General features: G+C 43.1%; 2 protein-coding genes and 1 long non-coding RNA gene across 10 annotated transcripts; 1 reads left to right on the top strand and 2 right to left on the bottom strand.

Moving 5' to 3' along the window:
• Positions 1–19,966: 19,966 nt before the first annotated feature.
• On the bottom strand, positions 19,967–32,533 carry LOC135556147 (LIM/homeobox protein Lhx9). 4 transcript variants are annotated; one of them, XM_064989099.1, is made up of 6 exons: positions 32,430–32,533; positions 28,857–29,173; positions 27,677–27,879; positions 26,738–27,096; positions 23,957–24,156; positions 21,150–23,377 (listed from the first exon to the last, which is right to left on the bottom strand). In XM_064989099.1, the coding sequence occupies exons 2-6, from the start codon at positions 29,037–29,039 to the stop codon at positions 23,126–23,128; spliced, it is 1,197 nt and encodes a 398-aa protein (XP_064845171.1). In that variant the 5' UTR covers positions 29,040–29,173; positions 32,430–32,533; the 3' UTR covers positions 21,150–23,125. The 4 variants fall into 4 exon arrangements, with proteins under 4 accessions (XP_064845174.1, XP_064845171.1, XP_064845172.1 ...); XM_064989100.1 differs by having other exon boundaries at positions 28,857–29,092; XM_064989102.1 differs by lacking the exons at positions 21,150–23,377; positions 32,430–32,533 and adding an exon at positions 19,967–20,749 and having other exon boundaries at positions 28,857–29,439.
• A 45,546-nt stretch (positions 32,534–78,079) lies between these two features.
• LOC135555080 (uncharacterized) lies at positions 78,080–80,629 on the bottom strand. Its single transcript, XR_010457813.1, has 3 exons — positions 80,553–80,629; positions 79,731–79,869; positions 78,080–78,558 (listed from the first exon to the last, which is right to left on the bottom strand). It is a non-coding gene; the product is annotated as an uncharacterized LOC135555080 (long non-coding RNA).
• Positions 80,630–100,956: 20,327 nt separating this feature from the next.
• On the top strand, positions 100,957–284,836 carry LOC135556146 (DENN domain-containing protein 1B-like). Of its 5 annotated transcripts, XM_064989093.1 has the most exons (23): positions 100,957–101,389; positions 102,039–102,103; positions 160,935–160,978; positions 188,844–188,893; positions 189,985–190,104; positions 203,581–203,650; positions 207,839–207,919; positions 215,823–215,882; positions 217,250–217,303; positions 217,588–217,698; positions 223,419–223,519; positions 231,660–231,705; positions 233,040–233,141; positions 244,029–244,154; positions 248,359–248,460; positions 255,806–255,896; positions 256,160–256,200; positions 264,937–264,972; positions 265,418–265,462; positions 266,003–266,089; positions 278,840–278,913; positions 279,480–279,702; positions 279,853–284,836. In XM_064989093.1, exons 1-23 carry the CDS (start codon positions 101,373–101,375, stop codon positions 280,753–280,755), a joined length of 2,649 nt encoding a protein of 882 aa, XP_064845165.1. In that variant the 5' UTR covers positions 100,957–101,372; the 3' UTR covers positions 280,756–284,836. The 5 variants fall into 5 exon arrangements, with proteins under 5 accessions (XP_064845165.1, XP_064845166.1, XP_064845170.1 ...); XM_064989094.1 differs by lacking the exon at positions 215,823–215,882; XM_064989098.1 differs by lacking the exons at positions 279,480–279,702; positions 279,853–284,836 and adding an exon at positions 279,009–279,471.
• Positions 284,837–288,358: the final 3,522 nt, after the last annotated feature.

Here is a 288,358-nt window from a genome sequence, read left to right as displayed (position 1 = left end):
AAAAAATGTCAGGGGGACCTTTATTTTGAAAAGTAACCGTATAATCATGTGACCTTAATGTCACCAGTTTCACAATGCTGCCCTTCGGACATCGTTGAAGAAACAGCTCTTCCTATAACTGTCACGTTCTGACCTTAGTTCCTTTGTGATGTCTTTGTTTTAGTATGGTCAGGGCGTGAGTTGGGTGGGCAGTCTATGTTCTTTTTTCTATGATTTGGTATTTCTGTGTTTGGCATGGTATGGTTCTCAATCAGAGGCAGCTGTCAATCGTTGTCCCTGATTGAGAACCATACTTAGGCAGCCTGTTTTCACCCTTGAGTTGTGGGTGATTATACTTTCTGTTTAGTGTGTTTTGCATCTGACAGAACTGTTTCGGTTGTGCTTTTGTTTCTTTGTTTGATGTTGTTCAGTTTAAATAAATAACATGAACAAGTACAACGCTGCGCTTTGGTCCTCACCTTCTTCCACCGACGACCGTTACAGAATCACCCACCGCCAAAGGACCAAGCAGCGTGGTATCGGGCAGCAGCAGAAATCTCGGGACTCCTGGACATGGGAGGAGATTCTGGACGGCAAGGGACCCTGGGCACAGGCTGGGGAACATCGCCGCCCCAAGACAGAGCTGGAGGCAGCGAAAGCTGAGCGGCGGTGGTATGAGGAGGCAGCACGGCAGCGCGGCTGGGACGAGAGGCAGACCCAAAACCTTATTGGGGGGCGGCACACGGGGAGTGTGGCTAAGTCGGAGACCTGAGCCAACTCCCCGTGCTTACCATGGAGAGAGGTGGACCGGGCAGGCACCTCGATATGCTGTGAGGCGCACGGTGTACCCGGTGTGCAGGCATAGCCTGGTGCATTACATTGCAGCGCCTCGTATCGGCCGGGCTAGAGTGGGCATCGAGCCAGGTGCTATGAAGCCGGCTCAGCGCATCTGGTCTCCAGTGCGTCTCCTCGGGCTGGGGTACATGGCACCAGCCCTACGCATGGTGTCCCCGGTTTTCCAGCACAGCCCAGTGCAGTCTATTCCACCTCACCGCATTGGCCTGGCTACGGGGAGTATCCAGCCAGGTAGGGTTGTGCAGGCTTGGTTCTCGAGACCTCCAGTGCGCCTCCATGGTCCGGTCTATCCGGTGCCTCCTCCATGCAGCAGGCCTCCGGTGGCAGCCTCTCGCACCGTCTCCTCCCTACAGGTGCTCCCGCCGGTCCAGCGCTGCCGGAGTCTCCCGCCTGTCCAGCGCTGCCGGAGTCTCCCGCCTGTCCAGCGCTGCCGGAGTCTCCCGCCTGTCCAGCGCTGCCGGAGTCTCCCGCCTGTCCAGCGCTGCCGGAGTCTCCCGTCAGTCAGGAGCTGCCGGAGCCGTCCGTTACTCCGGCGCTGCCGGAATCGCCCATCACTCCGGCGCTGCCGGAATCTCCCGCCTATCCGGCGGTGCCGGAATCTCCCGTCCATTCGGGACCCGTTGCTAGGGTCCCCAGTCCGAGGCCGCTCAAAAGGCGCCACGGATATGGGTTAAGAGGCGGAGAAATACTATGGCGGAGTGGGGTCCACTTCCCGCGCCAGAGCCGTTCCTTTGTTATGTCTTTGTTTTAGGTTGGTCAGAGCATGAGTTGGGGTGGGTTGTCTATGTTCGTTTTTCTATGTTGTGTTTTGCGTTTGGCCTGGTATGGTTCTCAATCAGAGGCAGGTGTCGTTAGTTGTCTCTGATTGAGAATTATACTTAGGTAGCCTTTTCCCACCTGTGTTTCGTGGGTGATTGTTTCCTGTTTTGTGTATTCACCGTAGAGGACTGTTTCGTTCTCGTTATTTTGTTTTTGTGATCATGATAATAAATTACAATATGGACACAGACATATGCACAAACACACATATAGGTCTACAGGTGTTCTCTCTCTCTCTCTCTCTCTCTCTCTCTCTCTCTCTCTCTCTCTTTGTCACAAAACCACACAATAGGCCTACATAATAATTGGAAACAATTATGACCTTAAACTACACGGAGTGTACAAACCATTAGGAATACCTTCCTAAAATTGAGTTGCACACCCTTTTGCTCAATTCGTCTACAAGGTGTCGAAAGTGTTCCAAAGGATTGCTGGCCCATGTTAACTCCAATTATTCCCACAGTTGGGTTAAGTTAGCTGGGTGTCCTTCGGGTGGTGGACCATTCTATATACACATGGGAAACTTGATGTGCGTGAAAAACCCAGCAGCGTTGCAGTTTTTGACACACTCAAACAGGTGCGCCTGGCACGTACTACCATACCCCGTTCAAAGGCACAAAAATATTTTGTCTTGCCCATTCACCCTCAGAATGGCACACATACACAATCCATGTCTCAATTGTCTCATGGCTTAAAAATCATTCTTTAACCTGCCTCCTCTATTTCATCTTCACTGACATCAATAACAGATCATAGTTTTCAAGTGTCAAACACATTCCACGGAGGGCCGACTGTCTGCGGGGTTTCGCTCCTCCCTTGGACCTGATTGATGAATTAAGGTCACGGAAGGAACTCCATGGAATGAGTTTGACACCCCTGGTCTATGACATGGAAAGTGCAGGTGTTCCTAATGTTTTGTACACTCAGTGTATATTTTTGACAATGAATAATACAGCCTGACAATTCACACAAGCCTAATACAACACATACACATGTATTTTCCTCCTCATTGTTAATAATCAACAAGTTATAAGGAAGAGTATTTTTTTTCTCCTTACTTCAATAGCCTTTTTGTTAACCTCCTCACAAATATGGAAAAGGCCTGAAGTGTAGTTTTTTTCTCTCTTCTTGAACAACAGTTGAAGATTAAAAGAAATGTCTCAGGGAAATCTGTCAATTCTGTTGGTGAATAATGCTGTGTGGAATTTAATGGCATGGAGTTATATTGGGTTTCCTCTACACCCACATTTTCTTTCAATAAGATCAATGGCGCTCAGTGACAGATAGGGACGCTCTTTTGTAACTTCAAATTTCAGGTTTCTGAGGGAATAATTAGATGGCTGGATGAAACGTAATGCATCAGGCAGCGAGGGGAGCTGCAACAAGAGATCCTCATGGTTCAATATGCACTCCGCAGACACGAGCCTAGCTGTTTCTGTGGTGGAAATCTGTTTAATAATGGTGTTGGATTTCCATTGTTCTAAAAGTGGCACACACCATTGATCTGCATTAAACCAATGGCAAACGTATTTTCTCTCACTGATATTGTTTATTTAGCTGAAATCTTTCATTTGGTTTGAGGATTTTTTTGTGTGTATAGATTGTGTTCTCTTTCACTTTCTTCCCCATCTGCAAACTTCTAGGTGTCTGTCTTCTCCAGGGTACAATCAGCTGAGAAGGATTGGGGGGGGGGGTAATATACTGTAGCTGGATGCGTGGCTGAGGAATCGGAGGTACCTTTCGGAGGTAGACTGACTGACAAGCATTAAAAAAAGAGGTTGAGCTCTTTCTTAATTGTTGAAAACAAAATGGCTCAGATTAAAAGGTGACATGGCCAAATGTCTTCAGTGCTCTTAATTTCAACAATATTGTATACAGTGCCTTCAGAAAGTATTCACAAATTTTGACTTTTTCCCAAAAAATTGTGTTACAAACTGGGATTAAAATTGATTAGTCATTTATTTTGTTGAAGATCTACAGAAAAAAATCTAACATTTGTAAAACATTAATGAAAATTAAAACAGAAATATATCTGTCACACTCTGAACTGTTTCACCTGTCTTTTTGCTTGTCTCCACCCCCCTCCAGGTGTCGCCCATCTTCCCCATTATCCCCTGTGTTCTCTGTTTGCCTGTTACCAGTTCGTCTTGTCTCGTCAAGCCTACCAGCATTTTTCCCGTACTCCTGTTTTTTTTCTCCTCTAGTCCCTGTTTTCCCGGTTTTGACCATTCTGCTGCCCCGAGCCTGCCTGCCGTTCTGTACCTTTCGGACTCTGCTCTGGATTACTGACCTCTGCCTGCCCTTGACCTGCCGTTTTCCTTCCCCCTGTTTTTGTATTAAACTGTTGTTACTTATTTTCTAACTGTCTGGGTCTGGGTCTTCTCCTGAGCCGTGACAATTTGTTGATTACATAAGTATTCAACCTTTGGCAGCCACTACAGCTGTGAGTCTTTCTGGGTAAGTCTGTAAAAGCTTTGCACAACTGGATTGTACAATATTTACACATAATCCTTTTAAAAAATTGTCAAGCTCTGTCAAGCTGGTTGTTGATCATTGGTAGACAACCACTTTCAAACTGTATCTATGCCACTCAGGAACATTCAATGTCTTGGTAAGCAACTCCAGTGCCTTCAGAAAGTATTCATACCCCTTGACTTATTACACAATTTGTAGTGTTCAAAATGGATTAAATAGATTTTCTTCTCGTCCATCTACACACAATACCCCAAAATGACAAAGTGGAAACGTGTTTTTAGAAATTGTTGCAAATTTATTGAAAATTAAATACCAAAATACAATATATAGACAAAAGTATGTGGAAACCCCTTCAAATTAGTGGATTTGGCTATTTTAGCCACACCCGTTTGGCAGTAGAATGGCCTTACTGAATAGTTCAGTGACTTTTAACATGGCACCGTCATAGGATGCCATTTTTATCATAAACAACTCCCTAGTCCTTACTGATGACAAGCATACCCATAACATAATGCAACCACTACCGTGCTTGAAAATATGAAACGTGGTACTCAGTGATGTCTTGTGTTGGATTTGCCCCAAATATTACGCTTTGTATTCAGGACATGAAGTTAATTTCCTTGCCTTATTTTTTGCAGTTTTACCTGCCTTTTTGCAAATAGGATGCATGTTTTGGAATATTTTATTCTGTACAGGCTTCCTTCTTTTCACTTTTTCAGTTAGGTTAGTATTGTGGAGTAACTACAATCTTGTTGACACGTCCTCAGTTTTCTTCTATCACAGCCATTAATCTATGTAACTGTTTTAAAGTCACCATTGGCCTCGGTAAAAACCCTGAGCGGTTTCCTTCGTCTCCGCAACTGAGTTAAGAAGGATGCCTGTATCTTTGTAGTGACTAGGCATATTGATACACCATCCAAAGAGGAATGAATAACTTTACCATGCTCAGAGGGATATTCAATGTTAAAACTTTTTTTTACCCATCTACCAGTAAATTACCTATTTTGCGAGGCATTGGAAAACCTCCCTGGTATTTGTGGTTGAATCTGTGTTTGAAATTCACTGCTGGACTGAGGGAACTTACAGATAATTATTTTTGTGGACTAGACAGGAGGTAGTCATAACAAAAATCTTGTTAAACACTATTATTGTACACAGAGTGAGTCAATGCAATTTATGTGATTTACAATTTAAGCAAATCCTTACTCCTGAACTTATTTAGGCTTGCCATAACTCCTTGAAACACTTCAGCAAGCAGGCCTTTCTAATCGACCTGGCCGGGGTATCCTGGAAGGACATTGACCTCATCCCGTCAGTGGATGACTGTTTTTTTTAATGCCTTCCTCACCATCTTAAAAAAGCATGCCACTTTCAAGAAATTTAGAACCAGGAACAGATATAGCCCCTGGTTCTCTCCAGACCTGACTGCCCTTAACCGACACAAAAACATCCTATGGTGTTCTGCATTAGCATCGAACAGCCCCCGTGATATGCAACTTTTCAGGGAAGCTAGAAACCAATACACACAAGCAGTTAGAAAAGCCAAGGCTAGCTTTTTCAAGCAGAAATTTGCTTCCTGCAACACAAACTCAAAAAAGTTCTGGGACACTGTAAAGTCCATGGAGAATAAGAACACCTCCTCCCAGCTGCCCACTGCACTGAGGACAGGAAACAATGTCACCACCAATAAATCCACTATAATTGAGAATTTCAATAAGCATTTTTCTACGGCTAGCCATGCTTTCCAACTGGCCACCCAGACCCCGGTCAACAGCACTGCACCCCCCACAGCAACTCGCCCAAGCCTTCCCCATTTCTCCTTCTCCCAAATCCAGTCAGCTGATGTTTTGAAAGAGCTGAAAAATCTGGACCCTTACAAATCAGCCGGGCTAGACAAACTGGACCCTTTCTTTCTAAAATTATCTGCCGAAATTCTTAACCGCCATCGATAAGAAACAATACTGTGCAGCCGTATTCATTAACCTGGCCAAGGCTTTCGACTCTGTCAATCACCACATCCTCATCGGCAGACTCGATAGCCTTGGTTTCTCAAATGATTGCCTCACCTGGTTCACCAACTATTTCTCGGATAGAGTTCAGTGTGTCAAATCGGGGGGCCTGTTGTCCGGGCCTCTGGCAGTTTCTATGGGGGTGCCACAGGGTTCAATTCTTGGACCGACTCTCTTCTCTGTATACATCAATGATGTCGCTCTTGCTGCTGGTGAGTCTCTGATCCACCTCTACGCAGACGACACCATTCTGTATACATCTGGCCCTTCTTTGGACTCTGTGTTAACAACCCTCCAGACGAGCTTCAATGCCATACAACTCTCCTTCCGTGACCTCCAATTGCTCTTAAATACAAGTAAAACTAAATGCATGCTCTTCAACCGATCGCTGCCTGCACCTGCCCAGCCGTCCAACATCACTACTCTGGACGGTTCTGACTTAGAATATGGGGACAACTACAAATACCTAGGTGTCTGGTTAGACTGTAAACTCTCCTTCCAGACTCACATCAAACATCTCCAATCCAAAGTTAAATCTAGAATTGGCTTCCTATTTTGCAACAAAGCCTCCTTCACTCATGCTGCCAAACATACCCTTGTAAAACTGAAAATCCTACCGATCCTAGACTTCAGCGACGTCATTTACAAAATAGCCTCCAATAACCTACTCAACAAACTGGATGCAGTCTATCATAGTGCCATCGTTTTGTCACTAAAGCCCCATATACTACCCACGACTGCGACCTGTACGCTTTCTTTGGCTGGCCCTCGCTTCATACTCGTCGCCAAACCCACTGGCTCCAGTTCATCTACAAGACCCTGCTAGGTAAAGTCGACCCCCCTTTTCTCACCTCGCTGGTCACCATAGCAGCATCCACCTGTAGCACGCGCTCCAGCAGGTATACAGTGGGGAGAACAAGTATTTGATACACTGCCGATTTTGCACGTTTTCCTACTTACAAAGCATGTAGAGGTCTGTAATTTTTATCATATGTACACTTCAACTGTGAGAGACGGAATCTAAAACACAAATCCAGAAAATCACATTGTATGATTTTTAAGTAACTCATTTGCATTTTATTGCATGACATAATTATTTGATACATTATAAAAGCAGAACTTAATATTTGGTACAGAAACCTTTGTTTGCAATTACAGAGATCATATGTTTCCTGTAGTTCTTGACCAGGTTTGCACACACTGCAGCAGGGATTTCAGCCCACTCCTCCATACAGACCATCTCCAGATCCTTCAGGTTTCAGGGCTGTCGCTGGGCAATACGGACTTTCAGCTCCCTCCAAAGATTTTCTATTGGGTTCAGGTCTGGAGACTGGCTAGGCCACTCCAGGAGCTTGAGATGCTTCTAACGGAGCCACTCCTTAGTTGCCCTGGCTGTGTGTTTCGGGTCGTTGTCATGCTGGAAGACCCAGCCACAACCCATCTTCAATGTTCTTACTGAGGGAAGGAGGTTATTGGCCAAGATCTCGCGATACATGGCCCCATCCATCCTCCCCTCAATGCGGTGCAGCCGTCCTGTCCCCTTTGCAGAAAAGCATCCTCAAAGAATGATGTTTCCACCTCCATGCTTCACGGTTGGGATGGTGTTCTTGGGGTTGTACTCATCCTTCTTCTTCCTCCAAACACGGCGAGTGGAGTTTAGACCAAAAAGCTCTATTTTTGTCTCATCAGACCACATGACCTTCTCCCATTCCTCCTCTGGATCATCCAGATGGTCATTGGCAAACTTCAGATGGGCCTGGACATGCGCTGGCTTGAGCAGGGGGACCTTGCGTGCGCTGCAGGATTTTTATCCATGGTGGCGTAGTGTGTTACTAATGGTTTTCTTTGAGACTGTGGTCCCAGCTCTCTTCAGGTCATTGACCAGGTCCTGCCGTGTAGTTCTGGGCTGATCCCTCACCTTCCTCATGATCATTGATGCCCCACGAGATGAGATCTTGCATGGAGCCCCAGACCGAAGGTGATTGACCGTCATCTTGAACTTCTTCCATTTTCTAATAATTGCGCCAACAGTTGTTGCCTTCTCACCAAGCTGCTTGCCTATTGTCCTGTAGCCCATCTCAGCCTTGTGCAGGTCTACAATTTTATCCCTGATGTCCTTACACAGCTCTCTGGTCTTGGCCATTGTGGAGAGGTTGGAGTCTGTTTGATTGAGTGTGTGGACAGGTGTCTTTTATACAGGTAACGAGTTCAAACAGGTGCATTTAATACAGGTAATGAGTGGAGAACAGGAGGGCTTCTTAAGGAAAAACTAACAGGTCTGTGAGAGCCGGAATTCTTACTGGTTGGTAGATGATCAAATACTTACGCCATGCAATAAAATGCTAATTATTTACTTAAAAATCATACAATGTGATTTTCTGGATTTTTGTTTTAGATTCCGTCTCTCACAGTTGAAGTGTACCTATGATAAAAATGACAGACCTCTACATGCTTTGTAAGTAGGAAACACTGCCGATTTTTCAGGTTATCAAATACTTGTTCTCCCCACTGTATCTCTCTGGTCACCCCCAAAACCAATTCTTACTTTGGCCGCCTCTCCTTCCAGTTCTCTGCTGCCAATGACTGGAACGAACTGCAAAAATCTCTGAAACTGGAAACACTTATCGCCCTCACTTATCCCCCTCACTAGCTTTAAGCACCAGCTGTCAGAGCAGCTCACAGATTACTACACCTGTACATAGCCCATCTATAATTTAGCCCAAACAACTGCCTCTCCCCCTACTGTATTTATTTATTTTGCTCCTTTGCACCCCCATTATTTCTATCTCTACATTGCACATTCTTCCACTGCAAATCTACCATTCCAGTGTTTTACTTGCAAAATTGTATTTACTTCGCCACCATGGCCTTTTATTGCCTTTACCTTCCTTATCTCACCTCATTTGCTCACATTGTATATAGACTTATTTTTCTACTGTATTATTGACTGTATCTTTGTTTTACTCTGTGTTGTTGTACCTGTCGAACTGTTTTGCTTTATCTTGGCCACGTCGCAATTCTAAATAAGAACTTGTTTTCAACTTGCCTACCTGGTTAAATAAAGGTGAAATTAATTAATTAAAATTAAAATAACAAAGGCATTGAATACTGATTGACTTGAATACTGAAGACATTTCGGCTTTACATGTAAAAAAAAATGTACAAAGTAACTAGCTATCAGAAGTGTTCCAGAAAGAATGGCTGCCGTTTTACGGGATCCTAACCAGTTGTACTATTTTGTGTGTTTTTTCGCATTGTTTGTAACATATTTTGTACATAATGTTTCTGCCACCATCTCTTATGACCGAAAAGAGCTTCTGGATATCAGAACAGTGATTACTCACCTCGAACAGGGCAACAACAAAAAACTTTAAGGAGTCAGATGTGAAGGATTTACTCCAGATACCCAACCCGGCCCAAATCCTCGTCATTCGCATAAAGAGAAGACGCCGATACAGGGGACACATTGGTCGGGTGCCTTGTGAGAATTCGTCGGCGGGTGGGTAACCGGCTTCTACCGTCCATCCTATTGGCCAATGTGCAATCATTGGAGAATACACTGGATGAGCTCCGTTCAAGACTATCCTACCAATGGGACATTAACTGTAATATCTTATGTTTCACCGAGTCGTGGCTGAACGATGACATGGATAACATACAGTTGGCTGGTTTTTCCGTGCATCAGCAAGACAGAACAGCTGCCTCCGGTAAGATGAGGGGTTGCAGTCTGTGTCTATTTGTCAATAACATGGGGGTGCGCAAAATCAAATATAACACAAGTCTATAGGTTTTTCTCGCCTGATGTAAAGTATCTCATGATGAGTTGTAGACCACACTATTTACAGAAAGAGTTTTAATCTATATTTTCCACAGCTGTCTATTTACCGCCACAAATCGATGCTGGCACTAAGACCACGTTCATCGGGCTGTATAAAGCCATAAGCAACAAGAAAATGTTCATCCAGAGGCAGCGTTCCTAGTGGCCAGTGACTTTCATGCATCCGTTTTACCTCATTTCTACCAGCATGTCACATGTGCAACCAGAGGAGAGAAAAAACTCTAGACCTCCTTTACTCCACACACAGAGACGCATACAAAGCTTTTCCTCGCCCTAGATTTGGCAAATCTGACCATAATTCTATCCTCCTGATTCATGCTTACAAGCAAAATCTAAAGCAGGAAGTACCAGTGACTCACTCAATACGGAAGTGGTCTGACGAAGCAGATGCTAAGCTAAAGTACTGTTTTGCTGGCACAGACTGGAATATATTCCAGAACTCATCCGATGACATTGAGGAGTACACCACATCTGTCACTGGCTTCATCAATAAGTGCATCAACATCCGCACTGAACTAAAGGGTAGAGCTGCCACATTCAAGGAGCGGGGCTCTAACCCGGAAGCTTATAAGAAATCCCGCTACGCCCTCAGATCAATCATCAAACAGGCAAAGCATCAAATTAGGACAAAGATTCATTCCTACTACACTGGCTCCAACACTTGTCGGATATGGCAGGGCTTGCAAACTATTACGGACTACAAAGGGAAACCCAGCCGCGAGCTGCCCAGTGACACAAGCCTATCAGATGAGCTAAATTATTTCTATGCACGCTTGAAGGCAAGCAATACTGAAGCATGCATGAGAGCACAAGCTGTTCTGGATGACTGTGTGATTACGCTCGCCGTAGCCAATGTAAGACCTTTAAACAGGTCAACATTCACAAGGCCGCAGGGCCACACGGATTACCAGAACGTGTACTCGAAGCATGTGCTGACCAACTGGCAAGTGTCTTCACTGACATTTTCAACCTGTCCCTGGCTGAGTCTATAATACCTACATGTTTCAAGCAGACCACCATAGTCCCTGTGCCCAAGAACACCAAGAACCTGCCTAAATGACTATCGACCCGTAGCACTCACGTCTGTAGCCATGAAGTGCTTTGAAAGGCTGATCATGGCTCACATCAACACCATCATCCCAGAAACCCTAGACGGACTCCAATTTGCATACTACCCCAACAGGTCCACAGATTATGCAATCTCTATTGCACTCAACACTGCCTTTTCCCACCTGGACAAAAGGAAGACCTACGTGAGAATGCTGTTCATTGACTACAACTCAGTGTTCAATACTATTTTGCCCTCAAAGCTCATCACTAAGCTAAGGACCCTGGGACGAAACATCTTCCTCTGCAACTGGTTCCTGGACTTCCTGGGGGCCACCCCCAGTTGGTAAGGGTAGGCAACAACATGGGGGCCCCTCGGTGAATGCCCAGTCCTCTCCTGTACTCCCTGTTCACCCATGACTGTGTGGCCAAGCACGACTCCAACACCATCATTAAGTTTGCAGACGCCACTACAGTGGTAGGCCTGATCACCGACAACAATGAGACAGTCTATAGAGAGGAGGTCAAAGACCTAAAAGTGTGGTGCTAGGACAACAACCTCTCCCTCAAAGTGATCAAGACAAAGGAGATGATCATGGATTACAGGAAAAGGAGGGCCGAGCACTCCCCCATTCTCATCGACAGGGCTGTAGTGGAGCAGGTTGAGAGTGTCCAAATCACCAACAAACTATCATGGTTCAAACACACCAAGAAAGTAGTGAAGAAGGCATGACAACGTCTATTCCACCTCACGAGACTGAAAAGATTTGGCATGGGTCCTTAGATCTTCAAAGTTCTAGAGCTGCACCATCGAGAGCGTCCTGACAGGTTGCATCACTGCCTGGTATGGTAACTGCTCGGCCTCCGCAAGGTGTTGTACGGCCCAGGACATCACTGGGGCCAAGCTTCCTGCCATCCAGTAACTCTATACCAGGCATTGTCAGATGAAGGCCTTAAAAATTGCCAAAAACTCCAGCCACCCTCGTCATAGACTGTTCTCTCTGCTACCGCACAGCAAGCAGTACTGGAGCGCCAAGTCTAGGTCCAAAAGGCTTCTTAACATTTTCTACCCCCAAGTCATAAGACTGTTCAACAGCTAATAAAATGGCTACCTGGACTATTTGCAATGACCCCCCCCCCCCTTTTTTATGCTGCTTCTACTTGCTGTTAATTATCTATTTATGCATAGTCCCTTTACCCCTACCTACATTTACTTATTACCATCCAATAATTTGTACCCCTGCACATTGACTCGGTACTGGTACCCCCTATATGTAGCCTCATTATTGTTATTTTATTGTTGCTCTTTTATTTTTTACTTTAGTTTATTCAGTACATTTTTCTTAATTCTTATTTTTCTTAACTACATTGTTGGTTAAGGGCTTGTAAAGTAAGCATTTCAGCGCATGTTACAAATAAAAGTCGATTTGATTTGAAATGGTCAAATTCATTATAAAAACTACAGATTATTTACATTGTCACCAATGCACAATGACATCTGAACACATACAGAAATATGGTCAAATATATTTCATAAAAATACAATTTATTTCATAAAATTGTTTTCTGCAAATCTAAAGTTTTATAAGTATGATAAGTATAATATCACATCTTTAAAGATTAAACAGGTTATCACTGTATTTCGACATGCGTTTGAAATTATTACATTTTTTGTACACTATACATCATCTGTCATTTTTATGTATGTATTACATATGTCACCTTGGTAGAGCCACAGGCATCATATATTTACTGTAAAAGTTCTCTGTCGTCTTTTTTTCTAACTGCCTGTGTCTGGGGTTGACTATGACTGCAGTGTGAAACACACAGAGGCTGTAGTCAAAGCCGATGTGATAGAGATCATACTTCATACAGTCAGCAGATGGAGAGATCAGAGGAGAGAAAATGAGAGGAGGGGAGCATGTGGGCTCCAGAGTGGCGCAGCGGTCTAAGGCACTGCATCTCAGTGCTTGAGGCGTCACTACAGACATCCTGGTTCAAATCCAGGCTGTATCACAACCGGCCGTGATTGGGAGTCCCATAGAGCAGAGCACAATTGGCACAGCATTGTCTGGGTTTGGCCGGTGTAGGCCGTAATTGTAAATAAGAATTGGTTCTTAACTGACTTGCCTAGTTAAATAAATAAAACATGTGTCCAGGAGTTTTAAAGGTTAGAGTGAGGCAGAGTAAAGCTGACCTGTTACAGCAGCCAATTAGGTCATTTGTTTCCATATGCCATCTCCCAGCCACAGGAAAGTATGTATGTGATGTTACTTATTGATAGCCAGATAAACTTGCAGGCAATGTGTGTGAGGTTTGCACAAGTATAATTGCAACCCATAGTCAGTATCCCTGATCATTCAAGGTTGTTTAGATGTAAGACTTCACAGACCAACATAAATGTAGATACGGAGTAATAACGCTGTTAGAAACAGAGAGAGATACAGTTTTAGCTGTAGGGAGAGCTTTGTATAATTGAGACACAGGAGAGATGCCTTATAATGATGTGAAGAATGAGTCATGTACATGAACCTATCCTTTGTGTGTGCAGACACGTGCACAGATACAGCCATCCTATGAAGAAGTGTCCTTTTGATTGGTGGTGGGTTTTTATTTCAAACAAATAACTTTTAAACATTTTTAGTCTCTTTTCCAATTTGTAAGTCGCTCTGGATAAGAGCGTCTGCTAAATGACTTAAATGTAAATGTAAATGTTTTCTCTATTGCAACATTAAATGCAACGAATTGCCCATCAAAGTACAACATTACTCATGAAATTTGAAAAAAAAGCCGATAAGTGCACAAGCTACTTACCAGCGCTGGACAGTGAGTTTGAAATTAATACTGTCAGTAGTAGGTTACTTTGGAGTTGCTTATATGTGTCTTACTGTCAGGGACAGGGAACGGAGAAACTGCAGGTCAACTGTTTGTCAGTAGCAGAACAAATTTGGATCAATTAAAGACTAGTTAGCTTATTTTGACAGCATTGTCTAGCTAACGAGCTGATTCATCTATTCTAGCCTACATTCCAGCCAGGTCACACCAAATCCCACTGCAGTATTAGACGTTTATCCAGATCCCTAGGACATCGAGAGATGCCATCCAGTAGAGGCAACGCAAGTGCCTATTAACATCTAGTAGGCTTGTGGCTTGCTAGGGTGACCATTCCCATTAAACCATGAGCTTTGGCTCCGAGGATCGCAGGATCAATCCCAGTGCTTGGCACTTGTTTTGAGTTTTTATTATTTCTGTTTAAGCCCTATCCCAAACCTTAACCATTACCTTAACCAGTGGGAATGAATAACCAATTGTTAAGTTTAACCCTTACCTTCTTTCACTTCACCCATAGAATACTGAAGTGTAACTGTGATGATCAACTGATATAGCCCACATATTAGTGGTTCAAGCAAAGATACCTTTAACCAACTCCCTTTCATATGTGGTTCTAGCTTGCTTAGACTGCAAGGTGTGATGAGTGAGCGTGTTGTTGTAGAAAATAAAGTCTTATGTTAAAAAATGTTTTGGCTACAGGAGCAGTAGAAATCTATGATTGGAATGAAGGATTTCTTTGGGGGGGTTGCCTACCCCGGATCTCTCCACCTCTTCACAGGGCAGACCTGTTCCCCCTCTTCACAGGACAGACCTGTTCCCCCTCTCCCCCAAAACACCCTCTTCCCCTCTGTCACTGCTGTGTCTTAACAGCCTGCAGGCCGTCGCTCTAACCACTAGGCTACCTGCCACCCCGAGCAGTGTCTTGTCGAGATCGTCGCCTCTCTGACACCCGTTTGTGTGTGTCTATGGAGGTGAAATGCACGCCTTTATTGGCGTTGGGGCGTAACTGGTACATATACATACACACACACCCATTGAACTGACACTCTATCAGAGAAACATGTACGCCACACGAGAGACCCACAGATCTGTGAAAATACCAATACCATACTTTGTTTTGGCCCGTGTGTGTGTGTGTGTGTGTGTGTGTGTGTGTGTGTGTGTGTGTGTGTGTGTGTGTGTGTCAAGGTTATTATAGTAAATGAAAACTGAAACAAACTAATCATGAAAAAACGATTTAGTAAACTGAAATAAAATTAACAAACCGGTTTGAAAAACTAAAACTATACTGAAACTATTATCTCTGACTCCAAAACTAACTAACATTATAAAGTCTTCAAGCATTTGGGGGGTTTTCAAGCTACTGAATCTGGCGGGTAAATGCGGCCAGGAGATTGTAATGTTTGAAATAGGCCTGGCTTGTGCATCGCAATTACTAGCTCAGGGAAAAAAATTGACGAGGTAGCTAACTTGATTCTTATTACATGTACCACTAAAGTTAAAAAGCATTGGATTGGTGTAAACATGGTCGAGAGAGTTTCCTTCCACCATATTCTTCGCACCACTCTCTGCGCGATTCCTTTTAAATCCAATCACATTGGGCCAATTGCAACCGTCGATGGCCACCAGATTATCGGCATCTGATCTCTCGTTTAACCATCAATACATGCTAAAATCACCCACACAGCTGATCTCAATTAGAACTATTATTGGCCACCGATTTACCTCTCCCAAAACCGGATGTCGATTTTTCAAGACTATTTCGCCCTCTGGTGAGGATTATCATTGGAACAATTTAATCTTACTATTTTATCAGAATATGGATGATGTATGTAATTCACAATTACTCTGTACAACTGAAATAGAGTATTTAATTTCCTTGTTTACCACGGCAAATTTACTTTGGCAATGTAGCCTACCCTAGACATTTTATGATTGAACGGAAAAGTAATGTTGGTGTATTCCTACAAAATTCTGGTTTCCAAATTATTTAATCCAGTAATGATTTTACTTGTCTAAATATAATGTGTCCATTTTTATCGATAGGGGAAGGTTAAATATTCATGAACTGTAGACCACACATTTGAAATTAAACTAATCATGATTGTTGTATTTTATGAAATAATCTTGTATTCCTATTTGGAAGTCGTTATCTTAAATCAAAGAAACAGATGCAAAGTGCTTAATTTTATGTTTATTGAACTAGTCTTTCACACGTTACTGCAATCCATAACTTTCATATACAATGTAATTCATTTTAAATTGGTCTTCAAGTTGGTCTTTTTTTCACAGAAGAGTAGCCTCGATGTAGGCATAAGTAAATGCAATTAAAAGTGTTAACCAAATCATCGAAATTGACATCGTATTTCCGATTTTGTTGTCCCACTTCATTTGGGCGGGAGTAGTGAACGCAGACAATTACCATTTCCACCGTCTATTGTCGAGCCAGCTTGACACTGTAACAACGTCAGATCAGATGGTCTGCAAATTTATTCTGGTGTTCTTTTGTTGTAACCACGGTTATTTTAGCCTATAACTCTGTGTGTAATCTCCTGGCATTATCGTTTAAGGAAACCAGCATTAACACAGAGGTACGTGCGAAGTTCAGCTTGTTCGTTGCAATGCAGCCCTTGAGATTTACTTTAAAATGTAAACCTTACCTAACCTACAACTTGACCCATAAACTGATGCATAACTGCCCCCGATACAACACAACTTAATTTAGCAGACGTAAAAGACACGGCTGAAACGAAATGCCCCACATTCTGGTCATGATGAGAGAAAAACAAGTGTTGGGTTGGTACTCTTCTGCACCGTTCAACCATTTAATGGAGTGTCGCCTTGTTAAAATTCCGGATCGACGCAACTTCAGAGAGCAAGCTAGCACGTGCCTCAGATAGCTGCTCTCCGGATATTAGCTAGCGTTATTTAACGATAACAGAATCTCCGACAAAATTGGTATGTGGTGTCAGACTTTGTGGCAAGAACTTAATCTCGAAGAAGGACAGGCACTCTTATATTATTTTAATTTAACATTTGTGTAACTAGGCAAGTCAGTTAAGAAAAAATCTTATTTACAATAAACCCTAACCCCGACGACACTGGGCCAATAGTGCGCTGCCCTATGGGACTCCCTGTCATGGCCGTTTGTGATACAGCCTGGAACAACTATCTATAGACATCCATATATGTTTCATTTCAGCGTGACTCTAAACAGCGAGACTCACGTCCAAAAGCAGAAGTTGTGACGCACAAGCTCACTTCCCTTTCCCCTCTTAACGGGATGTTTCCCCCGGCTGAGGAATTGCGGTCCAAACACTTAAAAGACACACCCTATCCCCTCAGCCCTCAAATTAAGTGGACACTTTTGATGACGTATCATTACGTCTCACGAGTATACACTTGCAGGGCCAGGGAGGAAGGAATGATTTTTAAATGGACCACCGTTGGCCGGAAGTTGGTCACTCGTTCATCCCGCAATGATTGTGTTTTCAGCCACCGGTAGCTTGTGGGTGCTTTATATGCACGACAGTCAATTATATATATTATATTTATAATTCTTAATATCTATTGTATGATAGCTAGCAAATGAATTAGCTAACTAACGTTAGCCTGCCCATCTTGATCTTCTGAAGAAGGGAAATGTTTTATTTCTACAATTTCCAAAATGTAACCAAACAAAAAAATATTTACTTTTTACATAGTAGCAAAATGTCTAATTTATTTGCATTCGTTTTAACTTACATTTGTATGTTGACTTCTCCATTGATGTTGTTTTTACGTATTTGCGGACTTTTCTTAGCGGATGTCCAATCGTCGCAAATTGAATTATGGAGAGTTTCAGGCCCCGGGGTGAACATGATTGTACACTCGCAAAGCCAACTAAAAATGAGGGCTGAGGGTCTTACATTGCAAACTTCCCTTGCTCGGCTTTTCATTTGGACCACCCTCCAAGATGGGGACGGGGATTCCCCCAAGGGCATAAGGCGAGGGTACGTGGACAAGGGTGTGTCTTTTAAGTGTTTGGACCACAGTCAGGGTGCAACACAAATGGCTGCAATTGTTTGTTAGCATTTTGGTATATTTTACTAGATTTAGAACATAAAACAAGATTTATAAAGGAAATATCATCCCTTATGTCTACCACAGCAAATAATTCAATAGTTTAAGCATATATTGTAGGACCATGAACACTTTTTTTCTCGAATATTTACAAATAAATCGATCTTACTGGGGTTAGCAATCAATGACACAGACATTGTTAGAATTAACACTGCATATGAGGATGTAGTGAGATCCCCGATGACTTGGATGATACTTTTCTCGTCAATCATCTTGAAAAAAACATATACTTAAAAGCTGGAGATCAACCAATCATCCATCTTTAACACAATGGAAAGGTTAAATGCTTTATCTAAATATTGAAAGTGCATGGGCGACGGAGAGAAACAAAATGGTGCAGTTTGAGGCCATGTGGCGGAGAGTGATGTGTATGCTGGAGAGGGGAGAAGCAATTGGGTCTGGGCAGGTGGGATGTTTGTGTGCGTCTGTGTTTATGTTTTGTATTGTTTCAAAAATTCTTATAAATTAAATCTTGAATAAGCTGAATTCCAACTGGTAATTGGGACAGACATGAATGCCATTCTGGAAATGCAGGGCAAAACTAATAAGACCAACTACAATCCACAGGCAACCAAGTCTCTCCAACATATACTATCTGATTACAACCTAATTGACACCTGGCAAGCTCATAACACTAAAGCAAAATAGTTCCCTTTCTATTCAATCAGGCTACTCTTCTATTTTCTCTAATCAGGAAACCAGAAATTCAACATCACTACATGACCAAAAGTATGTGGACAGGACACCTGTTCGTCGAACATCTCATTCCAAAATAATGGGCATTAATATGGAGTTGGTCCCCCCCTTTGCTGCTATAACAGCCTCCACTCTTCTGGGAAGGCTTTCCACTAGATGTTGGAACATTCATCTGAAGGGATTTAGGGATTTTATCCCTTGCAAAATGCTTAATAATCCGAAAATAGAAATAAAATGACAAAGCATATGAGACAACTGTAAAATGAATGTAATTGTACAATGGAATCTACTAGTATTTAAGACCCTGCAGTCTGCGCAATGCTCCATTATAATCTGAGGCATTCTACAAACCACATACAGCTGAACTTCTTTTACTTGCCACACACACAAACACACTTGCACACTAATTGTTACAATAAGAAGCATTCCAGTCACCAACCTCCATCCCTTCACATTCTTGTCAGTCAGCAGGATGCTGTGATGATGTCCAGAATCTCCTGAATCCAAGATGGCCGACACTGTTTGTTTGTGTCATGTTGCAATCCCACTTCCTGCTGCCCGCTAGTGTAAACCGTCCACCACCCGGACATGGAAAAACAGCACGGCCGGCACCCCAGTGAGTGAGGTTTAGGCTTGGACTTGTCTGTAGCGTTTGCTGTTTCCTACGTTGTTGGAATTCAACAGCGAGCTGTTTTACTAGGCCCCATGTGGCACCACTGTTCCCCTTCCTCCCTCCAATCCCAGCCCTCTGCTCCCCTCTCTCACTCTTTCCTAACATGGATATGTAGCATTCATCATAGAGCAGTAAGTACACCACACTGAAAGAACCAGGGTAAGGCGGTGGGATCAGGTTGCTGCTAAAGTCCTCGCAATGTGATTCGTGAGATGCGGGTAGTCAAATATAATTGTTGTTTATCTCTAGAATTAAATGTCGTGCCCACATTTTTCAGGATTCTGAATGGACTCCATCCAGAACATAGAAAATGTAATTGAACAGAAAACAGATCGTAAATAGTTTGAATTCTACATCTAATTAATGTAATCTACAGTGTTATCAGTAATCACACACTTAGGAATTACATGGGCTGGTTGTGTAATTGAAAGTAACGCTGCATAGTAACCAAGAACCTAAGAATAACCACAATATTGAAATCAGATAATAATTGTATTGTTCATATTGTCCTTGGTTAGCTGAATGTCATGTACATGCATAAATAGGTTTCAAGCATTACAATCCATGTCCTCACAATGACATTTCATTTTCCACCATAAAATATGTGGGCATGATCAGGGACAGGATTTTCACATGGTTTATTTCACAGCTGACAATGAGTGATACAAATACAACGCATCAAACAAAATAATAAAATACATCTCAAGGATAATGTTATCAAGATGAGGTGCATGCAAAATGGGAATCTTTTTCAACTTTTTTTGTTACTTCCTCTTTTCCTTAGTGAAGGCAGATCGCAAAGCGCCAATTCTGCAGTCCTCTTCATCAGCCCGTTTGATGGCCGTCATGCTCGCCAGTTTCAAGGAGGCCATGTGTTTACAAAATTACATTTGTGACAAAATAACTTTTTTCATAGAGTAAGCCGATTCTGTAGAGGGTGGGGTTAGGAGTGTGTGGGGTAAGGGAGGGGAGTAGGTGTGTGTCTGTGTGTGTTCGTGTCCTGTAGTGTTGTTTAAGGTCTGCTGTCTTTTAATCCCATTGTATCTCCTGTGCTGCCAGGCTGCTCTGCTATATACAACTATGTTACTATACAACTTTATTTCACTGTGTGTGATTGGCATTCCAATACAAAGAGCAGTCAAGTCTTTTTTTCATAAGGATATCAGTAATCACACACTATTATGCTCTGTAGTTGGATTCAAACGTTCAAGAAAAACGTTTAAAATATTTATTTTGTTGTTTTGGACTAAAACATGTTTTTGTTAATTTTTTTTCTCTCTATTCTATGGTCTTATCCTAATATTGTCTTTGTCTTCAATGGTGAGGAATTCCCCTTCTCTTAATACTTTAGGGAATTTTCAAACGCCGGGAAGTTTGGCTGTAATGCCCCAAGATTTGTTCTCCCTGAAAGAAATCATAGAGTAACAATATATTAACTACAGAGCAACCTGGCTTTATGGGTCTGCATTTACTCTTCACTTTAGCTCTACATAGATATATCAATCAATGTGTGCTTTGCAGCGTTCCTTTTTCAATTTTAAAAAGTTATAGCCACATTCATGCATTAAAAAGCAATTTTCAGAATTTTTTGACGACTTGGTTTAGGTGCAAATCCATGGGGCATTACTTTAAAACTGTAAACACCATAAAATAGTAAATTAAAATAAGAGTAAAAATGTGGAACGCTTGTTTTGAATTGGTCAATCAATCATTGAATGCTTTTTCATTTGATGTGAGTAAAAAATAAAACAGTATCTAAGGAACAACACAAAAATGGCAAGTGTAATGAAAAATAAAAAACTCATTTAAAGCAAAGTATTTTTATTCACACAAATTTAATAAGATATATAACAACCGTTTGGTCCATAAATATTTAAGGGGAAATAGTTTCTATACACCATCTTTATCAAGAAACAGGGAAACATGGACAATCTTGATAGAACACTTACTGTACTGAACTATTAACACGAAAATCAATTTATAAGATTCTTGGATTAACCAACTATATCTGAAAGAGTGCACAAACGCTTTCTATGACATCGCTGCCCCCTTTTAACAGGATACACCATAAAAAGATCTTCAGAAATAAGATGTAAAACAAGTACAAAACTAGTGAGGCGTCACAAGTATGTGAATCAGTTAACAAACAACACATATAATCCTGAAGTTCACAAACTTTCTTCCAAGTTATATCATAAGGCACATAGTAGAACTGAGTTAGGCATCTACTTCATCAAGTAGATTGAGAATAACGCTTTGTTCTACAATAGAACAAATAGTGACAATTACAATAAAATGTTTTTAACCCAGCAGCAAGAACTCCTTCTCTTTCTTTCTCTTAATCCGCACTATGTAGTCCTGCTTTGCTATCAACCACAACCCCAACGCCAACGACCTTAAACAGCTGGCCCAGAAGACAACAAAATACTCATTTAAAATGTTAGAACCCTGCAGAAGGACTGCTTCTCTTTCTTTCTCTTAATTCATTGAGAGGGAAACATGTTTTTGGTCTGTTCAGTGGCAAGTGATCGTAAAGAAAGTATAAATATGGCCTAACGTGAACATGGAGGATGATTTATTTGTCCCACTGGCTGCATGTCTTCTATCTCTAGTTTTCTGAGGTCATTGTAAAGTTTCTGTCAGCTCTACGCCTCTAATCTGCCACATTGTCATCCCTCACTTTTTAACCTCCTCCCTTTTCCCTTTTTTATCAACCCTTCTTTACCCTGAGCAAAATGATGGGCAGTATTTTACTTAACAGTAATTCTACGGGCACGTTGAATCCGGATAAACTATTTTTTTAAATCCATTTGTGTGTTGGTATGTAAAATTAGGCCAGCAGATTAGAAAAAGTGCACTGTCATGGAAACAATCCTTTCAAACAGTGCCGATTCAACTGTGTCCCAATCCAGAATTTCACTCACTGATTTCTATTGTGGAATTCTTTCTAATATCAATGTTACTGCATTACATCTTTGACAGTTACCACTGTACATATCTATAGATTTGTTCCGTTGTTATAGATTTTTGTCACAGTTGAGGTGTGTCAAGACAAAATGCATGTTGAGGTCACAGCAGCCACCTGGCATTTGAGTTGTAATTGTCCGGGTTCTTGTAATGTATACAGTGCAATTTAGAGATTAGAATTACTAATCCATAAAATAATCCAATGTTTTGTTAGGTCCAGGATAACTCTGAATTATATTACATTTTACAACTTATTCTGCGAATGTATTTTGATTTTGAAAAAACAAAATATCTAAATATGTCTTAAATAGGATAGTGCTAACATACTCATTTCTAGAGCAAAATATTAATGATTTTAAATTAATTGATCAGTAAATAATACATTAATTATCAGGGATGGATAAATTTAGACTTAATCAAATGACCAAATGAAATAAAATAAAGTAAAAATAATATACTTTTCCCATTTTAAATAGTTCCATTTGGGCACAGTCCAAGATTGTTGAACCCTGTTCATAATTGTTCAATGCCGTCCAGATTCAAAATGTCCTCTACACAAAACCAATCACTAAATATGTTGACTACAAACAGCTGCCAAGCGGTTGCAAATGCTACACATCAACATAATTTCCTCCTGTTTAAATGTTGCTGTAGTTGTTCTTGTTGATCTTGTTGCTTTTTTGTTGGGTACAGTACAGTACTTCCTGTATCCACAGAACTGTCTCTGTTTTCTTTAAAGGTGTTTAAAAAAATGTAAATGCAAATTATGGAAAAAAACATAAATGAGTTAAGAGCTTAGAGTTGTAGAGCTTGCTAGAAAAGGTTTGTCAAGGTAGTCTGTGAGGGGCTCCCCGAATCATGGCTGTCCAAACTAGATGTGACGGAGGTCACTACAGTGATAGAGGGATTGGTCAGGTCTGTTAGTGTGGCCGCACTGGAGGGGGGCGTCAGAGCGCCGCTGTCGGACGAGGGCGGCGGGAGTGACGTGCCGTCGGCCTTGTCATTACCATTCTCCTGTCGCAAAACGTTCCTTCTGAATTTGGCTCTTGCGTTTTGGAACCATACCTGCAAATCCAATCCAATGGCTTTTACTTTATGTCTAATTTATTAACTTATTTTCTTTGTCTCCTTTCTTTCTAATAAAATGCAATGGTTATGACATCACAGTGTTGTCCACTACCTGACTCTCCCCGTAGAGTAGAAAGAGTAAAGAACAATACCTACAAACTGTTTTTGACGCCATTATTTTGGGCTCAGGGAGTAGAAACCAAATGAGAAATGACCAGCTGAAAGAGTATTTTTATTTTGTAAAAGATCCTTACAGACTTGTGCACTCTCTCTTAAATTACTCTTCCCACCACTGACCCAGGGAGATTGGGAGTGATACGTGGATGAATTATATGTCTAGAAACCCTAAACACTACAAATACCATACATCTCCTTCATACAGTACATCAAGGAAGCTGGTGCCTAACAACATCGGTAGAAAACCAATGAAAATAATTGTATAAAAAAAACATGATTTCAATGGACTTGAATGGAACTGATGGTCAAATGTGAGAACAGACAATGGACTGGGGGATATAGAGGGATGATGTCATACTAGGTCATAGGTCAGAAATGAGGGCGATGGCTACTGCTTACCTGTAGAACTCTTTTGGTGAGGCCTGTCTTCTGGGCAAGCTGTTTGAGGTCCTTGGCGTCGGGGTTGTGGTTGATAGCAAAGTAGGACTTCATGGTGCGGAGCTGGTGGTGCTTGAAGGAGGTGCGCATGCGCTTGGTCTTCTGGGAGGGAGGGTAGGCCTGGTCACGGTCCAGGTGGTCTCCATCGTTCTCATTACAACCTGACCAAGAGGAGGAGACGGAGGGGGTGCAAAGTTAGAACAGATATACTGTCGTAAAGTGTGCACTGCAGTATAATTCTTCAAACAAAAAGTGGGGTGTTGTTGGTCCTCGTACATATAATCCTGAGTTGTCAACATAGACAGCACTCCCAAAATCAAGGTTGTTAGTTATAGAAAGACAGCACATCCGATCAGGGTTAGGATAAGGTTATGATGATTCCATTGAAGAGGAATTAAAGGCGTAAAATGGCCATCATTTTCAGTAAAGATTGAATTAAATCATTAATTGAATCAAACATAAGTTATTCAAAATGTAACGGACACAAGCCCCTTCGAAAGTATGTAAAGCAGATCCATATCTACAGTAGGAGTTGATCAGTCCTCAATTTGGTCAAGCTAGCATTTCTACTCCTCTGTGCTATAAGAAAGCAATAATGTATTGTCATTGAAATGTAATCTCTACTTCCAATATGCACCATACTAATATTCTGTCCTGTCTATTGAAAGTTATTTAAAATAATTGATTGTCATGTCATGATCAAAAGACAATTATTTTCAACACATCCAGCAGACATGCATATTCCCATAACAGACTTTACTCATTCTACTATAGGCCTATTAGCTAAAGTGGTCATCTCTAAATATCTGACTAATAATAGAGAGCAAAGGCTATAGTAGGCTGTTAATATATTCAAGACACCTATCTTGATATGTCCCCCCCTGCAAATGCAAAACACAGTTCAAATGACAGACTTTAATACTGGTTTCACAGACCTAATCTCAACGTTTAGTTGATACAGAACTAAACATGAACACAGAAAAACCTAGGATTAAATATCTCTGGGCTACAGAATCTATGTATTTTTCAAATGGATCTTGGCCATAGTCCAAGACTACTACTCATATTTCATCAGAAATGTGTAACTTAAAACACTTATTTTCAGATGTCAAATATGCTTCTTAATTCATGTTAGACAAGCATCTTAAAAGCACTGCAATAAAATCACAGCTACATCTTTAAATCTTGGGTATCCCATTTTCCTCAGCTATGATTGCTTGCTGAGTGCCTTTATTTCTACAACTACCCACCAGGGGTCGCTAACAAAACATGCTGAGTCGGTATTCCAACTGCAAGGTCGACATGGGACTGACCGCATGGAATAATTATCTAAAGACGTAGGCTATAGGCATATAGAGTCGATGGAACCTAAACATTAAACCGGATATAGACAATATCAACATTTTTGCTCGAAACTGACTGTGAAAGACAGGCAATTTCTGATTATACCTAATGGAATTTTTTGGAGGGCTATGGACCAAAGCAGGATTTAATTCAGAGCTAAATTCAATTTTTGCAACCAAAAGTGTTTTAAATATGGAAAGAGCACAACATCTACAGCTGAACATAAATACAAAACAGAAAACAAATTAAGGGGGCATATGGGCATGTTTCTGAAATGAAATAGTCTTGAGAAATGAACCATTACCACCACCCTTGTCGTTATTAAAGCAAAATACTGTAGTCCAATAAACATAACATATTAGGCTTGGGATAGACCATATTAGAGGACATAACAAAATTATCGCATGAAAACAATTCAATTTTTTTTTAAATAACGTTAGATACTGGAGAGGATGTAATGTTGTTGCTTGTTTGTTTAGTTTTTTTGTATCCCGCTCCATCTCACTCACTCTGTTTCTGAGAACTGTGCAGACCTTCCGAGTATGATTCAGTGGTTGGAAGCCAGGGATTCCTACTACATCACCTTCAATTAAGGCAGAACAATTATTTAACACGCAGATTACCCTTATTCCTCTCCATGCATGGAGAACAGAACAAATTTGGCACACAGTGACAAACTTTCTCAACCGGACACTAATTGTAAAAAGCGACTACAAAAGAAACGCCGCGGGGTTGGTTAGATTATAACATTCACGTTTTCAATGCCAGTTTTTAATTGTAAAATTACCTGTAATGTATAACGAGGAGGCAATTTCCCCCAAGAAAGGCGACATTTTAAATAGTTGAGCCCAAATTACTTTTACCCCCTGCACGTGCTTAGGTCACTGGTTCAAGTTCATGTGTGTACCTATTTTACAAATTCGATTACCTAATGAGAGCCATAATTAGGCTATAAAAGTAAAACTAATGGTTAACTGGGGGTACATTTTTGATCATTCTGACAGCATGCAATTTAGCCTAAAGAGGAGAAATGCAAATACGCTACTTCATGAACAGAGCACACATTCAAAGTAGGCATCTTCCAAGGTGTGGAATGGCTAATTGTTCTCTTTCGTGTCCCCCTTTTTTTGGTTAAAAATGCTTTTGGTGTAGGACTACAGAGATGAGGCCTATGCCCTTAAACACGGATCAAGCCAAATAATTTATGAAATCTCCATATTCGACATTATCTTTTCTACTCAGTTCACCAGCGCTCGTCATGGGTTTGTTAGTTAGCATGTAGCCTAACAGGTTATAGGCCTCAATCAAAACATCCCCACCGTAACGTTATTTTCAAACAGCGCAATAGCCTTCTGTGCGTACAACTTCTCGACCAGCAACTCCTCTCCGTCAACTCACCTGAGTTGTAGCTGGCGATGTCTATGCCCATGGCGGGGCTCTTCCTCTTGCGAGGCCTTCCCTTCTGAGCTGTCCCAGTGCCATTGAAGTAAGGCAGCGCCAGACCTCCGCCTTTAGCCGCCAGCTCGGAGTAGTTGAGGCCGGGGTGTGGGTACTCTCCCTGGGCTATGGTCTCGAAGTGGACCCGGCAGTACACCAGGCTGTCCTTCATGCCGAAGTGGTCGCCGGTGGTCAGGGTCTTGTTGCATGTGGTGCACGTGAAGCAGCTCAGATGGTACACCGAGTCCCGTGCACGCATTACCATCTCCGATGCCGATATCCCGAGGTGGCAGCGCGCACACCTCTGCACTGAGAACCTTCTGAAACAAGGACACAATTCTTTAAAAACACGCCCAGACATAACACGTCTAAAACACTCAAAACAGGATTGAAAAAATGGAACACAAACACACACCGCGAGTGGCTACATAAAATACAACTCATTGTTCTTACTGTGTTTTTATTCAGCAGTTTGCATGTAATGTCATAACCTCCATCCGCAGGCCTATAATAACATATCGCATTTGCAGCATTGCCAAGAGACGACAGATTGCCTCTGATATTTAGGCTGGTTGGCTATTAACAGCTATTTATATTTCGATGTAGTAGATTCATTATACGGGGCCTTCCCTGTATGACTCAGCTATAGCTGATCGAACCAATACGCCTTATGTGCGTACATTTATCCTATAGCCTATTTCAAATGTTCTGTGGCCTGTGTTTGTGTATATAGATCTATCGTTTCAGACATTAACAATAGTTTGTATGACAGGCCTAATGCCAAACACACAAGAGAGTGAGGGAGGGAGAGAGAGCATGTGTTCAATCGTCGAATATTAAAATCAATCATTTCACTCGGCCTATAGAAAAACAACCAATCATAACTGTATGCTTTCTTACCTGTAGTAATCCTCCTTGCAGTAGATGCTGCCATCCTTGGCAAAACACGTGAGTTCTGACTCCAAATGTTGTTTACATTCACAGCATTTGAGGCACCGCAGGTGCCACTGTTTATCCACAGCGAGTAGGTAATATCTATCCGAGATTTTGCCTCCACAGCCAGCACACAACGCGGGCTTCTCCGGTCCCATCGAAGGCATGGTCTGGAAGAGGAGGGGAATATTAATACATGTGGAAATGCATGGCTCACATCCTGCGCATGTGGTGAGGACTATACTTCCCATGTGGGGTTTGGCTTGTGTGTGATAAAACTGTGACATATCTGAAAAATTACATATTAGCCTAATATGAGCAATGCACCATTTTCTTAAAAATAAATCAATAGTACAACGATCGTTAAACTTTCTTAAGTAGCCTATATATGACAGTTCGGTTTTAAAGCCAATCCCAAGAAATTCCTGCGGAGCTGAAAATGTGTCAACATGCAGGGCCGGTTGTGTTTAGGGAGTAACTGCATTCAATTTATCTAACAAATGGAGCCTGTATACATACATGTATTACAATGACAAAGAATAATTAATTGCGCTTCATTGCACATTTAAAATAAGCTGTATCGACAGCCTGGTGCGCTATGTCCTCCTACTTTCACACGTCTATAACTTAGCATTACTGCCAAAAGAACAACAATTAATAATAATAATAATAACAATAAATTATTATGTAGAGATGATAATAATTTCCAAACTATTATCTATGTAATACCTGTTTAATTAGGCCTATATATTATATAAATAAACAATAACAGCAATTTGTTATTTGCTCAAAATATAAATTGTGTAACAATTTGGCAAAATGTGAGTAATAATTGTCACTTTTACTTTATGCACTGTCACTTAGTTTAGTTGATAACTGAATGTATTTGTATTACATACGAACATTTCCACACACATACATGTTCTTTAAAAAATGTTTTTTTTGTCCATATAGGAACCTGTAAACGCAATATTAAACCCAACATTTTCTTTCGAGTGATTATTTCTTGCAGCTATCTTAGCCCAACTACAGCTTCATAAAGCATTTCCTTGCATTTAAACAGTTATGCCCATTTGGATGTAAATGGTAATCTTCATGGATGTCAGAACAAGAAAAGAAAACATTGCATTTAGTTAATTTTTCTTACCGATTCCCTTCCGTTGAGCTGCACGCCCTTGGTAAGGCGCGAGTCGGTTTTGGATCTCCTCTCCATCTCCTCCATGATGCCTTGGATGTGGTCACCGGAGATCCCGTGGAACAGCATGGCTCCCGCTCCTGAACGACGCAATGTGCAACTGCTTGCTTCTGCCTTGCAGCCCACAACTTCCATATACAGCTCTGCGTCCCGTTGGCTCAGAGCATCCGACTGGCTCTGCTGTTAGACTGTTAAACAGGCACACACACAAACACACACACACAAACAAACAAACAAACAAGAGACACACTCAGCTCAGCTCACCTCCCCTGCAAGTGGTGGATAGATGAGGGACGGGGAGAAATCAAGGCAGGAAGAAATTATTTCCTCTCCCCTGAATGTTTTGTAAAAAAAAAATAAGTATAGTCCAGCTGATCCGGCGGTGGCCAGTTTATGCACAGATGATAATGGTGGTGATGGACGGTTAAAATTGCAGAAGTTTAGATTAGGTGTTTTTCTCTCGACAGTCCCGCGCCGATCTCACGTTATAGGGTTCCGTGTGCTTGAAGGTCAGATTGGGACTGCCTGAGTTGGAGAGCCGTGTCCTATTTGTGAAGAGAGCAAAAGCCTGCCCAGTTTTGATAATTTGGTAGGAGGAGTCGTTCCCTCTCTCTATGCCACTGATTTCTATTCACCAACAAAGAGCTGTCACTCTCCCCTCTAACCCGCGGTGCATGTTGGCTGCGAGAGCGTGGAGAGAGACACTTTGGTTATTGACATTTTCATTACTTTTCTTTTCTATAGGTTTTAGTTATCGGAAGACATTAGTGGAGTCTAAATCGCAGTGACACGATACGGTTTAGTGCAATTTGCATAATCTCTTGGTGTGATTGAATTAGAAGGATAAACCGTGGATATTGAATTGTAATTTGAACGAATTTTAATCTATATAAACTGTAATATGGAGTTTCAGTAGCCTCACTTGCTGAATTTGATTCGATAACTTTATGTGAAACGTCCATTGGTAAAGCACGTCTTAAGTGAAACAGTCGTGTGAGGGTGATACCTTTCCTTGTCATGTATTTTTTGCCGCCGTGCATTTTTAAATGTGATACTCATTTACCTGTGAGCGTGTTGTGTATGCCTAATAACTAAGTAAGGCTATAACATGTTTATATTTTTAAAAAGGAAGTTGAACATTTTAGATTGAATTTTGAAAATATTAGTTGTATTGGTAAAAAGGTTCAATTTACCCTGATTCTGATTAATTAATACTATAGAATACATGTTATGTGTGTGTGTCATAGCCAACATATGTCCAATTTAGCCTACAAAACACAAGTAGGCCTGCGAAATCATTTTAGACCTATATACGATAAATATGCCTCAAAGAGTGCATGGCAAATAAATAGGCCCATTCTAAAACGGACAAATGCCAGGCCCTTTTCTCTTTTTCTGATAACCAACAAAAGACGTTAGGCCTATCCCAATTAAGAAGACATTAGCTTATATGAATTGTCGAGTTATATAGCTGCATGTGTTGAAGTGACAGTGGTAGGCTGCATTCTGTGTAAGTAACGTAGGCCCTAATTACTGCTTTTAAAGCCAGATCAATGCTCTCTTAATTAAACAGTAACCTAAAATCAACGTAAACTAATTATCCGCCACTGACTCATTAGCATGTCCCTCGTCTCTCCAATTAAACATTCTGTACTCAAACTATCACTTTACACTGACAGACAGACTTCTCTCTCCAATGTGTGACAACACACACCCATGATATTTGCTAAATCGGTTAGTTTCTTTGTAAATTTAAATTGTGCACCTTAATCCAAGATATTGAATTCCATAAAATATTTTTATTGTTTGTATAGCATGTGGTTGAAGAAGTAATTTCTATTATCTATAACGAATGTGTGTATCGTTTTGTGCCTAAGTTCCCGGCCGAGACCTGACAGACAATAAAACACGTCTGGGAGATTTTAAGGTTTTGTGTCAGAGGACAAAAGATAACTCTCCTTACAGTCTGGACCATTAGACTTCCCAAAGCTCCATGAAGTTGCAGGTGCGCTTCCTCACGCCAACGCCAATCATTTTAAGACCTGTTACATGTCCATTTTGTCGCGGGGATCAGAAGTCGTGTGTTTAATTGGGCCCCCCTAGATAACACGGCGCGTAAATGTCTAAACTTTAAAGGAGGTGGATGTGCTATATAGCAACAGCGGAGTTAATTCGCGCTCTGTCAGTTTCATTCCACTGAAGTAAAAAAAAGGCACTCAGGATTAATTTCACTTGGACAAAGAAAACCTAAAAACGGGAAACGTGCAGTTCAGTGTGACATTTACTTGAAGTGTTTATTATGCGGTCCCAAGAGAGCATAGAACACGCAGAAGTGTGAGGGTGATACCTTTCCTTGTCATTCATTTAAAAACGCTTATACAAAATGTAGGCTATAGCTGTTGTTACTTATTTATTTGAGAAAATAAAATTAGCCATGTTATTATTATTATTTCATTGTGCCTCTTCAGAAGGAATAGGAAATGTTACATAGCCCCTAGATGCATGTGTCTCCCTGGCCTCCAGCAATGACATTTCATCCAAGTGAAAAAGGATTAAAATGCGTCAGTGCATCCACGAGCTCTCCCAGTGTTCATCTCTGAAATGGAAAACAACCCATTTCGTTTTTTAAACTTAGATCGATATTTAACGTTATCCCCTCTTAGTTTATAGCTAAGCCTATTTCACAAGTCTATAGGCCTATAGCAGGTTCTTCTTTAGACTATATAAATGCGTAATTGTCCCCTATATGATGTTTAAAAGAAATGCCCACTGCTGATGCAATTTAGAGCCTAATGCCAATAACGATGACTCCGACACATATAATTATCCATTTACGAAAATAATGTATTGGTCTTTAAACGAGTTGGCTTTTATATTTTTCGTTGAATTCATCTCTGCATTGTCTTAACCATGCCGGGGTTTTGTCTCGTGAAGAATAATATACATCAAATTAAATATATGAGCCAACAAAAGTATTTACATTCCTGTCATAATTCCTCCTTATTTTACTATTATTTGGTGGCTCCAGAAGACTATTTATCATGACATTTGAGAATTGGCAACACATTTAGGCTACTATGAATTCCTTTTTAGTCCGTTTTCCCTCTCGTGCCTTTTCACTATTTTGCTGCGGCTTTGCTGAGAATCATGCAGTTCACTGTACTGTGCAGCTTCTTCTCAATTTCAACCTTGATTTCTTTCAAACAAAATGTTTACCACGAACATACCGTATTCGGAACAATGACAGATAAGACAGCTATATTTTAACTATTCCACGGGCGGCTCAATGCTGACTTTTGTTTCCTTGTGAATGAAAGAAATATCGCCAATCCGTCAACATAGGCTTTCTCAAAGCTCAGTTATATGGCTCACTATATCCGTCATTATTAATGCAACGTCTTATAGCTTACACACACGCACAACTTTAGTACACGCACCTCGGAAAATAGCAACCATGTGAATATAATGTTTAGCACATCGAATAATTGTGTGAAAATGTGTAATTCAGGTGAAAGTTGAGGTTACCTTCAGGCTGATAATGCGCTGTCCTGGTATAGAAACCAACCTTGTGTTGAGAAGGTTGCGGGCCTGTAGAAGAGAGGAAAGGAGAGGAGGAGGAGAGGATAGCAGAGATTCTGCCGGTAGATGGGGGTTGTTCCTTGTTTCTCGTAGTCCTAGTGAGTGTCAATTAAAACAAACCTACCGCTTGGCGAGAAGATATTTATATATATATATATTCCTCTCCCTCCACCAAACCCTCTCAAACAAACGGTTAATGAGAGCTCACGAGCCAACGTTGAGACGCACGCACGAGCACGAACACACACACGCACACACACACACATCCCGGGTTTGTCCAAAATATCAGTATGTCATTGCCCATATGAATAAAATCAGGTCAAGTGTTTGTTACACCCTGATAGCAGGGATCCATGTTAATAAATCCTTGAGCTCTGCAGTCAAACTGTCTTAACAATATCCGTCGAAGATGAAAACAGCAAGGTGCAATCCTAATAACCTTACAGTGCATATAAATAATGTTATTCAATTGAGATTATTATGAAATTTAACATGCATCTATGTTGTGTCACATGTCATAAACCTAATATGTTATATAGGTATATTTCCCAAATCAGGGGAAATATTGAAAACTGTTGAAACCAAATATTGTGATTTTAAAGACAGAAAAAAATAATTACATTCAATTTCTCCTCTGAAATGGTCTAGGCTTATGGCATTCACATGTAGTGTTTTCTAATCACATGGAAAAAATATCCTCTGTTTTTGAATGGTTCCATTCCACTTTGAGTCAATCCCTGTCTCTCCTCCAGTCAATAGGCCTACCGGTAGGCCTTACAATGAAAAATGGAAGATGGTCAATATCATTCTACTACACTAGCTAGGTTTCCATCCAATTGACAGATTTTCTTGAATATTTTTAAAAATCCTCATAAAACATTATGCGCATTTTCCCACCAGAGAGGATTAGGGCTGTAGGTGATGATTCATTGCACATACAAATACATTTTGCAGTTATATTCTCATGTACTGAATATAAAATACAAGTTAAATGGTTTTTTTCAACTCTACTGATGTTTTTCTCACAAAAATGTTGCGCTATATTGAAAGTGTGCGCACTCTAGTATTGGCACGTGGACTCAAAAGCCAACCGCTCGCAGATACAGTGCAGGTATAGCCTACATGATGATATTATTATGGACAAAAGAGCAATACTTTTTCTTTTTTTGTCAAACTGCAGCCAAGCATTGCTGTCACCTGAACAAGACCTTTGATATTTATTGGAAAGGTTTCCGTCGTTTTTATGCGAGGAAAGTAGGACTACATCGGATAAAGATTTTCACGACAGGCCTGATAAAAAGTATGTCCGTAAACTTTCCAAATGTTGACAAAACAAATATTCTAGACAAGGTGGGATCTTTTTTGTGGTAAAATGTATTAAAAATCGATATTTGTCTGCCGTTTGACAAATAAAACAAATCTCTTTATTTTGTCCATAATAATCTCATTGTGTAGTAGGCTGTATCTGCAAGTGAGATTTGTTGGCTAGAGCGCACACAAATTTGTTTGTGACAAAACCATTGGTAGAGTTGAAAAACTTTTATTTTTATTCAGTATATTGGAATTTAACAGCAAAAGTTATTTTTTATGTGCCCTACTTCATCACGCACAGCCTTAAATGTGCAATAAATCAATTGAATGAAAACACATCTCTGGTGGGAAAATGTGCATATTGTTTTCATGTGGATTTTAGAATATTCACATCGAAATCAGTGGCCAATTGGATGGAAGCATAGCCAGTAACTTTCCATGCACATTTTTTTTTATGTGAGTAAAGTTGTACCCTATATAAAAAAGCATTACAGTTTTGATGGAAACAGGGATTTTCGGGATTAGCCAACAGATCATTTGTTCCTTTGACTTGATGGTGGGATCTTTTTGTGTTGGTGAAATTAATTATGCGAGACATGGTGGTGGAAACGCCTTTATCCGCAAATATGAATGGAATAACCATCATATAGAAGTACACTTGGAGACACGGGATGATATGATGTATGGTCTTCTATCCTCCCATTACAACTTGGGAAACCATGCAGTTTGTAGGCTACACATGAAGTTATGATGAAATTCACAGGGTGGTGAAGGTGCACGGTGATAAACTTGATGCTCCTTTCTCGAAAAAATGTTTTCAGTATTATCCATAATAGTCTTACTAGCCACCCCGCACTGTATCTTACTAGCCACCCCGCACTGTATCTGCTAGCTGTTGGTTAGAGCGCACATGTCAAGACCAGAGTAGGCACATTTGCAAAAATAAATAAAACATATCACCTTTATTTAACCACGTTGGCCAGTTGAGAACAAATTCTCATTTACAACTGCGTCCTGGCCAAGAAAAAGCAAAGCAGTGCGACAAAAACAACAACACAGAGTTGCACATGGGATAAACAAACGTACAGTCAATAACACAATAGAAACATCTATGTACAGTGTGTGCAAATGTAGTAAGGTTAGGGAGGTAAGGCAATACATTGGCCATAGTGGCAAAATAATTATAATTTAGCATTAACACTGGAGTGATAGATGTGCAGATGATACTGTGCAAGTAGAGATACTTGTGTGCCAAAGAGCAAAAAATATATATAAACAATATGGGGATGAGGTAGTTGGGTGTGCTATTTACAGATGGGCTGTGTACAGGTACAGTGCTCTGACAGTGGATGCTTAAAGTTGGTGAGGGTGATATAAGTTTCCAGCTTGAGTGATTTTTGCAATTTGTTCCAGTAATTGGCAGCAGAGAACTGGAAGGAAAGGCGGCCAAAGCAGGTGTTGGCTTTGGGGATGACCAGTGAAATATACCTGCTGGAGTGCATGCTATGGATGAGTGTTACAATGTTGACCAGTGAGCTGAGATAAGGCAGGCTTTACCTAGCAAAGATTTATAGATGCCCTGGAGCCAGTGGGTTTGGCGATGAATACGTAGTGAAGGACGGCCAACAAGAGCATACAGGTCGCAGTGCTGGGTAGTAAACTCAGCAACAACAAAAAAAATCCCTTTTTCAGGACCATGTCTTTCAAAGATAATTTGTAAAAATCCAAATAACGTCACAGATCTTCATCGATCTTCACTGTTTCCCATGTTTGCTCAATGAACCGTAAACAGTTAATGAACATGCACCTGTGGAACGGCCGTTAAGACACTAACAGCTTACAGACAGTAGGCAATTGTCACGCCCTGGCCATAGTTTACTTTGTATGTTTCTATGTTTTTGATTGGTCAGGGTGTGATCTGAGTGGGCATTCTATGTTGGATGTCTTGTTTGTCTATTTCTGTGTTTGGCCTGATATGGTTCTCAATCAGGGGCAGGTGTTAGTCATTGTCTCTGATTGGGAACCATATTTAGGGAGCCTGGGTTTCACTGTGTGTTTGTGGGTGATTGTTCCTGTTTCTGTGTTTTGCACCAGATAGGGCTGTTTTTGGTTTTCGTACGTTTGTTATTTTATCGTGTATAGTTTCCGTTAATTTATTGTGTATAGTTTCCGTATTAAATAAAATGAATCACAACTACGCTGCATTTTGGTCCGCTCCTCCTTCCCACAATGAAAGCCGTGACAGCAATTAAGATCACAGTTATGAAAACTTAGGACACTAAAGAGGCCTTTCTACTGACTCTGAAAAACACCAAAAGAAAGATGCCCAGGGTCCCTGCTCATCTGCATGAACGTGCCTTAGGCATGCTGTAAGGAGGCATGAGGACTGCAGATGTGGCCAGGGCAATAAATTGCAATGTCCGTACTATGAGATGCCTAAGACAGCGCTACAGGGAGACAGGACGGACAGCTGATCATCCTCGCAGTGGCAGACAATGTGTAACAACACCTGCACAGGATTGGTACATCCGAACATCACACCTGCGGGACAGGTACAGGATGGCAACAACAACTGCCCGAGTTACACCAGGAAAGCACAATTCCTCCATCAGTGCTCAGACTGTCCGCAATAGGCTGAAAGATGCTGGACTAAGGGCCTGTAGGTCTGTTGTAAGGCAGGTCCTCACCAGACATCACTGGCAAATACATCACCTTTGTGCACAAACCCATCGTCACTGGACAAGACAGGACTGGCAAAAAGTGCTCTTCACTGACGAGTGACGGTTTTGTCTCACCAGGGGTGATGGTCGGATTTGCATTTGTTGTCATTGCAGGCAATCTTAACACTGTGCGTTACAGGGAAGACATCCTCCTCCCTCATGTGGTACCCTTCCTGCAGGCTCATACTGACATGACCCTCCAGCATGACAATGCCAGCAGCCATACTGCTCGTTCTGTGTGTGATTTCCTGCAAGACAGGAATGTCAGTGTTCTGCCATGGCCAGCGAAGAGCCCTGATCTCAATCCCATTGAGCACGTCTGGGACTTGCTGGATCAGAGGGTGAGGGCTAGGGTCATTCCCCCCCAGAAATGTCCAGGAACTTGGAGGTGCCTTGGTGGAAGGGTGGGGTCACATCTCACAGCAAGAACTGGCAAATCTGGTGCAGTCCATGAAGACGAGATGCACTGCAGTAGTTAATGCAGCTGGTTGCCACACCAGATACTGACTATTACTTTTGATTTTGACCCCCCTTTGTTCAGGGACACATTCAATTTCTGTTAGTCACATGTCTGTGGAACTTGTTCAGTTTAAGTCTCAGTTGTTGAATGTTGTTATGTTCATGCAAATATTTACACATGTTAAGTTTGCTGACAATAAATGCAGTTGACAGTGAGATGACATTTCTTGTTTTGCTCAGTTTATATGGGGATTTGGTGACAAAACGGATGCACTGTGATAGACTACATCCAATTTGCTGAGTAGAGTGCTGGAGGCTAATTTGTAAATGACATTGCTGAAGTCAAGGATCAGTAGGATAGTATATTCTACGAGGGTATGTTTGGCAGCATGCGTGAAGGAGGCTTTTTTGCGAAATTCGAAGCCGATTCCAGATTTAACTTTGGATTGGAGATGCTTAATTTGAGTCTGGAAGGAGAGTTTGCAGTCTAACCAGACACCAAGGTATTTGTAGTTGTCCACATATTCTAAGTTAGAACCGTCCAGAGTAGTGATGCTAGTTGGGAGGGAGGGTGCGGGCAGCAATCGGTTGAAGAGTATGCATTTAGTGTTACTATAGCATTTAAAAGCAGTTGGAGGCCACGGAAGAAGTGTTGCATGACATTGAAGCTTGTCTGGAGGTTTGTTAACAAAGTGTTCAAAGAAGGGCCAGATGTATACAGAATGGTGTTGTCTGCGAAGAGGTGGATCAAAGAATCACCAGCAGCAAGAGCGACATCTTTGATATATACAGAGAAAATAGTGGGCCCGAGAATTGAACCATATGGCACCCCCATAGAGACTGCCAGAGGTCCGGACAACAGGCGAGGCAGTCGAGGCAGTCATTCGAGAAACCAAGTCTATTGAGTCTGCCAATAAGAATGTGGTGATTGACAGAGTGGAAAAAGCCTTGGCCAGGTCAATGAAGATGGCTGCACAGTACTGTATTTTATTGATGGCGGTTATGATATCGTTTAGGACCTTGAACGTGGCTGAGGTGCATGACCAGTTTGGAAACCAGATTGCATAGTGGAGAAGGTACGGTGGGATTCTAAATGGTTGGTGATCTGTTTGTTAACTTGGCTTTAGAATATTTTAGAAAGGCAGGGCAGGATGGATATAGGTCTATAACAGTTTGGGTCTAGAATGTCACTCCCTTTGAAGAGGGGGATGACCGCAGCTCCTTCCAATCTTTTGGGGTGTCAGACGATACAAAAGAGAGGTTGAACAGGCTAGGAATAGGGGTTGCAACAATTTCGGCAGATCATTTCAGAAAGAGAGGCTCCAGATTATCTTGCCCATCTGATTTGTAGGGATCCAGATTTTGCAGTTTGCAGCTCTTTCAGAACATCAGCTATCTGGATTTGGGTGAAGGAGAAACTGTGTGTGTGTTTGGGGGGGGGGCTTTGGCAAGTAGCTGCGGGCGGTGCAGAGCTGTTGGCCGGGGTATGGGTAGCCAGGTGGAAAGTATGGCCAGCCCTAGAAAAATGCTTATTAAAATTCTCGATTATCGTAAATTTATCAGTGGTGACAGTGTTTCCTAGCCTCAGTGCAGTGGGCAGCTGGAAGAAGGTGCTCTTATTCTCCATGGACTTTAGTGTCCCAAACATTTTGGAATTAGTGCTACAGGATGCAAATTTCTGTTTGAAAAAGCTAACCTTACCTTTCCTAACTGACTGTGTGTATTGGTTCCTAACTTCCCTGAAAAGTTGCATATGTCGGGAGCTATTCGATGCTAATGCAGTATGCCACAGGATGCTTTTGTGCTGGTCAAGGGCAGTCAAGTCTGAAGTGAACCAAGGGCTATATCTGTTTTTAGTTCTACATTTTTTGAATGGGGCATGCTTATTTAAGATGGTGAGGAAAGCACTTTTAAAGAACAACCAGGCATCCTCTACTGATGGGATGAGGTCAATATGCTTTCAGGATACCCAGGTCACGTCGGTTAGAAAGTGCTGCTCGCTGAAGTGTTTTAAGGAGCGTTTGACAGTGATGAAGTGTTGTCGTTTGACCGCGGACCCATTACGGACGCAGGAAATGAGGCAGTGATCGCTGAAATCCTGGTTGAAGACAGCAGAGGTGTATTTACAGGGCAAGTTGGTCAGGATGATATCTATGAGGGTGCCCATGTTTACAGATTTAGGGTTATACCTGATAGGTCCCTTCATAATTTGTGTGAGATTGAGGGCATCGAGCTTAGATTGTAGGACGACAGGGGTGCTAAACATAACCCAGTTTATGTCCCCTAAGAGTACGAACTCTGAAGATAGATGGGGGGGCTATCAATTCACATATGGTGTCCAGGGTACAGCTGGGGGCTGAAGGGGGTCTATAAACAAGCGACAACAGTGAGAGACTTATTTCTGGAAAGGTGGATTTTTAAAAGTAGAAGTTCAAACTGTTTGGGCACAGACCTGGATAGTATGACAGAACTCTGCAGGCTATCTCTGCAATAGATTGCAACTCTGTCCCCTTTGGCAGTTCTATCTTAACGGAAAATGTTGTAGTTGGGGATGGACATTTCAGAATTTTTGGTGGCCTTCCTAAGCTAGGATTCAGACACAGCTGGGACATCAGGGTTGGCGGAGTGCTAAAGCATTGAATAAAACAAACTTAGGGAGGAGGCTTCTGATGTGTTAACATGCATGAAACCAAGGCTTTTACAGTTACAGAAGTCAACAAATGAGAGCGCCTGGGGAATAGGTGTAATGTTGGGGGCTACAGGGCTTGGGTTAACCTCTACATCACCAGAGGAACAGAGGAGGAGTAGGATAAGGGTACGGCTAAAGTCTACAAGAACTGGTCGTCTAGTGCGTGGGAACAGAGAATAAAAGGAGCAGATTTCTGGGCATGGTAGAATAGATTCAGGGCATAATGTACAGCCAAGTGTTAGGTAGGATGTGAGTACAATGGTTGTAAACCTAGGCATTGAGTGATGATGCAAGAGCTTGCATTTCTGGAGACAGCAGTTAAGCCAGGTGAGGTCTCCGCACATGTGTGGGGTGGGACAAAAGAGCTATCTAAGGCATGTTGAGTGGGACTGGGGGCTCTACAGTTGAATAAAACAATAATAACTAACGGAAACAGCAGTCGACAAGGCATATTGACATTAGAGAGAGGCATGTGTAGCCGAGTGATCATAGGGTCCAATGAGCAGCAATAGGTGAGTCAGGGACCCGTTCGGTAGTCGCTACTATGCTAGGCAACGGGAGATACGGCGTTCAGAATGCTACCGGGCTGGGGCTAGCAGATGGGTCTTCAGCGACATCGCAACAGAAAAGCCTGTTGAAACCACATTGGACGGTTACGTCGGCAAACCAGTCGTGATGGATCTGCGGGCACTGTGTCGGCAATAAATGGTCTAGGCCAATTAGCAAAGGTATTGTAGCAGGTATACCTCTTCGGCTAGCCAGGAGATGGGCCTAGCTCGAGGCTAGCTCAAGGCTAAATGGTCTTGCTTCGGGACAGATGCATTAGCCAGCAATAGCTACTCGGTTGCAGCTAGTTAGCTGCGATGATTCGGTGTAATGGTCCAGAGCTTGCGGCAAAAATCGGTGAAATGGTAGAGAAAAGCAGTCCGACATGCTCTAGGTTGATATTGCGCTGTGCAAACTGGCAGGTATTGACCGAGCTAAAGCTGGCTGGTGTCCGAGCTAATGGTGAAGACCGCTAGCCGTGGCTAACAATGACTACTAGCTAGCAGCTAGTTAGCTGGCCAGCTTCTGATGGAGGTTCCAGTTATGAAGTATAAAAATAGCAGATCCGTACCAAATTGGGTGAGGCGGGTTTGCAGGAAAGTATATTTAGATCATAGGTGGAAAGTGAGATTTAAATATATATACAGAAAAACAAAGAAAACAACTATTTACACAGGACAAGATGGGACAAACACGTCTGACTGCTACGCCATCTTGGATTTAACGCAACAGTTTTTATGACAAAACTACACTACATGACCAAAAGTATGTGGACACCTGCTCGTCGAACATCTCATCTCTGAAGCACAGAATCGTCTAGAATGTCATTGTATGCTGTAGCTTTAAGATTTCCCTCCACAGGAACTAAGGGGCCTAGCCCAAATCATGAAAAACAGCCCCAAACCATTATTCCTCCTCTAACACATCTTTCACCAGTTGGCACTATGCATTGGAGCAGGTAGCGTTCTTCTGGCATCCGCCAAACAGCGCAGCCAGCGCTTTCTCCCTCTCCTGCGCTGTCGGAGTCTCCCGCCTGTTCAGCGTTTCTAGAGCCTTCCTCCTCTACAGCGCTGCCGGAGCCTCCTGCCTGTATGGAGCAGGTAGAGCTGCCAGTCTGCATGGAGCAGGTAGAGCTGCCAGTCTGCATGGAGCAGCTAGAGCTGCCAGTTTGCATGGAGCAGCTAGAGCTGCCAGTCTGCATGGAGCAGCCAGAGTTGCCAGTCTGCATGGAGCAGCTAGAGCTGCCAGTCTGCATGGGGCAGCCAGAGCTGTCAGTCTGCTTGGAAAGGTGGAGCAGCCAGAGTTGCCAGTCTGCATGGAGTTGCCAGTCTGCATGGAGTTTCCAGTCTGCATGGAGTTGCCAGTCTGCAAGGAGCTGCCAGTCTGCAAGGAGCTGCCAGTCTGCAAGGAGCTGCCAGTCTGTAAGGAGCTGCCAGTCGGCAAGGAGCTGCCAAAGCTGTTAGTCTGCATGGAACAGTCAGAGCTGTCAGTCTGCAAGAAGCCGTCAGAGCTGTCAGTCAGCATGGAGCAGCCAGAGCCGCCAGTCAGCATGGAGCAGCCAGAGCCGCCAGTCAGCATGGAGCAGCCAGAGCCGTCAGTCTGCCAGACTCTTCCAGATCTGTCAGTCAGACAGACTCTACCTGATCTGCCAGTCAGCCAGACTCTTCCAGATCTGCCAGTCAGCCAGACTCTTCCAGATCTGCAAGTCAGCCAGACTCTTCCAGATCTGCCAGTCAGCCAGACTCTTCCAGATCTGCCAGTCAGCCAGACTCTTCCAGATCTGCCAGTCAGATAGACTCTTCCAGATCTGCCAGTCAGCCAGACTCTTCCAGATCTGCCAGTCAGCCAGACACTTCCAGATCTGCCAGTCAGCCAGACTCTTCCAGATCTGCCAGTCAGCCAGACTCTTCCAGAAATGCCAGTCAGCCAGACTCTTCCAGATCTGCCAGTCAGCCAGACTCTTCCAGATCTGCCAGTCAACCAGACTCTTCCAGATCTGCCATTCAGCCAGACTCTTCCAGATCTGCCAGTCAACCAGACTCTTCCAGATCCGCCAGTCAGCCAGGATCCGCCAGTCAGCCAGACTCTTCCAGAGTCAGCAAGGATCTGCCAGATCTGCTTCAGCCAGGATCCGCCAGTCAGCCAGGATCTGCCGGAACCACCAGCAAGCCAGGATCTGGTAGATCCATCAAATGTCATGCCTGAGCATCCACCATCACATCCTGGAGGAACCACCAGCAAGCTTCAGGATCTCTCCACATCCTGAGCTTCCTCTCACTCCTGAGCTTCCTCTCAGCTTCTCCTGAGCTTCCTCTCACTCCCGAGCTTTCTCACTCCCGGTCTTTCTCTCACTCCCACAAGAGCTTTCTCTCAGTCCCGAGCTTTCTCTCAGTCCCGAGCTTTCTCTCTCAGTCCCGAGCTGCCCCTCAGTCCCGAGCTGCCCCTCAGTCCCGAGCTGCCCCTCAGTCCCGAGCTGCCCCTCAGTCACGAGCTGCTCCTCAGTTCAGTGGGGTTCTGGGTGAGGACTATTAGGCCATGGTCGGCGGCGAATGGATCATCCCAGGACGCGAAGGGGAGGAACTATGACATTTATGAAGTGGGGTCCGAATCTTGTCCAGAGCCGGAACCGCCACCATGGACAGACGCCCACCTGGACCCTCCCTATGGTTTTGAGGTGCGTCCGGGAGTCCGCACCTTAGGGGGGAGGTTCTGTCACGCCTTGGTCATTGTATTTTGTGTTTTCGTTATATATTTGGTTAGGCCAGGGTGTGACATGGGTTTATGTATTGTATTTTCGTATTGGGGTTTGTAGTATTTGGGATTGCGGCTGAGTAGGGGTGTTGTGTGGGCTTGGCTGCCTGAGGCGGTTCTCAATCAGAGTCAGGTGATTCTCGTTGTCTCTGATTGGTGTTCACCAGACGGGCTGTCTCTGTGTTAGTGTTCACCAGACGGGCTGTATAGGTTTTTCACGTTCCGTTTGTTGTTTTTGTTATTTCATGTATCGTCATTTGTCTATTAAAAACATGAGTAACCAACACGCTGCATTTCGGTCCAACTCTCTTTCGACAAACGAAGAACGCTGTTACAATGAGAAATATACATTTGGGTGAATTGGTCAGCTATGCTATTCTAACCCTAGCCTTGCCTCAAACTGCCGCTCTTATGGGTCAGAACATAATGATGTAATTATGTGGGAATGATCTCTGGAGATTCTCTGCGTAGGCCTTCAGCTGTTCGATGACGCACTACTCCAATGCACCTCTCTGACCGTCTTCCCGGTGTCAGTGTCCTTTTTGGCTTAGGAGTCTGTTCCCTCACCCCTTTAGTTATGGAAGTGGTCTTCTGAGACCAGACAGCTCCGTAGCTCAGAGCTCACAGCATAGGAATGAAACCCTTTAGATACCACGATTCGATGGGAGATGGAGGCTAGGTGGTTCGACTTGAATTCACCCGCTTAGACACAGCTACTCATCCATAGCTTGGGTAGAAAAGGATTTCTTTGTCCTCAAACTTGCGTTGCGTTCTGGGTTTGTTGACTTTTTAAGACCCTGCTGCAGCTGGGGTCACGTAGTCTTGTTGTAAATTATATACACACAGGTTTTATACCCTTGGGTCAGAAGTGGGCATAGCCGCCTTTAGGGAAATTCTCTGGGCGTACCAAGTTAATGAGGCAAGGGCTAGATTTTTCTCAAATCCCATTTTAGACAACTAACAACATTTCATCTTCCCCAAAACATTCCCTTTGATTTGGACATTTTCCACACAACGTACAATGTATAAACATCAAACATATACTAGGAAAACTCTTCATGTTATAATGTTTTTGTAATAACGTAATCTATTAACCTTTCATAACAAAACAAAAATTACGTACATTTTCATTTTCCATCTATCGTCATGACCACCATGGTGGCTGACGGAAACCATTGTTCCGAAGTCCCTTTATTTCATGTTTAACGTTCTGAGGCTGGTTCTCCATAGTGACAGGACAAAGGAATTAGCCTGTGGCCTGAGATTTACCAGGGGCGTGAGGGCCATAAAATCCCCCACGTCTTCAGACCCCTAGATCTCTCCTCCTCTGTTGGGGTTGAGAGATAATCTGTAGGGTTGCGTTCTCCTGTAACCTGACCTGATCAAGACAGGCATGACACTACAGTATATGTATACTGAACAAAATATAAATACAACATGCAAAGTGTTTCTCCCATGTTTCATGAGCTGAAATAAGATCCCAGAAATATTCCATATGTACAAAAAACGTATTTCTCTCAAATTGTGTGTGCAAATTTGTTTACATCCCTGTTAGTGAGAATTTCTCCTTTGCCAAGAAAATCCATCCACCTGACAGGTATGGCATATCAAGAAGCTGATTAAACAGCAAGATCATTACACAGGTGCACCTTGTCCTGGGGGCAATAAAAGGACCCTCTAAAATGTGCAATTTTGTCACAGAACACAATGCCACAGATGTCTCAAGTTTTGAGGGAGCCTTCAATTGGCATGCTGACTGCAGGAATGTCCACCAGAGATGTTGCCAGACAATTGAATGTACATTTTTCTACCATAAGACGCCACCGTCGTTTTAGAGAATTTTACAGTACGTACAATAGGCCTCACAAACGCAGACCTCATTTAACAACTCCAGCCCATTACCTCCTCATCTGTCTTCTTTGCCTGCGGGATCGTTTTAGACCAGTCACCCGAAAAGCTGATGAAACTGTAATAAAGCCCTTTTGTGTGGAAAACCTCATTCTGATTAGATGGGCCTGGCTCCCCAGTGGGTGGGCTTACAGTGCCTTGCGAAAGTATTCGGCCCCCTTGAACTTTGCGACCTTTTGCCACATTTCAGGCTTCAAACAAAGATAAAAAACTGTATTTGTTTTGTGAAGAATCAACAACAAGTGGGGCACAATCATGAAGTGGAACGACATTTATTGGATATTTCAAACTTTTTTAACAAATCAAAAACTGAAAAATTGGGCGTGCAAAATTATTCAGCCCCTTTACTTTCAGTGCAGCAAACTCTCTCCAGACGTTCAGTGAGGATCTCTGAATGATCCAATGTTGACCTAAATGACTAATGACGATAAATACAATCCACCTGTGTGTAATCAAGTCTCCGCATAAATCCACCTGCACTGTGATAGTCTCAGAGGTCCGTTAAAAGCGCAGAGAGCATCATGAAGAACAAGGAACACACCAGGCAGGTCCGAGATACTGTTGTGAAGAAGTTTAAAGCCGGATTTGGATACAAAAAGATTTCCCAAGCTTTAAACATCCCAAGGAGCACTGTGCAAGCGATAATATTGAAATGGAAGGAGTATCAGACCACTGCAAATCTACCAAGACCTGGCCGTCCCTCTAAACTTTCAGCTCATACAAGGAGAAGACTGATCATAGATGCAGCCAAGAGGCCCATGATCACTCTGGATGAACTGCAGAGATCTACAGCTGAGGTGGGAGACTCTGTCCAACAATCAGTCGTATATTGCACAAATCTGGCCTTTATGGAAGAGTGGCAAGAAGAAAGCCATTTCTTAAAGATATCCATAAAAAGTGTTGTTTAAAGTTTGCCACAAGCCACTTGCGAGACACACCAAACATGTGGAAGAAGGTGCTCTTGTCAGATGAAACCAAAATTGAACTTTTTGGCAACAATGCAAAATGTTATGTTTGGCGTAAAAGCAACACAGCTCATCACCCTGAACACAACATCCCCACTGTCAAACATGGTGGTGGCAGCATCATGGTTTGGGCCTGCTTTTCTTCAGCGGGGACAGGGAAGATGGTTAAAATTGATGGGAAGATGGATGGAGCCAAATACAGGACCATTCTGGAAGAAAACCTGATGGATTCTGCAAAAGATATATATATGTATGCATATGAGATGAATAATGTAGGGTAAGTAACATTATATAAGGTAGCATTGTTTAAAGTGGCTAGTGATATATTTACATCATTTCACATCAATTCCCATTATTAAAGTGGCTGGAGTTGAGTCAGTGTCAGTGTGTTGGCAGCAGCCACTCAATGTTAGTGGTGGCTGTTTAACAGTCTGATGGCCTTGAGATAGAAGCTGTTTTTCAGTCTCTCGGTCCCAGCTTTGATGCACCTGTACTGACCTCGCCTTCTGGATGATAGCGGGGTGAACAGGCAGTGGCTCGGGTGGTTGATGTCCTTGATGATCTTTATGGCCTTCCTGTAACATCGGGTGGTGTAGGTGTCCTGGAGGGCAGGTAGTTTGCCCCCGGTGATGCGTTGTGCAGACCTCACTACCCTCTGGAGAGCCTTACTTTTGAGGGCGGAGCAGTTGCCGTACCAGGAAGTGATACAGCCCGCCAGGATGCTCTCGATTGTGCATCTGTAGAAGTTTGTGAGTGCTTTTGGTGACAAGCCGAATTTCTTCAGCCTCCTGAGGTTGAAGAGGCGCTGCTGCGCCTTCTTCACGATGCTGTCTGTGTGAGTGGACCAATTCAGTTTGTCTGTGATGTGTATGCCGAGGAACTTAAAACTTGCTACCCTCTCCACTGCTGTTCCATCGATGTGGATAGGGGGGTGTTCCCTCTGCTGTTTCCTGAAGTCCACAATCATCTCCTTAGTTTTGTTGACGTTGAGTGTGAGGTTATTTTCCTGACACCACACTCCGAGGGCCCTCACCTCCTCCCTGTAGGCCGTCTCGTCGTTGTTGGTAATCAAGCCTACCACTGTTGTGTCGTCCGCAAACTTGATGATTGAGTTGGAGGCGTGCGTGGCCACGCAGTCGTGGGTGAACAGGGAGTACAGGAGAGGGCTCAGAACTCACCTTTGTGGGGCCCCAGTGTTGAGGATCAGTGGGGAGGAGATGTTGTTACCTACTCTCACCACCTGGGGGCGGCCCGTCAGGAAGTCCAGTACCCAGTTGCACAGGGCGGGGTCGAGACCCAGGGTCTCGAGCTTGATGACGAGCTTGGAGGGTACTATGGTGTTGAATGCCGAGCTGTAGTCGATGAACAGCATTCTCACATAGGTATTCCTCTTGTCCAGATGGGTTAGGGCAGTGTGCAGTGTGGTTGAGATTGCATCGTCTGTGGACCTATTTGGGCAGTAAGCAAATTGGAGTGGGTCTAGGGTGTCAGGTAGGGTGGAGGTGATATGGTCCTTGACTAGTCTCTCAAAGCACTTCATGATGACGGAAGTGAGTGCTACGGGGCGGTAGTCGTTTAGCTCAGTTACCTTAGCCTTCTTGGGAACAGGAACAATGGTGGCCCTCTTGAAGCATGTGGGAACAGCAGACTGGTATAGGGATTGATTGAATATGTCCGTAAACACACCAGCCAGCTGGTTTGCGCATGCTCTGAGGGCGCGGCTGGGGATGCCGTCTGGGCCTGCAGCCTTGCGAGGGTTAACACGTTTAAATGTTTTACTCACCTCAGCTGCAGTGAAGGAGAGACCTCATGTTTCCTTTGCAGGCCGTGTCAGTGGCACTGTATTGTCCTCAAAGCGGGCAAAAAAGTTATTTAGTCTGCCTGGGAGCAAGACATCCTGGTCCGTGACTGGGCTGGATTTCTTCCTGTAGTCCGTGATTGACTGCAGACCCTGCCACATGCCTCTTGTGTCTGAGCCGTTGAATTGAGATTCTACTTTGTCTCTGTACTGACGCTTAGCTTGTTTGATAGCCTTGCGGAGTGAATAGCTGCACTGTTTGTATTCGGTCATGTTACCAGACACCTTGCCCTGATTAAAAGCAGTGGTTCGCGCTTTCAGTTTCACGCGAATGCTGCCATCAATCCACGGTTTCTGGTTGGTATGGGAACGACATATTCAACGCACGTTCTAATGAACTCGCACACCGAATCAGCGTATTCGTCAATGTTGTTATCTGACGCAATACGAAACATGTTCCAGTCCACGTGATGGAAGCAGTCTTGGAGTGTGGAGTCAGCTTGGTCGGACCAGCGTTGGACAGACCTCAGCGTGGGAGCTTCTTGTTTAAGTTTTTGTCTGTAGGCATGGATCAGCAAAATGGAGTCGTGGTCAGCTTTTCCGAAAGGGGGGCGGGGCAGGGCCTTATATACGTCGCGGAAGTTAGAGTAACAGTGATCAAAGGTTTTTCCACCCCTGGTTGCGCAATCGATATGCTGATAAAATTTAGGGAGTCTTGTTTTCAGATTAGCAACAATGAATGCAGCCTCCGGATAAATGGTTTCCAGTTTGCAAAGAGTTAAATAAAGTTCGTTCAGAGCCATCGATGTGTCTGCTTGGGGGGGATATATACGGCTGTGATTATAATCAAAGAGAATTCTCTTGGTAGATAACGCGGTCTACATTTGATTGTGAGGAATTCTAAATCAGGTGAATAGAAGGATTTGAGTTCCTGTATGTTTCTTTCATCGCACCATGTCTCGTTAGCCATAAGGCATACGCCCCCACCCCTCTTCTTACCAGAAAGGTGTTTGTTTCTGTCGGCGCGATGCGTGGAGAAACCTGTTGGCTGCACCGCTTCGGATAGCGTCTCTCCAGTGAGCCATGTTTCCGTGAAGCACAGAACGTTACAGTCTCTGATGTCCCTCTGGAATGCTACCCTTGCTCGGATTTCATCAACCTTGTTGTCAAGAGACTGGACATTGGCAAGAAGAATGCTAGGGATTGGTGCACGGTGTGCCCGTCTCCGGAGTCTGACCAGAAGACCGCCTTGTTTCCGTCGTTTTTTTGGGTCGCTGCATGCGATCCATTCCGTTGTCCTGTTTGTAAGGCAGAACACAGGATCTGCGTCGCGAAAAACATATTCTTGGTCGTACTGATGGTGAGTTGACGCTGATCTTATATTCAGTAGTTCTTCTCGACTGTATGTAATGAAACTTAAGATGACCTGGGGTACTAATGTAAGAAATAACACATAAAAAAACAAAAAACTGCATAGTTTCCTAGGAACGCGAAGCGAGGCGCCATCTCTGTCGGCGCCGGAAGTCTGAAGTCGGAAGTCTGTGTCCCACTTGTTGTTGATTCTTCACAAAAAAATACAGTTTTATATCTTAATGTTTGAAGCCTGAAATGTGGCAAAAGGTCGCAAAGTTCAAGGGGGCCGAATACTTTCGCAAGGCACTGTATGCCTTCCCAGGTCCACCCATGGCTGCGCCCCTGCCCAGACATGTGAAATCCATAGATTAGGGTCTAATGAATTTATTTCAACTGACTAATGTCCTTATATGAACTGTTACTCAGTAAAGTCGTTGAAATTGTTGCAGGTTGCGTTTATAATTTTGTTCAATATATGTACAGTATTTACCTCAATTACCTCGTACCACTGCACATCGACTTGGTACTGGTACCCCATATATATTGCCAAGTTATCGTTACTCGTGTATTTATTCATTGTGTTCTTATTTTGTCACATTCTGACCTTAGTTCCTTTGTTTTGTCTTTGTTTTAGTATGGTCAGGTATGGTCAGAGTTGGGGTGGGTTGTTTATGTTTTTTTTTCTATGTTGTATTTTGCGTTTGGCCTGGTATGGTTCTCAATCAGAGGCAGGTGTCGTTAGTTGTCTCTGATTGAGAATCATACTTAGGTAGCCTTTTTCCACCGGGGTTTCGTGGGTGTTTGTTTTCAGTCTTTGTGTTCCACATGGAACTGTTTCGGTTTTCGTTTCTGTCTTTCACTTTGTTATTTTGTATTTGTATAGTGTTCAGTTTGTATTATTAAAATGGACACATACCACGCTGCAAATTGGTCCGACCTCTCTTACTCCTCATGAGAGGAAGACGAATCCCATTACATATTTTCATATAATTTCTATAGGGAGGTGGTCAGTGACCTGGCAGTGTGTTGCCAGGACAACAACCTCTTCCTCAACATCAGCTAGACAAAGGAGCTGATCGTGGACGACAGGAAATGGAGGGCATTGTTGGGAGGGACCTGTAAGTAAGCATTTCACTGTTAGTCTACACCTGTTGTTTACGAAGCATGTGACAAAGACATTTGATTGGATTTTTTTATTTGATGTGCCCTTGTCACTGCAGCTTGGCAGAATGACCAGTTAGCTGTTAGCTGTGCAACCTGGTCAGGCCCCAGAAATACACTGGATACTACACAACCTGGTCAGGGCACAGAACTACACTGGCTACTTTGTCTCCTCACCATGTTAGGACACACTCATATCCTGGATCACCTCAAATAGTTTGATTACATTTTACACACTTCGTTTTAGTTGGAAAAAGAAGGGAAATGTTAGAGCTGTGCGTATACAGTGCATTGGGAAAGTATTCAGACCCCTTGACTTTTTCCACATTTTGTTACCTTACAGCCTTATTCTAAAATTTGACATTTTTATTTTTTCCCTCATCAATCTATACACAATGCCCCATAATGACAAAGCAATTGTATAAAAAATTCTAACATTCAGAGACTTGTCCCGAAGCCACTCCTGCATTGTCTTGGGTGTGTGCTTAGGGTTGTTGTCATGTTGGAAGGTGAATCTTCGCCCCAGTCTGAGAACCTGCTCCAGAGAGCTCAGGACTTCATCAAGGATCTCTCTGAACTTTGCTCAGTTCATCTTTCCCTCGATCCTGACTTGTCTCTCAGTCACCGCCGCTGAAAAACATCCCCACAGCATGATGCTGCGACCACCATGCTTCACCGTAGTGATGGTGCTAGGTTTCCTCCAGACGTGACGCTTTGCATTGAGGCCGAAGAGTTTCTCATTGTCTGAGAGTCCTTTAGGTGCCTTTTGGCAAACTCCAAGCGGGCTGTCATGTGCCTTTTACTGAGGAGTGGCTTCCATCTGGCCACTCTACCATAAAGCCCTGATTGGTGGAGTGCTGCAGAGATGGTTGTCCTTCTGGAAAGTTTTCCCATTTCCACAGAGTAACTCTGGGGCTCTGTCCGATTGACCATTGGAGTTTTGGTCAACTACCTGACCAAGGCCCTTCTCCCCCGATTGCTCAGTTTGGCTGGCCAGCCAGCTCTAGGAAGAGTATTAGTGGTTCCAAATAATGGAGGCAACTGTGATCTTGGGAACCTTCAATGCAGAAATGTTTTGGCACCCTTCCCCAGATCTGTGCCTTCACACAATCCTGTCTCTGAGCTCTACAGACAATTCCTTCGACCTCATGGTTTGGTTTTTGCTTTGACATGCACTTCCAACTGTTGGACTTCCTATATACAGGTGTGTGCCTTTCCAAATCCAATCAATGGAATTGACCACAGGTGGACTGCAATCAAGTTGTAGAAACATCTCAAGGATGATCAATGGAAACAGGATGCACCTGAGCTCAATTTAGAGTCTCATAGCAAAGGGTCTGAATACTTATGTAAATAAAATATTTCAGTTTTTTATTTTTAATAAATTTGATACATTTCCAAAAACCTGTTTTCGCTTCGTCATAATGGGGTATTTATTTATTTTTTAATCCATTTTAGAATGAGGCTGTAACGTAAAACAAAATGTTGAAAAGGTCAAGGGGTCAGACTACTTTCCAAATGCACTGTATGCTACTAGATTGGCTGACTGTTGTATCACAGGTTGCATTCCTGTAACTTGTTACACTATGTGCTTGTGTTGTGAAAAACACAGATACAAAATCCTTTAAGGAACCCTGGATCCCAAAAATATACATTTGGATGTCTGAGCCCACTTCTTTTTTCCCTTAGAGCCGATTACAATAGCAACAACGTCAAAATACCTGTAACTGTATGTATTTTTGTCAGGCAGAACCATACAGCATTGAATGAGAGCAAATTTGACTTGGAAAAGTGGTCTATTAATCAGCGACCAAAAATTGAAAGCTTACTGTAAATTCAAAATTCATAGTTGATATTTCCGCATATTATAAACCTGTAAACACAGGGATACAATTCCACGATGCATTAAGATATCCTACAGCTGTTTGTTTGTGTATGTAGGGTAGACAACTGACTACTTAAAGTATATTCCACATTTTTGGAATATCGGAGCTTGCAATATTGGGTTACATGAGTTTGTGCCCCCCCCCCCCCAAAAAAAATATAAATTTAACAGTTTTTTTTTTTAGAGATAATGTCCATTTTTTTAATACATGAGGATATCTTACATTGGGATAATATTGAATCTTTAGGCTTACTGATGTACGGAGCTGCCACAGTATTTGCAGTGCACAGCATAATGTATGTCATCATATGATTTAAAAGAAGGGTGGGATTTAAGCCTACTTGAGCATGATAAATAACAAGTCATGGTCTCCAAAATGTTGGCATTTATAACTTGTCATACAACAGAGTTAGATTTTTTTTGTTGAATAAAGGGATGCATAATATTCCTATTGAAAGTAGTGAGCACTGATACCAATAGGTGCCAATTATAGAATGACTTGAAAAAAGATGATCATAGTGTATTGTCAGATTGCGCAACTCTTTTACTTGTTTGACATTAAAATGGAGCTCATCTGTAATGCAACAACATCAACATGCTACAACATGAAAACATGTCACACACACAGCGTGGATGTCTGCAGCTGTGGGCCATATAATATTACCATACATCTAGAGTTCATCTGGAAGAATAATTTATTGGTCACCTCATGTGACATCTCACGGAAAAACTCCCAAAGCAGCGTGGGAGAGGAAAGCATCAGAAGAGGATACTGTAAAGAAAGGTAAACAATGACAGGGGAAGCGGGAAGGAGAGGCAAAGAGGAGGTGTGGAGGGCAGGAGAGAGGGAGGTGTGGAGGGCAGGAGAGAGGGAGGTGTGGAGGGCAGGAGAGAGGGAGGTGTGGAGGGCAGGAGAGGGAGGTGTGGAGGGCAGGAGAGAGGGAGGTGTGGAGGGCAGGAGAGAGGGAGGTGTGGAGGGCAGGAGACAGGGAGGTGTGGAGGGCAGGAGAGAGAGAGGGGTGGTGAAAGGGAGACTGAACACTCCTAGACAAAAAAAGGTTATATCTAGAACCAAAAAGGGTTCTTCGGCTGTAGGATAACCTTTTAAAGGATAACCCTTTAAATAGGATATAGGATAACCCTTTAAAGAACTCCTTTTGTTTTCAGGTAGAACCGTTTTGGTTTCTGTCACGGCTTTCGTTGTGGGAAGGAGGAGCGGACCAAAATGCAGCGTGGTTGTTATTCATTTGATTTAATAAAGAAACTATACACGATAAACTAACAAAATAACAAATGTGCGAAAATCGAAAACAGCCCTATCTGGTGCAAAACACAGAGACAGGAACAATCACCCACCAACACACAGTGAAACCTAGGCTACCTAAATATGGTTCCCAATCAGAGACAATGACTAACACCTGCCTCTGATTGAGAACCATATCAGGCCAGACATAGAAATAGACAAACAAGACATCCAACATAGAATGCCCACTCAGATCACACCCTGACCAACCAAACATAGAAACATACAAAGTAAACTATGGTCAGGGTGTGACAGTACCCCCCTCCCAAGGTGCGGACTCCGGCCGCAAAACCTGAACCAATCGGGGAGGGTCTGGGTGGGCATCTGTCCGCGGTGGCGGCTCTGGTGCTGGACGTGGCCCCCACTTCACCGTAGTCTTCCCCCACCTTGTCAGCTTCCGTGACCTCCTAGCCACGGCAACCCTACTTAATAACACGGGACAGAGGGGCAGCTCGGGACAGAGGGGCAGCTCGGGACAGAGGGGCAGCTCGGGACAGAGGGGCTCTTCAGACTCCGGCAGCAGCGCCGGACATGCGGGAGACTCCGGCAGCAGCGCCGGACAGGCGGGAGACTCCGGCAGCAGCGCCGGACAGGCGGGAGACTCCGGCAGCAGCGCCGGACAGGCGGGAGACTCCGGCAGCACAGGAGAGGAGGAAGGCTCTGGCAGATCCTGGCTGACTGGCGGATCTGGAAGAGTCTGGCTGACTGGCGGATCTGGAACAGTCTGGCTGACTGGTGGATCTGGAAGAGTCTGGCTGACTGGTGGATCTGGAAGAGTCTGGCAGACTGGCGGATCTGAAAGGGTCCGGCTGACTGACGGTTCCAGCAGATCCTGGTTGATTAGCAGATCTGGAAGAGTCCGGTTGACTGGCGGATCTGGAAGAGTCTGGCTGACTGGCAGATCTGGAAGAGTCTGGCTGACTGGCAGATCTGGAAGAGTCTGGCTGACTGGCGGATCTGGAAGAGTCTGGCTGACTGGCGGATCTGGAAGAGTCTGGCTGACTGGCAGATCTGGAAGAGTCTGGCTGACTGGCGGATCTGGAAGAGTCTGGCTGACTGGCAGCTCCTTGCAGACTGGCAGCTCCTTGCAGACTGGCAGCTCTGGCTGTTCCATGAAGACTGACAGCTCTGGATGCTCCATGTAGCTTGACAGCTCTGGATGCTCCATGCAGCTTGACAGCTCTGACTGCTCCATGCAGACTGGCAGCTCTGGCTGTGCTAAACAAGCAGGAGACTCCAGCAACGCTGTAGAGGCGGAAGGCTCTGGCAGCGCTAAACAGGCGGGAGACTCCAGCAGCGCAGGAGAGGAGGAAGGCTCTGGCTGCGCTGAACAGGCGGGAGATTCCAGCAGCGCTGTAGTGTAGGAAGGCTCCGGCAGCGCTTGCGAGGCGAGATGCTCCGGCAGCGCAGGAGAGGAGAAAGGCTCCGGTAGCACTGGAGAGGCGAGGCGCACTGTAGGCCTGATGCGTGGTGCTGGCACTGGTGGTACTGGGCCGAGGACACGCACAGGAAGCCTGGTGCGGAGAGCTGCCACCGGAGGACTGATGTGTGGAGGTGGCACTGGATAGACCGGACCGTGCAGGCGCACTGGAGTTCTTGAGCACCGAGCCTGCCCAACCTTACTTGGCTCCATGCCCACTCTAGCCCGGCCAATACGAGGAGCTGGTATGTACCGCACCGGGCTATGCACCCGCTATGGAGACACCATGCGCTCCACAGCATAACACGGTGCCAGCCTGGTCTCTTTAGCCCCCCGGTAAGCACAGGAAGTTTGCGCAGGTCTCCTACCTGGCGTAGCCCTACTCCCTGTGAGCCTCCCCCAAGACATTTTTGGGCTGACTCTCGGGCTTCCTTCCTTGCCGCCGTGCTTGCTTCGCCATCTCCATTCTCCTATTCTCCTATAACCCTCTTCGCACTGCTCCAGTGAATCCCAGGCGGGCTCTGGCACTCTTCCTGGGTCGACCGCCCACCTGTCTATTTCCTCCCAAGTAGTGTAGTCCCGATATTGTTGCTCCTGCTGCCGCTGTTGCTTCTCCTCATACCAGCGCCTCTCAGCTCTCTCCGCCTCCAGTTCTTCTTTGGGGCGGCGATATTCTCCAGGCTGATCCCAGGGTCCTTCTCCAAACAATTCGTCCTCCCATGTCCATTCCTCTTTATGTTGCTCCTGCTGTTGATTTTGCCTGTTACCACGCCGCTTGGTCCTGTTGTGGTGGGTGATTCTGTCACGGCTTTTGTTGTGGGAAGGAGGAGCGGACCAAAATGCAGCGTGGTTGTTTTTCATTTTATTTAATAAAGAAACTATACACGATAAACTAACAAAATAACAAATGTGAGAAAACCGAAAACAGCCCTATCTGGTGCAAAACACAGAGACAGGAACAATCACCCACAAACACACAGTGGAACCTAGGCTACCTAAATATGGTTCCCAATCAGAGACAATGACTAACACCTGCCTCTGATTGAGAACCATATCAGGCCAGACATAGAAATAGACAAACAAGACATCCAACATAGAATGCCCACTCAGATCACACCCTGACCAACCAAACATAGAAACATACAAAGTAAACTATGGTCAGGGTGTGACAGTTTCAGGTAGAACCCATTTGGGATCAATTTAAAACCCTTTCCACAGAGGGTTCTACATGGAACCTAAAATAGTTCCACCTGGAACCAAAAATGGTTCTCCTATGGGGACAGCCGCAGAACCCCTTTGGAACCCTTTTGTCTAAGAGTGAACTGTTAGTCGGGCATCACGTGAGGCTGGGGGTGGCCACTTGGGTAAGCCATCGTGGAATTATTTACAAACACAGAGTGGGCATGATGGGCATACCTCATTACGTTTTAGGCCTGTAGAAAACAAAAAAGTGGAAATGGGTGACTTTGTGTTTCTGCTTTGGTTTTATTGGGTCTGGCAATTAGCTTACTGTAGAATCATTTGGAAGGTTCTCTCCCCCTCTATTTGTATCTCTCTCCCTTTCCTTCTCTCTCCTTTCCATTTCTTTCTCTGTCTCCAACAGCTTTCTCCTTCCACCCCCTCTCCCTTCCCCCTCTCCATGCTCTGCCGGAGCCCATATCACAGCCCCCTGTACAGTTCCTTGCCAGATGGAGAATAGAAGAGCTAGCTCATAACTAGCCAGCCTGAGCCTATGAACACCAACTGCTGCCTCCTCTTTATCTCTACATCAAATCTAGTACCCACCCCCACCACAGACTGAGATGCACATAAAAAGTACAGTCCCAAACTCTGCAGTATCTCAAGGCCACAGCTCCTCCCTCTCCCACTCTCTCCCTTTCTTCCCTCCTGAGTGCCGCAGCGGTCTAAGGCACTGCACCTCAGTGCTAGAGGCGTCGCTACAGACACCCTGGTTCAAATCCAGGCTGTATCACAACCGGCCGTGTTTGGGAGTCCCATAGGGCGGCGCACAATTGGCCCTGCGCCTCCCGGGTTTGGCCAGTGTAGGCCGTCATTGTAAATGAGATAAATGAAATAAATAAATAAAGGTTAAATAAAAATAAAAATTCCTCCCCCCCTGTACCCGGTCTCGTCTGGCGGTGGCAGGGTTCTGACCAGGCACAGCCGGCTTGACCACCAGTTGAGATGTTGCTGAAACGCCTATTGCTGCTCGGTGTTATTCGCAGGCCTGTTTGTCCAAGGGAATCTGGTTTGCAGACTGTCACTCAGAGGTGTATGGTGTTTTTGTCAGGCTGTAATTCTACCACAGGGAGCTGCTTGTCCATCTGATCAGTGGTGAAGCTCCAGCCCCGGGGCCAGATGACATTGTCTCTGTTGCACGACCAGACGTTGATGTTTGCAGGGGCTGCTCAGCTGCTGCTTGGATCAAGACACACACACACACACACACACACACACACACACACACACACACACACACACACACACACACACACACACACACACACACACACACACACACACACAGTGCAAAGAAACCACCCTCAAACTGTGATTTCTCTTTGTCACACACAAACAAACACACACACACTGCTCGGACAGATGCTGAGACTGATGTTCCTTTCACACAGCGGCTGAAACTCCCGTTTTGCCCGCCAACCCGTGTCAAACCCTGGCTGGACAGCAGTGATGGGGGCTGAGAGTGACTGTGGCTGGGCCTTTTGCCGCGGGGCTGTGTGTATTTGTGTGTTTGAGAAATAGATGGAGAGAGCTTGGCCTGTCAGCTGGAGAGGATAGAAGCCTCTCTGGCCAGTCAGGGCTTCAAACTGGACATCTCCCTGCCTGCGATCCTGTTTCAGGCATACGGCAGGACCGCAGCAGGATCTAGCTGCTCCTGAACAACATATGCTTCAGCTTGAAGGTCAGTCAGAGTGGCTCAGTCCAAATAGCCTGAAATAAATGCACTACTAGCCACTGCCCAGGCAGACTGCCACTCAAGACACAGCCTGGAATCGATGGGCTACGGTTCTGCCAAGACAATAACAGACACAGTGAAATGGGACTGCATTCCATTTTCCTTTGTCTGAGATGTATTTTATTTTATTAGGATCTCTTTTAGTCCTCATTTTGACTAATCTTCCAAGAGTCCTTGGAACAAAGAAAATGTTCAGACACATTGTACAGTTTGATTAAAATCATTGATATACAGTATTTCATGGAACTAAATGCAGGTCCTTAGTCAATATGGATCATGCTTGACACAACTGTTGATACTACTTAAATATAACAATAATTTCTATCAACACAATATGTAATCACACTAATTTCTATATGTTTAATAATATGTAATAATACAATAGTTATTGCACAGGACAATGTAACATATTCATTATAGGTTAAATACTTAAACTCAAACATTCCCTGAGATATTCTAAAGAATCCAGAATTCACAAATATAGCCCTATATGTCATGAGCAAATTCAGCACCAGGTCCTGACAACGGGACAAGCCAGGAAAGAGTGGGGGACATTTCCAGTTTCCTGTTTCTTGCTACTGTGAGTTTCCCAGATATCTGTCTAGCTTGTGCTGCGGAGGGACTGACTGAGTGCTCTGCTGCTGTGTTTGCATTTGCAGTCACCAACTGCTGCAGCACAGAAGAAGAACAAACTCTCCAACTGTGCCATCAGTGGAGTGAGGCGACTGAGAGAGATGAGGCAGACATGAAAGTTGGCCTATTTCATAGTCAGGCTGCTGGAGCGCGCAGGCCCTGAATGGCAATGCATCTAGTGTAATGTGACAGACTAGTCCCTAGGCAAAACTCCCAGACCCGTGGCAGGCAGGCGGGCCCAGGTACTTGATGACTGTGACACCTTCCTTCGCCATTCCGTGTAAAACTGTTGTTGCCACTACGCTCCGCTGCCACTACGCTCCGCTGCCTCGCTTCATAACCGTTGCCCAATAAATTTGCCTCTCATCCGGGCTGACGACGCGTTGCGGCGAACCTGTCCCGCTCAGCACTGTTGGGATCATGAATCTCCTTGTAGCCGCTCGCCGGGGTTTGCTCCTGATCACTAAGCACTTTGCCTTTGGGACCCACCTGTCCGGAAAAATTGTGGCCGCGCCAGTAGGCGGCTTCAACAGGATTCCGTGGCAGACACACTCACTCATCCCGACGCTGTTTGCCCCATCAAGCGGAGATGGGGAAGTGTGTGTGGCAGGTTCGGAGCCAGTGCCCAGGGGTATAGCGCTACCTCCTACCACACACATACACACAAGTCACACAGGTTTAAACATCTCTGGTTTATTTAAACACACGTGCACAGGTACTTCAATGTAAGGTTGTCCTCAGCTCACTCTGGCTTTAGGGCTACTCAGTGCGGTGTCTTCTACAATGCCTAAAGTCTGGTTTTAGAAGAGACCTTCATTGCAATTTTGTGTATCTGTCCATGTCTGTGTATTTGTGTGTGTCCATGTCTGTGGGTACGTGCGTTTGTGCCTGTGTGTGTGTGCATGTGCCTCTGTGCCTGTGTGTGTGCGTGTGTCGGGGTGGTCTGCCTCCCAGTGTTGCAGGGCTGATGAGAGGCCCAGGGTTCATTAGGGCTGTGTATCGGGGGAGCAGCCGCAGGGAGACATGGAGAAGCCTTGCGATGCCAGAAGGCTCCTTGGTAAATACAGCAGGGAGCGAGCCTGTTGATGTCCACCGCTTGTTTGTTAACAGGCTGGCTCCATCAACTTATGTACAACCAGCTAGCCAGGCTGAGAGATGAACCTTGACCTGCACACTATTTTTAACTGCACATCCTTTCAGTAGGAGGCAGACAGTTCAGTGGAGTGTTTTGTGTTTTAAATGGTTCTCAAATTCACGTGTGTACATTTGGAAGATAAATACCTAGGGAAAATGAAGAGATATGAGTTTCCTCTGGCTGTGTCTCCAATAGTTTTACCCTGAAGGCAGAGATCCTATAATGCATTTTGAGTGTGCTGGATCTCACATACTCCCTCAGAAAATCTATACAGTAACAAAATAAATTGGAGTAACAATATTATCATTATTACCTCAGACATTCATTGAAATAAAAGGAATACATTTGAAATCATTGTCAAGGGGGGAAAAATGTACTTATTTGCAGTACATTCCATCACTGAGGGAAAAAAATAACAACATGGTCAAATGTTAAAACTAAAACAAATGTAGGCTGCAGTGAGCAACCCCTTCTCCAGCCCCCCACTGTTGTGAGACTAAAAATCCCACCCAGAATACTAGTGATTCATAGGATGAGGGTATTGCACACACACCACTCTGAATTTCATCATTTAGCATGGTGCTGAGAAAGAACACACACCCTCAAAGCAGTCCAAAATAACATTGTACACAGACTATATCATGCCTTCCACACTAAACTAGTGTGCTTGGTGCATCCAGGGCCGGCCCTGGCCTTTTGGTGGGCCTAGGCAAGATTTGGTTGGGCCCCCACGAAGTGGTCGCGGGCAAAACATTTTGGTGGCCCTACTCTTGACGGTAGAAAGAAAAAAAAATTAAGAGTTCAAGTACATTTCCTACAATTCTACACATTTTGCCATTGGGCGTAGAGAAAATTTAGCCATTTTTGGAACTAATTTCATGCAATTCTATTAATTTTGCCATGGGGCGGCTACGTTGTTTTTTCTTCAGTTTTACAGCAAATTTCCTGCAAATTCTACACATTTTGCCATGGGGCGGAGAGACATTTTTCAGTTGTAACTATAATTTCCTGAAAATCAGCACATTTTGCCATGTTAATATGATCTGAGTGATAGTGACAATGGGGGCTCCCTGGAGGTTTGAGCCCCTGGTCCATGCCCTTCATGCCCTGCTGGTAGTTCAGCCATGATTACTACAAGTTTAGATAGCTGGCTACACTAACTTACAAATCTAAAAAATGTAAATGCTGACATTGGATAATTGAATGACTGTCAGTTACTGACATTATAAGAGGAAAACTGGTGATGCACAACCACATTTCTAAATTGCACATTGTGTATTCTACTATTCTAACGCCCAATTGTAAGTTGAGATGATGACTGAGTTTTTCTTTATTTTTGGTTTGGGGCCTCCAAGCAGGCCCTGGGTGCATCATACAGTTGAAGTCAGAAGTTTACTTACACCTTAGCCAAATACATTTAAACTTAATTTTTCACAATTCCTAACATTTAATCTGAGTAAAAATTCCCTGTTTTAGGTCAGTTAGGATCACCACTTTATTTTAAGAATGTGAAATGTCAGAATAATAGTGGAGAGAATGATTTATTTCAGCTTTCATTTCTTTCATCACATTCCCAGTGTTTCAGAAGTTTACATACACTCCATTAGTATTTGGTAGCATTGCCTTTAAATTATTTATCTTGGATCAAACATTTCAGGTAGCCTTCCACAAGCTTCCCACAATAAGTTGGGTGAATTTTGGCCCATTCCTCCTGACAGAGCTGGTGTAACTGAGTCAGGTTTGTATGCCTCCTTGCTTGCACACGTTTTTTCAGTTCTGCCCACAAATTTTCAATAGGATTGAGGTCAGGGCTTTGTGATGGCCACTCCAATACCTTGACTTTGTTGTCCTTAAGCCATTTTGCCACAACTTTGGAAGTATGCTTGGGGTCATTGTCCATTTGGAAGACCCATTTGCAACCAAGCTTTAACTTCTTGACTGATGTCTTGACATGTTGCTTCAATATATCCACATAATTGTCTTCCTCATGATGCCATCTATTTTGTGAAGTGTACCAGTCCATGCTGCAGCAAAGCACCCCCACAACATGATGCTGCCATCCCCGTGCTTCACGGTTGGGGTGGTGTTCTTCGGTTTGCAAGCCTCCCCATTTGTCCTCAACACATAACGATGGTCATTATGGCCAAGCAGTTCTATTTTTGTTTCATCAGACCAGAGGACATTTCTCCAAAAAGTACGATCTTTGTCCCCATGTGCATTTGCAAACTGTAGTCTGGCTTTTTTATGGTGGTTTTGGAGTGGCTTCTTCCTTGCTGAGCGGCCTTTCAGGTTATGTCAATATAGGACTCGTTTTTACTGTGGATATTGATACTTTGTACCTGTTTCCCCCAGCATCTTCACCAGGTCCTTTGCTGTTGTTCTGGGATTGATTTGCACTTTTCACACCAAAGTCTGTTCATCTCTAGGAGACATAACGCGTCGCCTTCCTGAGCGGTATGACGGCTGCGTGGTCCCATGGTGTTTATACTTGCGTACTATTGTTTGTACAGATGAACGTGGTACCTTCAGGCATTTTGAAATTGCTCCCAAGGATGAACCAGACTTGTGGAGGTCTACAATTCTTTTTCTGTCTTGGTTGATTTCCCCATGATGTCAAGCAAAGTGGCACTAAGTTTGAAGGTAATCCTTGAAATACATCTACAGGTATACATCCAATTGACTCAAATGATGTCAATTAGCCTATCAGAAGCTTCTAAAGCCATGACATTTTCTGGAATTTTCCTAGCTGTTAAAGGCACTGTCAACTTAGTATGTAAACTTCTGACCCACTGGAATTGTGATGCAGTGAATTATAAGTGAAATAATCTGTATGTAAACAATTGTTGGAAAAATTACTTGTGTCATGCACAAAGTAGATGTCCTAACCGACTTGCCAAAACTATAGTTTGTTAACAAGAAATTTGTGGAGTGGTTGAAAAATGAGTTTTAATGAGCCCAACTTAAGTGTATGTAAACTGTACATAAAACATTGAGTTACTGTTTTTTGTTGGCTGGGTCTTTTTACATTGACTTGGCCATATGGACACTGTGAGAAGAATGAAATAATGAAATTAGTTAAAGAGGAAACAGAGGTTTGGGTTGAGGGGTTGTGGACAGGGTGTGAGTTAGTTTTACTGTAACAGCAGGGCTGTGTGTTTGTGTGTGTCAGACCAAGAAAACAGAACTCACGTGTCTACAGGCACTGCCGCGGCAATTTCCTCTCTGGCGGTGGGCAAATTCTGTTTACATCTTGTACCCATTGGCTGGGTGCATGTACATCCGCCTCTTAGCCTGGAACACACACACACACAGACAAACAGATTGCGTTAGGTCAGAGAGGAGAGAAGACACGACCCTAAGCATGGAAACAGATGTAAAGAACTGCCTGGATCTTGTGATGTTGATTTTTCACTACAGGTACCACTGCACACAGAGGGTATACCTTGCCAAGAACAGAATCAAAAGCTTATACACACAGCTGAGCTGATGAGAATTCTTGCCTGAGATAGTACAGCGCACACACACTAAGCACATTTAAATGGCGAAATGGAGAGCTTGACAAGGGGTTTAAATGGGGGTTTGTGTAAATTGTACGATAAACTGTGGCATACTCTACCCCACCGCCTGTGTGTTTATGAGACATCGTGTATGAGGTATATGAGACATCAGCCAACACCTTACTGTACATGAGAAAAACATGAACCAAACCACTTCATTCTGTTCTGAAGTTCCAAAACGTCACCTCTCAGTTTGCTTCAAAAAGCAGAGTTCACTAGTTTCAGCTTTGACAGGCAGCCATGCAACCAGCCCACAGTCAGCCAGGCCACAATCGGAGAAAGGCTTGGGGCTCTCTGATGACACGGCCTGTCATTTCACATGACATCGCAGGGCCCCAGAGAGGAGCAGGTACTGGCACTGCTCTCTCTGCATTGCTCTTTTCCCACCCACTGTCTGCCACTGCCACACTCCTCAAGTCTCTCTCGCCCAACTTGCTTCACTCAGTCCAGACTCAGGAGCCATGGAAAATATTTACTACAGAGAAGCCCAGCAGGCATTGAAGGGTGACACCTACTGCTGCTGCTGCTGCAGACCGGGCTGGAAGTGGGTTAATGGAGAAAGAGTCCTGTCAAAGGTTTGGTGGGAAACATTAGTGAGACCCCTTGGAAGGTAGAACAGTGAACACACTTGCATGTCTTGTCCAGCTATTGCCCATTTTGTCACCCCAGTCAGTGTTAACATTATTACAACAATGTAATATTTAAAGTGGTAATTTACATGTTTTGACTTTTGGCACAATGTCAATGCCGATGGCAGTGGGAGTAATTGCATGCCTGCACTTGAATGCACATTATCTCGTGCACCATACTCTATGAGCGTGCTCGACTGGCAGGGCTCTCTAATGGAGTGCCTGCTCAGAATTGCATGGACTCACGGACGGTCACGGAGGAAAATGTTAGGAATCTTGGAGCAGAATTGATAGCAGTAATTTCTTCTCCACATGCTGTATCTGTGTTCACAGTTTCCCAACAACTTGAATATGAAAATGATGCTATTAAAGTGTTTAGTGCATCAACTCTTCATTTAACGGATTATAGTTTGAATCGGACAGCAGCCAATCAAATTGTGCCAGCTGAGAAAAAGTTGCGCGTGGCAGTGCAGAGTAACGTTGTTGGGTGAATTCAGACGGAGCCCTTGGAAAAATGATACCCAAAATGATTAGTTTCAGATATAAAGACTACGCTGTAGTCAACAACAAACAGATTGCTACTTGCAAAACATGAGGGAAGAAAATTACAGACGGAGGCTCAACAACTTCCAAATTTGTTCAACATTTGAAGCTGCACTGTGGCTAATATATCCGACAGCTATATATAACTTTGCTAGTGTAGCATGTAGGCTAACGTAACATGAAATCAATGAGCCTCTACACAGTCAGTCAGTGCGGGAACGTGATCATTGCACCCAAGATTGCGCTACAACTGGCTTATTTAGGCAGTTGGTAGCCTAAATCCCAGTGGTGGGCCGCCAGGGCCAGCAAGGCCTTCTCTGCTGGCCTAAACATCATCAGAATATATATATATTTTTAAATATATTTTCCCGCAAATATGTATTAAATTATTCCCCAGAGTAAGAGTTACACTCTTCATTTCATAGCTTTCCTCTTGGTTGCAATGCTTCCAGCCCCAGGTTGAGATTTGGAGGGCTGGTCTTTATGTTAGATCTTTTATCCAATCATATTCAGCCATCATGTGTTGCCAGGGGTCTAAAATCTGCCCTCAGGCCTTCAGAATCAACAGTGCGGGCGCTTGTAGCTTAAAGTGAATGGAAATGAACATTTAGATTCAACCAATCAGCTTTAGAGTTGGCTATTGTATGCCTGCTGGCTGGCTCCAGTGTTACACAGGAGCCAGCTAGCAGGCGTAATGCGTGCACGTCTTTTGATTGGATTAGCAATATTGAGAGGCAGGTCTATGCAGAACCTCAGAACAAGGAAACTGAATTTGATAAACAAATTAATTTGCGTACTACTAAGCTGTTTTTTCAACCCACAATGGCAGAAGTAGGAGAAGATATCGATTTGGTCGAGGATATAATTATAACACCATTCTCAAGATGAACTTTTCAAGAAAAGTTAGACATTGTAAGGAGAGGTTGCCCGACGCCGACGCTACAAAGCCTATCACAGGCGGGAAAGGGGTTTGTTCGCCACTTTCAAAGTTCCAACTACGAGCGCTATCAATGGCTCACAGGCTCCGAGAAGCACTGCAAACTGTACTGCTGGGAATGCCTATTATTTGCAAGTGATAGATTTGGTGTTTGGAGCCACACTGGCTTTGCAAACTTGAGTTGTCTAACCAAGGCAGCAACGAGACACCAAAGCACGGCTGGGCACTTACAAGCAATGGTGCTTTTGAAAAATTTGGGGACACCCGAGTGGATCTACAGCTCAACGAACAAGCGCGCAGGGCAACGGAGCTGCACAATGAAAAGGTATTGTACTCTTCCCCTGCAATTCTCTGAATAATAATGTCAATTTCAAGGTGACGCAACGCCTGGTTATACTGCGCTTCTGTCTAAATGTATAGTGTCTAGAACCATGGCATCATAATGATGGTAATAAGAGGTGGATTAATTCGGGTGGGACTGTGTAGGACCTCACTGAAGGCCCAGGCCCTGGCCCCAGGCCCACGGCACGCCACTGCTAAATCCTGACTGATGTTACTGCTGTTCCTAAAACCATTGACACACATTCGCCTACTGTAACCACACACAGAGAGTGTGTGCGTGTGTTAAGGTTGGGCGATTACGTACAAGCCTACATCGCCCAATTGCGCCGATCGCTATGGGGGGGTGGGGGTCTTTCTCATGGCTACCCATGCATTTCCATGGAAAAATATGATTTAGAAAGCAGTAGATATAGATCTTTTTTTAAAGCATTCATGATTTGCATAAATGTAATATACTAACTATTACTCTTGTTAAAAATGTGAAATGGTATTACATTTGGTGAAGAGCACATTATGACTGGTTTGGGACTCGAAGTCAACGTTTAGGACTTGAGACTTGCGTGTCTTGACTTGGGACTTGAGTGCTGAGACTTGAGACTTACTTGTGACTTATAAAACAATGACTTGGTCCCACCGCTGCTACTTTGTATTAACTTCTTGGCGTCAAAGCCAAGACAGAGACTAAAAAACGACTTATATTACCAGGCCATCAGACTGATGAACAGCCATCCATAGCCATCTACCAGGTAATGCCTACAACCTCACACAAAACACACACACAAGCTATCACACCTCATACACATGTTATGGAGACATTGAACCACTAGTCACTTCCCATTTCACACTGTGTATTTAAATGCTGTATCCCGACATAGCGTATTCTAATATTTCTACTACTGTACATTGTATTTTAGTTACACTGTTTATACACACTTCATATTTATTTATATACCGGATTCTTGACACAGCTCACTCTAATATAGAGTGCATTCGCACAGTATTCAGACACCTTCCCTTTTTCCACATTTTGTTACGTTACAGCCGTAGTCTAAAATGGAATAAATAAAACAATTTCCTCATCAATCAACACACAATACCCCATAATGACAAAGCGGAAAAAAAGTTTTTTTAAATGATTATTTTTAAACATTTTTACAAATAATATATATATTTTTTTTTATATATATACCTTATTTACATAAGTATTCAGACCCTTGACTATGAGACTAGAAATTGAGCTCAGGTGCATCCTGTTCCCATTGATCATCCATCCTTGAGATGTTTCTACAACTTGATTGGAGTCCACCTGTAGTACATTCATTGGATTGGACATGAATTGGAAAGGCAAACAAAAACCAAGCCATGAGGTCAATGGAATTGTCCGTAGTGCTCCGAGACAGGATTGTGTCGAGGAACAGATCTGGGGAAGGGTACCTCAGTAAAAGGCACATGACAGCCCACTTGGAGATTGCCAAAAGGCACCTAAAAGACTTGAACACTATGAGAAACGAGATTATCTGGCCTGATGAAACCAAGATTGAACTCTTTGGCCTGAATGCCAAGAGTCACGTCTGGAGGACACCTGGCACCATCCCTATTGTGAGGCAAGGTGGTGGCAGCATCAGGCTGTGGGGATGTTTTCAGCGGAAAGGACTGGAAGACTTGTCAGGATTGAGGTAAAGATGAACGGAGCAAAGTACAGAGAGATATTTCATGCAAACCTGCTCCAGAGCGCTCAGGACCTCAGACTGGGGTGAAGGTTCACCTTCCAACTGGACAACGACAAGCACACAGCCAAGACATCGCAGGAGTGGCTTCGGGACAAGTCTCTGAATTTCCTTGAGTGGCCCAGCCAGAGCCCAGACTTGAAACTGATCAAACATCTCTGGAGAGACCTGAAAAATAGCTGTGCAGCGACACCCCATCCAACCTGAGAGCTTGAGAGGATCTGCAAAAAGAATGGGAGAAACTCCCTAAATACCCAAGAAGACTCGAGGCTGTAATCACTGCCAAAGGTGCTTCAACAAAGTAGTTGTAAAGGGTCTGAATACTTGTAAATGTTATATTTCCATTTTTTTAATTGTTAAAAAATTTGCAAAAAAATCTAAAAACTTGTTTTTGCTTTGTCATTATGGGGCATTGTGCGTAGATTGATGAGGGGGAAAAAACAATTTAATACATTTTAGAATAAGGCTGTAATGTAACAAAATGTAGAAAAAGTCAAGGGGTCTGAATAGTTTCCAAATGCACTGCATCTACTGCTGTACATATCATTCTTAGTTTATCTTGTGTAAATTCCCCCGGTGTACATACAGTATGAATAGATTGCATTTTGATACTGATACAGTGCTATTTGGGTTGTTAATTGTATTCGTACTGTCAATCTTGATTTTGGGGGGGGAAATTTTTTTTCTTTACATTTTAATTGTTTGACATTTGACTGCATTGTTAGGAACTCTGTGCAACGACGTTCTTCGTTTGTCGAAAGAGAGTCGGACCGAAATGCAGCGTGTTGGTTACTCATGTTTTTAATGGAACAAATGACGATACACGAAATAACTTATAAATACAAAAAAACAACAAACGGAACGTGAAAAAACCTATACAGCCTGTCTGGTGAACACTAACACAGAAACAGGAACAATCACCCACGAAATACAAAGTGAAACCCAGGCTACCTAAATACGGTTCCCAATCAGAGACAACGAGAATCACCTGACTCTGATTGAGAACCGCCTCAGGCAGCCAAACCTATGCAACACACACCCCTAATCAGCCACAATCCCAATAACTAAAAAACCCCACTAAGAAATACAACAAACATAAACCCATGTCACACCCTGGCCTGACCAACTAATAAACTAAAACACAAAATACCAAGGCGTGACAGAACCCCCCCCCCCCCCTAAGGTGCGGACTCCCGGACGCACCTCAAAACCATAGGGAGGGTCCGGGTGGGCGTCTGTCCATGGTGGCGGTTCCGGCTCGGGACGTGGACCCCACTCCATAAATGTCATAGTTCCTCCCCTTCGCGTCCTGGGATGATCCACCCTCGCCGCCGTCCATGGCCGAATAGTCCTCACCCAGAACCCCACTGAACTGAGGAGCAGCTCGTGACTGAGGGGCAGCTCGGGACTGAGGCAGTTCGGGACTGAGTGGAAGCTCGGGACTGAGGGGCAGCTCGGGACTGAGGGGCAGCTCGGGACTGAGGGGCAGCTCGGGACTGAGGGGCAGCTCGGGATTGAGGGGCAGCTCGGGATTGAGGGGCAGCTCGGGACTGAGGTGCAGCCCAGTACTGAGAGGAAGCCCAGTACTGAGAGGAAGCCCAGTACTGAGATGAAGCCCAGCCAGGCAGTTGAATCTGGCAGATCCTGGCTGACTGGCGGATCTGGAAGAGTCTGGTTGACTAGCAGATCTGGAAGAGTCTGGTTGACTGGCAGATCTGGAAGAGTCTGGCTGAATAGTAGATCTGGAAGAGTCTGGCTGACTGGCAGATCTGGAAGAGTCTGGCTGACTGGCAGATCTGGAAGAGTCTGGTTGAGTTGCAGATCTGGAAGAGTCTGGCTGACTGGCAGATCTGGAAGAATCTGGCTGACTGGCAGATCTGGAAGAGTCTGGCTGACTGGCAGATCTGGAAGAGTCTGGCTGACTGGCAGATCTGGAAGAATCTGGCTGACTGGCAGATCTGGAAGAGTCTGGCTGACTGGCAGATCTGGAAGAGTCTGGCTGTCTGGCAGATCTGGAAGAGTCTGGCTGACTGGCAGATCTGGAAGAGTCTGGCTGACTGGCAGATCTGGACAGACTGGCGGCGCTGGGCAGACTGGCGGCGCTGGGCAGACTGGCAGCGCTGGGCAGACTGGCGACGCTGGGCAGACTGGCGGCGCTGTGCAGACTGGCGACGCTGGGCAGACTGGTGACGCTGGGCAGACTGGCGACGCTGGGCAGACTGACAGCTCCTTGCAGACTGGCAGCTCCTTGCAGACTGGCAGCTCTAGCTGCTCCATGCAGACTGGCAGCTCTAGCTGCTCCATGCAGACTGGCAGCTCTTTGCAGACTGGTAGCTCCTTGCAGACTGGCAGCCCTAGCTGCTCCATGCAGACTAGCAGCTCAGGCTGCTCCGAACAGGCAGGAGGCTCCGGCAGCGCTGGAGAGGAGTAAGGGAATACCCCCCTGAAATGGACAAAAATGAATGGGAAACCATTGGCATAGTACAAACCATGTACACAATGGACAATACCACCCAAATCGGCATTGATTCATGCAAAATATTTTGCAAATGCCATATGGCAATTGCCAGTTGTAACACTTCAAAAATCAAACAGGTGGAGTGTGCGCTCCACCGTGGTTTTTCATATTGAAAATGGAGTCAACATCCAAAAGCCAAATTTTGAAAAAATGGATTTTTTGTCAAAAACTTATCACCCCTTAAAAAAGTGCTTTCTGGACCGTTTTTCGAAATTCTTTCGCTTTTTTTGTCAATTACACGTGTAAGAACTGTAAGAATATACTTTTGTCCAATTTTATTATCATCATTTTATTTCTTTTTTTTACTTGCGCATTATTGCATATGTTTTCTCCATTTGCAATATGATTTCATAGGAAGTCAGAAGTCAAAAGTCAATTATTGCAAAATTTCATAAAAAACTTCACACACCCCTAAAAAAGTGCTTTCTGGACCATTTTTCGAAATTCTTTAGAATTTTGTGTCAATTACACACATATAAGAACTGTATCAACATACTTTAGTCATATTTTATTATCATATATTTTTTTTTTACTTGTGCATTAGGCATATGTTTTCTCCATTTGGAACATGATTTCATAGGAAGTCAAAAGTCAAAAATTGCTAAATTTCATAAAAAACTTCACACACCCCTAAAAAAGTGCTTTCTGGACCGTTTTTCAAAATTCTTTAGAATTTTGTGTCAATTACACACGTATAAGAACTGTATCAACATACTTTAGTCATATTTTATTATCATAATTTTATTTTATTTTTTTACTTGTGCATAAGGCATATGTTTTGTGGGGGCCAAATGTCATAAGAAATTTGACATGCTCAAAAATCCTGCAGAAATGCAAAATTGACTGGCCTGGTGAACTCGGGATGGCCGGGCAGTGATTGTTGTTCCTTTCAATCACTCATGGTGTTGATTTCATCATGTCGATTTGTTTATGTTTTCTCACTGTGCATTTGCAATATAGTTAACTGGGCATTCACCATCACCAATTTGTCATGCTATAAAAATCGTGCAGGAATGCCAAATTGACTGGCCCGATGAACTTGGGATGGCTGGGCAGTGATTCTGGTACCTCTCCATCTCTCGTTTGGGTTGATTTCAGAATGTCACTTTTGGTGATGGTACCCCACTGTTAAAACATATTGCAAATGTTTTCTCACTTTTGCAAAGTCACTGAAAATCATGCAGGAATGCCAAATTGACTGGCCCAATGAACTCGGGATGGCTGGGCAGTGATTCTGGTACCTCTCCATCGCTCGTTAGGGTTGATTTCAGAATGTCACTTTGGTGATGGTACCTCACTCTTGCAAAGTCACTGTACATTTGCAATATGGTTAACTGGGCATTCACCATCACCAATTTGTCATGCTATAAAAATCGTGCAGGAATGCCAAATTGACTGGCCCGATGAACTCGGGATGGCTGGGCAGTGATTCTGGTACCTCTCCATCGCTCGTTTGGGTTGATTTCAGAATGTCACTTTTGGTGATGGTACCTCACTGTTAAAACATATTGCAAATGTTTTCTCACTTTTGCAAAGTCACTGAAAATCGTGCAGGAATGCCAAATTGACTGGCCCGATGAACTCGGGATGGCTGGGCAGTGATTCTGGTACCTCTCCATCGCTCGTTAGGGTTGATTTCAGAATGTCACTTTGGTGATGGTACCTCACTCTTGCAAAGTCACTGTACATTTGCAATATGGTTAACTGGGCATTCACCATCACCAATTTGTCATGCTATAAAAATCGTGCAGGAATGCCAAATTGACTGTCCCGATGAACTCGGGATGGCTGGGCAGTGATTCTGGTACCTCTCCATCGCTCGTTAGGGTTGATTTCAGAATGTCACTTTTGGTGATGGTACCTCACTGTTAAAACATATTGCAAATGTTTTCTCACTTTTGCAAAGTCACTGAAAATCATGCAGGAATGCCAAATTGACTGGCCCAATGAACTCGGGATGGCTGGGCAGTGATTCTGGTACCTCTCCATCGCTCATTAGGGTTGATTTCAGAATGTCACTTTTGGTGATGGTACCTCACTGTTAAAACATATTGCAAATGTTTTCTCACTTTTGCAGGAATGCAAAGTCACTGAAAATCATGCAGGAATGCACAAATTGACTGGCCCAATGAACTCGGGATGGCTGGGCAGTGATTCTGGTACCTCTCCATCGCTCATTAGGGTTGATTTCAGAATGTCACTTTGGTGATGGTACCTCACTGTTAAAACATATTGCAAATGTTTTCTCACTTTTGCAAAGTCACTGAAAATCGTGCAGGAATGCCAAATTGACTGGCCCGATGAACTCGGGATGGCTGGGCAGTGATTCTGGTACCTCTCCATCGCTCGTTTGGGTTGATTTCAGAATATCACTTTGGTGATGGTACCTCACTCTTGCAAAGTCACTGTACATTTGCAATATGGTTAACTGGGCATTCACCATCACCAATTTGTCATGCTATAAAAATCGTGCAGGAATGCCAAATTGACTGGCCCGATGAACTCGGGATGGCTGGGCAGTGATTCTGGTACCTCTCCATCGCTCGTTAGGGTTGATTTCAGAATGTCGCTTTTGGTGATGGTACCTCACCGCTTAAACATATTGCAAATGGACAAGAATCACCTGCAATTCACCGTCCATCAGTCAATTTGATATCATTCTGACACCAAACTGATACAAACTGACACCAAACCCACTTTTCCCAACTCGTTTAGGAGCCAAATATCACATACTTTAGAGCTGGCCCAAAATTCACAATGCCTTCGGTTCAAACCATAAAAAAAACATAAAACACGTAGTTATGTTCTAGCTGCGGGTCCATTTCTTGTGTTAAGTGTAGGCCTCGCTGAGGCGACCCCGAATCCCAAGTTTCGACTTGATAGGTCATTTGGTGTCCGAGTAAAACCCTAATTGGTGCTGAAAATCCACTTTTTTCAATTACTTGCTACGGGGTCCTTGAATGAGCTATCGGACAGAGACGTTGGGTTCTGTCTCTATGGGCCGAGACGGTCACAATGCACCTAGTCTTGTGACTCTGGGACATTTCTAAATGTCGCCATTTTCGTAATGGTCAAAATGAATTGAAGTCATTGCAAATGTACGAGGCTGTTTCTCGGTCCGAGAATCTTCTAGAGCGCTGTAACTCACCACGCACTATCGACCTGAGGTCTAGAACAGGATTCTAAAGTTTCGGAACTCTAGGTCTGACGGTTCTTTAAAAGTTCCAACAAGGTTAACTAATGCAGGGAGTGTTTGTCTCTACGCACCCCAATGTGTCCCTACTTCCAAGCTGTGTGTGTATGTGATTTAGTTTTCCTTTGAAATTTTATGGGAAAAATGACTGATTTACAGTTCATGGGGGTTGCCTAATCACATATATGAAGTTTTGGAAAGATCTGATTTTTTTAACCCCTCGAAACAGCCCATGAGACACCAATTATGGCACTTTCGGTTGGCACAGGAAGCTGTAACTCAACATACATCCTCATTGGGGTATTCTATTACAGAATCCTGAGTTTTAAGTCTTTACCATAAAAACTGACTGATTTACACAGGGTTGAATGCACTATGTCTATCAAACTGCAGGCAGGTTATGGGTATACACTTTTAGGGCGATTTTAACCACTTCCGGTTGGTCCAGGAAGCTTAGAATCGACACAGGTAGACCTTATAGTGGCCTGATGGACTGGTACCGAAGACAGGTTCATACAGCATTCATAACCCATATAGACTCCAGGTTGTATTTAGGGGAGCAGGCAATGTATTCCTATGGGGAGAGAAGTCAATGCAAACTGTTTTTATGTAAACACCTTCTTTTAACTGTGAAGGGTTAATGTCACACGGTCAAGGTTAGGCTTGCTCAGATCGGGTGGACCTTAGGAACATTCCTGTGTTTGAATTTTCCTTCTAAACCTAACGGTTCCGCCGCTGTCACCCAAAATCAAATGACGTACTGGTGCAGGCTTCATTTTGGGCCTACCTTTCTCATGGTCACTGCGCTCAGACCGAGCGAGCTACGGTCAAGCGGGATATTCCGTTGAACTCGGCACAGTCTGGACACTATGGTGGTGCCATTTTTTGTGTTGATTTCAGAATGCCATTTTCGTGATGGTCCCTCTCCGCTTAAACATGTTGCAAATGCACAAAAGTCAACTAGCAAGTCAGTGTCCATCAGTCAATTAGATGTCATTCTGACACCAAACTGATATCAATTGACACCAAACCCACTTTTTCCAACTCATTTAGAAGCCAACTATCACATATGTCAGAGCAGGCCCATAATTCACAGCGCATTTAGTTGAAAACATAATAAAAACGTAAAACACATAGTTACGTTCTAGCCACGTGTCCAGTTCGGACATTATGTGTAGGCCTATGTGAGGCGACCCCGAATCCCGAGTTTCGGCTCAATAGGTCATTCGGTGCCCGAGTAAAACCCTAATTGGTGCTGAAAATCCACTTTTTTCAATTACTTGCTACGGGGTCCTTGAATGAGCTATCGGATAGAAACGTTGGGGTCCGTTTCTATGGGCCGAGCCGGTTTCAATGCACCTAGTCTTGTGTCTCTGAGACTTTTCTAAATGTCGCCATTTTTGTAATGGTCAAAATGAATTGAAGTCATTGCAAATGTACGAGGCTGTTTCTCGGTCCGAGAACCTTCTAGAGCCACCTAACTCACTACGCACTATCGACCTGAGGTCTAGAACAGGTTTCTAAAGTTTCGAAACTCTAGGTCTGACGGTTCTTTTGTAGCTCGAACAAAGCTAACTTTTGGAGGCACTGTCAGCCTCTACGCACCCCAATACGTCCCTCCATCCAAGTTGTGTATCTGTGTGATTTAGTTTTCCTTTGAATTTTTATGGCCTTGGGATTATGTTTATGCCATTGCCTGCTCTCTGTGTCTTCAAACACCGCGCTTTGTCACTCCATCCTTGCTGTGTGTGTGTGTGAGAGCTTTTCTTTGACATCTGTTGGGAGAAATGAGTGATTTTACAGTTCAGGAGGGTTGCCTAATCACATATGAAGTTTTGAAAAGATCTGACCTTTTTAACCCTTGGATACAGCCACTATGACACCATTTAAGGCACTTCCTGTTGGCACAGGAAGCTATAAATAAACTCATATCCTCATTGGGGTATGCCTTTACATAATCCTGAGTTTTAAGTCTTTACGTTAAGAACTGAGTTATTTACGGAGGGTTTAGAGAGTGTGTGTTATTTCAGAAAATCATAGAAAATCACAGAAATATCGCAGAGCTCCGCAGCACACTTAAAAAATATTTGTATGAACACCCTGCAACTGGATCTGTAACTGTTGAAAAAAAACACCTATATTTGAACATCACAAATCTGTCATTGTACGATTTCTGTTAAATGACGATAGATAAATGGCTGATTTTTTTTTATTGACACCGGAGGCTCCTTGACTTTGACGTGAAGTGAAAAAATAATTTCTCTATTTTCATTTTGGACCTTTAATCCCAGAAAAATGGCCATAACTCAAAAACCGTTGAGGCCTAGACACCATCTTGTCCGGGGCCAACTGCCCATTATGCCAAACCTATGGTCACCAAGTTTCGGCTTCGAAATATTTTCAGTTTTCGAGATATGGCCCGTCGTGATTCGTGATGTTTTGTCAAATTGCAGTATGATTGCTTATGCCCTCTTGTGGGATTTTCCGGCATAGCGGAAAAATGAAAATTTGATTATTTTATAAAACGAAAACCGAATGTCCGACAAAGTTCATTTGATGACTTCCCGGTAGGTCTGCCCCTGCCGCTCGGCCCGACGCCGTCCCCGAATTTTAAAAATGTTTTCGGACGTCTAGTAAGGGACGGTACATTTGCAATATGGACTTTTTCACTAACCATACAGAAAATGTCGAAATGTTCCCTTAGGGTATGAAAGGCTCCGACAGGGCAGGAGAGGCGAGGCGCACTGTAGGCCTGATGCGTGGTGCTGGCACTGGTGGTATTGTGCCGAGGACACGCACAGGAAGCCTGGTGCGGGGAGCTGCTACCGGAGGGCTGGGGTGTGGAGGTGGTACTGGATAGTCGGACCGAAATGCAGCGTGTTGGTTACTCATGTTTTTAATGGAACAAATGACGATACACGAAATAACCTATAAATACAAAAAAACAACAAACGGAACGTGAAAAAACCTATACAGCCTGTCTGGTGAACACAAACACAGAGACAGGAACAATCACCCACGAAATACAAAGTGAAACCCAGGCTACCTAAATACGGTTCCCAATCAGAGACAACGAGAATCACCTGACTCTGATTGAGAACCGCCTCAGGCAGCCAAACCTATGCAACACACACACCTAATCAGCCACAATCCCAATAACTAAAAAACCCCACTAAGAAATACAACAAACATAAACCCATGTCACACCCTGGCCTGACCAACTAATAAACTAAAACACAAAATACTAAGACCAAGGCGTGACACTCTGCCTAGAATGCCAGCATCCCTGAGTCACCTCCTCACTGTTGACGTTGAGACTGGTGTATTTAATGAAGCTGTCAGTTGAGGACTTGTGAGGTGTCTGTTTCTCAAACTAAACACTCTAATGTACTTATCCTGTTGCTCAGTTGTTCACCAGGGCCTCCCACTCACCTTTCTATTCTGGTTAGAGACAGTTTGCACTGTTCTGTGAAGGGAGTAGTACACAGCGTAGTACCAGATCTTCAGTTGCTTGGCAATTTCTCGCATGGAATAGCCTTCATTTCTCAGAATAGACTGACGAGTTTCAGAAGAAAAGGACTTTGTTTCTGGCCATTTTGAGCATGTAATCAAAACAACAATTGCTGATGCTCCAGATACTCAACTAGTCTAAATAATGGGCCTCTGTAGATATTCCATAAAAAATCTGTTTCCAGCTACAATAGTAATTTACAACATTAAAGTCTATACTGCATTTCTGATCAATTTGATGTTATTTTAATGGACAAAAAAATTTGCTTTTTTTTTCAAAAACAAGGACATTTCTAAGTGACCCCAAACTTTTGAACGGTAGTGTATATAAATGAGTAAATAAAGCCGCATACAAACATGGTCTCTTTTTTGCTATCTTGAGTAAGGCAGTCCCAAAATGCAGGTGTTTCAGCCTAGCTCAGTGCTTTCTGTGGTGGTGGGGCAGCCAGTGGAAAATAAGGAGCGTAGGGGTTGGTAATGTTCTCTAGTTGCACCATGATATGCTCAGTGTTCTGTCACTCATGGGGACACTACGTCAATGCAAAATCTACGGGTAGAGCTCGAAAATTCAAGCCCCTTGGGTGCTGCCATAGAGTTACATTAGAAGTGCCCATCCAAGAAGGTCATTGGCCACAGATAGATATAACGCGATTTGACTGATCATGTCAACATCATACATTCAAAAGCTTAGCTAGCAAGCAGTCATCATCATGCTTCAATTCGGCAATTTACTGGCAAATCCTTTTCAATCATTGTCATATGAAGAAAAATTATAGATAAAACATATCAGTGTTCATCGGCCATTGGACATAAACATTACACAACAAGTTGAAAATCACAAATTCAACAATGAGTGCAAAGGCGCCACTGCAGCCCCGGGTTCGATCCCAGGCTGTGTCACAGCCGACTGTGACCGGGAGACCCATGGGGCGGCTCACAAATGGCCCAGTGTCGTTCGGGTTAGGGGAGTGTTTTTCCTCTGTCCTTGTCGCCTGTTGGCAGGTGACCGTCACAGCATTCCTATCATCTTCACAGCGCCCCTACTTGTATTGAATTTGCATTGCTATGAGATTTATAGAAATAATTAAGTCAAACTCTACGTGATAAATAGCTATTGTAGTAACCAACGCATTTGAACCAGGAATGTTACTGTAATTCTCCACAAAGATTGCTCAAATATGCCCTGCTGTATTTCTCACAAAATCAAGGATTTTAAAGATCACTGTTTGAGACAGGCCAAAAGAAAACAGCAATATAGGCTACAGAAAACACACAGCAATACTTTACTGTAGTATGCCTGCAATGTATTACACATGTAAAACATGAGGTTGATGAGTGGGCAATAATTGTTCCTTTCAAGGTTATGTTCTGCTCTGAGCCATGTTTGTTTACTATGTGTCTACTGTGCATATCCAGCTAACGTAATGTGACAACTGATTTTGAGTGACAGTGGTGGGTTAAATCTGCCCCAGACTAATAACACAAAATGTGTATCCATGTGTATTAAAATAAATATTGTTTGTGGTCGGAAAACCAGAGGACGTGAGAACTTCAATGAAATGGTTTGCTTTCAACATTGGAAATCAGAATTTTATACCACATATATCAAATCAAATGTATTTATTATATAGCCTTTCTTACATCAGCTGATATATCAAAGTGCTCAACAGAAACCCAGCCTAAAACCGCAAACAGCAAGCAATGCAGGTGCAGAAGCACAGTGGCTAGGAAAAACTCCCTAGAAAGGCCAAAACCTAGGAAGAAACCTAGAGAGGAACCAGGCTATGAGGGGTGGCCAGTCCTCTTCTGGCTGTGCCGGGTGGAGATTATAACAGAACATGGCCAAGATGTTCAAATGTTCATAAATGACCAGCATGGTCAAATAACAATCATCACAGTGGTTGTCGAGGGTGCAACAAGTCAGCACCTCAGGAGTAAATGTCAGTTGGCTTTTCATAGCCGATCATTGAGAGTATCTCTACCGCTCCTGCTGTCTCAAGAGTTGAAAACAGCAGGTCTGGGACAGGTAGCACGTCAGGTGAACAGGTCAGGGTTCCATAGCCGCAGGCAGAACAGTTGAAACTGGAGCAGCAGCATGGCCAGGTGGACTGGGGACAGCAAGGAGTCATCATGCGAGAGAGAGAAAGGGAGAATTAGGGAAAGCATACTTAAATTCAAACAGGACAACGGATAAGACAGCAGAAATACTCCAGATATAACAGACTGTGTCGGGGGTCTAGGGTCATACTACTGCAGCATAAAAACTGGCGGCTGAGACAGGAGGGGTCAGGAGACACTGTGGCCCCATCCGATGTCAACTGTAGGGTGACCGGGGCATGTACAATGCCTAGTGTCAGCTGGAGTGGTCTAAGGCTTGTCGACATTGGACTCTGAATACAGCATTCAATAACATTTTAGATGATTCTGCTTTTCCAACTTTGTGGCAACGGTTTGGGGAAGCCCATATCCTGTTTCAGCATGACAATGCTCCCGCACCAAGTGAAGTCCAAACAGAAATGGTTTGTCGAGATCTGTGTGGAAGAACTTGACTGGCCAGCACAGAGCCCTGACCTCAACCCTGTCGAACACCTTTGGGATGAATTTGGAACAGACTGTGAGACAGGGCTAATCGCCCAACATCAGAAATTGCTCTTGTGGCTGAATGGAAGCAAGTCCCCACAGCAATGTTCCAGCATCTAGTGGAAAGCCCTCCCAGAAGAGTGTGGGTTATTATAGCAGCAAAGGGGGACCAACTTCATATTAATGTCCATGATTTTGGAATGAGATGTTCGACGAGTAGGTGTCCACATACTTTTGGTCATAAATTTAATTATCAATGTGGGGTACAGAGTTGAGGTAATCATGTCAAAAGTCCATGCAACATATGTGACTTGTTAAGCACATTTTTACTCCTGAACTTATTTAGGCTTGCCATAAAAGTGGTTGAATATTTATTTACTCAAGACATTTCAGCTTTAATTTTTTTATTAATTCGAAAACAATTCTAAAACCATCATTCCACTTTGACATTTTGGGGTGCACTGTTAAAATTAAGTGCTTTGTAACACTACAACTAGCGACAACTTAACTGCCACCACCTTAAAGGGGATGAAACCTCAACATTTCTGGAGTATTTTAACACATGGTTGAGAGGGTATTGGGACAGATTTAAGGTGTACTGAAATATTCATTCTGAGGCGTTCTGAAACATGACATGGTGTGTTGTACACCACATAATCAAGAGTTGTGTATCACCTTGGCAGAGACTGGGTACATTCACCTGGAAAAGGTTGGAAACACTATTATGGCGTTTCGAGTCTTCGAGTTGTGCAGAATTAGATCCCTTCTCTTTTGGTTTCGTTCCCGCTCTCAAAAGCTAGGATGGACCAGCTGGTGGGTAAAGTAGAATGTATGTTTTTCTGTCGGGAGACCGAGAAATAGCAAACATGCAATAATGAAAATACGTGAACGCATAATTAGGTTATTAAACGCTTACTATAATATTAATACATTGCAATACAAATATACAATTAAACATATCAATATGCTAAAGATGTATCCTAACCTGGTACACAAAACACATGCCCTTATTACGTTTCCATTCACAGTTATGAGAGTAAAGTCATAAATAAAATGTTTAAAAAATGACAGCTGTGATAGAAACAGTAAGTTTCTGTACAATTGTCTAAATGCTTACAGATCATTTGTCTGTTCAACATGGTAGGATCTTTTTGTGTCGGTAAATGAATTATGCGACAAATGGCGGTGGAAACAACCATTATATCAAAGTAATCTTAATTATATCAAAGTAATCTTGGAGTCACGTGATGACATGGCGTGTAGTCCTCCCACTACAACTAGGGAAACAAGGCTACAGATGAAATAAATGATGAACATCCCAGGGTGGTGAAAGTGCACAGTGATCTTAATGATCCTTTCAAATTAATATCGAGGGTCTTATTCTGGTGACATGATGATCGATGCTTGACTGCCGTTTGACAGTAATATCCATAATAATCACATGTAGGCTCGCCTTCCCACACTATCTGCGAGCTGTTTACTTCTGTTTACTTCTCCAATGTGATAACATTTTATTACTCACGTTTTCATTGGCACACACTTTCTTCGAATGTCTCGGAGTTTCATCTGAGCGTTTGGTGTATTCCCACCTGTCCGAGTTCGTGAAGGACCAGAACACAGGGGAGGAGCCCGCAAACTTGCCTGTTTTTATACTTGACCATAGAGTTTGTTAGAAGACACACCTGCCACGAACGCACTCTCTTTACCTCTATTTCTCATGGGGGGTGGGGCAGGTTCCTTATACAGTACGTGGCTGTGTGGTTGAGTGGGTAAAATTCCAAAGAAATGTTCCATCTTACTTCCTCAGCAGTTGTGGCGTTAAATTCCTACTATCACTCCTCCGCTGTTTATAAACTGCCTAAACAAAGTGAAGGTTGAATTTCACAAACAATATTCTCCCTAGGCCCTATTTAGATTCAACATAATTTGATTTAACATGAACTTAAATACATGTTTTATTGAGTTCATGTTAAGTCTACTTATATCAAGTCGGAATCGTCTTAACGGCTTGTAGAATGGCTGAGTGGACAAGGAAGTATTTTGACAGGCAGGAGACCCAGGTTCACATACACGTCTTATGAGTACTCACTATACACATTACCTCTGCTATAACTTACATAACTCAAATCATTTTTGATTGCACCATTACTTCTAATCTCACAATGGGCCTGGCAACTGTAGTTTATAATTAGTGCCAAAGCCTTTCCCTTGGGGAAGTATTACATTCTTCTTTAAAATGTAAATGAAAATATTGACTGAAAATCATCATCGATCAATATTTATGCTATAAACCATTTTCAATTTCAAACCATTTGATTGTAAGCGAGGCACAGTCTGCCAAAACATTATTTTTGTGTTTTGTGGCTGCCTTTAACATGCACTGAAACACCAGATCTCAGCATAGGTGTACTACTTTTCCTGGTTTTACTACACAATGATGGTGTTTTGGGACTTTCTATTTTAACACTGTATTGTGTTACATAATCTCAATGTAAGAAATTCAGGCTGTAACAAAATGTGGAATAAGTTGTCTGGTGTGAATACTTTGTGAAGGCACTGTACATATGCTACACGGGTACCCGCTACACAGCAGCCACAGTAATTTGAGAATGTTATAACATCATCACTTCTCTGCAACAACAATAAAAGCATGCCGAGCTATCTGAAGACAAGTCTTGCTTGGGGGGGGGGGGGGGGAGTACACCTATATTATCCATTTCAAATTATATGTTTATTTAAACATGTACCTGTAAGCTGCTGCTCAGAAGACCCACCAACCTCCCATCCCCCCACTCCCGGAAAACATGTTTCCCCACCACACCTTAGCAAGTAGGGTTGCTCGTCAGTCACCTGAGCGATTGAGAGATTCAAGGAGCTATCATTGTTAGATTACATAATAGGTGCAAAGCATTGAGTATTTACATTCATGCACTTCAAAATGAATTTTGTAACTATGCCCCAGAAACATTTACATGCAGGTGTAACTTGCGTTCTTCGTTTGTCGCAAGAAAGTCGGACCGAAATGAAGCTTGTTGGTTACTCATGTTTTTTAATGAAAACAAATGACGATTACATGAAAATACTGAGACAAATACAAAACAACAAAACGGAACGTGAAACCTAAGTACAGCCTATCTGGTGAAACTACACAGAGACAGGAACAATCACCCACAAATACAAAGTGAAACCCAGGCTACCTAAATAGAATCACCTCACCTGACTCTGATTGAGAACAGCCTCAGGCAGCCAAACCTATGCAACACCCCTACTCAGCCGCAATCCCAATAACTAAAAAACCCCACTACGAAATACAAACCCATGTCACACCCTGGCCTGACCAACTAATTAACGAAAACACAAAATACTAAGACCAAGGCGTGACAGCAGGGCACTCCCACATCATATGGAGGAATTCGCCTACCTAATTTAGGTAAACAGTTGGGAGTTAATCTCATCAAAAAACTTTTCCTTGGCGTTAAATACAGTCTGTGAACAAAAAGGTTTAAGTTGATGGTTCGGATTACAGGATGCAAAGGTCATATTTTTCCAAATTCTGTTCCAGTTAAAAGGTTGTTCAGATTCAGTCAGATCTGTGGACCGTAAGTTTTTAACGGCTAGCTCATTATATGAGCTTTACAAAAGTTGTTTATATATGATAGAGATCAGTCCTTTCAGGAGCCCAGAGGATTTATTTCAGCATAGCTGACTTAAGTTGCAAATATAGAATAAAAAATATTTGCCTGGTAATGTGTATGTGTCAGGATTTGGCCAGGGTTGTTCCGGGTTTTGGTCACTAGATGCCCCCATTGTGCTTTTTGACCTTATGTTTTTTCCCTTGTTCCCCATTATTATTTGCACCTGTACCTCGTTTTCCCCTGATTGTATTTAAACCCTTAGTTTCCCTCAGTTCTGTGCTCTGTGTTTGTATGTTAGCACCCAGCCCTAGTGTTCTGTGTTTTCCTGTCTATTCCGGTGGATGCTCTTGTGGAATTCTGTTTTTGTTTTTGAGTGTCTCTTGAGGCTTTTTTGTGCTATTCCTACCACCTTTTGGATTTGCCATTTTTGTATTTAAGGACTTCTCCTTTTTACTTTATTAAATACACCGTCTTAAGTACTGCTGTGTCTGCCTCATCTTCTGGGTTCTGCTGACTATTCGTGGCTCAGTTGGTTAAGTGACTGTTTCTCACTCCGGAGACCCAGGTTCGTAACCGGGTCCTGACAGTATGTGTCTTTAAAATCTTGGAATGTTCTCAAACCATTACCGTCCATGATAACGGCAAGGGTACAAATTCCACATTTGGAGCATTGGGGGGATGCAAAAGACCACCCTCCAGATTGCAAGGCGTTATTGTGAAATATTGGAGAATGAGCATGTCATTTTGATTCCCACTTACATTGCTTTTAATTTTATTTCAAGTAGAAATTGTGTTTAAAATTATAGAACCAAAGCATACTTTACATTGTTTAAGGGATAAATCAGTGAAGACCAGGGTGGAGGAATCTAAACCATGTCTAAACCAATTTAGGATGGGACAAAATGCTAGGGCCTCTAAAGACAATTGAAAGTTTGGTACAGAGAGTCCTCCTACGTCTTTCCCACTTTGTTAGTAAAAACAATTCTGGGCTGGGATAGCTTGCCAGATACAGTTGAAGTTGGAAGTTTACATAAACCTTTGCCAAATACGTTTAAACTCAGTTTTCTGAATTCCTGACATTTAATCCTAGTAAAAATTCCCTGTCTTCGTTCAGTTAGGATCACCACTTTATTTTAAGAATGTGAAATGTCAGAATAGTAGTAGAGAGAATGATTTATTTCAGCTTTTATTTATTTCATCACATTCCCAGTGTCAGAAGTTTACATACACTCAATTAGTATTTGGTAGAATTGCCTTTAAATTGTTTGACTTCAAACGTTTCAGGTAGCCTTCCACAAGCTTCCCACAATAAGTTGGGTGCATTTTGGCCCATTCCTCCTGACAGAACTGGTGTAACTGAGTCAGGTTTGTAGGCCTCTTTGCTCGCACACACTTTTTCAGTTCTGCCCACAAATTTTCAATAGGATTGAGGTCAGGGCTTTGTGATGGCCACTCCAATACCTTGACTTCATTGTCCTTAAGCCATTTTGCCACAACTTTGGAAATATGCTTGGAAGACCAATTTGCGACCAAGCTTTCATTTCCTGACTAATGTCTTGAGGTGTGCTTCAATATATCCACATTATTGTCTTTCCTCATGATGCAATCTATTTTGTGAAGTGCACCAGTCCCTCCCATAGAAAAGCAGCCCCACAACATGATACTTCACTTTTGGGATGGCGTTCTTCAGCTTGCAAGCCTCTCCCTTTCTCCAAAAAGTGTGATCTTTGTCCCCATGTGCATTTGTAAACTGTAGTCTGGCTTTTCTATGGTGGTTTTGAAGCAGTGGCTTCTTCCTTGCTGAGCAGCCTTTCAGGTTATGTCGATATAAGACTCGTTTTACTGGTGGATATAGATCATTTTTAATGTTTCCTCCAGTATCTTCACAAGGTCCTTTGCTGTTGTTCTGGGCTTGATTTGCACTTTTCACGCCAAAGCACGTTCATCTCTAAGAGACAGAATGAGTCTCCTTCATGAGCGGTATAACGGCTGTGTGGTCCCATAGTGTGTATGGGTACTGTTGTTTGGACAGATGAACGTGATACCTTCAGGCGTTTGGAAATAGTAACCAAGGATGAACCAGACTTGTGGAGGTCTATAATTTTTTATATGTGCAATAATCTGACTGTAAACAATTGTTGGAAAAACCTTGTGTCATGCACAAGGTAGATGTCCTAACTGACTTGCCAAAATTATGGTTTGTTAACAAAAAATTTGTGGAGTGGTTGAAAAACAAGTTTTAATGACTCCAACCTAAGTGTATGTAAACTTCCGACTTCAACTGTACATTTTGAAACGGAACTATGGGCTTTATCCCAATAGGCAGACGGGGAGACAAGAGAAGCATTGAACTACAGAAATTCAACCATGGCAATATATTCATTTTGACAATAGATATTCTGCCGGTGTCACATCCTGACCTTAGTTGCTATTTTTATTTCTCTATTTTAGGTTGGTCAGGGCGTGAGTTGGGGTGGGCATTCTATGTTTGTTCTATGTTTGTATTTCTATGTGTTTGGCCTAGTATGGTTCCCAATCAGAGGCAGCTGTCAATCGTTGTCTCTGATTGAGAACCATACTTAGGCAGCCTGTTTTCACCCTTAAGAGGTGGGTAGTTGTTTTCTGTCTCTGTACCAGACAGGACTGTTTTGTTTGACAACCGTTTCAGCCGGTTAAAGCAACTGGGATATTAGTCCATCTACTGAGGTTGAATTGATTTGAGCATTCTGTTAAAGTTCCTGGCAATGATTTTATCTAAGGATAGAATTAAGTATTTTTGTCCTCAGTCAGAGAATTGAGAAGCAATATAGTAAATTTGGTTAGGTTTATTTTATAACTTGAGATATAACTGAATTTGTCTAGCTTTAGAACTTTTGGGAGGGATTGCGATGCATTGTGTAGATAAAGTAAGATATTGATGGCGTATAATGAGATGAAATGATCTGTAGAACTGAGAGATACTGGTGTAATTTTTTCAATGTCTAATTGCCTGGGCCAGGGGCTCAAAAGACAATAAAAATAGCAGAGGTGAGATGGGATCACATTGCCTGCTACTTCTAGTTTTTCTGAACACTTGGATTGTTTCCAAGATGGCATAAGCAGTCGGACGTGTGTTTTTGTCCTGTCCCTTCCTGTCCCTTGTAAACATCGTTTTCCTTGTTTTTTGTTGTTGTTTTTTTGTACATATATTTAAGATTTTAATATCACGAACTGAATATATTCTCCTGCAACCACCTCACCCAATGTGGTACGGATCTGCTATTTTTATACTTAAGAACTCATCAACTCATCAAAAGCTAGCTAGCTAACTGGCTACTAGTTTGCCACGGGCCACTAGCTGCCTAAAGTACATCGGACTGTTAGCTTAAGAGGCCCATCAGACCAATTATTTGGCCACGATACCCATCATACCCTGCTGATGTCATTATATTTCAAATTCATGGGGGAAAAAATACAGCAATGACTGCTAATGCTGGCAGTAGGACTTGTACAAAACTTCAACTCAGGCCTGAATAAGATCCGCCAGTCATCCACTGAGTCTATATAAATAAGATGATGCATGTCATGGAAAGTTGTTCAGATGGATGGAATTAAAGTAAAGTTGAGTTAGATGACAGCGTAGACAGTTATGGCACCAGCCCTATGCACGGTGTCCCCGGTTCGCCAGCACAGCCCAGTGCAGCCTGTTCCACCCCGTCGCACTTGCTGGGCTACAGGGGGTATCCAGCCAGGAGCCCTGCTGATCCAACAGAAGCTAGCCAGCTCACTAGCTACTAGCTAGTAGTCAGCTAGCCACTGCTAGCGGTCATCAGCCACCTCTAGCACAGACAGCTCTCGCCAGTCTGCACAGCTCGACTCAAACCCGAGCAAATCGGCCTTATTTTTCTCCATATCTCCGGAATCCTACCGCAAGCTCTGAATCTTTTTATTTCTTCCCCTGGATCATCACAGCTAGCTAGCTGCTATTCGAGTGGCCACTCCTGGCTAACATCACTGTCCCGAAGCAAGAACCAATAATCCTGGAGCTATCCTTGCTAGGCCCATCTACACCTAATCAAAGAGGTCCATCTGATGTCCCATCGCGACTTTCTTCCGTCGCGACGTCCCTCCAAGGCCCTTCTGCTAGCTTGCTATCCCCGGTCTGCAAGCTGCCTGAAGCCACTCACTGGACTCCTATGATCACCCGGCTATGCATGCCTCTCGCTAACGTCAATATGCCTTGTCCATTGCTGTTTTGGTAACTATTTATTGCCTTATTTCACTGTAGATCCTCTAGCCCTGCTCAAGACACCTTATTTAACACTTTAGTTCCACCTACCACACATGCAGTGACATCACCTGGTTTAAATTATATTTCTAGGGAAAAAATCTCTTTCATTGTCACTCTATGCACAGGTTTACCCTCACTATATCCACATCCTACCATACCTTTGTCTATACATTATACCTTGAAACTATTCTACCATGCCCAGAAATCTGCTCCCCTTACTCTCTGTTCTGAACGTACTAGACAACCAGTTATTTTAGCCTTTAGCCGTACCCTTATCCAACTCCAAGACGACCAGTTATTTTAGCCTTTAGCCGTAACCTTATCCTACTCCTCATCTGTTCCTCTGGTGATGTGGAAGTTAATCCAGGCCCTGCAGTGCCTAGTTCCACTCCAATGCCCCAGTCGCTATCATTTGTTGACTTCTGCAACTGCAAAAGCCTTGGTTTCATGCATGTTAACATTAGAAACCTCCTCCCTAAATTTGTTTTATTCCTTGCCCGAGCACACTATGCCAACCCGAATGTCCTAGCCCTGTCTGAATCCTCAGCTCAGGAAGACCACCAAAACCCCTGAAATTTCCATTCCTAAATATAACATTTTCCAACAAGATAGAACTGCCAAAGGGGGCGTGTTGCAATCTACTGCAGAGATAGCCTGCAGAGTTCTGTCTTACTATCCAGGTCTGTACCCAAACAATTTGAGCTTCTACTTTTAAAAATCCCCCTTTCCAGAAACAAGTCTCTCACCGTTGCCACTTGCTAGAGACCACCCTCTGCCCCCAGCTGTGCCCTGGACACCATATGTGAACTGATTTCCTCCCATCTATCTTCAGAGCTTGTGCTGCTAGGTGACCTAAACTGGCCATCCTCAAACTAAGCTTGATGCCCTCAATCTCTCACAAATTATCAAAGAACCCACCAGGTACAACCCCAAATCCGTAAACACCGGCACCCTCATAGATATCATCCTGACCAACTTACCCTCCAGATATACCTCTGCTGTTTTCAACCAAGATCTCAGTGATCACTGCCTCATTGCCTGCATCCGTAACGGGTCTGCGGTCAAACGACTACCCCTCATCACTATCAAACATTCCCTAAAACACTTCTGCGAGCAGGCCTTCCTAATCAAGCAGGCCTTCCTAACCTGGAAGGATATTGACCTCATCGCGTCAGTAGAGGATGCCTGGTCATTCTTTAAAAGTGCCTTCCTCAACATCTTAAATAAGCATGCCCCTTTCATTTTCTTTTTACCAGGAACAGATATAGCCCTTGGTTCTCTCCAGACCTGACTGCCCTTGATCAGCACAAAAACAGCCTGTAGCATTCTGCATTAGCATCAAATAGCCCCCGTGATATGCAACTTTTCAGGGACATTAGGAACAAATATACACAGGCAGTTAGGAAAGCTAAGGCTAGCTTTTTCAAGCAGAAATTTGCATCCTGTAGCGCAAACTCAAAAATGTTCTAGGACACTGTAAACGTCCATGGAGAATAAGAGCACCATCTCCCAGGTGCCCACTGCACTGAGGCTAGGAAACACTGTCACCACTGATAAATTCAAGATAATTGAGAATTTCAATAAGCATTTTCCGACGGCTGGCCATGCTTTCCACCTGGCTACTCCTACCCCTGTCAACAGCCCTGCACTCCCCACAGCAACTCGCCCAAGCCTCCCCATTTCTCCTTCACCCAAATCCAGATAGCTGATGTTCTTAGAACTGCAAAACCGGGACCCCAACAAATCAGCCGGGCAAGACAATCTGGACCCTCTCTTTTTAAAATGATCTGCCGAAATTGTTGCAACCCCTATTCGTAGCCTGTTCAACCTCTCTTTCATATCGTCTGAGATTCCCTAAAGATTGGTAAGCTGCCGCGGTCATCCCCCTCTTCAAAGAGGGAGACACTCGAGACCCAAATTGCTACAGACCTAGATCTATTCTAGCCTGCCTCCCTAGCCTGCCTCTCGACCTGGGCCGGGTATCCTGGAAGGACATTGACCTCATCCCGTCAGTTGAGGATGCCTGGTCATTCTTTAAAAGTAACTTCCTCACCATTTTAGATAAGCATGCTCCGTTCAAAAAATGCAGAACTAAGAACATATATAGCCCTTGGTTCACTCCAGACCTGACTGCCCTCGACCAGCACAAAAACATCCTGTGGCGGACTGCAATAGCATCGAATAGTCCCCGCGATATGCAACTGTTCAGGGAAGTCAGGAACCAATACACGCAGTCAGTCAGGAAAGCTAAGGCCAGCTTCTTCAGGCGGAAATTTGCATCCTGTAGCTCCAACTCCAAAAAGTTCTGGGACACTGTGAAGTCCATGGAGAACAAGAGCACCTCCTCCCAACTGCCCACTGCACTGAGGCTAGGTAACACGGTCACCACCGATAAATCCATGATTATCGAAAACTTCAACAAGCATTTCTCAACGGCTGGCCATGCCTTCCGCCTTGCTACTCCAACCTCGGCCAACAGCTCCACCCCCCCCCCCGCAGCTACTTGCCTAAGCCTCTCCTTGTTCTCCTTTACCCAAATCCAGATAGCAGATGTTCTGAAAGAGCTGCAAAACCTGGACCCGTACAAATCAGCTGGGCTTGACAATCTGGACCCTCTATTTCTGAAACTATCCACCGCCATTGTCGCAACCCCTATTACCAGCCTGTTCAACCTCTCTTTCATATCGTCTGAGATCCCCAAGGATTGGAAAGCTGCCGCAGTCATCCCCTCTTCAAAGGCGGTGACACCCTGGACCCAAACTGTTACAGACCTATATCCATCCTGCCCTGCCTATCTAAGGTTTTCGAAAGCCAAGTCAACAAACAGGTCACTGACCATCTCGAATCCCACCGTACCTTCTCCGCTGTGCAATCTGGTTTCCGAGCCGGTCACGGGTGCACCTCAGCCACGCTCAAGGTACTAAACGATATCATAACGGCCATCGATCAAAGACAGTACTGTGCAGCCGTCTTCATCGACCTTGCCAAGGCTTTCGACTCTGTCAATCACCATATTCTTATCGGCAGACTCAGTAGCCTTGGTTTTTCTGATGACTGCCTTGCCTGGTTCACCAACTACTTTGCAGACAGAGTTCAGTGTGTCAAATCGGAGGGCATGCTGTCCGGTCCTCTGGCAGTCTCTATGGGGTGCCACAGGGTTCAATTCTCGGGCGACTCTTTTCTCTGTACATATCAATGATGTTGCTCTTGCTGCAGGCGATTCCCTGATCCACCTCTACGCAGACGACACCATTCTATATACCTGCTATCTAACCTCCAAACAAGATTCAATTCCATACCCTTCCGTGGCCTCCAACTGCTCTTAAACGCTAGTAAAACCAAATGCATGCTTTTCAACCGTTCGCTGCCTGCACCCACACGCCTGACTAGTATCACCACCCTGGATGGTTCCGACCTTGAATATGTGGACACCTTAAGTACCTAGGTGTCTGGATAGACTGTTCTACTTCCAGACTCATATCAAACATCTCCAATCAAAAATCAAATCAAGAGTCGGCTTTCTACTCCGCAACTCCTTCACTCACGCCGCCAAACTTACCCTAGTAAAACTGACTATCCTACCGATCCTCCTTCGCCATCTACAAAATAGCTTCCAACACTCTACTCAGCAAACTGGATGCAGTTTATCACTGTGCCATCCGTTTTGTCACTAAAGCACCTTATACCACCCACCACTGCGACTTGTATGCCTAGTCCTGGCCCTCTGCATATTCGTCGCCAGACCCACTGGTTCCAGGTCATCTACAAGTCCATGCTAGGTAGCTCCGCCCTCAGTTCACTGGTCACGATGGCAACACCCACCCGTAGCACGCGCTCCAGCAGGTGTATCTCACTGATCATCCCTAAAGCCAACACCTCATTTGGAGCTTTCCAGTTCTCTGCTGCCTGAGACTGGAACAAATTGCAAAAATGCTGAGTTGGAGACATTATATCCCTCACCAACTTCAAACATCTGCCTGAGAGCTGCCTGTACATAGTCTTATCGGTAAATAGCCCACCCAATTTTACCTACCTCATCCCCATACTGTTTTTATTTCTTTACTTTTCTGCTCTTTTGCACATCAATATCTCTACCTGTACATGACCATGGAGTGTTAATCTGCAAAATTGAAATTATTTGCCTAGCCTTTTGCTCTGTGTTATTGACTTGTTAATGTTTACTCCATGAACTCTGCTGTTCCAGCTAGCTGCCAGGTGGAGAGAACTTGCTCAACTAGCCTCTGCTAAATAAAGGAGCAGCCAGACTGAAAGTCTGCAAAAAAGTCTTCGAGCAGCCAGATTACCGCCATGCCAGTCTGCTGGAGCTGCCAGAGCTCTCCTAAACAATATCATAACCTCCATTGATAAGAGCCATTACTGTGCAGCCGTATTCATCGCTGCCAGTTTTGACTTTGCAATCACCACATTCTTATTGGAGCTGCCAGTCTGCACCAACTGATAGAGCAGTGTGTCCAGAGCTGCCAGTCTGCATGATGTCGCTCTTGCTGCTGGTGATTCTCTAATACACCTCTACGCAGCCACCAGCTGCCAGTCTGCACTGTGTTAACTAACCTGACAAGCTGCCATACAGTCTGCATGGAGCAGCTGTTCAGAGCCTGGAGCTGGAGCCAGAGCTGTGCCAGTCTGCATAGGAGCTGCCAGAGCTGCAGTCCTTCAGCTGCCAGACCATCTACCGATCCAGAGCTGCCAGTCAGCTATCACAGTGCCATCCGTTTGTCACCAAAGCCCCATACATCACCCACCACTGCAACCTGTAGCTCTTGTTGGCATGAAACCCACTGGCTCCAGGTCTCTATAAGTCTTTGCAGGTCTGTTCAGGTCACCATAGCAGCCAGAGCTGCTCCAGCAGGTCAGTGGGGCAAAAAAACGTGTCAGCCAGTCAGCCAGATCTTCCAGGTCACTGCCAGTCTCCTGCAGCCAGACTCTTGGAGTCTCCTGCCAGTCAGTCCAGACTCTTCTGCATGGAGCAGCCAGAGCTGCCAGTCTGCATGGAGCAGCCAGAGCTCTCTGCCAGCCAGAGCTGTCAGTCTGCATGGAGTTGCCAGTCTGCCTGGAGCTGCAGACTCTTCCAGGATCTGCCAGTCAGTCCAGACTCTTCCAGATCTGCCAGTCAGCCAGACTCTTCCAGATCTGCCAGTCAGCCAGACTCTTCCAGATCTGCCAGTCAGCCAGACTCTTCCAGATCTGCCAGTCAGCCAGACTCTTCCAGATCTGCCAGTCAGCCAGACTCTTCCAGATCTGCCAGTCAGACTCTTCCAGATCCCAGTCAGCCAGACTCTTCCAGATCTGCCAGTCAGCCAGACTCTTCCAGATCTGCCAGTCAGCCAGACTCTTCCAGATCTGCCAGATCTTCCAGATCTGCCAGTCAGCCAGACTCTTCCAGATCTGCCAGTCAGCCAGACTCTTCCAGATCTGCCAGTCATCTGCCAGATCTGCCAGTCAGCCAGACTCTTCCAGATCCGCCAGTCAACCAGACTCTTCCAGATCCGCCAGTCAACCAGACTCTTCCAGATCTGCCAGTCAACCAGACTCTTCCAGATCCGCCAGTCAGCCAGATCTTCCAGATCCGCTCAGTGCCAGACTCTTCCAGATCCGCTAGTCAACCAGACTCTTCCAGATCCGCCAGTCAGCCAGGATATGCCAGAACTGCCAGCCAGCCAGGATCTGCCCGGATTCAACTGCCTGGCTGGGCTTCCTCTCAGTGCTGGGCTTCCTCTCAGTGCTGGGCTTCCTCTGTCCCGAGCTGCCCCTCTGTCCCAAGCTGCCCCTCTGTCCCGAGCTGCCCCTCAGTCCAGTGGGGTTCTGGGTGAGGACTACTAGGCCATGGTCGGCGGCGAGGGTGGACAATCCTAGGACGCGAGGAGGGGGGACTAAGACATTCATAGAGTGGGTTCCACGTCCCGAGCCGGAGCTGCCGCCATGGACAGGCGCCCACCCGGACCCTCCCTATTGTTTTGATGTGCGTCCTTAGGGGGGGGGGGGTTCTGTCACGCCCTGGTCTATATTTATTATGTTATATTAATTTATTGGGTCAGGCCAGGGTGTGACATTGGTTTGTTTGTAGTGTGTTTCGTCTTGGGGTTGTGTGGGGTGTACAGATTAGTCTATGGCAGCCTGAGGCGGTTCTCAATCAGAGTCAGGTGATTATCGTTGTCTCTGATTGGGAACCATATTTAGGTAGCCTGGGTTTCACTGTGTGTTTGTGGGTGATTGTTCCTGTCTCTGTGTTTGTTACACCAGTCAGGGCTGTTTTCAACGTTTGTTGTTTTGTATTGTTCGTGTTTTTCATCATTAAAGAACAAATCACGCTGCATTTTGGTCCGATCCTTATTCCACCTCTTCGTCAGAGAAGGAGGTAGAAGAAAGCCGTTACAGAGAGATACATAATTTTGGGTCCCAGCAAGCCATCTTCTTCAGTTAAGAGAAGAGTAGTTGTAATTGATTCATTTTTAAATAATCTTGCTTGGTGTGGATTTACATTAACTTTCTTTATAGAAACAGGATAATCTTTGGGTGATTAATTTTGGTTCTGATAATAGTTCACCTAATTCATTTTAAAGCCCCATCTTATGGCTCTTTTAGGAGAGTCTGATATTTGTGCCTAGCAGTAAAAAGCATGATGATCAGATATGCTCGTATGTAAAACGTATATTTTGTGCCCGTTTGAAAAGAAAGTGTACTCTTTTGCATCAGGGTTATGAGCATCAATGTGGTTTTAATCAGAGAGTATACAGTGCATTCAGAAAGTATTCAGACCACTTTTCCACTTATTCTAAAATGGTTTGAATAGTTTCCCCCCCTCATCAATCTACACACAATAGCCCATGATGACAAAGCAAAAACAGGTTTTTAGAAATGTTTTCAAATGTATTAAAAATAAGAACTGAAATATCACATTTACACAAGTACTCAGAACCTTTACGAAGGTATTCTGATGAAGAACAGGCGTCGATTACAGCCTCAAGTCTTTTTTTAGGTATGATGCTATAAGCTTGGCACACCTGTATTTGGGGAGTTTCTCTGCACAGCTATTTTCAGGTCTCTCCAGAGATGTTCGATCGGGGTCAAGTCCGGGCTCTGGCTGGGCCACTCAAGGGCATTCAGAGACTTGTCCCGAAGCCACCCTTGTGCTGTGTCCCTAGGGTTGTTGTCCAGTTGGAAGGTGAACCTTCGCCTCCAGTCTGAGGTCTTGAGTGCTCTGAGGCAGGTTTTCATCAAGGATCTCTCTGTACATTGCTCCTTTCATCTTTCCCTTGATCCTGACTAGTCTCCCAGTCCCTGGCACTGAAAAAGATCCCCACAGTATGATGCTACCATCACCATGCTTCACCGTAGGGATGGTGCCAGGCTTCCTCCAGACGCGTGGCATTCAGGCCAAAGAGTTCAATCTTGGATTCATTAGACCAGAGAGTGTTGTTTCTCATGGTCTAAGAGTCCTTTGGGTGCCTAATGGCAAACTCCAAGTGGGCTGTCATGCACCTTTTACTGAGGAGTGGCTTCCATCTGGCCACTCTACCATAAAGGCCTGATTGGTGGAGTGCTGCAGAGATGGTTGTCCTTCTGGAAGGGTCTTCCATCTCCACAGAGGAACTCTGGAGCTCTATCAGAGTGACCATGCAGTTCTTGGTCACCTCCCCAACTAAGGCCCTTCTCTCCCAATTGCTCAGTTTGGCCAGGCAGACAGCTCTAAGAAGAGTCTTGCTGGTTCCAAACTTCTTACATTTAAGATTGATGGAGGCTACTGCGTTCTTGGGGACCTTCAATGCTGCAGACATTTTTTGGTACCCTTCCCCAGATCTGTGCTTCAACACAATCCTGTCTTGGAGCTCTAAGGACAAATCCTTCAACCTCATGGCTTGGTTTTTGCTCTGACATGCACTGTTAACAGTGGGACCTTATATAGACAACTGTGTGCCTTTCCAAATCATGTCTAATCAATTGAATGTACCTCCAGTCAAGTTGTAGAAACATCTCAAAGATGATCAATGGAAACAGGATCCATCTGAGCTCAATTTCGATTCTCACATCAAAGGGTCTGAATACTTATGTAAATAAGGTATTTATGCTAAACAAATATATAGAAATTAGCAAAATATTCTACAAACCTGTTTTCACTTTGTCATTATGGGTATTGTTTGTAGATTGATGAGAAAAAAAGGGCCTCAAGGGCTCGGACTCAAAGGCTCGTCCCAGGATCCTCCATTTTGCAGCAAGGATCCCAAAGCAGTTCTCTAAAATGTTTCTGGCTCTTGAGTGGTGGCAGTTGTAGATGTTCTTGGTGTCATCAAGGCCAGAAGAACCCTTGAATAAAATAAACTTGTCCATTTGTATTGAACATGAACATGAAGGTTATAAAATGTGTGCTGTAACAACTGTGTAGCCTATTCTAAGTCTATATTGGTATAAATTTCACATCATATGTATAAGTCACGTACTTAGAGTATCTTACCTGGATGTGGTCGCATCATGTTAATCGTCAGAGGAAATTCCTCATCTTCTACGGAAAGTTATGGGCTCTGTGTTTGGCGAGCACTCTGGCCTTGGTAGCCACAGCTGACCTGGCATGAGTTGGGAGCCAAACCTGCTTTGTGAGAAGATTCCTGCATTTCACTCCTGATCACATGCACACACGTCGATCAGAATGAAGCGGTTCTTTGCATTGCAGAGTGCCATCAGGGCTATTGAGAAAAAGCCCTTGTAGTTATAGTACTTGCTGCACGAGTTTGCCCAAGCTTGGATCCGAATGTGTTTTCCGTCGACAGCTCCTGCACAAAACGGATCATTCCAACGATCCCCAAACTCTCTGGCTATTTCTATCCATTTTCAACTGCGGGATAAGCAACAAAGTTCTCCTTCAGAACATGCCAGATAGCCTGGCACACTTCCGTGATGATGGCACAAACTGTCGAGATTCCTAGCTTATAACTCTCAGCGATACTTTTCTGTGTACTGTCACTTGCTAAAAATGTCAATGCTTCACATAGGTTTGACAAATGTAATATATATTCTTGTATTAAGTATTTTTTTTAAAACTAAGAACAAATTCTTATTTACAATGACGGCCTACACAAGCCAAACGCGAACAATGCTGGGCCAATTGCGCGTCTCCCTATGGGACTCCCAATCACACCCGGAAGGAATAGAGCCTGTAATCGAACCAGAGACTGCAGTGCCTTAGACTGCTGCGCCACTCGGGAGAGAGACATGTATTCTCCATCGTCGCCTCTCTTTGTCACGTCCTGACCTTAGAGATCCTTATTATTCTCTATGTTTGGTTAGGTCAGGCTGTGACTCAGGTGGAAAAATCTATGTTTTCTATTTGTTTGTGTTTTTGGCTGAGTATGGTTCCCAATCAGAGGCAACTGTCTATCGTTGTCTCTGATTGGGGATCATATATAAGTTGTCATTTTCCTTTTGGGTTTCATGGAATCTTGTTTTCTGTATAGTTTATTTTGCCTTACAGAACTATGCGCTTTCGTTTTTGTCGTTGTTATTTTGCTTTTGGTGTCATCAATAAAAAGAACGATGTACACCTACCACACTGCACCTTGGTCTGGTCAGTCCACAAACGAGAGCCTTAACACTCTTGTAGTGACGATCTTGCTATTTTCTCAGTTGTTTTTTTTTCTTCTTCTCCTCTTGACTAGTAAGAGCATTTCAAGCTCTTGCTGTACAATATCTAGCAACTGCTAGAGAGATATGTTTGCTTCTCTGGCTAAAATTTGCATATCTGAGTATTCTTTTATGTAGGTGAATAGTAACAGTTGAATAAGATGGCTACAAAGTAACGTCGTAACGTATAGAACACCAGACTAGCTCGACTAAAAAGGCAGATCAGGAAGATAAAATGTTGTTGCTCGCTTCAGTCAAAGAGTGCCTTGGACCCTTTTGCTTGGTAAACTACTTTGGAATCCAATGCCCCCTAGTGTATATACTAGAGGTCGACCGATTATGATTTTTCAATGCCGTTACTGATACCGATTATTGGAGGACCAAAAATTACCGATGCCAATTAATCGGACAATTTATTTATTTATTTATTTGTAATAATGACAATTACAACAATACTGAATGAAGACTCATTTTAACTTAATATAATACATCAATAAAAGACATTTAGCCTCCAATAAATAATGAAACATGTTCAAATTGGTTTAAATAATGCAAAAACAAAGTAAAAGTGCAATATGTGCCATATCAGAAAGCTAAAGTTTAAGTTCTTTGCTCAGAACATGAGAACATATGAAAGCTGGTGGTTCCTTTTAACATGAATCTTCAATATTCCAAGGTAAGAGGTTTTAGGTTGTAGTTATTATAGGAATTATAGGACTATTTCTCTCTATACCATTTGTATTTCATTAACCTTTGACTATTGGATGTTCTTATAGGCACTTTAGTATTGCCAGTGTAACAGTATAGCTTCCATCCCTCTACTAGCCCCTACCTGGGCTCGAACCAGGAACACATCGACAACAGCCACACTCGAAGCAGCGTTACCCATGCAGAGCAAATGGAACAACCACTCCAAGTCTCAGAGCGAGTGACGTTTGAAACAATATTAGCGCGCACCGCGCTAACTAGTTAGCCATTTCACATCAGTTACACAAGCTGCATCCCGGGAGTTGATAGGCGTGAAGTCATAAATAGCTGCTGGCAAATGCACGAAAGTGCTGTTTGAATGAATGCTTATGAGCCTGCTGGTGCCTACCATCGCTCAGTCAGACTGCTCTATCAAATCATAGACTTAGTTATAACATGATAACACGCAGAAATACGAGCCTTAGGCCATTAATATGGTCAAATCAGGAAACTATCATCTCGAAAACAAGACGTTTATTCTTTCAGTGAAATACGGAACCGTTCGGTATTTTATCTAACAGGTGGCAACCATAAGTCTAAATATTGCTGTTACATTGCACAACCTTCAATGTTATGTCATAATTACGTAAAATTCTAGCAAATTAGGCGGCCCAAACTGTTGCATATACACTGACTCTGCGTGCAATGAACGCAAGAGAAGTGGCACAATTTCACCTGGTTAATATTGCCTGCTAACCTGGATTTATTTTAGCTAAATATGCAGGTTTAAAAATGTATATTTCTGTGTATTGATTTTAAGAAAGGCATTGATGTTTATGGTTAGGTACACATCGGAGCAACGATACGCACCACATCGATTATATGCAACACAGGACAAGCTAGATAAACTAGTAATATCATCAACCATGTGTAGTTAACTCGTGATTATGATTGATTGATTTATTGTTTTTTATAAGATAAGTTTAATGCAAGCTAGCAACTTACCTTGGCTTACTTCATTCACGTAACAGGCAGGCTCCTCGTGGAGTGCAATGAGAGGCAGGTGGTTAGAGCATTGGACTAGTTAACTGTAAGGTTGCAAGATTGAATCCCTGAGCTGACAAGGTAAAAATATGTTGTTCTGCCCCTGAACAAGGCAGTTAACCCACCATTCCTAGGCCGTCATTGAAAATAAGAATGCGTTCTTAACTGACTTGCCTAGTTAAATAAAGATTATATAAAAGTGTAATTATTCTTTTTTTTTTAAAGGCCAAATCGGTTTCCAGAAATACCGATTTCTGATTGTTATGAAAACTTGAAGTTGGCCCTAATTAATCGGCCATTCTGATTTATCGGTCGACCTCTAGTATATACACTACACAAGGAAGACTCGATTTGGACAAAAGTGCATATGCTGCCCTAATAAAACTGACTCCGTCAATCAACGAGCCACCTTCATGCTGAGGGAAGCATCATAACCATAGGCTAAGCTTCATGATTGTGAATGGATAGCACACCTGGATAATGCACCAGTCATGGGGTTCCATCTGTCGGCTTGTCCCCTTGTGAGTTGGGTTTGTTGTGCTTCTCAAAGACTTCTTGAGCTTCCTTGACAGTGGAAAATGTGTGCGTTGTGTTTTGGAAGGTCAAGAGGACTTTTGCTGGGTGGATGAAGATGCATCTCTGGTTTAGCTTGCGCAGCTGGGATCTCACCTCATTGTAGGTCTCCCTTTGTTTTAGCAGTTCGGCACTCAGACTTACAATTAAAACCTGTAAATGAATCATTGGCAGTGCTCAGTGCTGAAGTGGAGACCTATTCAATCGAAGTGGAACGTTTGGAGAGGACAGCCAATGCAACAGCGGTGCAATTTTATAACCTGGAAACGGCAAGGTAGGCTCGAAGGGATAATCAAACTCATAAAAGAGAAGACAGAATTACTCTAAAATTATTCCCGTAAATTCAATGTGCAGGTCACAGGACTGGAAACTGGTGTGGAAGTGGGTAACCGAAATGCCTACATGGGCAATCTTTTCTATGAACTGTTGAAGCAGGAGAAGCTGGGTCCCATGCCACTGATTAACATTGTGTATTGCACGGGTCCTCTCCGGAATAATTGTACAGATCCACAGCTTTGAAGTCAAGCGGGAATCCGGAGTCTGACCTATGCAGGGAAGAGGATCAGCATATACCCTTAAATTAAAGGAAGAGGTGATCTCCTCACAAACAATCTCTGTATACAGTAGTAGCGGCCAGCTCTTTCTGTTGAGAGATGCCATGTTTCCACAGTTGAATTGTAGATAGACAAATTCTTGTCACACAATGAGTGTCCCACACCTTAATATGATGTTTAGTATTGACAAGTTTGACAAAATAAGTCTGCTAATTCACAGTAATTTGCAAAAGAAAGGCATGAAAAGGCCACGTGTTTCAATGCATGCCACTGGAACCGGAACTCCAGACTTGTGGTGTTATTTTATTTTGATCCTCTATCTTTGGTATGCAAGAGTGTTTTACATTTCCGATGGACATCACTATCATTATATACCCTTACAACTGTCCTGTTTTAACAGGGTTTATCCTAATACGTTTTTATTTTTTGCCTCAAATAATGTTCAGTGGAACCGCTACTGCACTGTGTATGCTTGCCTTATAAACTGTACATTGAAATAAAATATACTGTGAACCAACCCTGTGTATGTGAATGACTGGGTCATCTGCATGCCACAAACATATATGCCTGCCTGATGAGCTAAAGCCTAAAGTCTTCAGCTCTCAGGCAATGTTACTCATCAGACAAGCATGATTTAGCAAACCATCCCTATTACACACACACACAGAAATAAAATAAATGTTGAACCACATAAAGTGGTGTATTTAATCCACAGTAGGCTATTCCCTCCTGACTCCAGCCCTGTGCGTATTGTGCATATAGGTAATGGTTTTGTGAAGGTTGAGACAGCACCATCAGGATCCTGCCATTATCATATCATAGGAGAAACCTGCAACAGCATGTCCCAGTCTGCTGCCACTTAATTACCTTCAGTCTGCCTGCAGGAAACTGGCTCCCAGCCAGGTCTACTCTCATGAGGGCTAGGAGACACACACACACACACACACACACACACACTGGTTTCAATTTACCAAGGGACAAATATGAGCTTACACAGGGGCTCACTCCCAATACTTCATATAATGAGTAAGCATCTTAGGCGGGGCTACTAAGAGTTGTGTGTGAATTATAGCCTATTTGCCGCAGTAAATGTGGAATGCATGCATAAATGCCCAAATAATACACACAGGAAAATCCTCTGCATCAAGAGAAGCATTTTATAACAATAAAAAGGCTCTGATCATGTTTGTTGTTAATGACATCAGATCCAGGCAGTCGAGTGAAGGTGAATAACAGACAAGAACAACCTAGGATGCTACCTCCATGCCATAGCATTACACATATTACACATCACTGCTCTTACTTGTGAAGAAGCAGTCCCTATTCCACTTGTGTAATAACAACAAAACATAAAACTCAATTACTAAACATTTACTATGAAACAACATAATAGGGAGATCAGATTTAATCAAGGAGGGAGACATGATGAAACCACGCCTGTTCTGAGGTTTTGGGGGAGACACTTCAAAGGGTTTATCAAACGAAGTGACGTCACTACATTTTTGACAGCCACTTCCTGGTGTTATTTGTTGTGGCAATACCGTGGATTTTGCCTAGACTAGACACAGTTCATGTCAGAATTGACAAGAATGTACCTTTTGTAGGTTAGGAGAATTCACACACCAGGTTACGATAATCAATGTCACAGGTTAGGATAATTAGGTCACGGTTAGGAAAAGGGTAGGCTAAAATAAATCAACTTTTGACGTATATTTGACATAAACTGCATCCCATCTAGCGATGAGCAATACTGTGGCACTGAAACGGTCAGCTGCACAGATCAGGAACAAGGAAGACACATCGCTACATCTTTGAAGCGTGCCTGTACTATCGGCAGGGAACAGATAGAAAGGTTGAACAAGTTACGGATCTCACGCTGCTTCAGAACGCAAGCTTGGTCTCGAACAGCAAAGCTGGTGGCGCGATCTGTCGCGATGTTGTAAAGCATGGACAGCAGAATAAAGTAAGAGGCGAGTTTATTTACTTATATAGATTATACATAACACTGTTTTACGGATCGTTATTAAAAGTGTGTGAATTGTAGAACAACGTATGGCGTAATTTGGGATATATATATAGTTAATAATGGAATGATTTAGCTGGCTGTCTGGCATGCGCTAGCATTTGGGTCAGTCTAATGCTGTCTCGCGCTAGCTGACCAATTAGCAAGCCTGCTAACGGCTAGCCATGCATCTTCATCATGTTGCTAAATTAAGTAGCCTGTTAGCCTAGGACAAAGCTCACCGATAATCTAGTATTTAACGGTCCTAAAGTAAACAATATCATCTGGTATCAATACAGACTTTTAGGTACAAGGCATTTCACCACGAAAGTCAGCTACCGCTAGCTATCATCATGTTATTTCTCGGCCATCAAATTAATCACGCGAGAATCCAATTGCTTTGATGTCTGGCCAGCTCACAGAGCGAACTCGACAGATGATTACTTTTATATGAACTGCTTCATAACGATTTATTGCTACGATTTATAGTTAGCTATTTTGCATATATTGTTGATGTAGCTAGTTAGCAATTGTTGCATACCATAAATTCTGTTTGTACACATACGTTTATTTTGCCCCTAGCTGAAGTCATAATCTCGTTTTTTTACAGCGAGATTCCGGAAAGGACGTTTGATTTGGTACTACAGATTGCATGCCCAACATCTGAAAATGAAGGTTGGTAAGATAACGTCCGCATGTTTGTGTTACAACACAAATCCTTATCGATTTGCCCTGGATGGAGAGGCAGAAATGGACAGATCTGAATATCATGTTTTTTCCCCCCTCTGCCGAGTTAGTATCATACGTACACTGCCAGACAATACTACCAAGACACTTTAGAAACAGAAACGTTTGCCTTTATAAAAGCTGTGAATAGCATGCACATTTAGGTTAAATACTAGGAAACTCTTAGATTACAGATAACAGACATTAGTGAGATTTGCATTCTCACCAGACATGGCATAAATCAGAGTCCACGTTAGTGCAGTAAGCCCAATGCTACAGTGGAGGTGGTGAGTAGGTAAGTCTGTGGTGTTATTGGGCATGGCCCAAGACTACCAGACTGTTTCACCAATATAACAGGCTTACAACAGTTAACAGACTGACATCTGTTGAAGATCTAAGGATAGGTTAAAGGTTGGAATGTTGACTAAGAAACTCACACTTAGTTTGGGAGCATAGATTCCAGTGTTTGGAGTCTTATTTCACCTTCTCTCACAGGGAGTAGTTGTTCTATGAAAGTTTCAATTTGTAAGTCGCTCTGGATAAGAGCGTCTGCTAAATGACTTAAATGTAATGTAAACGTTTTTGCATTATGATCCAGATCTACCCCTTTTCATTTTCTTGTGACTCACCAAATAGATAATTCTAACATTTTTTTAACCGCAACAACCCAGGTTCCAGCAGCGACTCCCAACAGAGACTGTTTTGGGTCTAGTCCAGGCCATGAGCAGCCAGCATCAGCTGTTCTTTATATTTGTGATTGTCAAACATTCCACCATTCGAACAGAAAACACAAAGTGCTTAGAATAACCAGGGAATGATTCTGGCCAATAAAGAACGGTTCTAACTTTTCTGAGTAGCCCATGGGAAACAAAACAACCTATATTTCACATTGATATCCAATGTCCACCCTTAAGTCGAATATCAGGTAAAAACAGTTGTTGTACATATTATACCAGCTCTCTCGTTTTCCCTCTCAGTCCTGACATTAAAGAGGTGTTCTGTGGATGGTTCAGTGGTGCAGCTGCTGAGCTGACCAGAATAAAGGGAAACTTATCCTTGGACCTAATGAAGATATTAGATTTAAAACCAAACTCATAAACCTTGGGCCTGTACTGAAATAACTGGCTTTTCTCTCAATGATCCAGGGTCAGACTCGTATCCGGAGCCAGACTCTCAGGAGCTCACATCTACATTACACTCCCCTCAGCTCCCATTGAACAACCAAAAGCTTATACCTCATTGGATAAGTGTGCTGCTACAGCCGAATACTACCTCCTCATTGGACAGGAGAGTTGTAGGGTACAGGAAGTGGGTTATGATGTGGATGAATGGCCAGGCATTAGGAGAGGTTGTTAGGCTCACAGGAGATCCAGAGAGATATATTTGTTGCAAGTGGAATCTTGTGATTTTTGACAGGTTGTTGTTTTAGAAAAATGGGTTTCGGATATCAAAACAGGGAATTGACCAAACTTCCAATTTTTATTGATTTCCCCTTTCCTTTAAAATTGGCCTGGGTTCTAGTCTATGGGGATGTGTGGAATGTTTCTTTTACGCTGCTGCTTATGAATGAAATAGATTGTCTTGTTTTTAAGATATTATTAAATTCAGATTGATGGATTGTGTGGGAGCATGAAATGTGCACTTACTATAGGCCTGTATTGAGGTATTAGGTTGCTATGGTGATGCTGAGCTCTACAGTGTGCTTTAGACTCGGTTCCTCATGACATGTTTGTCTTGTTGTCTTTGTGTGTGTTTTGTGTGTGGTATCAGATAGTGTTCTTTCTGAGTCATAATGGACAGGCTTTGGCCTAGCTGTTTGAAACTTCCTCTATTACTCTAATTTTATCATAAATGGCCATGTTCTCACAGCTAATAGCCTAAATGCAGAAGTTGTTCTCCTCATATTTCAGCCTCTTCATGTTACTATTTTTCATAATGGAAGAAGTTTCACTTCCAACTAGTTAACGATATCACAGAAGGTTTTAGTGGTGATGTAAAAAAAAAAAAGACCCATTTCAATTTGTCTGGCTTGCCATTCCAAATAAAAGTTCTAGCCCCTTGATATAATATAACCCATTGTATATGAGATTCTCCAAAATGTAAATATTCTAAGCATTTATGTATAAATTCCAGTCATACTTTATCTAAAGCCTTTTCAAAGTTAGCAATGAATACCATGCCTAGTTTCCCAGATTTTTCATACACTGAAGTGCAAGGGGCCTCCAATTTTTAAAATGAAGTGCGGAAATGTTGCAGGACATGCAGGTGCAGAGGTTGTGTTTGTACAACAGATGATAGTGTTCCAGAGAGCTTTTGGCAATATTTTCAAAATAATACCTATTTATATACTTTTCAAAGGGCTTTATAACTGTTCAATGAAAAGAAAATGCATTGGAGCAGACAAACCTGTCTATTCAATAAAGATTTAGTTTGTGGCCTTGTCAGCCTCGGCTCACAATTGCCAAGATCGAACTGTCAAAGAAAGCTGAAACGGGTATATTCTTGTAGCCCTTCCCTGGGATATACCACTGTCAAAACGACATTTAAATAACCAAACTGGTATTCAATTTGTAATTACATTGTATAATAATAGTCTAAAGCAGATAATCATCACCCATCCATAAAGGAACTTTCATTCACAATTGGCGTGCACTTGTAATTTGAAAAGGTAGGCTTATCATCCGTTTGACACTGATGAGGAGCTCCAGCAAACAAGCACATTTATTTGAAATAAATCTCCAACTTCGTATTTCAAATGTTCATGTGCACTTTAAACATCTCAGAGGAGAGGAAATGGTCAATTAAATGCAATAAAGTATGTATAATGTATATAATGTGTCGTGGGCCTCCCGAGTGGCGCAGTGGTCTAAGGCACAATGTACGCTGACACGGTCGCCAGGTGTATGGTGTGTCCTCCGACACATTGGGTTAAGTGGACATTGTGTCAAGAAGCAGTGCGGCTTGGTTGGGTTGTGTTTCGGAGGACGTGCAGCTCTCGACCTTCGGCTCTCGACCTTCGCCTCTCCCGAGTCCGTACCGGAGTTGCGGCGATGAGACAAGACTGTAACTACCAATTGGATACTATGAAATTAGGGAGAAAAATGGTGTGAAAAGTAAGAAAACAAAAAACAACGATGTTTCGTACCTAAATTTAACATACATTTCTCCAATGTTGCAAGTAACGGGAATTAAATGTTGTAACGCTAGCGATTATTATATGGAGTGTAGATTTAACAGAAATTAAGTTTAATTTGGGGAAACATGAACAAACATTCATAATGCAGAAATAAAGCGGTCTGAAATGGCGGGAATCCCAGATACCCAGAACTAAAATCTTGTGTAATTGCTCAGATGCTTTATTACTTTCTAGGGTAGACATGTCAGAAAAGATACTAGAAAACAGAAGCTGAACGAGGAGGGCCACCCCTCTCTTTGCAAGTCTATGGGTCAAATGTCCCCCCCAATTCGAAAGATGCTAAAACTTGCAATCTCGTGATTTGTCCAAATAAAACATTATTTTAAAAATAATAAAATAACCAAGTTAGTCGTTGCATCCCACAGTCTGTTGACAGCTGCTATTATACCAGTTATGTTACGTGCATCTGTCTACAAGAGATTACACCTAGTGTACCCCCATTTGTCAATCCGATGTCATTAAATGTGGGCTACATTTCATTTAATAAGGGCTTCATTCATTATTTGAATTCTGTTTATCAGAAGTCTAAATGAATAAAGTCCTTTATAAAATCAAATGTAGCTTACGTTTAATGGCATCGGATTCACAAATGGGGCTTAGTAGTGCGTCTTCGCCACATGCCTGTAGAATAACCCTGTTAGAATGAAGGCTATAGGTAGGCCGAGGTCTGTATGTATTTTTTTCTCATTTTGCTGATGGGACAGTATGGTAACCTTGGTCAGCAGAGTAGACCCCTTAGTCTGCTGTGTGCTGCCTAGTGCCGCTGCCTATTATTAGCCTACATGGCTGTTACAATGAGCAGTTCCCTGTTCCCTGGTAGCTGAGAGAGGAGAGGAGAACAGTTGTTATGTAGTAATCATTTGAAGTCAGATCCTGTACATGGACAAAAGTGGACACCTGCTCGTCGAATATCTCATTCCAAAATCATGGGCATTAATATGGAGTTGGTCCCCCTCATTGCTGCTATAACAGCCGCCACTCTTCTGGGAAGGTCTTACACTTGATGTTGGAACATTGCTACGGGGACTTGCTTCCATTCAGCCACGAGCATTACTGAGTTTGGGCACTGATGTTGGGTGATTAGGCCTGTCTCGCAGTCGGCATTCCAATTCATCCCAAAGATGTTCGATGGGGTTGAGGTGAGTGCTCTGTGCAGGCCAGTCAAGTTCTTCCACACCGATCTCGACAAACCTTTTCTGTATGGACCTCGCTTTGTGCACGGAGGCATTGTCATGCTGAAACAGGAAAGGGCCTTCCCTAAAATGTTGCCACAAAGTTGGAAGCACAGAATTGCCTAGAATGTCAATGTAGGCTGTAGCGTTAAGATTTCCCTTCACTGGAACTAAGGGGCCTAGGCCAGACCATGAAAAACAGCCCCAGAACATTATTCCTCCTCCACCTAACTTTACAGTTGGCGCTATGCATTCGGGCAGGTTGTGTTCTCCTGGCATCTGCCAAACCCAGATTAGTCCGCTGGACTGCCAGAAGGTGAAGCGTGATTCATCACCCAAGAGAACGAGTTTCCCCTGCTCCAGAGTCCAGTGGCGGCGAGGTTTACACCATATTTAGGGAGTTGCTTTAGGACTTGGTCAGGTGGATTAAGCATGTACCAATTTAGGTCACCTAGCAGGACAAGTATAAGGTGCCAGGAGAAAGCTTAGGGCAGGTAGGGTACCTGCTGGTGCTGATGGTGGACGATAACACCCAGCAACAGTCAACAAAAAGCTATTTCAAAGTTTAATGCTTAAAACCAGCAAATCAAATTGTTTGGGTACATTTTTGGGGGAGACATCTGAGCACTGAAGGTGTTCCTTGGTAAAGATTGCAACTCCATCACCTTTGGATGATCTGTCTTTCTGAAAAAGCTTATAACCAGAAAGGTTAACATCAGTGTTCAAAAGACTCTTTCTTATTAACCACGTCTCAGTAACCAACACATCTGGATTTGAGCTGTGAACCCACACTTTCAATTGATCTATTTTAGGTAGTACGCTTCTAGTGTTAACATGCAGAAAACCCATGCAGAAATCAGTGAAGCAGATATCAGAGTACAAGTCAGAATTGGGGATAGCAACAATAGATGGGCCAGGGTGTACATGCACATTTCCATACATCATCAGCAGTAATACAATCAGGACACGGCAGAGGACAGGGAGAGCTCTGTGTTGTTGATTTATGACATTTGAATGTGCATTAGATGGAAACACAATCTATTTGTACAGCAATTACATCAGGTAACATGAATACAAAGCTGGCAGAGGTGGTTAGAATTAGATGGGAGTCCAAGAGTCCGTGTAACCAATAGAGTCAGATTACCGAATGTGGGAACACTGTTTGTCCCACGGTTGGGTAAACAAGCAAGTTCACAGTCAACAAAGCACGCAGGAGTCACGAGGCAAATAGCATAAAGCACAATAAAAAATATAACGACTTGGGGCTAATCATTTTAAGTTCAGAGTCACTCGCCCCAACAGTGCATGTGTTCTGGAGGAAAGTGAAAGCTTAGAGAGAGGGCGGAGTGTGGTGGGGTACCTGTACCAGACAGGGGGAAACAGAAAAAGGGAGTTATTTACATAAGTATTCTGTCAGACTCGAAATTGAGCTCAGGTGCTTCCTGTTTCCATTGATCATCCTTGATGATTCTACAAGTTGATTGGAGTCCACCAGTGGTAAATTCAGTTGTTTGGACATGATTTGGAAAGGCGCACAGCTGTCTATATAAGGTCCCACAGTTGACAGTGCGTGTCAGAGCAAAAAACAAGCCATGAGGTCGAAGGAATTGTCTTTAGAGCTTTGATACAGGATTGTGTCAGGGCACAAATCTGGGGAACGGTATCAACAAATTCCTGCAGTATTGAAGGTCCCCAAGATCACAGTGGCCTCCATCGTTCTTAAATGGAAGAAGTTTGGAAGCACCAAGACTCTTCCTAGAGCTGGCTGCCTGGCCAAACTGAGAAATCTGGGGAGAAGGGCATTGGTCGGAGAGATGACCAATAACCCAATGGTCACTCTGACAGAGGTCTAGAGTTCCTCTGTGGGAACTCCAGAATGACAACCATCTTTGCACCACTCCACCAATCAGGCCTTTATGGTAGTGTGGCCAAATGGAATCCACTACTCAGTAAAAGGCACATGACAGCCAGCTTGTATTTTCCAAAAGCCACCTAAAGAACTCTGACCATGAGAAACAAGATACTCTGGTCTCATGAAACCAAGATTGAACTCATTGGCCTGAATGCCAAGCGTTACATCTGGAAGAAAACTGGCACCATCCCTACGGTGAAGCATTGTGGTGGCAGAATCATGCTGTGGGGATGTTTTTCAGCGGTAGGGACTGGGAGACTGGTCAGGATCATGGGAAAGACGAATAAAGACAAATAGATAAAAACCTGCTGCAGAGAGCTCAGGACCTCAGACTGGGAGCAAATGTTACCCTTCAAACAGGACAACAACCCTAAGCACACAGCCAAGGCAATGCAGGAGTGGCTTTGGGACAAATCTCTGAATGTCCTTCAGTGGCCCAGCCAGAGCCCGGACTTGATCTAACATCTCTGGAGAGACCTGAAAATAGCTGTGCAGCAAAGCTACCCATTCAACCTGAGAGCTTGAGAGGATCTGCAGAGAAGAATGGGAGAAACTCCCCAAATACAGGTGTACCAAGCTTGTAGCGTCATACCCAAGATGATTCGAGGCTGCACTCGCTGCCAAAGGTGAATACTTAATAATATGTAATATTTCTGTTTTTTATTTTTAATACATTTGTAAAAAAAATAATACATTTGTAAAAATGTCTAAACCTGTTTTTGCTTTGTCATTATGTGGTATTGTGTGTAGATTGATGAGGGGAAAAATATTTAATACATTTTAGAATAAGGCTGTAACAAAATGTACTGTGTTGATGACTGTTGTCAATGTCTGTAGTGTCTGTGGTGCAAATGTAATTGTGTCCTTCACAATGGTCTCTACTTTCTCTGGGGCAACCTCAAGGACTCGACCCAGGATCCTCCCATCTTGCAGCAAGGATTCCAAAGCAGTTCTCTGAAATTCTTCTGGCTCTTGTGACCAAGACTAAGTAGATGATTGTGGACTACAGGAAAAGGAGCACCGAGCACGTCCCCTTTCTCATCGGGGCTGTAGTGGAGCAGGTTGAGAGCTTCAAATTCCTTAGTGTCCACATCAACAACAAACTAGATTGGTCCAAACACACCAAGACAGTCGTGAAGAGGGCACGACAAAGCCTATTCCCCCTCAGGAAACTAAAAAAGATTAGGCATGGCTCCTACGGCCCAGTACATCACTGGGGCAAAGCTGCCTGCCATCCAGGACCTCAACACCAGGCGGTCTCAGAGGAAGGCCCTAAAAATTGTCAAAGACCCCAGCCACCCCAGTCACAGACTGTTCTCTCTACTACCGCATGGCAAGCGGTGCCGGAGTGCCAAGTCTAGGACAAAAAGGCTTCTCAACAGTTTTTACCCCAAGACATAAGACTCCTGAACAGGTAACCAAATGGTTGCGTGGACTATTTGCATTGTGTGCCTTCCCCCAACCCCTCTTTTACGCTGCTGCTACTCTCTGTTTATCTTATATGCATAGTCAGTTTAACTATACATTCATGTACATACTACCTAAATGGCCCGACCAACCAGTGGCTAACCGGGATATCTGCATTGTGTCCCACCACCTGCCAACCGCTCTTTTTAAGCTTCTGCTCCTCTCTGTTCATCATATATGCATAGTCACTTTAACAATACCTACATGTACATACTACCTCAATAAGCCTGACTAACAGGTGTCTGTATATAGTCTTGCTACTCTTTTTTCAAACATCTTTTTACTGTTGTTTTATTTTTTTACTTACCTACACACGCACACACACATCTTTTTTCCCCCACACCATTGGTTAGATCCTTTAAGTAAGCATTTCACCGAAGGTCTACCTACACCTGTTGTATTTGGCGCACGTGACAAATAAACTTTGATTTGATTTGAACTGTGAACGGTATTTCCTCCGACACATTGGTGTGGCTGGCTTCCGGGTTAAGCTGGCAGGTGTTAAGGAGTGCGGCTAGGCGGGTCATGTTTCGGAGGACGCATGATTCCATCTTCGCCTCTCCCGAGCCAGTTGGGGAGTTGCAGCGATGAGATAAGATCGAGGGGGAAGGAGAGACAACGATAGGCATCTTTCTATGTACAAAAGGTTGCATGTTCGAATCCAGTGATAAAGTTGTTTTTAAGGTTTTTGTTTTAAGCCTATCCCAAACTTTAAACCCTTACCTTAACCATTTGGAGTTAATGCCTAAACTTAACCCTAGCCTTAAAAATGTGAGTTAATGCTTTTTCTTAAACTATTCGAAATATGTCTTTTGGAACAACTTCGAAATTTTACGTTTGATAAACATGGATGAATTCTGACGTGAGACTGTGAAAGCTTGTTGGCCTGATGCCCGCAGCATCATCAAGGACCCCACACACCCCAGCCACAAGCGATATCAGAGAATGAGGTCTGATACCAACATGCTCAATGACAGTTTCTATCTACAAGCCATCAGGCCGCTGTACACTTGAGCTGGACTGACCACCTGCGCTGACTCTCCGCACTTTAGCACACAGATACTTACACCCCCACACAGATACTCACTCACTCATGCTACACACACACACATCACAACGGCTGCTACCAGACTCTTAAATACTGCACAATTTAAACACTTGTCCTCCAATCCCCTCTTCCCCAAAACATGTGTACATATTGGACTATCAATTGAGTGTTCCTGCATTATACTTATGCTAAAATGTTTATTCTACTGAGCCATGTTCATATTCTTTTCTTTTTTCATTCCTTACTGTTATTGCATTGTCGAGAAGGAACCTGCAAGTAAGTATTTAGTTGGACAATGTTTATCCTGTACATACGACTTATAAAACTTTAAACAGCCTATATGTTTCACACCCTCCTACCGCTCTGTCTGTCCTCTGTTGTATGTGTCAACACAGCCGTTAACACCTTCCATTTATAGTAGTGGCATTAGGCCAGTGGGAGATGGGCAACTTCAGGACACAGAGTGGGTTTGGTCTAATGTATGTTTCACGTTGATTGAGCTGAGATTTTGGCCAGAAGAGAGAATATGTGCATATGGTCTTGTGCATTTTTGCATACAGTATGTGTCACTTGTGTGTGGGAATTGCTGACTAAACTATAATTAACTATCATTAAACACACAGTGCATGTTGCTCTTAACATTAACCATGTTTAAGAACTGCTCTGTATGGGTATTCTATATAGCATACATGTGCGTACATATACCACTCCCAGTCCCATGCACACACTAGTAATAATAATAATAGTTTAGGTCTAAATGCAATCTAACTTTACATCACTGAATGAGGCCAGCTCATCCACCTCCCAGTAGTAGAGCACATCACACAGGGTTTCATAAGAGGCCTGAGATCAGCACTCTGCAGTACAGGGTTATTCTGACTGACTGCATTGGTCACTGGGCTGGATGACCACTCACCCATAGGAGATATTGTTGCACATTACTTTGGGCTGGACTCTGACTAAATGCCTTGAATTTAAGTCAGCTTCTAACTTTGGTACTTGGATGCAGTACTTTCTTCAATGCACATTTGGAGGTTATTTAATGTTATATCATTTAGGGGAGCCTTGCCAGTGTTGAGTGGTTTCATTCTTACAATGCATAAAAAATGAATACGAAATCCTCTGGAAATGATTTGTCTCATAGAGATTGTATTGAACAATGAGCATGACACTGAACAATGTCTGACCAGGAGTCAGGTGACATCTTGTTGATTTGTTCATGGGCTAGCCTAGAGTCATTAGACTAGGCTATATTTACTAATATTCACTACCCCAATCTTAATAATTATTGAAACTGTGGAGGTAGAAATGTGGTTTGTGATTCCGTAGAGTTATCATCAGGGTTCAATATTCAGGTAAATTGAAAGGTGAGCAACTTCACTCTGCAACAGAATTAGCCTACAATTCATATGCTCATTATGGGCAGAAGAATTGAATGCTCAGAGAAAGCAACAGGGTCTAACTGTAACGTTGGCCAACCTAGTCAAACTCTCTATGACTGTGAGTCCTTTGCTTTCCCCAGCAGGCCTATAGAGAGCAGCCCTCTCTGCCCTGCTCAGTTCTATTGGCTCAGAGTAGTGGATGCCTAGGCAGGCAGGCAGTGAGCTGAGCTAGATCATGTCGGCTCCCTGAGAGTGACTGGCATGCTAGCTAGTGCGGGCCCCTGTCGGCACTCCGCTACATAGAGCCATATTGATGTGTTTCCAGGGCCCTGCCAAAGCTAGCAGATGATGCTAGTGGTGCGGTGCCAAACAAAGGCAGTAGGTGGGAACAGATGCTACCTGTCCTAGCCGCTCGCTCCAGCCAGATTGCTCCCGGTAACAAAGCTATAAAGTTAATAGATCACCATATCCATTTTACAACTGCACTCATGCTGCAATTAGCTGAACGATTTGCTGTTGTAAAAAACAAACAAAAAAACACAACACCAGTCAGTGGCTTTATCAGTCTTTGATTTTTGTTTATCAGTATTTGATTTAGGGACCGTTGGTGTCTGTGTGTGGCGATGGAACTGGAACGGTGGTTGTGTTCCATCGAGTAATGTGTCTTGTTCCAATGAATCGTGGACAAATTCATGGCCTGTCTCAAGAGCCTCAAATGGCTATTTTACTGGTAATACTGTAGGAGTTCACATTGAACTGAGTTACTTGAGATGATTTGTTTGATGGCTGTATTGATATTGATGCATTCTCTCTATCCTGATAAGAGTTGCATCTCCATAGACTTGAGTTGAGGAACCAGACAGCCATAATAACAGAATGGCCTTTGATTCAGATGCCCTCCTAACTTCACTCGCTCCAAGCATGCACCAATTATGAATCAGAACTATTGTTCTTGCTCCAGAGAACACTCTCTCACTGCAACCCAAGGTCTCAGAATGTCACCTCCTGCCAGCTAGTTAGCCGGCTGCGTTGCTCTCTGCCTCCCTGCTACTGTATCACATCCTCAAGCATTATTCTCTCCACATATTCTCTCCATATGTATTTTCTCTTTTCATCCCTCCCCCCTCACTTCCTGCGTCTTCACACTGCAAACACCCGCATAGTAGAACTTTTAGAAAAGGTTGAATGCTGACATTCTGCAAAAATGTCACTTTTGCACGTTGACCTCCCTCGCCCTGGTTCTGCGTTTTGATTGGTTGTTGGCCTCGTGGTGCGGTCGTGGTGGGCTCACACCCAGGCGGAAGGCCATTGGAGGAGCTGCAGATGCCACGGTAATGAGGAGGGTGTTGATTGGTCATAAGAGAGGCCATACTCCACACACAGGCACCAACACTTCTGTTAGTTAAATTGGCTTCCATGTAGATGGAAAAATATGTTGGCTTGTTTTTTTATTTTCTTAAGTTGAAATTAGGAAGTCTCATCATAACTGCTCAGAGTTTGACACTCAGTTATGAAGTTATCTGCATCTCATTCTGACTTGCTCCTTTGTTTGTTTGGCTAATTTGTAGCTCCCTCTCATCTGTCACTCAGACATTGAGACTCAGTAGTCTTGCTCTAGAGTCCTGCTGGTCTCTGGGCCCTGCTCTGTTGGGCTGTAGAGAGAGAGACAGCAGGGTGGACGTTACTGGGCAGCGAAGGATTGGCCTCTGGCTGCTTGGCAACCCTGTAGCTGTCTGTCTTGCCAATATTGGAGCTGTCTATCTGACAACTGAAGAGAAACTACAACTCTGGTTCTCCGCTATAGTCTCTCACTCTCAATTCATTTTCAATTTAATGGCTTTATTGGCATGGGAAACATGTTTACATTGCCAAAGCAAGTGAAATAGATAATAAACAGAAGTTAAATAAGCAATAATAAATTAACAGTAACATTACACTCACACAAGTACCAAAAGAATGAAGACATTTCAAATTGCAAATAGTTAAAGTCCGAAGTGAAAATAAATCAACATAAATATTGGTTGTATTTACAATGGTGTTTGTTCTTCAGTGGTTGCACTTTTCTTGTGGCAACAGGTCACAAATCTTGCTGTTGTGATTGCACACTGCGGTATTTCACCCAATAGATATGGGAGTTTATCAAAATTGGATTTGTTTTTGAATTCTTTGTGGATTAGTGTAATCTGAGGGAATTATGTGTCTAATATGGTCATACAGGAGGTTAGGAAGTGCAGCTCAGTTTCCACCTCATTTTGTGGGCAGTGTGCAAATTGTCTGTCTTCACTTGAGAGCCAGGTTTACCTTCGGTGGCCTTTCTCAATAGCAAGGCTATGCTCATTGAGTCTGTACGTAGTCAAAGCTTTCCTTAATTTTGGGTCAGTCACAGTGGTCAGGTATTCTGCCACAGTGTACTCTGTGTTTAGGGCCAAGTAGCATTTTTTTTTTGCTAATTTTTTTGTTAATTCTTTCCAATGTATCAATTAATTATCTTTTTGTTTTCTCATGATTTGGATCGAATTGTGTTGCAGTCCTGGGGCTCTGTGGGGTCTGTTTGTGAACAGGACCAGCTTGCTTTGGGGGCTCTTCTCCAGGTTCATCTCTCTGTAGGTGATAGCTTTGTTATGGAAGGTTTGGGAATCGCTTCCTTTTAGGTGGTTGTCTCTTTTCTGGATTTTGATAATTAGCGGGTATCGGCCTAATTGGGGCGGCAGGTAGCCTCGTGGTTAGAGCGTTGGGCCAGTAACCGGAAGGTTGCTGGATCGAATCCCGGAGCTGACAAGGTAATAATCTGTCGTTTTGCCCCTGAACAAGGCAGTTAACCTACTGTTCCCCGGTAGGCCGTCATTGTAAATAATAATGTGTTCTTAACTTCTCTAGGGTAGGGGGCAGCATTGGGAATTTTGGATGAAAAGCATGCCCAAATTAAACTGCTACTGCTACTCAGCCATAAAAGCTAGAATATGCATATTATTAGTGGATTTGGATAGAAAACACTCCGAAGTTTCTAAAACTGTTTGAATGATGTCTGTGAGTATAACATAACTCATATGGCAGGCAAAAACCCTAGAAAAAATCTAACCAGGAAGTGAATCTGAGGTTTGTGGTTTTTCAACTCTTGGCCTATCGAATACACAGTGTCTATGGGGTCATATTGCTCCTAAGCCTAAGGCTTCCACTAGATGTCAACAGTCTGTAGAACCTTATTTGATGCTTCTACAGTGAAGTGGGGGCGAATGAGAGGGGGATGAGTCAGAGGTCTGCCAGAGAGCCACAAGCTCAGTCTTGATTTATGTTAAAAACATCCTAAAGATTGATTCTATACATCGTTTGACATGTTTATACGGACTGTAATTGAACTTTTTGACTTTTCATCTGCTCCTAGTGATCGCGCGTCATGAGTTTGGATTGTGTACTGAACGCGCAAACAAAAAGGAGGTATTTGGACGTAAATTATGAACATTCATTATCAAACAAAACAAACATTTATTGTCGAACTGGGATTCCTGGGAGTGCATTCTGATGAAGATCATCAAAGGTAAGTGAATATTTATAATGCTATTTCTGACTTTTGTTGACTGCACAACATGGCGGATATCTGTTTGGGTTGTTTTGGTCTCTGAGCACCGTACTTAGATTATTGCATGGTGTGCTTTTTCCGTAAAGCTTTTTTGAAATCTGACACAGCGGTTGCATTAAGGAGAAGTGGATCTAAAATCCATGCATAACAGTTCTATCTTTTACCAATGTTTATTATGAGTATTTCTGTAAATCGATGTGGCTCTGCAAAATCACCAGATGTTTTGGAACTACTGAACGTAATGTGCCAATGTAAACTCAGATTTTTGGATATAAATATGAACTTTACCGAACAAAACATACATGTATTGTGTAACATGAAGTCCTATGAGTGTCATCTGATGAAGATCATCAAAGGTTAGTGATTCATTTTATCTCTATTTCTGCTTTTTGTGACTCCTCTCTTTGGCTGGAAAAATGGCTGTGTTTTTCTGTGACGAGGTGCTGACCTAACATAATCGTTTTGTTTGCTTTCGCCATAAAGCCTTTTTGAAATCAGACATTGGCTGAATTTACAACAAGTGTATCTTTAAAATGGTGTAAAATACATGTATGTTTGAGGAATTGTAATTGTGGGATTTCTGTTGTTTTGAATTTGGCGCCCTGCATTTTCACTGGCTATTGACGAGGTGGGACGCTACCGTCCCACGTACCCTAGAGAGGTTAACCTCTCTATAGGAACTGACTTTCCTAGTTAAATAAAGGTTCAATATTTGGCGTTATTTGGTGTTTTAAGTTGTACACAGAGTCTCAATTTGGTGTTTGTCCCATTTTGTGAATTCTTGGCTGGTGAGTGGACCCTAGACCTCATAACCATGAAGGGCAATGGGTTCTATAACTTATTCAAGTATTTTTAGCCAGATCCTAATCAGTATGTTGAATTTGATGTTCCTTTTGCTGGAATAGAAGGCCCTTCTTACCTTATCTCTCAGATCGTTTACAGCTTTGTGGAAGTTACTTGTGATGATGATGTTTAGGCCGAGGTATGTATAGTTTTTTGTGTGCTCTAGGGCAATGGTGTCCAGATAGAATTTGTATTCGTAGGTCCTGGCAACTGGATCTTTTTTGGAACACCATTATTTTTGTCTTACTGAGATTTACTGTCAGGGCCCAGATCTGACAGAATCTGTGCAGAAGATCTAGGTGCTGCTGTAGGACCTCCTTGGTTGGGGACAGAAGCACTAGATCATCAGCAAACAGAAGACATTTGACTTCAGATTCTAGTAGGGAAAGGCCGGGTGCTGCAGACTGTTCTAGTGTCCTCACCAATTCATTGATATATATGTTGAAGAGGGTGTGGCTTAATCTGCATCCCTTTCTCACCCCCCGGCTCTGTAGAAAGAAATGTGTGTTTTTTGCCTATTTTAACTACACACGTATATGTTTGCGTATATGGATTTCATAATGTCGTATGTCAATTAAGGTGTGCAGGGTGAATACGCGGTCTGGCATATGGTAAATTGGTAAAAAGCTAATTTGACATTTGCTCGGTACATTTGTTTTCGCTGAGGAAATGTACGAGTCCACTGTTAATGATAATTTAGAGGATTGTCTCAAGTTTGATGTTGATGCATATCCCACGGTAGTTATTGGGGTCACATTTGTCTCCACTTTTGTGGATTGGGGTTGGAGAATATGCCAGAGATGATATTAAAGCATTTAAGTATAGTCAATTGGAATTTGTGGTCTGTATATTTTATCATTTCATTTAGGATACCATCAACCCCACAGGCCGTTTTGGGTAGGAGTGTTTGTATTTTGTCCTGTAGTTCATTCAATGTCATTTAAGGATCCATTTGCATTTGCGAAAAAAGCACAATCGTTGCACGACTGTACCTAACCATAAAAACCAATGCTTTTCTTAAAATCAATACACAGAAGTATATATTTTTAAACATGCATATTTAGCTAAAAGAAAACCAGGTTAGCCGGCAATATTAACCAAGTGAATTTGTGTCACTTCTCTTGCGTTCATTGCATGTAGAGTCAGGGTATATGCAACAGTTTGGGCCGCCTGGCTCATTGCGAACTAATTTGCCAGAATTTTACGTAATTATGATATAACGATGAAGGTTGTACAATGTAACAGGAATAGTTAGACTTTTGGTTGCCACCCTTTAGATAAAATACCGAACGATTCCTTATTTCACTGAAATAATAAACGCTTTGTTTTCGAAATGATAGTTTCCGGATTCGACCATATTAATGACCAAAGGCTCGTATTTCTGTGTGTTATTATGTTTAAGTCTATGATTTGATATTTGATAGAGCAGTCTGACTGAGCGATGGTAGGCAGCAGGAGGCTCGTAAGCATGCATTCAATGGCACATATTGCAATGGCACATATGGCACTTTTACTTTCTTCTCCAACACTTTGTTTTTGCATTATTTAAACCAAATTGAACATGTTTCATTATTTATTTGATGCTAAATAGATTATTAGTGATGTATTATATTAAGTTAAAATAAGTGTTCATTCAGTATTGTTGTAATTGTCATTATTACAAATAAATAAATTAAAATGGTCGATTAATCGCTGTCGGCTTTTTTTGGTCCTCCAGTAATTGGTATCGGTATCAGCGTTGAAAAATCATAAACGGTCGACCTCTAAATGTAATCCTATATTAGTATTCATGTGTCTGTGTGAAGAGAGAGAAGCCTCCTGAGATATAACATTGACAGTATATTTTAGATTGTTTGGTGATAAGGCAACATTCCATTCCATGATTAGTGTCTGTCAGTATTTTTTGTATTTCTGTATAAGCAAGCAGTACATTTTGATGTCTGTTGCATGAGAGCAAAATGTACATTTTTGAACATTCAGGAGGATGGACTTTGTTATAAAATGCTGTGGTTTAGTTCTGCTGGTTGGGCTCTCAACGATTCACCTATGGGTGGGTTGTTGACAAGCTCCATTACTGCAGTAATTAAATAAAGTTTGATTGTTTTGATGAAATCCATACGTCTCTCCTTTTTGATTAGAATAATTCCACCACAATTTTGCGATGAAAATGGGATCCTCAACGGTTCTAAACTATTGACTTGCCGCTACTTTCTAAAATAATATCTCAAGATATTCTATGATGGGCAGTGATGGACGGAACCCCAGGATGACGTTATATCAAAGCTTATAATCCAAATTTCAATAATCTTATTATACTTAATTCTATATGTTATTATCCAAACTCCAGATTAAGACTTATTTCCACCTTCACCCAACTCTCATATCACATTCACACAATACTATTACCAAACACAATTAATCAATATTTGTATAATCTGCAGGAATATTTTGTTCTATAAGTTGTAAGGTCAAAACTTTTCCATTAACATCTTACTATAACCAATTTTTCCATAATCAGGAATTCCCTCTAAAGTTTCCATATTTGGTAAACCTGCAAGGACCGATCCCACCGAGATCCAATGGCCGAAATACCATGTCTCGACGTCATACAAACACACCGGTACGCGACCTGTTCAAACAGGATTTCTCATAAACTTCCGCTTACATTCCTACGGTTCATAATAAGATACCTATTTATATTTTTGAAACCTACTCCACATCCCTCAGAAATACTTTAAAGACAATGAACACCCTTTTCGCCTAACTGCATACTTCTGACTTAGGTAAATAAGAGACTCGACTCTCTTTTCCAACCTACCACACAAACTAGGATAAGGAGAACATGTCTTTCAAGAAAATATTTCATTAGCTACGTGACATTTTTTTCTTGCCCCCTCAACATTTTTGTCCTAACTGCCCACTCTGACATTAATTAATGTCTAATTGGTACTATTAATTCTGTGCACTTTAAGTTCAATTATTGAAAGAAATCAGGCTCACCCTTAATCTAATTATGTTTGAAATGATGTATCCATTCAGCTGATGCTCCCAGCCAGGTAGGGATCCGATTCTATAGATTCTTCACTTACATTGAGCTGATTTCTGACGTGCAGTTCCTTCTTTTTCCGTAGTGTATTACTGTATTTATTTTTGGTGATTCACCATAGTGAAGGCGTATGCTCAGGTTTTCTGGGTCTCTGTGTTTTTGGTTGGATAGGCTTCTCAATTTCTTTCTTAGGTTTTTGTTTTCTTCATCAAGCCATTTGTTGTTGTTGTTAATTTTCTTAGGTTATCTGCTTGACATTTTTATATTTGATAGGGAATCTGTCTGAGAGGTCAAATATACTGTTTACGTTTTCTACTGCTAAGTTTACACCTTCACTATTACAGTGGAACATTTTGTCCAGGAAATTGTCTATAGAAGGGATTGAATTTGTTGTTGCCTAATAGATTGATAGATTGTTGTTGCCTGATAGATTTCCATACTATTTTCCTTCTATCTGTAGAATTTCTTAATATTTGATGCCTCATGATTGAGCATAGCTCTGTTCAAGTAGAGTGTGATTTTGCTGTGATTTGATAGGGGTGTCAGTGGACTGACTGTGAAAGCTCTAAGAGACTGGGTTGAGGTCAGTGATAAAGTAGTCTACAGTACTACTGCCAAGAGATGAGCTATAGGTGTACCTACCAAAGGAGTCACCTCAAAGCCTAACATTGACTATGTACATTCGTGGCCAAAAGTTTTGAGAATTTCACATATTCATTTTCACAAAGTCTGCTGCCTCAGTTTGTATGATGGCAATTTTCATATACTCAAGATTTTTATGAAGAGTGATCAGATGAATTGCAATTAATTGCAAAGTCCCTCTTTGCCATGCAAATTAACTGAATCCCCAAAACACATTTCCACTGTATTTCAGCCCTGCCACAAAAGGACCAGCTGACATGTCAGTGATTCTCTCATTAACACAGGTGCGAGTGTTGACGAGGACAAGGCTGGAGATCACTCTGTCATGCTGATTGAGTTCGAATAACAGACTGGAAGCTTCAAAAGGAGGGTGGTGCTCGTAATCATTGTTCTTCCTCTGTCAACCATAGTTACCTGCAAGGAAATACGTCCCGTCATCCTTGCTTTGCACAAAAAGGGCTTCACAGGCAAGGATATTTCTGCCAGTTAGATTGCACCTAAATCAACCATTTATCGGATCATTAGAACTTCAAGGAAAACAGTTAAATAGTTGTGAAGAAGGCGTCAGGGAGCCCAAGAAAGTCCAGCAAGCGCCAGGACCATCTCCTAAAGTTGATTCAGCTGCGGGATCAGGGCATCACCAGTACAGAGCTTGCTCAGGAATGGCAGCAGGCATGTGTGAGTGCATCTGCACGCACAGTGAGTCAAATACTTTTGGAGGATGGACTGGTGTCAAGAAGGGCAGCAAAGAAGCCACTTCTCTCCAGGAAAAACATCAGGCACAGACTGATATTCTGCAAAAGGTACAGGGATTGGACTGCTGAGGACTGGGTTAAAGTCATTTTCTCTGATGTATCCCATTTCCGATTGTTTGGGGCGTCCGGAAATAAGCTTGTCCAAAGAAGACAAGGTGAGCGCTACCATCAGTCCTGTGTCATGCCAACAGTAAAGCATCCTGAGACCATTCATGTGTGGGGTTGCTTCTCAGTCAAGGGAGTGGGCTCACTCACAATTTTGCCTAAGAACACAGCCATGAATAGAGAATGGTACCAACACATCCTCAGAGAGCAACTTCTCCCAACCATCCAGGAACAGTTTGGTGACGAACAATGCATTTTCCAGCATGATGGAGCACCTTGCCATAAGGCAAAAGTGATAAGTGGCTCGGGGAACAAAACATCAATATTTTGGGTCCATAGCCAGGAACCTCCCCAGACCTTAATGCCGGAGGAAACACCGTGTACCTGGCAACCTTGGTTAGTGCACACTGCGCCCGTCCCGCCACAGGAGTCGCTGGTGCGCGGTGAGACAAGGACATCCCTACCGACCAAGCCCTCCCTAACCCGGACGACGCTAGGCATATTGTGCGTCGCCCCACAGACCTCCCGGTCGCGGCCGGTTACGACAGAGACTGGGCGCGAACCCAGAGTCTCTGATGGCACAGCTTGCGCTGCAGTACAGCGCCGTTAACCACTGCGCCACCCGGGAGGCCGGTGTCAGGTTCTTGTCCAGTTCTGGCATTTAGGTTGCCACAGACTAGTAGATGTCACTGGGCTTGGAAATTGTTGATCTCCCCCGCTAGGATGGAGAAGCTGCCATCGCTAAAGTATGGTGATTCTATTGGGTTGATATAGGTAGCACACATGAATGAGATTATTGAGATAATTTCCTTAATTAATTTCTAGCCTGATGTAAAATGTTCCTGTTTTGACTAATGTAATAGAGTGGGTTAGGTCTGCTCCATACCAAATTAGCATACCCCCGAGTCTCTTCCCTATTTCACACCTGGTAGTTTGGTGGATGGAACTACCAGCTCTCTGTAACCTGGAGGGCAACCCGTGGGTCTGTCTCCTTTATACCATGTTTCTTGTAGGATGACAATGTCTGTATTTCCAATTTCTTTGAAGTCTGGGTTCCTGCTCTTTAAGCCAAAGGCAGATGACTTCAGACCTTGTATTTTCCAGGATGAGATAGTAAAAGCTTTGTGTTCCATAGTGTCAAGTGTTGTTTTAGGCCTAGACCATCACAGTAGGTGTGAGCAGAGCATGTTGAGCATCTGATACATACATCTTAGGTCGCAGGATGGGGCTTTAGTGGGTGTAATAGTGACCTCAAATTTTTGAACGGTAGTGTAGCTATTCGAGGACAAGGCTGCAGGTCAATATCTATAATTTTATAGAGAGTATTAAAAAAGGATGACCAATACTCCGACAGCTTAGAACATGAATAAAACATGAGTGTGGTCTGCCGGAGGGAATGAACATCTATCACGTGTCATTCATGTCTGGGAGGAATTTACTATGTATTTTTTTTTGGTATAGGGAATTCTGTGCAAGACCTTGAACTGAATTAAACTTAACCGAGCACACGAGGATGTGGAGTTGAAAAGGGCCTCAGTCATCTGTAAGTTCAAGTTCACTACCCCAGTCTGTCTTGATTTTGTTTGTTGGAGAGGGTTCAGAGGAAAGCAAAATGTCATATAATCAGACTATGCCGACTCCACGAGAGGGACAATGTCTCCTCTAGCAATGTCTTAGGAGGCAGTTGAGAAAAGGTGGGAAAATGAGAGCGAACAAATTTACAGGCTTGAAAATAGCAGAAAAGATTAGAATGAGCCAGATTAGATTTAGCGACGAGATCATTAAAACTGACAAACTTCCCATCTAAAAATACATCTTTGAAACAAACCAAACCTATCTCACACCACAAAACAAAAGCCTGGTCGAGTTTGGATTGTAAAAATAGGGGTTGGAGGAGAAGGGGCAGAAAGTCTAAAATGTTGAAGAAATTGTCTCCAGATCTTCAAAGTAGAGTGCACAATGGGGTTTCCGGTATACTTTGAAGGACACAAGGACAGTGGGGCACAGGCAAGTGCAGAAAGGGAGGTTGATTGGCAGGAGTGCGCCTCTAATAAGTACCAGCTGGTCCCTGGCGCATTACACTGAGTCCATAATCTTTTGAATATTGGCTGCCCAATAGTAAAGCAGTAAATTGCCAAACCTCCATCTTGTCTCCCTATTTGAGGTATTGCTCTATGTATCCTAGGTGATTTGCCTGCCCAGATAAAATGACTGATGAGCATATCCAACTTGGTAAAAAAATTATTTTGTCAGAAAGTTATTGAAAAATGCATAGAAACCTAGGTAAAATGTTTGTTTTAACAGATTGGATTCTGTCAGCTAATGAGAGAGGCATATTATCCCAGCATTGTAAATCTGCTTTAACTCATGTGACTAGGCTTGCAAAGTTAGTTTTCTGGAGGGGAGACAAAGAGTGTGTTATATTCACACCTAACTAGGAAAAGTCAGAGGGTGACAGATGGAAAGGCAGGGCTCCATGGGGAATTTGCTTAGGAAACATACACAAAATATACATTATGTTATAGACAAAGTTCACAGGGTTAGTGATATATCGGTGGATTCCAGTGAATGATGATGATAATTTTAAGGCCAAGGAGAGCATTTATATCGCAAGAGCAAAAAGGGGCGGGGACATAGGGCACCCTTGACGCGTCCCTCTGGAGACGAGGAATTATTTTGAATGTTGAGAGATGGTGTGTACGCTAGCCGTAGGATTAGAATGGAGCAGACGTATCCATGAGATATTGGACTCAAAACCAAATTGGACCCAAAACCAAATCTTCCAAAAATCTTAAATAATCCCACTTCACCCGGTTGAAAGCCTTCTCATCAAGAGAAACAACAATTTCTGGGTCTGGAGAGATAGGAGAGAGTATTGTTCAAAAGCCGGAAATCAGTTGTCACCCTTTTTGATGAAACCATTTTGACCATCAGATATGACATCCTGAAGGCAGGGTTCCAACCGGCATTATAGAACCTTAGCTAATAGTTTAACAACAGCGTTCAAACGTGAAATGGGCAGATATCCACCACATTCTGCCGTCTCTTTATCTTAACCCTCCTGTTGTGTTCGTTTCATGTTAATTAATCCTGTGTTCCTGGTCCAAAATGACCGTCCCATTATAGCTGATTATAAATCCATAATAATATATTTATTATCAACTTAAATTCTTGTGAACATTACACGTTTTGAACTTCTATTTGCTATTTATGGCCTGTAGGCCTCATTGACCTGAGCTCATACAACTCGTTTTTGAGTAAAAAAAGCATAATGTATGGATGATTGTGACTATAACAAATACTCAGATAGAACATATTGTGCTTTTTTATCTCAGACTAGTTTGTGTCCAAGTTTAACAATGACTATCTCCTCCTCACCAGTGTCAGGATCAAAGATATGATCAAGAGCCTCACATACAGTATATCATTTGGTCATTGTGCTGCCACATAATGAATTGTGAGCATGACTTCAAAAGAGATGTACAGTGGGGCAAAAAAGTATTTATTCAGCCACCAATTGTGCAAGTTCTCCCACTTAAAAAGATGAGATGCCTGTAATTTTCATCATAGGTACACTTCAACTATGACAGACAAAATGAGAAAAAAAATCAAGAAAATCACATTGTAGGATTTTTAATGAATTTATTTGCAAATTATGGTGGAAAATAAGTATTTGGTCACCTACAAACTAGCAAGATTTCTGGCTCTCACAGACCTGTAACTTCTTCTTTAAGAGGCTCCTCTGTCCTCCACTCGTTACCTGTATTAATGGCACCTGTTTGAACTTGTTATCAGTATAAAAGACACCTGTCCACAACCTCAAACAGTCACACTCCAAACTCCACTATGGCCAAGACCAAAGAGCTGTCAATGGACGCCAGAAACAAAATTGTAGACCTGCACCAGGCTGGGAAGACTGAATCTGCAATAGGTAAGCATCTTGGTTTGAAGAAATCAACTGTGGGAGCAATTATTAGGAAATGGAAGACATACAAGACCACTGATAATCTCCCTCGATCTGGAGCTCCACGCAAGATCTCACCCCGTGGGGTCAAAATGATCACAAGAACGGTGAGCAAAAATCCCCGAACCACACGGGGGGACCTAGTGAATGACCTGCAGAGAGCTGGGACCAAAGTAACAAAGCCTACCATCAGTAACACACTACACCGCCAGGGACTCAAATCCTGCAGCGCCAGATGTGTCCTCCTGCTTAAGCCAGTACATGTCCAGGCCCGTCTGAAGTCATATGGTCAGATGAAACCAAAATATAACTTTTTGGTAAAAACTAAACTCGTCGTGTTTGGAGGACAAAGAATGCTGAGTTGCATCCAAAGAACACCATACCTACTGTGAAGCATGGGGGTGGAAACATCATGCTTTGGGGCTGTTTTTCTGCAAAGGGACCAGGACGACTGATCCGTGTAAAGGAAAGAATGAATGGGGCCATGTATCTTGAGATTTTGAGTGAAAACCTCCTTCCATCAGCAAGGGCATTGAAGATGAAACGTGGCTTGGTCTTTCAGCATGACAATGATCCCAAACACACCGCCCGGGCAATGAAGGAGTGGCTTCATAAGAGGCATTTCAAGGTCCTGGAGTGGCCTAGCCAGTCTCCAGATCTCAACCCCATAGAACATTTTTGGAGGGAGTTGAAAGTCTGTGTTGCCCAGCAACAGCCCCAAAACATCACTGCTCTCGAGGAGATCTGCATGGAGGACTGGGCCAAAATACCAGTAACAGTGTGTGAAAAGACTTACAGAAAACATTTGACCTCTGTCAATGCCAACAAAGGGTATATAACAAAGTATTGAGATAAACTTTTGTTATTGACCAAATACTTATTTTCCACCATAATTTGCAAATAAATTCATTAAAAATCCTACAATGTGATTTTCTGGATTTCTTTTCTCATTTTGTCTGTCGTAGTTGAAGTCTACCTATGTTGAAAATTACAGGCCTCTCTCATTTTTTAAAGTGAGAGAATTTGCACAATTGGTGGCTGACTAAATACTTTTTTGCCCCACTGTATATACCAGAGCTGAGAGAAAAGTAATATATATTATTGAAACAATGTTGTGATAGTTTGAGAGAATGCCAACAGGTGTGTTTCCCTTGGGGGTTGCCATGGAGGCCAAGAAGGGGAGTGAGGTGTGTGTGTGTATTCAAACACACATCCATGTGGGGGTCTGGCAGAGGAAGTGTGTCCATCTCATGAATGGGCATGTGACTGAACTCAATTCTATACACTAATTGTCGTCTCACCTATTAATTTCCAATGACCGGTCATTTTTGACCGTGAACACCACAGTTGTACAAAAGTTAAATAAAACACCCAAAATGTAATGAAAGTCATCAAAATGTATTTTGTGTGTTCAGAGGCCCTGTGGAGACAAAGTCATGGAACCTTATGAGAATCAGATTACCTGAACTACATTTTTCAGAGACAGAACTTAAATTGGTCCAATTTGACCGGAACACAGCAGGAGGGTTAAGTATAAGTGAGATGGAGGCTTGAGTTAGCATCGGGACAGACAGCCCTGTGATTACGAGTTGGAACGACTTGATTAGTGTAGTGTCAACATCGCAGCCACTGCCAGCTAGCCTACAAAGTCAACAACGCAGCCACTGCCAGCTAGCCTACTCCAGCAGTACTGTATCATTTCAATCATTTTAGTCAATAAGATTCTTGCTACGTAAGCTTAACTTTCTGAACATTCGAGACGTGTAGTCCACTTGTCATTCCAATCTCCTTTGCATTAGCGTAGCCTCTTCTGTAGCCTGTCAACTATGTGTCTATCTATCCCTGTTCTCTCCTCTCTGCACAGACCATACAAACGCTCCACACCGCGTGGCCGCGGCCACCCTAATCTGGTGGTCCCAGCGCGCACGACCCACGTGGAGTTCCAGGTCTCCGGTAGCCTCTGGAACTGCCGATCTGCGGCCAACAAGGCAGAGTTCATCTCAGCCTATGCCTCCTCCAGTCCCTCGACTTCTTGGCACTGACGGAAACATGGATCACCACAGATAACACTGCTACTCCTACTGCTCTCTCTTCGTCCGCCCACGTGTTCTCGCACACCCCGAGAGCTTCTGGTCAGCGGGGTGGTGGCACCGGGATCCTCATCTCTCCCAAGTGGTCATTCTCTCTTTCTCCCCTTACCCATCTGTCTATCGCCTCCTTTGAATTCCATGCTGTCACAGTTACCAGCCCTTTCAAGCTTAACATCCTTATCATTTATCGCCCTCCAGGTTCCCTCGGAGAGTTCATCAATGAGCTTGATGCCTTGATAAGCTCCTTTCCTGAGGACGGCTCACCTCTCACAGTCCTGGGCGACTTTAACCTCCCCACGTCTACCTTTGACTCATTCCTCTCTGCCTCCTTCTTTCCACTCCTCTCCTCTTTTGACCTCACCCTCTCACCTTCCCCCCTACTCACAAGGCAGGCAATACGCTCGACCTCATCTTTACTAGATGCTGTTCTTCCACTAACCTCATTGCAACTCCCCTCCAAGTCTCCGACCACTACCTTGTATCCTTTTCCCTCTCGCTCTCATCCAACACTTCCCACACTGCCTCTACTCGGATGGTATCGCGCCGTCCCACCCTTCGCTCTCTCTCCCCCGCTACTCTCTCCTCTTCCATCCTATCATCTCTTCCCTCTGCTCATACCTTCTCCAACCTATCTCCTGATTCTGCCTCCTCAACCCTCCTCTCTTCCCTTTCTGCATCCGTTGACTCTCTATGTCCCCTATCCTCCAGGCCGGCTCGGTCCTCCCCTCCCGCTCCGTGGCTCGACGACTCATTGCGAGCTCACAGAACAGAGCTCCGGGCAGCCGAGCGGAAATGGAGGAAAACTCGCCTCCCTGCGGACCTGGCAACCTTTCACTCCCTCCTCTCACATTTTCCTCCTCTGTCTCTGCTGCTAAAGCCACTTTCTACCACTCTAAATTCCAAGCATCTGCCTCTAACCCTAGGAAGCTCTTTGCCACCTTCTCCTCCCTCCTGAATCCTCCTCCCCCCCCCCCTCCTCCCTCTCTGCAGATGACTTCGTCAACCATTTTGAAAAGAAGGTCGACGACATCCGATCCTCGTTTGCTAAGTCAAACGACACCGCTGGTTCTGCTCACACTGCCCTACCCTGTGCTCTGACCTCTTTCTCCCTCTCTCTCCAGATGAAATCTCGCTTCTTGTGACGGCCGGCCGCCCAACAACCTGCCCGCTTGACCCTATCCCCTCCTCTCTTCTCCAGACCATTTCCGGAGACCTTCTCCCTTACCTCACCTCGCTCATCAACTCATCCCTGACCGCTGGCTACGTCCCTTCCGTCTTCAAGAGAGCGAGAGTTGCACCCCTTCTGAAAAAACCTACACTCGATCCCTCCGATGTCAACAACTACAGACCAGTATCCCTTCTTTCTTTTCTCTCCAAAACTCTTGAACGTGCCGTCCTTGGCCAGCTCTCCCGCTATCTCTCTCAGAATGACCTTCTTGATCCAAATCAGTCAGGTTTCAAGACTAGTCATTCAACTGAGACTGCTCTTCTCTGTATCACGGAGGCGCTCCGCACTGCTAAAGCTAACTCTCTCTCCTCTGCTCTCATCCTTCTAGACCTATCGGCTGCCTTCGATACTGTGAACCATCAGATCCTCCTCTCCACCCTCTCCGAGTTGGGCATCTCCGGCGCGGCCCACGCTTGGATTGCGTCCTACCTGACAGGTCGCTCCTACCAGGTGGCGTGGCGAGAATCTGTCTCCTCGCCACGCGCTCTCACCACTGGTGTCCCCCAGGGCTCTGTTCTAGGCCCTCTCCTATTCTCGCTATACACCAAGTCACTTGGCTCTGTCATAACCTCACATGGTCTCTCCTATCATTGCTATGCAGACGACACACAATTAATCTTCTCCTTTCCCCCTTCTGATGACCAGGTGGCGAATCGCATCTCTGCATGTCTGGCAGACATATCAGTGTGGATGACGGATCACCACCTCAAGCTGAACCTCGGCAAGACGGAGCTGCTCTTCCTCCCGGGGAAGGACTGCCCGTTCCATGATCTCGCCATCACGGTTGACAACTCCATTGTGTCCTCCTCCCAGAGCGCTAAGAACCTTGGCGTGATCCTGACAACACCCTGTCGTTCTCAACCAACATCATGGCGGTGGCCCGTTCCTGTAGGTTCATGCTCTACAACATCCGCAGAGTACGACCCTGCCTCACACAGGAAGCGGCGCAGGTCCTAATCCAGGCACTTGTCATCTCCCGTCTGGATTACTGCAACTCGCTGTTGGCTGGGCTCCCTGCCTGTGCCATTAAACCCCTACAACTCATCCAGAACGCCGCAGCCCGTCTGGTGTTCAACCTTCCCAAGTTCTCTCACGTCACCCCGCTCCTCCGCTCTCTCCACTGGCTTCCAGTTGAAGCTCGCATCCGCTACAAGACCATGGTGCTTGCCTACGGAGCTGTGAGGGGAACGGCACCGCAGTACCTCCAGGCTCTGATCAGGCCCTACACCCAAACAAGGGCACTGCGTTCATCCACCTCTGGCCTGCTCGCCTCCCTACCACTGAGGAAGTACAGTTCCCGCTCAGCCCAGTCAAAACTGTTCGCTGCTCTGGCCCCCCAATGGTGGAACAAACTCCCTCACGACGCCAGGACAGCGGAGTCAATCACCACCTTCCGGAGACACCTGAAACCCCACCTCTTCAAGGAATACCTAGGATAGGATAAGTAATCCTTCTCACCCCCCCCTTAAATGATTTAGATGCACTATTGTAAAGTGGCTGTTCCACTGGATGTCAGAAGGTGAATTCACCAATTTGTAAGTCGCTCTGGATAAGAGCGTCTGCTAAATGACTTAAATGTAATGTAAATGTGAATATATCTAATAGAAATGCGGCAGCTTGATCTGGTAACTTTTTAAAATTTTTATCAACGAGGAAGCAATCAAGGGCCTGGGGCCTTGCTACTTTGCATTAACTTTAGAGCCTTTGTTATCTCATCTAGATGCAGATGGTTATCCAGAACTTTACTCATGTCTATATCAATGGATTGGATAACCAAGTTATCTAAAATGTTGTCCAAGCCGGATTATCTGACTGGGGTTCGGATTGGTAGAGGTTAGAATAAAATGACACAAACGTTGAATTAATATTAGAGGGATCACTTGTAAGATTACGGGAAGAGTCATATACCTGAGAGATAAGGCGAGATGCTGACTGGCGTTTTAAGTTGGTGTGCCAAAAGGTGGTTGGTCTTGTCACCATATTCGTAGTACGTCCCCTTTGTTCATTGCAACAGAAACTATTCTTTATCAGTGGAAAGCAGATTAAATTGAGTTTGAAGTTTCAGCCTCTGCGAATAATTCAGGGGATGGTGAAGTTGAATATTGGCGGTCTATTACCAGGATTGAGTCCACCAGTTCCTGATGTTTTCAGTTTTCTTTGTTTGACATGATGAGCATTGTAAGAAATGATCTTTCCCCGTAATACAGCTTTGACAGTCTCCCAAAGAAGAGAAGGAGGAGTCGAAATAAAGGAACAGAATTCTTTGTTAAACAATAGGGCCATGTTAAATCTCCAATTCCACAGTTTTTTTGCTTTTGGACTAAGAGCTGTGTGGGGAATGGTCTGAAATCCCTATCGCAGAATATTCAGTAGTTTAACTGAGGGGAGAAGGGCTCTGTCTAAAAGGAAAGTAGTCTATGCGCGATTAGAAATGTAGGAGAAGTCTTTTGTGAATGGGTGGAGGAAGTGCCCTGGATCAACACAACCAATTTGGGTCATGCCAATTTGAGCTTTTGCCATCCCAGAAGGAATAAGTGCTCTGGAATTAGACCGGTCAAGCCGGTAGAACAGTTAAGGTCCCCATCGAAGATGAGGCGGTGAGTGTCAAGATTAGGGAGAGTGGCTTAAAGAGATGTCATAAATATAGTGTCATCCCAGTTAGGGGCGTAAACATTCAAGTACTACAGGGGTTTGGAAGAGGGTGCCACTAACTATTGTATAAGGTCCTCCAGGATCTGAAATGATGTGTGAGGGTGAAAACTGTACATGTTTATGAATCAGTATTGCTCTTCCCCTGGCTTTGCCATTAAAATTAGAATTGAAAAACCTATTAAACCCATGCTTTACACATCTAGTGTGGTTGTTAACACGTAGGTGCGTTTGTTGAAGAAATGTGATATCAGTTTTCAGGCTCTTCAGATGTGAAAATGCTCTGGTGCGCTTAATATGCCTCCCACAGCCGCAAATGTTCCATGTCACCAGTATGACTGGAAGCCCCAAAATACCATCCTGACTTGTTGTTGATCTAGACATTAATCTTCATAAGAGAAGTCAAATGAAAAAGAAAGAGGAAAAGAGAGCTTGAGCGAGGAGCAGCATGAAAAAAATAATCCTCTACAAAAGCAGACCACAATAATCTTTGGATAATGCCAACATAACCCACCATCCCGGAAATTCCAAACATACACAGAAATAAAAACGATGGTACAATAGACTTCAAAGAAAAAAAAGGAAAAAATATGAATCCTTAACTCATCATTATGGACGAAACGAGCAGCAGGAATTCTCTATTGTGTAGCATCCCTTCATTACCCAACATGTGCATTAAGGGCAAACCGACCTAGGAAATAAGTTATATATACCTTTTGAAATAAAAAAATAAAATGTGTCAGTAGGCCGTGTACAATTTGGCCTTCCTCTGACACCGCCTGGTATATAGGTCCTGGATGGCAGGAAGCTTGGCCCCAGTGATGTACTGGGCCGTTCGCACTACCCTCTGTAGTGCCTTGCGGCCGAGCAGCTGCCATTCCAGGCAGTGATGCAAACAATCAGGATTCTCTTGATGGTGCAGCTGTAGAACCTTTTGAGGATCTGAGGACCGATGCCAAATATTTTCAGTCTCCTGAGGGGGAATAGGTTTTGTCATGCCCGCTTCACAACTGTCATGGTGTGCTTGGTCCATGTTCATTTGTTGGTGATGTGGACACCAAGGAACTTGAAGCTCTCAACCTGCTCCACTACGGCCCCGTCGATGAGAATGGGGGAGTGCTCGGTCGTCTTTTTTTTGTAGTCGACAATTATCTCCTTTTTTTCATGATCACTTTGAGGGAGAGGTTGTTATTCTGGCTCTACATGGCCAGGTCTCTGACCTCATCCCTATAGACTTTCTCATTGGTGTTAGTGATCCGGCCTTCCACTGTTGTGTCATCGGCAAATTTAGTGATGGTGTTGGAGTCGTGCCTGACTGTGCAGTCATGAGTGAACAGGGAGTACAGGAGAAGGATGAGCACGCACCCCTGAGGGGCCCCTGTGTTGAAGATCAGCGTGGCAGATGTATTGTTACCTACCCTTACCACCTGGGGGCGGCCCGTCAGGAAGTCCAGGATCATGTTGTAGAGGGAGTTGTTTAGTCCTAGGGTTCTTAGCTTATTGATGAGCTTTAAGGGCACTATGGTGTTGAACATTGAGCTGTAGTCAATGAATAGCTTTCTCACATAGGTGTTCCCTTTGTCCAGGTTTGAAAGGGCAGTGTGGAGTGAAATAGAGACTGCATCATCTGTGGATCTGGAGTGGGTCAAGTGTTTCTGGGATGATGGTGTTGATGTGAGCCATGACCAGCCTTTCAAAGCACTTCATGGCTACAGACGTGAGTGCTACAGGTCTGTAGTCATTTAGGATGTTACCTTGGTGTTCTTGGGCACAGGCACTATGGTGGTCTGCTTAAAACATGTGGCATTACAGACTCAGACAGGGGGAGGTTGAAAATATCAGTGAAGACACTTGCTATTTGGTCAGCGCATGCTCGCAGTATACGTCCTGGTAATACGTCTGGCCTTGTGAATGTTGACCTGTCTACTTACTCACATCGGCTGTGGAGAGCGTGATCACACAGTCTTCCGGTACAACTGGTGCTCTCATGCGTGTTTCAGTATTATTTGCTCGAAGCGAGCATATAAGTAGTTTAGCTCGTCCGGTAGGCTCGGGTCACTGGGCAGCTCTTGTAGTCTGTAATGGTTTGCAGACCCTGCTACATCCGACGAGCGTCAGAGCTGGTGTAGTACGACTCGATCTTAGTCCTGTATTGACGCTTTTCCTGTTTGATGGTTTGTCAGAGGGCATAGTGGGATTTCTTATTAACTTCCGGGTTAGAGTCCCACCCCTTGAAAGCGGCAGCTCTAGCCTTTAGCTCAGTGCCGATGCTGCCTGTAATCCATGGCTTCTGGTTGGGGTATGTATGTACGGTCACTGTGGGGACGACGTCATCGATGCATTTATTGATGAAGCCAATGACTGATGTGGTGTACACCTCAATTCCATTGGAGGAATCCCGGGAAATATTCCAGTCTTTGCTAGCAAAACAGTCCTATAGCTTAGCATCTGCTTCATCTGACCACTTTTTTATTGATCTAGTCACTGGTGCTTCCTGCTTTAATTTTTGCTTGTAAGCAGGAATCAGGAGGATGGAATTATGGTCAGATTTGCCAAATGGAGGGCGAGGGAGAGCTTTGTATGCATCTCTGTGGCCCGAGTTGTCCACGTGGTCACTAGAACTAACGTTACTCACAATACAGGCAGATGAGAAATCATCCCAATTCAGGCATTCAATGCTTGCGCTGTCGGTTGAAGGACTCTGCTTCGTCAGGAGTTTCTGAAAAAATGGACCTCGCTGTTCAAGGTGACATGTAGATGGGTAGGATAAATCAGCCCAAAGCGGATTCCCTTCTTGTACGGAGTGGACTTGATGTCATTAAATGCGTTCCGTTTCTTCGCCAGGCTAGAACTGAAATCCTGTTAGAACTTGGATCGTATGGCCTTGGAAAGTGATGTCGCCATGTTCCCTTGCCCACTGAAGGACGAGCTCATTTACTTTGTATCGATGGAACCACACTATGATGGGACACGGCCGGCCACCTGGGCGAGGTTTCGGTGCAAGGCTGCAGACACGGAGCCACTTCTGCAAAAGATGTAGGTCCTTGGGCAGCCGGTGGTAGTTTACAGAGGGATTGTTTTTGGAGCCAATTCATACAACCTGGCGCTATACAGTTCATGTTTGAATTACTACTTGCTAGTGCCATCTTCGTTGTCCGCCCCAAACCTCACTCTCTTCAATTCACTCTCCGCGTGAAAACTCAATACCACAGACAATTTGCTGATTCCACTGGCGTCAATCGTTACTATGGCAATTTAAAATGGAGCTGACCATAGCTCAAATAAAACTTGTCGGCGATCAAAATAATAAATATAGAGTTGTTTTTATGTTAAACGCACATGTTTAGAAATAGTGGATTGAATACGTCTCTTTGCTTAGATTTACTTCCTAAAGTGTTTCCATTCCCCTTTAAACCAACTGACACATGAGTGTTGGGGGAAGTGGAATTTTTCTTGGAGGAAAATTGGAATTACAATAAAATGTGTTCCTTTATTAGGGTTAGGCTAATTATTACTATAACTCAAATGCATTTACATTACATTGGTTTACCTCTTTACGTTGCTGGTCCAAAGGCAGTTGGATATGCGATGACTGAAAAGTTATTTGTTGACATGTTGTGTTGGCTGAGAATCAATAACGGCTGTCATAAACCATGTTTTTCCTCCATCAATAATCAAATCAAATTTATTTATATAGCCCTTCGTACATCAGCTGATATCTCAAAGTGCTGTACAGACACCCAGCTTAAAACCCCGAACCGCAAGCAATGCAGGCGTTGAAGCACGTTGGCTAGGAAAAACTCCCTAGAAAGGCCAAAACCTAGGAAAAAACCTAAAGAGGAACCAGGCTATGAGGGGTGGCAGGTCATTTTCTGGCTGTGCCGGGTGGAGATTATAACAGAACATGGCCAAGATGTTCAAATGTTCATAAATGACCAGCATGGTCAAATAATAGGTCTGGGACAGGTAGCACGTCCGGTGAACAGGTCAGGATTCCATAGCCGCAGGCAGAACAGTTGAAACTGGAGCAGCAGCACGGCCAGGTGGACTGGGGACAACAAGGAGTCATTATGCCAGGTAGTCCTGAGGCATGGTCCCAGGGCTCAGGTCCTCCGAGAGAGAGATAAAGAAAGACATAGAGAGAGATTTAGAGAGAGCATACTTAAATTCACACATACTTAAATTCACACAGGACACCGGATACTCCACATATAACAAACTGACCCTAGCCCCCCAACACATAAACTACTGCAGCATAGATACTGGAGGCTGAGACAGGAGGGGTCAGCAGACACTGTGGCCCCATCCGATGATACCCCTGGACAGGGCCAAACAGGAAGGATATAACCCCACCGACTTTGCCGAAGCACAGCCCCCACACCACTTGAAGGATATCTTCAACCACCAACTTACCATCCTGAGACAAGACCGAGTATAGCCCACAAAGATCTCCGCCACGGCACAACCCAAGGGGGGACGCCAACCCAGACAGGAAGATCACATCAGTGACTCAACCCACTCAAGTGACGCACCCCTCCTACGTGACGGCATGAAAGAGCACCAGTAAGCCAGTGACTCAGCCCCTGTAATAGGGTTAGAGGCAGAGAATCCCAGTGGAGAGAGGGGAACCAGCCAGGCAGAGACAGCAAGGGCGGTTCGTTGCTCCAGAGCCTTTCCGTTCACCTTCCCACTCCTGGGCCAGACTACACTCAATCATATGACCCACTGAAGAGAAGAGTCTTCAGCAAAGACTTAAAGGTTGAGACCGAGTTTGCGTCTCTCACATGGGTAGGCAGACCATTCCATAAAAATTGAGCTCTATTGGAGAAAGCCCTGCCTCCAGCTGTTTGCTTAGAAATTCTAGGGACAATTAGGAGGCCTGCGTCTTGTGACCGTAGCGTACGTGTAGTTATGTACTGCAGGACCAAATCAGAGAGATAGATAGGAGCAAGCCCATGTAATGCTTTGTAGGTTAGCAGTAAAATCTTGAAATCAGCCCTGGCCTTGACAGGAAGCCAGTGTAGGGAGGCTAGCACGGGAGTAATATGATCCATTTTTTTGGTTCTAGTCAGGATTCTAGCAGCCGTATTTAGCACTAACTGAAGTTTATTTAGTGCTTTATCCGGGTAGCCGGAAAGTAGAGTATTTCAGTAGTCTAACCTAGAAGTAACAAAAGCATGGATTCATTTTTCTGCATAATTTTTGGACAAAGTTTCTGATTTTTGCAATGTTACGTAGATGGAAAAAAGCTGGCCTTGAAACAGTCTTAATATGTTCGTCAAAAGAGAGTTCAGGGTCCAGAGTAACACAGAGGTCCTTCACAGTTTTATTTGAGACGACTGTACAACCATTAAGATTAATTGCCAGATTCAACAGAAGATATCTTTTGTTTCTTGGGACCTAGAACAAGCATCTCTGTTTTGTCCGAGTTTAAAAGTAAAAAGTTTGCAGCCATTCACTTCTTTATGTCTGAAACACAGGCTTCTAGCAAGGGCAATTTTGGGGCTTCATCATGTTTCATTGAAATGTACAGCTGTGTGTCATCCGCATAGCAGTGAAAGTTAACATTATGTTTTCGAATGACATCCCCAAGAGGTAAAATAAATAGTGAAAACAATAGTGGTCCTAAAACGGAACCTTGAGGAACACCGGAATTTACAGTTGATTTGTCAGAGGACAAACCATTCACAGAGACAAACTGATATCTTTCCGACAGATAAAATCTAAACCAGGCCAGGACTTGTCCGTGTAGACCAATTTGGGTTTCCAATCTCTCCAAAAGAATGTGGTGATCGATGGTATCAAAAGCAGCACTAAGGTCTAGGAGCACGAGGACAGATGCAGAGCCTCGGTCTGATTCCATTAAAAGGTAATTTACCACCTTCACAAGTGCAGTCTCAGTGCTATGATGGGGTCTAAAACCAGACTGAAGCATTTCGTATACATTGTTTGTCTTCAGGAAGGCAGTGAGTTGCTGCGCAACAGCCTTTTCTAACATTTTTGAGAAGAATGGAAGATTCGATTTCGGCAGATAGTTTTTTATATTTTCTGGGTCAAGGTTTGGCTTTTTCAAGAGAGGCTTTATTACTGCCACTTTTAGTGAGTTTGGTACACATCCGGTGGATAGAGAGCTGTTTATTATGTTCAACATAGGAGGGCCAAGCACAGGAAGCAGCACTTTCAGTACTTTAGTTGGAATATGGTCCAGTATGCAGCTTGAAGGTTTAGAGGCCATGATTATTTTCATCATTGTGTCAAGAGATATAGTACTAAAACACTTGAGTGTCTCTCTTGATCCTAGGTCCTGGCAGAGTTGTGCAGACTCAGGACAACTAAGGTTTGAAGAAATACGCAGATTTAAAGAGGAGTGCGTAATTTGTTTTCTGATAATCATGATATTTTCCTCAAAGAAGTTCATGTATTTATTACTGCTGAAGTGAAAGCCATCCTCACTTGGGGAATGCTGCTATTTAGTTAGCTTTGCGACAGTATCAAAAATAAATTTCGGATTGTTCTTATTTTCCTCAATTAAGTTGGATGATCGAGCAGCAGTAAGGGCTCTTAGATACTGCACGGTACTGTCTTTCCAAGCTAGTCGGAAGACTTCCAGTTTGATGTGGTGCCTTACCGTTCCAATTTTCTGGAAGCTTGCTTCAGAGCTCGGGTATTTTCTGTATACCAGGGAGCTAGTTTCTTATGAGAAATGTTTTTATTTTTTAGGGGTGCAACTGCATCTAGTGTATTGCGCAAGGTTAAATTGAGTTCCTCAGTTAGGTGGTTAACTGATTTTTGTCCTCTGACGTCCTTGGGCAGGCAGATAGGAGTCTGGAAGGGCATCAGGGAATCTTTGTGTTGTCTGTGAATTTATAGCACGACTTTTGATGCTCCTTGGTATGGGTCTGAGCAGATTATTTTTTGATAGTCTGGGATTATGAGGAAAAACATTAAGTTCCACAACATGCATTCCATAAGACAAAGCTTGGTCCAGAGTATAACTGTGACAGTGAGTAGGTCCAGAGACATGTTGGACAAAACCCACTGTGTCGATGATGGCTCCGAAAGCCTTTTGGAGTGGGTCTGTGGACTTTTCCATGTGAATATTTAAAGTCACCAAAAATTATCCTGTCTAAAGAATAATCCTTTCTAAAGAATAATGATTGACTGGCTCTTATGAATTTAATATGAGCCTAGTTTACCAATGACCAGTTATCTCTTAATACTTTATTGTAGTTCTGATAATCTGCCCAGGCTTTTAAGTAGCAACTGTGTAAATGTAGTGATGGAGAATAATGTCGTTACTTCATATTAGGGCAAATCCATTTGAATTCAATCACTTTTTGACAGCACCTCTTTTGATTTTAACAAAAATGTCCATACATATTTGCCCATTGTAGAAGTGTTCAGTAAGTGAATGTTTGCCAAAACATTCGAAAGATTAAGGTGCTCAAAGTTGACCCATTTTGCATGAGACATCCATATCTTCGTCACTGGAGAAGATAAATGATTGAGATTGATATCATTTACAGTGCCTTTGTAAAATATTCATACCCATTGAATTTTTCCACATTGTGTTGCATTACAGCATCAATTCAAAACTGATAAAATCATTTTTTCCCTCAACCATTAACACAGTACCCAATAATAACAAAGAGAAAACAATATGTTTTACCTGGTTCAGTCTGGTCAATTATCAAACAACGTGTAAACTCTTTTTCTCCTTCTTTTTTTGCATTTTTATTCCAGAGTATGTTGTCTCAACCAATGGCAGGTACAACACAAAAACCTCAGATGATGTGAAATAGGGTCTAAGCTACAACTCAGAGTTTACGTGTTTTTAGCTAATTGCCGGTAATGGTCTAAAAATTATATTTGTATTAAAAAATATATATTTCAAGAAATAAAATAGTTTGACAACAAGGTTTGTAAGCTTTTAACCTCTTGCGACGAGCAATCCCGTATCCGGTATCCTATTTATAGCCTCAAGCTCATTACCATAACGCAACGTTAACTATTCATGAAAATCGCAAATGAAATGAAATAAATATATTTGCTCTCAAGCTTAGACTTTTGTTAACAACACTGTCATCTCAGATTTTCAAAATATGCTTTTGAACCATAGCTAAACAAGCATTTGTGTAAGAGTTTTGATAGCTAGCATATCATTAAGCCTAGAATTCAGCAGGCAACATGTTCACAAAAACAAGAAAAGCATTCAAATAAAATAATTTACCTTTGAAGAACTTCAGATGTTTTCAATGAGGAGACTCTCAGTTAGATAGCAAATGTTCAGTTTTTCCAAAAAGATTATTTGTGTAGGACAAATCGCTCTGTTTTGTTGATCACGTTTGGGTAAGAAAAACCCCAGAAAATTCAGTCATTACAACGCAAACTTTTTTCCAAATTAACTCCATAATATCGACAGAAACATGGCAAACGTTGTTTAGAATCAATCCTCAAGGTGTTTTTCACATATCTATCGTTGATAAATCATTCGTGGCAGTTGACTTTCTCCTCTGAAGAAAATGGAAACGCGCATGGAGCTGGAGATTACTCAATAATTTCGACGGAGGACACCGGGCGGACAACTGGTAAAAGTAGTCTCTTATGGTCAATCTTCCAATGATATGCCAACAAATACGTCACAATGCTGCAGACACCTTGGGGAAACGACAGAAAGTGCAGGCTCATTCCTGGCGCATTCACAGCCATATAAGGAGACATTGGAACACAGCACATTCAAAATCTGGACCATTTCCTGTATGGGCACCGGTACCGAGTCAGTGACTATGCATAGGTAACAAACAAACAACGAGTAGCAGCAATGTACGGGGGTGGTGTGTGTCAATGTGAATTGTCCGGTCGTGATTTTTATGACTTGTTCAGCAGTATAATGCTTGGGACTAGAAGCTGTTGAGGACCCTTTTGGTCCTAGACTTGGTGCTCTGGTAGAGCTTGCTGTGCGGTAGCAGAGAAAACAGTCTATAACTTGGGTGACTGGAGTCTCCAATGTGTGTGATGTGAAGGTAGGACTCCTCCACTTTAGACCAAGCAGCATTCAAGTTCGCAGCATTGTCTGTCACCAGTGCAAATACTATCTGTGGTCCAAGATCATTGATGACTGCCTTCAGCTCATCTGCAATGTAGAGACCGGTTTGTCTGTTGTCCCTTGTCTGTGCTCTTGTAGAATAGTGGGTGAGGGGTGGAGATGTAGTTAATTATTCCTTGCCCACGAACATTTCCCAAATTCCATGGATTAACTTCCCATTTAAAATTCTGGAAATTTACCGGAAGGTTTCCGACCCTTTGCAACTCTACCTGTTACACAGATATTTGAGTTGATTGACAGGATTTTGTGTTGAGTCAGGAGTTTGGCCAAGACCTATGGCTACACTACTTCTCATACTGAAACTTTAGCATCTTTACCCAGACGAACTTGGAATAGCCTAACTGATCACCATGCAGAAGGAAACTACAAAATAATCTTCTCCCTCTTGTTCTATTTCTATTAATGGTGTCTGATACTCTAGGGTCATTTATTAAGGTTAGAAAAATCAAGTGCCATGCCGTGCCAAAATAAACGTGTAACCTACAGTCTGGAGTGTGTGTCTGTCTTGCATCTCCTTAACCACTCCGTATCTCCTCTGGGGGCTGTAACTGTTCCTCAGCCAGCCAGCAACACCCCCATTTACACGACCTGGGTACATACTCTTACTGGGAATATGCTGGCGTTTAGATGGGGCGTATTGGCCCCTTATTTGGGAAGCAGCCCATTTTTCACAACGGAATGTAGGTCACAGCCAATGGCTGTCATTGTGAGGGATGAGTTGTGCCATTTGTCATTGCTCAACATTTGGCTCATTTGTTGTCACACATCATTCTCTCACACGATTGTTCCATGGGCGTTCTGTTTCAGAGGGAATTTGCATATTCAGTGTTGTCACTAGTGCATGCTCAGATCCACCCCACCATTCTCTTCCTTAGAGCTTCATTGTCATAATACCTCAGGACATTCATCTAGGCTAGTTCCTGTCTAGTTTTCAAGGTGAGGAAAGAAAGCCGTTCTGTAGTTGTAGTTTCTCCGTTACCGGCTCGTAGAGAGGACTCTGCTATGATGACAGCAACATGACGGGGCTAACAGATTAGAGCAATGGCGTTGTGAAATATGCTAGTGAATACACATTAAACCTGGCCTCTCTACCTATGCCCTTGTGTAGTGGTAGGCCAAGTCATTGCATACTCTTAGTTTGTTGACGTGAATCATTGATGCTAAAGCAGGATAACTACAAATTGCATTGATGTAGTTGTCTCACCAAGCTATCTTAAGATGAATGCACTGCTAAATGACAAATATGTAAATGTATGCTGAGTGTAGACTGACTAGTCTCAGTGAAAGCAGATACAAGGGCAACTTTAAAACACCCCCAATGCTGTGTCTTCAAGCTAAAAATACAGGCTGAGTATTCAGGCTGAGTGTTTCCCATGGGTCTTTTTCTGAGGTGGTCCAGAAAGTACCCCACACAAACATCTTGAGCTGTGATTTATTTATTTTTGAACTGAAAAATCAACAGAACCAAATAGTGTCCACCTAGCTACTTTAATAATGGTATGAGAAACAGAAACACTTTAGGATTGCCCATCTTTCCAACAGTATCATGTTGCCTGCATTGAACCCTTCAAGCAGCAGTGGTGGTGTCGTTCCGCTAGAGATTGATAGCTGTCTGACAGGCTCGTCATGTGATCCTCAGATCCTTGCTACAATATGACGGCACCAGCATGTAGACGCCAAAGGCAAAGCTTTACTCTGTCATCATCGGCAGCTAGCAGCCTCTGGGCGCCATATGTACAGTACACTACTCTACATGTCATGGAGGGAGATCCATCCTTTTTGAAACTGGGATCCGCGGCCGAGGTACTGCACGTGGTCCGCAACTTATATGTATACAGTGCATTTGGAAAGTATTCAGACCCCTCGACTTTCTCAACATTGCTACTTTACATCCTTATTCTAAAATTGATTAAATCGTTTTTCTCCCTTCATTAAATCTACACGCAATACTCCATATAATGACAAAGCAAAAACAGGTTTTTAGATATTTACATAAGTATTCAGACCCTTTACTCAGTACTTTGTTGAAGCACCTTTGGCAGTGATTACAGCCTCGAGTCTTGGGTATTGCGCTACAAGCTTGTACACATGTAGATGGGGAGTTTCTCCCATTCTTAGCAAATCCCTTGAAGCTCTGTCAGGTTGGATGGGGAGTGTCGCTACACCGCTATTTTCAGGTCTCTCCAGAGATATTAGTTTGGGTTCAATTTCAGGCTCGGTTGGGCCACTCAAGGACATTCAGAGACTTGTCCTGAAGCCAATCCTGCGTTGTCTTAGCTGTGTTCTTAGGGTTGTTGTCCTGTTGAAAGGTGAACCTCGCCCCAGTCTGAGGTCCTGAGCAGGTTTTCATGAAGGATCTCTCTGTAAATTGTTCTGTTAATCTTTCCCTTCATCCTGACCAGTCTCCCAGTTCCTGCCGCTGAAAATATCCCCACAGCATGATGCTGCCACCACCATGCTTCACCGTACGGAGGTGCCAGGTTTCCTCAAGACATGACGCTTGGCATTCAGGCCAAAGAGTTCAATCTTGGATTCATTAGACCAGATAATCTTGTTTCTCATGGTCTGAGAGTCCTTTAGGTGTCTTTTGGCAAACTCCACACGGGCTGTCATGTGCCTTTTTGTGAGGAGTGGCTTCCATCTGGCCACTCTACCATAAAGGCCTGATTGGTGGAGTGCTGCCGAGATGGTTGCCCTTCTGGAAGTTTCTCCCATCTCCACAGAGGAACTGGAGCTCTGTCAGAGTGACCAAGGCCCTTCTCCCCCGATTGCTCAGTTTGGCTGGAAGCCCAGCTCTAGAAAGAGTCTTGTTGGTTCCGAACTTCTTCAATTTAAGATTGATGGAGGCCACTATGTTCTTGGGGACCTTCAATGCTACCCCAGATCTGTTCCTCGACACAATCCTGTCTCGAAGCTCTACGGACAATTCCTTCGACCTCATTGCTTGACACGGTGACACTGACACGGTCTCCAGGTGTACCGTGTTTCCTCCGACACATTGGTGCGGCTAGCTTGCGGGTCAAGACGGCATTGTGTTAAGAAGCAGTGCGGTTTTAGACTGGGTTGGCTTTCGGAGGATGCACAGCTCTCGACCTTCGCCTCTCCTGAGTCCGTACATGAGTTGCAGCGATGAGACAATGCTGTATCTACCAATTTGGATACCATAAAAAGGGGATACAAAACGTTTACACTTCCTATTCCAATGAGCTGTCGGGATATCAAAATATCGAAACTGTCTACCAAATCTGTTAATTGAAAAATGTTGATTATGTTTACATTATTTTCCATTGTCATTCACTTGATCAGACAAGACGAGACATAACTTGCTTTATATGATGAGGTTCCCTGTGTCTCCGCTTTGCCTGGGCTGGGGTCTCTGGGCAAAAAAAGTTTGAAAACCCCTGCCCCAACCTCTCAAACTCGCCAGCCCTAACTGTACCATTTTAAGGAGATTTACCTGCATTTTACCCTAGATCAGTTGTTAGGGGCAACCTCAAAGCAGGTTTTCTAGGGAATCATTATGTCTTTGAAGGGGTAATTTGAGTTTTTCACAGGTACTGAGTTTTTAAATGTGTGAATGAGGCAGATGGTTGCACCATATGGGGAGAAATGTGTTATAACCTGAAGTAGTTCTGTTGCAGTGCATCCTTTTTACCCACAAGTAAGGTGGAATGCTCAGCACTGACACTTAACCTAGCCAGTCTAGAATTATGTTCTCAGGCGCCTAGTTAGGTCTACAATCTGGAATTGGGAGTTTGTTTATTCTAGAACTAATGTTGTCCTGGCACGCTTGATGCTTGGAACGTGGAATTCACATCACAATGTACTGTAGGATAGAGAGAGAGAGGAAGTCAGTGCACTCCACATGACTTGAGATATCAACGACAGTAAGCATTCTTTTTATTATCCCCCATACACAAACACGTAGTGTGGAGGAAGGCAGAGCCTAGCTAGCTCCTCGCTCACTGAGGCGTAGCCCATGTTTGACATAATGTTGGACCCGTATGGAGGCTAACTGGGAACATCAGTGTTGATAGATACGCAGAGCGGAGCCTGTCACAGAGCTCGCTTCGCTAGTGTCCATATGCCTCTCTGCTCAGTCGTGAAGCTGTGAAATTGGGTTGCTTCCCAACTATCCTGGAGACATCTCCCTCTCCCTCTCCTCCTTAAGGCTTATCCTGGTAGCTCTCAGATAGCTGTGCAGATGAAATAACTGTGTTATTACCAGGGTCAGATCTTCATGAAGCTCTTTCTCCTTCTCCCCGTTATGCTGTCCTTGTCGGCTGTAGATGTAAATTGGTGTAATTTGAGAATCCCCAGACCCTACTCACATATACAGTATGTAGCCTGTATAGATAGAATCCCTGCAGAAACCATAAAGTACATTGGTTCGTCCTTTAAAAGTTGCAGTGTACTGCCACAGAATTCTATGGCACGTTATTGTGTGAACCACTGGTGCTAGTTTGACCACCAGGGGGCATCTTTGAGAAGCTTTTGGTAGCCTTCAATCGTGGCTGTACTAGAGAATTTAAAACCATTTTTTGTAAGAACATATTATTATTAAGAAATGTTGCTTAATTTATTGGATTAATATTATGGTGTTTCTATTCCAAGAAAAACAAAAAACCCTCTGGGTTTCCATTAGGATGGAATGGAAATATGGCGCTGTACGATGTGACGGTCGGCAGTAGGCTACAGTACTGGGCTATTTAGCTAAAGAATCCCTGTGTCATGTGTGAGACCGGGATTCAATTCCCTGACGCGGAGGAAGGAGTAGGCTGTCCCTGTAAATAAGAATTTGTTCGTAACTGATTCCTTATGTGTTCATGTTTGTGATGTCTTCACTATTATTCTACAATGTAGAAAATAAAGAAAAATCCTGGAATGAGTAGGTGTGTCCAAACTTTTGACTGGTACTTGCTTAATTAATTGGATTAATATTATGGTGTTTCTATTACAAGAAAAATGAAAAACCCTTGGGTTTCTGTTAGGATGGAACGGGAAATATGGCACTGTACAGTGTGATGGTCGGCAGTAGGCTACAGTACTGGGCTATTTACCTAAAGAATCCCCGTGTCGTGCGGGCACGCGGGGGACCTGGGTTCAATTCCCCCACGGGGAGGAAGGAGTAGGCTGTCCTTGCCATGACCAATATGACCAATTTATATATTGTCCTGCTCATAAAGGGGTTAGTAATATATCTGTGAGAATATCCAACATGCTTTTATATAATTCTAAATTAATAATAATCGCTTTGTTTAAAAAAAAAAACTATTTTGGAGAAATATTTTTCAAATAACGTAACATGAGCGAGGAAAAAGGCCATTCTTGAACATTGGGTGAGACATTGATAATAATTTGTTAATAAAGCCAGTTTGTTATTTAGAATTATTTATTTCTGTTTTTCGACGGAGAGAAACCAAAAACCTACAGTCATTTCATGGGTCTCCCAGTCAAGGCCAGCACAGGTATTGAACCAGCATCTGTTGCAACACAGCTTGCACTGCTATGCAGTGTCTTAGACCTTTGCGCCACTCAGGCACTGTGCAATGTTGGGAGTGGCCTGCAGTACCACAGTAAGAGCAAAATAATCCTAATAAAAACCTTAGTGTAACAACAGTTAGTTGTAACAATGAAGTCGTGCACAATTATCACTTTCTATTTAGTGTTCATTGTCAGTCAGAGACACAGTAGGACCCAAAAGCATAATCCGTGCTCTAACTCCTCCTTGCGCTGGTCTGGAGCAATGAAGTGGTGACGCAGGGTACCGTACTGAACCGCAGCATAACATTTAGTGGAGCAACCACTGTACCTACTGTAGGAATGTAACAGCAGTGCTTTCCCCCAGTATGGTGCAGCTGAGTTTTTTTTCTTAGGACACACAGTACATAGGCCTAAAAACTAATATCTACTTTTACTGACCCAGGCTGTTAACACAGACTGATCAAGTAAATTTAAGGACCATATCGTCAGTGAGACATTTCCTTTCTTGGGCCCATTGCCTACTAAATCAGCATGAAATGTAATGCCATTGGCTGTGTGATTTCGGAGTGAGGATAGAGGGGAGAAAAGCTTGTTTTAAACGTCATTCAGTGCGAGTTGAAAGATGGCAGTTAATCTGCCTACTCCTTTAATTGTGTTCTGGTGGTAGGGCTCCTCCTAGACAAAATAAGGCTAGTGATCCAGAAGTAAAGCCATGACCATAGTTATTCCTCCTTCCTTTTGGCTCCTAACCCCTTTCCACCATGCCTCTCTCTCACCCCCTCTCCAGTTTCTAGAGTGGGAAGAAAGCTCTTCGTTCCGACAATAGACATTTGGGGCCATATGTTGGCTTGACATCGTCATCAGGTTCACAGCAGGTTACCTTAGTTAACTTTCACTCCAGTGGCTGATGGGATTTTCACCTGCAGCTCCTTGACTAGCTGGCTCAAAGTCTAGACGGCCTCTGAAGCAGGCCCCTGCAGCCCCTGCAGCCCCGGCCCTACAATGGCGGCCATTGTGGATGTTAAGTAGCGGCAGCTTCCTCCCGGCCAGTCGCTGCCTCCTCAGTCAGAAACTGGCGGCTGCTAAAACAATGTCTTTATCCCCAGGCCATACAGGCCGGGGCCTTAATCCGAACCACTACATACGGTGAAATAAATCTCTTAAAGATAAGAAAGAGAGAGAGAGAGGTAGGGAGAGTGGAAGAGAGAAAGGAGGGATTGCCAAGGCGAGGTTAGAGTGCAGCAGTTTAACCCCTGGCCAAAAAAGAGAGGGGAGAGGAGGGGAAGGGAGAAAGGAGGAACAAGAAGAGGCAGGCACTACAGGGCCCTTCATCTTGTTGTAGAGGAGAGGGATGCTGAGGGGTTTTCAACCTTTTCTTCTCACTGCAGAACTGCTACTCTCCATAGAAGCTGTCCTCTGACAAGCAGGATTCCTATTCAATTTAACATTCAATCAAACTGCTATCCAGTCGTTTCTGGGATTATGCAAAAACCAACAACAGACATTCTGCCTGCTCTGTGGGCAAATGTGTGTCGTTCATTTAGAGATGAGTTATTGGTAAGACTAAGAATAGGTTTAGGCATATATGTAGTTTATATACTAGATTAATACTGTGCATATTTAATACTGTTTATGAATCCGTAGTACACCGCTATAACTCATTGGTTGAATGTGTGTTTGATACCTCTCAATCTTCAGTGTTTCTGTGTGTGCTAGAGTTTCTGTTAGGAAAATGTGGTGCCAGACAACGTGACCGGGAAGGGTGTCCACCCACGGTGCTCAGAATGACAGAAATCACATTTAGATTATGGTAATTCATCTTAACAGAACATGCAGCTCATGTAATGAAGTGGCCAATAAAATGTAATTTTCAAACATGTGCAGGTGATAGCTGTTCCATGTGTGGCAGACATGAAAATCTCTTTTAGAAACTTAGAAAGAGGAGGACTGGCACATTGGCATGAAAGATCGGGAGACAGATGCAGGAATGCGTAATAGTTTTTTAAATTAAACCCAAATTATGGTGTGCCGTGTAAGGGCACGTACACAAAACACAGGGTTGAAACCCAAACAAAAGAGCGAGGAGTACCTTGAATAAATACACACGCGCACAATTATTAACACACGGGACGAGACCCGTAATCATCTGCGCAATCCACAAGGGCAAAAAAGCCCAAAACGCACAGCATACGCACTAACGGATATTGTAACAATAATCGACAGCCCAATGGAAACCAAAGGGCACACTTATTATACAAGTACTAATCAGTGGGAACAGGGGACAGGTGTGCGTAATGAATGTTCCCGGAAGATCTGTGACAGGGACTCTAAAGACACAACAACTAGGGTGGGTTGCTAATATGACTAGGATTGAGCATTTCGGCTTCTGGACAACGAAAGAAAGTTGATTATGAAAATCAATAGAACAGGAGAGATATGGCGTAGGTGGGTCCAATAGCGAAGTAAATGGGAATTAATTGGCCAAAATTATATAATTACTCTTGTCTATGCAGAAATAAATAAAATAATGAAAAATACTTCACCAGAAAGCATGACTTAGCCACTAGGGATCGAGGATCATTACCTTCTTTAAAAATATAGCTGTGGATTGTTTTAAATCAAAAGCTCTTCGGCCTATGCCTCGTTGGGAGTCCCACAATTTGGTCAGCGTACGTGGCAATAGGCCTAGCTGATTATTGAGCTGCGGCTGTTATTGCAAAGCATCTAAAATACGGGTGACGACAATGTGTCTGGAGTAGAACTTTAACTAAGAAGAACTTTAATTGAGAAGAAGGGGAGGGGTGTGTGGCGAAGAAACAGTTTGTAATAAAACATCTCCCCCTCGATAATCACCAATGCTCGGTGTGAAAGAGGAATGGCCTATAGTCTATGAGTTCCATTCGCTCATTTATTTAGCCGCCAATGGATCGTCACTGTGTATCAATATGTCTATATAACAGAGGATGGTAATCTCACATTAGTTGACTTTTAACTTTTACATTTGAATAATTTTACACTGAACAAAAATATAAATGTAACATGCAACTATTTCAAAGATTTTACTGAGTGAAAGTTCATATAGGAAATCAGTCAATTTAAATACATTCATTAAGCTCTAATCTTTGCATTTCACATGACTGGGAATAAAAAATAAAGTAGAGGCGTGGATCAGAAAACCAGTCAGTATCTGGTGTGACCACCATTTGCCACATGCAGTGTGACACATCTCCTTCGCATAGAGTAGATCAGGCTATTGATTGTGTCCTGTGGAATGTTGTTCCACTCCTCTTCATTGGCTGTGCAAAGTTGTTGGATATTGCTGGGAACTGGAACACGCTGTCGTACACATCAATCCAGAGTATCTCAAACATGCTCAGTGGGTTACATGTCTGGTGAGTATGCAGACCATGTAAGAACTGGGACATTTTCAGCTTCCAGGAATTGTGTACAGATCATTCCAACATGGGGACGTGTATTATCATGCTGAAACATGAGGTGATGACGGCAGATGGATGGCACGATAATGGACCTTAGGATCTTGTCACGGTATCTGCTGCCATTGATAAAATGCAATGTGTTCGTTTCCATAGCTTATGCCTGCCCGCCCATACTATAACCCCAGCATGGGGCACTCTGTTCATAACATTGACATCAGCAAACCACTCGCCCACACAACGCCAGACACGCTGTCTGCTATCTGCCCGGTACAGTTGAAACCGGGATTCATCTGTGAAGAGCACACTTCTCCAGCGTGCCAGTGGCCATCGAAGGTGAGCATTTGCCAACTGAAGTCAGTTGCGACGCCAAAATTGCAATCAGGTCAAGACCCAGGTATGCAGATGAGCTTCACTGAGACGGTTCCTGATAGTTTGTGTAGAAATTCTTCAGTTGTGCTGCAGTTTTATCAGCTTGGATGGACTGCCAAATTTTCTAAAACGACGTTGGAGAGGGGGCTTATGGTAGCGAAATTAACATTTAAATTCTCTGGCAACAGCTCTAGTCAACATTCCTGCAGTCAGCATGCCAATTGCACTCTTCCTCAACTTGAGACATCTGTGGCATTGTGTTGTGTGACAAAATTGCATTTTAGTGGCCTTTTATTGTCCCCAGCACAAGGTGCGCCTGTGTAATGATCATGCTGTTTAACCCCCTAAGGTCGATGACCACGCCCCTGCAGAAATCTAATTAGCAAAATACACGTGTCAAATGAGCCAGTAATACATTATCTGTAACGATGTGACAATGATTTTGAGAAACTTTATTATTGAAATTAAACTGTTCCACAACAATGTGCAAATTAAAATCAGAACTGAAATTCCAATTCTCTTCAAATTAAATATACATATATGAGATTTTTTTGTGTGGGAATTACTGTTTTAAAATATTTGTACTGTCTGTCGATTGTCTTTTCATACACGTAGCACCATGTTTCATTGCTCTTCTATGCACTACTATGATGGAGTTCTTAAAAAAAATAAGATTTTTATTTAAAATACTTTTTTGTTGTTGTTGAAATTATAGGATATTTGCAAGCTTCCCCAAACTTGAAGTCTTTATATGATAATTGCCTCCACATTTCCATGGTCAGTTTTTGCTTATAGGCTACTTTGAAGCAAGGTAAGACATGCTAAATAATATCAAATCTATTTTATTTATATAGCCTTACATCAGCTGATATATCAAAGTGCTGTACAGAAACCCAGCCTAAAACCCCAAACAGCAAGCAATGCAGGTGTAGAAGCACGGTGGCTAGGAAAAACTCCCTAGAAAGGCCAAAACCTAGGAAGAAACCTAGAGAGGAACAAGGCTATGAGGGGTGGCCAGTCCTCTTCTGGCTGTGCCGGTGGAGATTATAACAGAACATGGCCAAGATGTTCAAATGTTCATAAATGACCAGCATGGTCAAATAATAATAATCACAGTAGTTGTCGAGGGTGCAGCAAGTCAGCACCTCAGGAGTAAATGTCAGTTGGCTTTTCATAGCCGATCATTAAGAGGATCTCTATCACTCTTGCTGTTCTAGAGAGTTGAAAACAGCAGGTCTGGGACAGGAAGCACGTGCGGTGAACAGGTCAGGATTCCATAGCCGCAGGCAGAACAGTTGAAACTGGAGCAGCAGCACTGCCAGGTGGACTGGGGACATCAAGGAGTCATCATGCCAGGTCATCCTGAGGCATGGTCCTAGGGCTCTGGTCCTCCGAGAGAGAAAGAGAGAATTAGAGAGAGCATACTTAAATTCACACAGGACACCGGATAAGACAGGAGAAGTACTCCAGATATAACAAACTGACCCGAGCCCCCCGACACAAACTACTGCAGCATAAATACTGGAGGCTGAGACGGGAGGGGTCAGGAGACACTGTGGCCCCATCCGATGATACCCCCGGACAGGGCCAAACAGGAAGGATTTAAATAATAGGAAATAAAACATTCAGGTTTCAAACAATTTAAGTATGTTTTCAAAATGCATACTGCCTCCAGCTGACATTGTAAAGTTGTGGGTGACGCACTGATAGCCTATTGATTGCCCTTAAATGTTTTTTTTAAACACAAGATTGCTTTTAGAATTGTTGCGCTTGGGCTCATAGATTCACGTCTTACTCCAGCAGCAACCAGTTGGGGAGCTACAGGAGAAATCCTGCTGAAAATAGGCTTTATATGCTGTGCCTGTGGGATAGTTGTTGGATAAATAAGATGACTAACGAAAATGCACAGGTCTATTTAATTCAACAAAATTATGCAAATGAACCTATAGACCGATGAGCATGATAGTCAAATGTATTTCCATCAACTGGTATTTCTATCAATGAATAAAAAGCATTATTTTGTAACGTGATTTTCCCCCCCCCTGTCATTTTGGCCGGCAACAGTTTTATTTATTGGCTTTTCATTTTTTTTTGTTTACCCAAAGCCGGCTAACGGAAGCCCTGGTGTGTGCATGTATGATGCGTTTCTTCTTGTAGTTTGTCACCACTCTATTTTTAAACCTGACGCTGCTTGTCACATAGAGACGTGACTGACACTCACACAGTGTCCTAATGAAAAGCTAAAACGTCACAGTTTGTACTGGTGATGATGGAAAATTAGTGCCCAGCTCCCACTGAGTTGCAGTTTACATCGGGTTGGTTCTATAGATGTAAAGGGCTCCAATGGGCTATGGCCCTCTTCCCGCGTTTATGGTTCCGTAACTGACACGCCACTCATTTTAAGCATACACATTTCAAAAACATGCTGTTTATCGTGGTTACAAATGTTGAATAGGTACAAAAATCTCTGGGTTAACCATTAATTCAAAAGATTAGAATTCGCCTAAAATTAACTGTGATATATGAACAACTCAAGGGTACAAGACTGTGTACCTACCAGAGTTGGGGAGGGCAAACAAACTACTCATCAAATACAGCATTGCGGTCTGTATCGTCCAATCAAAGTGCAGATACAAGTCACGACCGACCGGTGGATCAGACTTATAAGTTAATTATGTTTACACTACACACAGCTGGCTAACTTTGAAAACATCAGAAACCATGAGGCCAAAACACCACGTTGGCTAGCTCTATATAGAACAGATAACTAATAATAATTATAAGGACAAATATAAGTCATAACAGGAGCCGTCTAAGGTCTGTCGAACTAGATAACTATTATCTTGATATATATAGAGCTTTGGTTTGTAATTTAACCATTAGACTCTTTCTATTGGTGGTTTTTCATCAGGGTGGGTAGTTGTATAACCTGCACCAATTTCCATGTTTAATTTTAAACAAAGATGTACATTTCCTTATATTTTCCTGGGGCGGCAGGGAGCCAAGTGGTTAGAGCGTTGGGCCAGTAACCGGAAGGTTGCTGGATCAAATCCCTGAGCTGAAAAGGTAAAAATCTGTCTTTTTGCCCCTGAACAAGACAGTTAACCCACTGTTCCCTGGTAGGCCGTCATTGTAAATAAGAATTTCTTCTTAACTGACTTGCCTAGTTAAATAAAGGTTAAATATAAAAAATACAAAAAGCTCTGACTAAAATGGGTGCATTGTTGTGTTGTGTTTCCCAGAGCATGATGCTGCTTTATTTGTTTAAATGTTTTACCTTGTCAGAATTCCGTGCTGAAGATGGCCCATTTCTGGCTGCAGAAACTCAAAGGTTAGTGTAGTTTTCAATGCTTTTTGAAACTGGGAACTAGAGGGAAAAACACCACTTCTTAAGAGGTTGAAACATTCAACCGATGGGCACCAACCGATGGGCATAATAATAATTGTTTTGCAATCTCTACCTTGCACAGTAATGTCGCTATCTCTAATATTTTATATCACCACGGGTTAAGAGGATTGAGAATCCAGTTCCCAAACCACTATTCAACAATCTGGTAAAAGCAGCTGTCGGCTCCACCCACTCCTATAACCCTTTTCTATTTGACACTCATTCATTTTTCACTTAATAGTTAACATCTCTGTTTCCCTCCGCTTGTTGCTTCTATCCTTTCTTTGAAGTGTTGTCAGCTGAGAGAGAAGCCTAATCCTTTCCACCCTTTACCTATTAATCATACGCACACGCGCACACCCCTATCTCCCTTCCACCACTCACCTATTAACCCCCTCTGGCCCCCTTTTCAGCCCCTATCAAAGCGATGCGTATCGACTTTTAAAGACGGGCATCGGTGGGACGTCCAAACATTGATTTGCCACTGACCCTGGCTGCTGGTTGTCTCAGCTGCTGGGGGCTGACTCTGTGTTGCCTTGCTGCACAGCGCATGTCCCAGGTTAGCCACGCTTGAATCCCACAGGGATTAATGGACACACACATACACACACACACACACACTCTGAGCCCCGCACTTTTTACACATGTAGGCCTATATGCTGGAAAACACAAACACGTATGTTGAGGGATCAATGGCCACTCCTGAGCTTGCTGGCACTCCTGTGCCTGCCTTCACTCGGGGTGTAAATAGAGGAATAGTACCCAGTGATGATAGCTGATATCTAGGTGATTTCAATTGTCACCTACAGGAGAAAGAGATAGGGACTATGTGTGTCTGTCACACACTGGAGATGAAATATGCTATAGGTTGTTTTCCCCTTGTCACTCACTGTCAGAGCCAACATGTTCTCACTAATGGAGTGGATATTTGTTTTGGGAGGAAGTGGGGATGTTTTATTTTGGTGTGAATGGAGATGTGTTGTAGGTGGAGTTGTGATGTGTACAGCAGCTTCTGTTAACACATCTTTATGGGGTCTGGCCTAGTTCAGGATATTGATAGGCTTGTTTTGATTACTGTTAGACTTCTGGTTTAGTTGTAGGACAATGACAAAGAGGAACTAGTGAAGTGTGTGTGTCTGTATTCCAGCATACGTTTGTGTGCCCATATTTATTTGTGTGTGTGTGTGTGTGAGCGCTAGGTCTGTTGTGATTAACATTTGTCTTTCTACCTCAGCAGCAGGGGCTTGTGGGTGGGAAGGGGGCAGCGGGGGTCTGCTTTACCCTCCAAACCTTCACCTTAACCCCTTCAGCCCCGCGGGCTCTAACACACGCCTGGCCTGGCTTACTACTACAATACAGCAGCAGGAGGGATGGGGGAAAGGGGGAGAGTCGGGGGATGAGAGGCAGAGCTGTACAGAGAATATTGAGAGACTGGATGAAGGCGAGGGGGGTTAGGGGAAGGTAGAGAGAAGTGAGGGAGAGAGGGAATAGTGTGAGGGAAGGGAGTTAGGGAGAGTTATGGTCAGATGGAGAGAGAGTGGAAAGAGCCCCCCCCCCTTTCTCCCTTCATTCCTTCTCCTCTTTACTCCTCACCCTCAATCTCCCTCTCTTTCTCTCTGTCTGGCAGTGGTTCCCATCCTCTCACCCATAAAATCAGCATAAAATTGCCCTAACTCTGGCGGCTCAGGAGGGGGGTGGGGGGGGGATTGTATGTATTTGTGATGGAGTGTTTTATGTATTTGTGATGGAGGGGGAGGGATGGTGGGTGTATATTTTGGGATGGAGTTCCCTAGGGGAGCAGAAAGTGTCTTTGTCAGGGCCTTTTCAGAGGAGGCCCGTGAAATCACGCAACAGGATTATGGAAGGCATCTTTGATTCTGTCTACTCGCTCCTGTTGTCCTTTTCAGTGGGAAATATGGGGGTCTGTTTATTATGTGTCTATGTGTCCTTGGAAGATTATTGTTTAGTGTTCCAAACTTAAACTATTGATGCATACATGACTGCTGTTGAAGTTCTAAATCCAAAAACAGAGTTTTCTTAGCCATTTGAACCAGTTTCCCGGACCCATATTAAAGTTGCAATCTGCAGTTCCTCCATCCATTTTTGGACTTCTGAATTAATTAAATGTTCCCATTGATTCTTGAATAATGTAACTAATAAAAGCCTCATGAGCTAAGTTCAATTGTCGTACCCAATCAGAACCCAAAATATACACTTATTTCATGCCAATGTTGGTAAACAAACACTATATAGCCTCAAAACATGGTTCAAACTATAATTTTGATATCATGGATGGCCAGTCATTGTATCCATAGCTCTGTCTATGAATTTGAGAGTGGTTACATTTCTCCAGCCCTATCCCTCAGCTTTTCACCTAAACATTGGTGGGGATATTGAATTGTTATTGTTTTAACTGCTGATTGCCGATTTAAGTCAATTTCTGGGCTAAAAAAACAGTTCTTAGTCTGTTGCTGTGGTCTGGAGCCCTAACATTGTGGTGAACTATGTTTACCAGATGCCCCTCTGATAGTGACACTACGGCTGTGAGCTCTTCCTCATGTAGACTTTGTGCGAGACCTGGGGAGCGTTCAGCAGGACGCAATGTTTTGGATTGTTCATATAGAAATTGGTTTTGTAGAACAAGCATGCCTCCATGACATGAAGAATAAGGAATTTAGTCGGCTCTATTCGTGCTATTTCTATCTGCAATGTTCGACAACATTTGGCTATTGAACTAGCCCTGGTGATATAAAAAGTATTTGTTTGTGTTTTCAATGCTTTCGAAGAGCTTGAGATGGCTAAACGAGCATTGTGGGGTGGGTTTTAAACTTTTGGAATGATTCCTTTGTCATGATCTCTGCCATGATGTAGTCTAGACCTGTCTGCAGGTACATACTGTATGTGTTGTAACACTGTAGGCCTAATTACTGCACCTACTAGTACAGAGAGAGTCGCCTCACTTCTAGTCCTTAAGAAATTATGCAGTATTTAGGTTTTTGTGTATTATTTCTTACATTGTTAGCCCAGAAAATCTCAAGTGTTATTACATACACCCGGGAAGAACTATTGGATATCAGAGCGACGTCAACTTATCAACATTACGACCAGGAATACGACTTCCCGAAGTGGAACCTTTGTTCGCACCACCATCCAGGGCATTTGATCTGATTCCAGAGGCCAACCCAAAACAAAGTCGCCGTAGAAGAGGTAGACAGAGCGGCCTCCAGGTCAGACTCCGGATGCGTGCACACCACCCACCACTTCTGAGTATATTACTCTCCAATGTCCAGTCTCTAGATAACAAGGTAGACAAAATTAGTGCAAGGGTTTCTTTCCATAGAGACATCGGGGATTATAACATACTCTGTTTTACAGAAACATAGCTCTCGGGATGTGTTGTCGGAGTCGGTACAGCCCTGGGATTCTTTATGCGTCGCGACGACAGAAATAAACATTTCTCTGGGAAGAAGGGCAGGAGTGTATGCTTCATGGTTAATCACTCAGTGTAATTGTAACAACATACAGGCACTCAAGTCCTTTTCTTCACCTGACCTAGAATTTCTCACAAACAAATGCTGACCTATTATCGCCGAAGAGAATTCTCGTCAGTTATTGTCACAGCCATGTATATCCGCCCTCAATCCGATACCACGACGGCCCTCAAGGAACTTCACTGGACTCTATGCAAACTGGAAACCATATATCCTGAGGCTGCATTTATTGTAGCTGGGGATTTTAACAAAGCAAATTTGAGAACAAGGCTACCTAAATTCTATCAGCATATTAATTGTAGCACTTGTGTGGGCAATATACTGGATAACTGCTAATCTTACTTGCGCGGTGCATACAAGGCCCTCCCTTTGGCAAATCTGACCACAACTCCATTTTGCTCCTCCCGTCCTATAGGCAGAAACTCAAACAGGATGGAGCCGTGAACCACGAGAACCATTCAACGCTAGTCTGACCCATCGGAATCCATGCTTCAGATTTTGTTTTGATCACGCGGACTGGGACATGTTCCGGGCAGCCTCAGAGAATAATATTGATGTATACGCTGAGTTGGTGAGTGAGTTTATAAGGAAATGCATTGGAGATGTTGTACCAACTGTGACTCTTAAAAGCTACACGAACTAGAAACCGTGGATAGATGGTGGCATTCGCGCAAAATTGAAAGCGCAAAATTTGGCCGAATATAAACAGTGAAGTTATTCCTTCCGCAAGGCAATCAAACAAGCAAAATGTCAGTATAGGGATAAAGAGGAGTCACAATTCAACAGCTCAGACACGAGACATTTGTGGCAGGGTCTACAGGCAATCACGGACTACAAAAAGAGAACCAGCCACGTCACTGACACCGACGTCTTGCTTCCAGACAAACGAAACACCTTCGCTATCAAGGACTGTGGGCTCTCCTTCTCTGTGGTCGATGTGAGTAAGACATTTAAATGCGTTAACCCTCGCAAGGCTGCTGGCCCAGACGGCATCCCTACCGTGTCAAACCAGCTGGCGGCTGTGTTTAAGGACATATTCAATCTCTCCCTATCCCAGTCTGCTGTCCCCACATGTTTCAAGATTGCCACCATTGTTCCTGTACCCAAGAAGGCAAAGGTAACTGAACTAAATGACTATCGCCCCTTGCAGTCACTTCTGTCATCATGAAGTGCTTTGAGAGACTAGTCAAGGATTATATAACCTCCAACTTACCTTCCACCTTAGACCCACTTCAATTTGCATACCGCCCCAATAGCTCCACAGAGGATGCATTTGCCATCACACTGCACACTGCCCTATCCCAACTGGACAAGAGGAATACCTATGTAAGAATGCTGTTCATTGATTACAGCTCAGCATTCAACACCATAGTACCCTCCAAGCTCATCAATAAGCTTGATGCCCTGGGTCTCAACACTCCCTGTGCAATTGGGTCCCCCAGGTGGCGAAGGTTGGAAACAACAGCTCCACTTTGCTGAAACTCAACACTGGGACCCCACAAGGGTGCGTGCTAAGCCCCCTCCTGTACTCCCTGTTCACCAATATCTGCGTGGCCATGCACACTTTCAACTCAATCATCAAGTTTGCAGACGACGCTCCCGTGTGGTGTTAGGAAAACAACATCTCACTCAACGTCAACAAAACAAAGAAGAGGAATGTGGACTTCAGGAAACAGTAGAGGGAAACGACAGGACCTCAGGAGGCTGAAGAAATGTGACTTTTACAGATGTACAATTGAGACCGCCTGGTATGGAAACTGCACCGCCCACAACCACAAGGCTCTCCAGAAGGTGGTCCGGTGTGCACAACGCATCACCGGGGGGCAAACTACCTGCCCTCCAGGACACCTACAGCACCCGATGTCACAGGAAGGCCAAAAAGATAATCAAGGACAACAACCACCCGAGCCACTGCCTGTTCACCCCGCTACCAACCAGAAGGCGAGGTCAGTATAGGTGCATCAAAGCTGGGAACGAGAGACTGAAAAACAGCTTCTATCTCAAGGCCATCAGACTGTTAAACAGCAATCGCTAACACAGAGAGGCTGCTGCCTACATACAGACTTGAAATCATTATCCACTTTAATAAATGTATCACTAGTCACTTTAATAATGCCACTTGAGTAATGCAAGTCATGTAAACATTATTAATCTCATATGTACATACTGTATTTTATACCATCTATTGCATCTTGCATGTGCCGCTCGGTCATCGCTCATCCATATATTTATCTGTGTATATTCTTATTCCATCCCTTTACTTAGATTTGTTTGTATTAGGTAGTTGTGGAATTTTTAGATTACTGTTAGATATTACAGCACTGTCGGAACTAGAAGCACAAGCATTTCGCCACACTCGCAATAACATCTGCTAACCATGTGTATTTGACCAATCCAATTTGTTTTGACATATTGTTGCATAGGATTACATTGTAATTGCTGTTAATGGAGATGATGTTCAGAAATAGCCCCAATACAATACAAATACAACCAGAAGCCCTTTGCACCAACATAATTCACAATGTTCATCTCGCTCTCCATCTATGGCAAGCACAGGGGTCTTATAGATATATATATATATATATATAAGATATGTGTATAGATATAGATCACATTGTAGGATCTTAAATGAATTTGGAAAATAAGTATTTGGTCAATAACAAAAGTTTATCTCAATACTTTGTTATATACCCTTTGTTGGCAATGACAGAGGTCAAACGTTTTCTGTAAGTCTTCACAAGGTTTTCACACACTGTTGCTGGTATTTTGGCCCATTCCTCCATGCAGATCTCCTATAGAGCAGTGATGTTTTGGGACTGATGCTGGGCAACACGGACTTTCAACTCCCTCCAAAGATTTTCTATGGGGTTGAGATCTGGAGACTGGCTAGGCCACTCCAGGACCTTGAAATGCTTCTTACAAAGCCACTCCTTCGTTGCCCGGGTGGTGTGTTTGGGATCATTGTCATGCTGAAAGACCCAGCCACATTTCATCTTCAATGCCCTTGCTGATGGAAGGAGGTTTTCACTCAAAATCTCACAATACATGGCCCCATTCATTCTTTCCTTTACACAGATCAGTCGTCCTGGACCCTTTGCAGAAAAACAGCCCCAAAGCATGATGTTTCCACCCCCATGCTTCACAGTAGGTATGGTGTTCTTTGGATGTAACTCAGCATTCTTTGTCCTCCAAACACGACGAGTTTAGTTTTTACCAAAAAGTTATATTTTGGTTTCATCTGACCATATGACACTCTCTCATTCTTCTTCTGGATCATCCAAATGCTCTCTAGCAAACTTCAGACGGGCCTGGACATGTACTGGCTTAAGCAGGGGGACACATCTGGCACTGCAGGATTTGAGTCCCTGGCGGCGTAGTGTGTTACTGATGGTAGGCTTTGTTACTTTGGTCCCAGCTCTCTGCAGGTCATTCACTCGGTCCCCCCGTGTGGTTCTGGGATTTTTGCTCACGGTTCTTGTGATAATTTTGACCCCACGGGGTGAGATCTTGCGTGGAGCCCCAGATCGAGGGAGATTATCAGTGGTCTTGTATGTCTTCCATTTCCTAATTATTGCTCCCACAGTTGATTTCTTCAAACCAAGATGCTTACCTATTGCAGATTCAGTCTTCCCAGCCTGGTGCAGGTCTACAATTTTGTTTCTGGTGTCCTTTGACAGCTCTTTGGTCTTGGCCATAGTGGAGTTTGGAGTGTGACTGTTTGAGGTTGTGGACAGGTGTCTTTTATACTGATAACAAGTTCAAACAGGTGCCATTAATACAGGTAGCGAGTGGAGGACAGAGGAGCCTCTTTAAAGAAGAAGTTACAGGTCTGTGAGAGCCAGAAATCTTGCTTGTTTGTAGGTGACCAAATACTTATTTTCCACCATAATTTGCAAATAAAGTCATAAAAAATCCTACAATGTGATTTTCTGGATTTTTTTCTCATTTTGTCTGTCATAGTTGAAATGTACCTATGTTGAAAATTTCATGCCTCTCTCATCTTTTTAAGTGGGATAACTTGCACAATTGGTGGCTGACTAAATCATTTTTTGCCCCACTGTGTATATATATATATATGTATATGTGTGTGTGTGTGTGTGTGTGGGTAATATATATTTTTATTTTTATTGTGTATTATATGTGCAGGTCTGATTTCCACGCGTCCAAACAGGGATGATGTGGTGTATAATATCACATCATATCTACATGAAGGAGAGGCATTAGCATATTGGAGACACACATCCTCCATCTCTCCACGGTGCTTGCTAGCTGGTGCTACTGTATGTGTGTATTGTTGGTGTGTGTCTGTGCCGACTGGCGGCAGCCACCCTTGCCTCCACCCCCTCATTAATATGTATATGTTCTGAGGCAGCGCTGCGAAGGCTGTGTTTCTCACCGCTGATTAATGCTGTCTGTCAATTACCTCCAGATCCTGCCGTGCTGTGGAGCTTCCCCCAGGACTACACAGACCAGGTTGGAGACACACACACACACACACACACACACACACACACACACACACACACACACACACACACACACACACACACACACACACACACACGCCTCCTTCTCTATCCCGCTCTCCTCTCACTCGCTTTCTCTCATGGTGATACCCCTTCTCCCTCAACCTCTCTCTCTCACTCCCTGCCTCCCTCCTTTCCGTACTCAACCTGCCATCTAGTGCTACCCCCACCCCCCACCACCACCGGCTGTTGCTGATAATGAAGGCAGTGAGCAGGTCTTCAATAACGGACGAATCAGTAATTATCGCGCAACCATGACAGGAATGCGCACCTCTGTTTCCTCGCTCTCTCTGTCTTCCTTTCTGTCTCCTTTTAACCGTATTTCTGTTTTCTGTTCTTTCTTCCCCTCTTTTCTGTCTCTCTGTCCCATTCACTCTCTCGGTCTCATGTCTAACCAACCCCCAAAACACCACTAGGGTCTAAAGAGACCTTAAAGCCTTCCTCCCAGGGCCTAAACCGCCACTTATTTCAAATCCTGTCATTTGACAACATCCACCATGAGAGGGTGAAGCTGGCGATTCATTTATGCAGGGTGGAAAAGGAAACGGATACGGCTCTGTTGCATTACAAACCTGTTCTGAGACAGGTGTCGTACTGAGGGTTATTTTTGCTCAATGTTATTTAGCACGGTTGACCATGACGTACCAGTGATTCGACTGAAGTGTCGTACTGCTATTAGTTTCCCTGTTAGTCGTCGCTCCCTGCCTTTTCATTACCATTGAATGAAAGAGCACTACATCCAAATGGTGTCTTGTTCTTTGTCTCTGACTTAGATTTTCCCAGAATGACAGTGTAGCACCACAGTCCCAGCTAATAATAAGGATCATACATTAGAAGACAGTGCTAAAATGTGCATTTGTCGAAGATAACTAATTATTCACGGCTGTCTAAGTAAATGACAAAAAAAATGGCAATACTGGTTGTCGTTTTGGTAGTGATCTTTGACTCTACAAGATGCGTGTGTGTGTGAGCTGTGGGTCTAACACTGCCATATTGTGGTCCTAAAAGCACGGCATGAGCGGGAGGCTAGAGGGATGCGGCGGAGGTATGGACCATATTGTGGTGTGACCAGGCCAGTGTGTTGAAAGGTGTTGGAACACACGCAGGTCTTAGAGCAGAGCAGTGGGCAGACTGCAGCTGATCACAGGAAGAGAGAGAAACTAGAATTGAAGAGTAGAGGGAGAGATGAATATGCGTAGGCTAACTGTGTGTGTGTGTGTGTGTACGTACCACAGCAGAGAAGAAACGGCTTTGAAGAATCAACGGGTTGTAGAGACGCTCCCGGCTCTGTCTGTCTGCGGCTCTGTGTGTGTGTGTGTGTGTGTGTGTGTGTGTGTGTGTGTGTGTGTGTGTGTGTGTGTGTGTGTGTGTGTGTGTCACAATGCGATATTATCACGATACTTCGGTGCCGATACGATATGCATTGCAGTTATATACTGTGATTTTTACAGCGATTCGAGGTTCCAAACCTATTGCTCGCCATATGTTTGCTGCAGAAAGACAAGAGGGAGCCATGAGATAACGAGTTTCAGTCAGAGAAATAAAAGCGCTGAAAACAAATTGGCTCCCTATTTAAAAAGAAGCTCGAGAACAAGCTATGAAGGAAAATATTGAAGTTTTGGTGCAGCTCCAGGCAAATAGTGCAAATCACGAGCATTTGATTTCAGTAACAAAAGTGTTAGTTTCCCCCCTCTCACTCTCTCTTGCCATCTCTGTTCCTCTCTGTTGTTGACCAGCTTGTGCGTGTGGATAAGATGGCTAGTGTAGCTATTGCGTGGCGTGACTGTGTGCAGACGGCATGGCCTTTCTTCCGTCGGCAGCCAGAAAGGCCTGTATACTATTCACACAGCTCATTACCAGGAATTGGGCTCCTTTTGCTCTTTGTGGCTCCACGCTGCGGCCGTGAGGAGAGGAGCTGCAGTCAGTCAATCAGTCAGTCATTCCTCTTTTCTCTAGGAGAGTAGCAGCATATGGCTGCAGATGCTAACAGTCTCCGCAGGCCTCCTTTTGTTTGGCCTGGTATTGTTGCCCGGCGTAATGACAGTTGTAGGATCGGGGTGGAGGGGTTAGTCTACCCCTGGGGAGGGTGGGGAGGCAGGCAGGCAGGCAGGCAGGCAGGCAGACAGACAGACAGGAGTGTGGATTATGGAAATATGAATGGATTTTTTTCTGTTCTGTGGTTGAATAGAGGCTCAAAGGAGAGCAGGCTGCAGGCTGGCACGCCAGGGCGGATAAATATGAAGTGAGAAACGCTCTCTCCATCTCTCACTCTCTCCATGTTTCTTTCGCTCTTTTTTTTCTTTCCCTCCTGCTCCCTCAACCCCTGAGACTCTTGATGTCCTGGTCATCTACAGCTGCCATGTGGAGAGGAATAGAGAAGGGGAAAGAGAGAGATGGCTAAAGCATATATTTGAATCGTAAGAAGGATAAAAAATAAAAAAAGACAGATGGAAAGTTTCCTCTCAGATCTCCTCCCAAAGTTCTTAAAAAATAGGAGACACACATACACACACAGTCTTGTATGACTAACCTTGTGGGGGGACACAATTCAGTCCCTTTCAAAATAATATTTTACATGACCCAAAAACCTAACCCTAACTCCTAACCTTAACCCTAAAACTAACCTTAACCCCAAACCCCCTACAAATAGCATTTGACCCCAATTGATCATCATTTTGTTCATTTACTGTTCTTGTGGGGACTTCTGGTCCACACACACACACACACATACACACACACACACACACACTGGTCTCTGTTTCTCTGTCTCTGTTTCTCTCTCTCTGTTTCTCTCTCTCTGTTTTGCACACACACAGGGATGATATTCTCCAAACTTATCAGGGCACTGAGTCCTGCTGATAGCCTCTCTGTGTGTCTCTCCCTCTCTGTCTTTTCTCCCATTTCTTCTCAGTGGCAGCTGTGGCAGGAAATTACAAATGACACCTAAACAGCAGTTTTCTGCATGTGTTATTACATTAGTCCCAGATAAATGCAGTAAAACGTTTACAGTACTGGATACTGCTACTATAGAGTAAATCTGTACCACGGCTACATATTCAACAATCCAATTGTGTGTTTTTACCCTAACACCTGTTTGGTATGTGTTTAGAAGCAGAGAGAGACAAAGGCAGACAGCGAGAGAGGCAGAGAGACTCAGAGAGGCAGATAGATGGAGGCAGAGCGAGAGACCAATAGGCAGACCAACAGACAGTGTGGTCTCAGTCAGTAGAGAAATGGAAAGAGCCAGTGTTGTTGTCCCAGGGGTCTCCTCTCTCAGAGCAGATATTAGTCTATCTCTGACACCATGGCGCATCAGAGCATCCACACTGACACCATATGATTGGTGGACCCATCCCTGGGCCGGGGAGGGTGAGCATCAGAGGGGAGAGTGATGGGGTAACATGGGGAAGGAGGAAGAGAAACGCAGGGGCAGGGGGTAGACTGACAGTTGGGCGTAGGCGTGGGAGGCAGGGGAGAGGGGGAGGCATATGGAGTGATGGGGTGAGAATAGGGGCCTTGCCAGCGCTACGGTTGCTGCTGTTATGACGGCCGTTTTTGTAGGGCTGTAACGGGGTGATGAGCAGTGAGAGATGAGGAAAGAGGAGGTGTGTGTGTGTGTTTATGTCTTCACTTCTGCGTCTGTGTGTGTCGAGGGGTCTCGTCTTTCCCCTTCACTGCACCCTGACAGCAGTGTCAGACAAGGCCCTATAATGTGTGTGTGTGTGTGTTTATCTGTCTCTAGCCCCTCAATGCCCGCTCTCTGGGGTGTTGTGGGGCACTACCTAATGGAAAGACTCGCCCCGCTGAGCTGGCCTTTATACAGGCACTCCTCTGGACATCTAACTGATGGCCTTTGTTGCTCATGGGTCCTGATTACACTGACCCCTGGGCCGCTTCTTAGGAGAGGTAGAGGGGAGGAGAGAGCAGGGGCGGAGTGGGAGATGAGGGGAGAGAAGTGAAGAGAATAAAGTAAAGTGCAGGAGAGGAGAGAACTGCGTCGAGGAAAGGAAAGAGGAGCGGAGGGTGTGTTTTTGGCAGTCGTGGAAAGGGATAGGGCACTACAGGTATATCTTGGCAACCTAGTCCTCTACCAGATTATGTTCTAAAAACGGGGAGGTGTTCTGGTAAGGAACTCTGATGTTCCGCAAACAGAACAGAGATTGTGAAACAAGGTAGACCTTTTGGTCACATGGTGTCTCATAGTTTCTTCCACCTTATAGTCTATAGCCTGTTTCACTATGGCTATATCATTGCTACACTACCTGTGTTTTCTACAAGCACATGGAGTAGTCAGCCAAATAGAAAAAGTAGCCAGCCAGGCTCCCCCAGGCTTTCCCCCCTGAGTTAAGACATTTTTGCAGAACAAGCTCAATTTTGGTGGCCTCTGGTAAATTCTAATGCCTCTATTTCATCTGAAACACGCAGTGAAATGAATGAAAACTTTTAGTTTACCTCCCAGTTGTGGTATCGTGTTTACAGTTTAAGTGACTGAAAATGAATGAATTCAGACTATAATGGACAGATTGCCACCATTTTGCAAGCTCTGACCCATTATTGCTTTTTTGTGATTATTTTGTTGTTTATTTGTACTTTATTTTCACAAAATGTATCCACTATTATTTCTTACAATCAACAAAAACTTTGAACATCAGATCGGCAGTTACTTATCCAAATTCTGGCTTCAATTTTGACTCATCTGCCCTGGGCTCTGTCTGTAATTCCGACCCAATTTTTGGGCTACCCAATAGAAAATGCCGGCGGTACAGAGGCAAGAACAGGGTATCCTGGTGAGATTAAGACAAAGGAAACACCCGGCTACCCTTCCCTCCATTCTACTGGTCAATGTACAGTCACTTGATAATAAGATGGCTGTCCTCCGATCACGGATTCGCTACCAAGGGGACTCTCGAATGCCCAACTTACATCAACACGTCTCCAACTCCACTAGGGGCGATAAAGCCCGAGAAGACTATTATTCTACCCGCAAGCACACAAGGCCCTCCCTCGTCCGCCATTCACTAAATCAGATGACGACTCTGTACTCCTGCTTCCTGATTTCATGCAGAAACTCAAACAGGGAGTACCTGTGACTCGCTGACTCGCTCCGTCACCAGAATCAGAGATTATCCTACAAGACTGCTTTAGCACTGGTTGGAATATGTTTCGAGACTCCGTTGATTAACATTGACGAGCTAACCACCTCGGTGACTGGCTTCATTAGCAAATGTATTGGCGATGTTCGCTGCTTTCCCAATAAAATACCCCTGGATTAACACGGAGATTGGTGCTAAAGGATAGGGTTAACGCACATAGAGCTATCGTAGACAACCCTGAGGCTATGGCCGAGGACCGGAATATGTACAAGTCCCACTATGACCCCCGCAGAGTCATCAATTGAGCAAAAGGACAATATAGGAATAAGGTGGAATCATATTACACCGGCTCCCACACCTGCTGCATGTGGCAGGGGCTACAGTCCATTACAGATTACAAAGACCCAACCGTTTTCAGCCCAACGATGCCTCTACCAGACAAACTCAATGCATTTTATTTATGACAACAACAACATTGTGCCGGGTGTGAGGGCCGTCACCGAACTAGAAGATTGGGTGATCTCAGTTTCCGAGGCCAATGTGAGAAAGGTCTTTTACTGCGGTCGGGTCCCGGCGGTATTCCAGGGCGCATTCTTAGAGCATGTGAAGAACATCTGGCTGGCATCCACACTCACAGTAATTTCCACCTCTCTTTGTCCCAGTTTGTAATCCCCACATGTTTTAAGATGACCACCATCATTCCTGTCCCTAAGAACCCTAATCATGAAGTGCTTTGAGAAGCTGGTTATGGCATACATTAACTCCACCATCTCAGACATGCTAGACCCACTCCAATTTGCTTACCGCCCCCAACAGATCCATAGATTATGCAATCTCAATTTTTCTCCACCCTGCCCTCACCCACCCACCTTAGTCCCCTCCTGTACTTCCTGTTCAACCACAACGGGGCTGTATTGGAGCGGGTCGAGAGCTTCAAATTCCTTGGTGTCCAAATCCCTAAAGACTTAAAATGGTCCAAACACGGGTACAGTCGTGAAGAAGGCACGACAGTGCCTCCTTCCCCTCAGGAGGTTTAGAGAGTTTGGCATGTGCCCTCAAATCCTCAAAGATCTATAGCTATTCCATTGAGAGCATCTTGACTGGTGTAACAACACCTGCACAGGATTGGTACATTCGAACATCACACCTGGGGGACGGGTACAGGATGGCAGCAACAACTGCCCAAGGCGGCACAATCCATCAGTGCTCAGACTGTCCGCAATGGACTGAGAAAGGCTGGACTGAGGGCTTGTTGGCCAGGTTGTAAGGCAGGTCCTCACCAGACATCAACGGCAACCATGTTGTCTATGGGCACAAACCCACCGTCACTTTAAAACGTTACTATCTGACAAGTCTTGATGGACTTCATAACGTAAATACAAACTAGATTTTTAGTTTACTTGTCCCGATGCGATACCATGAGTATATAATTATGTTGTATGATTTTTGAATGGCAAGGATATGAAATCTACATTACTCAGTCAGTTTGACACCTTTTGTAAACTAGTTGAGCTTGCTGTTCATTAACCTCTTGAACCTCTGGGGGCAGTATTTCATTTTTGGATGAAAAACGTTCCCGTTTTAAACAAGATATTTTGTCATGAAAAGATGCTCGACTATGCATATAATTGACAGCTTTGGAAAGAAAACACTGACGTTTCCAAAACTGCAAAGATATTGTCTGTGAGTGCCCCAGAACTAATGCTACAGGCGAAACCAAGATGAAATTTCATACAGGAAGTGAGCCAGATTTTGGAGGCGCTGTGTTCCAATGTCTCCTTATATGGCTGTGAATGCGCAAGGAATGAGCCTACACTTTCTGTCGTTTCCCCAAGGTGTTTGCAGCATTTTGACGTATTTGTAGGCATATCATTGAAAATTGACCATAAGAGATTACATTTACCAGGTGTCCGCTCGGTGTCCTCCGTCGAAACTATTGTGTAATCTTCAGGTGCATGCACGTTTCCATTTGATTCAGAGGAGAAAGTCAACTGCCCCGAATGATATGTGAAAAACACCTTGAGGATTGATTCTAAACAACGTTTGCCATGTTTCTGTCGATATTATGGAGTTAATTTGGAAAAAAGTTTGCGTTGTAATGACTGAATTTTCTGGGTTTTTTATTAGCCAAACGTGATGAACAAAATGGAGCGATTTCCCCTACACAAATAATCTTTTGGGAAAAACTGAACATTTGCTATCTAACTGAGAGTCTCCTCATTGAAATCAACCGAAGTTCTTCAAAGGTAAATGATTTTATTTGAATGCTTTTCTTGTTTTTGTAAAAATGTTGCCTGCTGAATGCTAGGCTTAATGCTATGCTAGCTATCAATACTCTTACACAAATGCTTGTGTAGCTATGGTTGAAAAGCATTTTTTGAAAATCTGAGATGACAGTGTTGTTAACAAAAGGCTACGCTTGTGAGCCAATATATTTATTTCATTTAATTTGCGATTTTCATGAATAGTTAATGTTGCGTTATGGTAATGAGCTTGAGGCTATAATTACGCCCCCGGATACGGGATTGCTCGTCACAACAGGTTAAAGCACATGAATTTGCCCCTCCTTGGCTGCATATAAAACACGCAAGATTCCAATGTTAACTTTTTTCGATGACACGTGCATCTCCAAGCTTACTGGCTAACAATCTATGGGTCTGAACATCATTTCTTCTGGCCCAGACATGGTGTAGTTCAGTTCTTAACTTCTTGCGTCGAGCAATCCCGGATCCGGGATCCCATATATAGCCTCAAGCTCATTAGCATAACTCAACGTTAACTATTCATGAAAATCGCAAATGAAATGAAATAAATATATTTGCTCTCAAGCTTAGACTTTTGTTAACAACACTGTCATCTCAGATTTTCAAAATATTCTTTTCAACCATAGCTAAACAAGCATTTGTGTAAGAGTATTGATAGCTAGCATAGCTATAAGCCTAGAATTCAGCCAGCAACATTTTCACAAAAACAAGAAAATCATTCAAATAAAATAATTTACCTTTGAAGAACTTCAGATGTTTTCAATGAGGAGACTCTCAGTTAGATAGCAAATGTTCAGTTGTTCAAAAATATTATTTGTGTAGGACAAATCGCTCCGTTTTGTTCACGTTTGGCTATGAAAAAAAACCTGTATCCAGTTATAGCCTCAAGCTCATTAGCATAACGTAACGTTAACTATTTATGAAAATCGCAAATTAAATGAAATAAATATGCCATCTCTCAAGCTTAGCCTTTTCTTAACAACATTGTCATCTCAGATTTTCAAAATATGCTTTTGAACTATTGCAAAACAAGCATTCCAGAAAAGGATTCAAATAAAATCATTTACCTTTGAAGAACTTCGGATGTTTTCAATGAGGGAGACTCTCAGTTACATAGCAAATGTTCAGTTTTTCCTGAAAGATTCTTTGTGTAGGAGAAATCGCTCCGTTTTGTACATCACGTTTGGGTACCAAAAAAACCCGAAAATGCAGTCATCAAAACGGCAAACTTTTTTCCAAATTAACTCCATAATATCGACTGAAACACGGCAAACGCTGTTTAGAATCAATCCTCAAGATGTTTTTCACATATCTCTTCATTGATATATCGCTTGTGGAAGCCTGCTTTCTTCTCTGAATCCCATGGAAAAATACTTGCAGCTAAGGTTTGCGCACCAATTTCGGCGCAGGACACCGGGCGGACACCTGGTAAATGTGGTCTCTTATGGTCAATCTTCCAATGATATGCCTACAAATATGTCACAATGCTGCAGACACCTTGGGGAAACGATAGATCGGGAAGGCTCATTCCTTGCGCATTCACAGCCATATAAGGAGACAATGAAAAACAGAGCCTCAAAAATCCTGCTCATTTCCTGTTTGAAGTTTCGTCTTGGTTTCGCCTGTAGCATCAGTTCTGGGGCACTCACAGACAATATCTTTGCAGTTCTGGAAACGTCAGAGTGTTTTCTTTCCAAAGCTGTCAATTATATGCATAGTCAAGCATATTTTTGTGACAAAATATTGCGCTTAAAAAGGGGATTTTTTTTTTATCCATTAATGAAATAGCGCCCCTATAGATTCAAGAGGTTAAAGTGCAACTGACAGCATTTTAACAGCATGAAATCTTATTACAATCTGTTCATATACACCCCAGGAAGAATATTTAATTTATTTATCATATTGTCTGACGAGAGCACTGAGATATGGTAATTTTCACATTTTCATAAATTCTTAGAATGTTTGGGAATTACTTATACTAAGGCATTTGTGAAAATTCTACAGCAATATAAGGTTGGAAAGTGGCTCTGCATTTGGACAATTAATAGACATTGCAGTAAATTAACCTCGGACCGTAGTTTATGCAAACTGGTGCGCCATAGCCAATCAGAGGTACAGTAGGCCTATATGCAAACAAGCCATTTGCCACAAGGGCCTGCCATTATTCACTTTGAACTGGACTGTGTGTTTACAGGCAGTTGCAACAGCGCGACTTCAGATCATTAGAATGCATTCAGCAGAAGTCACACAATACACTTGAATGGATTTTAGCAAATATGTAGCTAAATGCCACTGGAGTCCTCATATATTTGGAAACTTTACAGTCCTATTGATCAAACAACCATAAATAGGTAGGTTATGTTTCCCTATATGCACATCGACGAGATCAACGACTAATGCTAGCCAGTGCAATATGAGCTAAAATCTAACGAAGGAACAATCGATAAACCCTCTCAAACTTGTTCAGCTAGTTGGCCGTCAAAATTGCACTGATAAACGATGAGGAATAGCCTGCTTGTTCCTTCTGCAGCTTGCCTGCCAGTGAATGCAGTGTCCCAACAATGCACCCAAGCTTACTGGCTAAAGTTAGCTAGCTTGCTAGCTAGCTACTTCCAGACCCAAAGGTGAGAACACCTCACTGAACGTTTTACTCGCCCTGGCAGAGCTGGGTAGGCCATTTACCTGTTATATTGAGCATTAGTGACGAACTATAATTTTTTTTGCACACGTTTACTGACACAGGCCACATTCAGCGGGTGTTGAGCATATGCAAATTCATCAGTTATTCTGCGTTCTGGCACACTTGGATGAGTGCTCTGAAAACGGAGTAAATAGCTAGCCTGGGTGAATTTGCGAACACGAGATATGCTAACTGGAGAACAGTTGTTCAGCATAGCTAGCTAGCTAGCTAGCAAGGTGATTCACATTTCTTGCTACCTAACCAAATGACACGTGCATCTATAGCTGTGTAGCAACCAGAAATGTATAAGAGGGGAAAAAGTCAGTCACTCGCCCACTCCTCCAATGACATGACGTCCTCCTAGCAGCTAGCTAGTTAATGTTAGGCTCTGTGTTTTAGCTTAATACATAAATATATATGCTAGCATATTAGCCACGTCATGACTGACTTGCTAGTTTGATTGTATTGACGCTCCCAGCCTTCGTTACATTCGTCCATTTTTGTCCAAAATATTGAGTCATTGAAACTGAAACAGTGCATCCTGAATGGAGGCAGCAAACGATGTACCAGGCCAACTGTGATTTACAACCTGATAGCAATATTTTTTTGGACCAAGAAATGTATTGGTGAATTATATTAATCATTATATTAATCATTGAACTACATCTATCAATTCTGCCAACAATGCCGTCGTGTACGTCATGGAATGATGAATCAAATAAAAACTATATTTTATAAAAAGCTCTTATAAAGTTGGTTTTGTAGCAAAAATGGGGAATTTTATATTATTGACTGATATGATTTTCTGTTTTTTTCATGCCAGTCAAAATTGTGGACACCTACTTATTCAAGGGTTTAAAAAAAACATGTTTTTAATGAAATAACACACATGGAATCATGTAGTAACCAAAAACGTGTTAAACAAATCAACATATATTTTACGTTCTTCAAAGTAGCCACCCTTTGCCTTGATGAAAGATAATAGCATTTCAATCGGTCACTCACTCTGAGACCTTGAACTAGAGGGCCAAGGGCCACGGCTTTTGTAGAGCGATAGGTAAAGGTTCTTCGAGGGTGACTATTGTCGATGTGTGAAGAGGGTCCCTGGTTCGAGCACAGGTTGGGGCGAGGAGAGGGACGGAAGCAAGACAGTTACACGGAGATCATCTGTTCACCTACTCTGCGTCTCACAAAGACACTGCGGTTGAAACCAAAAATCTAAAAATGTGTACTCATTAATGTGTACTCATCAGACCAAAGGACAGATTTCCACTGGCCCAAGCAAGTCTCTTCTTCTTATTGGTGTCCTTTTAGTAGTGGTTTCTTTGCAGCAATTCAACCACGAAGGCCTGATTCACGCAGTCTCATCTGAACAGTTGATATTGAGATGTGTCTGTTACTTGAACATTTATTTGGGCTGCAATCTGAGATGCAGATAACTCTAATGATGATGACCTCTGCAGCAGAGGCAACTCTGGGTCTTCCTTTCCTGTGGTGGTCCTCATGAGAGCCAGTTTCATCACAGCGCCTCATGGTTTTTGCAACTTCACTTGAAGAAACTTTCAAAGATCTTGAAATGTTCTGTATTGACTGACCTTCATAGCTTAAAGTAATGATGGACTATCATTTCTCTTTGCTTATTTGAGCTGTTCTTGTCATAATATGGACTTGGTCTTTTACCAAATACGGCCATTTTCTGTATACCACCCCTACCATGTCACAACACAACGGATTGGGTGAAACGCATTTAATTCCACAAATTACATTCCAGTTGACTACCTCATGAAGCTGGTTAAGAGAGTGCCAAGAGTGTTTAAAGCTATCATCAAGGCAAAGGGTCCATGGGTTGGCATGCTTCATCTGTATATTCAGCTATTAATAGGTTACATTTGGTTATGATATGCATTAAAAAGCTGTGTACTATTATTTAGCAATGCAATTTATTAATCTAGATTTGAAAATACGATGCTGCCCCTTTAAGACAAATTTTCCAATAGAGATATCGAAATGGCTACAGTAGTCAAGCCAAAGCAAATGCTAGGTGTATTTTTGTTGCTTTCTTTTTGCAGGCGTAGTATCAACAGTAGCCAGCATATTGCTAGTATGTTCACTATTGAAGGTTTGCTTTTTTAAACCACTTTCCGTAAAATAAACTCTTTAAGTTTATCGATGTCCGCTTCTTTTTGCTTTGGACACAGCTCACGTGTGCTGTGTGAAAGCAGCAACTTCTGTACTGCTTGAGAAGTGGACTCGCGAGAGCGTGGTGGTGCTTGAATGAACGGCCAATCATATTGCTCAGATGCAAAATGCATGTCGGGCCAGTGACTGACGTGTTCCAGTATCCCAACACGATTTCGCTGGCCCCAGTCCAGCAGGGCACTGTTAATGTCGGACCCTGAAAGCAAAATAAATGCGCCACAAAACAATAGGCTTAGTGGATTTCGACTTCCCACATTATATGAGACCAAGGGCGTCGTTAAGGAGGGGGAAAAAATGAATGATTCATGGGCCCCTAAATGTTTAGAGAATTATTTGTTTATCATTTAAAACATGTTAGACCAAAAAAATGTGTGATTAAATCAAGACCTATAACCATAATCAGATCAGGCATCTCTACCCAACCATCCCATTTGAGTAGCCTAGCTATCCAATATAGCTAGCTTGCTAGCTTCAGGTAGCTGCCTACCGTGGACTCACTCGGCTCGGTCAGAGCAGTAATTATTAACACGATGATGATGCGCTACCACTACCAGCTATGGCTAGCTAATTAGCTATTATTATAACTGTTTCCCCCAATATTTGTGTGATATTTGTGAGCTAGCTAGACTAAAATTAAAACCTAACATGTAACCTACTGCATGCTACTACTACTACTGCTGTAGACAAAGATCCCAACGTGTGTTTACTACAAGTCGAAAGAGCAGACCTTGGAGGTGAGGCAGTTGTTTTGCAGCAGCAGCATAACGACCATTTTTAAATCGTAAAGTTAGGCACATGATGACTTAGATACATTCTATTCGATATGTATACTATGAAAAAAAGATTTTCTTCTTTCATTAGTAGACTTTTAGTATGGTAACCTTTTGTAGGAGTGAACATTTACACCTAAAATGTCCTTTGTTTACTCACTTTCTAGTGCCTAGAGAGCCCCAGGTAGGCAGGATCTCAGCAGAAAGCTGTCTGACAGACTCTGATGCAGAGGAGAGCAGGGAGGAGGAAGAGGAGTTAAAGAGTAGCAGTAGTGCCATTGAAGGAGTGACAGAAGAGATTGAACAAGCAAGTAATAAGGGAAAGGAAGAGTATGGACAGATTTTAAGTGAGGAAGATGAGGTTTTAGATGATCCAACACTGTGGCCAGAGAAAGTACAAGACCGTGAAAGATTATCTATTGTTTGCAGACTAGCCAACAGGTGTGGTGATGGGACAGAACTGTATAAAATCATGCCTCCAGACTCCGAAGGCAAGCCATTCCCAAACTATTTACAGTACAGTAAGTCAGCAAACGGGAGAGAAAATGTGCAGAGAGACTGGCTTATCTATAGCAAGAGTGTAAAGGCATTATATTGCATTCCATGTATAATTTTTACTTGTGAGCAAAGTAAACCATCACCCAGTTCTCTGAATGGTAAGGATGGCTATAAGATATAATCAGTGAAATGGCAGAGAATGTCTGACAAACTACCAGAGCATGAGGATGGTGTGTCTCACAAGAACTGTTACTGGAAATGGACAAATCTGTAGCATACCATAACAAAAGCTAGAGGTATAGACAGTCAACTGCAGAAACAAATCCAGTCAGAAATGTATAAAAACAGAGCACTTTTAGAAAGGATTTTGGATGTGATACTGTACTTAGCATCTAGGGATCTGCCATTCCAGGGTAAATCACTCAATCTTGATGATGTTCATAATGGACATTACCTAGGCTTACTGGAACTGTTGACCCGCTATTACGCGAGCACTTACAGTCAGGGACAAAAAGAAAGGAGCGTGACTGACTCTTTACCTCAGCCCTGAGAGACAAAACAGGTTCATAAGAATATGTGGTCAAGGGTTTTGAAAACAGTACTTTATGAAAGAGAAGATGCAATCTATTACTCTGTTATTTTGGATGCAACTCCAGACATTTCCCATACTGAGCTAAATGTATTATTGGGTGAGATATGTACACAAATATAAAGTTCAGGGAACAGGTGAATGGGAAATAATTTAACCTATTCTTGAATTTTAAAGACTTAAAATTTCTGAAATGATTGTGAGTGCATTGGAAGGGCATGGTATTGACATAGCAGATTGCTGCCGTCAAAACTCTGATAATGGTGCAAATATGTCAGGGAAAAGAATCCACTGGCCACATACTCACCTTGTGCCTCCACTTACTCTTAATCTTGTGGGTGTACATGCAGCTCAGTCGTGCCCAGAAGAATCCACCTTTTTTGGCTGTGGGGATCACCTTTACAATCTGTTCAGTGCCAGCCCAGAGTGATGGGCCATTCTCAAGGAAAAGACTGGCTGCTGTCTTGACCGCCTTTCAGACACGAGATGATGTGAGCGTATTGCTGTGGTCTGACCAGTGGCAACTCATTTACCGTCTGAAAAGCTACTTCATGTCTTTCAAGGCGATCTTCCTGCTCACTTTCTGGGTAAAAGTGTTGCAGTGTACTGAGGATAGAAGCCTAATTCTTCAGTCAGGAAGTGTTTCTCTGGATACTGAAGCAGCTCACATTAAGACACTACAGGAAGAAATACAGGCTCTGCATAATCAATGGTGACGCTCTTCTGGCAGAAGCCTCCATGGTGGCAAATGAAATGGGTGGAACTGCTCCGTTTCACAGTGAACAGAGGAGCCGCCAGAAAAAAAGAAAATGTTTCCCTGATGAGACTGAAGATGACATGGCAAATGAACAGAAGTCAGCCTATTGGATTTCGCAACACAGTGTTTTTATGTGGCTCTGGATAGTATAATCACTCATTTGGACACGCGGTTTCACACGATTGCAGCTATATGCGAGGAGTTTTCACCAATACTTTCATTTAGGAAAATGACTGAAAACCAAATTCGTGTATCTTGTCACAAATTGAGAAATAAGTACTCCAAAGATCTCACAGATAGATTTGAAAAGGAAGTGCGACATCTTTCTCCTGCAGAGATCCTAAATGCCATCCACAAGATGCAGCTCCAGAGCATTTTTGGAGAGGTGTGCATTGCACTGCAAATCGTCTGTACAATGCCTGTAACAGTTGCTGGAGGTGAAACGTGCCCTCAGTAAGCTGAAACTTAGAAATAACTATCTGAGATCTACAATGTGCCAAGACTGGTTGAACAGCCTTGCCGTCCTACAACTACAGTTGTAGTTTCACAGATGCTTGTTCTCTGTAGGTACCACATTTATGCTTGCAGTCCACATAGTTCAGGAACATTTATTTTGATTTTGGGTGTGTTATTTAGGCATATATTTAGGAATTATGCATAGGGCAGAAGAGGGTTAGCCTTGTTTATAAGAATTGGTAATACATTCTTTAATCTGAAACATGGATCATTGGTAATTTCTTCATTAAAACTGACTACAATACCCTATATTAAGAAAATAAGTCACCAATTGTGTTGTTATTTATAATAAAGCATCATAAAAATCTCATGACACAAACAGCTTTTGTTAACCTGTTAGGAACCATTAGGACCATTAGGAATCAAAAATGTTTGCAATACTGTTAATATAGGCAAAGGATGAAGGTGGAAACTAGAACCTGCACAATTGTAGTATAGAGCAGCAGAAGCTTATTGTTAGTACATTTAATAACACCTGGTTCAGTTCATTATGTTAATCTGAAACATTTTGATTTCTACGTATGGGACGTGCAGGTTCACTCGCAATAATGGAATGTCCTCCGTGTAAAGAAATTAGACTGCAACCACACATCCTGGAGACGGGACAGACAGCAGGCTGTTTCCCTGTCATCGCTGATTGTGACTGACAGACGCCTATCAAGAGATCGCTAGAAGATGCATGTCGTTAATTCTAGCGGAAGAGGGCTCTGCAGACTTTCTGACTTGTGAATTGAAAAGTGGAAAAAGTAGCCAGCTGAAAATGGGTTTGTAATCGGCTGTATAGCCGTACAGCCGGGCTCTATTGGAAAGCACTGCAATACTCCTATGTTGCAGTTCTGCTGTATAACCACCAGCTTCTATTAGCCTCCATACAGGGTTGGTATTGAATTGCTTTCCAGCTCACAACAGAGAAACAGAGGGTTTCTGATGTCCTTCTATGGAAGATGTGATGCCAGATAAAGAGCAGGGTTGCTCGGGTGACCTGGAAGTCTCCAGTACACCTCATCCATTGTACATCTGTCAATTTTCTGCCAAATGTTTAGGCGCTACTGTCACGATGGCACTTCTCTGCATCTCTTCAATGTATGTATTACAGTCGCGTGGGTGTGCGTGTCCTCTGATAGACCATGTGTTAGTAGCAGCTCCACACCAGAGTTCACAGTGGAGCAGGGCCCGATGGGAGCTGACAGCTTAAAGAGGGAAACCCGCTTAGGCTGCCTCCCTGGCTGAAACACACACACACATACACACGCACACCTCCTGCTACTTAATTAATGTGTGTGTTTGGGGCATATGTAGCGAGAGCCTCTCCTGGCCCACTAGCAGAGCGTCTCGGAAGGAGAGAGACTGTTCCTCAATCACATGGTAATGTATTCTCTGGAGAATCTCTGCATCATAATGCTCTTGTTCTCTCTCTCGCTCTCGCTCTCTCTCTCTCTCGGAGCCATCTGTGATATGAAGAGGGTACATGATAGACAGAGAGGAATGACACTCACCCAAACAAAAAAGAAAAGATGTAAACTAAAAGTAAGGATGTAACTGAATGTCCGCTCTCTCTCCTCTTTCTGCTTGTTGCTTAAGTGTCATCTTTATTCGGCTGGTGATACATTTGGATAATACATCTCTTCCTAAACTTTTTAACATTATGGAGATGGTACAATTGTACCAAAATAATACCAAGTAGCATAATTGTCTCTTTCAACATTTGTTTCGATTTAAAATAACAATAGCTGTGGGCATATTCTTCCCTCTGTTTTAATCCACCTAAAGGTTCACTCTGTCACTGTATAGCCTAAAGGTTGTTGAAGGCAAGACTGATCTCTGTTAGCAGGAGACTGATGTTCTGGCCATCATTTTGTCCTTGGCTCTCTGGCCTCAGCGAAAGGTAGAGGAAGGCTACAGATTGAGGATGTGTTCGAGGTCCAGAGGTTAGCCAAGAAGTGACTACTATTTCCATCACACTCCTCTTCCTTCTTTTTATTGCAGTGGCCATGTGCACCGCACGCATGCACGACGATATGCAGACACACTCACTCACACACACACACACACACACACACACACACACACACACACACACACACACACACACACACACACACACACACACACACACACACACACACACACACACACACACACACACACACACACACACACACACACACACACACCTGTCAGTGGTTCCAGAGGCTAAGGGATCAATATATCACCTTCTCCACTTTCTTAAGAAGTCCCTCAGTAACCCAGCGGCGTTGTTAACCAAAATAACCTTCGCCTCGCTAGACAGAGAGCCAGCCTCTCTCCACCCCAGGGGTCGCTGTGAGAAACCGCTGGAAGAAAAAAAGGAAAAAATATGTGAAATCCTTCCATCCCTCAGCCTGTGCGGTACGGTGCGAGAATGTGAAAATGCAACGCCCTCGTGTCAATTGTAAAGCCCCCCCCTCCCCCTCCCCCCAAACCAGCTCTGTGCCTCGGTCCGGCTCTGAAGGCCGCTCTTATTACCGGCACAGAGCGCAGGTCAGGATGGCAAGCCAGCAGCATACTATTAAAGTGTAATGAAAGGAATCTCTGCAGGCTCTGCCTTGCTTTTCGCAGGCCACACAATCCACAGGATCTGATCTGCTGCAGTTCTCTCTCTCTCTCTCTCTCTCTCTGCCCATTGTTCTCCTCATTCTCTGTTCTATTCCTCATGTTTTACACTTCTAATTCTATCATTAGAACATTGTGTCATTTTAAGAGTTCTGTCTTCAATGTCATTTAGAATACCATGGTATATTCTGTTTTTAATTAATGTATCTGGTGCAGTTGCTGGCCAAGTGAAAATGGTTGGCTTGTTGGTGAAAGCTCACAGTAAACTGTAGACTATATTGGTCAACTTCACCAAGCGAAGAACACTGCTGAGCACCATATCAGTCATAACAATAAAAATGTCCTTTGAGGATGATAAACTATGCTATACGAGTCCTAATCCTATTGGGTTTGTTTTTAGATTTTTTTTCTGGATTCCCTTGAAAGCTAACTAAAATAGTTCAAATCTGATCATAATCCACTGTGCTCTCCCGTAGCATCATGCATTTATCTTTTGAATATTGTAGCTTAAAGTTGCACCCGGGCTGACCCTGCCACTCTGTATCTGAAAGAGTGAATACTAAAGATCTCTTTGTCATGTTAGCTAGAGGCCTGGGTAAAGCAATGCATGCAGGACGGATGGCCAGAGATCGGCTGGGAGACGACCCTAATTGGGGAAAGGGGGCGAGAGGGGGACTGGGAGGACGGGGTGTGAGGGGACGAGAGGGGCTTGGGAAGTTGGTGTTGAGAGAGGGACGGGGAGATGGGATGAGAGGGGGATTTAGAGAGAAAGATGAGTGCAGAGGAGGCAACGTCAGGGTGACGGGAGCGAGAGTGGGACGTGAGGGGGCAGGGGGTGGAGGGTTGGTTGTTGGTGAGGAATGAGATGGGCTGAGGGGACATGTGGGTTCCTGCATTGATCTGTGAGGAACCATGCAGACACTGTCATTGGACTAATGCCATCAGCCATTGCAAACCAGGCGAGTCGATTGCTCTGTGTTCAGAACCGAATCACTGACAGATCAGGGTGGACTGAACCAGAGCCAGCCAGTCACTTTCGATTGAAATCAGATGGGGCTGTTTTTTGTTGTTGACTAGGCCGAGAACCTTAGTTGGCCCACTGACTGGCTGGCTGATTGGTTTGTAGTGCTGAGCAATTATAAAAAATAAAATAAAAGATGATCGGTTTTTGATTTCATTTCGCTTTTTTTTTTTAAACAAATGCAATTATGAAATAATGACAACCATTTTAGATCCCTCAGCCATCACCTGCCTTTTTCCTGACACTGACATTGGGTTGAATGCTGTGATATCACAGAATAAAAGAATGAATAAGAGTCCCATATTGTTATGCCCGTTACTTCTTATCGCTTATTAACCACCATTTATTCTCATTGCTTACTTTTCTTTAATAGAATACTTCAGTTGTGCATATTACGTAGTTTTTATTTGATGAATTTAAGGAATAATGGACCATAATAATAAAGTAATTATCTGTGCAGGCAGTAGCAGCCAGCCAGTCAGAATATTATCTCTCATTGAATAAGTTATCCTATTGGCTAGTGGCTAGCTGGCTGACAAAATCATTTTACTAGGGAAAGGGGGATACCTTGTCAGTTGTACAACTGAATGCATTCAACTGAAATATATCTTCCGCATTTAACCCAACCCCTCTGAATCAGAGAGGTGCTGCCTTAATGGACATCCATGTCTTTGATGCCCGGGGAACAATGGGTTAACTGCCTTGCTCAGGGATAGAATGACAGATTATTACGTTGTTAGCTCGGGGATTCGACCCAGCAACCTTTCGGTTACTGACCCAACGCTCTAACCACTAGGCTACCTGCCGCCACACTAGTTTCTTAAATTAAATAAGGCATCCTTTCAAGACTGCTAATTGGCGAGTACTGCTGTCAATTGGGTAGAGCTACCTCACAAACTGTCTCTATCCCTCTCGTTGTTGTGTATCTTGTGCATTGTCATATGGTCTGTGTGTGTCCGTCTGTGTGTGTCCTCCTCTGTCTGGGGCCAGGAAGAACAGGCACAATGGATTATGGTCATTGTAGTTAATTACCACATGGTTTCCAGGTGTTTGATGCCATACTATATGCTCTGTTCTGGACATTATTATGAACCGTCCTCCCCTCAGCAACCTCCACTGATGTTCTGAAGCACGTAGCGCCTAAAAATTGTCTGTCCTCAGTTGCAACACTCACTACCGAGTTCCAAACTGCCCCTGGAAGGAACCTCAGCATAAGAACTGTTTGTCGGGAGCTTCATGAAGTGGGTTTTTATGGCCAAGCAACCGCACACAAGCCTAAGATCACTATGTGCAATGCCAAGTGTCGGCTGTAGTGGTGTAAAGCTCGCCTCCATTGGGCTCTGGAGCAGTGGAAACACGTTCTTCTGGAGTGATGAATCACGCTTCACCATCTGACAGTCCGACGGACAAATCTGGGTTTGGCGTATGCCAGGACAGCCTACCTGCCCCAATGCATAGTGACAACTGTAAAGTTTGGTGGAGGAGGAATAATGGTCTGGGGCTGTTTTTCACAGTTTGGGCTAGGCCCCTTAGTTCAAGTTAAGAGAGATCTTAACGCTACAGCATACAATTACATTTGAGATAATTCTGTGCTTCCAACTTTGTTGCAACATTTTTGGGAAGGACCTTTCCTGTTTCAGCATGACAATGCCCCTGTGCACAAAGTGAGATCCATACAGAAATGGTTTGTGGAAGAACTTGACTGGCCTGCACAGAGCCCTGACCTCAACCCCATCGAACACCTTTGGGATGTATTGGAATGCCGAATGCGAGCCAGGCCTAATCGCCAGTGCCCGACCTCAGTAATGCTCTTGTGGCTGAATGGAAGCAAGTCCCGCAGCAATGTTCCAACATCTAGTGGAAAAGCCTGAACTAATGCCCTTGATTTTGGAATGAGATGTTTGACAAATAGGTGTCCACATACCTTTGGTCATGTAGTGTAGTGTAGTTCTTGATAACATTTATCTTGTGAATTATTTGATTTCTGTAGAGAAGTGGCAAGTTAACCTCAAAATAAACCCAACTCAATGGAATTCAAGTAACTGATCCGCCGTAAGTTAATTGGTTGTTTAATAGACACAATTTTTTATTTAAAATTGGTTAATCGCTCAGCGCTACCGGTTGGTTACCTGGCTGTATGGCTGTCTGATAGGTTGGCTGTTTGGCTGGCTGGTTGGTTGGTTGAATGACTTGCTGGTTGGTTGGTTGGCTTGCTGGCTGGCTGGCTGGTTGAATGGCTTGCTGGCTGTTTGGCTGGCTGATTTGTTTGTAGAATGGCTGACTGACTGGCTAGCTAGCTGGCTGGGGGAATATAAAGCAGAGCCACAGCTTAAAGACTAAACCCCCAGAGTGGAGCAGCCTGGGGAGAGAAAGAGCGGAGGTGAACTGAGCCGCATCTGCCTCCCTCCTCATCTCCTCTCTCCATCCCTCCCTCGATGACAACTCTCGCTTTCTGTTTCTCTTTTTGTACATTCTGTCTCTCGATTCCCTTCCTCTTTATCCAATTCCCTTTTTCTCAATTTTTTTTTTCTCTCTCTCTCTCTCTCTCTCTCTCTCTCTCTCATTTTCTCACTCACTCTCTCCTTCACTTGTCATTCCTTTATTTCCCATGGCACGAAGAAGTGACTATTGGGTTGTTAAGTTAACACCCAAAATGAAACACCAAGGCCCTGGCTGGGTAGCATTTAACCAGTTGGTTGTAGCGAGTTAGTACCACAAGTTCTTCCCACTAGCTGCTATACTATCTGGACTGGCTTGTAGACCTCTCTGTTCTGGTATAGTCTTAGTGCATCATCTATGGTTTGGAAGGACATCAGCTCCTACAAGAGCAGCAAGTATATTGGTATCGTCTTGCAAGGGGAATTTGAATTTACGTTCTGTCTTTTACCTAGTAGTCTACTTAATCATTGTGTTTGAACAGTATGATTACTCAGTATTTTTCATTGTCGTTGCGGACTTAGATTAGTTTCAGGGCTATTTGTGTATCAGTCTTGCCAATTTGTGGGTGTGTTTTATTGTAGGGGGTGTTTTCTTTACTTCTGCCAAGCAGTCAGTGTGGGGAGTAGTCTTTCACCTCTGCTAGGAAATTAGTGCTAATACTTTAGTCTCCCCTGTTTTTTCAGTGGCAGTATTATCAAGCAGTGTTGTCGCCGAAACAAAGACGTTCTGCCAAGTTATTTGAGGAAGTTAAGAGAGGAAGGCTCCACACCGCTCTCTGACTTGAGAATCTTACCTAGTTATTTTCCGATGATCTCATTTTGCTCTTTTGTAGCTTTGGCAAGTATGTGTGTGTTTCCCATCCCAGTTTGTTCCTCTCTCTTTGTAGGTTTTACAGACACACCCCATCCTATGGCTGCAACCCGTCTAATTTAGTGTACCTGACGCGCACAACCCATGCGGAATTGCTAGTCTGCAGTTAATAAGGCTGAGTGAATCTCAGCATGTATTGCTTTTCATTCCCTACACCTTTTGGCCCTGACTGAGATCTGTATTAACCCAGAGGAACACTGCTACTCCAGCTGCTCTCTCGTCATCTGACTATGTGTTCTGTCATAGTCCCCGAGAGCATGTGGTTGTCAGGGTGGTGGCACAAGGCTACTAATTTCTCTGAAGTGGATACCCTCCCCACTCACCTGTCTATCTCCTCAATTGAATTCCACGCAGTCACTTTCACCTGTCCACTCCAGCTTAACACGATTATTTATTGTACACCAGGTGTCGTTTGAGAGTTATTCAATGAGCTCGACACCTTGATAAGCTCATTTCAAGACGATGGATCACGACTTTAACTTCCTGACGCCTGACTTCAGTTCATTTCTTTTCACCACTTTCTTATGTTGACCTCACCCTTTCCCAGTCACAAGGCAGGCAATATGCTTGACCTCATCTTCACCGGAGGCTGTTCGCTATCTAATCTCACTGCAACCCCCTTCCATGTCTCTGATCACTACTTTGTTTCCCTTTCTCTCTTTCTCACCTCCAACCCCACCCACTCAGCCCCTACCCAGATGGTTATGTGCCGCTGCAATCTTCACCCTCTCTCCTGCTACTCTCTCCTCTTCTATCCTATCCTCTCTTCCTTCGGATAAATTCTTCTCCCTTCTATCTACTGATTCTGCCTCTTTGACCCTACTCTCCTCGCTTTCCACATCCTATGCTTCGCACCTTTCCGGCCGGCCGGCTCGGCCCTCCCCTCCTTCTTCGTGGCTGAGTGACTCATTCCGGGCTTACAGATTGTCTACGGCAGCTGAGTGAAAATTGAGGGGAGGTCCTCCGGGAGTTTAGTTATCGTCCTTTCAGTCCATCCTCTGTATCTGCTGCTAAAGCCACTTTCTGTCACTCTAAATTTCAAGCTTCTACCTATAACCCTAGGACACTCTTTTCCACCTTCTCCTCCTTCCTTAATCCTCCACTCCTCCCTCCCTCTCTGTTGACAACTTTTTCAACCACTTTGTCGTCTAAAGAAGGTTGACGACATCCGCTCCTTATTCACTCAGCCTATTGAGTACACTGGTCCCACTCACACAGAACTACCCTACGCCTTGACTTCTTTCTCCCCGCTCTCTTCAGATGAAATCCTGCGACTACTGAGGTCCAGCCGCTTGACAAACCTTCCCGCTCAACCCAATCCCCTCCTCCCGCCTCTAGACTATCTCTGGAGGCCTTCTCCCATTCCTCCCTTCCTTCATCAACTCATCAAAAATGACATACCTGTATCTCTTCTTTCTTTTATTTCCAAAATACTTGAGCGTGCTCTGGTCAAACTGTCTCGCCATCGCTCTCAGAACGATGTTCTTGACCATAACCAGGTCAAGGCGGCTCACTCAACCGAGACTGCTCTCCTCAGTGTCAGGAGGCTCGCCGTACTGACGCAGCTGACTCTCTCGCTCCTCTTTTCATATCCTCCTTAAACTATCTGCTGCCTTCGATGCCATGAACCATCAGATCTTCTCAGGGCTGGGCGTCTGAGGCTCTGCACACTCTTGGATTGCATCCTACGTGGAGATGATCTGTGTCTGTACCACGTACTCTCACTACTGGTGTCTCCCAGGGCTCAGTTCTAGGCCCTCACCTCTTCTCTCCGTACACCAAGTCACTTGGCTCTTGTCATATCCTCACATGTTCTCTCCTATCATTGCTGTGCGGATGACACTCAACTACTTTTTCTCCTTCTCCCCTTCTGACACCCAGGTGGCGACATGCATCTCTGTGTGCCTGGCAGACATCCCAGCTTGGATGTTGGCCCACTGTCTCAAGCTCAACCTTGACAAAATGGAGCTGCTCTTCCTTCCGGGGAAGGCCTGCCAAAGGCAAGACCTTTGCATCATGGTTGACAACTCCACAGTGTCCTCTTCCCAGAGTGCAAAGAACCTTGGCGTGACCCTGGACAGCACTCTGTCATTCCCTGCTCCTGCAGGTTCATGCTCTACAACATCCATAGAGTACGATTATTCCTCACACAGGAAGTGGCTCCAGGTCCTTATCCAGACACTTGTCATCTCCCTCTCTAGTCTACTGCAACTCTCTGTTGGCTGGGCTCCCTGCTTGTGGCATCAAACCCCTGTAATTTATTCAGAATTCCGCAACCCACTTGGTGTTCAAACTTTCTAAGTTTTCCCATGTCACCCCGCTTCTCCGCACACTCCACTGGCTTCCAGTCAAAGCTTGCATCATCTTCAAGACCCTAGTGCTTGCCTACGTCGATGTGAAGGTGTTTAATCCTAGGGTCCTGAGTATAGTGATGAGCTTTGAGGGCAGTATGGTGTTGAACGCTGAGCTGTAGTCAAGCACTTAATGGCTACAGATGTGAGTGCTATGAGTCAGTAGTCATTTAAGCAGGTTAACTTGGGCCTCTTGGGCACAGGGACTATGATGGTCTGCTTGAAACATGTAGGTATTACAGACTCGGTCAGGGAGAGGTTGAAAATGTCAGTGAAGACACTTGCCAGTTGGTCAGCTCATGTTCTGAGTACACGTCCTGTTATTCTGGCCTTGTGAATGTTGTTTAAAGTTCTTACTTACATTGGCTACAGAGAGCATGATAACACAGTTGTCCGGAACATCTGGTGCTCTCATGCATGCTTCAGTATTGCTTACCTCAAAGCGCGCATAGAAGTAATTTAGCTTGTCTGGTAGACTCGTGTCACTGGGCAGCTCGTGGCTGAGCTTCCCTTTGTAATCCGTAGTCGTTTGCAAGCCCTGGCACATCCAATGAGCATCAATGTAGTAGGATTCAATCTCAGTCCTGTATTTACGCTTTGCCTGTTGTATTGTTCATCCCAGGGCATGGCATGATTTCTTATAAGCGCCTGGATTAGTGTCTCGCTCCTTGAAAGCGACAGCTCTAGTCTTTAGCTCAGTGTAGATGTTGCCTGTCATCCATGGCTTCTTGTTGGGATATGTACGTACGTTGTAGGGATGATGTGGTATATTCCTCAAAGCTATCGGATGAATCCCGGAACATATTCCATGATTCCTAAGGGGAAGTGGTGTTGTCATGCCCTTTTTATGACTGTGTTGGTGTGTTTGGACCATGATAGTTCCTTAGTGACGTGGACACAGAGGAACTCAAAGCTCGCGATCCGCTCCTATACAGCCCTGCACTTGACACGATAGTGATGTGTTGTTGACTCACCTAACTATCTTAAGATGAATGCACTAATTGGAAGTCACTCTGGATAAGAGTGTCTGCTAAATTACTAAAATGCTAAATGTTATAAACAGTGGTCCACTCCACAGTACACAGTGGGTTCCCTCTCCCAACACTGAGCTGGGTTTATGGGCTATCAGCCCCAGCCTGTTGAGAAGGATCTGCCCTCAGAGAGCTGTTGGTGACCCATTGGTGATCCGTCCATTGGTGGTCCATAGACAACAGAACAAAGTGGGCTCCATGTTAGCACCATGGGGAAGAACAGGCCGAGGCAGAGACAGGCCAGTGTGGAAGGGAAGACCTGCCTGCTGTAGCTATGTTGGGAAGTGTTGTAAAGGCTATGCATAGGCAGAAACAGAGGCAGGCCCTGAACTGTGCTGTAGTTAGCTGTGATGCCAGACCTCCGCTAGGGGAGCTGAGTGTGCTGTCTCACTGAGTGATACCCCTGTCTCTACCTCCGATAAATAATGCAGCCTCTACACGCACACACACACACACACACACACACACACACACACACACACACACACACACACACACACACCTTCAGTGCTACAAATGTATTAGCTGCTTTATATTCTTTTGTCTTGGGAAAACGGTTCGCAAGGGGGAGGAGGGGAGAGGAAGTAGTGTACAACAGAATAACAACAACAACAGTGGCAACATCCCTCCCCCCCAGTCTTGGATCCCCCTGGTATACTGGAGGTCCCACACATCACCTGGAGGAATGGAGGAGGAGGAGGGGGGGTGATGCTTGTTGGAGAAGGAAGGGAGAGAGAGATGGTGTTGGAATGTTGTGTACATTGAGAGAGATGGCCATCTGTTTTTCTGTATATATGCCTACATCACACACTTTTGTTGTATCTGTGGTCTTGTCGGTCTCCATGGCTCAGGGACTGTCACTTTTTCCTGTCAACACATGTGGGCGGGGCTATGGCCGTTACGGAATCCGGCAACCCATACGTTTTTATTTGAAGAGAGATGGAGTATGTGTGTTTTCTGTGTGCCATATGTACAACACTAAGCTAGGCTCTCCGAAACATATTGGTGTTCCAACATGGCTGTTAATAATAGTAGTGAGTCCATACGGCGGTGGCGGCTCAGACGTGTGTGACAGTTTTATAGCCACACAGCCTTCCTACACACTGATACGCCACACACACACACACACACACACACACACACACACACACACACACACACACACACACACACACACACACACACACACACACACACACACACACTACCCCCACCCTCATATCTCTGTTCCTTGTTGCCTGTGGTTATGGTGGCAGGCAGCTTTGTCTAGTGATCGGGGGGGATCAGTGGTTGTTCCCCATGGCTAGGCTGCTGTGCCAGACAGACACACAGACCCAGGACCAACCTCAGTCAGACAGAAGTGGTGGCTGGCTCAGCTAACCCATATGGTGCTCTGCTCTACTCCTGTCCCCCAATTACTCCCCCCCCCCCACAGGGGAGGTGTTGGGAGATAAAGCCCTTAAGGCTCTACCCCCCCCCCCCCCCCCTGCCCGTTCCATACCCCCAGAGCTGCTTAGCCTATTGTCACAGCAATCTGCCACCACCTATAGGTCTTTCTCTCTTCTCTCCTCCATCCCTCTATCCCTGCCTCCCTCCCTCCCTAACTCCTTCCATGCCTCCCTCCCTCTTTCACATCCTTCACCCGTGATAATCGATGTACTGTAAGTAATCGTAGCTAATTATTTAAGCTATGGGTCTGGACCTATAGAAAGGAAAACCTTTTCCCTGATTCTCTCAACTGAAACACTTATCAGCTCTGGGGATTAAGTTGTTTCTGTTGTATTTAGGTTATTTAGCCTAATTGAATTATTTAATGAGATGCTTTTAATGAGCTCACTATCAGACTTTGAATTAGTCTTTGTTCAACAAGTAATGTTATTGATTAAATATATTTGATTAGGCTAAACTTACAGGGTTGTGTATGAACACAAAAATACATTAATTTATGAATAATAAACATTATATAAGTAGCGTTCTTACTATGCATTGAGTAATCCATAGTTTTTAAACATGTATAAGTAGCATTATTTAAACCTCTATACTGGCTTGTTACTGAAGTGTGACTGTTGATTTTGTCATTGGTTTGTTGTTTATGTTATGCCAGTGTTGTCTAATCAGTGGCTGTGTTATTCTGGTTCTCAGGAGTTTCTCCAGACGATACCCAAGTTCTGCTTCCCCTTCGATGTGGAGAGGTAAGGAATAGGATTCCTTCCCCCTGCTCCCCTGTTAATAGTCCTGTACTCTACCCTACCAACACAGGGACACACACACACTAATATGTTTTAGTAACAGGAGAGCTGTGTGTGTATGCTGTGGAGCGATGGCGTGTGGAGTCTGTTGTTAACAGCTGGTGGTGTAGTTGAAGCCAAAAGCCTCTCTTAGTCTCCTAAACACCAAGCCAGTCTGCTCCCTGCTCCCTGCCCAACCCATGCCAAGCCATTTGATCTCACTCCCACCACGGTGTGGGTGTGCTATTTTGTGTGTGTGTGTGTGTGTGTGTGTGTGTGTGTGTGTGTGTGTGTGTGTGTGTGTGTGTGTGTGTGTGTGTGTGTGTGTGTGTGTGTGTACCCGCATGTGCTTTTGTATGCATTTGTGTCTGTCTGCATATATGTGTATGTCTCGCTTGTATCATGTGTTTATCTTTGATTGAATAACTATATCTCTAGATTTGGTACCAGTCCGATTTGAAAAGCAGCCCTCTGTAGAGGATTCTGCTCTTATTTTGTAGCCTGGAAAATGACATTGGAAAAGTGCCATTGTATAGTTAGGAGGTAGGGGGTGGGGGTTGGGATTTCCTGAGCTGTGCTGTTCTCTACGCGAGCTTTACTGCTGCCATCTAGTGATGGAACTTCATAAGAAACGCACATGCCCAACTCACACACACTCAACAGGCAGGGACTGTAGCCAGAATCATATCGAAAAAGTTTAGAGGTGAGATCGAGGGACTTCGACTTAGCGTTGGGGGAGTAGTTACTCTTCCCAATTTAAAAAAATACTGTATCTTTATAATGCTATAATACGTTTGTCTTTGCTTTCCTCTGATGTGATAATGTGGTAATAAGGAGTTTCTCATTTTCTATTTAACTGAAACCATTACATTACTTTCACTGGTCTGATTGTCATGATTCCCTGGACTGAAATGTTCCCATGTGTGCTTGTGAAGTAATGATTTGTTATTTCTGTTCCATATGTGACTGTGTGGTCATACTGTATTTCTTGAGGTAATTGGTCGAGTGTTAATGGTGTGTTCTCTCTCTACCGTACGTGTGTGTGCGTTTCCCAGGGTTTCCCAGAGTCAGGTGGGCCAGAACTTTACCTTTGTGCTGACGGACATCGAGAGCAAGCAGAGATTTGGCTTCTGCAGACTCACTTCCGGCTGCCGTGTCTGCATCTGTCTGCTCAGGTACGACACACTCACACATATTTAGTAGACTTTGATCTCGAGTACATTTAAGTAAGGAAGCTTATTCTTTAGTACCCTCAAACTCAACTCTGGACCTCGAAGCCAGTTCCACTGCGTTTTTTTTTCCATTGTTCCCCTCTAATCTGTGACTGATTTTAGACCTGGGACACCAGGTGTGTGCAATTAATTATCAGGTAGAACAAAAAATCAGCAGGCTCCAGACCTCATAGGGTAAGAGTTGAATAGCCCTGTTTTATCAATTGACCGATTGCATCAATCAGTTAGTCATTCATATTTTTTTTTCTGAAAAGGATTTTGTCACAATTACATTTTTCATGAGGAAAGACATCTATATTATTGACATGTTACTTATTCATAAATACCAACTGTTTGTAATATCCTCACGTCAGTCACATGCAGATTACATTTCTTAATTGATTGTAGAGAGAGTGGGGTTCTCTTTTGGAAGCAGTGTGAATCAGAGTGTTACCCTCTTCAATTTCTTCATGCCCAGTTACAGAAAAATTCTAAACTCCTGAATTCCATATTAGTTTGGTCCTTATATCTATTATTAATTTAGTTAATTTATTTAACCCGGAGTCAATTAGGAAAAACCTATCATTTACTATGACAACTATGAAGAATTATTTTAATAGTAAATTGTAATTTCAACTCCCTCTCGAGATATCGTTTAACACAGCCTGGATTTATCTCAAATGTGATGTCATCTTTTATTATTAATGCACAGAAAGACATTTTAGTAAAAATTATTTGATAGGGCCTTAGAAACTTTTATATTTTATATTAACAATTTAAATAACAAACGTTTCATTATTAAAACAATATAGTTGAACAAACCACAGAATTAATGGGAATTTGCACAGTCCAAAAACAATAATGAAAAAACATTATCGAAAAAAACGAATTTCTCATATGCTAAACTAAATGCAGTAATTGCCTAAGTGTCGTGAGGTAGTGTGTGTTGTGTGGATATTGACTGGCAGCCGCAGGGTTTATCTTGTTCTTGATGAGCTGCTGTCGAGATGAGCTGCCCCCCACCTCCGCCCTCGCCCCCCCCTCCCTCCACACACACCCGCCCATCCCGGCCAGCCACCACCATGCCCTTTGTTTTCCTTTTTCTTTTTTGTCTCTCTCCTCGTTATTCGGCTACAGGCACAGAAGCAAGGCAAAGGAAGCCGCTTTGCCCATAATTATGCATGAAGCCTCGCTGCCAATTAGCAGAGACTCCCCTGTCCCCCTCTCTGAGTCCCACATGCTAATTCATTTGACATATGATGTATAAAATTCATTATGCATTCTGAACAGTTTGCATGGCTTGCTTCATTCATAATAAGAAATGTATAGAAAGAAAACAATTATTCTGTGAGTGTGTTTTAAAGACTTCAGTTTGTTTTTGCTGCCTCCTTTTTTTGCCTCGTAAATAGACCCACTGTGTGGCGAAAAAAGGTTAGTGAAAATAGTTGTGATTACAAAGACATGCATATTTTAGATACCTCATGGTTTAGAAATGTGAAATATGTACAAATAGAATGTTTGCATCAATGACAGAGATGGCAGAATTGGTTCCAAGTTTATTTATTTTTAACCTTTGTTTTTCAGTTTTCTTATATATATATATATATATATATATATATATATAAGAATATATACATATTAGTAATACAAAGTGGAATTAATATTTTTTTTTGCCCAGTTTGCTTTATTTGAGAAATGCAGAAATGGAAGGAAGTTGGGAATTCTTAGATAAGCAATCCAAGTTGTGATCATATTGAATAATCCTTTTAAATCTACAGTATGTAGTGATCAAATGAGACAGAGACATTGCCTTCACAAAGTATTCACACCCCTTGACTTAAAAAAAAAAAAGTTAAATGTGACAGCCTGCCTTAAAAATGGTATGAATTGAGATGTGTTTTGTCGTTGGCCTACACACAATACCTCATCATGTGAAAGTGAAATTATATTTCTCTATATTTTTACAACTGAATTAAAAATAAAAAGCTGAAATGCCTCAAGTATTCAAAGTAAACATTTACTTAAAAAAGTCACATAATAAGTTGCAAAGACTCAGTTTGAGTTGCAATAATAGTGTTTAACATGATGTTTTATTGGCTACCTCATCTCTTTACTCCACACACATAATTATCTGTAAGGTCGGTCAGTCGAACAGTGAATTTCAAACACAGATTCAACCACAAAGACTCGGAAGGTTTTCCAATGCCTCACAAAGAAAGGGCACCTATTGGTAGATGTGTAAAAAACAACAACTTAAAAAGCAGACATTGAATAGCCCTTTGAGGATGGTAAAGTTATTAATTACACTTTGGATGGTGTAATAATACACCCAGTCGCTACAAAGATACAGGTGTCCTACCTGAGTTGCTGGAGAGGAAGATTTCGGGGATTTCACCATGAGGACAATGGTGACTTCAAAACAGTTACAAAGTTTTCTCCTATCACAGCAATTCAACTGAGGATGGATCAACAAGATTGTAGTTACTCCCCAATACTAACCTTATTGATAGAGTGAAAAGACAGAAACCTGCACAGAATTAAAATATTCCAAAACATGCATCCTGTTTACATTAAGGTGTTAAAGTAAAACTGCAAAATAACGTGGCAAACTTTGTCCCGAATACAAAGTGTTAGGTTTGGGAAAATCCAACACAACAAACACATCACTGAGTACCACTCTTCATATTTTCAATCATGGTGGTGGCTACATCATGTTATACTAGTCAACGGCAAGGACTAGGGGGGTTTAAAAAACAAACAAAAAACGGAATAGAGCTAAGTACAGGCAACATCCTATAGGAAAACCTGGGTTAGTCTTCTTTCCAACAGACACTGGGAGACAAATTCACCTTTCAGCAGGACAATAACCTAAAACACAAGTCCAAATATGCGCTGCAGTTTCTTACCAAGATGACATTGAATGTTCCTGAGTGGCCTATGGCAAGACTTGGACATGGCTTTACAACAATGATCAACAACCAACTTAACAAAGCTTGAAGAATAAAAAACAAATTGCCAACATTGTACAATCCAGGTGTGCAAAGCTATTAGAGACTTACCCATCATCACTGCCAAAGATGATTCTAACATGTATTGACTTAGTGTGTTGAATACTTATCGAATCAAGATATATTAGTATATTAGTGTTTTATATTTATACATATATATGATAATATATATATATATATAAAACACACACACACACACAGTTGAAGTCGGAAGTTTACATACACTTAGGTTGGAGTCATTAAAACTTGTTTTTCCTCTGTCGCAGCCGGCCGCGACTGGGGTACCCATGGGGCGGCGCACAGTTGGCCCAGCGTCGTCTGGGTTAGGGAGGGTTTGGCCGGCAGGGCTATCCTTGTCTCATTGCTCACTAGCGACTTTTGTGGCGGGTCAGGCGCAGTGCACGCTGACACGGTCGCCAGGTGTACGGTGTTTCCTCCGACACATTGGTGCGGCTGGCTTCCGGGTTGGATGGGCATTGTGTCAAGAAGCAGTGCGGCTTGGTTGGGTTGTGTTTCTGAGGACGCATGGCTCTCGACCTTTGCCTCTCCCAAGTCCGTACAGGAGTTGCAGCGACGAGACAAGACTGTAACTACTACCAATTCGATACCATGAAATTGGGGAGAAAATGGGATGAGAAATACAATTTAAAAAACAAACTTGTTTTTCAACCACTCCACAAATTCCTTGTTAACAAACTATAGTTTTGGCAAGTCGGTTAGGACATCTACTTTGTGCATGACACAAGTCATTTTTCCAACAATTGTTTACAGTCAGATTATTTCACTTATAATTCACTGTATCACAATTCCAGTGGGTCAGAGGTTTAAATACACTGAGTTGACTGTGCCTTTAAACAGCTTGGAAAATTCCAGAAAATTATGTCATAGCTTTATTCGTATTGGCTAATTGACATCATTTGGGTCAATTGGAGGTGTACCTGTGGATGTTTTTAAGGGCCTACCTTGAAACACAGTGCCTCTTTGCCTGACATCATGGGAAAATCAAAAGAAATCAGCCAAGACCTGATAAAAAATAATTGTAGACCTCCACGGGTCTGTTTCATCCTTGGGAGCAATTTCCAAACGCCTGAAGGTACCAGGTTCATCTGTACAAAGAATAGTACGTAAGTATAAACACCATGGGACCACACAGCCGTCATGCCGCTCAGGAAGGAGACACGTTCTGTCTCCTAGAGATGAACGTACTTTGGTGCGAAAAGTGCAAATCAATCACAGAACAACAGCAAAGGACCTTGTGAAGATGCTGGAGGAAACAGGTACAAAAGTATCTATATCCACAGTAAAACGAGTCCTATGGCAACATAACCTGAAAGGCTGCTCAGCAAGGAAGAAGCCACTGCTCCAAAACTGCCATAAGAAAGCCAGACTACAGTTTCCAACTGCACATGGGGAGAAAGATCATACTTTTTGGAGAATTGTCCTCTGGTCTGATGAAACAAAAATAGAACTGTTTGACCATAATGACCATCGTTATGTTTGGAGGGAAAAGGGGGAGGCTTGCAAGCCGAAGAACACCATTCGAACCGTGATGCACAGGGGTGGCAGCATCATGTTGTGGGGATGCTTTGCTGCAGGAGGTACTGGTGCACATCACAAAATAGCTGGCGTCATGAGGGAGGACAATTATGTGGATGTATTGAAGCAACATCTCAAGACATCAGTCAGGAAGTTAAAGCATGGTCACAAATGGGTCTTCCAAATGGAAAATGCATTCCAAAGTTGTGGCAGAATAGCTTAAGGACAACAAAGTCAAGGTATTGGCGTGGCCATCACAAAGCCCTGACCTCAACCGTATGGAAGATTTGTGGGCAGAACTGAAAAAGTGTGTGCAAGCAAGGAGGCCAACAAACCTGACTCAGTTACACCAGCTCTTTCAGGAGGAATGGGCCAAAATTCACTCAACTTGTTGTGGGAAGCTTGTGGAAGGCTACCCGGAACGTTTGACCCAAGTTAAACAATTTAAAGGCAATGCTACCAAATACTAATTGAGTGCATGTAAACTTCTGACTCACTGGGAATGTGATGAAAGAAATAATAGCTGAAATAAATCATTCTTTCTACTATTATTCTGACATTTCAAATTCTTAAAATAAAGTGGTGATCTAAGACAGGGAATTTTTACTTGGATTAAATGTCAGATATTGTGAAAAACTGAGATTAAATGTATTTGGCTAAGGTGCATGTAAACTTCTGACTTCAACTGTATATATACAGTGCATTCAGAAAGTATTCAGACCCTTTGATTTTTTTCCACATTTTGTTATGTTACAGCCTTATTTATTACATTACATTTCCTCAACAATCTACACACAATACCCCATAATGACAAGCAAAACAGGGGTTTAGAAAGTTTTGCTAATGTATTAAACATTTAAAACAGAAACAAATTATTTACATAAGTATTCAGATCCTTTGCTACGAGACTCGAAATTAAGCTCAGGTGCATCCTGTTGCCATTGATCATCCTTGAGATGTTTCTACAACTTCATTGGAGTCCACCTGTGGTAAATCCAATTGATTGGACATGATTTGGAAAGGCACACACCTGTCTATAGAAGGTCCCACAATTGGAAGTGCATGTCAGATCAAAAACCAAGCCCTGAGGTCAAAGGAATTGTCCGTAGAGCTTCGAGACAGGATTGTGTCGAGGCAGATCTGGGGAAGGGTACCAAAAAATGTCTGCAGCAATTGTAGGTCCCCAAGAACACAGTGGCCTCCATCATTCTTAAAAGGAACAAGTTTGAGCCACCAATACTCTTCCTAGAGCTGAATCACCCGGCCAAACTGAAATCGGGGGAGAAGGGCCTTGGTTGGGGAGGTGACCAAGAATGTGATGGTCACTCTGACAGAGCCGCAGAGTTACTTTGTTGAGATGGGAGAACCTTCCAGAAGGACAACCATCTCTGCAGCACTCCACCAATCCGGCCTTTATGGTAGGGTGGCCAGATGGAATCCACTCCTCAGTAAAAGGCACATGACATCCCAATTGGAGTTTGCCAAAAGACATCTAAAGACTCTCAGACCATGAGAAACAAGATTCTCTGGTCTGATGAAACCTGTCACCATGCCTTCGGCAAAGCATGGTGGTGGCAGCATCATGCTGTGGGGATGTTTTTCAGTTACAGGGACTGGGATACTGGTCAGGATCGAGGGAAAGATGAACGGAGCAAAGTACAGAGAGATCCTTGATGAAAACCTGCTCCAGAGCGCTCAGGACCTCAGACTGGGGCGAAGGTTCACCTTCCAACAGGACAACAACCCTAAGCACACAGCCAAGACAACTCGGAGTGGCTTCGGAACAAGTCTCTAAATGTCCTTGAGTGGCCCAGCCAGAGCCCGAACTTGAACCCGATCGAACATCTCTGGAGAGACCTGAAAATAGCTGTGCAGCAATGCTCCCCATCCAACCTGAGATCTTGAGAGGATCTGCAGAGAAGAATGGGAGACACTCCCCAAATACAGGTGTGCCAAGCATGCGCGTCATACCCAAGAAGATTCAAGGTTGTAATCACTGCCAAAGGTGCTTCATCAAAGTACTGAGTAAAGGGTCTGAATAGTTATGTAAATGTCATATTTAACTTTTTTGTTTGCAATACATTTTCAAAACTTTCTACAAACCTGTTTTTGCTATTTCATTATAGGGGTATTTTGAGTAGATTGTTGAGAATTGTCTTTTTACAATTCAATCTATTTTAATCCCACATTGTAACGCAACAAAATGTGGTAAAAGTCAAGAAAGTATGAATACTTTCTGAAGGCACTTTCGATAAAGGAGGCTTCTAGCTAGCTACGTTTTAATTTAATGTGTCTGTTCCCCGGATATAAAACTAAGGTAAGTAAAACAGTTTGCGTCCCTGTGATTGTTGAGGTGCTCCGAGTATAGAATTGTCACCTATGCTAACACAAGGAAGTGGCTTAATGAGTAGGACAGTTCTATGTGGCCAGGCCTTTGTTGTGCTGCGGCTAAAGCCCAGGCTGAAAGGGCCACGCTACCTTCAGGCCAAAACCTCTTCAAAGAGGCAGAATGTTTCGATTTTACTCTTTCTTCCTTCCTTCCTTCCCCTCCATCCTCTTCTTCCTCCTCCTCTCCTATTTTTTCTTTTGGTCATTCTTTCATATTTAGGGACAAATCATCAGAGGGGTCTCAGATGAAAAAAGGTGTTTTCCTTGATTTTATTTGGCGGGTGAGACCTGGGTTCCCTTTTAGGGACGTCGGCGCTCCAGTTTGTGGTCACTTAGCGAGACGCCGGAGGACATTTCCTTCCCTGTACTTAACCTCTGACCCGGGAAAGTAAAGGTGTAATCAAATCTTCCAGTGAGCTGGCTACAAGGTGCAAGTTGACTTTCACTAAGGGCCGTGGGTGTGAAGGGAGATTTAAGACCCGTCCAGGGAATATGAATAACCGCGCTTAACATCCAACAGGTGTAGTTTATTTATCACATGAAGCACCAAACCTGCGCAAAGATATGTAGATACTTATTTGGATTGAGATATTGCAGTTGGTTTATTCTGGTAATATCCCTACACCAGGAAAAAAAACTCTCTTCTCTCTCTTCTATTTGTTTTTATGGGTAATTACATAATTTGCGTCGTTACAAAAACACCAGTTAATTTATTTGAGCTTTTAGAGAATATAAGTCTTAAGAATTAAGACATAACGAAAAGGATTTGACCACATCTTGCCTATATCTTCTGTTCTGCCCATCTATGTGTAGATGGGAGAGTCTCTGAGGGCTTGTGTTGTGGTAGGGGATACAGTCTGTTGCCTGGCTACCCATCCACTTCGCTTCGGCCAAGCGTCTCGCCCACTAACATTTCTTCTCCACGATGAGTCTGGATTTGCTTCCTCCCCAACAACTTCTTGAATGCGAACACATTCAAACCATTCTGATTGCTCCCAGAAAACTATGGGTTGGTCCAGTGCCAGCCTACACGAAACATGAATCACTTTATTTTCATGTCAGCGCACACAAAATTTATAGGATTAGCAGGTTCAGATTGATGCATGGAGGTATTTGATCAAGCAACTAAATTAAATTCAGGATTAGTCGTCAGGAAATACAGTCGACGGGGTTGTGCTAGGGGATATAGTCTGTGGGGTTGTTTTGTGTGTAGAGGATACAGTCAGGTTGTTTTGTGGTAGGGGATCCGTGTTGGGGAAGCTACTATGAAAATTATAGTTTACCAAGTTACCAATTACTTCACACTGGAAGAAGTTAAACTACAATAAAGCTACCCTTAAACATATAGTTTACTTAACTAAAGTTACTTTGAAAAAGTAGTTAACATCATCCAAACTATACTCAACAAAAATATAAACTTAGTTAATGTCATCCAAACTACACTCATCAAAAATATAAACTTAACATGTAAATTTGTTTACGTCCCAGTTAGTGAGCATTTCTCCTTTGCAAAGATAATCCATCCACATGACAGGTGTGGCATATCAAGACACTGATTAAACAGCATGATCATTACACAGGTGCTTGGGACAAAAAAAGGCCACTCTAAAATGTGCAGTTTTGTCACACAACACAATGCCACAGATGTCTCAAGTTTTGAGGGAGTGCACAATTGGCATGCTGACTGCAGGAATGTCCACCAGAGCTGTTGTCAGAGAATTGAAAGTTTATTTATCTGCCATAAGCCCCCTCCAACGTTGTTTTAGAGAATTTGGCAGTATGTCCAACCGGCCTCACAACCACAGACCATGTGTATGGTGTCGTGTGAAGACCATGTGTTTGGTGGGCGAGCGTTTTGCTGATGTCAATGTTGTGAACAGAGTGCCCCATGGTGGCGGTGGGGTTATGGTATGGGCAGGCATAAGTTACGGACAACAAACACAATTGCATTTTATTAATAGCAATTTGAATGCACATAGATACCGTGATGAGATCTTAAGGCCCATTGTTGTGCCATTCATCCGTCTCCATCACCTCATGTTTCAGCATGATTAATGCACGGCCCCATGTTCCAAGGATCTGTACACAATTCCTGGAAGCTGAAAATGTCCAAGTTCTTCCATGGCCTGCATACTCACCGGAAATGCCACAAACCCATTGAGCATGTTTGTAATGCTCTGGATCGACGTGGACGACAGGATGTTGCTGTTCCCGGCAATATCCAGCAACTTTGCACAACCATTGAAGAGGAGTGGGACAACATTCCACAGGCCACAATCAACAGCCTGATCAACTATATGCAAAGGAGATGTGTCACACTGCATGGTGCAAATGGTGGTCACACCAGATATGGACTTATCCACGCCTAGTGGTTAGAGCGTTGGACTAGTAACCGAAAAGTTGCAAGTTCGAATCCCCGAGCTGACAAGGTACAAATCTGTCTTCTGCCCCTGAACAGGCAGTTAACCCACTGTTCCTAGGCCGTCATTGGAAATAAGAATTTGTTCTTAACTGACTTGCCTAGTAAAATAAAGGTAAAATAAAATAAAAACTTTTTTAAAGGTTTCTGTGACCAACAGATGCATTTCTATTCCCAGTCATGTGGAATCCATAGATTAGGGCCTAATTTATTTATTTCAATTGACTCATTTCCTTATATAAACTGTATATATTTGAAATTGTTGCATGTTGCGTTTTATATTTTTATTCAGTATACTTTGTGAAAAAGTATATCTAAATCTTAAATTGCCAGAACAGTGTCAGATTTTGACAGAATGTTTGAAATGATAAGGTCTTATGCCGAAAAAGAAAGGAAATTCAGGCGTTCTTTACCCATATTTTATTTTAGTCAAAACGTAGTGTGTAGTTCCTGTAGTTAGCTAGACTAGTACATGGGGTGCACGTTTTGTTTTTTGCCCTAGCACTACACAGCTGATTCAAATAATCTAAGCTTGATGATGAGTTGGTTATTTGAATCAGCTGTGTAGTGCTATGGAATAAAAACAGAGTTTTGGAAACCCTGCTGTAGGGGATACAGTCGGAGGGGTTGTGTTGTGGTTGGAGATGCAGTCGGAGGGGTTGTGTTGTGTTGTGGTTGGAGATACAGTCTGAGGGGTTGTGTTGTGGTAGGAGATACAGTCTGAGGGGTTGTGTTGTGGTAGGAGATACAGTCTGAGGGGTTGTGTTGTGGTAGGAGATACAGTCTGAGGGGTTGGGTTGTGTTGTGGTAGGAGATACAGTCTGAGGGGTTGGGTTGTGTTGTGGTAGGAGATACAGTCTTAGGGGTTGTGTTGTGGTAGGAGATGCAGTCGGGAGGGGTTGTGTTGTGGTTGGAGATGCAGTCGGGAGGGGTTGTGTTGTGGTTGGAGATGCAGTCGGAGGGGTTGTGTTGTGGTTGGAGATGCAGTCGGAGGGGTTGTGTTGTGGTTGGAGATACAGTCGGAGGGGTTGTGTTGTGGTAGGAGATACAGTCTGAGGGGTTGTGTTGTGGTAGGAGATACAGTCTGTGGGGTTGTGTTGTGGTAGGAGATACAGTCTGAGGGGTTGTGTTGTGGTAGGAGATACAGTCTGAGGGGTTGTGTTGTGGTAGGAGATACAGTCTGAGGGGTTGTGTTGTGGTAGGAGATACAGTCTGAGGGGTTGTGTTGTGGTAGGAGATACAGTTGGAGGGGTTGTGAGTTGGCCATAGACTTAACTGGTTTACTCGGAGTATCCAGTACTTTGAGTGATGTGTGTGTTTTAAAACAGCTGGAGAGATAGCCGGGCCTCCACACACATTGATGGATGTCTCTCTATCTGGGGATTTAGGAAGCACAAACAGACCTAAGCTGCTAACTGAGGAGAGGAGCTATGATTTCTTAAATCGCTTCATTTAAGAAAAAAAGAAACACATACTGTACCACAGGAAATAGCTCAGAAATAATAATCTGTTTTCTACAAAAACATGCACCAATCGGTGTGTGAGGCCTGGCTGACTGGACAGAGAGAGAGGAGAGAGGTATGTGAAGGATTAGTGTCCAGGAGTCTGGCTTTGTAAACAAAGGACCTGATGAGACTAATAATGACTGGTCTTTGTTTCAATGACCTGTTCAGAATTTTTTGAAAATGTTAATTTGGTTGTATGGATTAATTTGGTTGTATTGATTTTTTTTCCCCTCTTTTAATGTTGAAAATAAACTTCAACACATCTACAATGAGATGGGCAGTGTTTCTGTTATATGCATCTGAATGACTTATTTATCAAGTATTTTGTTATTTGGATTACACTGAGCTGATCTACCAAAATACTTTTCTATAAAACATTTTTTTATAGTGGTTCACCATTTTGTTTCTCCACTTTCATTGGTATCAGAAGTCTGGTGGCACTGCTAAATGAACTAAATATAAACGTGTTTACAAAAATGGAGCATGCTGAGTGTTATTCTAATGATCTCCGCCCCGAAACAAGGTTTTGTCTAGAAGGGATACAGCTTTTGTCAAAATAGACTTTTCATAAACAGGTTTCGGAGAACTTACGCAGCAGGTTAAGATAATTAGCCTAGCAGGTTAGGAGAATTAGGTTAAGCTGTATCCCATCTAGACATGACTTTGAAACAAGGCCAATAACAATAACCAGTGTGCTTTGCAGTTCATTTTTGGTCATTTAGCAGACACTCTTGTCCAGAGTTACTTACAGTCGGTGAATTCAACTAAGGAAGATAAAGAACAACATAATCACAGTCATAGCAAGTAAAAGGTTTCTGTAACCTTTACTGAGAATGTTGTTGCTCTTTGGGCCAGCGACTTGCTAATGTATTTCTGTATTTTAAAATACAAAATACATGTATTCGAATTTAAAACATTTCAAGTATTTTCTAGTTTATTTTGATACATTGATCTTTAGGATATTTAGTCATTGTAATTGTTTTGCCCATCCCTGCCTCGAGCCCATAGAAATATCCACTGCCTATTTGTTTGAAAGCATGGCATATTTGTATTTTTAATGTCCAGGCAGCATGTGAATTTTATAGTTCACACTGGCATGTTAGATTTTGGGTTTGCAGAGTGTGACCTGATTACGGTGAGCTCTTCATGCGGACGTCAGAATATTGACATGTTAAGGAGCTGATTGTTTCAGGTTAATGGTCACTCAGGCCCTCTGATTGGTGTGCTTGGCTGCACTTGCCTGGGAACCGCCGTGTCATTGGCCCCCTTGCAGATTTAGTGATATGAACATTTGCATTAGGTTGACTTTATTGTTTTTTCTTGTTGTGCGTTAATTCCAGTCTGCAGAGCAGCCAGTGACCCATGCCCTGAGAACTACCCAGTATCCCCCTGTCTCCCTCTACAGGACTTCCCTGGCTAATAAAAGTCTCTCACTCACATACACATTTTCATTAAAGTTTCATTGTGATTTTTTTGTGCAGTGAATTTTTGTTAGCCATTTCAGCCAGGTAGCCATTTCAATTTAACAAGTGACTTTTGTTAATGCAGCATGCATTAGTGTAAGTTTCATTTTGACAATAGTCATTCATTTCTTTGTTCTTATATTTCACTTTCATTCAGTGAATGAAAGTTAATAAAGCATCTTTTTTTGAAGTGATGAATGATAAACGAGACATAATCCAACGTCATTATGCAATGCCTCACTTCGATACCTCACCACATTTGTATTATTTGATTGCATAACATTATACATGCACTGAGCTCTCTCTTCTGAGCAACCTTCAAGCCAAAACAAAATGTTGGCCATATTCCACCTCAAAAGGAAGTCAACTAACTCCGCCAAGAATATGTCAACCGTATAAAGAAAGCCATGTTGCAGATGCATTTGGCTTCTGGTGGGTGTATTTTGCGATTAGCTATAACACAAACACTACAGTATAATTTTTTTTTTTTTTAGTTTGTTCATTTTTATTTATTTATTTAACATTCATTTGATAAGGAAAAACCAGAAGGAATGTCTATTTTAAAATGTAAATAAGGGGTGGGGAGAGGGAAAAGAGAGGGAAAAAAAGTGAAAAGGGGCAGTGGGTAGTGCTTTTCTTTCTGTGCATCTGTGTGTTGGCTTGGGCTGAGCCTGGACTGTGCATCTGGGATCAGTATGCTTGTAAACCATGGCATCCCTCCTCGTCCTCCTCTACCACAGCTTTCGTTGGCCCAGTCATGTTGGGTTGAAGAAACTAAAGCCAGTCTCTACCTCCCGTCTTTACCTCCCCAACCCACCGCCTTTAGACTAAAGCCTGCCTCTCTACCTACCCTGCAAATAGCCCAAAATACGAATAATGTCTAAATGACATAGTATTAGACCGTATTTACATTATTTTGTAGACCTATATATCTATTTTTAACCATAGTAGGCGGGCTATACATGGCTGTGTCCATAGCCTACTTTGTCTGTAAGAAAACCCAACAACAATTGAATTTAAATATTTGTGTTTTTATTGTGAAATATAGCAAAATAGTTGAATATTAATTTGAATTATGGATTGATTGTAAATGTGCATTTTGTGTTCTTTCTCTCTTGCAGTTATCTCCCCTGGTTTGAGATCTACTACAAGTTCCTGAACACACTAGCAGATTACCTAACCAAAAACCAGGTGATACGGCCTTCATATCTCTGTACAGTACCTCCTTTAGGACATTTCATAAGACTCAGGGTTAGCAAACCTGATATTGAGGTACAAGATGTGGCATGTGGCAGAAGTCACCAACCAACAATAGACTAGTACGCTACTTTTCATCAGCTTCTGTTGGGCATGATCTTGTTTTGCACACAGTAGCAGTTTAAGGTTGTATGTACAGTAGCTGGTTGTGAGAGCCATGTTGTTGTAAGTTGTTAGCAGTGTTCTGTTTGTTTGTAAATGGGGCTGAGCTGGGGGAGAGAGAGTCGGGCTTGGCTTGGCTCTGAGTTTTTTGAGGCAGCGATGTTGACATTTCACAGACCAAACGCTGATTTAGAGCTAGAAGTCAACTCCTGATGATTTACTGGAAAACAACAAACAGTTTAGGAATACACACACACACACACACACTTTGCCAAACTATTTCAGTAACAGAGGGAAAGAAGTTCAGGGAATGTATAAAAGAAATGGGGAAAAATGTGCAGCTAGCGTAAAGTGGAATTGATGAGGCAGTGTTTATACCAGAGCGCGAGAAAGGAGGGAGAGCGAACAGGGGGAGAGGGAGACAGAGAGGAAGGGAGCGGTTGGGAGCTGGGACTAAGGAGTGCCATCAGTGTGCTGTCATGTAGCTTTGCTTCCTCAAAGCTACTATGCTGAGAGAGGGGTGAAGGGGACAGAGCCTCCCCAACATACACACACACACACACACACACACACACACACACACACACACACACACACACACACACACACACACACACACACACACACACACACACACACACACACACACACACACACACACACACACACACACACACGCCCATACTCTCGCACACACAATCACACAGGCGCAGGTTCAGGTGGTACAGGAAACAGTACATGTCACGCAACACTTCAACCAATCAGAGCACAGGCAGTCATTAGCCTGCTCTCCTGCTTTTAGCATCTTGAATGTATTTTTTATGCATATATATTTATTGTATAATGTATTTGTATGTATGTGTGTGTGTGTTTGTGTGTGTGTGTGTGTATATATGTGTATATATATATATATATATATATATATATATATATATATATATATATATATATATATATATATTACTCTGTAATATATTTTATATATTCAAATATACACAATAATCTCTTCTATATTCCTTCTAAAATGTCAATTTCTTTATATGTCACAGACACAGTACTGTATTTCATTTGAACTAAAGTATAGTACTGTAAATTAATTTATGGATGGATTTCTTTGACAGATGTCATTTTCAGTCAAAACAAAAGTAGAGGACAAATGTAAATGCTATTTTCTGTAAAATAATAAGTTCTTTGTTTGTGTGAACATTTCTATGTTCATCTTTATCTCTGCTCTGAAGCAGAGAGAGATAGAGAGTGAAAGAGGGGAGGGATTCGTTAAGAGATAGATGAGATATGTGTGTGTAAATGTTGGGTGACTGCAGTGTTGGTGTGCATGATTTGGTTTATATTTACCCTGCTGTTGCAAGGCGATGGAGGGATGTTGACAGATGAGGGGAGACCGTAGCGATGAGGGTTTAGGGCCAGGGGTAAATTAAGTGTTTCCTCAGGCTCAGCCCGGTTACTGACCATGCGTGTGAGCATTCAGCCTCTCGTGACAGGAGGCTGTTCAATCTCACACTCTCTCACTGTCTATCACACACACTCTCTCTCACTCTCTCCCACACACACACACGCACACACATAGTCACGCGCAGGCATACACACTCATGTTAAAGCTCCACCGTCAAAAACTGTCTTTCAGAAGAGACAGAAATTCTCTGAAGCCAAAATATTTTTCATAAATAAGAACCTTTTTTCTTTGTCTTAGTAACCGGTCTTAGTGACTACGTAATTATGTCTTAGCAACCTCTATTCCAATTATACTGTGCTCTTTATCATTTTAACAGTAACTAGACAAATAATTCAGAGAGTTCATCCAGGTAAAGATGTGTGATGACGGTGCCTGTTTAGTGGCCAGCCTGATCTCTCTATGGAGCACAGACTTCTGGGTAACTACACATCAGAACACCAGCTCTTGATACAGTAGGTCCTAAATCAGCACTGTGTAACTGTCCTCTGCTGTGGCCTGACACATCGCTCTGCCTCTTTTTCTTAACCTCCTCCTTGCCGCTCGTTAAACGCTGTGTGTCAGACGGATGTTTCGAGCCCCTTGGAGGAACACACTCAGCTTCCAGTGCCCTGTTCCCAGCTACTTGCCAGCCACACCGTCAGCGCCTTTTCAAATCGCTCATGGGTTGACATACAATATCAGATTACATTTTTGTGTATATGTGTGTTTTGGTTTTGTTGTTAAGTTATTTACAGTGCCAGTCAAAAGTTTGGACACACCTACTCATTCCAGTGTTTTTCTTTATTTGTATTATTTCTACATTGTAGAATAATAGTGAAGACATCAAAACTATGAAATAATACATATAACTCATGTAGTAACCAAGAAAGTGTTAAACAAATCTTTTAGATTTTTAGATTCTTCAAGGGAACCACCCATTGCCTTGATGACAGTTCTGCACACTCTTGGCATTCTCTCAATCAGCTTCATGATGAATGCTTTTCTAACAGTCTTGAAGGAGTTCCCACATATGCTGAGCACTTGTTGGCTGTTTTTCCTCCACTCTGTGGTCCAACTCATCCCAAACTATCTCAGTTGGGTTGAGGTTGTGTGATTGTGGAGGCCAGGTCATCTGATGCAGCACTCCATCACTCTAACTCTTGGTCAAAAAGCCCTTACACAGCCTGGAGGTTTGTTTTGAGTCATTGGTCTGTTGAAAAAAAAAACGATAGTCCCACTAAGCGCAAACCAGGTGGGATGGCGTATCGCTGCAGAATGCTGTGATAGCCTTGCTGGTTAAGTGTGCCTTGATTTTTAATAAATCACGACAGTGTCAACAGCAAGGCACGGTGGGAACCACACATACAGAGATCATCCATTCACCTACTCTGAGTCTCACAACGACATGGTGGTTGGAAGCAAAAATCTGAAATTTGGACTCATCAGACCAAAGGACAGAATTCCACCAGTCTAATATCCATTGCTCGTGTTTCTTGGCCCAAGGAAGTCACTTCTTCTTATTGGTGTCCTTTAGTAGTGGTTTCTTTGAATTCGACCATGAAGGCCTGATTTACGCAGTCTCCTCCGAAAAGTTGATGTTAACTCATTTTTTCATATATGCCTAGTCACTTTAACCAGATCTACATGTACATACTACCTCAATCAGCCTGACTAATCAATCGGTGTCTGCTACTTTTATAGCCTCGCTACTGTATATAGCCTGTCTTTTTACTGTTGTTTTATTTCTTTACTTACCTATTGTTCACCTAATACCTTTTTTGCACAATTGGTTAGAGCCTGTAAGTAAGCATTTCACTGTAAGGTCTACATCTGTTGTATTCTGCACACGTGACAAACTTTGATTTGATTTAAAATGTGTCTGTTACTTGAACTTTGTGAAACATTTATTTTGGCTGCAATTTCTGAGGCTGGTAGCGCTAATGAACTTATCCTCTGCAGCAGAGGTAACTTTGGGTCTTCCTTTCGTAGCGCTTTATGGTTTTTGCGACTGCACTTTAAGAAACTTTAATAGTTGTCGAAATCTTCCGCGTTGACTGACCTTCATGTCTTAATATAATGATGGACTGCCGTTTCTCTTTTTCTTATTTGAGCTGTTCTTACCATAATATGGACTTGGTTTTTTACCAAATAGGGCTATCTTCTGTATACCACCCCACCCCTACCTTGTCATAACACAACTGATTGGCTCAAATGCAAATTCCACAAATGAACAATGTATTCCAGGTGACTACCTCGTGAAGCTGGTTTAGAGAATGCCAATACTGTGCAAAGGGTGGCTACTTTAAAGAATCTCAAATATAAAATATATTTGGATTTGTTTAGAACTTTCTTGGTAACTACATGATTCCATATGTGTTATTTCATAATTTTGATGTTCTCACTATTATTTTACAATGTAAAAAATAGTAAACATAAAGAAAAAGCCTTGAATGAGTAGGTGTGTCCAACCTTTTGATTGGTACTGGGTGGGTGGGTGTGTGTGACACATGGTTTTACATTTGTATAATTTGTATTATTCTTATTGAGTGTGATTTATGGTGTGTTCTAAGGAGAATGAGCTGAATGACATGCTGAACTCACTGTACAGCCTGCCGGTGCCAAAGCCCTTCACCCCAGTCAACCTGAGTGTGGTAAGTACAGTGGGACCACTTGAGCTGTACACTGCAAAGAAGAGGGAGGGGGAAAATGGAGGGAGGAGAGAATAGTGAGGAAATATGGGAGATATAGTTGAGACAAATGGGTTAGTGAAAAGAGAGTGGCAAGATGAGAGTGAGCTAGAGGAGAGCTTGGATAAGGAAGAGTGGAGTAATAAATACTGTTGAAGTCTGAAGTTTACATACGCCTTAGCCAAATATACTCAGTTTTTCACAATTCCTGACATTTAATCCTGATAAAAATTCCCTGTTTTAGGTAAGTTAGGATCACCACTTTATTTTAAGAATGTGAAATGTCAGAATAATGGGAGAGAAAACTATTTATTTCAGCTTGTATTTACTTTCATCACATTCCCAGTGGGTCACATTGCCTTTTATATTGTTTAACTTGGGTCAAATGTTTCAGGTAGCCTTCCACAAGCTTCCCACAATAAGTTGGGTGAATTTTGACCCATTCCTCCTGACAGAGCTGGTGTAACTGAGTCAGGTTTGTAGGCCTCCTTGCTCGCCTTTTCAGTTCTGCCCACAAATGTTCTGTGGGATTGAGGTCAGGGCTTTGTGATGGCCACTCCAGTACCTTGACTTTGTTGTCCTTAAGCTATTTTGCCACAACTTTGGAAGTATGCTTGAGGTCATTGTCAATTTGGAAGACCCGTTTGCGACCAAGCTTTAACTTCCTGAATGATGTCTTGAGATGTTATTTTAATATATCCACATAATTGTCCTTCCTCATGAAGCCATCTATTTTGTGAAGTGCACCAGTCCCTCCTACAGCAAAGCATCCCCACAACATGATGCTGCCACCCCCGTGCTTCATGGTTGGGATGGTGTTTTTCGGCTTGCAAGCGTCCCTCTTTTCCTCCAAACATAACGATGGTCATTATGGCCAAACAGTTCTATTTTTGTTTTACCAGAGGACATTTCTCCAAAAAAGTACGATCTTTGTTCCCATGTGCAGTTGTAGACTGTAGTCTGACTTTTTTGGCGGTTTTAAAGCAGTGGCTTCTTCCTTGCAGTCGATATAGGACTCGTTTTACTGTGGATATAGATACTTTTGTACCTGTTTCCTCCAGCATCTTCACAAGGTCCTTTGCTGTTGTTCTGGGATTGATTTGCACTTTTCGCACCAAAGTATGTTCATCTCTAGTAGACCGAATGCGTCTCCTTCCTGAGCAGTATGACGGCTGTGTGGTCCCATGGTGTTTCTACTTGCGCACTATTGTTTGTACAGATAAACATGGTACCTTCAGGTGTTTGGAAATTGCTCCCAAGGATGAACCAGACTTGTGGAGGTCTACAATTATTTTTCTGAGGTTTTGGCTGATTTATCTTGATTTTCCCATAATGTCAAGCAAAGAGGCACTGAGTTTGAAGGTAGGCCTTGAAATACATCCACAAGTACACCTCCAATTGACACAAATGATGTCAATTAGCCTATCAGAAGCTTCTGAAGCCATGACATCATTTTCTGTAATTTTCCAATCTGTTTAAAGGCACAGTCAACTTAGTGTATGTAAACGTTTGACCCACTGGAATTGTGATACAGTGAATTATAAGTGAAATAATATGTCTGTAAACAATTTTTGGAAAAATGACTTGTGTCATGCACAAAGTAGATGATCTAACCAACTTGCCAAAACTAGTTTGTTTACAAGAAATTTGTGTATTGGTTGAAAAATATACTTCCGGCGCCGACAGAGATGGCCGCCTCGCTTCACGTTCCTAGGAAACTATGCAGTTTTTTGTTTTTTTACGTGTTATTTCTTACATTAGTACCCCAGGTCATCTTAGGTTTCATTACATACAGTCGAGAAGAACTACTGTATATAAGATCAGCGTCAACTCACCATCAGTACGACAAAGAATATGTTTTTCGCGACGCGGATCCTGTGTTCTGCCTTACACACAGGACAACGGAATGGATCGCATGCAGCGACCCAAAAAAACGACTCCGAAAAAGAGGGAAACGAGGCGGTCTTCTGGTCAGACTACGGAGACGGGCACATCGTGCCCCACTTCCTAGCATTCTTCTTGCCAATGTCCAGTCTCTTGACAACAAGGTTGATGAAATCCGAGCAAGGGTAGCATTCCAGAGGGACATCAGAGACTGTAACGTTCTGTGCTTCACGTAAACATGGCTCACTGGAGAGACGCTATCCGAAGCGGTGCAGCCAACGGGTTTCTCCACGCATCACGCCGACAGAAACAAACACCTTTCTGGTAAGAAGAGGGGTGGGGGCGTATGCCTAACGAGGCATGGCTAACGAGGCATGGTGCGATGAAAGAAACATACAGGAACTCAAATCCTTCTGTTCACTTGATTTAGAATTCCTCACAATCAAATGTAGACCGCATTATCTACCAAGAGAATTCTCTTCGATTATAATCACAGCCGTATATATCCCCCCCAAGCAGACACATCGATGGCTCTGAACGAACTTTATTTAACTCTTTGCAAACTGGAAACCATTTATCCGGAGGCTGCATTCATTGTTGCTGGGGATTTTAACAAGGCTAATCTGAAAACAAGACTCCCCAAATTTTATCAGCATATCGATTGCGCAACCAGGGGTGGAAAAACCTTGGATCACTGTTACTCTAACTTCCGCGACGCATATAAGGCCCATTTTGCTGATACCTGCCTACAGACAAAAACTAAAACAAGAAGCTCCCACGCTGAGGTCTGTCCAACGCTGGTCCGACCAAGCTGACTCCACACTCCAAGACTGCTTCCATCACGTGGACTGGGACATGTTTTGTATTGCGTCAGAATACAACATTGACGAATACGCTGATTCGGTGTGCGAGTTCATTAGAACATGCGTTGAAGATGTCGTTCCCATAGCAACGATTAAAACATTCCCTAACCAGAAACCGTGGATTGATGGCAGCATTCGCGTGAAACTGAAAGCGCGAACCACTGCTTTTAATCAGGGCAAGGTGTCTGGTAACATGACTGAATACAAACAGTGCAGCTATTCCCTCCGTAAGGCTATCAAACAAGCTAAGCGTCAGTACATAGACAAAGTAGAATCTCAATTCAACGGCTCAGACACAAGAGGCATGTGGCAGGGTCTACAGTCAATCACGGACTACAGGAAGAAATCCAGCCCAGTCACGGACCAGGATGTCTTGCTCCCAGGCAGACTAAATAACTTTTTGCCCGCTTTGAGGACAATACAGTGCCACTGACACGGCCTGCAACGGAAACATGCGGTCTCTCCTTCACTGCAGCCGAGGTGAGTAAAACATTTAAACGTGTTAACCCTCGCAAGGCTGCAGGCCCAGACGGCATCCCCAGCCGCGCCCTCAGAGCATGCGCAGACCAGCTGGCTGGTGTGTTTATGGACATATTCAATCAATCCCTATACCAGTCTGCTGTTCCCACATGCTTCAAGAGGGCCACCATTGTTCCTGTTCCCAAGAAGGCTAAGGTAACTGAGCTAAACGACTACCGCCTGTAGCACTCACTTCCGTCATCATGAAGTGCTTTGAGAGACTAGTCAAGGACCATATCACCTCCACCCTACCTGACACCCTAGACCCACTCAAATTTGCTTACTGCCCAAATAGGTCCACAGACGATGCAATCTCAACCACACTGCACACTGCCCTAACCCATCTGGACAAGAGGAATACCTATGTGAGAATGCTGTTCATCGACTACAGCTCGGCATTCAACACCATAGTACCCTCCAAGCTCGTCATCAAGCTCGAGACCCTGGGTCTCGACCCCGCCCTGTGCAACTGGGTACTGGACTTCCAGACGGGCCGCCCCCAGGTGGTGAGGGTAGGTAACAACATCTCCTCCCCGCTGATCCTCAACACTGGGGCCCCACAAGGGTGCGTTCTGAGCCCTCTCCTGTACTCCCTGTTCACCCACGACTGCGTGGCCACGCACGCCTCCAACTCAATCATCAAGTTTGCGGACGACACAACAGTGGTAGGCTTGATTACCAACAACGACGAGACGGCCTACAGGGAGGAGGTGAGGGCCCTCGGAGTGTGGTGTCAGGAAAATAACCTCGCACTCAACGTCAACAAAACTAAGGAGATGATTGTGGACTTCAGGGAACACCCCCCTATCCACATCGATGGAACAGTAGTGGAGAGAGTAGCAAGTTTTAAGTTTCTCGGCATACACATCACAGACGAACTGAATTGGTCCACTCACACAGACAGCATCGTGAAGAAGGCGCAGCAGCGCCTCTTCAACCTCAGGAGGCTGAAGAAATTCGGCTTGTCACCAAAAACACTCACAAACTTCTACAGATGCACAATCGAGAGCATCCTGGCGGGCTGTATCACCGCCTGGTACGGCAACTGCTCCGCCCTCAACCGTAAGGCTCTCCAGAGGGTAGTGAGGTCTGCACAACGCATCACCGGGGGCAAACTACCTGCCCTCCAGGACACCTACACCACCCGATGTTACAGGAAGGCCATAAAGATCATCAAGGACATTAACCACCCGAGCCACTGCCTGTTCACCCCGCTATCATCCAGAAGGCGAGGTCAGTACAGGTGCATCAAAGCTGGGACCGAGAGACTGAAAAACAGCTTCTATCTCAAGGCCATCAGACTGTTAAACAGCCACCACTAACATTGAGTGGCTGCTGCCAACACACTGACACTGACTCAACTCCAGCCACTTTAATAATGGGAATTGATGGGAAATGATGTAAATATATCACTAGCCACTTTAAACAATGCTACATTATATAATGTTACTTACCCTACATTATTCATCTCATATGCATACGTATATACTGTACTCTATATCATCGACTGCATCCTTATGTAATACATGTATCACTAGCCACTTTAACTATGCCACTTTGTTTACATACTCATCTCATATGTATATACTGTACTCGATACCATCTACTGTATCTTGCCTATGCTGCTCTGTACCATCACTCATTCATATATCCTTATGTACATATTCTTTATCCCCTTACACTGTGTATAAGACTGTAGTTTAGGAATTGTTAGTTAGATTACTTGTTGGTTATTACTGCATTGTTGGAACTAGAAGCACAAGCATTTCGCTACACTCGCATTAACATCTGCTAACCATGTGTATGTGACAAATAAAATTTGATTTGATTTGAAAATGAGTTTTAATGATTCCAACCTAAGTGTATGTGAACTTCCGACTTCAACTGTAGGTGAGGAGACTGGGCTTACACTTTGTTTAGAAATACAAGTGACATTAAGCTGTTAAACTCTGAGTGGTTGTTACCGGTTCCAGCAAGTTTTCCAGCGAGTTTGGGGCCCCCCCACACAACATTTTTCGTCAGACAATTGAAAGTAACATATCATTTGAATGCTAAAGTCCTTGTCTTTTTGGAAGTCAAACTGAAATATTACTGCTGGCCATACATTTTTATTTTTTTATTTTACCTTTATTTAACCAGGCAAGTCAGTTAAGAACAAATTCTTATTTTCAATGACGGCGAAGGAACAGTGGGTTAACTGCCTGTTCAGGGGCAGAACGGCAGATTTGTACCTTGTCAGCTAGGGGTTTTGAACTTGCAACCTTCCGGTTATTAGTCCAACGCTCTAACCACTAGGCTACCCTGCCGCAATTATGGTCATTCATAGAGTATGCAATGCAGGTCAATCCACCAAAAGTGCAAACATTTAGTATGCATGGAAAGGGTATACCCTGATGTTCATTGTAAAGCAATGCATTTCCTTCTCCTTGCACATTAGCTTGTATGCATCCTCCACATGCGCCATTGATCTACCTCGTCGTTTACGATAGGAAAAGTGAATGGGAAAAGTTGTTTGAGGTTTCCTCACCTGTCTGCGTCATATTTTATTTATTTGGCCAAGAGACATCATGTGATATCCTACTGCTGTCTAGTGGACGAACTCGGAATCAGACAGGGGAAAAATGTACATCATTGGCTAGGTAGAGACTTTGCTGTCTCCTCAAATGTACACTGAACAAAAATATAAACGCAACATGCAAAAATGTAAACGATTCATATAAGGAATATATTGAAATAAATAAATTAGACCTTATCTATGGATTTCACACGATTTGGCGGGGTGCAGCCATGGGTGGGCCTGGGACGACATTGGCCCACCCACTTGGCAGCCAGGCCCACCCACTGGATTGCCAGGCCCAGCCAATCAGAATGAGTTTTTCCCCACAAAGGACTGACAGACAGAAATACTCCTCAGCATCCACCCACCCACCGGCAGACGATCCCACAGGTGAAGAAGATGGATGTGGATGTGCTAGGCTGGCGTGGTCTGCAGGCGTGACGCCGGTTGGATGTACTGTCAAATTTGTTGGAGGCAGCTTATGGTAGAGAAATGAACAATTAAAAAACAAATGTATTTTTAAAAATTTATTTCAGCTCATTAAACATTGGACCAACACTTTACATGGTGCGTTTATATTTTTGATCAGTATATATCATTCCTGTAATAGGAAAAAAATGACAGCATGGCACATTGCACAAGCCCTGCACTTTTGAAATGGCTGTTTGAGCATGTTTAGAGCGCCAACATTAAGTTAAAGTATCTATTAATTAATTTATTTTTAAAAAATAATTTTAGAACAGTAATTGGTAAAAAACAGTACCAGTCAAAAGTTTGGACACTCATTCAAAGTTTCTTTATTTTTACTATTTTCTACATCAAAACTATGAAATAACACATATAGTAGTAACCAAATATGTTTTAAACAAATCAAAATATATTTTATATTTGAGATTCTTCAAAGTAGCCACCCTTTGCCTTGATGACAGCTTTGCACACTCTTGGCATTCTCTCAACCAGCTTCATGAGGAATGCTTATCCAATAGTGTTGAAGGAGTTCCCACAATGCTGAGCACTTGTTGGCTGCTGTTCATTCACTCTATGGTACAACTCATTCCAAACCATCTCAATTTAGTTGAAGACTGCAGAGTGAAGGAAAAGCAGCCAACAAGTGCTCAGCTGTCAAGGTAAAGGGTGGCTACTTTGAAGAATCTCAATTATAAAATATAGTTTTATAGTTCATAGTTTTGATGTCTTCAATATTATTCTACAATGTAGAAATTAGTAAAAAATAATAATAATTGAATGAGTAGGTGTGTCCAAAATTTTGACTGGTACTGTATTTTATTTCAAACCTAGACTTTCAAATATCTCACTCCCCAACATGGGGACAATGTAAAAAACAAGAACATACATTTCAGTTTTTTTAGCACCTTTATCATAATACCACATTTCTTACCTTTCTACCAGTACTAAGCATGTGTTTGTAGGACTTACAGTTTTGAAACCGAAATGTACTTTGAGGGTAGTATACAAAACAAAAATATAGTTTTTCAATTACCAAAAAAGCAACTATTGTTTAAAATATAATTCTGTGTTCATGTTATTATGCATACTTTACTGTATTGGGTTTTAGTCTTTGTCCATAAGGATCTGCTATTCTTTATTTAGACTAATTAAATCAGCTAGCCTCTCTCTCAATGTAATATCTAATGTCTCTAGGGGTTATACAATTATACAGTTACATTCATTCCAGTTGCCTTTATTAAGTAATCAATACATTGCGTAGAAAGGTTAACAAGTGGAATTGTGCTGAATTATGAGGGGGGAAATACAATTTATTCTGTCACTTTTAGTCTGGCACGCTTTTAATATGCTTTTATTTTTCATTACCAACGTTCATTGAGAACACATCGAGAGGAGAGGTTAGGGTCCAACTGCTTTCTGTAGAAAATACAAGTTAGATTTTTAATTGATGAAGCAGAATCTTCCACAAAAAAGTTATTTTTGTTTTTATCATGACAGCCTTGAAAAAAAAAAGACGGATCATTGTCCCCTTTCAAGTGTGAACTCTGTTTTGCTCTCTATCGCTCTCACTGTGAAGACCGCGCTGTTGCATATAGCCACTGGGCAAGTACTGAGAGATGCACCAAGCCGGCAGCCGGTGAGTGGAGGAGAAGAATGAGTGAACAAGAGAGCGGGGAGAAAAAGGAGGGAGGGGAGAGAGAGCGAAAGAGATGGGAAATTTTAAACCGCTGCTGCTGCACTAACCGCATGGGAGCTGAGGCTTTCCAATTTGGCCAAAAAAGCCTGGCTATCTTTTTAAATCTCACAAAAGCAAACTATCCTGGGCCTTGGTGTCTGTTTCTTCTCCTCTGGAAAACAATCAAACTTAGTGAATGATTAATGTTGTTCCATGCTACTGTATTCTCTTTCTGAATATTTAAAGTCTATTTTATGGTGCGTGTTTAAAGCAAAGGCAATTGTGCTCAGAAAGTCTCCTTGATGCCTTTCCCGTTAACCCATATTTCATGTTTTTATATAAACATTGATTGAAAAAAAAACAAGAAAACAGATAAGAAAACACACAGCGAGGGCCTGGGACTGATGGAACTGAACTGAGAATACAATGATCGTGCTGTGCCTTGGGTTTATAAGGCGACAATAGCCCACCATTCAGACATCAGGCTACTGACAACATTCCTGGAGGTGGCGGCATCAATATTATTTTACATTATTCATTGCAACATTGACCTGGCAGCAAATATATATATATATATATATATATACAATATATATATATATATATATAGCACAATATCGCCATCAGCAATTAAATGTTAGGTTACATCATTCGTCTAGGTGAATTGTCATCAGAGGTTGTTTGTGGCTGACTGTAGTTTTGCCTATTGCTTTAATCACTTTTCCCAGGTGAGGGGGATTGTGGGTGTTGTAGTTTTGGACCAGTGCTTGGTGATGGGTTCTCTGTCTCTGCTCTCTTCTAAGGAGGCAAAATGCTGGGGCTAATCCATTTTATGAGTGTGGACATGCACTTGTATGTGTGTCTGTCATCATATGGTGTGGGTAAAAAAGTATCAAAAGAAGAGCATGACAGGGAGAGAGAAATTGAAAGTGTAAAGAGTGGTTAATGGGCTGTCCAGGCCTCTTTGATCCAAACAGTCAACCTGCTCTGCTCCCCCAAAGTGAGACAGGCATCTCTCTGATCCTCTCAGCAACCTGTGTGTGTTTGTGCTTTCTTTAATGCTGAAATAAAGACCTTGTTTCCCACCAGAGATCTCAACTTCCCACCAGAGAGCTCAATCTTACATCTATAGGGTATAGGGATCCAGGCTGCCATGTGTGTGAGTGCGTGTGTTTGTGTGCGTGTCAGTGCTGCCCTCCTAGTCATTTCAGTACAGACGGAAGCTTAACAATTCCCACAGACAGAGGAGTTATAGATCACTCTATGAGTGGCGTGCTGCGCTACGTTGCTGACCCTGTCTTCTCTCCGTATACTTTGTGTTTCCTCAGCACTCCTACTTCATAGCCCCAGATATCAACGGCTTGCCCACAATCCCCGAGAGTGTAAGTCTACCCTTCTGGTTTACCAGTGTGCAAGACCTAGATCTTACCCCGTCGAATAGAGCGCAAGATATATTGTGCATTTTGAATTAAATTGACCATTGAACTGTTTTTAGTTGGAGACTGCTGTCCATTTGAGTTTTCTGTGAAATACCGTAAACCTATGATCTGAATTTGTGATAATGGTTACGTCCTCGATTTACAGGAAAGAGCCGTCCCTAGTGCTCTGAGAAGTGTGTCGTTATAAAGTCACTAACTGTCCTGTCTCCTCTGTTTTCCCAATCCAGAGGAACCTGACAGAGTATTTTGTGGCGGTGGACATCAACAATATGCTGCATCTGTATGCCAGCATGCTGCACGAAAGACGCATCATCATTACCTCAAGCAAGCTTAGCACTGTGAGTACCTCTTCATGGAACACTAGTGTGGTACAGATTCATGCTTTCAGAGGGACATTATACTATCCAGGCTTTATGTTTCTGATTAAACATGGCATTCCTCATTAATATTACAAGCACTTCATCAAAATGTATATCTAAACGTTCACAGTTTGAATGCACGTATGCACACAGACACACACACGCGCGTGCACACACACACACACACACACACACACACACACACACACACACACACACACACACACACACACACACACACACACACACGGACAGAGTTCAGTGGTCCTCCAGTCATCCGGCTCCTCTATCTCCAGTCTCTGGCAAGTAGTAAAGCCAGCACTAAGCCAGGATTATATTTGACTGTTTGTCTTAAAGTTCTAGCTTTTAATGGCTGACGAGCCATAAATTATCAGTTATTAGACGCTCTAACTCTCTTACATTAGTTTATTATCAGTTATTAGGCATTTAAATCTCTGCCATAGTACCCGTAGAGGTCTTTCTCTCTCTGTACTTATCATTGTGGCTGGCAGCAGAGCCAAATGTTTATGAGAGGGAGAGCACGAGTGATGTCATCCACGCTCCTATCTCTACCATTCTGCTCCGGTATCTTCCTGCAGGCCGAAATGCTGAACTGGGGAGCGGGGTGGGGAGAGGAACCCAAGGTCTCCCTGAGGATGGAGTGGAGGGGTCCGGGGAAGGTGTAGAAAATTACCCAACCCTCAGAGAATTTCACCTCTCTTCCCCTTTCTGCTCATCTCTCCCTCTCCTCCACTCACCTCTTCCCACCCCCCACCCCTCAGCATGTCAGCCCCTAAGAGCCCCAGCAGTGCCCACTGACTCGGGGGTTACAGGGTGTAAATTATCAGAGCCACGGGTGACGGCTGTTTTCTTAGCAGACGGCTGGAAGTGATATTCTGTGTGATTTACAATTTTGCGTCGCGACAAGACAAACTGTCTGAGGTTTATTTAACCTATAGGTCGACGCCCATCGTTAGACCACCCATAAGCCTTTATTTGTTCATCTCTCCCTCCCTCCGTCCATCAATCAATACATAAATGCTGTCCTTTTTATTAGTAGAGTGTGTGTTTCTCTCAGTCCATCCCTGGCATTACTTTTAAAGAGTAGTTTGCAGAAAGAAGAGAGCGATTAGGCCTCCATCTGACCCCTGCTACCACTGTCCCTCTGAGAGATGGTGAAAGAGAGAAAAGGAAAGAGAAAGATAGAAATGGAGAGAAGAAGAGGTAGAGAGAGCATGGGAGAGAGACTAGACACGGCATACATTATATGGGCTCCAGGCAGAGGGCCTGCCTGTGTGTTAGGGCCCCTAGTGATCCCGCTGTGCCAGTGTAGCAGAACATGGCGGCATGCCTGCAAGCTCCCAACAGCAAAGGAATAAATCATGATGGTACAACAATGCATCAGTTGACTTATTGCTGTTTTGTGACCGGAGGTGAGTGGTACCACTGTTTTTGAAAGGCGTGTGGTGGTGCGGTGCGATGGCCGAGGCAGTCAGCCGAGCATGCAGGCTTGTCATGCCGCCGTATAATTGTGCTGCATCAGGCCTCCTCTAACTAGTCAGCTGGGAGGCCCGTGTCTTTCATCTTCCCCTCCCCTGGCCTCGCCGGGCCCTGGCCCCCTCGGTAGGCAGTCGGCAGGCCCCTGACAGCAGCCTTCTCATCATGCTGTCAGTATTATGCTAACTAGGACCATCCATCCACCACGGCCCTGAGTGCTAGCTGCCTGCCTGCCTCACCACCGCACAGCGCCTTGGCCCTAAAACTTACTTCTCACTTTTCACTCTCCACTTCTTCTAGTCTATCAACCTCCCTACTTTCTCTTTCCGTCTCCCGTTGCTTTCTTTCTCTCTTGCTCCTAGTCGCTCTCTTTCGGTGTCTCTTTCTGCTTTCTCACTCTGTCACCTTTCTTTCCACCTCTTGTTCTCTGTCTGCTTTTTGTCTTTCTTTCCCCTCTTGTCCCTACAGCCACATTTCTTATGGTGGCTGGTGGTTAGCGCATCATTTGTATTTTGTGTTTTTGTTCCCCATTTCTTATTTTGTTGCCGATTTTTGTTTTTGTGTGTGTGCAGGGGTGGATGTGACTGTGTGTGAGGGTGGCCTGGTGTTACTGCGATGCCCTCTTTCTCCGTGTCTCAGTGCCATCTACTTGTTAGTGGCACACCTGTGTGGCTCTGCACTGATACCAGGCATTTGTCAACACACAGAGAGAGCAGAGGTAATTGGGTGTCTTCCTTTGGATGAGGAGAGGAGGAGAGAAGAAGGGGAAGGGAGGGAGGGATAGGGTAGAGGACGTGGTGAGGTGTATGAGGTTGGCGAGAGGGGGAGGGGAGAAGAGGAAAGAGAAGAGAAGATTGGCGAAAAAGGCAGAAAAGAAGAGTTGAGAATTGAGGTTTGAGGTTTGTTGATGTTGCCTATTCCTCCCCCAGGCCAGTCTAAACCAGTTAAAGAATGGTGTGGGTGAGCGTGTTGTAGCACAGTTACTCAGCGTCCTGTCTTGGTGAACATCACACATAGAGTGTGTGCCTGGTTGTTTGCTTGTTAAAGCAGATGTTTTAAAGGCAGAGCAGCACGCTTCTCCGACTAAGACAACCGATTCCTACGGAAGTGTCGTGACGTGCTCTTTGATGACGAACAACGTTGTCTTTGATAAGTTACCTATCTGTTGCCACCCACGCTCCCTGTTCACATCACTGATGAACTGCATTCTTCTGAGCGGCTTGCTTTCACAAATCAGTTCTTAGTACGTTATTAGTTCCTTACCGAGTGCACTATACAATCATAACTGTCTTGAAACAGGTCTCACAATTAAATTGAATTAATAACAGTGGATATTGTGGGGGGGAGGGGGGCAAAAATATTGCTCAATTGACCGAGTTATTTAGGAATAGAATGATCGTTAGTACACAGTGTCCACGGATTGTCGCCTGTTAAGGGAAAATGTTGTGTTAATATCTTCCGTTTCGCTCAGTTTATAGTATTGTGTGTTTAATGTGGTCAGTTTATGTGAGGACTTAGGAGAGCTGTCAGGGCTGGATGGGGATCTGGTGCCTTCAGAAGCAGGTTGTTGCTGTATAATCTCTGACCCATCTGAGACTCACACTCACACACAGACCGAGGCAGAGGCTCATTACTGGGAGGACCCCAGGTCCCAGAGGGCCAAGGCTAGCACCTAAAGCAGCCCTAATCCAGTATTTGTTCTTGGGGACTGTATCTGTGCTGTATCTGTGATTCTCCACTGAATGGAATATTAAGCACCAGGTCTTTTGTGGAGCGTGTAAGCCATTTGGCTCCACACATCTATTATTTATTAGCTTGGCAAATATTTTATAAGGGCTCCTCGCCGCCCGCGACCTGCTCTCTGGTGGAGCCCCTGAGAAAAAAAGAAAGAAAGAAAGCGCTTACAAATGTCTATTTTTGATTTAATCGTCTCTAACACCTGTGTGTTAGCTGGCTATAGATAGACATGGGGTTGGTTTGGGTTAAATGTGAGAGGAAGTATGAACTATGCCTTTGGACTCCTACAACCTCATCTTCCTCCTCTCCGGTTGGTAGGGGGAGGAACAAATCACATCAAGAAAAAATGTATTTCTTATGTTTATCTTAGTTCCAGTAGAACCCCCTCCATCCTTAGAAGAGAGATATGCTGTCTTCTCTTTTAACCTGAGAGTAAAGCAGGCCAATTGAGGGCTAAGTGAGCCTCACCTTGAGGACAGGCTGTGGCTGAGATAATTGGAGTTGGTTAGCTATTTTTTTCTGTCCCATTACCTCCTGGTACCAACGGCTGAGCCTCCTCTCTCTCTGTCTCCCTGAGGAAGGAGTTTGTGTATGTGTGTGTGTGTGTGTGCGTGTTTTCTTGTCTCTGTGTGCCTGTTTGTGTGTGTCCGTGTATACAAAGGAGGTGTGCACTGCTGTTCCATTGACCTTTCTTCATCATTATTTAATAGGTTTATACTGTCACCATTTACTAGGAGAGGAGAGAAAGGCAAGACGGCTTTGATACTCTCCTGTCTCCAACTGATACACTCTCACATTAATATTCACACAATTGATTTATTTCCTTCTTAGAAAAAAATGTTTGCTGGGGAATTAAATCTGACAGGACGGGAGCATTGTTGTATTTTATTTGAAGGAGGCGGCAAGCCAGTATGCGTATGCAGATATGCGGAGCAAGACACCAATTAAAAGTTGATTAAGCCTTAATGATGGTGGGACTGCAGGAGAGATTGCAGGAGAGTAAATTTATTGCTCCTCTCTCGAAATAAAAAATGAAAACGGTTGAACCTCCCCACCGCACACACACACACACACACACACACACACACACACACACACACACACACACACACACACACACACACACATCATATGTTAAGAGCTACACAGGCGTTCAGGCTCTTTCTTTAAGGGGGGGGGGCTTGGTGCTCTTTGTGTCGGTTCAGTTCAGTCGCCAAGCTTGGCCGCGTTTGCTAGCTCGCCGGTCACTTGTGACATTGTGTGTAGTTTGTGTGTGTGTCTGTGGTTCACACTTCCAAGCATAGCGCCTGCTCCCAGGTCCCCGCGGTATTGGCCCAGCCCGTAGCGCAAGCGTTGGCGGTCTCTCTTGGCTAACTCATGTTTCATTCTTTGGCAATTTGCCCTAATGAAGTCCCCACAGAGCCCTCAGACCACTGTTCTCTTTCTATATTTAATCATGTTATTTTAATCTGCAGGATGAGCTAGCTAGGCTGCCCCTGTGTGTGTGTGTGTGTGTGTGGTGTGTGTGTGTGTGTGTGTGTGTGTGTGTGTGTGTGTGTGTGTGTGTGTGTGTGTGTGTGTGTGTGTACCCTAGTGTGTACAAGTGTATACTAGTGTGTACAAGTGTATACTAGTGTGTACAGGTGTATACTAGTGTGTGCACGTGCGTGCGCAGGTCATTACAATTACTAGGTAGTCAAGAGCCTGTATAACTCCAGGATCACAGTCTATGCTCATCTATTTGTCTTTATACATTATATCCTAAAAGAGGAAATACAACTGTCATTTGAAAATAAACAGTGACTCTTCTGTGTCTATTTTTCTACAATGATAACAAACAGGGGTTAATGTTTTGAGTGTCAGGTCTTTGTTGCCATTCTTTTCATCCTTTATTTCTTGTTGTATCCATCACAAGGTTTCATACCACACACACACACACACACACACACACACATACACACACACTACTCTAACCTGATTGTTATCCATCTTTCAGTCTCTCTCTTCTTCTATTCGTGTGTGTGTGTGTGTGTGTGTGTGTGTGTGTGTGTGTGTGTGTGTGTGTGTGTGTGTGTGTGTGTGTGTGTGTGTGTGTGTGTGTGTGTGTGTGTGTGTGTGTGTGTGTGTGTGACACCACTATCAAAGCTGTCAGTGTCATGTCTGAGTCTTGTATTTTTGGGGTGAAAGCTGAGCTATACATTGGCAACAGTAACACAACAGATCATACCGTCTGTTTTTTTTTTTTGGGGGGGGGGGGGGTTGAACATTTTGGTGTTTCACTAAAGATTGAAGCTCCTTAAAAGGTACATTCAGCAAGACGACATCATCATACACAAAGGAGCCAATTGCCATCTTGCTGAATCTACCTTTAAAATGAAAACTAGCAGTAGTTCTAGCCTCAAGTCAGATTTGAGAAAAGCCACGATTGGCTCTGTTATAATATGTTGTGTTTGTCCCTCTCATAGTTAACTGCGTGTGTCCACGGCTCTGCTGCCATGTTGTTCCCCATGAACTGGCAACACATTTACATCCCTGTACTGCCTCCACATCTACTGGACTACTGCTGGTAAGACTCCCCTACTGGCCACACACACACACGAGATCTCTTCTTATTCCTCTCACACTATTTTCCAGTGAGGTTTTGCTCCATAATGAACAGTTTGAATGGTCTTCCTACATATTTGATTCCCTGGGCCGGTCAGCACTAAGCTTTCCATGTCTTCACCCTCAGTGGATTTCATTACAACTCATCCAACACTAATCTAACAAGTCTGACTGGATGTTGACTGACCTCAAGTTACCTCAGTTTGTGGATATGTGCAGCACTTAACCTATGGATTCTTGAGTCAGTGCCTAGATATGGCACAGGCAGTGAAATAACATATTTATATACATTAATATTGTATTCATACACATTTACTGTAATGTTTTTGCATAGTGTAAAACCTGGTGTTCACTGCCAGCTAAACGTGATTCCCACCACACTGTGGACACCAATCATGAATGGGTTAACACCAAAATGAATGGGTGTTCCCTCCGTCAGATAATCAAATATCTACCAAATCAAATTACAACCTCTCAAACAGAGTTAACCATGTGTTATACCATGACTTGAGCATTGTGTGTTTACATGAAAGGGAGATAGGTTACAGTATTGTGACAGACCTACAGCAGGCCAGCTGTTGTAGAGAGAAAGAGCAGATCTTATTAACCAGCTAACCTGATTGAGGCAGCGGCAACAGAACAGAATAGGACCTTACACACAACACTCGCAGCTCTGCCAAGCCCTGGCCCGGTGACGTTCCCCAGTTAGAGTAATCAGGTTTGCTTGGTTGAGAGCAGGCGGCGTTGGTTTCTGGGAAGTGTGTGAGGCGTTAATGATGTTAGACGGTGCAGGCATGTCCTCCCTGGTCCTCTCTGCCGCTAGCTGATTGGGTTACTGGACAGCGCTGAGGCTTGATTAATGATTAACAGTAAATACTGTATGTCTCATTATAGTCTTCAGTTGGTAATAGTCTTAGCTGGAAAATTATATGTTAATAGTGTTATTTGCAACCGACTGTATTTGAAGTTTAAGATGTTACTTTAGCTTTAGCAAAACCATCACTGTAATAAAGAAAAATATATTATTTTTTATTTGTTTCATGTTTGATTCTGATCTTTGTGATTCCTCACGAAACCCAGACAAAGAAATACCACAAAATGTAATCCATAGAATAGTCCTTAGGAGGAAGGATTGTTGACATATATTTGATATTTGTATATAAAAGCATAATTGAAGAAAAACTTTTCAAAGTTTGCATATTTATGACATTTTGTCCTTACCAAGGCCTCCTTTAAGACTCCGTGGTGTTTCATCTGTAGGTGCTACAAAGCAAACATTTGTGTCATTTTAAGTTTTACCACTTGCTCTGTAATATGAGTCATATGAGTAGTATTTTTATATCACTAATCTTTTACATTAATATATGAATATTGAAAAATAAACATGATTATTTGAAATATCCCATTTTTGATTTGGCAAATGTTTCAATATATTGTTGAACATAATACACTCTACGGGCATATCAAAGTTCCAGAGTGGGATCTCTGGTAGTTTTAAAGTTATGATCCAATTTGTAAGCATTACCAACAGAGTGAATGTGAAAATGGATTCAAAATGGTAGCCCTCTGCTGGTGATTTGCAGGATATTCAACTTATTTATACAAGTTAAAGGAGGGCTGTGATTGGTTAAATTGCCTACTATGCCAATTCCACAGGCCATAAATTATTCATATTCATAGTGTAGGCAATATAGGTAAAGTCACCAAAAGTGTTTGCGTGGAAATGGTACACATTGGTGGCCATTGTAATGCAATGCATTTCTTTCTCCATCTACATGAAATTTGACATGGCCTTGAATGCATCCTCTCTATGCGCTGTTGATATATCTCACTGGTTTCCAACGGGGAAAATAAATGGGAAAAGGAGTTTGAAGTTGCCTGTCTGTGTGTTATTTAAAATCGCTAGGGTCCTTTTAAGATGTCAGCTTGAAAATCCGTAAAGTCATTTTTACACTGAGCTACTACCCAAACCAGATCAAACCAGGCGCATCTGGGTTCAAGTGGCCAAGTCACATCATGTGATCTTCTACTGCGATCTAGTGGACGAACTGGGAATCAAACATGAGATCTGATTACATCAGTGAAAAGGTTACGACTTCAGCTTTCTCCTCATACTGTATGTACAGAGCATTTGGAAAGTATTCAGACCCCTTGACTTCTTCCACATTTTGTTTTGTTACAGACTTATTCTAAAATGGATTAAATTGTTTTTCCCCTCGTCATCAATCTACTCATAATACCCCATAATGATGAAGAAAAACAGTTTTTTAGAAATGTTTGCAAACGTATCAAAAATTTACATTTTAAATATCAGATTTACGTAACTATTCAGACTCTTTACTCAGTACTTTGTTGAAGCACCGTTGGCAGCGATTACAGCCTCGAGTCTTCTTGGGTATGACGCTACAAGCTTGGCACACCAGTATTTTGGGAGTCTCTCCCATACTTTTCTGCAGATCCTCTCAAGCACTGTCAGGTTGGATGGGGACTGTCGCTGCACAGCTATTTTCAGATCTCAACAGAGATGTTCGATCGGGTTCAAGTCCGGGCTCTGGCTGGGCCACTCAAGGACATTCAGAGACTTGTCCCAAAGCCACTCCTGCGTTGTCTTGGCTGTGTGATTAGGGTCGTTGTTCTTTTAGAAGGTGAACCTTCGCCCCAGTCTGAGGTCCTGAGCTCTCTGGAGCAGGTTTTTAATCAAGGATCTCTCTGTACTTTGCTCCGTTAATTTTTCCCTCGATCCTGACTAGTCTCCCAGTCCCTGCCACTGAAAAACATCCCCACAGCATGATGCTGCCACCAACATGCTTCATCATAGGGATGGTGCCAGGTTTCCTCCAGACGTGACTGTTTCAGGTCAAAGAGTTCAATCTTGATTTCATCAGATCAATCTTGTTTCTCATGGTCTCCTTTAAGTGCCTTTTGGCGAACTCCAAGCGGGCTGTCACTCTACCATAAAGGCCTGATTGGTGGAGTGCAGCAGAGGTGGTTGTCCTTCTGGAAGGTTCTCCCATCTTCACAGAGGAACTCTTGAGCTCTGTCAGAGTGACCATCGCATTCTTGGTCACATCCCCGAACAAGCCCTTCTATCCCGATTGCTCAGTTTGGCCAGGCGGCCAGCTCTAGGAAAAGTCTTAGTGATTCCAAACTTTTTACATTTAAGAATGATGGAGGCCACTGTGTTTTGGGAACCTTTGATGCTGCAGAAATGTTTTGGTACTCTTCCCCAGATCGGTGCCACGACACAATCCTGTCTTAGAGCTCTACTGACAATTCCTTCGACCTCATGGCTTGGTTTTGGTCTGACATGCATGTCAACTGTAGGACCTTATATAGACAGGTGTGTGCATTTCCAAATCATGTACAATTGAATTTACCACAGGTGGACTCCAATCAAGTTGTAGAAACATCTCAAGGATGATCAATGTAAACAGGATGCACCTGAGCTCAATTTCGAGTCTCATAGCAAATGGTCTGAATACTTATGTAAATATTGTTTTAACTTTGTCATTATGGTGTATTGTGTGTAGATTGATGAGGATTTTTATTTATTTAATCCATTTTAGAATAAGGCTGTAACGTAACAAAATGTGGAAAAGGGGAAAGGGTTTCAGAAATACTTTCTGAATGCATTCTGTGTGTATGTACTGACAGTCAAAATTTTAGAACACCTACTCATTCAAGGGTTTTTCTTTATTTTTACTATTTTCTACATTGTAGAAAAATAGTGAATACATCAAAACTATGAAATAACACATGGAATCATGTAGCAACCAGAAAATTGTTTAACAAATCAATCAAATATATTTTACATTTGAGATTCTTCAAAGTAGCCACCCTTTGCATTGATGACAGCCTTGCACACTCTTGGCATTCTCTTAACCAGCTAAATGATGTCATCACATGGAATGCATTTCAATTAACAGGTGTGCCTTGTTAAAAGATAATTTGTAGACTTTCTTTCCTTCTTAATGCATTTGAGCCAATCAGTTGTGTTGTGACAAGGTAGGGGTGGTATACATTTGTTAAAAGACCAAGTCAATCAATCATTCAAATGTATTTATAAAGCCCTTCTTACATCAGCTGATGTCACAAAGTGCTGTACAGAAATCCAGCCTAAAACCCCAAACAGCAACCAATGCAAGTGTAGAAGCGCGGTGGCTAGGAAAAACTCCCTAGAAAGGCCAGGACCTAAGAAGAAACCTGTAGAGGAACCAGGCTATGGGGGGTGGCCAGTCCTCTTATGGCTCTGCCGGGTGGAGATTATAACAGAACATGGCCAATATGTTCAAATGTTCATAAATGACAGGTCAATACCTCAGGAGTAAATGTAAGTTGGCTTTTCATAGCTGATCATTCAGAGTATCTCTACCGCTCCTGCTGTCTCTAGAGAGTTGAAAACACCAGGTCTGGAACAAGTAGCACGTCTGATGAACAGGTCAGGGTTCCATAGCCTCAGGCAGAACAGTTGAAATTGGAGCAGTAGCTCGACCAGGTGGACTGGGGACAGGAAGGAGTTATTAGGCCAGGTAGTCCTGAGGCATGGTCCTAGGGCTCAGGTCTTCCGAGAGAGAGAGAGAGAAAGAGATTTAGAGAGAGCATACTTAAATTCACACAGGACACCGGATAAGACAGGAGAAATACTCCAGATATAACAGACTGACTTTAGCCCCCCGACACAAACTATGGCAGCATAAATACTGGAGGCTGAGACAGGAGGGATTGGGAGACACTGTGGCCCCATCCAACGATACCCCCGGACAGGGCCAAACAGGCAGGATATAACCTCACCCCTTATGCCAAAGCACAGCCCCCACACCACTAGAGGGATATCTTCAACAACCAACTTACCATCCTGAGACAAGGCCGAGGATAGCACACAAAGACCTCCCCCTCGGCACAAACCCAAGGGGAGGCGCCAACCCGGACAGTAAGATCGCGTTCCAGTGGAGAGAGGGGAACCGGCCATGCAGAGACAGCAAGGGCGGTTCGTTGCACAAGTGCCTTTCTGTTCACCTTCAGACTATACTCAATCATAGGACCTACTGAAGAGATGCGTCTTCAATAAAGACTTAAAGGTCAAGACCAAGTCTGCGTCTCTCACATGGATAGGCAGACCATTCCATAAAAATGGAGCTCTATAGGAGAAAACTCTGCCTCCATCTGTTTGCTTAGAAATTCTAGGGACAGTAAGGGGGCTTGCGTATTGTGATCGTAGCGTAAGTGTAGGTATGTACGGCAGGACCAAATCAGAAAGATAGGTAGGAGCAAGCCCATGTAATGCTTTGTAGATTAGCAGTAAAACCTTGACATCAGCCCTTGCTTTAACAGGAAGCCAGTGTAGGGGGGCTAGCACTGGAGTAATATGAACTCATTTTTTGGTTCTAGTCAGGATTCTAGCAGCCGTGTTTAGCCACTAAGTTCATTTAGTGCTTTATCCGGGTAGCCGGAAAGTAGAACATTGTAGTAATCTAATCTAGAAGTGACAAAAGCATGGATACATTTTTCTGCATAATTTTTGGACAGAAAGTTTCTGATTTTTGCAATATTATGTAGATGGAAAAAAGCTGTCCTTGAAATGGTCTTGATATGTTTGTCAAAAGAGAGATCAGGGTCCAGAGTAACCGCCGAGGTCCTTCATAGTTTTATTTGAGACGACTGTACAACCATCAAGATTAATTGTCAGATTCAACAGAATATCTCTTTGTTTCTTGGGACCTAGAACTAGCGTCTCAAGAACTCTTGTCCGAGTTTAAAAGTAGAACATTTGCCGCCATCCGCTTCCTTATGTCTGAAACACAGGCTTCCATTGAGGGCAATTTTGGGGCTTCACCATGTTTCATCGAAATGTACAGCTGTGTGTCGTCCGCATAGCAGTGAAAGTTAACATTATGTTTCAGAATGACATCAACAATAAATAAAATACATAGTGAAAACATTAATTGTCCTAAAACAGAGCCTTGAGGAACACCGAAATTTACAGTTGATTTGTCAGAGGACAACCTATCTACAGTGACAAACTGACATTTTTCTGACAGATCAGATCTAAACCAGGCCAGAACTTGTCCGTGTAGACCAATTTGGGTCTTCAATCTCTCCAAAAGAATGTGGTGATCGAAAGCAGCACTAAGGTCTAGGAGCACAAGGACAGATGCAGAGCCTCGGACTGACGCCATTAAAAGGTCATTTACCACCTCCACAATTGCTGTCTCAGTGCTATGATGGGGTCTAAAACCAGACTCTATACATTGTTTGTTTTCAGGAAGGCAGTGAGTTGCTGTGCAACAGCTTTTTCAAAAGAAATTGAGAGGAATGGGAGATTCGATATAGGCCGATTTTTGTTTTTAAAATTTTCTGGGTCAAGGTTTGGCCTTTTCAAGAGAGGCTTTATTACTGCCACTTTTAGTGAGTTTGTTTCTGGTGGATGGAGAGATGTTTATTATGTTCAACATAGGAAGGCCAGGCACAGGAAGCGGCTCTTTCAGTAGTTTAGTTGTAATAGTCTCCAGCATGTAGCTTGAAGGTTTAGAGGCCATGATTATTTTCATCAATGTGTCAAGGGATATTGTATTAGAAAAACGTGAGTGTCTCCCTTGATACTAGGTCCTGGCAGTGTTGTGCAGACTCAGGACAACTGAGCTTTGGAGGAATATGCAGATTTAAAGAGGAGCTTTCTAATGATCATGATGTTTTTGTCAAAGAAGTTCATGAATTTATCACTGCAGAAGTTAAAGCCATCCTCTCTTGGGGAATGCTGCTTTTTAGTTGGATTGTTGGATTGTTCTTATTTTCCTCGTTTAAGTTGGAAAAATAGTGAGTGCTCTTTGTTACTGCACGGTACTGTCTTCCATGCTAGTCGGAAGACTAGTTTGGTGTAACGCCATTTCCGTTACAATTTTCTGGAAGCTTGCTTCAGAGCTCGGGTACTTTCTGTATATTATGTATTTTATGTCAAGAACAGCTCAATAAGCAAAGAGAAACGACAGTCCATCATTAGTTTAAGACATGAAGGTCAGTCACTGCGGAACATTTCAAGAACATTGAACGTTTATTCAAGTGCAGTCGCAAAAACCATCAAGCTCTATGATGAAACTGGCTCTCATGAGGACTGCTACAGGGAAGGAAGACCCAAAGTTACCTCTGCTGCAGAGGATAAGTTCATTAGCGTTACCTGCCTCAGAAATTGCAGCCCAAATTAATGCTTCACAGAGTTCAAGTAACCAACACATCTCAACATCAACTTTTCAGAGGAGACTGCATGAATCAGGCCTTCATGGTTGAATATCTGCAAAGAAACCACAACTAAAGGACACCAATAAGAAGAAGAGACTTGCCTGGGCCAGGAAACACAAGCAATGGACATTAGACCGGTGGAAATCTGTCCTTTGGTCTGATGAGTCCAAATGTTAGATTTTTGGTTCCAACCACCGTGTCTTTGTGTGACGCAGAATAGGTGAACGGATGATCTCTGCATGTGTGGTTCCCACCGTGTAGCATGGAGGAGGTGTGATGGTGTGGGGGTGATTTTCTGGTGACACTGGCAGTGATTTATTTAGAATTCAAGGCACACTTAACCAGCATGGCTACCACAGCATTCTGCAGCGATACGCCATCTCATCTGGTTTGCGCTCAGTGTGAGTCTAATTTGTTTTTCAACAGGACAATGACCCAGCACAACTCCAGACTGTGTAAGGGCTATTTGACCAAGAAGGAGAGTGATGCAGTGCTGCATCAGATGACCTGGCCTCCATAATCACAGGACCTCAACCCAATTGAGATGGTTTGGGATGAGTTGGGCTGCAGAGTGAAGGAAAAGCAACCAACAAGTGCTCATTATATGTAGGAACTCCTTCAAGACTGTTGGAAAAGCTGGTTGAGAGAATGCCTAGAGTGTGCAACGCTATCATCAAGGAATCTCAAATCGAAAATATGTTTACTATTATTCTACAATATTACTGTGTGCGTGTGTGTGTGCGTGTGCGTGTGTGTGTGTGTGTGTGTGTGTGTGTGTAAAATGCATTAATTATTTCACCCAGTCGTTATTTTATCATTAATAATTTAGTCCTGACTCAGATCCTTCTTTCAAATTCTCTCTTCCCTAGTGCCCCCATGCCATACCTTGTGGGAGTTCATCTCAGTCTGCTGGAGGTAAGTCAAACAATCGCAGACACATCATATTATATCTACATTAGAATCTGATTCTGAAACTCTCCCGCTATATTATATTAAATGTATTGTGATTTGGTTATTTCATTTTTCAAAAATGTCGTATCTAGTTTTTAAATGTTTTTGTCACTGTGTAGTGGATGTGTACAGTATATAAGTGTGATCAAACAGCTGTGATTGCAGCTGTGAGAATGAATTAAACTGTGAACTTCATAACGACGCAATATTTACATTGACGTACCCAACACTGGAAACCAAATTTAAAGGATATTGACAATGCTTTTCCTTTTCTGCCTCTAGGTTTTTATCTGTTTGTGTGTATGCTTACCAATTTAAGACACAAATAAATGACAGAGAAAAAGACAGTTTTCACAAACAAAGAGCTTTTGTGATTCGTTATTGAGAGCTGGTGTGTTGGTCGGGGGTAGACCCGTCACCGCGTGTGTGTGTGTGACGTTCCTGGCAGTAGCGGTATTCATCACACACTGTACCAGTGACAGACCCTCTCTCGTGCACTGCCAGATCAGCATGCAAGCCTCCGCAGCCACCACTGTCACACAAGTGTGTGTTTGTTGTGTACGACTGTGTGTGTGTGTGTACTGTATGTGCCTGTACGTTTGCTCGTGTGTGTCTGTGTGTGCATATCTGTGTCAGTGTGTGTATATGAGAGTCTCCGTATCTCAGACTATCACATACAAAAGTGACAAACTCGAGATCTCCAGCCCCACCTGCCTACTGAGCACCACATACAGATCTGTGTGGTTTGTAGCTATCAGGAAGACTCCAGCCCAGCACAGCAGACTACTGTTGAGGCATCAGGATTTACGCTGATAGAAAATGTTTGCAGACTTTGAATGTTTGCTGTGTGCCCTTTTTTCATTTTGGTGTATTTGTCTGTGTGTGTGTGGAGCAAATTTGTTTTTGACTGTAGTTTTAAATGTTACTTGTCAGTGTATTTATATCTAAAACACTCTGGCTGTAAGACGAGAATGTGGGTTGGAGGTTATAAAAAAGGTCTGTGTGACTTATTATAATGACCTGTGAAATATTTGCGGCACTGTATCAAGTTCTGGAACAATAAAAACTGTAATTGTTCCATTAAAAACACTCCGAGATTAATAAATACGGTCTGTGTTTCAATTTCTTCAGCTTTTTTGGGGGAGGGAGAATTATTTTTCCAACCACAAACTTTTGCTGGTGTGTGTGAGGGATAATTGTTTCTTTATGATGATTGGTGTGTGTGAGGGATACTTGTTTCTTAATGATGATTGGTGTGTGTGAGTGTTTAGCTGACGACCTGTGTTTTGTCCTCTCAGAGAGTGCGCAGCAGGTCATTGGAGGATGTAGTGATTCTGAATGTGGACACCAACACACTGGAGAGCCCCCAGGATGACCTGCAGAACCTGCCCAGCGACGTGGTGAGCCCACACACACACACACACACACAGTCTCCCTCCCGCCATCATTCTTATTACACATGCACATACAGTACCAGTCAAAAGTTTGGACACACCTACTCATTCAAGGGCTTTTCTTTATTTTTACTATTTTCTACATTGTGATGGAGTGCTGCATCAGAAGACCTGGCCTCTACAATCACCTGGCCTCAACCCAATTGAGATGGTTTGGGATGAGTTGGACCGCAGAGTGAAGGAAAAGCAGCCAACAAGTGCTCAGCATATGTGGGAGCTCCTTCAATGCTGCATTCAAGGAGAAGTTAGTTGAGAGAATGCCAAGACTGTGCAAAGCTGTTATCAAGGCAAAGGGTGGCTACTTTGAAGAATATAACAAATATTTTGATTTGTTTAACACTTTTTTGGTTACTACATGATTCCATATGTGTTATTTCATAGTTTTGATGTCTTCACTATTATTCTACAATGTAGAAAATATTAAAAATAAAGAAAAACCCTTGAATGAGTAAGTGTGTCCAAACTTTTGACTGGTACTATATGCAGAGCCTCTTTGCACTCATACCTACAGTATTCACACACTCCTCCATTCACACCTTCCTTCTCTTTTCCCGCTTTCTTTCTCTCATTCATCAACACAAGTAGTATGGTGCATTGGGAAAGTGTTCACACCCCTTCACTTTTCCCACATTTTGTTATGTTACAGCCTCATGCTAAAATGGATGAAATAAAAAAAAAATCACATCAATGTACACACAATACCCCAGAATGACAAAGCGAAGCAGAAATACCTTATTTACATAAGTATTCAGACCCTTTGCTATGAGACTCGAAATTGAGCTCAGGTGCATCCTGTTTCCATTGATCATCCTTGAGATGTTTCTGCAACTTCATTGGAGTCCACCTGTGGTAAATTAAATTGATTGGACATGATTTGGAAATGCACACACCTGTCTTTATAAGGTCCCACAGTTGACAGTGTATGCCAGAGTAAAAACCAAGCCATGAGGTCGAAGGAATTGTCCAAATTCTTGTTTATAATGACGGCCTACTGGGGAACAGTGAGTTAACTGCCTTGTTCAGGGGCAGAATGACAGATTTTTACCTTGTCAGCTCGGGGATTTGATCCAGCAACCTTTTGGGTACTGGCCCAATGCTCTAACCACTAGGCTACCTGTGTCATACCCAAAAATACTTGAGGCTGTAATCACTGCCAAAGGTGCTTCAACAAAGTACTGAGTAGAGGGACTGAATACTTATGTAAATGTGATATTTAAGTTTTTATTTTTAACACATTAGCAAACATTACTTAACCTGTTTTTCCTTAGTCATTATGGGGTGTTGTGTGTAGATTGATGAGAAAAAAACTACAATTGAATCAATTTTAGAATAAGGCTGTAACATAACAAAATGTGGAAAAAGTGAAGGGGTCTGAATACTTTCCGAATGCATTGTAAAATCCACGTCTTCTTCAGGATGTACACACACACTCTTCCTCACTTGTCTAACCAACCCTGTCCCCCCACCCCCCTGGTCCTTAGCAGCGCTTGTGGGAAATCCTGCAACACACACATGCACATACAAATACACACACTGAAAGGCAAGCAGCATTCATCAGCCATCAGATCTGTGGAAACATCTCTCCCCTTCATCTCCCTCTATTCTAATCATTATTCCTCAAAGACTGCTTTTTCTGCCTGCCCAGTGGCACGTCTCCGGGAACGACAGAGCGAGAAAGACTGTTTGAGAAGGGACGGAGGGAGAGGAGGAAAGACTGGGTTTGTGGCAGCAGGGAAAGAGAGAGAAAGAAGAAGGGGGCCAATTACCAGTGGTGTCTCTACAGCCACCTGCCAGCTCCATCTCTTTAATTAATGTAGCACTGACACCGGTCAGTGCAACAGGAAACCAGGGTCACACACACACATGCATGCCTGTCATCCCTCCGTTTGAATCACGCAGGAGGCTGTTTGTTTCTTTCCTCTCTAGGGGGGATTTAATACTCCTTGTGAAGCAGTGTGTGTGTGTGTGTGTGTGTGTGTGTGTGTGTGTGTGTGTGTGTGTGTGTGTGTGTGTGTGTGTGTGTGTGTGTGTGTGTACTCATACAGACACACACACACGCGTGTGCACACACACATTCACACACACACACACACGCACACACACGCACACACACACACACACGCACACACAGCCCTAATAGTATACCTATACCTGCAGTACGGCTACCTCTCTCTCTCTCTCTGACTGTGCAGCAGCCCGCCTCTCTGTGCCCAGGGACTCCAATCCTAAATTAAAGCGCAAACTGAGTCTGTCATAAAAGGGAGATGGCTCTTTTGAATCCGACAGGCAACAGAGAAAAGCCTTTGTCTTTGTCGTCTGCTAAATTAAGTGGCGGCTTTGATCCTCGAGCTCGCCATTTCCCTCCGACTAATCACAGAACACACTCTTCATATCACGGCGAATTACACCGCCTGAAACAAGATGTGTCACCTACTACAGTACAGTACCATCATATATTTATTACAGAAGAAAAAAAATCAAAAACACATTCTCTCTCTCTCCTGCCCCCTCATCGCTAGGGGTGATGTAGATGAATCAGGAAAAGAGCAGGTACTAATTGCGGGGAATTCCAAGTCCCTTGTTAGTTTGCTCGTTAGACTGGAAGGACGTGCCACATGGCATCTGATAATTGTGTTTACATACAGTAGGATGGTTGAGAGGCATTGCTCAGTTCGTCAGAACCAACGGCCGGGGAACTGAAGGCTTAATTAAAAGAGTCTGTCTTAATCTCAGAATAAGAAACTGTTAACTGGCTGCTTGAGATTAAGGTCATAGAACTGTTATTGCAAACAAAGTGAAGTCTTTATAGAACTGTCATAACTTTATACAGCTAAAATGATTAGACACTTCATTTACCTGTTCTCGCTGACTGTACTGTGGCTTCCTAATGAATAGAACGGCTTGGGACTGCCATGACAGCATACGCTAAACCAATCAAGAGCAGTTAGCATTTAAGAGGAAGAATGTACAGTAATTAAATTGGTACTGTTAATATGAATTTATCAGGAGCAAACTGCATTAGTATATAAAGATTAGCAGCTGATAACCTGCATCTCCTTCCACCTCAGCATTATCTAACCTGCGATTCAGATAGTGAGAGTTTTCTACAAGTTATCCACATTTAGAAAATCCAATGCCTCATTCCTTCCATAAAGCCAAGTATATTAAAATAGATTAAGGTGCTTTTGGTTTGAGTGTTTCAAGTATAAAGTTGCTGCGGAACAACTTTGTGCATCAAATCAAATAACATTTTATTAGTTACATGTGGCGTCGGCTGACCACTGGCCCTACTCTGGAGGGGTCAGGGGTCACAGACGTCCTGCATTACCTGGCCCGCTCCCAGACAGGACCCCGCCGCTGCCCGCTGCCTGCCCTTTAATGGCCATTTCCCCCAATTCCACACATAATATTTGAGATTTATTGACTATTAGAAATGCTACCACGCCAATAGCGCTTCCGCTCGGCGAAAAAGCTAAAGATTTACAAATAGAGAGAATAATTGGTAAAAGGGTGAAAAAAGGATGTGTGTAACCTTCTGAGAATTATTTTTGACCTGTGTTTTTATTGGAAACATCAGATGAGACCGAGTTTAAGTTCCTGTGTTAATTGTATTTTTGTTCTGAATTTGTCGTGCTACAACGAACTGAGAATGTTCACTTTTGACGGTGGTTATTACACATGAATAATTTCTCGGTAAAGGTTGAATTTTGGCAGTTGTGAAGGCATTTTCTAAAATAAGCTGTTGTCTTTTTTCCTGTTAAGATTATTTTTTGTTTAATGAAATTTACGTTTTATAAAATAAATACAAATATGACATCAGACTGTTTCTGCACAGAACATTTACATTTTTCTTGTTGAGTATTGCAATGAAATGGAAATATAATGCAGCTGATTTATAATACAAATCAATTTCCTGTCCTTAATCTGTTTGGGATATTAAGCACATTTATAGATTTAAAGAAATAATTTTAGAATGTTAAATTACAATATTGTAATGGTGTAATATAATGTTAAAAAGTCCCTTATATTTTGTTGAAGAGAACAATTTGCTCTTAATATGTATTTATTAGTGGCATTGTTTTGAGTAAAAAAAAAACTTTGCTAATTTGTGGCATGGGTCTGAAAAGGTTTATAGACTTTTAAACACTTTTAAAGCTGCTTTTCTACAGATGCTACTGATATAGGTCTCTGAGGTCGATGTGTGTTTTATTAAAATCCACGTGTTGACAAGTGTATAGAACAAGGAATGTGCAATATGAACCACTGCTGTTGTTCTAAAGATCAAGGTGCTTTTATTCTTTGTTTCTTTCATTCTTCGTGTTTTTTGAATTGTTTTGCAGACTTCTCCCACACAGTGATACAGTTATAATTGGGCTGGGGTGTAGTGTGGTTATTTGCCACGCTAGTCATTAAAAGTATCCAAGAATAGCAAATTAGACAGACCATTAATTCTGAAAACAAACAATGTGCGACTGAATCCCATTTTCATTTGATCCCGTAGACTTAATATCAAAACCTATGACTGGAGTATTTGTTTAAAAAAATAATGTATTCTTCCTTGTGTGTGTTTTACACATTCAAAGTAAGATGTACGAGAACCTCTTTCAAATCGCAATGTGTAATTCCCTCTGTTCTCTGTCGCCACTGGTTTTTTTTGACACAGTTCCTTACATTTCTACCCTTCCTATATTTGATCATCTGTGTTTCCAATCAATGAGGGAAATGTACCCAGTGCACACCTACTTGTTGTATAAGACTGTGGTGGGAAGTTAACAAATATGGCAGAGGGAGAGAGGTGTGTGTGTGTGTGTGTGTGTGTGTGTGTGTGTGTGTGTGTGTGTGTGTGTGTGTGTGTGTGTGTGTGTGTGTGTGTGTGTGTGTGTGTGTGTCTCCAGAGATAACCTGGCACAGGTAATCAAACACAACAGCTTTAATTGGGAGTTCAGCTTCAGTTCACAGAAAACAACATAATCAGCAGCCAACGCAGCTACACACACGCTCGCACACCCACACACACGCAGAGGAAGGTACTCTCCTGTCTCACTAAAAGTCACTCTGAGTCCTGTCGATGGTGAACGATAATCACTCAAAACGCCAAGCTGACATTTAAATTAGGAGAAAGATTTCTCTACTTACACGTTTCTGCTTCGTCCACAATACGCGTTAGCCACAGCTGTACACTGCATACAGAGTAGGGCCAGGTGTGTGTGTTTCACCTCAACTCATTTCCACTGTGAAGCTCCAGGATTTCCCAAACTGTAAGCTACCTACCTCAGAGATTAGCTTGTACATTAAGATCAGTACTGAACCGTGCTGCTTCCGCTAGGATTGCTCACTTCTTATTAATGAAGCCTAATGAGTTAAAAGAAGGTTAACGGCAGGTAACTGTTTTGATTATGATCTGATGACGATTCATATCATGTTTTTGGGGGGTTGGGGAGGGTGCATGCGTGACTGACAACTGTGTCTTGTTAAATTGCCCTGACTTAATTTAACTCAATGTACACTCTGTTTCTGCTTCAAACTACAATTCCCAATCTTGTCCATCAAACAGAGTTTTGGAGTTTGGGGAATTTTTACTCTGTTCTTTCTGTCTCCTCGCTCTGTCTCCTCTCTCTCTCTCTCTCTCTGAGTCTCTCTCTCTCTCTCTGAGTCTCTCTCTCTCTCTGAGTCTCTCTCTCTCTCTCTCTCTGGGTCTCTCTCCCTGGGTCTCTTTCTCTGAGTCTCTCTCTCTGGGTCTCTTTCTCTGGGTCTCTTTCTCTGAGTCTCTCTCTCTGAGTCTCTCTCTCTGAGTCTCTCTCTCTCTCTGAGTCTCTCTCTCTCTCTCTGACTCTCTCTCTCTCTCTCTCTCTCTGAGTCTCTCTCTCTCTGAGTCTCTCTCTCTCTGAGTCTCTGAGTCTCCCTCTCTCTCTGTCTCTGTGTCTCTTTCTCTCTGTCTCTGTCTCTCTTTCTCTGTGTCTCTCTCTGTGTGTTGATGCTCTGGTCCATTCTGTATTTGAAGTCAACCCAGGGAGCACCAGAGACCAGTTAGTGTTTGAAGTAAATATGACATTTAGATATGTTTAATTATGTATGCAAAACTCCCAGCTCATCCCAGAGCCTGCTATACAGGGTCAGCCTGACAAAGTAACCCCACTTCAGGGAGTAGCATCTGCCATTAGATATCCCTATTAGTTCAAATGAACACACACACACAGACACACACACATCATCATCATCTGTTTGATGTGCTTATTTCACTGCGGGTAATACAATGATGATGGATCTATAGTCCTGCTCATATGGGCTGTAGGTAACAGTGTCTTTGTTTGTTTTCCTGTGGGACATCTAGCTACACATCTCACCAGCAGGAAAGACGGCGCAAGATATTAAAATCTACTTCACCTGCCTTCTCTGTCCTCTCATCTTATATTAGATGTTGAGCCTGATGGACTTGGAAGTCATAGTTTTGCTTTGCAACTAGAGAAGATTGTTAATGAAAATGATTTTGGATATAAATATACAAGCAATTGAGTCTGTTTGTCTTGAATAACATTGTTATGAGGAATTGGTTTATATACTAGAAATTGTAGTTAAAAGAATGAAGGACTCTAAGGGTAAGAATAGTTTTATATTGAGTTTTATGTGTCAGATATTCTTTTTTATTATTATTTTTTTAAATGTGGGTGGAGTGTTTTGTGTGTGTGTGTGTGTGTGTGTGTGTGTGTGTGTGTGTGTGTGTGTGTGTGTGTGTGTGTGTGTGTGTGTGTGTGTGTGTGTGCGTGTGTGCACACACGTCTTTGTGCATGAGGGTATGTGTAACATTCAGGCAGCAGCACATCAAAAGAAAGCGGGAGATTTTCATAACTATTTTTTTTCTTCTTCTTTGTAGTTCTTTAATTGCATCCCCACGGCCTTCTTTCCCTGGACAGAATCTTAACAAAACATGATTTTTTTTTGTTCGAAGAGAAAACCCAAACTTTCTACCACAGCAGCAGTGTCAGGGTTGAAATTTGGGAGTTTTATATGCTCTGGTAGAACCTTAATTGTCATTGTCATCATTACAAGTATTTTTTTTATCAATTTTTAATTTTAAACACATTCTATATAATTAGGATATAGATTATTTTCTATGTCAAATTGCTGCTGGGTTTAAGCACATTTTTCCACTGCTCCAATCACTGATAAATGCTCCATTATATGTAGGCAAACACTTACCTTTGCTTTTCCTTTCTCTACAAAATGCTGCTGGGTTTTAGCTAGGGAGACAAACCGTGTATGGTTCCACTGCTGTCTAGTTGTAGATAAATAGTAGTGGAATGCTCAGTAACAATTAGCTGTGCTGTGCCTTTCGCCAGAGTAAAAGTCATCAGACAGTTGGTGCCTGTACGGTAACGTGGTGTGACTGTGTGCTGTGAGACAACGTTAGTTGATGTTGGTTCCCGTGTGTTTAGAGGACGCTACAGTACCAGCCAAGCCTCGTTATCCTTGATGGCTGTACTCGATCCTCCGCGTCTCGTTATGATGATGAAACTTTTCTCTTTTTTGTTTCTATATGTAATGCACCAGAGCTGAAAGATATGGCACATGTACTGCTTTGGACACTTCATGTTTGTTCGAATTGTTTCTGCTGTCCTTGAACACATGAAATATTATTTCTAGGATATTCTGAAGTGATTCAATTTTGAGTGCTCTGCAATTTTTTTGCTCCTTTAAAACATATTTTTGTTACGTAATTGTGTCTGTGTATATTTGTCAATACATGTACACACACTGGGAGAGGACCTACAGTTCAATCAGATAAAACTTCAGAATGGTGTTACATGACGTATGTGTGTGCGCCCACGTGTGTTGTGTGTATGTGTGAATCACCCCAACCCACAGCAGAGATGCGATGATCCAATGACAGTCGCTAGTCTCATCCTTTACAGAGAGACTGATATCACCACTGCACCTGCTAATTATCATCTCCAGCTGCTGAGTTAAATGGAGATCTGTTCCCGGTCTGACCTGTGACCCCCTGCTCTTTACACCAGCCACTTCAGTCCTTGTTATGGGGAGGCTGGGCCGTGGCTTAATGAGCCCCCGTGTCTACCCTGTGTGGCTGCCGGCCTGCCGCTCCTCAGACGCACGCCTTTCATCCGCAGCCATCCTCCCTTGATGTAAATTGAAAAGATCACAGCTTTGGGGAAAAGACCTATACGGGAAAGGCCTCTCTGCATAGATTATGACTATCATAACTCAACACTTTTTTTTTTCTTTGCGCCTTCCTTTCCTTAGCCGCCCCCATCCATCTCCCGCTCGCCTTCTCTCCCTCTTTCTTTCTCTCTCGCTCTCTCTCACTTGCGCTCTCTCCCCTTCCTTCCCTCTCTCTCTCTCTCTGTAATGCTATAGTTAATTGGACCCATTGGGGGAGTCAGTCCCTTTGATCTGCTGGCCGTCAGTGTGGCTTTACAGTAAAAAATGTCATTGCCAAATAGGGTTATCACCTGTAGAGCAGGGTCTCTCTGTGACGCCTGCTCACGTCTTGTTAGCCACGCTCACACTATAAAAGCTAATTAGTCTGACAGAGACCATTACTGCTGCAGCATGCCTGATGAGATGCTACTGCACCAACGAGCCTCGTCTGTCAAACACACACGTATTATTAATCACAAGTTTATTATTTTAGATATTTTTCTGTACATTTGTTGGATTGTTTTATGGGATGTGTGGGTTTTGTTTTTATTAGTACATGTTGTGATTGTCGCCTTTCGGAGATGATTTGATTTTTGAACACAATTGCTTTCTAAAACAATGATCAAACTCGTCACTGGACGAACGGAATTTCCCTTCTCAAAACAGATCAAGAGACATTTTCAAAATTCTAACTTGTCACTAAAACAACAATCTCATTCAAATTATATTCCCAAAAACAGAAAATCTCTTTGTGTCCCTCCCTTTCATTAAAAAGTATTTGTAATCGTTCTCCTCTAAACGCTGATCTTCAGAACTCCGCGAGCAGCAGAATTTACTTCTCCCCGCCTGTCTGGCAGTCTTCAGGGTATCAGCAGTAGACTGACTGACATTCTGTTGTCTTTGATTCTCAAGCAAAAAAAAAAAAAGAAGACCTTTAATGATTTTGCAGTGGGAGAGAAAGAAAAAAATCTGCAAACGCACACAAACATGAAATATTAATTTCAGAAACAACTTTACATAAACATAAAAGTATTTAGCAAAAATGAGTGAGTGTGGAGATGACGGTTGTTAATTTAGCAGTGATAAACTGCTGTTTGATGCTTTGGATGGGAGGGAGTTTTCATGGTGGATGGTAGCAGGCAGCGCGGGAATGGGGACACGGTGGAGAGAGAGCGTCAGACTAAAACCCCAGGGGGGTTTAGTGAGACTTTGTTAACACACTGCTTCTACTCCCTCTAGTTTCTAACGGCGAACTCAAACAGCAGTCAGCGTTTCTCCTAATATGACAAACAGTACTTTTACTGTAGGTGCTCCTTGATTGTTTTGGTCTGGTCTCTTGAGGATGTTAAAACGGAATTGTGGAAACATTTTCTTGCTTTACATTGCGTGATGTAGGCCTATGTATTCGCATGGTAATCAATAGATACAGTTCTTAGACTGTTAAACATTTCACAAAAAGTTTAACAACAACGTGGGCATTGTACACCTAGTGTACAGAGCATTAGGAACGTCTTCCTAATATTGAGTTGCACCCCCTATTGCACTCCGAACAGTCTCAATTTGTCGCAGCGTGGACATTAGGTGTCGAAAGCGTTCCACGGGGATGCTGGCCCATGTTGACTCCAATGCTTCCCGGAGTTGTCAAGTTGGCTACACAGGAAACTGTTGAGGGTGAAAAACCCAGCAGAGTTTCAGTTCTCGACACTCAAACCAGTGCGCCTGGCACCTACTACTATACCCTGTTCAAAGGCACTTAAGCATTTTGTCTTGCTCATTCACCCTCTAAATGGCACACATACACAATCCATGTCTCAAGGCTTAAAAAACATTCTTTATCCTGTCTCCTCCCGATCATCTACACTGAAGTGGATTTAAACAAGTGACATCAGTAAGGGATCATAGCTTTCACCTGGATTCACCTGTTCAGTCTGTCATGGAACGAGCAGGTGTTCCTAATGTTTTATACACTGTGTATATTGTATACAACCAAGGGACAGTGTATATTTTATGATTATATACAAGACAGACAGGGAGATACAATCCTCTTTCAGACAGACAGACAGACTTCAGAGCAGGTGAAGAGGCTCTTGACACCTTCCTTAGACGTTCCGATGGACCGCATGGGTCACCCATAAATAAGCATCTGCACGCTGCTGCTCTCCTGTGGGAGGGAGGGATTTACAGGACAGTACAAGGAGTGGCATTAAGAGGAAAAGAAAAGAAGTAGAGTGGGAGAGAGAACGAGACAACTGGATTTTCTTTCACAGTCCTTCTTTACTCCCTTCCCCTTCCTCTCCATCTCCCCCATCCTCTGCTCAATTAACAGAGCAGCAGGTGCTCTCTGCAGGTGCTCTCTGCAGCACAACAGATATGATTTTTTTTATTTCTTTTTCGGGAATGACCTGTAAATGTGACACTTCACACCCAGAATGGCTCTCCCGTTCCAGCTACCAATTTCACAGGTGTTAATTTAACTTTCCTCCTCTTCCCCCTCTCTTTCCTCTCTCATTCATTCCCTCTCTCTCTCTCTCCACCCTCGTTCTCTCTTCTCCTTTCTCGATCTCTCTCTTCACCCTCCCTCCGTCCCCTCCCTCCACCCTCTCTCCATCCCCTTCCTCTCTCTCTTGCTTGCTCTCTCTGTCTCTGGTTCCCTCTGTGTTTTTCTCTCTCTCTCAGGTCCACTCTCTGAAGAGTAAGCTGAAGAAGCAGTCGACATCAACAGGAAGCGGAGTAGCAAGGGCCTTCCTCCGGGCTCAGGCTGCTCTGTTTGGATCCTACCGAGATGCCCTCCGATACAAACCTGTAAGAGCCTAACCCTAAACCCTTACCCTCCAATACAAACCTGTAAGAACCTAACCCTAAACCCTTACCCTCCGATACAAACCTGTAAGAGCCTAACCCTAAACCCTTACCCTCCGATACAAACCTGTAAGAGCCTAACCCTAAACCCTTACCCTCCAATACAAACCTGTAAGAACCTAACCCTAAACCCTTACCCTTCGATACAAACCTGTAAGAGCCTAACCCTAAACCCTTACCCTCCGATACAAACCTGTAAGAGCCTAACCATAAACCCTTACCCTCCGATACAAACCTGTAAGAGCCTAACCCTAAACCCTTACCCTCCGATACCAACCTGTAAGAGCCTAACCCTAAACCCTTACCCTCCGATACAAACCTGTAAGAGCCTAACCCTAAACCCTTACCCTCCGATACAAACCTGTAAGAACCTAAACATAAACCCTTACCCTCCGATACAAACCTGTAAGAACCTACCCCTAAACCCTTACGCTCTGATGCAAAACTGTAAGAACTAACTAAGAGCTATAAGAAGCTTCTCCTAACTGCAAACCTCAGGTACAAACCTTAATAACTCGCTTCGATCTAATCATTATACCCCTAACCCCTACCCTCAGAAGTTTGTTTTCAGTTTGTGAAAGGAAAATGTGTTTTTGAACAGTGAGTGAAGGTTGAAGGTGTGTTTTGAGTTGACTGAAGGTGGTCTGAAACACTGACATATCAGTACCTTTACAGGAGGAGTCAGGACATTCTCTTTGAAGATATATTTTAGCCACTTCTCACTATCTTCCTTTCCCCCTCTCGTCTAAATCCCAGAACATTTATCTCTCGCTCTGCCTCTCAATTCTAAGTTACTCCAGTTGAGAGCAAAACAAGCCATGTACTGTTTGTCAAATAGCAGGGCTTTTGTTCATAGGCTTTAAGGGTAATTGGGCTGTGTAGAGTCCCAGAGAGGGGATCCATAATTGATGCCTCTGTGTTGTCGGTCTGTGTATACAGACAGTGGCATGAACACACTGCCTGACTCCCTTCAGACACAAACATTTAAAGCAGAGCGAGCAAAGAGCTTGTGTGTGTGCCGTGACATCCACACAACATACCATCTCCCAAGTTCCCATAGGATCTAGATAAAAGTCTATGATTCCACACACACACACACACAAATTGGCATCCATGCTCGCATACTTACATACACACACACAGATACACATACACAGGCACTCACACACATTCTGAGCACCCCGTTTGACTGACGGGGTATTCGGAGCCCATATGCTTTCACAGAAGAGCCAGTGTGTCTGTGTGTTAGTGTTGCACGGTATACCAAAACTTGAGTACTTTTCAATACTAGAACCTGAAAAAAAAAATGTTTCGGTACTAGAATTTTTGTTACTTTCATGTTCTTCTGTCAAATGTGTCTCATGGATTAAGCCTGTCTATCAGCGCCGCCGACCACTTATTGTAGCGTGCACTGTGCCTGCTCCACAAACTCTCGTTTTAGTATCAAAACGTAATGTTTTGCAACTCTGTGGACTAATGAGGACACCCTGGATCAGCTAAATGCAGGCAAAGGTGTGCAAGGCTGTATTAAATGTGTCACCTTGATTACTACCATTTGTCTCTCGAGCTGTGCACGGCACCTACCTATCAACTTTCATTTGTAGGCTAGATTGTAGCAACCTCATGATGGGTATTGGGCCATTTTTAGTATCATGTAGTAGCTTAAACCTATCTATGTTATATTGAGCTGGGTGAATGGAATATGACTGACAGACAGACATCCAATATGCTGTAATAGAAACAAGGCCATGCTCATAGAAATCAAATTAATATTCCTCCGTAATCTTAAACAGCACCGACCGCCACTGGGCTACATATACACGTCCTCTGCCTTGACGACAATGGCAGGGTTATCAGCAGCACCTGTCTTTTTACTAAAGGAATGTGTTCAGTTAGGAAATGTTTCTGTTAACATTAAATCGTTTATTTTTTTCCTTTTCTCTGCCCCCCTTCTGAAAGCGCCTCATTGCTGCAGCGTAGTTTTAATGAAAGCGACGTTTCCAATCGTATAGTGTGAAACGATGCACCGGAACTCTGTCAGGGAGGAATAGTGGGTGATTAATGACACTTGTTTCTACTATTATGAGGAAAATGTTGGAAAATTAATATGAAAAGTATGTAGTGGAAATAACTTATTGATCTGTTATGAATTATTATTTGGCTGTATGAATTCATGTACTTTTTTCAGAGGCAGTTTTTTTGAACAATGTGGCCTCATTAAACTTAACTGTGCCCTTTGTAATTTAGCTAATGATTAGCCCATTGGGGTAAACAATGCGGAGGAGCAACCCCATGCTTCAGCCATGAAGCCACATGTGCTGCATGAGACAGTTGATGATGCTTATTACTAAAATAGCACACCTGCCTGATAATATGTACCATGTACAGCCCCTAAATATATTGCTTTTTATCAATTTGTTATTGGCTCATTTCTGGAGGGGAATATTCCATTTGAAACGGTTTAATATAGGCTATACAGTATGTCATCATTGGGGGGGGGGGGGGGGGGGGGGGGGTGTAGCTTAATTTTGGTTTTCCAAACAATCAGTGTAGATATCAGATTTTACGGTTGGCTATAATATGAGGTACCTGCCCAGACTGCAAATGAAACATGAAATCACAACTGAAATTATGCATGCATAACTTGCTCTACTGGGATCTTGGGTGGGGCCAGTAATATAGTCATTCGGGCCAGTAGTTCTCACATGGTACTGGCCGGTGTGCCACTGTCAAATTTACATGACTGTCAAGCCCTAAACTGGTAATCAGGCTTACATTTCTGAAGACATTTATTTTCATTGTTAGAGCGGCCACTTAAGTATCTGGTCAATATAATGGATAATCAAATGGATAATCTTGGTCACACACACAATAACTCATTCGTGGGGGACGTCATGTTCACTGTTGCCTTGTTAGAATAGATGTGTTCTTTATTAGTCCATCTGCAAAGAAAGACATTCTTCTGTTCCTATTCTTTCAGAATAACTATTCCATGTCTGAAGTAAAGTTGCTAATTGCAGAACTATAAACTAATCTTGATGTAATATATAGCATTAACCAACCAGCACTAAAATTAGGCCAGACCTACACTGTAGTGAACATGTCCTAGTGTGTTTATAGCCTCAAACACTAGCCTGGTTCTCCACAATACTTAAAAAGTAACTGTAGAAAAATATACATTTGCAAATTAGGCTAATTATACGGAAACATGCATGTAGAACCACTGCAGGCTCCTTTTGATTGGCTGGGTAGTCATGTTGTCATCTAATGTCTGTAGCTCTCAGCTAATTATGATGCAAGAGAGTGTAACAGGAGAGACTGAATTATCTAGTTACTAAAGTTACTAAGCTTTGGGTGGCAGAAAATATGTAATTAGTATACAGTAGAAATGTATTGTCAACTTCTTAATTTCTCTGTTCCTTTATCAGATCAGTAATGTGACATTTTAACAGTGATGGAAAAAAGTACCCAATTGTCATACTTGAATAAATGTAAAGATACCTTAATAGAAAATGACTAAAGTAAAAGTGAAAATCGCCCAGTAAAATTCTACTTGAGTTAGTCTAAAAGTATTTGGTTTTAAATATGCTTAAGTATCAGAAGTCAATGTAGTTTCTAAATTATACGTAAGTATCAAAAGTATAAATCGTTTCAAATTCCTTAAATTAAGCAAAGCAAACAGCACCATTTTCTTGGTTTTTTTTATTCACTGATTGCCAGGTGTACACTCCAACACTCAGACATCATTTAGTAAACACATGCTTCATTCATTCATTTGTGAGGCAGTAGGGATGACCAGGGATGTTCTCTTGATTAGTGTGTGAATTAGACCATTTTCATTTCCTGCTGGGCATTCAACATGTGAAGAGTACTTTTGGGGGTCAGGGAAAATGTATGGAGTAAAATGTACATACTTGTCTTTAGGAATGTAGTGAAGTAAAAGTTGTAAAAAATATAAAAAGTAAAGCACAGATACCCCCAAAAACTACTTTAATACTTTTAAGTATTTTTACTTAAGTACTTTACATCCCTGCATTTTAAAAGTATTCCACCACAGAATACAAAGTGTAAATATCTGTAAACGTTATCTGGTTCTAAATATGTGGTTCTGATCTTCCTGTCTCCTCCTCTTCCTGTTTCTGGTCAGGGGGAACCAGTCACGTTCTGCGAGGAGAGCTTTGTGTCTCACCGCTCCAGCACCATGAGAAACTTCTTGGAGATGGCGGTCAACCTGCAGCTCTTCAAACAGGTAACACTGCGATGTGTGTGCCTGGGTGCATTCATGCATGTGTGAGGCCCACCATTCCGGAACCATGAGAAAATTCCTACCTAATAACTGAAAAACAATAGGAGCTACAGTGGTTGCTCACTAAACGTTTAGTGATTATGCTGCGGGTTGTGGATCAGTACGGTACCCTTCATCACCACTTCATTGCTCCAGACCAGCGCAAGGCGGAGTTAGAGCACTGATTATGCTTTTGGGTCCCAAGGCGCTACTGTGTCTCTAAATGACAATGAATGGGCGAAATATACCTAAATAGAAAGTGATAATTGTGCACGTCTTCAGTATTACTTACTAAAACTGTTGTTACACTAAGGTTTTTATTGTTTTCTTTTGTTTGGATTATTTTACTGTAGCCCACTCCCGACCAGTCACGTTGTCCAGTACCTAAGTGGCACCACGGTCTAAGACACTGCATTGCAGTGCAAGCTGTGTTGCTACAGATGCTGGTTCAGTACCCATGCTAGCCTCAACTGGGAGACCCATGAGATGACTTTAGGTTTTTGGTTTCTATCCCTCTAAAAACATAAATAAATCATTCTAAATAACAAACTACCTTTATTTACAAATTATTAACAATGTCTCACCCCATGTTCAAGAATGGCCTTTTTCTCGCTCATTTTACGTTTATTTGAAAACTCAATCATCTTCAAAATGTTATTTTTTAAACAAAGCAATTATTATTATTATTAATTTAGAATTATGTAAACGCCCTTTGGATATTCTCACAGATATATTATTAACCCTGTTATTAGCAGGACAATATATGTTGGTCATGGCTCCCGAGTGGCGCACAATGGGATTGCCTTGCAGTTCTCCAACTGTATCCACTGAAAGTGTGAGGTTTAAGGCACGAGGGCAGGGGGCATGGAATGGGCCGCACAGCCGCGTACAGAAGACTGACCTAACCCATAGGGAAGGGGAAGAAGGGTGAGGGGTGGTGGACCCCCAACCCGCCACACTGGGTAGCACAGAATAACACTTTAAGGGGGCATTGCACTAATAATGGAGCTGACTAGGGATATGTTCCCACTGTTCTTAATGCCTGTCTGCACGTTCAAACTAAAACAATGTAACTAATAATGGCATCTTTATGCTTTCGTTAATAAAATAATGATAAAAATACTCTTTCAAAATGTCAATGTTTATTTAGTTATGGATCCATAATGAATTACTATGGGAATAAATATCACTGAATTGCAGAAATATCCTCCAATCCTCGAAATGTAATTATTGTCAGAGAGTCACGTCATATTTTTCGATATACTGTCGGCCTACCGTAGGCGACATGAGTCTCACTGTTGTTGAGTAATGTGCTGTTAATAGGGGTGTAGGTCTTATTTATTTAAAAAGCATGGTGAAGTTAGAAGCAATAGGATTTGAAGAAATAGCCTATAACTATTTTAGCACCGTTTTGCGCTGCTCTGAGACAAGCATGGGGACTGGTCTTTAGAAATCAATGAGATTTTTAATTTCACTGAATCCATAATTGGGTATCGGTTAGACTAGAATTAGGGCACTAACTAGCATTAACTGTACCAGTGGTTCACACTTAAATAACATGCCATTGAATTCTGCGGCAACATGCAAGCTGCGCCGCAGTCCTCTGCAACTTTTAAAGGACAAACCACTGTATTTAAGCCTGTGATTAAGCTGAAAGCTCTTTCAATCCTCTCTCCTTTAAACCAATCAAACCAACACCCACAGACAAAAATGCACCTAGGATAACTTCCTTCCCTTAATTAGGAAACGTAAACTATTAATAGAGTAACTTTCAAAGCCCGCACAGTCTTTAAAAGCATTCCTTTACACCCCACCACAGTTAGACTGTTCCTCTCCAGCCTTGATAAGTTGTTTATTTAACCCTAAGAGGGAGCAGAGAGCTTCTTAATCAGCAATTTTTTGCGCTCTCTCTCTGTCTATCTCCCCCTCACTTCCCCCTCTTTGCTCCTGTCTGTGTGGTAGCGTAGGGAGAAGGAGTGTTAGGATGCGGTGGTTATCTCTCTCCTCCTCTCTAGCGTGGCGAAGGAGAGCGTTTATCTCTTCTGCTCCCTGTTAAAGTGAGAGAGGCCAGTGGTCCGCCAACTCTGATCTGGCCATGACCCACATCCGCTCACTGAGACACACACACACACACACACACACACACACACCTGCTGACAAACCAGTCTTTCCCGACCCATTCCCAGCCCCATCTCCATCACGGTCTATTCAGTACAGAACAAAAGGAGGAGAGCTACCAAGAGAATGCGAGGGAAAGGCTGTCAATGATAACCTGCTTTTTTATCAACCCTTCTGGCCCCTACACACACATTGACTGAAAACACACACACACACTCCTTCTATAGTGGATGGGTTCAGGACACTGCTTGGTAGATGCAGTGGTTCAGTGGAGACTGGCTCAGTGAAGCTTCCCCTTCCTATAGACAGAGAGAGCAGCCTCATAATGTACATAGTACCCCTCTGTCTCTCCACATAATACCAATCACAAGTCAATCAGATCATTCTCAAAGTAGGACTCCATTTTGCGGAGAATCAAAGTGGAAAAGCTAGAGAGCTTTAGGTTTCCTCTTCTCAACATATAAACTGTGTATGAATGTGATGTTTATGGGATGTTGAGTGTGGATGTCAGACTTGCTCTGTAGGGTCCTACAGGCAGTTAACCGCCATGTTCTGGAACATCTTCCAGAGATCTGGAACCCCTCCCACAGTCATCTAGAACACTGCAGTGAGGATTCCAATGTCTGGCCCACAGATGGCCTGTCCGCCTCGTTTTTACTGTGTACATGCAGCAGTACAGGTGGACGCCAGATGACTCCCAACATTATTCACCTCACGGCTATAGAATGACTGACAATCTATGATAATCGTATAGATAATAATGAATGTTTTGTAGTTTATTTATTTATAAAATCCCAACCCAACAATTACATTGAGGGAGGCGATTTGCTGGACAATTCAGCCGTTTGATTCATCAGACAAAACCTTTTTGGTCTGTCTGTTTTTCTAAAGGTTCTTTAAATATTTTTAACTATTTAAAAAAATATATATATTTGAAAATATCAATAATTTCAACACAGTTAACATGATTGATATTCATGGCCATGAATACTGTCTTCCGTCCAGTTACTCCTTTTAAACAAATCTCTTTTGATGGTTGAAACCTGCAGTGTCATCCCGCATTAGCAAAATTATGATGATGAGGATCCCCTCAGTCAGGCCTACAGGAGAGGAAAGCCTGGTGCTAGGTAGCTAGTTAGCCTAGCGCTCCGCTTAGCGATATGCCCGAACCCATGCCGAGATATAGATGGAACGCCTATCGACGGTTTCGAGATACAGTCTTTTGAAATACAGCTAGCTGGGTGGACATAGCTCTAAAATAAATCGACTTCATCTACTTAACCCTTATTTGACCAGAGGCCGTATGTATCAAGCATCTCAGAGTAGGAGTACTGATTTAGGACTATGAAACTATGAAATAACACATATGGAACCATCATGTAACCAAAAAAGTGTTAAACAAATCAAAATAATTTTATATTTGAGATTATTCAAAGTAGCCTGCCTTTGCCTTGATGAGAGCTTTGCATACTCTTGGTATTCTCTCAACCAGCTTCATGAGGTAGTCACCTGGAATTCAATTCACTTAACCTGTTGCGTCGCGCAATCCCGGATCCGGGATTCTATTTATAGCCTCAAGCTCATTAGCATAACGCAACGTTAACTATTCATGAAAATCGCAAATGAAATGAAATAAATATATTTGCTCTCAAGCTTAGACTTTTGTTAACAACACTGTCATCTCAGATTTTCAAAATATGCTTTTCAACCATAGCTAAACAAGCATTTGTGTAAGAGTATTGATTGCTAACATAGCTATAAGCCTAGAATTCAGCCAGCAACATTTTCACAAAAACAAGAAAATAATTCAAATAAAATCATTTACCTTTGAAGAACTTCAGATGTTTTCAATGAGGAGACTCTCAGTTAGATAGCAAATGTTCAGTTTTTCAAAAAAATATTATTTGTGTAGGACAAATCGCTCCGTTTTGTTCACGTTTGGCTATGAAAAAAACCTGTATACAGTTATAGCCTCAAGCTCATTAGCATAATGTAACGTTAACGATTTCTGAAAATCGCAAATAAAATGAAAATAATGCGCCTGCTCTCAAGCTTAGCCTTTTCTTAACAACACTGTAATCTCAGATTTTCAAAATATGCTTTTGAACCATAGCTATTCACTAATTTGTGTAAGAGTATGCTAAGCTAGCTTAGCATTTTGAGTAGCATTTAGCACGCAACATTTTCACAAAAACCAGATAACCAAATAAATAAAATAATTTACCTTTGAAGAGCTTCGGGTGTTTTCAATGAGGAGACTCTCAGTTACATAGCAAATGTTCAGTTTTTCCTGAAAGAATCTTTGTGTAGGAGAAATCGCTCCGTTTTGTACATCACATTTGGCTACCGAAACGAACCGAAAATTCAGTCACCAACAACGTCAAACTTTTTCCGAATTAACTCCATAATATCGACCGAAACATGGCAAACGTTGTTTGGAATCAATCCTCAAGGTGTTTTTCACATATATCTTCATTGATATATCGTTCGTGGAAGCCTGCTTTCTTCTCTGAATTCCATGGAAAAATACTTGCAGCTGAGGTTTGCGCACCAATTTCGGCGCAGGACACCGGGCGGACACCTGGTAAATGTGGTCTCTTATGGTCAATCTTCCAATGATATGCCTACAAATACGTCACAATGCTGCAGACACCTTGGGGAAACAACAGAAAAGGCAGGCTCATTCATCTCGCATTCACAGCCATATAAGGAGACAATGGAAAAGGGAGCCTCAAAAATCCTGCTGATTTCCTGGATGTTTCATCTTGGTTTTGCCTGTAGCTCACGTTCTAGGGCACGCACAGAGAATATCTTTGCAGTTCTGGAAACCTGAGAGTGTTTTCTTTCCAAAGCTATCAATTATATGCATAGTCGAGCATCTTTTTGTGACAAAATATTGCGCTTAAAACGGGCACGTCTTTTTATCCAAAAATGATATAGCGTCCCTAGAGTTTCAAGAGGTTTTAACAGGTGTACCTTGTTAAATGTTAATTTGTGGAATTTCTTTCCTTCTTAATGCATTTGAGCCAATCAGATGTGTTGTGACAAGGTAGGGGTGGTATACAGAAGATATCCATATTTGATAAAAGACCAAGTCCATGTTACGGCAAGAACAGCTCAAATAAGCAAAGAGAAACAACAGTACATCATTACTTTAAGACGCTATGATGAAACTGGCTCTCATGAGGACCGCCACAGGAAAGAAAGACCCAGCCTTACCTCTGCCACAGAGGATAGGTTCATTAGCGTTACCGGCCTCAGAAATTGCAGCCCAAATAAATGCTTCACAGAGCTCAAGTAATAGACACATCTCAACATCATCTGTTCAGAGGAGACTACGTGAATCAAGCCTTTATGGTCGAATTGCTTCAAAGAAACCACCACTAAATGACACCAATAAGAAGAATAGACTTGCTTGGGCCAAGACACATGAGCATTGGACATTAGACCGGTGGAAAGCTGTCCTTTGGTCTGATGAGTCCAAATTTCAGATTTTTGGTTCCATCTGTCGTGTCTTTGTAAGACACAGAGTAGGTGAATGGATGGTGTCCGCATCTGTGGTTCCCACCGTGAAGCATGGTGGAGGAGGTGTGATGGTGTGGGGGTGCTTTGCTGGTGACACTGTCCGTGATTTATTTAGAATTCAAGGCACACTTAACCAGCATGGCTACCACAGCATTCTGCAGCGATACGTCATCCCATAATTTATTTTTCAACAGGACAATGACCAAACACATTCCAGACTGTGTAAGGGCTATTTGACCAAGGAGGAGAGTGATGGAGTGCTGCATCAGATGACCTGGCCTCCACAATCTCCCGACCTCAACCAAATTGAGATGGTTTGGGATGAGTTGGACTGCAGAGTGAAGGAAAAGCAACCAACAAGTGCTCAGCATATGTGACCCTATTCAGGAAACTAGGCTTAACAGGACAGCCGTTTGAACGTACATTTTCATTTTTTTATCAACATGTGTTTTTGTGCAGAAATGCCTTCTCCAACATGTGAACTTTCATGTGCCTTAATATCAAACTTGTATGCTATCTGTAAATACTAATACAATTGTGAAATTACGAGCCTAGTTGGTTGAGCCACAGAAAAATAGAGCACCCAACCCGCTTGCCATGATTGGCTGAGATAAGGAGTGGGCTGGACATGCCGAGGGGAGTTTGGATTGGTCTGCCATATAGCACGCGTCTGTCTAATTATTTTCCCATTGTTTTCTCAAATGCAGTGTATGATATACCATTTTGTAGCTCTGAGTCACTACTTGTATCCAATGTAAAAAAAGAAAAAGAAAAACAGAAATTCAAATGTTTCTACATAAGACCGAATCCAGGTGGTGAGTCACATATGTGGGAACTCCTTCAAGACTGTTGGAAAAGCATTCCAGGTGAAGCTGGTTGAGAGAATGCCAAGAGTGTGCAATGCTGTCATCAAGGCAAAATGTGGCTACTTTGAAGAATCTCAAATATAAAATATAATTTGATTTGTTTAACTGTGTGTGTGTGTGTGTGTGTGTGTGTGTGTGTGTGTGTGTGTGTGTGTGTGTGTGTGTGTGTGTGTGTGCGCCTGCGTGTGCGCCTGCGTGTGCGCCTGCGTGTGTGTGTGTGTGTGTGTGTGTGTGTGCGCCTGCGTGTGTGTGTGTGTGTGCGCCTGCGTGTGCACGCGCACGTAACGTCTGGGCTTATAATGAACATATTTATGGGAAGCGTTTTATAAGCTCCATGTGACAAAGGGAGGAAATTAAAGTTCCTAGTTCATCAGACACCAGGACTGCATCCCCAATGGCACCCTATTCCCTACATAGTGCACTACTTTTGACTGGGCCCAAAAGTAGAGCACTATGTAGGGATTAGGGTGCCATTGGGGATGCAGGACTGGCCTCACCATGCAGTCTCCCAGCCAGGCCTAACCCTAACCAGGCAGCATGGCTGTCTGCTGCCCTAATCCCCAAAACCTGCTCCACATTACCCACCCGACCCCTAAACTCATTTAATCTAGAGACATTTTTGGAACAGGTAGGATTAAACACACTTGCCCAGTTGGGTGTCTTTTTCCCTGTCGTTTGTTCTCCCTTTGTCCCTCCTTTCCCCCCTATTTCCCTCCTCTCTCCCCCTCTCCCTTTCCCTCCTGCCATGCCTGCCTCCCTCCCTACCATCTGTAATTCTGTGTTGTAATTTATGGTTGCAGTTTATTGACGGCCGGCTGGCCAAGCTGAATGCAGGCCGAGGCTTCACTGACCTGTTCGAAGAGGAGATCAGTGAGGGAGGCTTCTGTGGAAGTAAGTGGCACAAACATCCTATAAGATTCATCTTACAAATAATAATTTTACTCAAACATAATTTTGGCTTACTTTTTAATTTCATATTGAACCTTTATTTAACCAAGTAGTTCGATTGAGGTCAGACGACCTCTTTCCCAAGAGAGTCCTATACGTTTGATACACTCCCACAAAATGTATATCATCAATTGAATTCATGTCATCACTGAGTCTGATCAGTCACATTCATGTCTCTCATTGTGTGTGCCTTTTCTGTTTTGCAGGTAATACCAGATCTTATCAACAGTGGGTGCACACCGTCAAGGTATGCAAAGATATTGTGCAAATAAAATTAATTGAGTGTATTCTATATCTTCTCATGTTAGAGTAAATGACAGCTGTAAGTTATTGAGTCTATGGAGTGGAGCGTGCTGAATGTAAGTGTGTGTGTGTACATGTGTGTGCGGTTGGGCTTGTGCATCTGTGCATACTTACAGTAGGACAATTGAGACAGGGAGAAAGAGAGAGGGAAAGAGAGCGCGAGACTGTAGTGATTTGACGAGACGTTTCCCTGACTGACATGTTGATCTGTCAGGAAACACAAGAAAAGTGTTCCTCCATCAAACCAACCAAAGAACATAGATCACACACCCTTCTCTCTCCCCCTCTCTTCTCTCTCCCCTCTCTCTCTCTCTCTATCACTCTTTCTCCTGTCAACCGTACAGCAGCTCTGAATTAGTCCTCTAGAGTTATTTTCAAAGGCTTGTTAAAGTTCACATCCTATGACTGACACAGATCTATAAGAGCAGACTTTCACCTCGGCCCCTCTCTACTCTTCTACGCTCATCTCCTCTCTTTTCTCTGTCGGCTCCAAACTCTAAACTGGCTGGCATTAAAAGAGTTTAGTCGTTTCGTTTGACGCAGTTGCCTTGTGCTCTCTTTAGTCTTTGCATTAAAGACTAGTGTGGTGAAGGTAGAGAGGGAGTGACAGAGAAAGAGAGAGACAGAGATGGATGCATGGCGAGACAGAGAGAGAGAAAGAGATAGAAAACAGGATAAAATAACTGAGTTCAGCAGAGATGTCATTCAATATGTGATGCAATTTAGCTACTGTATCTTGCCTGCTAATGTGGTGTTTATATATTCACTATCACACTATCCCAGTGTGTGTCTCAAAGCAAACTATAGATGCCAATAATGAGTTTTATGTGTTAGAGATATGATACATACAGAAAACACGCTGTCCGTCCATCGGCTTATTTTTGTATAGTTATTCCAGCCATCTGTTGGTTTCAGTTTAGGCTCCTCAGAGGATGAAGGGGAGCACCATCCTACTTAGTGAATTTCATTTTTTTTTGTATATATATTGAAACAATAAAGTTGTACTTTTTAGATAAAACTGAAGTAAATATATTCACGTCACCAAATAACTGATTAAAACACACTGTTTTGCAATGAAGGTCTACAGCATCCTCTCGGGTAACACAATGGTGTAGTCGGAGGACCGCTAGCTTCCATCCGTCTCTGGGTACATTGACTTCAATACAAAACCTGGACGCTCATGGTTCTCACCCTCTTCCACAGACTTACACAGTACCGCAGATGAAATATCAGCCAACAGAAAGAAGCACGAGTTTCAACTTCACTCAACTTAATCGAGTTTTCCCTATTAGTTAACACTATCAACGTTTCCCTTTACTCTGCAATTGTGATCAATTCAACGCAATATTAGCCACTTTAAATGCAACATACTGAAACAAAATGAACTATGCAAGAGATTTTGTGGGAGGCAGAATGCATCCAGACCAGTGCGGCATAACCAATCAAAGCTGCAGTAGGCCTGTATGCAAATAGACGATATATGGATCTGTGCCATTGACTTTGAACTGGACTGTGTTTACAGCATGAGCAGTCGTGAGTTGATGCACTTGTTTTAAGATAAAAGCTATATATGCGTGTAGCCACGTGGACATTTTGTTCATATCCTTTTCTAGTTAGTGAGTTATTAGCCCAGTTATAGATACTTAGTAGTTAGTATTAGGGGGGTGATTGCTTCCTACAAGAGCGCAAAACATGTACATTTCTAGACATCTTTGAAAAGCAGGTCATGGAAAAGTGTTCTATTTTGAGAAGGCTTGAATAAGCTAAGTAGCCAATTGGCAGAGGGTACTGTCATTTGTCTCATTCTCTGTACATTACATTACATTTAAGTCATTTAGCAGACGCTCTTATCCAGAGCAACTTACAAATTGGTGAATTCACCTTCTGACATCCAGTGGAACAGTAATAATGGTACAGGAATAATAATGCATTTTATTTTGTAAAGTGGTTCCTTGCATCAAATAACACAACAACATTTTCAGTCACCTCCTTGTCTGAAGGATAAACAGGCTAATGGCAAGCGCTGCATGTTTTTTTTACAAAAGTGTCATGAAATGTAGGCCCACATTGAACCCCAACATTGGCTGCTACTGTAGGCTGAATGGTAGAACATCTATTTCCATGTGAAAATGTTATGGGATGCATTTTTTCCATTGTTTTTGATGGTAGGCCACTAGTAAGCCTACATTATAATTAAAAATAGCCGCTGTTGCATACTTGGCCACTGCTAAAACTGTAACTTAAAGTGGTTAGAACCTCAGTTTTCACACTAAATGCAAGCTGGAAGTTGCACCGAAATTTCACAACATTCAAGTTTGCCCTCAGCAGACCTGAAATTTTCTCAGTGCAAAACAAATTAGAGGGAACATTACGACTTGCGGAGAACATCCTTCAACCTATCAGAGGTATTGCAGTATGAACTGACGTGTTGTGCATCCAATGAAATGATCAGCGAATGGATCTAGTTCTGAAAGCATAAGCTACAGCTAGCACTGCAATGCAAAGTGTGGTGAGTAGTTGACTCGAAGCGAGAGAAAGACAATAGTTTAACAGTTTTGAACAAATTCATTTCTTCAAAAATGTACAAGCAGGACAGAGCGAGAAAGAGAGCAAGAACGCTACATTTAGTTTTCTTCTTTGTTTACCTTTCACTTACTTAGCTAATGCAGCTAATTTAGCCTACTCAACAACCTGACCTGATTTCTATTTATGTTAGCTGGCTGGCTACGGCTATCCAACACTGCAACTCTTCCAATTAATTCAAGTTAGCTTTCGGTTTTATTAATATATTGCAACCGGGGCCTGTCGGTGTAACTTCTAAACTGATAGCTGTACAGCGTGATAGGATTGGATTGTGGATTTACTAGTCCTATGTTGCTGTACCTCTAAAATCACGTCATTGTCACACGTCCCTTGGAGGTCTGGAGAATTTTGTATTGTAGGTTTTAATAGTCAGAGTGGGGACAACATCTCCTATACACTTCCTTATAAACTCACCAAATCAGTGTAAAAATCAATATTATTCTTTGAGGCTACCCGGAACATCTCCCAGTCCGCGTGATCAAAACAATCTTGAAGCGTGGATTCTGATTGGTCAAACCAGCGTCGAATAGTCCTTATCATGGGTATATCCTGTTTGAGTTTCTGCCTATAGGACGGGAGGAGCAAAATGGAGTTGTGGACAGATTTGTTCCTTTAGGGCCGTTGTGGTATCGGCTTGAGGATATACACGGCTGTGACAATAACCAACAAATAATTATTTTGGGAAATAATACGGTCAGCATTTGATTGTGAGGAATTCTAGGTCAGGTGAACAAAAGAACTTGATTTCCTGTATGTTGTTACAATTACACCATGAATCGTTAATCATGAAACATACAACCCCGCCCTTTTTCTTCCTGGAGAGATGTTTATTTCTGTCGGCGCGACGCACAAAGAATCCCGGTGGCTGTGCCAACTCCGACAGCATATCCTGAGAGAGCCATGTTTCCGTGAAACAGAATATGTTACAATCCCTGATGTCTCTCTGGAAAGCAACCCTTTCCCTAATTTCGTCTACCTTGTTATCTAGAGACTGGACATTAGCGAGTAATATACTCAGAAGCAGTGGGTGGTGTGCGTGCCTCTGAAGTCTGACCAGAAGGCCACTCTTCCTCTTCTGCGGCGACTTTGTATTGGGTCGGCCTCTGGGATCAGTTCAAATGCCTTGGGGGGTTCGGACAAAGGATCTGCTTCGGGAAAGTCATATTCTTGATTGTAGTGCTGGTAAGTTGACGTCGCTCTGATATTCAATAGTTCTTCCCGGCTGTATGTAATAACACTTAATATTTCCAGGGCTAACAATGTAAGAAATAATACTTTTTTTTTTAAATACAAATACTGCAGTTTCCTAAGGACTAGAAGTAAGGCAGCCCTCTCTATCGGCACCATCTTGTACTACATTAGATTGACGGTAACAGTTGTCAGAGGTAAAACAAATTATAATAAAATAAACACTGGCTGTTGTTGACAAGCATATTCCGTTCATATCACAGGAGGCTGCCGAGGGGAGCACAGCTCACAATAATGCCCGGAATGGAGCAAATGGAATGGCATCAAATACCTGGAAACCATGTGTTTGACGTATTTGATACCATTCCACTCATACCGCTCCAGTCATTACCCTTGAGCCCGTTCTGCCCAATTAAGGTGCCACAACCTCCTGTTGTTCATATACATATTATTAATATTTAATTCAGTGATTTAAATTATGATCCCATCCTCAGTAGCCTATTCCAGCAGGCTATTGGAAACAAAAACACATCTTATTGTAAAATCACCTCGCTATTCATGTTGAATAAATTAGTCTGTTAATTTGAACTAAGCAAGCTGCTAAATCGTTCAGTTTACATCTTGTCTAGGCTACTGTAGACTATCTGAAATGAGATGTAGGTCTTACAGGGGCCATAGACGACCAGCCTTTAGCTAAGCAGACTATGGCAACATTTTATTACAATCATAAAACCGGATTTCAGTTTGTATCATATGCCTATTGAAATGACAAGTCAATCTCGCAACTGGGCCATTTATAATTGCCAGAAAGTAGCCTAACATTCATTTTTTTATGTTCATCCAAGTGTTTCTTGCTCAGAGATTTCGAGATCCTCTGTCCAACTTTCATCACTCAAACTCTCCTGTCGGATTTATCTATAGTTATGCACATGCGCAAAGAGGATTTATTGACATTTATAAACCTGGTTCGAGCCCTGAATGCTAATTGGCTGTAAGCCTTGGCATATCAGACCATATCCTATGGGTATGACAAAACATTACTTTTTACTGTTCTATTTACAGTGGTAACCAGTTTATAATAGCAACAAGGCACCCCGGGGGATTGTGGTATACAGCCAATATAGCACGGCTAACGTCTGTCTCCAGACACTCCGCGTTGTGTCGTGTTTAAGAACAGCCCTTAGCCATGGTAAATTGGCCATAATAACTCAGCAAAAAAAGAAACAACCTCCCACTGTCAACTGTTTATTTTCAGCAAAATTAACATGTGTAAACGTTTGTATGAACATAACAAGATTCAACAACTGAGACATAAACTGAACAGGTTTCACAGACATGTGAGTAACAGAAATGGAATAATGTGTCCCTCAACAAAGGGGGGGGGGCAAAATCAAAAGTAACCGTCAGCATCTAGTGTGGCCAGCAGCTGCATTAAGTACTGCAGTGCATCTCCTCCTCATGGACTGCATCAAATTCGCCAGTTCTTGCTGTGAGATGTTACCCCACTCTTCCACCAAGGCACCTGCAAGTTCCCGGACATTTCTGGGGAGAATGGCCCTCACCCTCCAATCCAACAGGTCCCAGACGTGCTTAATGGGATTGAGATGCAGAACACTGAGATTCCTGACTTGCAGGAAATCACGAACAGAACGAGCAGTATGGCTGGTCGCATTGTCATGCTGGAGGATCATGTCAGGATGAGCCTGCAGAAAGGGTTCCACATGAGGGAGGCAGATGTCGTCCCTGTAACGGACAGCATTGAGATTGCCTGCAATGACAACAAGCTCAGTCCGATGATGCAGACCATGACGGACCCTCCACCTCCAAATCGATCCCACTCCAGAGTACAGGCCTCGGTGTAACGCTCATTCCTTCGACGATAAACGCGAATCCGACCATCACCCCTGGTGAGACAAAACTGTTACTCGTCCGTGAAGAGCACTTTTTGCCAGTCCTGTCTGGTCCAGCGACGGTGGGTTTGTGACCATAGGCAACGTAATTGCCAGTGATGTCTGGTGAGGACCTACCTTACAACAGGCCTACAAGCCCTCAGTCCAGCCACTCTCAGCCTCTTGCGGACAGTCTGAGCACTGATGGAGAGATTGTGCATTCCTGGTGTAACTCCGGCAGTTGTTGTTGCCATCCTGTACCTGTCCCACAGGTGTGATGTTCGGATGTACCGATCCTGTGCAGGTGTTGTTTCACGTGGTCTGCCACTGCGAGGACGATCAGCTGTCCATCCTGTCTCCCTGTAGCGCTGTCATTGCGATGTACTGCCCTGCCCACATCTGCAGTCCTCATGCCTCCTTGCAGCATGCCTAAGGCACGTTACGCAGATGAGTAGGGACCATGGGAATCTTTCTTTTGATGTTTTTCAGAGTCACTAGAAAGGCCTCTTTGGTGTCCTGTTTTCATAACTGTGACCTTAATTGCCTACCGTCTGTAAGCTGTTAGTGTCTTAACAACCATTCCACAGGTGCCTGCTCATTAATTGTTTATGGTTCATTGAACAAACATGGGAAACAGTGTTTAAGACAGGGTCCTGAAAAGGGGACATTTCTTTTTTTGTTGAGTTTACCATAACCCTTTTGCCTTTTGCTTAAATCATTGCATTCAAAGTTCAATCGACATCCATTGATGGAAAATTAACTGTCGACTTTAATAAGGGCAAATTAATGACATTTTCTCTTGCCAAATATTACAATTCCTTTATTACAAATTTGACTTCTTGACATTCCCCTTTAACCCCTATGATAAACTCGCTGTTTTCACCCATTGGACTGCCGCTGACTGGATGTTTTTTTGTTTGTCACACCATTCTCAGTAGAGACTGTCGTGTATGAAAAGCCCAGGAGGGTGGCCGTTTTTGAAATACTGGATTCGGCGCGGTTGGCACCGACAATCATACCGCATTCAAAGTTGCTTGGGTCACTCGTTTTGCCCATTCTAACGGTCAATCAAACAGTAACTGAATGCACGTCTGCCTGCTTTATATAGCAAGCCACGGCCACTTGACTCACTGTCTGTAGGACCGATCCATTTTCATGAACGGGCCGGTCAGTGTATAAACCTTTTACAATTGGAGCAATTTTCTGTTGTTGTTTAGTCTAAGATGTCTAATCTTTACATACATTACAAGTTTGCTTTTTTGTACTTTTTTAAGTGATAAAGTGTTGATTCCTTGAAGTTGATTCCTTGTTTTAATTGTTAAACTATTTTTCAAAATGAACTCATGTCAATGTTGGTTAAACCCATATCATAATCCTGGAGTAAAGTGGGGAAGGGGTTCTGCCTATAATGTGTTTGTGATTCTGTGTTGTATTCCTAAATAAACATTTCCTCTTTGTCTAGTTGTAAGAGCTCCAGTTGCTTTTATTTGATTGTCACTCTCTCAGTATATCAGCTATGTGAATCTATTTTGCAGCTTATCATAAAGCATGCTTCGCCAATGCAGCTATAGGACTACAGTATGATGGCATTACATGCCTTATGCCATTTGTCATCTGAAGCAGGGAATAGCTAAACTCACACATTGTTTACATGTTGAGCTATATGTTCTCAATTTAAATTGATACCAATAGACAATGTATGAAGCAAACCATAGACCAGATTTTGATTGCAGTTGTTCCCATAGAGAGACAGTACATGGTTGCTCTATGTATCACTGACACTGGATAAGCTAGCGACTGGGCTAACACAACTAACCTTTTAGGTCAATAATATGCTCTTTTTATTAACATTTTGACTACCAAATTAACTACCTAGTAGCTAGCTATTTAGTTATAGCTAGGTAGCTTAGGCGACCTTTCTCAAAACAAGCCTCATTGTGGCTAGCTACTTCTTGTCCCTAATCCTAGCCTTTACAGCCAAATATCTCTTCAGAAACCTCAAAATAAAAAATATTGATTCATGCCAGCATTGATTACATTTTCCCCCCTGAGAAATGCTGTGAAAACCAGAGTGCTGCAAACATTCAAAAATATGTTTTGTCACTCGTGCTTGTTTTGTTTAAATCTTTGGTCCTCACCTACCGTTAATCCTATGGCACTAATCTGGTGAGCATCTTTTGGAGCTCCGCTCAAGCAAGGCATTTGATTGGATTGACGTGTTGTAAGGCGACACTGATTTACACCGGGTTCCGACCACTCTTTAGCTGATTTCTGCCATGGAACTTCTCCAGGATTCCCGTTTTAGGGCTATGAGTTTACTAATGCGTTAGTTCTCGTTTCTTGACTATAACTTTAATATGGTGACATTGATGTAGGCTGTGTAGCGGTTAGCAGTTATGGTACGAAGGGTTTGGCTTGAAGTTTTTGGGCCTATTCACAGACAGCTGTTGTGTTGTGCACTAAAGTCCATAAGTAAGGGAAAAGGTGAGAGGAGGAGAGTGTGCGGGTGATCAGGGGTATATTCATTCCGCTGATTCTGGTGCAAAACGTTTTTTACACGGAAGCAAACTGAACGAAACTGGGAGGGACCTACCTGAATTTGTCCAATAGAAACTCTCGTTTGGACTAATGATTACACACCAGATCAGCTAGATGCAAGCTAGATTCAGGCAAGAGTGTGCAAGGTGGTGCTGAATATGTCACTGTCTGATTACTCCAATATATCTCTCGACCTATGCATCTACGTTATAAACTTTCATTTATAGACTAGGTTGTAGCAACCTCATGATGGGTATAGGGCCATTTTTAGTAACATGTAGTAGCTTAAACAACCTTACATTGAGTTGGGTGAATGGAATATGAAAGCCATGGTCATAAATAAATAAAAATCTTCCTCCCTAATCTTAAATGGCACCAACTGCCACTGGTTGGGTTGTGTGTTCGATGGAAATCCTGTGTGTGCTGCCAACCGTGCGTGTGTGTGTGTGCGCGCTGCTAAATTACAGTGTTGTGTGTTGCAGAGAGGCGGCGTGCTGATCAACACTGCAATGACTAAGGCAAGTCCAGCTGTGAAAACGGCCTACAGATATGGATTAATAGCGTTGCCAATCAGACCGGGTCCAATATGTTCAAATATTAGAGCTTCTCTTGATTTAGTTTGGAACCAGTGGAATAGTCCCACAAGTGCAAACTCCGAGCTAAGTCATGCACACCTCAAATACTTTCATATTGGACACACACAACATGAAAACCTAACCTTAAAATGTGTATTTAGTCATACAGGTTCTCACTCTGAATATCCGAAAGGTTGTAGTTAGCTGGTAAATGTCATTGTTCTACTAGGACTGTGTATGTATATGCATGTGTGTGATGCCCTTTCCAAGTTTAGTCTTTGTCCTTTTGGCCAGCAGGATCAAAGCAGGCCTTGATGTTACACCAGACCACTGTCGAATATTAATGGAGCCTGTGGTTATTTCTAATGCCTGTGTTTCTCTCCTTCAGGCCAAGAGTCATGCCAAGAGGGGCATTCGCAGGCTCAAGCAAAGGGTGACCTATGTGAATTCACACCTCTCCAGGGCTCACACACACTCTGTTTTATATGGAGCATGTGACTCCGCTCACTCAGAGATGAGCAGGGTTGTAATGATTTGTGAAACATGTGCATTGTGCTTTGGTCAGGAGTGTACATTTGTCGTCATCCAGCTACAGCCCTAACCCTTTATTGTTTGCATATTTCATAAATGAGCCACTGATTCCTTCAAAGGAAATGCAACCAGATGTATGTTTCCATAAGTCTGGTCCTTTTGATAAGGCAATTTCAGTGTGAACTCACCGTCAGAGAGAGGCTGTACTCGGCGCACACACACACACGTCGCTATGTGTGCATACACATGAGTTCAGAATGATTTAATCTGATTTGACCTGGCCATACTCCAAATACATGCATAACTGTCTGTTTTATGATGTTATACACACATTATCGCACACTCACTTGACACACTCACTCCTCTCTCTTTCTCTCGCTCTCCCTCCCTCTCGTTTTCTCAAACCATCTCTCCATCTCCTCCCTCTATCGCTCTCTCTCAGGAAGAGGAGGATGATGGGCCGTTCTGCTCAGGGTCTCCCACCAGCACCAAGAGTCTGTCACCACGGAGACTGCAGAAGAGGAGACATGTGAGTGACACACGCACAAACTATTTCTACGTCTCCGTTCCCATCCCTCTATTCCCATCTCTCTTCTCATCTATCTCCACATCTAATCTCTCTTCCTCATCTACCTCTTCCTTTGGTCTAGTCTCTCCATCCTTCCTCCTATTTGTTACTTTGTAGTAGTTTGTCAATGTGCCAGATGATAAGTAATGATAAGCAGATTTTCTAGTGTGTCACATCAGCAATAGTAAAATGCACTGTACACTCTACAATGTTTATGTAAGATTGTTAGTTTGCTCTGTCTGTATGGACAGTCAACACAACAACACAGCTCCTCTGCTTTTCACCACTTCTTAAGGAGAATCTGCTTGTGGCATCATTAAAAACACGGCATGTCTTCCTAGTATGTGCAAGCTGGCACATGCACTCTCCATGCACCCCCCCCCATACCTCTCTGTTTCTCTCTCTTGTTCCCTCCTCTTTGTTTCTCTCTCTTGTTCTCCCCCCTCTCTCTCTCTCTCTCTCTCTCTCTCTCTCTGATGCACTCACACAAACAATACTCCTGTTAGATTTAGCTTACATGGTGATTGCGAGGTTGTCAGCTCGATGTCACATCGATGTCACATACATCCCTGCTGGAAAAACTGCATAGACCAGTATTGTCTGTGCTGGTTCATGCAGGTCTATGCTGATCAAGCTGGTCTGACCAGCATCGTCTAGTCGCTCAAGCTGGTCTGACCAGTGTGATCTAACTCGTTCTGCTGGCCCACCAGCATGGTCTTGCTGGTCAAGCTAGTCTGATCAGAATGGTTATGCTGGTAGACCAGCCTTCGATGTGTTTTCTCTGGTGATAGCCTTTGTTGTGTTTTCTCTGGTGATAGCCTTCGTTGTGTTTTCTCTGGTGATAGCCTTCGTTGTGTTTTCTCTGGTGATAGCCTTCGTTGTGTTTTCTCTGGTGATAGCCTTCGTTGTGTTTTCTCTGGTGATAGCCTTCGTTGTGTTTTCTCTGGTGATAGCCTTCGTTGTGTTTTCTCTGGTGATAACCTTTGTTGTGTTTTTGCTGGTAAACTGCCTTCGGCTGTGTTTTTACTGGTGGCTAGTCTTCACTGTGTTTTGGACACTGTTGGTTTGCTTTAGCATAAGCTAAAGCAAAACCAACATCAAGTCACATTATGCTGGCTTGCAAAGTGATATTTAATTCCAATTGGAATCCAGCCAGAGTGGATTCCCCCAATCTGCATTCAGAATGTCTGGAAGGGATAGACAGATTAATAAATGAGACTACCTAAACTACACTATATACGGAAGTATGTGGACACCCCTTCAAATTTGTGGATTCTGCTGTTTCAGCCACACCCATTGCTGGCAGGTGTGTAAAATTGAGCACACAGCCATGCAATCTCCATAGCCTAACATTGTCAGTAGAATGGCCTTACTGAAGAAAGAGCTCAGTGACTTTCAACTTGGCACCATCATAGGACGCCACCGTTCCAACAAGTTAGTTTGTAAAATGTCTGCCCTACTAGAGCTGCCCCGGTCAATGTGAAGTGGAAAAGTCTAGGAGCAACAACGGCTCATCCACAAAGTGAATGAGACCGCCAAGTGCCGAAGTGCCTAAAAATCGCCCGTCCTCTGTTGCAACACTCCACGACTGAGTTCCAAACTGCCTCCAGAAGCAACGTCTGCACAAGAACTGTTCGTCGGAAGCTTCACGAAATGGGCTTCCATGGACGAGCAGCCGCACAAAAGCTTAAGATCACCATGCGCAATGCCAAGCGTCGGCTGGAGTAGTGTAAAGCTCGCCGCCATTGGACTCAAGCAGTTGTAACGCCTTCTCTGGAAGGCGCTTCGCCATCTGGCTGTCCACAGCAGGTGTCCACATACTCTTAGCAATGTTGTGTACCTGTTGTGTACCTAAACTTGAACAACCATTTAAGTAACAGGTGCAATAAGTCAAACTAACAGATTGGATTGGTTTAGAAAAATCTATGTTATTTGTCTCTGTGCAGCAAAATATCAAATAAATGTGCATAAACACAGTTATTGAAACAAACAATTAAAAACATCTCAATGCGATAGAGCATGCTGGGAAATATGATAATGGTGAGTGTGGTTTTGCAGACCAGCAAAATTCGGATTACTTAGGAGTCAACCTCAATTGGCGTTTTATCTCAACTCACGGTTGCCAGCGATCTGAATTTCCTGCTTTGCCACTGGATCTACATTCTGTCATTTGTCCCGGTAGGGCAGCGCTTCCCAAACTGGGTCCTGGGGACCCCAAGGGATGCACGTTTTGTTTTTTGACTTAGCACTAACCAGCTGATTCAAATAATGAACTCATCATCAAGGTTTGATTATTTGAACCAGCTGTGTATTGCTAGGGCAAAAGCCAAAACGTGCACCCCTTGGGGTCTCCTGGACCGAGTTTGGGAAATGCTGCTGTAGGGGGAACTCTTTTGGGTTCCACGTAGAACCCTGTCATTTGTTACTATGGGGGAACCCTTTTTGGAGCCACATATAACCCTTTTGATTTGTCCCTGCAAGATACAACTTTTTTGAGTTCCATTTAGGGCCCTCTCATGAAGAACCCTCTGGTTCCAGGTAGAACCAATGACATGTTCTACAGTTATACTTATAGGATACTTTAAATGTGCTTATGTTCAAAATGACTGTACTTTGACAGTAAGTTACCTACTGAGGTGCAGTAAGAATACAGTGTTTTTATATACTGAATAAAAATATAAACACAACATGCAACAATTTAAAATATTTTACTGAGTCACTGTTCAAATTAGGAAATCCGTCAATTTAAATAAAAAATATTAGGCCCTTATTTATGGATTTCACATGGCTGGGAATACAGATATGCATTTGTTGGCTATAGATACTGTACCTTTAAAAAAAAGTAGGGGCATGGGTGAGAAAACCAGTCAGTATCTGGTGTGACCACCATTTGCCTCATCTCCTTCGCATAGAGTTGATCTGGCTGTTGATTGTGGCCTGTGGAATGTTGTCCCACACTTTTCAATGGCTGTGCAAAGTTTCTGAATATTGGCGAGAACTGGAAAACACTGTCGCACATTTCAATCCAGAGCAACCCAAATATGCTCAATTGGTGACATGTCTGGTGAGTATGCAGGCCCATGGAAGAACTGGGACATTTTCAGGTTCCAGGAATTGTGTACAGATCCTTGCAACACGGGGCCGTGCATTAATCATGCTGAAACATGAGGTGATGGCGGCGGATGAATGGCATGACAATTAGCCTCAGGATCTCGCCACGGTATCTGTGTGCATTCAAATTGCCATCGATAAAATGCAATTGTGTTCGTTTTCTGTAGCTTATGTCTGCCCATACCATAAGCCCACCGCCACCATGGGGCACTCTGTTCACAACATTGACATCAGCAAACCCCTAGCCCACATGACGCCATACACGTGGTCTGCGGTTGTGAGGCTGCGGTTGTGAGGTTGGATGTACTGCCTTATTCTCTAAAACAACATTGGAGGCAGCTTATGGTAGAGAAATGAACAATAAAATTCTCTGGCAACAGCTCTGGTGGACATTCCTGCAGTCAGCATGCCAATTGCACTCTCCTTCAAAACTTGAGACATGTGTGGCATTTATTAAGCAAATATTCAACTGAGTTCAGCGCAGAAATGCAGTAATTACGTAAAATGAGCATAATCCATTAGTCCTGTTCTTTCCGGCTCGGACAGAGATGGATACACTTATGCCTGCTACAGTTGGTTAGATACACACCGACTGCATAGACCGCATGAGAGGAATGTACAGGACACAAGACGATAGAGAGGGATAGACAGTTTGTCAAAGTACGAGTAAAAGACCTAGTCAAATGATTTCGTCAGTCGAGCTAAATAGTATGACTAAAGACAGTACAGTATGGGGAGCACAGCGATAAAGTGATGTGGCAGGGCGGATCTGCCCGAGCAGAGATGAGAGGATGACTTTAAGGAATTCAAAATAATAAGGTCATCAAATAAAAACCTAAGTAATATACACAACTGAAATGTGTGTACGCATTTTAGAGCTGACCCCATTTAGGCGATTGTTTGGTCGATAGGCTGTTGTTCAACCCGAAATGTCCTTAATCGAGCAGTCACAAATATATGTTTTTATTTCATGGTGCACAAGACACGGGGCTGATTTGCGCCTGTCTCTGTGGACTAAACCATTGCGGAGGCCACAGGGATAGATGGCACAGTTCATCACTGAAATTGTATACGGTTATATTATGTAAAAATAATGGTGCAACACTAATAAATCAAGTATTATTTTAGGTAACACTTTAATTGACACCCAGTGTCATAACATGTTATGTCATAAGAGCTGACATAACTTGTCATAACCTGTTATAATATGGTCATAACACTGTCATGACATATGCGTTATTTTATGGCTGTTTATGACACCTACATAGGAGTTTAAAATCACACCACACAAGGCACAAAATATTCCTTTACACAATAGCCTATGTGTCAACGGTATGTTTGTTATATAATGTTTTTGGAAATTGACCATATTAAATGATCATTGTAATTGTGCACCCATTGATGGCAGACATTTACTTACACCAATGGCCTGTTGCTGATGACTGGGTTGAAGACAGGAGCAGATTTATGGAGCAGGACAAGACACCCTCTTTTTGACTGAGGCCATGTATGTGATAGGCCTATCTGGCTTATGTGATTATGATGGTCATAATGCTTCTTGACAGTTTCAAAGTGTATTTTCATAGTCCACGTAAATTGACACAGGATAGTTATGCTTCATTACAATGTCATAAAGTAAATCTGCTACTAGTTATTTAAAATATGATTTTTAAAAAACAAAATAATTAATTAGAACAACAACAGGATTTGTTTATTTGTTTATTTAACTTTTTTTTAACGAGGCAAGTTAGTTAAAAACAAATTCTTATTGACAATGACGGCCTAAGCCAATTGTCCACCACCCTATGGAACTCCCCATCGCGGCCGGATGTGATACAGCCTGGAATCGAACTAGTGACGCCTCTCGCACTGAGATGCAGTGCCTTAGACCGCTGCACCACTCAGGAGCCCAAGAAACAAACTTTCAAATTAAAGGAAACTTCTCGGCAGCAAAAATAACTACTTTGATTAAATGTTTTGACACTCATAACCAGCCATAAAATAACGCAATGTACCTATGTTACAACAGGTGTAAATATATGGGTCAAGACAATGTTATGACCATGTTATGACTAGTTATGTCAGCTGTTATGACACATTATGACATGGTTATGATCGTGTTATGACACTGGGTGTTAAGTAAAGTGTTTTTCACAGCACAGTTGAAAAATATATGGCCAATAGAAATCAAAACTGGGTGGTGTTCAGAGATAGATGGGAGGGGTTGAGTGGAGCTGAGTGAAGGGTGGGACTAAAAACAAACCAAGGATAACTATAGTAAAATAAAATGTATACAGTATGTATAATCTGGAAGTAGAAGCCTAAGTGTTGTTTGTTAGTTTACTCTAATTATGGGAGGGGTGGTAGGGTTAGCGGAAAATAATAAAGGAAAATTTGCTCGATATTTGGCAACATACCCATCAACCACTAAAACTAGTACAACACTTCCACTGAGGTTTGGCACAAATACACATATATTAGTTCACCCCCCCCCCCAATATGCTAATGAGCCACACTGGTACATTGCCCCCACCTACATTTCAAATCTCTATGAAGATTTTTTTTTACCATTATACTAGATTATGTACCCTAAAAGGAACCAACCAGTACCATGTGAGTTCCTATGTGTATCTCTGAAGGTACCTTATGTTTACCTTTGACCTCTTTGTACCTCAGGACTGTATCCTAACCATACCCTAATTTTGAGAGTGAGTATATATGTTTTTGGTAGTAAAGATGTATCTGGTGGCACTGCTGATACATTAATGCACTTCAGCCCAAAAGCTTGCAAGTTTAAATCCCCAAAGCAATTTTTGCACACCTTACATCCAGTGTCCCTTAGCACTGCTATTTTTTACATTGGTGTTGTCAGATAATCTGGCAATTATCGACTTGGGCAACTTTTAGCAAAGTGCAGGAATGTTTTCTTGCATTAAATCTGTGGCCAATCTCTCTCATGTCCACAGACCTGGTGGCGTAGCAGGAAATTCAGGTCATTAGCAACCAAGCGGTTGTGAGTTCAAATCCCAAGTGAGGTATAGTCTCAAGTAACCAGCGTTCAGCATCACACTGTCCTTTTACAGCAATAACACCTGGATTCAGTTGTAAAAATTCTGTAACCTGTTGTCGTGTGTGTGTGTGTGTGTGTGTGTGTGTGTGTGTGTGTGTGTGTGTGTGTGTGTGTGTGTGTGTGTGTGTGTGTGTGTGTGTGTGTGTGTGTGTGTGTGTGTGTGTGTGTGTGTGTGTGTGTGTGTGTGTGTGTGTGTGTGTGTGTGTGTGTGTGGTCCTGCAAGACCAGCTGGTCTGCAAATCCACATCCATCATTATCATGTTTCCCATGCATGCTCTATTGCAGTTAGATTTGTAGAATTTTGGGATCACAACTACACAAACCAAGGGGAAACACTGAGATTGTGAGGCCAAGACGGTCGCCACGGCCACGGGTTTCTGTCCTGTAATGAACAGTGTTATATCCTGTGTGCTTGATGAGGCTGATGAACACACACAAAAAAATGTGACGGCTCAACCACTACCAATTAGAGATTCTATACCGAGGTCTCTGCAACACACATGCACACACGCCACTGAGCTCTGTTCATGGCCACAGTAACGGGACCCCAGGGACTCCTGGTGCAGAGACACACTGGATGGCATGTCCCAGAGCATTTGCGTGTGTGTGTGTGTGTGTGTGTGTGTGTTAGGCATCGCTTCCAGTTTAAGATACATTTCTCAATCAGACTTGTACCCAGACCAAGTCCTGTACCCAAATCCTCATACCCTGTACCCCTCAATGAGCCCCATTGGCCAAGACTACCTCTCCATTCCTGCGACCTGCATATGACCCAGCCCCATGCCCGAGCCCTGTACTCAACTCATATACCCCATTCTAACAATATACAGTACCTTTGCCTCAACCCCAAACTCTATCTGTTCCTGGTAATAAAGATAAAGATGTACCTGGTAGCACTGCTGAAACATTAATGCACTTCTGCCAAAAAGCTTGCAATTTTAAATCCCCAAAGCATTTATGCACGCTTTACATCAAGTGTCCCTGAGCACTGCTATTTAAGAATGAGCAACTGATTTAAGAATGGGGCCGGAGAGGGAAGCTGCGGTTTTACAGGCTCCTAACCAATTGTGCTATTTTGTGTTTGTTTTTTTGCATTGTTTGTAACTTATTTTGTACATATCTTGTTGCTACCATCTCTTATGACTCACTTTCTTTAATGAGTTGGGCGTGAGTTATATAATGTTGCTCCCAGACAATGCCCAAATCCCCGTCATTCACATGAAGAAAATAAGGAAATTCAGGGAGCAGAGATCAGGGTGCCTTGTGAGAATTCGTCAGCGAGTGTGTAACCCACCTCTACCATCTGTTCTATTAGCCAACGTGCAATCACTGGAGAATAAACTGGATGAGCTCTGTTCGAGACTATCCTGCCAACAGGACATTAAAACTGTAATATCTTATGTTTTACGGAGTCGTGGCTGAACGACAACATGGATAATATACAGTTGGCTGGGTTTTCCTTGCATTGGCAGGACAGAACAGCTACGTCCGGTAAGAAGAGGAGTGGTGGTGTGTCTCTATTTGTCAATTACAGCTGGTGCGCGCTGTCTAATATTAAGGTTGTCTCGAAGTATTCAACGCGAGCAAGACAAAAGAGATGATCGTGGACTACAGGATAAGAAGTGCCGAACATGCCCCCATTCACATCGACGGTGCTGTAGTGGAACAGGTCGAGAGTTTCACCAACAAACTGTCATAGTCCAAACACATCAACACAGTCGTGAAGAGGGCACGACAATGCCTTTCCCCCCTCAGGAGACTGAAAAGATTTGACATGGGTCCCCAGATCTTCAAAAAGTTATACAGCTGCACCATCGCGAGCATCCTGACCCTTTGCATCACCGCCTGGTATGGGAACTGCTCGGCATCCGACCATAAGGCCCTATAGAGGGTAGTGCGTACAGCCCAGTACATCACTGGGGCCAAGCTTCCTGGCATCCAGGACCTATATAATAGGCGGTGTCAGAGGATGGCCCAAAAAATTGGCAAACACTCCAGTCACAGTCATAGACTGTTTCTCTGCTACTTTTACACTGCTGCTACTCGCTGTTTATTATCTATGCATAGTCACTTTACCCCTTCCTACATGTACAAATTACCTCGACTAACTTGTACCCCCACACATTGACTCAGTACCGGCACCCCCTGTATATAGCCTCATTATGGTCACTTTTTTTTTTTACATTTGTCTATTTAGTAAATATTTTCTTAACTCTCTTTTCTTAAAACTCCATTGTTTGTTAAGGGCTTGTAAGTAAGAATTTCATGGTAAGGCCTACACCTGTTGTATTCCGCGCATGTGACAAATATCATTTGACTTGATTTTATCTCTACTGTACCAGGCCCAATGTAGGCCAGGGCTACCTCTCTGCTCCTCTCCCTCCATCTCTGCTTATTAAAGAGATATTACAAACCACTTATCGAGTGTAAAATTCATACACACTTTGCCCTGCACACACACAAACACAAACCTCTCACACACACCTCACTCACGTACTCACTGACACACACTCGGCTCTCTGAGTGATAAGGACATCTTAACTTCTCATACCTTTTATCACCATGTAGCATTAACAGCAATCTCTGTTTCTGTCCTTGAAATGAAATGAATTAATGATCTGGTTCATCTTTGGAGTTTATTCTAATATCAGATATTTTATATTAGATCAGTGTAATTATGAAATGAACATTTTTCGGTTTTGTTTTTTTGGCCAGTTCATTCAAGTGTCACTAAAAGAACATGTCCGTTAAAAGTATGTGGGAGATATTCCTTGATTTGCACACCCAGAAGGTTCTCTTAGTGTGAAATACTAACAAACACAAACCTATTGTCTTCCTTCTCTATGTTTGGGAGTGATTGCTCACCTCGTGTGTGTTTGTGTGTGTGTTTTAGCGGATGCAACAGTACGTTAGCTGTGTGAGAGCGAGATGGTGGTATGCATAGTGACAGCAGGCTTGTGGCAGGGCTCAGCAGTGTGACGCTGACACTACTCTACCATAGACTGAATAAATGCTAGCATGGGGGGGGGAGAGGGAGAGCGGGAGAGTGTTGGGGGGGGGGGGGGCTAGTGTGGATGGTTTGTTTTTGTGCTTCTGTTCTAATGGGGAAAAACTGCACACATCTGCATGGTGATGATGTGGAGATTGGAGCCTGTCAGGTTGTGTGTGGGTGGGTGTGTGTAGGCTGTGTGTGTTTAGGTAGTTATTTGTAGTCTGGCCTGAGATTCTTGTCTGAAGCTAAGCTGCCACCTCATGGTCGCTTTAAATTACTGCATACGTCAACAGACACGCTGGTTGATTTTATAGAATTGCTTATTTATTTATTTATTTATTTTTGCAAAATGGTCAGAATACTTTTAATTTAGCCCGTTTGTTAAAAGCGTGTGCTTTCAGAGGCAGCCAGTTGGACAGACAGGCAGGCAGTGTATCCTGCCTCAAACACTGTCTGTAGTTTTATGTCTAACAGAAAGACCGACTTGGCCATGGTTCTGGCTCCCTCTTTCACCCCCCCCCCCCTCTCTAGCTCCCACTCCCCCCTCTCTACCGCCCTCTCTCTCTATCCCTCCTCTTTCTCTCTCTCTCATTTCATTTTCCCCCCCTCCCTCTCTCTCTCTCCGTGTGGTTTGTTTGGCATATCTCGCATACCCTGCCAAGCTGTGAGATCAGTGGCCACTCAGAAACACCATATGAAATGTATAATGTAAAGCTGGTACTTAAAGTCTCTAGCGCTCTGTCGTTGGCATGCTCGCTTAACATAACCGGTCATGCAGACGAGAGACTGAAAGGGAGAAAAAAAGGTTTTTCTTCAAATATTTCTACTGAAATGGACAGTGATTACTATTTTCCCCTCGTAAGAAGGGGGAGTGAAATATAGAGCTATTGTATGGCATTTGAAGCATTAATAGAGCCACTGCCATGAGCTCTCCTTTAAATAGATTTCGTATCTTGGCTCATACCGTTTGGAAAGCGAAAGCTCGACACTATACAATAGGTTAGAGGATGACTTGGCCATATTGAAACTCTCCTCACTTACAGCACGACTGGCTGGAATTTACAGGTTTTTATTTCACCAGAAGTGCCTCAATAAATTCTTCTTAAAAATAATGATTTATTAAAATGTGCAACTGCAGCGGTATTGACAATGACTCAACATGCGGCCACTGTAACAAAATGACTCGCCATTGTGTATATCACACTAGTGATCAAAGAAAAGTATTCTAAAAAATGTTCACAGACAGTAAGACCGTCTATTGTTATGCCAGCAGAGGTTACTGTACAGAGTACCTACTGAACCACATTAACCGTGTGCTTAGTGATTTCAATGTGCTTTTAAACAATTTAGAGCCTTTTTTTCCCCACCTTCTGTCCTCCAAACTGATGGTTTTAGCCAGATTCCGTGAAAATGGCCTTTTCCCCATTTTCATTATTAGACTTCATTTGCTGCCTCTTTTCCTGGTGTGGCTCTCTCCTTCTTTCTCCCCTTCTCTTTCACTGCAGCAGACTCACTGCGAGAGAAAAACAACAGTCATCTGTCATGTGAGAGAGGTGAAGACAGAGAGAATGAGAGGCAGAGATGGAGGCTGAGGGAATGAGAGGGGGGAGGGGGGGGGGAAGAGAAACGAGAAAGAGAGGGAGAGACAGGAGAGAATCACTTTTCCATTTTCACCTCTCAGTTTTATATTAGTCTGTCATGAGAAGTGAAAGGCGGAAGTTGTTTCACCCAGACTTCCTCTAGCATGGTTGTCTCGTCTTTACGGTTTCATCAAATAACATGCTACTGCCACTGTAATGATTACGACTCTGGATGACTTCCATGTTCATTTAGTATGTGTGTTTCATAAATGGAAAGTGTGTATGCATGTCTTTTTGTTTTCTGTATGTTTTGCCCTTCCAACAGTGTGTAGGTGTAGGTTGTCTAGCATGGATATAATTATGACCATAGGAAAGGGCAGGCTGAGCTGGGTGTGGTTATGATGTGGGCTGAGCTCTATGGCCTGGGTATGGTTTGTTGTGTTTGAGGGTTCACCTTGTTTTAATAAACACCTAGACACACCGAGAGGCCCCGCTTCCCTAAACAAGCCTAAGTGCACAAATGAACAGGCTAAATAGCAGCAAGGACCATGACCTGTGTGTGTGTGTGTGTGTGTGTGTGTGTGTGTGTGTGTGTGTGTGTGTGTGTGTGTGTGTGTGTGTGTGTGTGTGTGTGTGTGTGTGTGTGTGTGTGTGTGCGTGTGTGTGCGTGTGCTCGTGTGCGTGCGTGCGTGCGTGCCCCAGCACCCACCCTCTTGCAGGTGCATCTCCAGTCTCCCTAACTGTCAAGCCAGCCTCTGCGTGAATGATTTGATATGTGTGTGTGTATGACCGCTTGTGTGTACATGGTATCACAGTGCTGATTTACGGCCCTGACACAGGAATCCATTAAAGTTTTTTTTTAGGAGATGGGAGGCCTGAGCCGCTCTATAATGGTCTTTATTATTATAGCTCCTAGCTACCAGAGACAGAGAGCAGCCTGAGCCGGGCAATCAGCGCCGCACTACATGTGTTCCTGTTTAGCCCAATGGCAAAGAGGACTAAGTGGCCGCTCTACACATTTCTCCTCCCTTAGCTTTTATGGAGAAGGCGGCGGTTAACCCTTTCTGCATGCATGCACGCGTTTGTGTTAAGGTGTGTGTGTGTGTACCCTAAATGAGCAGCGGCCAGCGACACGTTACATTCCGCCCGTCTTGCTGGCACTATGTCAGCTAATCAAGACCGGGTTGGTGCAAGGCCCTAATGTTTCCCCCCTCTCCTCTGTCTCCAGGGGTTATGGGTCCCCCTTTTCCTTTTTCTCTCCCTCAATCATTTACATCCGACCTGTCCTTTCTCTCTCTCTCTCTCTCTCTCTCTCTCTCTCTCTCTTTCTCTCTCTCTCTCTCTCTCTCTCTCTCTCTCTCTCTCTGTTTTTGTGACGAGTCATGGTTGCCCTCTAGGGGATGTGAAAGTGACAGGCTTTTATAATGTGGCAAACCTGGTTTTATAGGCTGCTTTAGAGGCTGCGTTGGTACAGGAAAGAAAAAGGGGTGAGAAGGTAAAGAGAGAGACTGAGATGGTTAGAGAGGACAAGGGAGGGAGAGAGAACATTATACAGTGTGCACGAGATATACAATGATGTGAATTAGATGGGCAGAGAGAGAGGTAGAGTGAGTAAAAGACTACACGTCTGTGGTGGATAAAGGTCTTTTTAATAGCTGGCCTTGGGCTGAGCTGAGCTCTTATAGGGGAGGAGGGGGAGGCGTGTGCCTTAAAGGTTCTTTCTCCTTTAAGTCCCCAGACCGTTAAACGTGCTACACAGGTGGCTTATTATACACACTGGACTTGAGCTACCAGGCACTGGACTGGACTGGGGTGTGAATGACACCCCGTTGCCAACACAAACACAGCACACCGCCATCATAAAGAGTTATTTTTGTTGTTGTTGTTGTCATGGTCAGATGTGATGGTCATTTGCCTTGAGTAACCTATCGATCTCATTGTCTCTGTTTGTGTGTCAGCATTATTATGCAAAGTCTTCCATGGGATGTCCTGACTTTGCCATCGATGACGATGAACTGGACACTGCCAGCAAGTAAGAGTCTGTTATATGAATATGATAATACCAATAATCTCCCAGTATTGTTTGAATATGTATGATCTGTGACATTTATTTATCTATCCTTTCAGGTGAGTCTCATTGAGACAGCTATCAATTTTACTAGTGAGCCCTAGCCAAGAGCAAACATCGCAATACAATAAAATTATTCAAGTTGGTTCCATGGTAGTCTCCTCTTTCATGAAAGTTGTTTGTTCTGTCACTTGGAAAAAATCATCTCCCTGTCCTGTCCTTCACTAGTTACTATGGTATAGACAGGTTCCCCCTCATCCTCTTCATACTCACATCAATGCTGCCCTCCAGTGGTTTAGTTCTACAGTAAGGACCCCACGGTAGAATTATTGCATTGTGATTATAGCCTCTTGGACAGATCATTATTCGTGAAATGATCATTGATTTGCTGAGTTTATTTGCTGGCTTATTAATACATTTATTTACTGATTTATTTTTTGTTATTTTATTTTCTGTATTTCATGTATTTGTTGATTTGCTAAATTTATTTTTGCTCATTTATTTTGCTAATTTAATTTGCTCGCCTTGAGGATCTCGTCTGAGGACAGTGGGGAGATGCCGTCCTACACTGAGGACAGTGACGACTCCTATTCGTTGGAGCTAGACACAGACTCCTCCCACACAGGCCAGATGACCCTATTAGAGGAGATCCTTGACTCTCTGAGCACCACCAGCACAGAGCATGGAAAACTCAGCGCTGCCAAGAGCCTGGACTTCTTCAGATCTATGGATGACATCGACTATAAGTCTCCGGTAAGAGAAACATCTGTAACATCCAAACCACACTCATATAACCCCAGATACATACAGTAAATAGAGTCTGAATGTCATGGACAATATTGACTGAGGCACCGGTTAAAGATAACATCAAAATGTGTAAACCACTCTGTGTCTGTATTCTAGAACAAGTCCAACCCCCACAGTGAGAGTAATCTGCCCCAGATGTGTACCAGTGGCAGCAGGGTGGGGGGAGTAGGTGGGGGAGGGGAACAGGGAGGAAGCTGGCAGGATGACAGTGCCCTCCACGGGAAGCACCTGCCCCCCTCCCCTCGTAGACAGCCTAGCAAGAGCAGCCTCAAGAAGCCAAAGCAAAACCCCTTGACAGCCTCTCCACCGGCCACAGCTGCAGTCCCAGCCAAGGACAACAAGGTCCCCAATCTCCTGCCCAAGACCCAGCCCCTTCATGCCAAGCCCCCAATCTGTCTCTCTAAGCCCCGTCCAGAGGAGCCTTCGCTCCCAACACCTCCATCACCACACCTGGGAGACCAAAACCCCTCTTCCAGCCGCTCTCCTGCACCAACCCATGCATCCACACACAATCCTCCACCGGCAACACACACCCCTCCACACACCTCAACGCTGACCCGTGTTAGAGCCTCCACAGACCCCCAGCCTGAGTCTGAGACCAAACCCCAGACCACATCCAGCATCCTGCGGGGGAATGTGCTGTCCAAGGAGACGGCGAGGCAGGACCAGGCCCTCCGGAGGCAGGGCAGTCAGGACAAAGAGAGGCAGGGTGTGAAGGCCGGGCAGCCCTCTGTGCTGGTCCCCTGGGAGAGAGGGAGGCCAGAGGAGGGGGGGCAGGGAGAGGACCAGGGCCTAGGGCTGGGGTTGGGGAAGGTACAGGGCAGGGTCTCTGGGGCAGAGGTCCAGGAGAAAGGCCTTCTAGAGGAAATAGAGTCTATGTGTCATCTCAGCTCAGCCTTCCAGACCAGCCTACAGCTGTCCCAGGTCCAGTGCCACACCAACAACACACATAATAATACCCACCCCAACAGCCACAGCAAAGCCACCGACAAGTCCTGAGACGGACAGGGACAGGGAAAGGGGTACTTGAGGTAGAAGTTGCCCTTAAGAATCAGACTGCCCTCCCCAAATCCTAACCTTAACCACTGAGTGAAAAATGTTTACGAAAGATCAGTGTGTTTAAACAGAGAACAAATTCATTTTTCCTTCGATCTGAAAGTATTGTAAAAACACAAAGTAAACCCCCATGACCTTGGTAACTCTTCCACTGTACAGTCTCCTAACACAATGCCTTAAACCAGGGATGTGCAACCGCGGGACGCCTTTTGTAGGTCTGAGGACCAATTTTACTGAAAATATACAACTTTTTTTTAGGAACTCAGTCGGGGTTTCAACTTGCTGTTAAGAGTTAGAATAATAGAGTACACAAGGTGCAATTTCGAAATGTAATTGTGCATCAGTAGTCACTCAATTAGCCCATGTCGGCTACATTTAAAAAAAAATTGGTCAGTTAGTCTAGTGTCCAGCTACCTAAACTTGTAGTAAGCATGGTCGAATTATATATTAAAAACTGTTAACATTTGCCTCCACCCTCTATGGCAAAATGTGTGTAATTACAGGAAATTAGCTGTAAAATGTCTAATTATTCTCTCTGCCCCATGGCAGAATGAATAGAATTGCATGAAATTAGTTACAAAATTGCTAAATCTTCTCTCTACCCCTGGCAAAATGTGTAGAATTTCAGCAAACTTGCTTTAAAACGGCAACATTTTCTCCACGCCCTATGGCAAAATCTGCAGTTTTGCTGTTAATTAATTTTAAAACTTAAAATTGGTGGGGTGTCCAAATCAAATCCAGCTCCTCATGATGAGTTTTTTTTGTGGCCCCCGCCCCTATCAACGTTGCTCATCCCTGCCTAAAACGGAGGTGTGCTTTGCATTTGGTACTGCTCAGTCTTAAAATGAATACCTGCAACTGTTACTTTGGAAGCAGTTGACCTGCTTAGATCTACTATGTGGAACGCAGCCAGCTTTCTCACTGTGCTTAGATATATTAAGATAGTTTTAATATATGTTGCACTCAGAGAGAAGCTCTATTTTAGTTTGATTTCAGAGGCTTATCTATTTAGAGATGTATTTTTCTCAAGTGTTTGTTTCTCAGGATACTCCTGTCTGTTAGGAAAGAAAGGCGAAAAGGACTTGTGTAAATACAGCGGATATGAATGAATAGACAAGCCCATCCATGGCACCTATCGCACCATCTCTTGGTCGGTCTCTCTCTCTCTCTCCATCTCTCGCTTCCTGTCTCCATCTCGCCACTCCTTCCCACTCGTGCTCGCTCTCCTCCATTCACCCTTCCATCCTCACCATCTCCCACAATCTCTGTCTATCCTCCTACCCTCACACACTCTCCTCCTTTCTCTGAGGATTTACCCCAGCGTTTTACCCAAAAGGCTCAGACTTTTCTGTTTCCATCTATGCGGGCTGGCACCCGCGTCTCCATGGGCTATGGGTAGTTTTCAGCCTTCGTTTACATAACAATGGCTAACCGGGAACTTGGAACGCCTTGTCACAAAGCAACAGTCTTCTGCTCCCCCCCCCCCCCCCCAAGTCTTTTCTGTCACACTCCCGATGGAAATAGTATCACTAGAGCTTACACTGACAGCCCACTGGTATGGGGGTATGTCATTGGTAAAACACCCATGAGTGCTTTAGGAGGAGTGTGACTTCACCACTTGAAATCTCTGCTATGTGCACTCACCGAATGAAATGCGCTGTCCCATACTCTGATGCTACCGCACTGTGTTTGACTGGAAGGCTTGAGATGGTTGTAGAATAGTAATAAAGCAATACGGCTCTCCTTTGAGAATGTGGACGGACGGCCAAAGAGATTTTCACAGGAATCTCCCATGGAGAGAATGCAAGCCCTTCGGGTAATGTCCAGAGATGGTGGCCACTCACTATTGTACCACTGTGGTACATAGAGACAAAAGAAAGTATTTTCCAGTGCTTGTTTGTGGTTATGTTGATGATGAGTTTAGCCTGTTTACGCTAGTGATTTGTGTGGCATGCCGTTGAGTGTGACGGTTTAACGGTAACTCTTGCCCCCCTTGTCCTGAGCGTCGGGCTGTGGTGACGATGAGATCGTAAAGCGAGTTCTCCGTGGATCTGGGAAGACCTCACTTCAGCTATTCATTTGGATTTGAAAGGGCCCCGTGTACAATTTATGTTCGCCTATTCTATGTTTAAATTTTGCTATTTATTCGGGCAGCTTTGAAGTTGGAGCACTGTCTATGTACTATGCAAACAAAACTTATTTAAAGTTTCCAAATTCCGAATAGAATTTGAGGTTACCACTGTAAAGATCAGGTAATTGATAATCATATTTGTGAATCCATAGATCCTCTGGCCTTTTCTGAGTACCACTTAGTATGCTCAACGCAAGTCATTAGGGAGAGATCGAGTGGCTTTAAAGAGTCGTCCTCTCAACATTTCAATTGATATCGTCTGTATATGCAAAAGAGACCAAGGACCACTGGTCCAGTCAGTAGGGAGGCACTGAGAATAAGCCACGTCCTTAAAGATGGAATCCGAATTGGGGGGGGAAACAGCGCCACTGGTTTCTGAACTGAGGAGCGTCACGCAGCACTGTAAAACAAATTGCAGTACATATTGTGCTCGTCTATGGCACGTGCAATGATGTCCGAGGAGAAAGAAAACTGTGTTTGCTGTTTACAGTGACTTATTTGTTGTTGAAATATCGCAAACGGACATGGTTTTCACCATTAAGGATTCCAGCTTTAAATGCATGTTGGTCAGTTGTTTCACCTATGAGATCCACTAGAAAAGACTTTTCTAGTTTAACTTTTTCTGTTTAATTCTTTCTATTTCTGTTTTAACATTTTGTAATGAGGCTTTACTCTGTGTTCTTTTTTTCCCCATCTGTGCTGATATTTCAATGGTCTTTCATACTGAACTCACTATGGAGAAGGATCTTGTTATGCTTTGTATTATATTTGAAGATTTATTATAGATGAAAGATTGTATTTTTTGTGTTTTAAAGTATATTTTACAAGGAGAATATATAACTGTTATAATAATATATTGTAAATGATTCGTAGAACAAACAAGATTTGAATGTTGTTATATAATTTTTGGGGGAGGGGGAAATAATTTGTATAATTATAAAATGTGTTAAGTCAAACCATTTTGCCATCCAGCCACTCACGTATCATGTTACATCATTTCTGATTCCTGAGATAGATGACCGAAATGGCATACCTATGAATTTAACTTCCTTTTCTTTTCAGTTTGTGTTGTGCATGTACAGTAGAATATCCTATTATTCCATTCCCCTGGTTCAAAATATCTGTGTGTATTGGCCATGTTCTGCTGATCTTATTTGGTTGTTAAATGTGTTTTAAAGTTAATCAGCTCAAGATTTAACCCCCAAAAAAAGGTAGTGTCAGGTACGGTAGTGTTGTCCAGTATCCACACTTTGTTTAGCCAACTTGAAATACTTTATTATTAGTTATTTCATCTACTACATGACTACTGTATTAACTGCGATGGATTGGGGTGTTTTACTTGAGCAATGTCTTACTAACACTTGCAATAGTCAGCTAGGAATCCTTTGAGGCTGAGTATCTTGTGTACTGAAAAGCTGGTTATTTGTATGACTGAATGTCTGTTCTACTGTCTCAAAGCTTACTGACTGACGCAGAAGAAAATAGGACGAAAGCGAACCTCTTCTATTCTCTTTTCTAAATGCTGCGATTGCATTTCCCTTTTTCCTTAATACTCATGTGATATGAAAGATCAAAACCCACTGGTTGTCAGGAACTAACAGAGGCATATCACCTGTCTCTTTAACCTTTCTTTCACTGCAGTGACAACACTGAGACTGTTGACACAGTTCATGTTCATTCATTCACCTTTCCCACTGGTCCCTCGACATGGTAACTGTAGTTATTTGAATATGCCGTATGCAGCCTACTGAAGTCTTGCACACTTAATTGCATGTTCTCAATGCCGAGAAAAACTGTTGTCTTAAATAACGTATAGGTCAATCTAATGTGCTATCGATGGAATGGTACAACTGTATGCACTGTGAACTTAAAAATAAATTCTATTCATGTTAATGCAACCATTGTCCTTTTTTCTTCTTAAATTCTATCTCTAAAATAAACAACAATTCAAACACATACAAAAGGGCAGTGCAATTGTAGTCTCCTTTCATGAATAAAGTATATTCTTCACCTCAAAATCAGACATTTAGAAGCTGTAGACATGCATATAAACTACTTATGTATGCCTCTATTGTATGCTGGGAATATAGAAGGGACTATCAGATCTGGAGGTGTCAATCTGCTGACTTCTCTCTAATGCCCTCCTCTACTCCTTGAGGTTCCTCAACAGGGTGCGCATCGCCATTGGCATCTACCACTATATCGCAGTCACTATGGAGTATTCAGTGGCTGCGGTTGGGCTCCAGCTGCAGGACACAATGGAGCTCCTAAAGCTTTGACTTCAAGGTGTGGTGGTCCGATAACAATTTCTGGTATTTGTCTATGAGCTAGCGGTGATAAGAACAGAGCTTTCTGTGCTCCCTCTCCAGTGTGCTTCGGCACTATACTCTGGAGCTGCACTTTGAGTGTCTCCATAAAGGCCTTGGTGTGATAGCTCAGGGTGAGACACAATGATGTCTGTGTGGAGGAGGCATTCATGTGCAAAACCTTCCTGACCATAACTTTGGTCTCCTTGGCCATCTGGTTAGAGTGGCTTTATTGAGCTGCCAGGAGGGCACTCGGGTCACTATTGGACTCTGTTCTTCTCCATGTACAGAACAAATGTAAAATTAAAATAAAAGACTCGTCACCTACCTCAGCCTGTTCCACCTACCTGGCTGTGGGAAGAAGTGGCAACAGATGCAGCCTGACTCTGAATATTCTCTGAGATCAAGGAGTAAGACTGAAGTCTTCTCTATAGGAATCCTGGGGCAGCAACATTACATGAAACAGAGGTATCTAGATTTAGTATGGTCCACTATATGAGCAGCAACTTTACCCACTACTGTACATCAAGATTATATACCAATTTCAACCTCACCAGTTTGAAAAACAAATCACTCAGACTCAGAAAAGTGTCAATGATGGCAATTATTATCTCCTACCTCAGCCTCTTCCTCCTCGTTCCTGCTATGAGCAGAAGAAGCGGTCTTGCCAGTGGATCTCCTCAGAAACGGAGGAGTCAGCCTGGATCTCCTCGGAAACGGAGGAGACGGACTGGATCTCCTCGGAAACGGAGGAGTCGGACTGGATCTCCTCGGAAACGGAGGAGTCGGACTGGATCTCCTCGGAAACGGAGGAGTCGGACTGGATCTCCTCGGCAATAGGGGCATCGGACTTGCCCTCGATGTTCCCGGCAATCGAGGAGTCGCACTGGTCCTTTATCTCCTCAGCAATGGACTCAAACACCTCTCTCTCACAAAAGTCCTGGGGGCAACAGCATCACATGAAACAGAGGTATGTAATGTTAGCATGGGGGCTCTAGGCCACCTTTATCCACTACTGTAGATTCAGTAGATTAAACCTCCCCAGTTTAGTGTGGGATGACTGAATAGTCTTGTGGGTGTTGTCACTTCCCTTAGCCTGGTTCTCTTCTGCTCTCTGAATATAACCAGCATGGGGACAGGATAGGAAGACAGAGTAGCCTGTTTTTTGTTTTTTTTACATTTGTAAGGACATTTACACACACTTATCCTATTCTATTTGTGGCCTCAGTTGAGAAAGCACTGAGTTGCAAATTTGAAAAGTCTGAAATGTCCTAAACACTTTACCTTCACCAAGGGATAGATCATCCACCAGCGAGTAACAGGATAATCTGGACAGGTTGAACTCCGTTGATAGCAACTCTAATATCAAGGTTCATAATCTGACAAGAGAAGGCAATTCAGTTGCATATTAGGAAAGTAAAAAAACTCAAACACTTTACCATCCTCAAGTGAGAGATCATCTAGCAGTGTGTAACAGGCTGGAGTTATTATGGCCTGTGCATAATCTGAAACAGAATGAACTCAAAGCATATATTTTTAGACTATCTAATATTTCTACATTGTTTTTGAATGATACAAAATAATACCTGCCGTTAAAAACACAATCAGGAACCAAGTTTAAGTTAAAGCTAACACTATCAGCGGGCAAATCGGGCTTGTTGCACAGGGTGTCCTAGCCGCTAGAATGTCCCTTTGTCATCAAAATGTGACATTCTAGGCGGTACAGTTTATCCTCCCTCCCTCCTCCACTTTCCCCACCAGTTATAAGGATATAGGCTGCGGGCCTGCTGCATTGGGCTACATTACAGGTAGGCCTTTATTTGCTGATATGGCATTTTCCTAATGTAACCAGCCTGGTAAGGATTTTGATTTGATTTATTAGGATCTCCATTGGCTGACGCCAATGGCGACAGCTAGTCTTACTGGCGTCCGACATATAACGAAAAAGACATTGCAGACAAAAGACTTAACGATTCACACACACACACTACTTGCTAGTGTTTTTAAATGTATGTGCACATATCAGTTACTCACACTGTACATGTCAGTACATACAACAAGAAGGTCACATGGGGGAGAGGCGTTGTGCCGTGAGGTGTTGCTTTATTTGGACTATTGTTGGAGATCTATGCTGCAATAAGGCATGAAGAGGTGCGGTATATGGCCAATATACCACGGCTAAGGGCTGTTCTTGTCACGCTCTGATCTGTTTCACCTGTCTTTGTGATTGTCTCCACCCACTTCCTCTATGGCCTATTTATTGGTTTACCTCCCTAATCCTACTACATTTGCACACACTGTACATAGACTTTTTTTTATATTGTGTTATTGACTGTACGTTTGTCTTCCGGTTCCGGGTTGGAGCGAGCGGTCGCATCTACACTTCGGTCCGCAAGTAGTATAACTTTTCATTACATTTTCATTACATTTCATTATAGTACAACGGTTTGATTTGTCTAATCTTAGCAATTTCTTCTTAGCTAGCTACATAGCCGTCTTTGTATCAAAGATAATTGCGTAATTATCGTATTTCGTCGTCCAAACGTAGTCTACACTGCCCAGCAGCTAGCTAACGAATACCAGCACTGTAGAAACTATTCACTCAACTGAACGACTCGATTAGTGTAGTGTTAGCTAGCTACATAGTTGTCTTTGCTGTCTTCGTATCCAAGATAATAGTGTAGTTTAGAGTGTGTAGACTTAGAGTGATTATCTTAATTTACCGAGGTTAGCTAGCCAGCTATTTGTCGTCCTTAACGTAGGAGATACTGCTAGCTAGCTAGCCAACAGCTAGCCAACGTCTACCGAATTGAACTTCAACAACCCGGTCAACATTCCGCTTCGCTCCACAGGTAGTATCACATTTTCATTTCACTTCATTACAGTACAACGGTTTGATTTGTTTGATCGTAGCTAGCTAGCTACATAGCCGTCTTTGTATCTAAGACAATTGTGTAGTCTAGAGCGATTTTCTAGGTTAGCTAGCCAGCTATTGTCGTTCTTTTAACGTAACGTAACGTAATCAACACTGCTAGCTAGCCAGCTAGCCCCCGAATAGCAGCACTGTAGAAACTATTACACTCGACGGAACGACTTGATTAGTGTAGTG

The sequence above is a fragment of the Oncorhynchus masou genome, chromosome 15 (genome assembly GCF_036934945.1).
Source record: "Oncorhynchus masou masou isolate Uvic2021 chromosome 15, UVic_Omas_1.1, whole genome shotgun sequence".
Taxonomy (NCBI): Eukaryota; Metazoa; Chordata; class Actinopteri; order Salmoniformes; family Salmonidae; genus Oncorhynchus; species Oncorhynchus masou.
The sequence above is the reverse complement of the archived record's forward strand: the minus strand, read 5'-3'. Positions and strand labels throughout refer to the sequence as shown.

Excerpts from the sequence above, each read along its gene's own strand:
- LOC135556146 (XM_064989093.1), top strand. Across the intron at positions 215,883-217,249 it reads ATGCACCAAGCCGGCAGCCG|CACTCCTACTTCATAGCCCC; the intron begins GTGAGTGGAGGA and ends GTGTTTCCTCAG. Across the intron at positions 278,914-279,479 it reads GAACTGGACACTGCCAGCAA|GATCTCGTCTGAGGACAGTG; the intron begins GTAAGAGTCTGT and ends GCTCGCCTTGAG.
- LOC135556147 (XM_064989099.1), bottom strand. The coding sequence starts at position 29,039 with ATGGAAGTTGTGGGCTGCAAGGCAGAAGCAAGCAGTTGCACATTGCGT. Across the intron at positions 27,880-28,856 it reads AGCTCAACGGAAGGGAATCG|ACCATGCCTTCGATGGGACC; the intron begins GTAAGAAAAATT and ends CTCCTCTTCCAG. Across the intron at positions 27,097-27,676 it reads TGCAAGGAGGATTACTACAG|AAGGTTCTCAGTGCAGAGGT; the intron begins GTAAGAAAGCAT and ends TCCTTGTTTCAG.